At 44.9% G+C, this 255,181-nt stretch overlaps 6 protein-coding genes and 1 long non-coding RNA gene across 17 annotated transcripts; 4 read left to right on the forward strand and 3 right to left on the reverse strand.

The window, feature by feature from the left end:
* Positions 1–4,588: 4,588 nt before the first annotated feature.
* gpr139 (G protein-coupled receptor 139) lies at positions 4,589–31,033 on the reverse strand. Its single transcript, XM_031814239.1, has 3 exons — positions 30,768–31,033; positions 21,742–21,744; positions 4,589–7,204 (listed from the first exon to the last, which is right to left on the reverse strand). Exons 1-3 carry the CDS (start codon positions 30,916–30,918, stop codon positions 6,225–6,227), a joined length of 1,134 nt encoding a protein of 377 aa, XP_031670099.1. The 5' UTR covers positions 30,919–31,033; the 3' UTR covers positions 4,589–6,224.
* A 13,560-nt stretch (positions 31,034–44,593) lies between these two features.
* On the forward strand, positions 44,594–51,400 carry proza (protein Z, vitamin K-dependent plasma glycoprotein a). Its single transcript, XM_031814110.1, has 9 exons — positions 44,594–44,980; positions 45,830–46,012; positions 47,624–47,793; positions 48,271–48,295; positions 48,474–48,587; positions 48,704–48,838; positions 49,088–49,203; positions 49,432–49,549; positions 49,738–51,400. Exons 2-9 carry the CDS (start codon positions 45,922–45,924, stop codon positions 50,271–50,273), a joined length of 1,305 nt encoding a protein of 434 aa, XP_031669970.1. The 5' UTR covers positions 44,594–44,980; positions 45,830–45,921; the 3' UTR covers positions 50,274–51,400.
* A 19,433-nt stretch (positions 51,401–70,833) lies between these two features.
* LOC109877036 (G-protein coupled receptor family C group 5 member B) lies at positions 70,834–108,816 on the forward strand. Of its 4 annotated transcripts, none has more exons than XM_031813881.1 (4): positions 70,834–72,119; positions 99,794–100,822; positions 101,141–101,253; positions 102,770–108,816. In XM_031813881.1, the coding sequence occupies exons 2-4, from the start codon at positions 99,796–99,798 to the stop codon at positions 102,812–102,814; spliced, it is 1,185 nt and encodes a 394-aa protein (XP_031669741.1). In that variant the 5' UTR covers positions 70,834–72,119; positions 99,794–99,795; the 3' UTR covers positions 102,815–108,816. The 4 variants fall into 4 exon arrangements, with proteins under 4 accessions (XP_031669741.1, XP_031669740.1, XP_031669739.1 ...); XM_031813880.1 differs by having other exon boundaries at positions 70,859–71,415; positions 101,141–101,268; XM_031813879.1 differs by having other exon boundaries at positions 70,860–72,119; positions 101,141–101,268.
* Positions 108,817–115,676: 6,860 nt separating this feature from the next.
* iqck (IQ motif containing K) lies at positions 115,677–136,840 on the reverse strand. The gene is made up of 9 exons (XM_031813890.1): positions 135,793–136,840; positions 135,564–135,691; positions 135,304–135,454; positions 134,822–134,919; positions 134,396–134,448; positions 134,060–134,137; positions 133,695–133,779; positions 119,775–119,889; positions 115,677–116,160 (listed from the first exon to the last, which is right to left on the reverse strand). Exons 1-9 carry the CDS (start codon positions 135,842–135,844, stop codon positions 115,841–115,843), a joined length of 1,080 nt encoding a protein of 359 aa, XP_031669750.1. The 5' UTR covers positions 135,845–136,840; the 3' UTR covers positions 115,677–115,840.
* A 115-nt stretch (positions 136,841–136,955) lies between these two features.
* sun1b (Sad1 and UNC84 domain containing 1b) lies at positions 136,956–207,369 on the reverse strand. Of its 7 annotated transcripts, none has more exons than XM_031813883.1 (24): positions 201,202–201,507; positions 196,727–196,821; positions 168,697–168,885; positions 167,757–167,986; positions 167,214–167,240; positions 166,613–166,972; positions 161,260–161,394; positions 160,561–160,692; positions 158,166–158,249; positions 156,765–156,881; positions 154,916–155,035; positions 154,726–154,819; positions 154,018–154,076; positions 153,437–153,621; positions 152,959–153,240; positions 152,142–152,234; positions 150,937–151,010; positions 150,303–150,447; positions 149,731–150,057; positions 149,142–149,226; positions 140,233–140,348; positions 139,694–139,861; positions 139,004–139,096; positions 136,956–138,800 (listed from the first exon to the last, which is right to left on the reverse strand). In XM_031813883.1, exons 2-24 carry the CDS (start codon positions 196,807–196,809, stop codon positions 138,684–138,686), a joined length of 3,315 nt encoding a protein of 1,104 aa, XP_031669743.1. In that variant the 5' UTR covers positions 196,810–196,821; positions 201,202–201,507; the 3' UTR covers positions 136,956–138,683. The 7 variants fall into 7 exon arrangements, with proteins under 7 accessions (XP_031669743.1, XP_031669744.1, XP_031669747.1 ...); XM_031813884.1 differs by lacking the exon at positions 201,202–201,507 and adding an exon at positions 197,078–197,256; XM_031813887.1 differs by lacking the exons at positions 196,727–196,821; positions 201,202–201,507 and adding an exon at positions 207,136–207,369.
* Positions 207,365–208,715, forward strand: LOC109877046 (uncharacterized). Its single transcript, XR_002253121.2, has 3 exons — positions 207,365–208,108; positions 208,249–208,285; positions 208,524–208,715. It is a non-coding gene; the product is annotated as an uncharacterized LOC109877046 (long non-coding RNA).
* A 978-nt stretch (positions 208,716–209,693) lies between these two features.
* LOC116352769 (centriolar coiled-coil protein of 110 kDa) lies at positions 209,694–229,555 on the forward strand. 2 transcript variants are annotated; one of them, XM_031813891.1, is made up of 14 exons: positions 209,694–209,892; positions 211,025–211,215; positions 214,492–214,620; positions 217,430–218,717; positions 218,975–219,096; positions 219,611–219,758; positions 220,170–220,279; positions 220,511–220,627; positions 220,823–220,924; positions 221,045–221,161; positions 223,502–223,572; positions 223,753–223,818; positions 224,679–224,738; positions 224,900–229,555. In XM_031813891.1, the coding sequence occupies exons 2-14, from the start codon at positions 211,057–211,059 to the stop codon at positions 224,985–224,987; spliced, it is 2,577 nt and encodes an 858-aa protein (XP_031669751.1). In that variant the 5' UTR covers positions 209,694–209,892; positions 211,025–211,056; the 3' UTR covers positions 224,988–229,555. The 2 variants fall into 2 exon arrangements, with proteins under 2 accessions (XP_031669751.1, XP_031669752.1); XM_031813892.1 differs by lacking the exon at positions 209,694–209,892 and having other exon boundaries at positions 210,687–211,215.
* The last annotated feature ends 25,626 nt before the right edge of the window (positions 229,556–255,181 follow it).

The raw sequence follows: 255,181 nt of genomic DNA on the forward strand, positions 1-255,181 counted from the left end.
GCCAAGAAAATACTGAATCTGGGCACTTTCTGATACAACCATGAAACTTGGTACACGTATTCTGTTCATCATTATGAACATTATAAAATAAAAAATAAGGATCAGGATTTTACTTTACACGTCAAATCATGCCATGTGTGTCACAATATATTAGGAAAATCAATACAACTTCAACTATGTTATTTAATGTGTGAACGTGTTAAAAACAATTGACAGAGACAAACAAGACCAGACAGACATCTTTGATTTTTAGAGGGTATCTTTATCTTATTCTCAGTTATAAAATATCAACATGCCTTCTTACAGGAAATAACCAAATACATACTGTACATACATTATATTCATTTAAATTCATTAGTAAAAGCTGCAATATGTAACTTTTTGGGTGACCTTACCAAATTTACATAGAAAGTTATAGATCTGTCATTCTCATTGAAAGCGAGTCTGAGAAGCTGTATATCTGTTTTATATGCACTATTTCTATGCTTCCCATTCTTATGTTTCAGTTTTGCTTGTTTTACTTTCGGTTTTGTACACCAGCTTCAAACAGCTAAAAATACAATATTTGTTGGTTATGGAATATATATTTCACAGCAGTTTAGATGGTACAATGATTCTCTACACAATGGCTGCTTGTTTTGTCACATAAACTGACATTAGGCAAACTATTAGAATTTTTGCAACCAGGAAATGGCAGAGCAATTTCCACATATTGCACCTTAATTATGCTAGCCAAAACAATCAATGCATTACATTCAATCAATTCACGTCTTATGAAGTGCTGTCATGGAGAAATGGTAGCCTGATCCCAGATCTGCTTATGCTGTCTTGACAACTCCTATGGTCATTGGTTTGAGTTGTCAATACAGCACCAACAGATCTGGTAACAGGCTACGAGAACAACTGATTTTAAAAAGAGCCTGACATGTAGAAAACACACAATGGAAAAGCTATCAGTAGACTGCCATACTGTAAGCAGAGGGAAATACAATCTCAGATATGCTAATTTATTAATAATAATGTTCTATATGTGGACTGGTCATCAACACCAAGGAGCATAAATAAGCTATTTAATAATTTAGAGTACAGAGATATTTTGCTTCATTTACTGTACACATTTTTTGTCTTAACTGACTTGATATTTTACGCACTTTTGAAAGCTCTTGCACTCAGACAGATGCGCGCACCCGTGGAAGCACACAAAGACTTACGCACGCATGCACACATACACACACACACACACACACACACACACACACACACACACACACACACACACACACACACACACACACACACACACACACACACACACACGCACACACACACACACACACTCTGAGAGAGAAAACGAAAGAGTGGAGGAAAATAAAATAGTATATTCTACAGGTTTACAGTATCTGTTTGAGAAAAGCGTGAAGCCTCCAGAGATAAGAGTTTCCTATTATGATTATCCGGTTATGAGTTATTAATGTCACCAACAGTGGGTGTTCCCTAGTCATCACCATAGCAACTACCACTCCCTCCCACCTGCTTCAGAGTCTCTCACGTGGTAAATGGAGAGGACACCTGGGTCGTATTCATTGAATCTGTTTTCCAACCAGAGGTCAGGCAAGAACTGCACCCTCCTGGGTGTTTTCAGTAGTAGTTTACTCTTTCACAAATCAAATGACCGTAATCAGTCTAATTAACGTTGGTGGAAACCTTTGACGAGGGTTATAAACGAATGTCACACTAGCAATGTTGGGATGCTTTCAATAAAGAAAATCCATAATTGCTTAGATACACTCCCATTGCATTTTCTGGGATAGTTATGAAGTCCTGTTTGACATTTTATTACTGATTGTCACTTGACATTCAGTGACAAACTGTCAGGATATCTTATATAATTTGGTATGTCATGTTTATGACAATATGACAATGTTATGACACTGAAACTGGTCAAATAAAGTGGTACTGAAGTGTCTGTTGTGGTATTGATGCATATTGCTCATCATGACCAATAGACAACCAAAAAATTGCATTAACATGACCAATGGACAATCACAAAACAATGTTAACCTGTTAACATCACTCTTATCACAGGCTTTCCAATTATACACAAACACACTCATTTGTTAAAAAGAACTACTCCCCTTCAGAGCATGGAAGGGAGGTATGTTATTAGAGCTATATAATGAAGATAGTTGACCTCAGCTGATACACTGTCAATAGTCAATAATGACCCAGCATGCTCTTTACCTTGACTTCAACCCTGTCCAATCAATGTTTATTGGTCACATTGTTGTTTTTTGGTGGTTGCCCATTGGTCATGTTAATGTTGTTTTTTTGGTTGGTCATGTTAATATTTTATTTTTTTGTCTATTTGTCAGGTTAAGGTAAGGTTTAAGGTTTGGGATAGGCTTCTTTAAAAAAAATCGAACACAACTTTCCATGCCTGGATTCGAACATGCAACTGGAGGCAGATGCTTGAAGGTAACAGAGCTCACTGTTGCCTCGAGTGGCTGGTTTCCACGTCATCTCCCAACATCCTCAGAGATGGATGAATGTCGAGTACTGACTTGTATCCCGGGTGACCGGCCTGAGTGTGCTGCCCTCCAGAGGCCAGTGGACAACTTTGAGAAGGTAATAGCCTACAAGGAGATATCAAATATGAGAGATGGAGCTATATTTCTACCATTCATCAGATATAACATGCATTTAATGCACGATTTATGAGGCCATGTCACGCTGAATCCCTCAAAGGAAATGTTTTGTGTATTTTGCCCTCTGGCTTAGTTTCACCCAATGTGGATAGATGAATACATGTTTTGCCTGAAGTGTTTGTGCATTGATATGTGTGTGTGTATGTTTGTGTGCGCACGTGTATGTGTGCATGTTTAATGTGTGTGTGGATGTTCATTGGACAGAAAATAACAGAGATGTGTTTTATACAACAAGCTCTCACAGTCTTACTGCAGAATCCAACGTTTGTCTATAAACGTTTGATTTTTAAGGTTCAGTTTATGCATTAATTACGAATGGTTAAAGTTAGGGTTAAGGTTGGGATAGGTTTAAAACAAAAGGAACTCCACAGTTAAAACTTCTTTAGGCTAGGGTTTCTCCACTTCCTGTCTGACTGACATGCCCAAAGTAAACTGCAATGAGTCCTATGCAATTCCAGCTCCCAGACTGCAATTCCTATGGCTTCCACTAGATGTCAACAGTCTTTGTTCAAGGTTTCAGGCTTGTTTCTTCCCAAACAAGGAAGAATTGAGAGTTTTGGTACTGGGAGTCACAGTTGGAAATTAGTCTGTGGGTGCGCGATGAAGAGGACGCGCACTTGCTAATTTTACTTTTCTATTGAACATACTTATTTTATGAAATATTATTGTTAAATTACATTTTAGGGTTCCTGAGGATTAAATAGAAACATAGTTTGACTTGTTTTAACAAAGTTTATTGGTAGCTTTTTGGATTCCTTTGTCTGCATGTTGAACGAGTGGATTACTCAAATCGATGTCGCCAACTAAACGGACTTTTTGGGAAATAAAGAAGGATTTTATCTAACAAAACAACCATGCATGTTATAGCTGGGACCCTTTGGATTGCAAATCAGAGGAAGATTTTCAAAAAGTAAGTGATTATTTAATCTCTATTTGTGATTTTATGAGGCCTGTGCTGGTTGAAAAATATGTTGATATGGGGCGCCGTCCTCAAACAAACGCATGGCATGCTTTCGCTGTAAGGCCTATTGTAAATCGGACAATGCAGCTAGAATAACAAGAATTTAAGCTTTTAACCGATTTAAGACACTTGTATGTACCTAGATGTTTAAAGTTCAGGCATTAATTCCGAATGGTTAAGGTAAGGGTTAAGGCTTGGGATAGGCTTAAAACCTAGCAGTTGGATCGAACACGGCCATCCCCCATCCCCATCCACATTGCCCTAGCAAAACCCAAGCCTACATGATGGTAATAGCCCTCACCATTGCCCCTAGCGGACGGTTTTTAAGTCTTCTACTGACGTCCTGGTTACCTGGACGGACTTCAAATTTCGCAGTCAATCGTGAGCAACCTGGCTGGTTTTATAGGTTGTTTCTGGGCAGGACAGAACACAGTTGATCTATGAGTTGTCGTGGCTTCATAAATTCATAGTTTCTCAGTCATCTGATTTCTCACCCTCGTGCCAGTCAGACAGAGGAGGGTTGAAGAGAGAATAGAAAGATACAGCTATGAGAGTGTGAATAAACTGGCTTTTTACTGTTCTAATTACATTGTTAACCTGGTTATAATACCAATAAGGCACCTCGGGGGTATGTGGTATATGGCCAATATACCACGGCTAAGGGGCTACGGGCTGTGTCCAGGCACTCCGTTCTGCATCGTGCATAAGAACAACCCTTTAGCCGTGGTATATTGTCCATATACCACACCTCTGGCATTATTGATTAATGAACTCTCGTTTACTCTCTCTATCTCTCTCTTTCTCTCTGCCTGTCTCTCTCCCTCTCTTGCTCTCTCACATACATACAGAAAGAGACACACACACACACACACACACACACACACACACACACACACACACACACACACACACACACACACACACACACACACACACACACACACACACACACACACACACACACACACACACAATCTAGTCAGTGATATAAAGTTAAGGGTCTGAGAGCTGCACAAATACATTCATTCTAATATGACTAAGACAATCATCAAAGACAACCAATATTTAATTGAAGACTCTTTAAAATGGTAGTAATGTCCTCCTTTTAAAATGGTGGAATCCATGGTTCCAAGATTACTGATCCTATGGAACCTCTACTTGTTTTGCTGTAATTGTTTAGCTTTATTTTTGTGCGTCTACAACAATGTCCTTCAATCCTGGTCCCAGCACTAACACACCTAGCACACCTTGATTCAACCACTCAAATTGCTTGATGATCAGTTGATTCGCTGAATCAAGTGTGTTAGTACTGGGCTAGAACAAAAACCTGCACATGTATGTGTCGTCAAGATCGGTATTAAAGAACACTGATCTAACAGTTAAGTCTACCATAATCCTTCACCATGACAACAACAGGCAACTCCTACTTATCCTTACCAACACCTGTGAGATGGCTCCTGATTGGATGGTTATCTTTCCCAATCCCTTCCATCTTTGATGAATTCACTCACCGAGAACATCTTAAAATCCACAGATCCGTTTTTTTATAAAAAGTCTCTTGTGATGTCTAATGCACCTCTGAGACCCACTATATATTAACAGGAAATGTCAGCAGAGTTTCAAATCACGTCAGGGGACATGGTAGTGATTGTGAATCAAATCATCTAAGGCCATCACTAAAGACTTGAGCATCAATGCCACGGGTACCTCTTCAAAGGTGAGTGGTTTCTCTCGCTGAGAGTCTCTGCGATGAACTCTTTGACTAGAGAGGGCTCCTGTTGGATGATGGCCATCTGTTCAGATTCAGAGCCTCCCTCATCCTCCCACCATCCCTCCCCCATCACCTCCTCCTCCCCATCCGTCGACAGCAGTATATCAGAGACAGTACCAAAAACGTCCCAATGTCAAAGCGAGGTTGATATGTCACAGAGGAATTCCTCAGTTGTCACTCTCCATTCCCATTTACAAATGGCTGGCTATAAAACCCAGTAATAAGCAGCCGCCATGATGCTCGTTTATCAGTCCCTGATCACAGTCAAAGCTCATCGTCAGACACTGTCGGAGCAGTAATACAGTCAAAAAGACAGGCAGTTATCCAGGCTGAATGATCAGTCTGTTAGATTGCTTTTCCGCATGAACGAGTGGAGAGATGGTTCTCAACACACTGTTGCTGGGTTGTGAGTTCTGTTCTGCTGTTTGTGCTCAGCAACATTCCTACTTGATTTCTCAACTTTTCTTCTTCTTCTTCTTCTCAAACATTCTTTCTCTCACTTCAGATAGATAGATAGATTGTTGCGTATTCATACACCAACCACATATCTTTCTGTCTCCTCTTCTCAGACGCTCTTCTCTCCTCCACCTCTCCTCTCCACCACCTCTCCTCTCCTCCATCTCCTCTCCTCCACCTCTCATCACCTCTCCTCTAACTCTCCTTTCCTCTCCTCCACCTTTCCAGCCCTCCACTCTAAATGTCTGTTGACATTTGAAAAGCTCAAAGAGTCCCAGAATCGGGTCATCATCAAGGTCGGTCGTCAGGGAAACCCTCCACACTTCCCTCCTCACGAGGAGATGCAGATGGGCTTGCCGTTCTTATCGTACTGGTATACCAGCATCTTGATGCAGTGGGAGTTAGCAGGGGAGATCCAGGGGCTACTGGTGATAGAGAAGTTGTGTCCAGCGTAGAACGGCGGCGGCTGCTTACGGCATCGGAACAACGTCCGGAGAACCGTGGCCGCCATGGTCCGGAAACGCTTGCTGATGAAACAGTAGAGAAAGAAGTTGACCCCGGTGTTTAGGAGAGCTAGCATGTTCGCCACATCGGTTAGGAGGTGCAGAAGGCGGGCGGGACCCGGGGACGCCGGCGGCGCCGTGTACAGGTGGTAAAGGATCACGACGGTGCGTGGTGCCCAGAGGACGGCAAAAACGGAAGTGATGGCGAGTAGGATGGCGGTGGTCTTGCCCGTGGAGTAGCCGCGCAGGCGGAAGCAGCTGCGACGGCGCTGGAGCTTCCTGACGATCATTGCATTGAGGGAGAAGAAGACGGAGCAGGGGAGGAGATAGACAGTCGCACAGTGCACCCAGACTAGCACATGCTGCGCAGCACTACTACTACTCCCCCTTCCTCCACTTCCTGTACCACCTCCAGGTAAACCATGCCACAGCTCAGGCCACCAGTAGTAAGGCGCAGCAGACACCAAACACCCCATATAGACGCCCATGATGACCCGCCGTGTGCGGGCCGGGTAGGAAACGCTATGATACTTCAACGGGTGACAGACTGCAATATAACGGTCAACGGTCAAGGGGACCGTGATCCAGATGGAGGTGTGGATGGAGGAGAACTCCAGGACCTGGACTGCCTTGTTGAGGGAGGGGGGAAGGGGTGCGCCCAAAATGAAGTCCTCCAATATGAAGTCGACGAAGACGATGAGCAGGAGGACCAGGATGTCAGCGGCAGCGAGCGCCAGAAGGTAGTTATAGGAGGACTTCTGACGCCGTAACACCAGCTGGGAGAGGATGATGACAGTGAGTATGTTGGCTGGATGAGGGGGGGGGGGGGAGGTTATGAGGGTGACACAAGGGAATAGGTTTGGGAGATGAAGGGATAGGATGGGGAGGCACAGATTGGTGGTTTATGGAGGGTATGAAAGCAGAGAAGAGGAGAGGAGGAGAGTGGTCGGGAAATGTAATAGGTGAGAGTTGAGAAAGAAAGACGAGAGGGAGAGATAGAAAGCAGAGTGGAAACAAGTTGTTGCAACGAAAGAAAGGAACAGATGTGAGGGGGGAGAGTATGAGCCAAGGGTCAGATATATGGGGAGATGAATGGAGACAGAGATAGGAAGGAGAGGAAAGCGATGGGGAAATTACATGAGAGGAAAAGCATGGAAGTAAAGAAAAAATAATGATGAGAGGTTGAAATTGAAAGTGGAATGAAAACGGGTTATGCCAAAGGAAAATGAAAGAGAGAGGAAGAGAGTTAGTTTTACTGGGGAGGTCATTGACAAGGAACAACACTCATTCAGCCAATCAGAAACAGCACACACTCTACCTATATAGAGCACACCCACACATGTACATGCACATGCACACACACACACACACACACACACACACACACACACACACACACACACACACACACACACACACACACACACACACACACACACACACACACACACACACACACACACACACACACACACACACACACGTCTACACAAAGTTGAATTTGTCTTCCATTTATTGGCATGAAGAGAACCAAATAACAACCCTTTACATAACCCTAACAAGTGTTGTGTTCGAGGCCACTTAAAGCGAGACTGGTTCAAGACCAAGACCGGAGCAAATCGAATCTGAGTCAAGACCAAAGAACGGAGGAGGGCGAGACCGAGTCAAGACTGAGATCTGGAGGGGGACAAGGGTTCCGTGACGAGTCAAGACTGAGATCTGGAGGGGGACAAGGGTTCCGTGACGAGTCAAGACTGAGATCTGGAGGGGGACAAGGGTTCCGTGACGAGTCAAGACTGAGATCTGGAGGGGGACAAGGGTTCAGTCATGAGTCAAGACTGAGATCTGGAGGGGGACAAGGGTTCCGTCAAGACGAGACCAGAAAAATGTCCAATGCAAGACAAATCACCACCATAATAAGAGTTCTAAATTAGTATTATAATGAAGGAACATTAGATTAACCCTTTCAAACTTTTTCAGCTAGTTGGCTGATAAATGATGGGGAATTGTAGCCTCCCCGTCCTTCTGAAGATTGCCTGCCAATGCATGCTTGTCCCAACCAAGCACTCAAGCTAACTGGCTAAAATTGGCTAGCTTGCGAGCTAGCTACTCCCAGACACAAATGAGAGAACGCCTCACTTTGACAATTTTTCTCGCTGTAGCAGAGCTGGTTAGGCTGTTTACATGTTATCTGGAGTGTTACCTAGTCTAGTTCTTGAATAACTATGACTTTTTCCCCCTATATTTACTGACACTGGTCATATTCAGCAGGTGTTTCGGATTTTGCAAATTCATTAGTTGTTTTGTACTCAGACGTGAGTGCTCTGAAATCGGAGAAGATAGGTAGAGTGAATTTGCGACACAAAAGATATGCTAACTGTATAACAGTCATTTAAGTTCTTGCTAGATAACCAAATGACACCTGCATCTCTAGCTGTGTATAGCCACCAAAAAAACGACATTAGGGGAAAAAGTCAGTCACACCCACTCTTCCAATGGCATAAAATGACATCCACCTAGCAGCTAACTAGCTAGCTAGTTATCTAGCTAACATTAGGCTCTGTGTTTTTAGCTACATAAATAGACACGCTAGCCTATTAGCCACGTTATGACTGACTTGTGATCATTGCCCTCGCTAGTTTGATTATATTGACATTCCCAGCCTTAGTTACATTCCTCGGTTTTTTTCCAGAATATTGAGTCATTGAAACGGAAACAGTGCATGTGGAGGCTGCAAACAATGTACCAGGCCAGCTGTGATTTACAACCTGATAGCAATATGTTTTGGACTACCAAGAAATGTATTGGTGGATTATATTAATCCTATACTGAACTGCATCCATCTATTCTGCCAACAATGCCTTAGTGAACGTCATGAAACGTTGAGTCAAATAGAACATATTTTTAAAACGTCTTCTAAAGTTGGTTTTGTAGCATAAACTGGGAATTTGATATTTTTGACTGATATTACGATTGTCTGTTTGTTTCATATCAGCAGAGTAGTTAAAACGCTGTCAGTTCCACTTTTAACTTTAGATCACCGGTTACTTTGTTTGCTAAACGTGAAGTGTTTTTTGCAATGGGAATTAAAAGTTGTACATTTCGTTTGGGAAATTGTTAATGGTTGTGATTTTGTATTGTTATGATTGGGGCCTACTGGCTCATTATGTCCTAGTTTATGGACTGCTTATCCGTTAACATCATGCTGTGTGTGACTGCTGTCTTTCCATCAGCCCTATGCAGTGGTGTAGTGATGCTTGGAGAAGTGGGTCTACTCTAATTCTGCCAAAAGGTTCGTCCCTCCAGCGAAGGCAAGACACCCTCTGTGAAAATCACATGTTTTCCTCATTAAAAAGAGAGTTTTCCTATAGATTTTTCAAATTGTCAATGTCAAAATCACACTTTTTTTACAGAAAAAAAACAAAACTGTAATGGTCTAAATATACAACAATGTTTAAACTACATCAATCTGATTGGGTGGGCCTGTCAGGGCCTGGCTCCCTAGCGGGTGGGCCTCTGTCCACCCAGGCCGGTCCATGTCTACGCCCCTGATGCAAACAGCACATGATGAAAGTTGCGCATCACAAATAGCCGACCAACCAACACTTTTTCAATACCTGGTTTGCAGACCCATTGTTGCCTTAGTTAGCATATACTGGTAGATACCATGTTGAAACGTCTGTCCTACTCTACCAGCCACCGATGGCATTCTTCTGTGAGCTGCTCCATTCCAAAACCAGTTGAGAGATGCACGCTCCTGCTGCCTGCAGAGGATATTCCACTGAAACTATGTGAATATATTTCACGTCCTATGCGATTGTGTAGGCTACTTTGTGCATGATTTCTGTACTGTACTACATAATGGATAAGTTGTATCAGTAGGGATTAAGAAGTGATTAAGAAGTGAGTATATGCTTCTACCTGCGTAGACCCTCCAGTACACCACTGGCCCTTTGTGTTTTACAAAAAGTGCTCTCCTACATAAGAGCTCTGGTGTTACAGTTGCTGTCCTGTCAGAACCACTAACCTGTCACACACTGAAGGCCTGTAGGTGCACCACGACGAAAACATGTCTATTATAGATATAAAGGCTGTTAAGATATTCATGTTTCAAGGAAGGAGTGTATATATTTGGCCTGGGGAAGTGGTTTAATGCGCTGACTGAATGGAAGCTGTTAATTAGGAGTTTTTTACTCCACTGGTCTCCGCTGGTCTCCGCTGGTCTCTGGGAGAAATTATGAGTCCTCACTCTCTGAGACTGAGTCAAGACCGAGTACAAATGTTTCCGGCACCAAGACAAGACCAAGACAGTCAATATGTGGTCTCGAGACCGGACTACTACAATACTGACCCTAACCCCTTTCTAAAGACTAATCATTTGCTCAGTAGAATATTGCCTGTCACCAATTTTCCCTCTCCTCTCCTCTCTCCCCCTCTCTCTCTCCTCAACCTTCCCTCTCTCTCTCCCTCCCTCCATCCCTTTCTCCCCGTATCCTTCCCCTCCTCCACCCTCCACCTGCTGCGTTGCGAGGTGGGACTTGCGGGTCCGTTAGTTAGCCCGATTAAATAATAATATACGGCGCCACAACAAAACCAGGGAACAATGACAGCGCACCGTCACGTCCTTGCTGAGTCGTTGAGGCTCCGGCTGGCCCAGATAAACAGTCCAAGGACACCACCCTCTCTCTCCCTCTGTATTTTCCTCCCCCACTTGATTCTCCTCTCCTCTCCTCTCCTCTCCTCTCCTCTCCTCTCCTCTCCTCTCCTCTCCTCTCCTCTCCTCTCCTCTCCTCTCCTCTCCTCTCCTCTCGTCTCCTCTCACCTTCACTCTTTCTTTTCTTTTCTTTTCTTTATTTCCCTTGCTTCTTCTTCCATCCTTTCTCTCCCTTTTCACTTCTCCTTCCCTCCTCATTCACCTCTTTCTTTGCTCTTTAACTCCCTCCCTCACATTCCTTATTTCCTCTCTCCTTCTGTCCCTCCCTTCTGTCACTCCCTTCTGTCCCTCCCTTCTGTCCCTCCCTTCTATCCCTCCCTTCTGTCCCTCCCTTCTGTCCCTACCTTCTATCCCTCCCTTCTGTGCCTCCCTTCTGTCCCTCCCTTCTATCCCTCCCTTCTGTCCCTCCCTTCTGTCCCTCCCTTCTGTCCCTCCCTTCTGTCCCTAACTTCTATCCCTCCCTTCTGTCCCTCCCTTCTGTCCCTACCTTCTATCCCTCCCTTCTGTCCCTCCCTTCTGTCCCTCCCTTCTGTCCCTCCCTTCTGTCCCTCCCTTCTGTCCTTGATGGAGCATGGGGCATGACACAGGGGACATGGAGGGACAATCACAGTTTTCTATAACTTCAGCCCCCTCCCCCTCTCTCTCTCTACCTCTCTCCCTCCCTGCATCCCTCCCTCCCTCTGTCATGGAGGGACAATCACAGTTTTCTATCATTTTCTCCCAGTCTCACTCCCTCCCTCCCACCCTTCTTAAGGGTCGTGCTGGGCCATGGTGAATTGTTCATGAGCAAGATGTGGGGGATAATCACAGTTTTCTATAACTTCAGCCCCCTCCCTCTCTCTCTCTCTCTCTCTCTCTCCCTCTCTCTCTCTCTCTCTCTCTCTCTCTCTCTCTCTCTCTCTCTCTCTCTCTACCTCTCTACCTCTCTCCCTCCCTCTGTCATGCTGGGACAATCACAGTTTTCTATTATTTCCTCCCTCCATCCCTCCCCTCTTCCTGGGACTCTCTGCCAGTAGTAGGAGAAACGTGGACACAAAGGGGTCTATATGATTTAGCCTGCTGTTGCTAAGGCAAAACCAACTGTGTGTATGTGTGTATGCATATGTGTGTGTGAGTGTGTGTGTACGTGTGTGTGTGTGTGTGTGTGTGTGTGTGTGTGTGTGTGTGTGTGTGTGTGTGTGTGTGTGTGTGTGTGTGTGTGTGTGTGTGTGTGTGTGTGTGTGATTTCTTGTGGGTCAACAAGTTCAACGGTCATGTGTGTGTACATGTGTAAGTACATGTGTGTACATGTGTAAGTACATGTGTGTGTACATGTGTAAGTACATGTGTGTGTACATGTGTAAGTACATGTGTGTGTACATGTGTAAGTACATGTGTAAGTACATGTGTGTTACATGTGTAAGTACATGTGTGTGTACATGTGTAAGTACATGTGTGTGTACATGTGTAAGTACATGTGTGTGTACATGTGTAAGTACATGTGTGTGTACATGTGTAAGTACATGTGTGTGTACATGTGTAAGTACATGTGTAAGTACATGTGTGTGTACATGTGTAAGTACATGTGTAAGTACATGTGTAAGTACATGTGTGTGTACATGTGTAAGTACATGTGTGTGTACATGTGTAAGTAATGTGTGTGTACATGTGTAAGTACATGTGTGTGTACATGTGTAAGTACATGTGTAAGTACATGTGTGTGTACATGTGTAAGTACATGTGTAGTACATGTGTTAAGTACATGTGTGTGTACATGTGTTAAGTACATGTGTGTGTACATGTGTAAGTACATGTGTGTGTACATGTGTAAGTACATGTGTGTGTACATGTGTAAGTACATGTGTGTGTACATGTGTAAGTACATGTGTGTGTACATGTGTAAGTACATGTGTGTGTACATGTGTAAGTACATGTGTGTGGGAAACTGCATTGTACCTCATGATGGTGAGTAGAAACGTGTACACTTTGGGAGATTTTGGAAGCAGCCTTAAGCGTAAAGAGAACATGTGCAGCTGTCAACAGCTGTCAAGACCTGTGCTTTAGTAACCAAGAGAACTCTGTTGATTAAATCACACGTTTCCCTTTACATCCAAAATGGCTGATTCCAATGATGTGTGTTGAAGGCAACCAGGCAACATTCATCCCTCTTTGTTCTCTTGCTGTAGATAAAGCTGCTGTATGTCTGTCCATGACATTTCTGACATTGATTTGCATTGTTATGTCACAGAGACATCAATGCACTTAGCACATGTCACAGGGAATCTAGCTAGATGAAAGAGGTCTGTGGTGCCTATCTTTCTCCTCCCCCCACCTCTCTCTCTCCCTCAGTCTCTCTCCTTCTATCTCTCTCTCCCCCTCTCTCTTTCTCCCAGTCTGTCTGGTAATAGACATGGGATTGGATTAAAGATGGCAGCTCAGAGTCTGGTCCATCACATGTCACACCTCTCTGCTATCAGCTGATTACTAATGACAAAGCAGGCTCCAGATAATGACTAAAGATGTCGTTATCAGACGCAGGCAGAGATGCCCAGGCACATGGGCATGCGGGCACACACACACACACTAACAGTTTGCTTTTCAGCATTTCAGGTTCTCTCTCCTCTCCAAGTGTAATGGGATAATCTAGCAGACGATCCAATCCTGTGTGCTGCTGGTCACTCACCAGTCAGCCTCCCGGACACTCATCTAGCCACTCAATTGTTTTTGTTGTTGAACTTCACTTGATTATACTACTGTCTGTCTGTCTGTCTGTCTGTCTGTCTGTCTGTCTGTCTGTCTGTCTGTCTGTCTGTCTGTCTGTCTGTCCGCTCTCTCTCTCTCTCTCTCTCTCTCTCTCTCTCTCTCTCTCTCTCTCTCTCTCTCTCTCTCTCTCTCTCTCTCTCTCTCTCTCTCTCTCTCTCTCTCTCTCTCCCTCTCTCTCCCTCTCTCTCTCTCCCTCTCTCCCTCTCTCTCTCTCTCTCTCTCCCTCTCTCTCCATCTACCTCTAAAGAAGGATGACCATATGTAGAATTGAAATAGGGTGTTTTTCCATGCCCATGGTATTATTCAGTGAGGCACTCCCTAGTGAGACAGGGACTTGAACAGACGGACAAAGGGAATCGGATGTGCGCTTGACATTTCCATTTTGCCACAGCCAGCCTCCACTGCACAGCCCATTCATTTCAATTGACTGCTGCTCTCTGTCTCTGTGTGCATCCCAAATGGCACCCTATTCCCTGTGTAGTGCACTTCTTTAGAAAGGGGCCCTTTGCCATTTGGGATGAAGCCTGTGTCTATGGAGCTGGGGCTGGGGCTGGGCAGCAGGGTTAGGCAGGCAGGGTGGCTCTACTCAACATGCGGCTCGGATGGTCCAGGAGGGAACCATCTCTACAGAGGGTGGAAGGGATGATGACAGACTGAGAATAAAACAGACAACAACCACGAAGTGCTTCCCCTGTGCTTTCTTTCTCTCTCTCCCACTGTGTCTCTTTCTGTGGTTCTTTCTGTGGTTCTCTCTCTCTCTCAATTTACATTAAAATAAAATCTCTGTCTCTCTCCCTTTTCACCATTCTCTTCCCTCTGTCTCAACTTCCCTGATGTGTAACCATGACGTCTCCAACGGAGTTGGGATTAGAATGACCTGTGGGGGGAGAGAGAGAGACAGAGAGGGGGGGAGGGAGAGAGAGAAAGAGAGAGAGAGAGAGAGAGAGAGAGAGGGAGGGAGGGGGGGGGAGAGAGAGGGTGTGAGAGAGAGAGAGAGAGAGAGAGAGAGAGAGAGAGAGAGAAAGGGAGAGAGAGGCTAGGATAGTTAGAGAGAGAGAGAGGGCTAGGATAGTTAGAGAGAGAGGGCTAGGATAGTTAGAGAGAGAGGGCTAGGATAGTTAGAGAGAGAGGGCTAGGATAGTTAGAGAGAGAGAGAGGGCTAGGATAGTTAGAGAGAGAGAGGGCTAGGATAGTTAGAGAGAGAGAGGGCTAGGATAGTTAGAGAGAGAGGGCTAGGATAGTTAGAGAGAGAGGGCTAGGATAGTTAGAGAGAGAGGGCTAGGATAGTTAGGAGAGAGAGAGAGGGCTAGGATAGTTAGAGAGAGAGAGAGAGAGAGGGCTAGGATAGTTAGAGAGAGAGGGCTAGGATAGTTAGAGAGAGAGGGCTAGGATAGTTAGAGAGAGAGGGCTAGGATAGTTAGAGAGAGAGAGAGGGCTAGATAGTTAGAGAGAGAGAGAGGGCTAGGATAGTTAGAGAGAGAGAGACAGGATAGTTAGAGAGAGAGAGAGGGCTAGGATAGTTAGAGAGAGAGAGAGGGCTAGGATAGTTAGAGAGAGAGAGAGGGCTAGGATAGTTAGAGAGAGAGAGACAGGATAGTTAGAAAAGAGAGAGAGAGAGGGAGGGGGTGATAATAGAGGCAGAGAGAGCGAGAAAAAAAGCAAAGAATAATTGTAGAGAGACAGAGAGAAACAGAGAGAAAGCAAATAAGAGAGAAGAGGAGAGAGTGGACAGAGAAAGAGATGCCGGGCCAGGTTTGTATTGATGCCACTGCAGTGCTGTGCTACTGCCTGATGAGACCTGTTGATTCCTCAGAGCACACTGTCTATTGAACCAAACCTTGTTGTTCAACTCCTGCTCTGCTCCCACTGTCTATAGAAGCTCTATAGCAACCTGGAGATGAGGGAGAGAGAGAGAGAGAGAGAGAGAGAGAGAGAGAGAGAGAGAGAAGAGAGAGAGAGAGAGAGAGAGAGAGAGAGAGAGAGAGGAGAGAGAGAGAGAGAGAGAGAGAGAGAGAGAGAGAGACCAAGAAGATGGATAGGAGATGAAAGAACCAGAGAGGGAGACAGAGTTTTGTAGGGGAGGATGAGGGAGAGACCAGGAAGTAAACAACAAGAAGCGGGGGGAGAGGAACGATGTAAAGAGAGGATAACAAGGGGAGGAGTAGGATGAGAGGAGGGGGATGGCCGGCAGATGAATGTCAGTTCCTGAGAGCTTTTCCACGACTACCTCATTTATTTATTTATTTAACTGTTATTTTACCAGGTAAGTTGACTGAGAACACGTTCTCATTTACAGCAATGACCTGGGGAATAGTTACAGGGCAGAGGAGGGGGATGAATGCACTAATTGTAAGCTGGGGATGATTAAGTGGCCATGGTGGTTTGAGGGCCAGATTGGGAATTTAGCCAGGACACCGGGGTGAACACCCTACAGTTATGATAAGTGCCATGGGATCTTTAATGACCTCAGCGAGGTCAGGACACCCGTTTAACGTCGCATCTGAAAGACGGCACCCTACACAGAGCAGTATCCCCAATCACTGCCCTGGGGAATTTGAATATTTTTTAGACCAGAGGAAAGAGTGCCTCCTACTGGCCCTCCAACACCACTTCCAGCAGCATCTGGTCTCCCATCCAGGGACCAACCAGGACCAACCCTGGTTAGCTTCAGAAGCAAGCCAGCAGTGGGATGCTGGGTGGTATGCTGCTGGCAATAATGATCAGTTGTAACCCATAAACATTGACATGAGATCTAAGTCCTCCTTTAAACAGTGCTGTGTGGTATTGAGGATACTGTACACCGTGTTTTCTTACAGCTTCACACTGCCTAGTTGGTTTTTATGTGGGTAACGGATACACTTTCAACACCAGTCAGAACTGTCACTGTGTCAACAGCTTTAAAAACACCTATCTTCCCACCCCTCCTCCCTCCTCCCCTGTCATCTCTGGCTCATCTCCTCCCCGACAGGCAGCTGCCTGGTGGATATAACACTGGGCATTTCCTCCTTCTCTTCCTCCCTCCATCATTTCCCCAGACAATGCCTCACTTTAGAAGGAGGAGAGCATCCTCCACTTTGCCTCCCTTACTGAGACTGTCCCCAAAGCCACTGTCCCTTTCCTCTGTTAACTCCGGTCCCTACATCCTCCTTTCCTCCATTCTCTTTTTTTCAGCAGTACACAAGAGAATCTTCTCCCTTCCATCTGATATCCCTTCTGTCACTTTTCCTTCCCATTGTTCTTCATCCACAATGAAGTCGCTTCCCTCCATCCTATCTTCTATCTCTCCCTCCATCCTATTCTTCTCCCTCCACCCTATCCTCTGCTCTCCCTCCATCCTATTCTTCTCCCTCCACCCTATCCTCTGCTCTCCCTCCATCCTATTCTTCTCCCTCCACCCTATCCTCTGCTCTCCCTCCATCCTATCCTCCTCTCTCCCTCCATCCTATTCTTCTCCCTCCACCCTATCCTCTGCTCTCCCTCCATCCTATCCTCCTCTCTCCCTCCATCCTATTCTTCTCCCTCCACCCTATTCTCTGCTCTCCCTCCATCCTATCCTCCTCTCTCTCTCCCTCTATCCTATCCTCCTCTCTTTCTAAATTCTATCATACTCTATCCCTCCATCCTATTCTCCTCTCTCCCTCCCTCCATCCATCCTATCCTCCTCACTCCCTCCATCCTATCCTCCTCTCTCCCCCATCCTATCCTTCTCCCTCCCTCCATCCTATCCTCCTCTCTCCCTCCATCCTATCCTCCTCTCTCCCTCCATCCTATCCTTCTCTCTCCCTCCATCCTATCCTCCTCTCTCCCTCCATCCTATCCTCCTCTCTCCCTCCATCCTATTCTTCTCCCTCCACCCTATTCTCTGCTCTCCCTCCATCCTATCCTCCTCTCTCTCTCCCTCTATCCTATCCTCCTCTCTTTCTAAATTCTATCATACTCTATCCCTCCATCCTATTCTCCTCTCTCCCTCCCTCCATCCATCCTATCCTCCTCACTCCCTCCATCCTATCCTCCTCTCTCCCCCATCCTATCCTTCTCCCTCCCTCCATCCTATCCTCCTCTCTCCCTCCATCCTATCCTCCTCTCTCCCTCCATCCTATCCTTCTCTCTCCCTCCATCCTATCCTCCTCTCTCCCTCCATCCTATCCTCCTCTCTCCCTCCATCCTATCCTCCTCTCTCCCTACATCCTATCCTCCTCTCTCCCTCCATCCTATCCTCCTCTCTCCCTACATCCTATCCTCCTCTCTCCCTCCATCCTATCCTCCTCCCTCCCTCCATCCTATCCTCCTCTCTCCCTCCATCCTATCCACCTCTTTCCCTCCATCCTATCCTCCTCTCTCCCTCCATCCTATCCTCCTCTCTCCCTCCATCCTATCCTCCTCTCTCCCTCCATCCTATCCTCCTCTCTCTCTCCCTCCCTCCATCCTATCCTCCTCTCTCTCTCCCTCCATCCTATCCTCCTCTCTCCCTCCATCCTATCCTCCTCTCTCCCTGACACACACGCAGTCATGCACACACAGAAACACACATAAATAAAAACGCACACCCACGCACACAAGCACACACAAACAACGCACACCTCCCCAGTGAGGCAAGCAGATCAATGACCCAAATATAAAATATCTTTATTAGAGATAAATACATTCACCACACTCCCTAACAACATACAGTATACATACACAAAACTCCCTGACTACATTCAGTATACATACAGTATACACACACCAAACTCCCTGACTACATTCAGTATACATACAGTATACATACACAAAACTCCCTGACTACATACAGTATACATACACAAAACTCCCTGACTACATACAGTATACAAACACCAAACTCCCTGACTACATACAGTATACACACACCAAACTCCCTGACTACATACAGTATACACACACCAAACTCCCTGACTACATACAGTATACAAACACCAAACTCCCTGACTACATACAGTATACACACACCAAACTCCCTGACTACATACAGTATACATACACAAAACTCCCTGACTACATACAGTATACACACACCAAACTCCCTGACTACATACAGTATACATACACAAAACTCCCTGACTACATACAGTATACATACACCAAACTCCCTGACTACATACAGTATACACACACCAAACTCCCTGACTACGTACAGTATACATACACAAAACACCCTGACTACGTACAGTATACACACACCAAACTCCCTGACTACATACAGTATACACACACCAAACTCCCTGACTACATACAGTATACACACACCAAACTCCCTGACTACGTACAGTATGCATACACCAAACTCCCTGACTACATACAGTATACACACACCAAACTCCCTGACTACATACAGTATACAAACACCAAACTCCCTGACTACATACAGTATACACACACCAAACTCCCTGACTACATACAGTATACATACACCAAACTCCATGACTATGTACAGTATACATACACCAAACTCCCTGACTACATACAGTATACAAACACCTAACTCCATGACTACATACAGTATACATACACCAAACTCCCTGACTACATACACTATGCAAACACCAAACTCCCTGACTACATACAGTATACATACACCAAACTCCCTGACTACATACAGTATACACACACCAAACTCCCTGACTACATACAGTATACATACACCAAACTCCCTGACTACATACACTTTGCAAACACCAAACTCCCTGACTACATACAGTATACAAACACCAAACTCCCTGACTACATACAGTATACACACACCAAACTCCCTGACTACATACAGTATACAAACACCAAACTCCCTGACTACATACAGTATACACACACCAAACTCCCTGACTACATACAGTATACAAACACCAAACTCCCTGACTACGTACAGTATGCATACACCAAACTCCCTGACTACATACAGTATACATACAGTATACACACACCACACTCATGCATCAGGACTCTGTTAACAGTAAGCACAGGAGCTGCTCCCTGGTGAGACGTTGGTTAATTGGTTGTGAATTAAAAGGTACAGAGAGTTATTGACATCAGGGATCAACAGCAGTAGAACAGCTGCAATGGTGCACGCATAAACTCTTAAAGGGTTCTTGACTGGTTGGTTTTTTCCGCCATTTCACAACATGCAGACTTGTTTACGTGTTGCTGTTCGTTTTGTTGCCAACCTATTTTGCTACCTGACAACTTTACGGTTTTTACTTTTTAATTACCGTTTATATTTTTGTTTTTTCCCTCAACTTTTTCACTCCGGACGCTTTATCTGGACGTGGTTCGTCAGGACCTCCAACAGCCAAATCTAAGTAGTAACATTAACATGATGCCTTCTAATTGCAGTCGCTGTACTCATAATATACAGGAGAACAATCGCCTTACGGCGAGGATAGCTGTGCTCCAAGCCCAGCTTCAGACGCAATCATTAGGCAAGGGTAATTTCAGTGTAGGAAAGGATGAAACAGCGTCTGTGCCACCAGTAAGTACAGATAGTAACGTTAGTATAAATCCCCTCGAAGGTCCCCACAGCCGGACAACTTTCTCACGGTTTCTGGTAGGAAATGCTGTAGGAATGTTCAACCGGTGTCGCTCATTCAGCCGACAGAAACTTTCAATCGGTTTCCCCCATTAAGCAGCGAGTCGGAGTCAGAGGCCGAGCCTTCTCTTGTCTCTACTCCTCCCGTTACGGGGTCTGAGACGTCGAAGCTTCCCACCATTAGCTCTGACAAATTGAAAACTCTAGTCATTGGCGACTCCATTACTCCATTACTTAAAACTAATCATCCAGCGATCGTACACTGTTTACCAGGGGGCAGGGCTACCGACGTTAAGGCTAATCTGAAGATGGTGCTGGCTAAAGCTAACGATGTTAGGATGAAACAGTCAGAGATCACCAAGCGCAACATAGCTTCAGCGTGTAAATCAGCTAGAAAGATGTGTCGACATCTAGTAATTGTCTCTGTCCCCCTCCCAGTTATGGGGAGTGATGAGCTCTACAGCAGAGTCTCACAACTCAATCGCTGGTTGAAAACTGTTTTCTGCCCCTCCCAAAAGATAGAATTTGTAGATAATTGGCCCTCTTTCTGGGACTCACCCACAAACAGGACCAAGCCTGACCTGCTGAGGAGTGACGGACTCCATCCTAGCTGGAGGGGTGCTCTCATCTTATCTACCAACATAGACAGGGCTCTAACTCCTCTAGCTCCACAATGAAATAGGGTGCAGGCCAGGCAGCAGGCTGTTAGCCAGCCTGCCAGCATAGTGGAGTCTGCCACTAGCACAGTCAGTGTAGTCAGCTCAGCTATCCCCATAGAGACCGTGTCTGTGCCTCGACCTAGGTTGGGCAAAACTAAACATGGCGGTGTTCGCCTTAGCAATCTCACTAGGATAAAGACCTCCCCCATTCCTGTCATTATTGAAAGAGATCGTGATACCTCACATCTCAAAATAGGGCTACTTAATGTTAGATCCCTTACTTCAAAGGCAATTATAGTCAATGAACTAATCACTGATCATAATCTTGATGTGATTGGCCTGACTGAAACATGGCTTAAGCCTGATGAATTTACTGTGTTAAATGAGGCCTCACCTCCTGGCTACACTAGTGACCATATCCCCCGTACATCCCGCAAAGGCGGAGGTGTTGCTAACATTTACGATAGCAAATGTCAATTTACAACAAAAAAAATGACGTTTTCGTCTTTTGAGCTTCTAGTCATGAAATCTATGCAGCCTCATCACTTTTTATAGCTACTGTTTACAGGCCTCCTGGGCCATATACAGCGTTCCTCATTGAGTTCCCTGAATTCCTATCGGACCTTGTAGTCATAGCAGATAATATTCTAATCTTTGGTGACTTTAATATTCACATGGAAAAGTCCACAGACCCACTCCAAAAGGCTTTCGGAGCCATCATCGACTCAGTGGGTTTTGTCCAACATGTCTCTGGAACCACTCACTGTCACAGTCATACTCTGGACCTAGTTTTGTCCCATGGAATAAATGTTGTGGATCTTAATGTTTTTCCTCATAATCCTGGACTATCGGACCACCATTTTATTAAGTTTGCAATTGCAACAAATAATCTGCTCAGACCCCAACCAAGGAACATCAAAAGTCGTGCTATAAATTCACAGACAACACAAAGATTCCTTGATGTCCTTCCAGATTCCCTCTGTCTACCCAAGGACGCCAGAGGACAAAAATCAGTTAACCACTTAACTGAGGAACTGAATTTAACCTTATGCAATACCCTAGATGCAGTTGCACCCCTAAAAACTAAAAACATTTCTCATAAGAAACTAGCTCCCTGGTACACGGAAAATACCCGAACTCTGAAGCAAGCTTCCAGAAAATTGGAACGGAAATGGCGCCACACCAAACTGGAAGTCTTCCGACTAGCTTGGAAAGACAGTACCGTGCAGTACCGAAGAGCCCTTACTGCTGCTCGATCATCCTATTTTTCTAACTTAATTTAGGAAAATAAGAACAATCCGAAATTCCTTTTTGATACTGTCGCAAAGCTAACTAAAAAGCAGCATTCCCCAAGAGAGGATGGCTTTCACTTTAGAAGTGATAAATTCATGAACTTCTTTGAGGAAAAGATCATGATTATTAGAAAGCAAATTACGGACTCCTCTTTAAATCTGCGTATTCCTTCAAAGCTCAGTTGTCCTGAGTCTGCACAACTCTGCCAGGACCTAGGATCAAGAGAGACGCTCAAGTGTTTTAGTACTATATCTCTTGACACAATGATGAAAATAATCATGGCCTCTAAACCTTCAAGCTGCATACTGGACCCTATTCCAACTAAACTACCTTGACCCAGAAAATATAAAAAACTATCGGCCTCTATCGAATCATCCATTCCTCTCAAAAAATTTAGAAAAGGCTGTTGCGCAGCAACTCACTGCCTTCCTGAAGACAACCAATGTATACAAAATGCTTCAGTTTGGTTTTAGACCCCATCATAGCACTGAGACTGCACTTGTGAAGGTGGTAAATGACCTTTTAATGGCATCAGACCGAGGCTCTGCATCTGTCCTCGTGCTCCTAGACCTAGTGCTGCTTTTGATACCATCGATCATCACATTCTTTTGGAGAGATTGGAAGCCCAAATTGGTCTACATGGACAAGTTCTGGCCTGGTTTAGATCTTATCTGTTGGAAAGATATCAGTTTGTCTCTGTGAATGGTTTGTCCTCTGACAAATCAACTGTAAATTTCGGTGTTCCTCAAGGTTCCGTTTTAGGATCACTATTGTTTTCACTATATATTTTACCTCTTGGGGATGTCATTCGAAAACATAATGTTAACTTCACTGCTATGCGGATGACACACAGCTGTACATTTCAATGAAACATGGTGAAGCCCCAAAACTGCCCTCGCTATAAGCATGTGTTTCAGACATAAGGAAGTGGATGGCTGCAAACTTTCTACTTTTAAACTCGGACAAAACAGAGATGCTTGTTCTAGGTCCCAAGAAACAAAGAGATCTTCTGTTGAATCTGACAATTCATCTTAATGGTTGTACAGTTGTCTCAAAAAGAACTGTGAAGGACCTCGGCGTTACTCTGGACCCTGATCTCTCTTTTGAAGAACATATCAATACCATTTTTCCATCTATGTAACATTGCAAAAATCAGAAACTTTCTGTCCAAAAATGATGCAGAAAAATGTATCCATGCTTTTGTCACTTCTAGGTTAGACTACTGCAATGCTCTACTTTCCGGCTACCCGGATAAAGCACAAAATAAACTTCAGTTCGTGCTAAATACGGCTGCTAGAATCCTGACTAGAACCAAAACATTTGATCATATTACTCCAGTGCTAGCCTCCCTACACTGGCTTCCTGTCAAGGCAAGGGCTGATTTCAAGGTTTTTACTGCTAACCTACAAAGCATTACATGGGCTTGCTCCTACCTATCTCTCTGATTTGGTCCTGCCGTACATACCTACACATACGCTACGGTCACAAGACGCAGGCCTCCTAATTGTCCCTAGAATTTCTAAGCAAACAGCTGGAGGCAGGGCATTCTCCTATAGAGCTCAATTTTTATGGAATGGTCTGCCTACCCATGTAAGAGACGCAAACTCGGTCTCAACCTTTAAGTCTTTACTGAAGACTCATCTCTTCAGTGGGTCATATTATTGAGTGTAGTCTGGCCCAGGAGTGGAAAGGTGAACGGAAATGCTCTGGAGCAATGAACCGCCCTTGCTGTCTCTGCCTGGCCGGTTCCCCTCTTTCCACTGGGATTGTCTGCCTCTAACCCTATTACAGGGGCTGAGTCACTGGCTTACTGGGGCTCTTTCATACCGTCCCTGAGAGGGGTGCGTCACTTGAGTGGGTTGAGTCACTGATGTGATCTTCCTGTCTGGGTTGGCGCCCCCCCCCCCTTGGGTTGTGCCATGGCGGAGATCTTTGCGGGCAATACTCGGCCTTGTCTCAGGATGGTAAGTTGGTGGTTGAAGATATCCCTCTAGTGGTGTGGGGGCTGTGCTTTGGCAAAGTGGGTGGGGTTATATCCTTCCTGTTTGGCCCTGTCCGGGGGTGTCCTCGGATGGGGCCACAGTGTCTCCTGACCCCTCCTGTCTCAGCCTCCAGTATTTATGCTGCAGTAGTTTATGTGTCGGGGGGCTAGGGTCAGTTTGTTATATCTGGAGTACTTCTCCTGTCCTATTCGGTGTCCTGTGTGAATTTAAGTGTGCTCTCTCTAATTCTCTCTTTCTCTCTTTCTTTCTCTCTCTCGGAGGACCTGAGCCCTAGGACCATGCCTCAGTACTACCTGACATGATGACTCCTTGCTGTCCCGAGTCCACCTGGCCGTGCTGCTGCTCCAGTTTCAACTGTTCTGCCTTATTATTATTGGACCATGCTGGTCATTTATGAACATTTGAACATCTTGGCCATGTTCTGTTATAATCTCCACCCGGCACAGCCAGAAGAGGACTGGCCACCCCACATAGCCTGGTTCCTCTCTAGGTTTCTTCCTAGGTTTTGGCCTTTCTAGGGAGTTTTTCCTAGCCACCGTGCTTCTACACCTGCATTGCTTGCTGTTTGGGGTTTTAGGCTGGGTTTCTGTACAGCACTTTGAGATATCAGCTGATGTACGAAGGGCTATATAAATAAATTTGATTTGATTTGATTTGATTCTTCAGCTGTCCCCACAGGATAACCCTTTGAAGAACCCTTTTAGTTCCAGGTAGAACCCTTCTGGGTTGCATGTAGAACCCTTTCTACAGAGGGTTCTACATGTCACCAAAAATGTTCTACCTGGATCCAAAAAGAGTTGTACTTGGAGCCAAAAAGGGTTATCCTATGGGGACAGCTGAAGAACCCTCTTGGAACCCTTTCTTCTGAGAGTGTATAGCTGTAGGACCTAGTATAGCACTGTTTCAGATATCCCTCATGGTATGACCTAGCCTGGCTACACCATGACTCAACACTGTTTCAGATATCCCTCATGGTATGACCTAGCCTGGCTACACCATGACTCAACACTGTTTCAGATATCCCTCATGGTATAACCTAGCCTGGCTACACCATGACTGAACACTGTTTCAGATATTCCTCATGGTATGACCTAGCCTGGCTACACCATGACTCAACACTGTTTCAGATATTCCTCATGGTATGACCTAGCCTGGCTACACCAGGACTCAACACGGTTTCAGATATCCCTCATGGTATGACCTAGCCTGGCTACACCAGGACTCAACACTGTTTCAGATATCCCTCATGGTATGACCTAGCCTGGCTACACCAGGACTCAACACTGTTTCAGATATTCCTCATGGTATGACCTAGTCTGGCTACACCATGACTGAACACTGTTTCAGATATTCCTCATGGTATGACCTAGCCTGGATTGACCATGACTGAACACTGTTTCAGATATCCCTCATGGTTTGACCTAGCCTGGCTACACCAGGACTGAACACTGTTTCAGATATCCCTCATGGTATGACCTAGCCTGGCTACACCAGGACTGAACATTGTACTTTGTCTGGTCTAGCCAGGCTAGGTAACACCAACCATAAACAAGAATCCAGCAAAAAGGATGTCTTCTCAATAACATGCAGTAGAGACAGTCAAACTATCTATGGTATAAGAAGACATTAATTCATTTCCACAACCACCACATAAAAGTCCTCAATCATTTTTATGACACCTAACTATGCTGTATCAATACCTAAACTTATACTTGTGTTTCATTGCTTTGCCTAGGCTACAAACCATAACTTCAATACAACAACGGAAATGTTGAATTCCTGTTAGTCACACATAAGCATAGACACAGACTATAACACATCCCCGGCCCAGTGTTGCGGTACTGTAGGGTACTGTGATGTTTGCTGCTGCCTGAACACACTGGTTTAGTTCCCATAGAGCAGCAGCCTCGTGAGGCAGAGAGAGAGGGCGCCCGTTAAGAACGGGTGAGCGATTCATTAAATAGGTGGCAATTCGTCATAGCTCTGTCGTCTGGCTTCCTCACTCAGGTCTCAGGGTGCCACTTCACTGACTCTGCTGTTATTAATCTCTCTCCCTCTCGTTGTCGTTCTCTCTCTTCACCTCTCTCTTTCTCTTCTAATTTCTCTATCCATTTTTTTCACTTCTCTCTTTTTTCTCTCCATGTTCACCTCTCTTGCTCTGTCATTCTATCACTCCGTCGTTCTATCGCTCTGTCATTCTCTCGCTCTGTCGTTCTCCCTCTCCCTCTTCACCCCTTTCTCTCTCTTTCCCTCCAACTTCACCTCTCTCTCCTTCTTCATCTCTCTCTTTTGCTTTCTCTCACTCTCCTTTTCTGGCTCTGCACCTCTCTCTCCTTCTTCATCTCTCTCTTTCTCTTTCTCTCACTCTCCTTTTCTGGCTCTTCACCTCTCTCTCCTGATACAGCTCTCTCTCCATTCTCACCTCTCTTTCTCTCCTGATCTTCCTCTCTATTTAAACTTCTTCCTCGTTATCGCTCTCATTCTCAGTTTCACTTTTCACCCTCAAGTCTGTTGCACATCTTTTTCGAAACACCTCTTATCTTTGTCCTAGAAATAACATTCTCTTTCTCACATCCTCTCATCATGCACTCTCTCTACCTCCATCTTCACATCTATCCATCCCTCTCTCTTTATGTCATTCTACATCGAGGTCACTGTAAGTAACCTAAAGACAAGATGATTTACATACGTACCCAAAGCCCACAGCAGTCTCAGAACAGACTAATGGCACAGTGTGTTAATTACATCCCACGGGGCAAACACTGGTTGAATCAATATTGTTTCCATGTCAGTTCAACAAAATTACATTGAACCAATGTGGAATAGACGTTGAATTGACGTCTGTGCCCAGTGGGAGTGTGACTAACTCCAAGCTACAACACAGACAAATAGGTATCTCGGCAGCAATATTATTACTCCAAATGACCATTACAGTCAAGCTATCAGTCCAGGTCAGGTGGAATGATATGTCAGCAAAACTACTGTAGTAGAACAAGTAAAAATCAACCATTTAAAGATCAGAAGATTCCTTCCATCTTCCAAGGATTCAGCATTCAGGGCTGCAAACATAATTGATTGTGGTCAGCTACTATAGTATAGATTTACCTTCCAACAGAAAAATGGAGCCTGAGGAGGTTAAAGGGGCTTTCTTTCTTCAAGACAGCAGGAGACGTGCAGGAAACAGTTTTATGATAGTTTGGCATACAAAGCACTTCTATTACCTTGAATTGCAGATTCCCTTATTGAGAACAGAGTGTACATCTTGAAATCTCTTACTCCTGATCCATTGTAATAGAAAGTAGGACAACTCTTATTAAACACAGATCACAGTATTACTGCTCAGAATAAGGGCCAGTCAATTCACTCCACACTCTACTTAAAACCAGCACTGAGTGCAATAACCTCTTTAAGTTAACGCATTTAAAACATGCAATGTTGAGAATAAAACTGGAGTATAATACATTAAAGAGCGTAGCTTTAGAATTGAGGGCTACAATCTTTTTTCCCTCTTGAAACAAATTGAGGTGAAGTTCTGGTCTGGAGCTGAAGCAGAGTGAATATATCTGCTATAGCCTCAAGGGCAGAACATAGACTTTAATCATAGATTGGACATCAGCATTTGTCCTGACCCCTAGCCTCTCTCTCCCTCTCACTCTCTAGCCACCACAACACATAGAACAAGACCAGAGGTAATATTTGACATAAACAGTGCATTCGGAAAGTATTCAGACCCCTTGACTTTTTCCACATATTTTTTTCGTTACGGCCTTATTCTCAAAAGAATGTCCCTCATCGATCTACACACAATACCCCATAATGATGAAGCGAAAACAGGTTTTTAGAAATTGTTGCAAATGTATTAAAAATAAAAAACAAAATAACTTATTTACATAAGTATTCAGACCCTTGTCTATGAGACTCAAAATTGAGCTCAGGTGCATCCTGTTTCCACTGATCATTCTTGAGATGTTTCTACAACTTGATGGTAGCCCACCTGTGGTAAATTCAATTGATTGGGCATGATTTGGAAAGGCACTAACCTGTCTATATAAGGTCCCACAGTTGTCATAGCAAAAACCAAGCCATTAGATCGAAGGAATGGTCTGTAGAGCGCCGAGACAGAATTGTGTCGAGACACAGACCTGGTGAAGGGTACCAACAAAATGTCTGCAGCATTGAAGGTCCCCAAGAACACAGTGGCCTTTATCATTCTTAAACGGAAGAAGTTTGGAACCACCAAGACTCTTATAGCTGGCCACCCGGACAAACTGAGCAATCAGGAGAGAAGGGCCTTGGTCAGGGAGGTGACCAAGAACCCGATGGTCACTCTGATCGAGCTCCACAGTTTCTCTGTGGAGATGGCAGAACCTTCCAGATGGACAACCATCTCTGCAGCTCTACACCAATCAGGTCTTTATGGTAGAGAGGCCAGACAGAAGCCACTCCTCAATAAAAGGCACATGACAGTTCGCTTGAAGAATGACAAAAGGCACCTAAAGGACTTTAAGACCATGAGAAACACGATTCTCTGGTCTGATGAAACCAAGATTGAACTCTTTAGCATGAATGTCAAGTGTCACATCTGGAGGAAACCTGGCACCATCCCTACGGTGATGCATGGTGGTGGCAGTATCACGCTGTGGGGATGTTTTTCAGCAGAGCAAAGTACAGATGAAAACCTGCTCCGGAACTCTCAGGCCCTCAGACTGGGGCGAAGGTTCACATTCCAACAGGACAACGACCCTAAGCACACAGCCAAGACAACGCAGGAATGGCTTCGGGAACAAGTCTCTGAATGTTCTTGAGTGACCCAGCCAGAGCCCGCACTTGAACCGGATCGAACATCTCTGGAGAGGCCTGAAAATAGCTGTGCAGCGACGCTCCTCATCCAACCTGACAGAGCTTGAGAGGATCTGCAGAGAAGAATGGGAAAAACTCCCCAAATACAGGTGTGCCAAGCTTGTAGAGTCATACCCAAAAAGACTTGAGTCTGTAATCTGCCAAAGGTGTTTTAAAAAGTACTGAGTGAAGGGTCTGAATACTTATTTAAATATGTTTGCAATTTCTTAAAACATGCCTTTTCTTTGTCAATACGGGGTATTGTGAGTAAATTGAAGAGGATTTAAAAAAAATCTATTTTAGAATAAGGCTGTAACATAACAACATGTGGAAAAAGTCAAGGGGTCTGAATACTTCCCGAATGCACTGTAATTACAGTGGTTAAATGTCACTATTTTGACACATTCTAATGAGACCCTGTTGCCCAGACTGGGTAAGTGTCCATCCATAGACCACACAGTAGGGAAGCAGACACATAAAATCTGTCTTGTGAATGAACTCACCAATAAGTCTTTACAGAAATGATGAAGTACTGTAAGTAACCCAACAACACGATGGCTGGTAGGCTATGCACCTGAAAGCCACGGCAGTCTCAGTACAGACTAATGGTACAGTGTGTTCATTTAAGTGTGTCTACCCGCAGCTATAACACAGACGTAGTTCTCTAGTCTAGGCACAATGTGTTCTACTCCAAACACATATTACAGTCAAGCTATCAGCCCAGGTCTGAACTGACCCATACGTCTTTGGATCAGACATGACTGGAATGCATCAATATCTTTCAGAGGTCAGAGAGCCGGTTAACACACAGTATGTCCTAGAGGTCAGAGAGCCGGTAACACACAGTATGTCCTAGAGGTCAGAGAGCGGTGTCTGTGAAGGAAAGACAATCCCAAATGATGTCCTAGAGGTGGCATCTGTGTAGGTAAGACAGTCCCAAACGATGTCCTAGAGTTGACGGCTACGTAGGAAAGACAGTCCCACATTATGTCCTAGAGGTCACGTCTCCGTAGGAAATAGTCCCATTTCAGGACCAGTCATCACCTGGATAAATCCTTCAGGTCTCTCTTTCTGCTTCATTATAACTCACTGGGTGAACAGAAGCCGGATCATTTAAAAGAGGTGAAATTTGAGCTGAGTAACAGAAAATAACATTTCATCCCTTTTTTCATTTGTCTGGCTTTTTATCTCTGTTGATCCAACAGACCAACGTGCGGGCGCACACACACTCGCACAGGCACACACACGCAAGTAGTTCTGTGTTTGTGTGTGCGGCATGGGCACACACACACACACGGGCACAGACACATGCACACACACTCGAGCACACAGATAAGACAAGGTCAATGTGAGATATAAATTAATGACGAGAGCAGTTGAGTACAAAACACAGACTTCAAACATAAACTCACTTAGAGTATAGCAAACACACACACACTGTCATACAAACACAAACAAATACATATTCACACAAAATACATATACGTAGTAAGACAGGCACAACACACACACACACAAACAATGCACACACAGTCACACACACACTCTCTCTCTAATCCATCCTCTCCCCCTGTCCCTCTTACCGGGCAGGCCGAGGCAGAGCAGGGCGCTGTAGTAGATGACGGGCAGTGGTCCGAGGGGGCAACCCTGGGGAGTGTCGGCCAGCTGCTGCCCTGGGCTCCAGGCACTGCTGTTGGGGGGGGAAAGGAGGGGGAAGATGTGGCTGTGCTCCATGGCCCTCCTCTTCCTCCTGGTCCTCGTCCTTAAATGCTCAGGAGTGTGTGAGCTCAGCTCGGCTCGGAGTCGGGGAAGCCCAGAAACACACACTCTCACAGACCCAGACAGCAGGACTGAGACAGAGAACGGGAGAGAGAGAGGGAGAGAGATAGAGAGGGAGGGAGGGAGGGAGAGGGAGAGAGAGAGAGAGGGTGCTCTGTCCTTGGGTGCCAGTCGGCATAAGTGTGAGGTATGTGTTGAAGCTGGGGTTGCGCGAGTGTTTTCTGCGTATCTGAGTGAGAGAGAGAAGAAGAGAGAGGGAGACGGAGGGGGGAGAAGAGGCTGTAAGTGTCTGTGTGAGAGAGACAGATGTTGAGACACAGACGACACAGACGGGAAGATAAGAGATGATATGTGTGTGTGACAGAGGGAGAGAGGAGGAGGGAGAGAGGAGGAGGGAGAGAGGAGGAGGAGAGTTGAGAGAGAAAGTAAGTGGGGAGGGAAGATGCTGCATGCATGTGTGACTGAGAGAATCAGAATGAACCGAGAGAAAGACAGAGACAGAGAGGATGGAGAGAGAGAAAAAGAGAGATTTAGAGAGGGAGGGGGTTAAGACAGAGAGAGAGTGAGAGAGAGAGAGATGGAGTGAGTGAGACAGGAGGGAGGGGGTAGAGAGAGAGCCAGGGCACACTAGAGGAGTGAGTAAGGAGAAGTGTGGGAGCAAAAGAGGGAAAAGCAGACAGGAAGGAGAGGAGAGAGGGATAAAGATTATTTGGATATGTGTGAGTGAGGAGAAGACAGGAAGGCAGTGAGAGTGAGGGAGCGGAGGAAGGAGGAGGAGTGGTTATGTTTCCCTTGTATAGTATAGTACATAGTATAGTCTACACAAAGAACATATCGAATTGGAGGGATGATGAGATGACAGATGGGGGTAGTGTGTGTGTGTGTGTGTGTGTGTGTGTGTGTGTGTGTGTGTGTGTGTGTGTGTGTGTGTGTGTGTGTGTGTGTGTGTGTGTGTGTGTGTGTGTGTGTGTGTGTGTGTGTGTGATTGCTTGTGTGCCAACAAGTTCAACGGTTGTGTGTGCTCACAGGTGTTCTCACACATGTACACAACACATGTACACACGCACCATTGAACTCCCATCTGTCATCTCGTGTGTGATTGTGTGTGATTGCTCATGTGCCAACAAGTTCAATGGTCATGCATGTGTACACGTGTTGTGTACATGTGTGGGAACACCTGTGCGCATGGTTAACTAGATATCCTGATTGTCTACAGTGTAAACTATGAGGTAATCTGTGTCATTCTATTTCTATGCTTAATCTAGTGCAATAAATCCTTTGTCTCTACATTGAATAACATTTTGAACCAGGGTCCTATGGGTGGAAGGTATTTGTTTATTCATAACACATATGTATTGCCCTACTTCATACCTTTGCTCGATTCCATAGACAATATATTCATTCTATTTCTATGCATAGTCCTCTGCATAGAATCTATTCATTCTATTTATTTCCTTGATTCCATAGAAATACAATCTATTCATTCTATTTATTTGCTTAATCCTCTGCATAGAAATCCTCTGTCTCTACAATTACAGAATGGTCCAACTGTTTGTTCATAACACACATGACTCCACTGCCCTACTTCGTTCCATAGAAATACAATCTCTTCATTCCATTTCTATGCTCTATGCTTCTGCATACAAATCCTCTTTCTCTACATTTGAATAACATCTTAGCACTACATTGTTTCCGGGTCCTACATCGTGAGTGGATCGTGAAAATGTGTTCATAACAATGTGTACATATGAATTACAGAATACAATCGATTCACATTGTTGTCAGCTGAACTGAATACATACAGAACACATGACAAACATAATATATTCACTGTAGTTGCAGGTGTGGACATAAAATCAATGTTCAGTGATATCAGGCGTGACTTTGCACAAGAGTGGTTTTGGGTGCTAGGGGTTAGGCCCCCACTGACCTGATTAAATGGATAACACCGTATTGGCACCCTATGTTCCTATGGGTCCTGGTCAAGTAGTGCACTATGTAGTGAATATGATGTAATTTGGGACACAGACATTATACAGGGGGAGGCAGGCTCACTGCTGAATAAAATATAACACTCACTCACCTGCCAAGCTTTCACAGAATGAAACCTATGGGCAGGGGAGAGAGGGAAGGAAGGAGAGAGAGGAGGGATGGGGTAGGAGGGAGGGAGGTGGAGAGAGAGAGAAGAGCGGGAGGAGAAGGAGAGAGAGAAGGAGAGATGAGTGGGAGGGGTAAAGACAGGGAGAGAAGAAGAGAGAGAGAGAGAGAGAGAGAGAGAGAGAGAGAAAGAGAGAGAGAGAAAGAGAAAGAGAACGAGAGAGAGAGAAAGTGAAAGAGAGAGAGAGAGAGAGAGAGAGAGAGAGAGAGAGAGAGAACAGGAGAGAGAGGATGATGTTTGGAGGGGGACTCAGCACAGATGAGAGGCTGAAGAAAAAAGGAACATGGTAGGAATCAGGGAGGGATGGAGTGAGGGATGAACGGAGAGATGGAGAGGTGTAGGAAGACCAGGGATCCCATCCTGCAGCCTGTTGTGTTCTATCCATCAGATTTGCGCTGAGTGAAAGGTTGTATTAATTATGGATGTTCAGTGTAATAGCCAGGCTGTTTGTTTAGTATGCCAGCATAATCAGCTGATTTATAATAATGAAGGGATGGAGAAAGGGAGGATGGAGGGATGGATAAGAGATAATGGATTGAAGAAGAGAAGGAGTGTGGTTCACATGCCCTTAATTCTCTTCTCCAACATGGAACATTTACAAAGGCAGGAGGAGTTAGGGAGGGGGCTGCACCAACAGCACAATGAAACGTTAAATAAAATATACACTAGAAGACGTTAATTGATCATGGAGAACGATGGAGAGAGAGAGAGAGAGAGAGAGAGAGAGAGAGAGAGAGAGAGAGAGAGAGAGAGAGAGAGAGAGAGAGAGAGAGAGAGAGAGAGAGAGGAGAGAGAGAGAGAGAGGAGAGAGAGAGAGAGAGAGAGAGGAGAGAGAGAGAGAGAGAGAGAGAGAGAGAGAGAGAGAGAGAGAGAGAGAGAGAGAGAGAGAGAGAGAGAGAGAGAGAGAGAGAGAGAGAGAGAGAAGAGAGAGAGAGAGAGAGAGAGAGAGAGAGAGAGAGAGAGAAGGAGAGAGAGAGAGAGAGAGAGAGAGAGAGAGAGAGAGAGAGAGAGAGAGAGAAGGAGAGAGAGAGAGAGAGAGAGAGAAGGAGAGAGAGAGAGAGAGAGAGAGAGAGAGAGAGAGAGAGAGAGAGAAAGGTGGATGGGGAGAGGAAGAGGAAGGTAATGTATTAGACTATTAGACTCTCAGCAGCTAGCAGAGCTCTGGAACAGCCAGAGGGTCAGGAGCACTCTGGTCTATAGTGTTAAAAACATTGTCATTACACACTCAACCCTATCAGCCTGAAATGTCTTCACTCAAAGAGTCAAATTGCAAGCTTTTCTGTGGTGCAACTGGGTAAGAACCTTTCAGGGCGCCAGTCAGGTGTGCTTGCGAGGCAGTGGTCCCAGGTTCTAGTCCTGCTGTGAGCTGGAACAGGACGAAGTGGTACAACTTGGAAAGCAGTGCAACGTCCATTACACCCTGCATAAAAATACTACCCACATCATGACACCCTGCATAAAAATACTACCCACATCATGACACCCTGCATAAAAATACTACCCACATCATGACACCCTGCATAAAAATACTACCCACATCATTACACCCTGCATAAAAATACTACCCACATCATGACACCCTGCATAAAAATACTACCCACATCATGACACCCTGCATAAAAATACTACCCACATCATTACACCCTGCATAATGATACTACACACATCATTACACCCTGCATAATGATACTACACACATCATTACAACACCGTTGACCTCAACGCATCCTGGGAGGTATTACGGTATCTCTCGTCAGTCGTGACGGCTGGTGGTGGTGTGTCAGGACAGGGCATTACGAGACTGTGTGTCACTGTGTGGTCCCTATCGGCTGCCACTATCTCTTCTGGCCCCTGTAGTGACAGCCTGCCTGGCTGCCTGCCTGACAGGCTGGCCTATCGATAGGTCTCCCCAGGGCTGCAGTGACATCTATCTTCCCACTGTCTGTGTCGTTAACACACCCGTTACATCCTCATTACCCACGCCATTAGGAGAGGTACACACACACACACCCTTACGCAGGTACACACACACGCTCGCACACAGACACAAAAACAGGTAGACTCACACAAACACATATATGCACAGTGTCACTGTCAGACTTACCCAGGCACACTGCCATATCTAGGTATACTCAGGTACTTAACATGGGCACAGATTGGGATGGACATTATGGCCTAACTCACCACAAGTCTCATCATGTGTCACATGTACACACATTCCTATGGGATAGTGCACATACACTTACAATGCTGTCACAATGGGACAGGAAACAATAAAGGAGTGATAGTGAGGGAATCAAAATGGGAAGGGAGAAGGAGTCTGTGAGAGGGAGAGAGGGAGAAGGAGTCTGTGAGAGGGAGAGAGGGAGAAGGAGTCTGTGAGAGGGAGAGAGGGAGAAGGAGTCTGTGAGAGGGGGAGAGGGAGAAGGAGTCTGTGAGAGGGAGAAGGAGTCTGTGAGAGGGAGAGAGGGAGAAGGAGTCTGTGAGAGGGAGAAGGAGTCTGTGAGAGGGAGAGAGGGAGAAGGAGTCTGTGAGAGGGAGAGAGGGAGAAGGAGTCTGTGAGAGGGAGAGATGGAGAAGGAGTCTGTGAGAGGGGGAGAGGGAGAAGGAGTCTGTGAGAGGGAGAGATGGAGAAGGAGTCTGTGAGAGGGAGAGATGGAGAAGGAGTCTGTGAGAGGGAGAGATGGAGAAGGAGTCTGTGAGAGGGAGAGATGGAGAAGGAGTCTGTGAGAGGGAGAGATGGAGAAGGAGTCTGTGAGAGGGAGAGAGGGAGAGAGGGAAGGAGAGGGAGAAGGAGTCTGTGAGAGGGAGAGAGGACGAGAGGGAAGGAGAGGGAGAAGGAGTCTGTGAGAGGGAGAGAGGGAAGGAGAGGGAGAAGGGGTCTGGAAGAGGGAGAGAGGGAAGGAGAGGGAGAGGAGTCTGTGAGAGGGAGAGAGGGAAGGAGAGAGAGAAGGAGTCTGTGAGAGGGTGAAAGGGAAGGAGAGGGAGAAGGAGTGTGGGAGAAGGAGAGAGGGAAGGAGAGGGAGAAGGAGTCTGGGAGAGGGAGAGAGGGAACGAAAGGGAGCAGGAGTCTGGGAGAGGGAGAGAGGGAACGAGAGAGAGAATGAGTCTGGGAGAGGGAGAGAGAGAATGAGAGGGAGAAGGAGTCTGGGAGAGGGAGAGAGGGAAGGAGAGGGAGAAGGAGTCTGGGAGAGGGAGAGGGAGAGAGGGAACGAGAGGTAGCAGGAGTCTGGGAGAGGGAGAGAGGGAACGAGAGGAAGAAGGAGTCTGGGAGAGGGAGAGATGTTTGAGGAAGAAGGGAACATAGGAGAAGGAAAATAACAGAGTGAGTGAGTGAGATGGAGGGATGGGGAGAGATGGAGAGATGGAGGGAGACCCAGGGATCCCTTCCCTCTGCAGCCTGTTGTGTTCTATCCATCAGCGTTGCCATGAGCGACAGGTTGTATTTATGATGGATGTTCAGTATAATAGCCTTTGGTTTGGTATGCAGGCATAATCAGCTGCTTGATTCACTGATACAGGGGGACCCAGGTCTCTCTCTATTATTCTCTCTCTTTGTTTTTCTTCTTACACTCCTTCTTCCCTCCCTCCCTCCCTCCAACTCAATTCCCCTCCTTACCCTGCTCTCCACCTCTTTTCTTCTCAATCTCTTCAAAAGAGAAGATGAGCGAGAGGTGCCCCTCCTTGAGCGGACATCTTAAAGAAACAGAAAGCAGGGATGGAGATGGATCATTAAAGAAGAAACACACCATTTACCCTGCATGTCATGTCCATTCACTGTGTTTACTGTCTCTCTCTCTCTCTCTCTCTCTCTCTCTCTCTCTCTCTCTCTCTCTCTCTCTCTCTCTCTCTCTCTCACACACACACTCAAACCCCCCCCCCCCACCCATACACACCTACACCCCCCCCCCCCCCCTCCTTATGACAGTTTTGCACACTCTTGGCATTCTCTCAACCAGCTTCACCTGGAATGCTTTTCCAACAGTTTTGAAGGAGTTCCCACATATGCTGAGCACCTGTTGGCTGCTTTTCCTTCACACTGCGGTCCAACTCATCCTAAACCATCTCAATTGGGTTGAGGTCGGGTGATTGTGGAGGCCAGGTCATCTGATGCAGCACTCCATCACTCTCTTTGTTGGTCAAATAGCCCTTACACAGCCTGGAGGTGTGTTGTGTCATTGTCCTGTTGAAAAACAAATGACAGTCCCACTATGTGCAAACTAGATGGGATGGCATATCAGTGCAGAATGCTGTGGTAGCCATGCTGGTTAAATAAATCACAGACAGTGTCACCAGCAAAGCACCCCACACCATCCCACCTCCTCCATGCTTCACAGTGGGAACCACACATGCGGAGATCATCCGTTCAACTACTCTGCGTCTCACAAAGACACGGCCGTTGGAACCAAAAATCTCAAATTTGGACTCATCAGACCAAAGGACAGATTTCTAATGGTCTAATGTCCATTGTTCATGTTTCTTGGACCAAACAAGACTGTTCTTCTTACTGGTGTCCTTTAGTAGTGGTTTCTTTGCAGTAATTCGACCATGAAGGCCTAATTCACACAGTCTCCTATGAACAGTTGATGTTGAGATATGTCTGTCATTTGAACTCTGTGAAGCATTTATTTTGGCTGCATTTTCTGAGGCTGGTAACTCTTATGAACTTATCCTCTGCAGCAGAGGTAACTCTGGGTCTTGCTTTCCTGTGGTGGTCCTCAAGAGACAGTTTCATCATAGCGCTTGATGGTTTTAGCGACTGCACTTGAATAAACTTTCAAAGTTCTTGAAATGTTCCGTATTGACTAACCTTCATGTCTTAAAGTAATGATGGACTGTCGTTTCTCTTTGCTTATTTGAGCTGTTCTTGGTTTTTTACCAAATAAGGATATATTCTGTATACCACCCATACCTTGTCACAACACAACTGACTAGCTCAAATGCATTAAGAAGGAAAAAAAGTCCACAAATTAACTTTTAAAAAGGCACACCTGTTAATTGAAATGCATTCCAGGTAACTTCCCCATGAAGATGGTTGAGAGAATGCCAAGAGTGTGCAAAGATGTCATCAAAGCAAAGGGTGGCTACTTTGAAGAATCTCAAATATAAAATATATTTTGATTTGTTTAACACTTTTTTGTTTACTACATGATTCCATATGTGTTATTTTATAGTTTTGATGTCTTCACTATTATTCTACAATGTAGAAACTAGTAAAAACAAAGAAAAACCCTGCAATGAGTAGGTGTGTATTATAACTAGTTCTTTATTTATACATATTTCTAATCAGAACACCGTCCGATGGGAAATCTCCATATCCTGATAATTTGTATATCCACCACCACCTCCAGATCCAGCAGGCCGGGGCACGTTCCCTCTTCCTCTCCCCAGCCACAGTGACCCTCTCTGGGCTAGACTAGCTGGGCAGACCAGGCCAGCTCTGGGGATCAGCTGGTGAAGCAGGCCTTTATAATGCCTCTGTTATTGGACTGGAGGAAATAGATCAACACTTAACATTGCAGTCTGCAGCCCTGAGGTCCTAAAATACTGCACACACTCACACATGTGCACACACACACACTCACACGTGTGTACACACACACACACACACACACACTCACACGTGTGTACACACACACACACTCACATGTGTGCACACACACACACTCACACGTGTGCACACACACACACACTCACACGTGTGTACACACACACACACACACACTCACACGTGTGCACACACACACACTCACACGTGTGCACACACACACACACTCACACGTGTGCACACACACACACTCACACGTGTGCATACACACACACTCATACAGACAAAGGTAAAGTCCTACTGGTTTGAGATTCAATTCTTGTTTGCCATGTCGCCTGTTTAAGTTAGAATTTTTGTCCAAGCTGACAAGTGATCAAACATCTCCCTACAAATATTCTCTCTTTCCTCCTCTCCTCTTCCTCCCTTCCCTTTCCCACCTGCCTTCCATCTCCCTCTTCCTCTCTTCTCTTATTCCCTCTCTATCTCGCCCTTCCTCTCCCCCTTGGTGTTCTTGTTGTTGCTGCTGCTGTCTGGGTCTGTGTGCATTTGCCCTCTCACATTGATCTATAATGGACGGATTTCCATCTCGTTTGATGCCCGACTTCAAAGCCGCTGTGATTATGATTCCGATCACACCGGCGAAGTAAAATGGAATTATCATTGGCACCAGGGAGAGTCAGGAGAGAAGGTCAGGGTGGACTGGGGTACTGGTAGTGTGGGGGATAGGAGAGCTCCCTAACACGGAGGGCAAACTAATGGGACGAAGGGAGGGTGGAAGGGAGGGAGGGAGGGAGGAAGGTAGAGAAGGAAGAAAAGAGGGAGAGTTGTCCTGATGTCCTTTCTATCTCATTTGGTAGAGCATTGAGCTTATAACTCCAGAATAGTGGGTTTGATTCACAGGACCACCAATACGTAAAATGCATGTTTCTTTGGATAAAACCTTGGCTAAATGGCATATATTGTTTATATATTATGAGATGCAGGAAGGAAGAGGCGAGGGAGGGAGAGGATAGAGAGAAGGGTTGAGTGGGCTACTTTCTAAATGTAATCGATTACAGTTTCTAGTTATGTCCAAAACTGTAATGAGTAACATAACTTTTGGATTACCCAAACACAATAACTTAATCTGATTACTTTTGGATTACTTTCCCTTTAAGAGGCATTATTAGAAGAAGACAAAAGTAATTAATTTAACGCATTTGGTGTGTCATCATAGTGGTCTCTGACTTGTGGTCAAACTCACTCAGGTGGAACAAACTTAAAATGGTGCCTTTTTCAAGACAGCAGCTACTCTACTTGGGGTGCAAATACATCAAGGCACTTACATTACATATAAAAGAAAAGATAAAACAGTAATCAGTTACTCCTCAACATGTAATCAGTTACTCCCCAGCATGTAATCAGTTACTCCTCAACATGTAATCAGTTACTCCTCAACATGTAATCAGTTACTCCTCAACATGTAATCAGTTACTCCCCAACATGTAATCAGTTACTCCCCAACATGTAATCAGTTACTCTTCAACATATAATCAGTTACTCCTCAACATGTAATCAGTTACTCCTCAACATGTAATCAGTTACTCCCCAACATGTAATCAGTTACTCCTCAACATGTAATCAGTTACTCCTCAACATGTAATCAGTTACTCTTCAACATATAATCAGTTACTCCTCAACATGTAATCAGTTACTCCTCAACATGTAATCAGTTACTCCCCAACATGTAATCAGTTACTCCTCAACATGTAATCAGTTACTCCTCAACATGTAATCAGTTACTCCCCAACATGTAATCAGTTACTCCCCAACATGTAATCAGTTATTCCCCAACATGTAATCAGTTACTCCCCAACATGTAATCAGTTACTCCTCAACATGTAATCAGTTACTCTTCAACATATAATCAGTTACTCCCCAACATGTAATCAGTTACTCCCCAACATGTAATCAGTTACTCCCCAACATGTAATCAGTTACTCCTCAACATGTAATCAGTTACTCTTCAACATATAATCAGTTACTCCTCAACATGTAATCAGTTACTCCTCAACATGTAATCAGTTACTCCCCAACATGTAATCAGTTACTCCTCAACATGTAATCAGTTACTCCTCAACATGTAATCAGTTACTCCCCAACATGTAATCAGTTACTCCCCAACATGTAATCAGTTATTCCCCAACATGTAATCAGTTACTCCCCAACATGTAATCAGTTACTCCTCAACATGTAATCAGTTACTCTTCAACATATAATCAGTTACTCCCCAACATGTAATCAGTTACTCCCCAACATGTAATCAGTTACTCCCCAACATGTAATCAGTTACTCCCCAACATGTAATCAGTTACTCCCCAACATGTAATCAGTTACTCCCCAACATGTAATCAGTTACTCCCCAACATGTAATCAGTTACTCCCCAACATGTAATCAGTTACTCCCCAACATGTAATCAGTTACTCCCCAACATGTAATCAGTTACTCCCCAACATGTAATCAGTTATTCCCCAACATGTAATCAGTTACTCCCCAACATGTAATCAGTTACTCTTCAACATGTAATCAGTTATTCCCCAACATGTAATCAGTTACTCCCCAACATGTAATCAGTTACTCCCCAACATGTAATCAGTTACTCCCCAACATGTAATCAGTTACTCCTCAACATGTAATCAGTTACTCCTCAGCATGTAATCAGTTATTCCCCAACATGTAATCAGTTACTCCTCAGCATGTAATCAGTTACTCCCCAACATGTAATCAGTTACTCCTCAACATGTAATCAGTTACTCCTCAGCATGTAATCAGTTACTCCCCAACATGTAATCAGTTATTCCCCAACATGTAATCAGTTACTCCCCAACATGTAATCAGTTATTCCCCAACATGTAATCAGTTACTCCCCAACATGTAATCAGTTATTCCTCAACATGTAATCAGTTACTCCTCAACATGTAATCAGTTATTCCTCAACATGTAATCAGTTACTCCTCAACATGTAATCAGTTATTCCTCAACATGTAATCAGTTATTCCCCAACATGTAATCAGTTATTCCTCAACATGTAATCAGTTACTCCCCAACATGTAATCAGTTACTCCTCAACATGTAATCAGTTACTCCTCAACATGTAATCAGTTACTCCCCAACATGTAATCGGTTACTCCCCAACATGTAATCAGTTACTCCTCAACATGTAATCAGTTATTCCTCAACATGTAATCAGTTACTCCTCAACATGTAATCAGTTACTCCCAAACATGTAATCAGTTACTCCCCAACATGTAATCAGTTATTCCCCAACATGTTATTCCCCAACATGTAATCAGTTACTCCCCAACACGTAATCAGTTATTCCCCAACATGTTATTCCCCAACATGTAATCAGTTATTCCTCAACATGTAATCAGTTACTCCCCAACATGTAATCAGTTACTCCTCAACATGTAATCAGTTACTCCTCAACATGTAATCAGTTACTCCCCAACATGTAATCAGTTACTCCCCAACATGTAATCAGTTACTCCTCAACATGTAATCAGTTATTCCTCAACATGTAATCAGTTACTCCTCAACATGTAATCAGTTACTCCCAAACATGTAATCAGTTACTCCCCAACATGTAATCAGTTATTCCCCAACATGTTATTCCCCAACATGTAATCAGTTAATCCCCAACATGTAATCAGTTATTCCCCAACATGTTATTCCCCAACATGTAATCAGTTACTCCCCAACATGTAATCAGTTATTCCCCAACATGTTATTCCCCAACATGTAATCAGTTACTCCTCAACATGTAATCAGTTACTCCCCAACATGTAATCAGTTATTCCCCAACATGTTATTCCCCAACATGTAATCAGTTATTCCCCAACATGTAATCAGTTACTCCCCAACATGTAATCAGTTATTCCCTAACATGTTATTCCCCAACATGTAATCAGTTACTCCCCAACGTGTAATCAGTTATTCCCCAACATGTTATTCCCCAACATGTAATCAGTTACTCCTCAACATGTAATCAGTTACTCCCCAACATGTAATCAGTTATTCCCCAACATGTTATTCCCCAACATGTAATCAGTTATTCCCCAACGAGTAATCAGTTATTCCCCAACATGTAATCAGTTACTCCTCAACATGTAATCAGTTACTCCCCAACATGTAATCAGTTATTCCCCAACATGTTATTCCCCAACATGTAATCAGTTACTCCCCAACATGTAATCAGTTATTCCCCAACATGTAATCAGTTACTCCTCAACATGTAATCAGTTACTCCCCAACATGTAATCAGTTATTCCCCAACATGTAATCAGTTATTCCCCAACATGTAATCAGTTATTCCCCAACATGTAATCAGTTACTCCCCAACATGTAATCAGTTATTCCCCAACATGTAATCAGTTATTCCCCAACATGTAATCAGTTATTCCCCAACATGTAATCAGTTATTCCCCAACATGTTATCAGTTACTCCCCAACATGTAATCAGTTACTCCCCAACATGTAATCAGTTATTCCCCAACATGTAATCAGTTATTCCCCAACATGTAATCAGTTACTCCTCAACATGTAATCAGTTACTCCCCAACATGTAATCAGTTATTCCCCAACATGTAATCAGTTATTCCCCAACATGTAATCAGTTACTCCCCAACATGTAATCAGTTATTCCCCAACCCTGATGAAGAGAGAGGGGGAGAAGACAGCAAGGTAACCACCACACTGATTAACCAATCAAGGATTGAAAACCCTGTGTTGTTTGGCCATTAAACCAATGACTGGAGAATTCAACACCAAAGGGTGTGTGTTACTGAGGACAAGGTCAAGGACTCATGGAAGTGATGCTTCATTTCAAAAGTTATGTTGAAAGCTCTATATTGTCAACCATATACAATACTGTACAAAAGTGTGGGGTCACTCAGAAATGTCCTTGTTTTTGAAAGAAAACACATTTTTTTGTCCATTAAAATAACAACAAATTGATCAGAAATTCAGTGTAGACTTTGTTAATGTTGTAAATTACTATTGTAGCTGGAAACGGCAGATTTTTTAATGGAATATCTACATAGGGGTACAGAGGCCCATTATCAGCAACCATTACTCCTGCGTTCCAATGGCGCATTGTGTTAGCTAATCCAAGTTTATAATTTTGTGCTGATTAAAGAAGCAATTAAACTGGCCTTCTTTAGACTAGTTTAGTATCTGGAGCATCAGCATTTGTGGGTTCGATTACAGGCTCAAAATGGCCAGAAACAAAGCATTTTCTTCTGAAACTCGTCAGTCTATTCTTGTTCTGAGACATGAAGGCTATTCCATGCGAGTAATTGTCAAGAAACTGAAGATCTCGTACAATGCTGTGTGCTACTCCCTTCACAGAACAGCTCAAATTGGCTCTAACCAGAATAAAATAGGAGTTGGAGGCCCCGGTGCACAAGTGAGCAAGAGGACAAGTACATTAGTGTGTCTAGTTTGAGAAACAGACGCCTCACAAGTCCTCAACTGGCAGCTTCATTAAATAGTACCCGCAAAACACCAGTCTCAACTTCAACAGTGAAGAGGCCTACATAGAACCATAGGATAATATTAACAATGTGTATAAACACTGGATGACTGACAGGGGGCGCTGTTTTGAAGCCACTACGAAGCCATTTTAGTATTTCTCCTCCAGTGTAAAATGAGTATTTCTCCAGTGTAAAACAAAAAGATTTTGGAAGCTATAGAAATGCATTTATTAACGTTTACATTCATTTTTGCCATGTATATTCTACTACAGACACCTTAATGCATACTTTTACATTATATTATGTGAACTAAACATACAAATCAAGATTTTTTTTTAGAGAGTACTAATGTTACTGTCCCAACTAGAGAAAAAAATACTAATGCATGTAAATTTGTCCTTGAAGCATTGGAGAACTGCTCCTTCTCAGGAGTACCAATATGGCGGCTGCTTCAAACCTCTCAATGGCCAGTACATACAGTAGCATCAACAATCCATGATCGGGTTACAGTAGAACGGGTTACAGTAGAACGGACCAATACAGTATAGTAGCCTACATACAGTATTTGTATTAATGGCTTTGAATAAAGTATCCAAGACCGCCCTCACGTGGTTGATTACACACGTCGTAGTGGCCTGAAAAAGCAACATTGGAGTGTGATGCTGTCAACCTCTAGTGCGATCTCAGAGCCGAGGATCCACACGGTGAACTGCGTGTCGGGACCAGAGAGAGAAGCAACCGAACAGGCTTCTGTCATCCTTCTCATTCCGCCCAAACCCCGGCTGAAGTCCGATGCGGTAGGTTATACCGTGCATTTATTTACCGTTCTAATCATCATGCGTTTTGCCGCGCCCTGAATAGCGGTCCATCTCTCCAATAATGGGATACGCGTTGCGATTTAGGTAGCATAATATAGCGTGGGTGCATGATAGGCCTCTATATTTTCAAGTATCGTTTAAGATCCATACATTCGTATGTTTTTAGCAGTTTGTGGTAGCCCAAGCTTTTACAGCATCATGTCAGAGTAGTCTGGTCGTGTCATATGTTGTTTTATAGACGACAGCAGCATCATTCACAACATGAAACCAGTTCATATTCATGTTGGACTAAATATAAACACACAGGCCTGTTTGGTTTGTTCTGTTACAGGCAATCTATTAAACTAACTATTTGACTAGGCTTAATACCAATGAATCTAGTTTGTTTTGGGTGTTTGATGTTATCCCTCTTTGTTGTTTATGATTGGAAATGGATGAAACAACAACAAACTGGGTATAATACCACACGATGGCAGCATTGTAACCAAGTCCGGGGTTCTTTAGAAAATGCATTGTCACTGTTCTGATGGGATCATTTGATGTCTTAACTCTATTAAACAAACAGGTTGTTGATTTTGAGGTATTTTTATATAGAGAGAGAGGAAGCTGCAAGACTGAAGTTTAAGATTTTAATGATCCCAAGATCCCAAGATCCAAAAGCTTTTAACAACACTCACAACAATTAGTCTTCATCCTCTTGTTTTGTAGGTTACTCTGCACATAAAATGACCCTCCTCTTTGAAGCTCATCCTGACAGAAAGTTATGTCATCTGTGATGTCTATGTCAGAATGTGGGAATCTCTGAACTCTGGTCCTTGTTGTTTTTAGGTGTGAACTTTGAACTCTGCTGAGGTGATCTGACAGGATTAGACAGACAAACAGCCAGACAGACTCAGACAGACTGTCCTCTAGCTGCCACCATGGGCTCCCTAGCCACCACTGCCACCCTGCTTTCCTTACTGCTACTGGGAGCTGTGACGGCCAGACTAGACACTAAAAACACCAAGACAGGTAAGGGACCAGGGACACGATGCTGCTGGCTGGTGGCCCTGAGCAACACATTTGACATTTTAGTCATTTAGCAGATGCTCTTATCCAGAGCGACTTACAGGAGTAATTACAGTAGGGTTATTTACCTTGCTCTAGGGCACTTCGACAGATTTATCACCTAGTTGGCTCTGGGATTCAAACCAGCGACCTTTCGGATTCTGGCCCATCGCACTTAACCATTAGGCTTCCTGCCGCCCCCAACAAAAGGGCACAGAGAGACTTTCCTTGGATGGTTATTTTCCCTGAATGGCCAATCCAGCCAGTAATGAAAATGTATTATTTAGGGGCTCACTGGGTTCCAAAGCTCTTAACATTGAAAGGAGGAACTCACATCCACTAGACAGGACACCAGGACAGGGAAGGGGCCTGTTTATCCACTAGACAGGACACCAGGACAGGGAAGGGGCCTGTTTATCCACTAGACAGGACACCAGGACAGGGAAGGGAAGGGGCCTGTTTATCCACTAGACAGGACACCAGGACAGGTAAGGGAAGGGGCCTGTTTATCCACTAGACAGGACACCAGGACAGGTAAGGGAAGGGGCCTGTTTATCCACTAGACAGGACACCAGGACAGGGAAGGGGCCTGTTTATCCACTAGACAGGACACCAGGACAGGGAAGGGGCCTGTTTATCCACTAGACAGGACACCAGGACAGGGAAGGGAAGGGGCCTGTTTATCCACTATACAGGACACCAGGACAGGTAAGGGAAGGGGCCTGTTTATCCACTAGAGAGGACACCAGCACAGGTAAGGGAAGGGGCCTGTTTATCCACTAGACAGGACACCAGGACAGGTAAGGGAAGGGGCCTGTTTATCCACTAGACAGGACACCAGGACAGGTAAGGGAAGGGGCCTGTTTATCCACTAGACAGGACACCAGGACAGGGAAGGGGCCTGTTTATCCACTAGACAGGACACCAGGACAGGGAAGGTACCTGTTTATCCACTAGACAGGACACCAGGACAGGGAAGGGAAGGGGCCTGTTTATCCACTAGACAGGACACCAGGACAGGGAAGGGGCCTGTTTATCCACTAGACAGGACACCAGGACAGGGAAGAGGCCTGTTTATCCAGTAGACAGGACACCAGGACAGGGAAGGGGCCTGTTTATCCACTAGACAGGACACCAAGACAGGGAAGGGGCCTGTTTATCCACTAGACAGGACATGGGAAGGGGCAGGATGACATTAGACAAGGATAGTTTGTCATGGAGGCATCAGGCTACATTCTTAATGGAATCTGAGACCTTTTTTGGGAGTGGGGATCCGTAGAGTCAAAGGTACTGTGTGAAGAGTGTTTAGGTCTATTGGTGTAGTTCTGTGCTTTTTTGGCACTGGGTTTAGGCCTTAGTTAATTAGTAACAAAGAGTGTTACTTTTGTACTCTACTACATAGATTTGACAGATTTAGGCCGAGAATCTGTATTCAACTATTTTCAAATGTGTGACCTACATTTTAAGTGGAATCAGGTTATATGAAAAATAGACTATCCATTGAGATAAAAAATATATATTTTTGTGAAAGAGTATCAAAAGTACAACAACTAAACCCCCCCCCCCCCCCCCCAGTGTTCCTGGACAAGCAGGAGGCCAGTGAAGTGATCACCTTATCCCGCCAGAAGAGGGCCAACGTGGGCAACGAGGAGAGCCTGCTCCCTGCCAACCTGGAGAGGGAGTGTCTGGAGGAGGTCTGCAACTACGAGGAGGCCAGGGAGATCTTCCAGGACTCCTACCGCACGGTGGGCCAATGCTCCCTCTTCCCACTGAACAGATTTCTTTCCTCACACCTCCCTCTATTAGACTCCCTTCTTTCCTCACCTCCTTCAGCTCATCCTTCCTTTTCTCACCTCAGACGTCCTCTTTAACAACCTCCAAACCTTCCTCCTTTCCTTGCTTCTCTCCACTCATCTCCTTTTTTAAATCTATCTTCTTGCTTCTGATGATTCTGTAGACATTTTGAATCAAACTGACAGTGGACTTCTGATGATTCTGTAGACATTTTGAATCAAACTGACAGTGGACTTCTGATGATTCTGTAGACATTTTGAATCAAACTGACAGTGGACTTCTGATGATTCTGTAGACATTTTGAATCAAACTGACAGTGGACTTCTGATGATTCTGTAGACATTTTGAATCAAACTGACAGTGGACTTCTGATGATTCTGTAGACATTTTGAATCAAACTGACAGTGGACTTTGTTTTGATCTTTCAGGATATCTTCTGGTCAGTCTACATAGGTAAGTGTAATGATTCTGCCTGACGTTCTCTTGGAACATATCAGAGTACTTAGTATTTTGGGTTACCACTCAGTTGAAATCAATGTGATTTGGTGTGACAGTTCACCCCAGAACATGTGTCTTGTATTAGTGAATGTACCATTTGACTGGCTGTGTTGTTAACCCTGTGTGTGTACAGATGGGGACCAGTGTGCAGAGAAGCCGTGTAAGAACGGAGCCATGTGCTCAGACAGCGTGGGGGGATACGACTGTGTCTGCAAGTCAGGCTTCTTTGGAGTCCACTGTGAGACAGGTGAGAGACGTGAAGGACCCAACACCGAGTTGGTGGGGAACTCAAGTTGTAAAAAACGTCAACAGTGAAGAAGCCTCTCCCCCTTTCTCTGTCTTTCTCTCTGTGTGTGATTGTAGATCAGACAGTGTGTATGTTGGACAAGACCAAGGGCTGCAGTCAGTTCTGTAAGCCAGGATACCAGTCCTATGAGTGTTCCTGTGCCCGTGGCTGGAAACTAGAGGAGAAGGAGAGGGTGAAGTGTATTCCTGCAGGTCAGTCACCATATACTACTATGCTATACTATACCATGCTATACTATCCTATATGTTAAGTGATTCTGTACTGTATTATGATATTCTAGCCTCATACGCAACATCCTGATCTCGCTAGCGGATAGTGAAACAGAATGTAAGCTTGCGAGATCAGGATGGTTCGTACGAGGCTAATGCTATGCTATACTAGATACTAACCTGTACTATATTAAACTATACTCAGTAATTCTCCCTCCATCCCTCTCTCAGTGACATTCCCCTGTGGGAAGGTGAACAGCCTAAGCCAGTGGACAAAGAGACAGTCAACCAACATCGCCAGCAACTTTGAGGGACTAGCCTGCAACTCTGGAGAGTGTCCCTGGCAGGTAGGAAAACACACACCACTACGAGGTACACACACACACACAATTCAAACTAGGTACACACTGTCCACTGACAGGCACTACTATGCTCTCAGATTCATTTTTCTCATGAAGTCAACCCCTCACTATCAAAGCTGCAGCACATTAACCCAATATTCCCATAGTTGTGATCATGTATTTTGCAGTGTCATCTCTGCTGTATGTTGTAACTGTTGTGTTGTCATTGTGCAGGCCATTCTGAAGAGTACAGAGTCTGTAGGGTTCTGTAGTGGTGTCATTCTGAAGGAGAACCTGGTTCTAACTACAGCCCAGTGTGCCCAGAAATACGTCAACTTCCAGGTGGCTGTCGGTGAGTGCTCATCATGGGGCATCATGTCCAGTCCACAGGCTCAGGCTCCACTGGTGGTGGAAGTGGTGTGTGTGTGTGTGTGTGTGTGTGCATTCATTCCTGTGTGTGTGTGCGAGGGTATGTTTTTGATTTGCTTTACACTATGTGTTCCTTCATTGATTTTGAGTACTTCGTCCCTCCCCTCCCAGGCAAGCGCCTAACCGCATCTGAAGATGGCGAACAGACGCTCTATGTCCAAGTCGTCCACGTCCACCCCCGCTACGTACCCGGTCACCCTGACAACGACCTGGCCGTCCTCGAGCTCCGCGAGCGCATCGTCTATAAGAAACATGTGGTCGCTGCCTGCCTGCCCGAACGTGACTTTGCAGAGGTTGTCCTGATGACTGGCGAGTATCCGGCCGTGGTCACTGGCTGGAAGGACCCCGTGGACGCCACTGAGGTCCAAGGACCGCTCACTCTCAACCACCTGGCATATGAGCGTTTGCCCCAGTGTGTGGAGAGGCACCCGGGGTTGGTCACCAACAAGATGGGCTGTACGACGGTGAGACCCAAGGGTGACTGCATCCTGGGGCCGGGGAGTCCAATCCTATCTCTCCACAGGGAGGTGTTCTATCTGACCGGGGTAGTCTCCAGACCAGCAGGGGCAGACTGTAGTCAGGGTTACATCTACCAGAAGGTGTCCCGTTTCCTGCTCTGGTTGCAGCCCCTCATGGACACTCGCTAAGGGGGCTCTGAATCCCAAATCAACCACTAGTCCCCACCCCCTATGCAGTAGGGTAGATCTGAGAGGATTGGAAAGATGTCCTTTAAGCTATATGGCGCCAATTCCCGTTTGGCCTATCAGAAGGCCAGATGGAGCTACCACCATATTGCTTATACCGGTCCAATCATCTCAGATCTATTTAAGTGCTTTGTGGCTAGGGACTAGGGGTTTGGGATTCAGGGGTAGTGATCAGGGGGAGGGAGGGTACAGGGAAGAGAGGGAGAGGTTGAGGGGGTTAGGAGAATAATTGTGAGGGTTGATGCTATTGGACAAAGGCTTAAATGGATAGGAATTAGGGAAGACAAGACAGGGAGAACAGAGGTGACACTGTCAAGGAAATAAATAAATGGAGGATATTGAAATATTGGATAGAGGTGGAAAGGGATAGGGGTCATGTGGGAGGAGAAGAGGAGGGAGGGAAGACAGCTGAACAGGGAGCATGATGAAGGAGGGAAAACACAACGTAAAGAGAGGGCCAGAGGAAATGGGGGAAATTGAGATGCATTCCGTTTGTGTAACATACCGTACTCTTATCTTAGGTCCTTTTTCATTGGAAGGGTCTGGTTGTCCGTATGGCTGATGTCTTTTGCTTAAATTATCCGTGGTCTTTTAATTTTTCAAAATAATAATTAGGCCTATAAGTTGATTTCCACCTATCGTATCGTATATGAGTTGGGGGTACTTGAGAAGACTCATGAGACCATAAGCTTACTGGTAAAATGTACGTGCGGGGGTATTTCAGGGGTTCTCTAGGCAAAGCAAAATTCGGTTGATGGTACAGTTAGCGAAAAAGGTTGGGAACCACTGCCCTAATGAACACAACCCACATCTGTGTAGTTCTCTGTTTATCCCACAAGGTGGCGGTCTTTTCATTAAAATACTATTGTATCATGTCCTACCAAATATAGTACCTGGCTGACTGCAGATAGACTAGGGGAACATTAAATAATGCAGCATGCGTGTTCTGTTGCTCTTGTCTTACTCTTAACTGATGTTCTTTTCTTGGAGAGAAGGGTTGGGAATTGCACTGTATACCTTTTAATGTTAATCACTTTACTAAGAATGTATTAATAAAAGTTCACCTCTGATCTGGTGTCAGTTTAATGAATTACTGAGGAATATGGGTCAATGTTCTGCAGCGCATTAAGGAACATCCCCGTCAAAGTAAATGTGTCACAATGACGACGAGTGAAGCCGTCTATAACTTTGCAATGCCGTCAACTGTAGCCTACGTTGATCTCCCGCACCTTCTCAAAGCTCTTATATGGATCAGAAGCACTGCTTTTCCTGGTGGTGTAAAGGACTTTCACTAGCATGCCGAGAGCAATCTAGCAAAGAAGCAGGAGACTCACACAGACAGATTTGGTGATCTTATCTGTAATAGCTGGCATTTGAGTCTAGAATGATCACTTCTACTCCCACTGCTACAGACGCTACATCATTTCACTATTGTGTCTAATATCAAGCTGCCATCACAGCCACATTCCCCCTAGCGTTGTTTGGCAACATTTTCCCACAATCCATTGCAAAGACTCTACTCTCCATCTTCTCACAGCCTCCTTGGCGACCTCGGCCTGATCCGGGACAGCTCCCAGCCTCCTGTGTAACCCAAGAAAGAGAGGCGGAGCAAGGGAAGAAAGACAAAGGAAAGAAAGGAGAGACGCCAAATGGCCAATAACAGAACCTTTCCTGACACTTTTGATCGGGCACTTGAAAAGGGAGTCGGAACACCCCTGCCAAAGCCTGGGGGCCCTCGCCGCTTTGGGGCCCTGGTTACCATGGCATTCTCCTAGGAGATGTCTCCTGGCTCTAAAATATGCCCCCAGCTCCTTTAGCCTCTGTCCAAAAGAGATTAATTTGAGTGGAGCTCCTTCCTTCCTGTGCCTGGCCCCGTGTGCTGGCCCTGCCACATCCTTTCGCACCGCAGTCCTGAGACAAGCACACCAGTACTTCCCAGCCCTGCAGGGACACTTCAGGTGGATACACAGCAGTACTGCCCAGCCCTGCAGGGACACTTCAGGTGGATACACAGCAGTACTGCCCAGCCCTGCAGGGACACTTCAGGTGGATACACAGCAGTACTGCCCAGCCCTGCAGGGACACTTCAGGTGGATACACAGCAGTACTGCCCAGCCCTGCAGGGACACTTCAGGTGGATACACAGCAGTGTTGCCAGGTTTAATTGACACTTTCACACAGAAACTGAGCAAAATTCCCACCAAATCTACTATAAGGCAGCATTCACACAGGCAGCACAATTCTCATATTTCTTTCACTAATTGGGCTTTTGAACAATCATATTAGCTCTGAGAAGATCTGATGTGAAAGAAATCTGATGTGATTGGTCAAAAGACCAATTAGTGTAAAAAATGTCAGAATTGGGCTGTAAACACAGCCAGAGTAGTCAAATTGTAAGATGGAAAAAATTCCCCCAATATGGCAACTCTAATGTAGAGAATGAAACAGGAGGTGGAGAAAGAGAGAGCGGTTTAGGGAATGAGACTCACTGGGTTTGATGAAAAGGTGAGAATGGAGGAACATGAGAGAGTCTGTTATTGATGTGACAGAGAGAAGTGGGATTATGGCCCTTAATATAAAGTGCTCTCACTTTGAGCTGACAGAAAAAAACATTGCAATGTGATAGAGACAGCTGGGGAATATAGTTAACAGTGATTACGCCCCAAATGGCACCCTATTCCCTAAGTAGTGCACTATATTTGACCAGGGTCTGTAAAAGTAGTGCACTGTAAAAGGAATAGGGTGTCATTTCAGGACAAAGCCAGTATCTAAATAGCTGTACTCATCTTCAGAGAGAGAGAGAGTTTAGGGGTAATGTGTAGGTTGGTGGTCTATCCTGTCGGTGTACTTAACTATAAATCGGACTGCTGCCCTACAAAACTGTAATCCACTAGCTACCCCATAACCCCCTATACTAGCCACATGCTGTGACCTCAAATCCACCATGTCTCCTGCTGAGGATATGATGTGTGTGTGTGTGTGTGTGTGTGTTGGGGGGCTCGGGGTAACATCAAATGACCCTGTCTTTGTAAGGATTATCTGTCTGCAATATGTCTGAGCCTGTATATGATGTCCTATGTCAAAGAGGGAAAGTGTGTGTGTGTGTGTGTGTGTGTGTGTGTGTGTGCCAAACTCACTAAAAGTGGAAGTAATAAAGCCTCTCTTGAAAAAGCCAAACCTTGACCCAGAAAATATTCCTCTAACATTCCTCTCAAAAATTTTAGAAAAGGCTGTTGCGCAGCAACTCACTGCCTTCCTGAAGACAAACAATGTATACGAAATGCTTCTGTCTGGTTTTAGACCCCATCATAGCACTGAGACTGCACTTGTGAAGGTGGTAAATTACCTTTTAATGGCATCAGACCGAGGCTCTGCATCTGTCCTCGTGCTCCTAGACCTTAGTGCTAGTTTTGATACCATCGATCACCACATTCTTTTGGAGAGATTGGAAACCCAAATTGGTCTACACGGACAAGTTCTGGCCTGGTTTAGATCGTATCTGTCGGAAAGATATCAGTTTGTCTCTGTGAATGGTTTGTCCTCTGACAAATCAACTGTAAATGTCGGTGTTCCTCAAGGTTCCGTTTTAGGACCACTATTGTTTTCACTATATATTTTACCTCTTGGGGATGTCATTCGAAAACATTATGTTAACTTTCACTGCTATGCGGATGACACACAGCTGTCCATTTCAATGAAACATGGTAAAGCCCCAAAATTGCCCTCGCTAGAAGCATGTGTTTCAGACATAAGGAAGTGGATGGCAGCAAACTTTCAGACAAAATAGAGATGCTTGTTCTAGGTCCCAAGAAACAAATAGATCTTCTGTTGAATCTGACAATTAATCTTAATGGTTGTACAGTCGTCTCAAATAAAACTGTGAAGGACTTGAAGGCATTGAAGGCAACTGTGAAAGCATTACTCTGGACCCTGATCTCTCGTTTGAAGAACATATCAAGACTGTGTCAAGGACAGCTTTTTCCCATCTACGTAACATTGCATAAATCAGAAACTTTCTGTCCAAAAATGATGCAGAAAGATTTATCCATGCTTTTGTCACTTCTAGGTTAGACTACTCCAATGCTCTACTTTCCGGCTACCCGGATAAAGCACTGAATGAACTTCAGTTAGTGCTAAATACGGCTGCTAGAATCCTAACTAGAACAAAAGAATTTGATCATATTACTCCAGTGCTAGCCTCTCTACACTGGCTTCCTGTCAAGGCAAGGGCTGATTTCAAGGTTTTACTGCTAACCTACAAAGCATTACATGGGCTTGCTCCTACCTATCTCTCTGATTTGGTCCTGCCGTACATACCTACACATACGCTACGGTCACAAGACGCAGGCCTCCTAATTGTCCCTAGAATTTCTAAGCAAACAGCTGGAGGCAGGGCTTTCTCCTATAGAGCTCCATTTTTATGGAATGGTCTGCCTACCCATGTGAGAGATGCAAACTCGGTCTCAACCTTTAAGTCTTTACTGAAGACTCATCTCTTCAGTGGGTCTTAAGATTGAGTGTAGTCTGGCCCAGGAGTGTGAAGGTGAACGGAAAGGCTCTGGAGCAACGAACCGCCCTTGCTGTCTCTGCCTGGCCGGTTCCCCTTTTTCCACTGGGATTCTCTGCCTCTAACCCTATTACAGGGGCTGAGTCACTGGCTTACTAGGGCTCTTTCATACCGTCCCTAGGAGGGGTGCGTCACTTGAGTGGGTTGAGTCACTGATGTCATCTTCCTGTCTGGGTTGGCGCCCCCCCTTGGGTTGTGCCGTGGCAGAGATCTTTGTGGGCTATACTCGGCCTTGTCTCAGGATGGTAAGTTGGTGGTTGAAGATATCCTTCTAGTGGTGTGGGGGCTGTGCTTTGGCAAAGTGGGTGGGGTTATATCCTTCCTGTTTGGCCCTGTCCGGGGGTGTCATCTGATGGGGCCACAGTGTCTCCTGACCCCTCCTGTCTCAGCCTCCAGTATTTATGCTGCAGTAGTTTATGTGTCGGGGGGCTAGGGTCAGTTTGTTATCTGGAGTACTTCTCCTGTCCTATCCGGTGTCCTGTGTGAATTTAATTATGCTCTCTCTAATTCTCTCTTTCTTTCGGAGGACCTGAGCCCTAGGACCATGCCTCAGGACTACCTGGCATGATGACTCCTTGCTGTCCCTAGTCCACCTGGCCGTGCTGCTGCTCCAGTTTCAACTGTTCTGCCTGTGATTATTATTATTTGACCATGCTGGTCATTTATGAACATTTGAACATCTTGGCCATGTTCTGTTATAATCTCCACCCGGCACAGCCAGAAGAGGACTGGCCACACCACATAGAGAGGAACCAGGCTAAGTTTCTTCTTAGGTTTTGGCCTTTCTAGGGAGTTTCTCCTAGCCACCGTGCTTCTACACCTGCATTGCTTGCTGTTTGGGGTTTTAGGCTGGGTTTCTGTACAGCACTTTGAGATATCAGCTGATGTATGAAGGGCTATATAAATAAATTTGATTTGTGTGCGCACGCGCAATTGTGCATGTGATATAATGGAGGGGCAGTAGTCTATGATGGCATATCTATGATTATACCATAATCCCCATCTGATATCCACCTCTCACTTTCTCTCCATTCATGCTCTAACCAACCATTCAGCCCCCACCCTAGATTTCTCACTCTTGGCCCAGAGATGATTCTCTCCACTGAGCTAGGTGGTGCAGGCTGAGGCCCACCTCACATGGAGCCCCAAGGATGCCAGACAGCATCAGACTTCACTTGGCTGGGTAACTGTGCAGCAGTGTGGAGGTAACCCTGCTCCTCCGTGGGCCACCGCCTGGGTCTGAGGTTGGGTTGGGGGACAGTTGTTATTTCAAAGCTGCAGACGCAATAGCTGTTTGAAAACAGTACATGTATAATTAAAATATTTTTAAACTGCAGACGCAGATGAAGGCTTCTCCTTGACAGAAAAAGAAAGAGAGAGAACGAGAGAGAGAGAAAGAGAGAGACAGAGCAGTGTTGTTTATTCAGGCCTACTGGACTTTTACATTAGTCATAAATCAATCGGTTAGTCACACAGTCACAACACACACACATGCCCAGATCTTCAGTATATAATGATTGATCACATTCAAGTCAAGTCTATAATTGATCCTACCAAACATGACGCATGCAATCCAATCACTCAGGAGGATATATCAAAACAGTGTTACCTGTCCCTATCCAGGCCTCTGTTTGGATGACATTGAACAGTACATACTGAGTTGGCCTTTGTTCTGCTAACCTGTCCATAACCCACAAAGGGTTAATGGGTTAAGACCCCCTTCAGCCCCATAGAGCAACCTGAGCAGTTAACAGATAACATTCTTCAAGGCTCTGTGAAGGAAGATAGAATGTAATGGGGTCCAAGTGGCTGCTTTTGAAGAGGGACAGATTAAGGTTGTGTGTGTGTGTGTGTGTGTGTGTGTGTGTGTGTGTGTGTGTGTGTGTGTGTGTGTGTGTGTGTGTGATCTACAGGTAACTGCCAAAATAAAGGAAACACCAACATAACGTGTCTTAATAGGGTGTTGGGCCTCCATGAGAACAGCTTCAATGCACCTTGACATAGATTCTACAAGTGTCTGGAACTCTGTTGGAGGCATGCAACACCCTTCTTCCATGAGAAATTCCAACATTTGTTGTTTTGTTGATGGTGGTGGAAAACACTGTCTCAGGCATCTCTCCAGAATCTCCCATTGGTGTTCAATTGGGTTTATATCTGGTGACTGAGACACACACACACACACACACACACACCTTAAAACCTTATGCTCCTTAGATACTCCTCTTTCAAAGTTACGGAGATCCCTTATTCTAGCCATGTTAGCATGATGGGATGTTAATTCCTTAACTAACTCAGGAACCACACCTATGTGGAAGCACCTGATTTCAATATACTTTGTATCCCTCATTTACTCAAGTGTTTCCTTTATTTTAGTAGTTACCTGTACATTGGCACATAATGAGGTCACGCTCAGCTGACCTTTAGTGTATGCCATTAGCATCAGAGGGCAGGCCTCCCCTAAATGTCTAAAGGTCATGACCTCTCGACAGCCGGAGGGCTTAAGTCACCATGGCAATAAGGCCTGTAGAATGGGCTGGAGCTGCACAGACAGCTGATGTCAGGATAATCCATGTTCTTACCCTGTAGCCTGGGTTACGTTACTTACCTCAATCAGCAAGTAGGCACATTTCACTGGCAGGGAGAAGGAGAAATTGCAGGACAGGACGCACTTGTGTGTGTGTGTGTGTGTGTGTGTGTGTGTGTGTGTGTGTGTGTGTGTGTGTGTGTGTGTGTGTGTGTGTGTGTGTGTGTGTGTGTGTGTGTGTGTGTGTGTGTAACCTTGTCCCCAGGCTATGTGCTACCATATTTAGAGAGAGATATGGCTGGTGTAGGAGACTAATGTGTGTATAATATACAAGCTTGTAAAATGAAATACGAAGAGGAACTTAAAGGACAATACAATTATTTTATATTCGATAACATAGAATGAAAGCTATACTGTATGTGTGTTTGTGTACATGCATTTATGTGTTCATGTGTGTAACTGACCTTTCCTTCTTGCCAGAGTGCCATAACAGCCCATCTTCCATGTCCTTCCACTGTGTTAAGGAGGGGAGGGAATGTCATGTCCTTCCACTGTGTTAAGGAGGAGGGGAGATGTCATGTCCTTCCACTGTGTTAAGGAGGAGAGGGGATGTCATGTCCTTCCACTGTGTTAAGGAGGAGAGGGGATATCATGTCCTTCCACTGTGTTAAGGAGGAGGGGGGATGTCATGTCCTTCCACTGTGTTAAGGTGGGGTGAGGATGTCATGTCATTCCATTGTGTTAAGGAGGAGTGAGGATGTCATGTCCTTCCTCTGTGTTAAGGAGGCGAGGGGATGTCATTTCCTTCCACTGAGTTAAGGAGGAGTGGGGATGTCATGTCCTTCCAATGTGTTTAAGAGGAGTGTTGATGTCATGTCCTTCCACTGTGTTAAGGAGGAGAGGTGATGTCATGTCCTTCCACTGTGTTAAGGAGGAGTGAGGATGTCATGTCCTTCCTCTGTGTTAAGGAGGCGAGGGGATGTCATTTCCTTCCACTGAGTTAAGGAGGAGTGGGGATGTCATGTCCTTCCACTGTGTTAAGGAGGAGGGGGGATGTCATGTCCTTCCACTGTGTTAAGGAGGAGGGGGGATGTCATGTCCTTCCACTGTGTTAAGGAGGAGGGGAGATGTCATGTCCTTCCACTGTGTTAAGGAGGAGTGAGGATGTCATGTCATTCCATTGTGTTAAGGAGGAGTGGGGATGTCATGTCCTTCCAATGTGTTTAAGAGGAGTGTTGATGTCATGTCCTTCCACTGTGTTAAGGAGGAGAGGTGATGTCATGTCCTTCCACTGTGTTAAGGAGGAGGGGGGATGTCATGTCATTCCACTGCATTAAGGAGGAGTGGAGATGTCATGTCCTTCCACTGTGTTAAGGAGGAGGGGGATGTCATGTCCTTCCACTGTGTTAAGGAGGAGGGGGGATGTCATGTCCTTCCTCTGTGTTAAGAAGGAGAGGGGATGTCATGTCCTTCCACTGTGTTAAGGAGGAGGGGGGATGTCATGTCCTTCCACTGTGTTAAGGAGGAGTGGAGATGTCATGTCCTTCCACTGTTTTTAAGAGGAGTGTTGATGTTGTGTCCTTCCACTCACCATTCAGTCTTAAAATTAGCTCTCTTCCTGTACAGCTAGCCTTACAGGTCTGCATCCTGTCATAGTGATTACTTCCTATGTGAGGTCATGGACTCGCATCCTGACATTCGTATTAAGGACAGCTCAAGCGTGCGACCGGTGTGCTTGTCTGTCCTCACCAGATCAGATCCCTCCCTGTTTCAGCCTGTTTTCTTCCATTTGTTACCTAATGAATACAACCCAGGATTGGCTATCGTCCTTTGGATATAACCCTTCCACTGTGTGTCTCTGACTCTCTGAACACGTGTCATGGGTAGCCCTTAATTAGGCTGTCTCATCGAGCAGTGCACCGTTCAATTCAGTTCAATTCAATAAATTATATTTATCCCCAAGTGACATAACTGTTGCTGGACTGACAGTGGATAGTAACCACACAGACAACATACTGTATAGCAACAGAAATAAGGACTAGTGAACTGTCTCAGTGTTTCACAGGACTCTGGAAACAGTCTCAGTGTAACACAGAACTGAGGGGACTGTCTCAGTGTAACACAGAACTGAGGGGACTGTCTCAGTGTTTCACAGGACTGGAGGGAACTGTCTCAGTGTTTCACAGGACTGTGGAAACAGTCTCAGTGTTTCACAGGACTGAGGGAACTGTCTCAGTGTTTCACAGGACTGTGGAAACAGTCTCAGTGTTTCACAGGACTCTGGAAACAGTCTCAGTGTAACACAGAACTGAGGGGACTGTCTCAGTGTTTCACAGGACTGGAGGGAACTGACTCAGTGTTTCACAGGACTGTGGAAACAGTCTCAGTGTTTCACAGGACTGAGGGAACTGTCTCAGTGTTTCACAGGACTGTGGAAACAGTCTCAGTGTTTCACAGGACTCTGGAAACAGTCTCAGTGTAACACAGAACTGAGGGGACTGTCTCAGTGTTTCACAGGACTGGAGGGAACTGTCTCAGTGTTTCACATGACTGTGGAAACAGTCTCAGTGTTTCACAGGACTGAGGGAACTGTCTCAGTGTTTCACAGGACTGTGGAAACAGTCTCAGTGTTTCACAGGACTCTGGAAACAGTCTCAGTGTAACACAGAACTGTGGAAACAGTCTCAGTGTTTCACAGGACTGAGGGAACTGTCTCAGTGTTTCACAGGACTGTGGAAACAGTCTCAGTGTTTCACAGGACTGTGGAAACAGTCTCAGTGTTTCACAGGACTCTGGAAACAGTCTCAGTGTAACACAGAACTGAGGGGACTGTCTCAGTGTTTCACAGGAATGAGGGAACTGTCTCAGTGTTTCACAGGACTGTGGAAACAGTCTCAGTGTTTCACAGGACTCTGGAAACAGTCTCAGTGTAACACAGAACTGAGGGGACTGTCTCAGTGTTTCACAGGACTGGAGGGAACTGTCTCAGTGTTTCACAGGACTGAGGGAACTGTCTCAGTGTTACACAGGACTGTGGGGGAACTGTCTCAGTGTTACACAGGACTGAGGGAACTGTCTCAGTGTTACACAGGACTGTGGGGGAACTGTCTCAGTGTTACACAGGACTGAGGGAACTGTCTCAGTGTTACACAGGACTGAGGGAACTGTCTCAGTGTTACACAGGACTGTGGGGGAACTGTCTCAGCGTTTCACAGGAATGAGGGAACTGTCTCAGTGTTACACAGGACTGTGGGGGAACTGTCTCAGTGTTACACAGGACTCTGGAAACAGTCTCAGTGTAACACAGAACTGAGGGGACTGTCTCAGTGTTTCACAGGACTGGAGGGAACTGTCTCAGTGTTTCACAGGACTGTGGAAACAGTCTCAGTGTTTCACAGGACTGAGGGAACTGTCTCAGTGTTTCACAGGACTGTGGAAACAGTCTCAGTGTAACACAGAACTGAGGGGACTGTCTCAGTGTTTCACAGGACTGAGGGAACTGTCTCAGTGTTACACAGGACTGTGGGGGAACTGTCTCAGTGTTACACAGGACTGAGGGAACTGTCTCAGTGTTACACAGGACTGTGGGGGAACTGTCTCAGTGTTTCACAGGACTGAGGGAACTGTCTCAGTGTTACACAGGACTGTGGGGGAACTGTCTCAGTGTTTCACAGGAATGAGGGAACTGTCTCAGTGTTACACAGGACTGTGGGGGAACTGTCTCAGTGTTACACAGGACTGAGGGAACTGTCTCAGTGTTTCACAGGACTGTGGGAACTGTCTCAGTGTTACACAGGACTGAGGGAACTGTCTCAGTGTAACACAGGACTGAGGGAACTGTCTCAGTGTAACACAGGACTGAGGGAACTGTCTCAGTGTTACACAGGACTGGAAGAACTGTCTCAGTGTTTCACAGGACTGTGGAAACAGTCTCAGTGTTACACAGGACTGAGGGAACTGTCTCAGTGTAACACAGGACTGAGGGAGCTGTCTCAGTGTAACACAGGACTGAGGGAACTGTCTCAGTGTAACACAGGACTGAGGGAACTGTCTCAGTGTAACACAGGACTGAGGGAACTGTCTCAGTGTTACACAGGACTGAGGGAACCGTCTCCGTGTAACACAGAACTGGGGGGAACTGTCTCAGTGTTACACAGGACTGAGGGAACCGTCTCAGTGTTACACAGGACTGAGGGAACTGTCTCAGTGTATCACAGCGATAGAGCCAGCATCCTGGGGAGAGGAAGCCCGGCCATGCCTTGGAGTGGTGAGGAGTCCTCCAAGGGGAGGGGTTGGAGAGTGGCATGGGAATGGATGGCAGTGCCAGCCTGGGGCACAGCAGGGTGACGGGGAGAGCCCTGACTGCCAGGTGGAGGTGTCAGAGGAAATGAGCTTAGAGGAGCCAGAGTTCACATGAGAGCGAGCAAGCGAGCGAGAGAGCGAGAGAGAGAGAGAGAGAGAGAGAGAGAGATATTAAAATGAGAGGTACCAAAGTGTCTTTGAGAGGACTATGTATAACAGATATTATGAATAAAGAAAGAACGCCTGCACAAGGTAGGGCTTGGTTAGTAGAGCATGGCACTGCAATGCCAGGATTGTTGGTTCAATTCCCGGGGCCACCCAAACCCAAAATGTACGCATGCATGACTGTAAGTCGCTTAGGATAAAAATGACTGCTAAATGGCTTATATTATACAAGGCATATGCTGCTCACAAGTGCTTATATTTAAATTGCAATACAGTCTGCGTTGTGTTAGGGAAGAATAATCAACTTTAAGAAATAAATGTACTGTACAGTACAATTTACTGGTTTCTTCCTGTCACGCCCTGACCTTGGAGATCCTTTTTATGTCTCTATTTTGGTTTGGTCAGGGCGTGAGTTAGGGTGGGCATTTCTATGTTTTGTGTTTCTATGATTTTCTGTCTCCATGTTTTGGCCGGGTATGATTCTCAATCAGGGACAGCTGTCTGTCGTTGTCTCTGATTGGGAACCATACTTAGGTACCCTTTTTCCCACCTGTGTTTGTGGGAAGTTGACTTTCTTTATGGAATTTAGCCTTAAGCTTCACGGTTTTGTTTTGTAGTGTGTATTGTTTTGTTCTGCGTCTTTTGTTAATTAAAGAACATGTACGCTCAACACGCTGCACCTTGGTCCGCTCCTTTCATCGACCGTGACACTTCCTTTAGTAAAGGGACTGTCATGTTATTTCAATGTGTGACTGATATACTGGTGTCTTCCTTTAGTAAAGGGACTGTCATGTTGTGATTACAGGTATCACAGATCTATTATTATAAACAGGGTGGTTTGAGCCCTGAATGCTGATTGGCTGAAACCCGTGGTGTATCAGACCTTATAAACAGGGTGGTTCGAGCCCTGATTGCTGGTTGGCTGAAAACCGTGGTGTATCAGACCTTATAAACAGGGTGGTTTGAGCCCTGAATGCTGATTGGCTGAAACCCGTGGTGTATCAGACCTTATAAACAGGGTGGTTTGAGCCCTGAATGCTGATTGGCTGAAACCCGTGGTGTATCAGACCTTATAAACAGGGTGGTTCGAGCCCTGATTGCTGGTTGGCTGAAAACCGTGGTGTATCAGACCTTATAAACAGGGTGGTTCGAGCCCTGATTGCTGGTTGGCTGAAAACCGTGGTGTATCAGACCTTATAAACAGGGTGGTTCGAGCCCTGATTGCTGGTTGGCTGAAAACCGTGGTGTATCAGACCATATTCACTTAATTTTCCAATTATTTTAAAACATGGAGGCAAAGTGCAGAAACTATTGATACAACCTACAGCATAGAAAATTCATTTCGGGAAAGTGCATTGGTGCATCACTTTTGGCCAGATATGATAACATTGTTGCATTGAAGCAATGCAAATAGTTGAACACGACAGTCAATTGGAAAAATGGAAATCACTTGCTGCAAAAAGCTGTGCAGGTTAAACGGTGTTGTTGAATTGACACATTTAAATACAAGTTACTATATTATTTTCTATTAGACCTACATACATTGAAATATTATTTGCAGTTGTCACTATGACAATGAACACACACCAAAAACACTGAATGGTCTGAACCTGTATCTGTGCATTAGAGACCTCCTGAATGGTCTTTGTTGTGACCGCTTCATGACTGTCTTGGTGTGTTTGGTCCATGATAGTTTGTTGGTGATGTGGACACCAACAAACTTGAAGCTCTCAATCTGCTCCACTTCAGCTCCATCGATAAGAATGGGGGGCGTGCTCGGCCCTCCTTTTCCTGTAGTCCACAATCCTCTCCTTTGTCTTGATCACGTTGAGGGAGTGGTTGTTATCCTTGCACCACACGGCCAGGTCTCTGACCTCCTCCCTATAGGCTGTCTCGTCATTGTCGGTAATCAGGCCTACCACTTTTGTGTCGTCGGCAAACTTAATGATGGTGTTGTTGAAGTCGTGCCTGGCCATGCAGTCATGAGTGAACAGGGGGTACAGGAGGGGACTGAGTACGCACCCCTGAAGGGCCCCCATGTTGAGGATCAGCGTAGCAGATGTGTTGTTACCTACCCTTACCACCTGGGGGCGGCCCGTCAGGAAGTCCAGGATCAAGTTGCAGAGAGAGGCTTTTAGTCCTGGGGTCCTTAGCTTAGTGATGAGCTTTGAGGGCACTATAGTGTTGAACGCTGAACTGTAGTCAATGAATAACATTCTTACACAGGTGCTCCTTTTGTCCAGGTGGGAAAGGGCAGTGTGGAGTGCAATAGAGATTGCGTCATCTGTGGATCTGTTGGAGCGGTATGCAGATTGGAGTGGGTCTAGGGTTTCTGGGATAATAATGTTGTTGTGATCCATGACCAGCCTTTCAAATCGCTTCATGGCTACAGACGTGAGTGCTACGGGTCGGTAGTCATTTAGGCAGGTTACCTTAGTGTTCTTGGGCACAGGAACTGTGGTGGTCTGCTTGAAACATGTTGGTATTACAGACTCAATCAGGGACAGGTTGAAAATGTCAGTGAAGACACTTGCCATTTGCTCAGCGCATGCTCAGAGTACACGTCCTGGTAATCCGTCTGGTCCTGTGGCCTTGTGAATGTTACTCATATCAGCTACAGAGAGCGTGATCACACAGTCGTCCGGAACAGCTGATGCTCTAATGCGTTCTTCAGTGTTGCATGCCTCGAAGCGAGCATAGAAGTAATTTAGCTCGTCTGGTAGGCTCGTGTCACTGGGCAGCACGCGGCTGTGCTTCCCTTTGTAGTCTGTAATAGTTTGCAAGTTCTGCCACATCTGATGAGCGTCGGAGCTGGTGGAGTTTGATTCAATCTTAGTCCTGTATTGACGCTTTGCCTGTTTGATGGTTTGTCGGACGGTATAGCGAGATTTCTTATAAGCTTCCGTGTTAGAGTCCCGCTCCTTGATAGCGGCAGTTCTACCCTTTAGCTCAGTGTGGATGTTGCCTGTAATCCATAGCTTATGTTTGGGGTATGTACGTACAGTCACTTTGGGGATGATTTCATTGATGTACTTACAGTGCCTTGCGAAAGTATTCGGCCCCCTTGAACTTTGCGACCTTTTGCCACATTTCAGGCTTCAAACATAAATATATAAAACTGTATTTTTTTGTGAAGAATCAACAACAAGTGGGACACAATCATGAAGTGGAACGACATTTATTGGATATTTCAAACTTTTTTAACAAATCAAAAACTGAAAAATTGGGCGTGCAAAACTATTCAGCCCCTTTACTTTCAGTGCAGCAAACTCTCTCCAGAAGTTCAGTGAGGATCTCTGAATGATCCAATGTTGACCTAAATGACTAATGATGATAAATACAATCCACCTGTGTGTAATCAAGTCTCCGTATAAATGCACCTGCACTGTGATAGTCTCAGAGGTCCGTTAAAAGCGCAGAGAGCATCATGAAGAACAAGGAACACACCAGGCAGGTCCGAGATACTGTTGTGAAGAAGTTTAAAGACGGATTTGGATACAACAAGATTTCCCAAGCTTTAAACATCCCAAGGAGCACTGTGGAAGCGATAATATTGAAATGGAAGGAGTATCAGACCACTGCAAATCTACCAAGACCTGGCTGTCCCTCTAAACTTTCAGCTCATACAAGGAGAAGACTGATCAGAGATGCAGCCAAGAGGCCCATGATCACTCTGGATGAACTGCAGAGATCTACAGCTGAGGTGGGAGACTCTGTCCATAGGACAACAATCAGTCGTATATTGCACAAATCTGGCCTTTATGGAAGAGTGGCAAGAAGAAAGCCATTTCTTAAAGATATCCATAAAAAGTGTTGTTTAAAGTTTGCCACAAGCCACCTGGGAGACATACCAAACATGTGGAAGAAGGTGCTCTGGTCAGATGAAACCAAAATTGAACTTTTTGGCAACAATGCAAAACGTTATGTTTGGCGTAAAAGCAACACAGCTCATCACCCTGAACATACCATCCCCACTGTCAAACATGGTGGTGGCAGCATCATGGTTTGGGCCTGCTTTTCTTCAGCAGGGACAGGGAAGATGGTTAAAATTGATGGGAAGATGGATGGAGCCAAATACAGGACCATTCTGGAAGAAAACCTGATGGAGTCTGCAAAAGACCTGAGACTGGGACGGAGATTTGTCTTCCAACAAGACAATGATCCAAAACATAAAGCAAAATCTACAATGGAATGGTTCAAAAATAAACATATCCAGGTGTTAGAATGGCCAAGTCAAAGTCCAGTCCAGACCTGAATCCAATCGAGAATCTGTGGAAAGAACTGAAAACTGCTGTTCACAAATGCTCTCCATCCAACCTCACTGAGCTCGAGCTGTTTTGCAAGGAGGAATGGCAAAAAATTTCAGTCTCTCGATGTGCAAAACTGATAGAGACATACCCCAAGCGACTTACAGCTGTAATCGCAGCAAAAGGTGGCGCTACAAAGTCTTAAGGGGGCTGAATAATTTTGCACGCCCAATTTTTCAGTTTTTGATTTGTTAAAAAAGTTTGAAATATCCAATAAATGTCGTTCCACTTCATGATTGTGTCCCACTTGTTGTTGATTCTTCACAAAAAAATACAGTTTTATATCTTTATGTTTGAAGCCTGAAATGTGGCAAAAGGTCGCAAAGTTCAAGGGGGCCGAATACTTTCGCAAGGCACTGTATTGATAAAGCCAGTGACTGATGTGGTGTACTCATCAATGCCATCGGAAGAATCCCAGAACATGTTCCAGGCTGTGCTAGCAAAACAGTCCTGTAGCTTAGCATCTGTGTCATCTGACCACTTCTTTATTTACCGAGTCACTGTGCTTCTCCACCTGCATTGCTTGCTGTTTGGGGTTTTAGGCTGGGTTTCTGTACAGCACTTTGAGATATCAGCTGATGTACGAAGGGCTATATAAATAAATTTGATTTGATTTTGGTGCTTCCTGCTTTAGTTTTTGCTGGTAAGCAGGAATCAGTAGGATGGAACTATGGTCAGATTTGCCAAATGGAGGGTGAGGGAGAGCTTTGTACATGTCTCTGTGTGTAGAGTAAAGGTGGTCTAGAGTTTTTTCCCTCTGGTTGCACATTTAACATGCTGATAGAGATTAGGTAAAACGGATTTAAGTTTCCCTGCATTAAAGTCCCCGGCCACTAGGAGCGCCGCCTCTGGATGAGTGTTTTCCTGTTTGCTTATGGCCGTATACAGCTCATTGAGTGCGGTCTTAGTGCCAGCATCGGTTTGTGATGGTACAAAGAATATAGATGAAAACTCTCTTGGTTAATAGTGTGGTCTACAGTTTATCATGAGATACTCTACCTCAGGTGAGCAAAACCTTGAGAATTCCTTACTATTAGATTTTGTGCACCAGCTGTTGTTTACAAATATGTTGTTTGCAAACCGCCACCCATTGTCTTACCGGAGGCGGCTGTTCTATCTTGCCGATGCAGCATAAAACCCGCCAGCTGTATGTTATTCATGTCGTCATTCAGCCACGACTCAGTGAAATATAAGATAGTACAGTTTTCAATGTCCCGTTGGTAGGATATTCGTGATCGTAGTTTGTCTATTTTGTTATCCGATGACTGTACATTGGCTAATAGGACTGATGGTAGAGGCAGATTATCCACTTGCTGTCAGAACCTTACAAGCGTCTCCACCCTACGTCCCCGATATCTCTGTCTCTTTCTCATGCGAATCACAGGGATTTGGGCCTTGTCGGATGTCTGAAGTAAATCCTTCATGTCCGACTCTGTCCTGATATCTAGAAGCTCTTTTTGGTCATAAGAGACAGTCGCAGAAACATTATGTACAAAATAAGTTACAAACAAAGCGAAAAAAACTCACACAATATCGCAATTGGTTAGGAGAACGTAAAACAGCAGCCATCTCCTCCAGCGCCATCATGTACAGCGACAGAATTCAGAGCATGGGACATTCTTACAGTGTTCTCCCTGTACACGTAAGTCAGAACCGTAGGATAAATAAAGGAGGCATATAAACAGACAACAAAAACATGCAAAACAGGCAAGCCCCCCCACCCCCAAAAAATATTTTGATGTATATTTTTTTGTGTTAAAAATGTGTGGCTCAAATAATGGCCGATGCAGCGGGACAAGGCAGAGCTGAGCCCCAGCCACAGCGCGGAGTTCATTCTTTGAAGGTAATGGGTAACCCGTTTTATAATTAATTTACCACTGGCTAAAGCTATGACGTTGTTCCATCTCACTGCGCAATCCACTGTCTCATCAGCCAAGACAGACAATTTATAAATTGCCTGTGTCTAATCTATTTAGTCAGGCAATGTCCACATTATTCTCACATATTTTAGAATGTAATAATAATTTGAATATCAATGCATTGGCAAAGCCTAAAAAATAATGATTCTTAAAGTGGTAATGGATGAATGTCTAATTCTGACGAGAGACTGTGAGAGCTTGTTGACTCTAACACCTTTAATCACCTAATGTAGGGAGCCATATGGACACCTAGCCTGCGAGACGCTGCTGCAACATGCACTTCCTAGAACCACATAGAATTTTACAGTATTACACAACATCTTCTTACACTGAGCAATATCTGTATCTATATGACTTATAGACATACTCATTTGCAATGTTGAAGTGATGAAATAATACACTGAGTGTACAAAGCATTAGGAACACCTTCCTAATATTGAGTTGCACCCCCTTTTGCCCTCAGAACAGCCTCAATTTGTCGGGATTGGACTCTACAAGGTGTCAACAGCGTTCCACAGGGATGCTGGCCCATATTGACTCCAATGCTTCCCACAGTTGTGTCAAGTTGGCTGGATATCCATTGGGTGGTGGACCATTCTTGATATACACAGGAAACGGTTGAGCATGAAAAACCCAGCAGTATGCAGTTCTTGACACACTCAAACCGGTGCGCTTGGCTCCTACTACTATACCCCATTCAAAGGCACTTCAATCTTTTGTCTTGCCCATTCACCCTCTGAATGGCACACATACACAATCCATGTCTCAATTGTCTCAAGGCTTAACAATCCTTCTTTAACCTGTCTCCTCCCCTTCATCTACACTGATTGAAGTGGATTTAACAAGTGACATCAATAAAGGACCATATCTTTCACCTGGATTCACCTGGTCAGTCTGTCATGAAAAGAGCAGGCGTTCTTAATGTTTTGTACACTCAGTGTATATCATATTTGATATTTTTAAAGTAATTTGACTGGAAGGAAACACTATAACAAAGGGGGTCATATTTATTTATTTTATATTATTATTATATATATTTTTGAATTATTGTCACATACATCGGATTGGTGCAGTGACGTGTTGTTTTTCAGGGTCAGCCACAGTGTAGGAGTAAGGCGCCCCTGGAGCACATTAGGGTTAAGTGCCTTACGTTTTAAAATGTTTTGCAACAGAAAATCAAAAGGAACGTATCTTATTGGACAAGTCCAGATAGTCCCTCTCTGTTTCAGTCCATTTTCTTCTGTTTGGTGCCTAATGAATACACCCCAGATTATGGTAATGAATATGAGTGACATTTAACTGAGGGTAACATCTGTAATCTGAGAGTACTCCTTTTCACCTCAGGCTGCAGTGAGCCCCTCTCACTGGGGTGAAACGTTCACCTCTCACCCCTATCCCCCCCCCCCTTCCCTCCCTCCTGTCACTCTCCTAGACTGCACCTGTCAGGTTAGGCCCCTGTCTTCAGCCACAGCTCCATATGATTGCCTCAAGGTGCATACTAGTGTGTGTGTGTGTGTGTGTGTGTGTGTGTGTGTGTGTGTGTGTGTGTGTGTGTGTGTGTGTGTGTGTGTGTGTGTGTGTGTGTGTGTGTGTGTGTGTGTGTGTGTGTGTGTGTGTGTGTGTGTGTGTGTGTGTGTGATGCACATGGCTGCCTCATTTACACAATGAGGTCACTCTATTGTCACATCAGTCAGCGAGAGAGAATCAGCCAGCCTATATGAGTTTGCATATAGAGCTCAAGTGAGTTACAGCTCTGAGCATTTGTTTAACATGCAATGCACATGTTAATGGTGTGTGTGTGTGCATGTGTGTGCATGTACTTTAAACCTGTGTGTGTGCGAGTGTGTCTGCATTTAGGTGTCTAAGTGTGTGTATGTCAGTGTGTCAGATCTGTGTCTGTGTTGTCATTACCTCCATCACCTCTATGGTCATGCTAAAGGATTGGGCCTGGGGACAGGTCATGCTAAAGGATTGGGCCTGGGGACAGGTCATGCTAAAGGATTGGGCCTGGGGACAGGTCATGCTAAAGGATTGGGCCTGGGGACAGGTCATGCTAAAGGATTGGGCCTGGGGACAGGTCATGCTAAAGGATTGGGCCTGGGGACAGGTCATGCTAAAGGATTGGGCCTGGGGACAGGTCAGGCTAAAGGATTGGGCCTGGGGACAGGTCAGGCTAAAGGATTGGGCCTGGGGACAGGTCATGCTAAAGGATTGGGCCTGGGGACAGGTCAGGCTAAAGGATTGGGCCTGGGGACAGGTCAGGCTAAAGGATTGGGCCTGGGGACAGGTCAGGCTAAAGGATTGGGCCTGGGGACAGGTCAGGCTAAAGGATTGGGCCTGGGGACAGGTCAGGCTAAAGGATTGGGCCTGGGGACAGGTCAGGCTAAAGGATTGGGCCTGGGGACAGGTCAGGCTAAAGGATTGGGCCTGGGGACAGGTCAGGCTAAAGGATTGGGCCTGGGGACAGGTCAGGACGGCCAAAGAGTTTCCTGTACTAATACTCCAAATCTCAGATGAAATACAATCCCATTGGAACATTAGAGCAGACAACAAGGGCTCCATGCTTTAACGAATGCAGCGTTTCTCTATTGTCTTCTGTCTGTGTGGCAATGGCACGGGGATATTGACAGATAGACTGTGATTACGAGGATTACGAAGGCGCGACTCTCTGGAGAGAAATCAATGTGACTGTTACTCAAATTGTCCTCCGAAGCAGAGCAGCGGTATCTGACTAACCCGCTGGTTACGCGGGATATCGGTGAAGAGGCAATATCCCGAGCAGAAGCAGTTGGATACAATTTCAGACGGTGTAGAGGGGTAACAACAACAGATCACCCCCCAATCCTAGTGGGTTGATTGCGCTCATAGTAGGCTGCGCAGGTCTGGCACGGGGCGGGTTATGTGTCACTCACTTCACGCCTCCCTGAATAGATCGAATCGAAGGGCTGAGGACGCGCGTGTTCAAGCAGAAGGAGAAACCCACATCACAACACCGTTATACTCATATCTCCGAACCAACCACAGACCGAATGTGGAAGGGAAGAACTTGATGCCAAGAACCGTAAATGAACCACGGATTATCATTTCAATTTGAATCCGAAATAGAGTGTACTGAATCGCCGGCCAATAGACAGATTTGGGTGAAAGGTGTATGGACGTGGTGCTAAAGAGGAATTGACGGGAAAACCCGCGGTCAGCACACCAATTTGTTGGAGGGGAGAATATAGGACTGCCTACAGAGCAGAAGCGGACTGGAGAGAGTGAGAGAGATAGAGAGAGAGGGAGGACGGAGTGCAGTGAAGTGAGTAGATTGTGGTTTCTCCCGTTGCTGTCATGTTCGCTGGCTGTTCAAAGAGGGATTAAAATGACGCATGTTTTGCAGAGCTCCAAACTGTCATACACGTTGATGCAGTCAGTCACGAGATGTGCAGCAGGGGGAGCTGAGCCTCGACCCGGGCAGTGAACAGTGTAAAGGTGCGCAGCAGTGACAGGGAATCCGTCTGGATTTAACGCACGATATTTTGTGAACAGCGGGGATATTAAAGTTGCATTCGTGTCTTTTATTTATTTAGATTATTCCTAATTTATTCATCACAAAAGGGGGTTCGTTGGGGAAACGCACCATTGAACAAAGGATTTAGGAGAAACGACAACTGTAACCCAATTCTGCCATTCTGAGTGCGTCTCCCTTCTGGCGTGTCAAATCGGGACAGTTTCCAGAAGAGAAAAGATACGGTTGAATACAGAGTGTTCTCTGTCTGGTTCCTAACCCGGGAGAGTTTTGAACACAGTTTTATCACCTACCTAACCCAGGAGAGAGTTGAATAATTCGGTCGGGGGCGCAGAGCTGATCCACAGCCGTGGGAATGTGGGTGGAAAGTGTAAACGCAAACGAAGCAGGAGGGCTTCAACTCTAAAATGTGACTTTTTCCAATACATCCCCGCTATACAAGTAACACGTGCATTCTGCAATCGTTTCCATCGGATTTGTTTACGTCGCACAAGGTACGTTCCCTCGATTTACCCTCGAATATCGATCGATATAAACGAGAGAGGGAGGGGAGTGATTCAAGAGAGAGATTCGATTCGTATACTTGCATGGTTTTCTGTGAACGTGATATAATCATTGTCAATATGGCCAATTGGTCGTTTTAGCACGAGACTATTGTTAGAGGTTAAACTGGACCCTGGCTATTGTAGGGTTCGTCATTCACAGGGGTGGAAGTTGCCCCCTTCACAGTCCTGTGTGAGTGGTGGTCATGTGGCTGCACCAGATGCGGGGTTCTAATGTGTAACCTTGCCAGGTGGTCTGGTATTTGTCTTTGGGCACGTTGTTGGGAAAGCTCTATCATTGAGAAGAGTGAAATTGCTGCCGCAATTCGGGGCGTTCCTGCATGTGGGCATTCCTGCTTCTGCAGGAACCCCTCATTATACTTATATTGGTCCATTTTTAAACTAGGAGATTCCAGTACAGTAGGTGGCAGTAATGCGCAATAACGTTGGATGTCAACCGCCAATAAACCCAACAGAAGAAGGGGTGGGGGCGACAATGGTAGCTAGCTGTACACCGGTAGACAGTTTCCTTCACCCACATTTCATGCAGGAACCAATGGGATGCTCAGGGCCATGCCTTAGTGAGTGGCCTTGACCTCAAGGGTAATTGATGAAAAGGACCACCTGCCACTTGGCCAAGCATAACATCAATAACAACATCTAAGCTTGAGTGAGGGTAAACGGCAATACTGTTTACATCAGAATCACATGTCAACCCAGTGATTGTACATGAATGATGCCTCTGCTGTGCTCTGCCATTGATGTCATAGCTCACAGTGCATAATATGAGCAGCATGGTCTCCATGGTGGTTGACACCATTTGGGGATTTCATGTAAATGCACATTTCCAATCATATTCATGGATGTTCTATGTTTCCCCTATACGCTGCAAATCTTGCAGCCACTGAAAACCCCCCCACCAGAGTAAAAACATCAGATCATCTGAGAAACCTCAGCTGCTGAACAAAATCTTAGGGGAAACACTGATGTTCTCTCATCCTCAAACACCCTCCCTTTTTGGAAACATTCAAGGTGAGATTATATTCTTTATTTAGGAACTGAGATCACCCCCGCCAACCTAACAATGGGTGGGCCCGGGTCCCCCCACTAACAATCCTTTCTGGAAACCCCTCCGGACCCTCCCATGTGGTCAGTATTGTTTGGGGGTGTGGGGGGGGGGTTTACTGAGCCTGTAAAAATAACATTCCCTAAATAGGTATCTGCCTAAAACAGGGACTTGGTCAGTGAAAGAGTTAAAGGCAAGGCCAGCAACACTTAGGACCAGATTATTTTTGGCCTCTAGTGAGCACCCTGACCTGACCAGGGCTACGATTCTACTATACTGGGTAAGTGACCACTGCTGACCGCTCATACATCAATGATGTTGCATGTATTACTAGGTCATAACAACTGAATCAATGTAACTTTGCTCTGGAACATGGGAGAGGATCTCTTCCAGCATACATGTACAGGACATGCCCTTCTTTGCCTTGACCATTGTTGTGTCATTGGCAGTGAGGGAATGGTGTCAGACAAGAGATTTATTTGGTCTACCTACACGTACTTGGTCTCTGGTGCTGTGGTGTAGTCATGTTGATGATTGTATGTAGGGCTGGGCGATATGGCCTAAAAATCACATCTCTATTTATTGATTTATTTTAACTTATGGGCAATTCACAATATATTTCATTTTTAAAAATCATATATATATATATATATAAAAAACTATATATAAATTTGCTTTGTTGTACAATTAAAGGTCAAACACACTGCATTTCAAACAGTCTGCAATAATCTAATGAATTCAGGTACTGTGAAGTTATACGTATACTAAATATAAGCCTCCACAACCATAAGACACACTAATAATTGAATTATTGAACCTGCTTTTAGTTTAACTTGCTTTTTTGCAATAATCACTGATTTGACTTTCAAGTCTGTCTATGAAAGTGCCCTTTTTGTTACAAATGTAACCAGAACCAGAACCACGCAGAATGCCCCTTCACTAATAATGAACAACTTCTAATCAGATTGTATTGGTCACATACACATGGTTAGCAGATGTTAATGCGAGTGTAGCGTGATGCTTGTAGGGAACTTCTTCCAGCAGCGTTCTAGAACATTAACACAGGTCTCCGCAACAATCTCTCATGCACAAGCCCACGTGTTAGTGAGTAGCCAGCTAATCTTTATATTTCAACTTTAGCCAACGTGGATCTATTTGCTAGCTAACAAGGTAGAACAGTTGAATTGATATGAACACACCCTTCTGTCCATCTCCAACTGTTTGAGCAGCATGTTAGCCTGTCCACTTCATTTAAATGTTGAAATCAAGTGGCCTACCTTATTTCTCAGAATGAGAGCGATTTGCCAATTCCTTATATAATTATGTTTGATGCTTATTGCACATTTATAAAACACAGAATAGACAGCTAGTATAACAGTCTTTGGCTAAAATGCAGCTAAGCGGTATGTGGCACCACGCGTGACAAACTGAGCATGAATTTTCCACAATCAATGTTCATTGCATTGTATATTATTCGGCTTGGTTATCTGTTTTATCAAAGCTGGTGTATCTGTGGACCTATGTGTTGTATATACTATTTTCTGCTGTGGTTTTCATATGAGCCCTTGTGCTTCCAAACACACCTACAAACCCTATTTTTGAAATATTTTTTAAAATCTGTATTGTTGTTTATCACTTGTTTTCTTTGTGCAAATAAATTAAACTAAACTTCAAATTGATACTCTTGTTTTGGTAGTGTCTGCTCTGCGCACAATCTGAGGAGTTGAGACATAAAAAGGGTTAGAAAGGTTAACTCCTCTATTCCAGTAAAATAATGTCTCAATGTCTCATTCTGTTGGACCAGACCTGAAATGTAAATAGCTGGTTGAAACCGCTTGTCATAGGAAGAAGTGATCTCTCATCTTTGTAGTTGTGAGTGGCAGGGACTCTGTGTGTGGGAAAGGGAGGGGCTCTGTGTGTGGGGGAGGGAGGGGCTCTGTGTGTGGGAGAGGGAGGGACTCTGTGTGTGGGAGAGGGAGGGGCTCTGTGTGTGGGAGAGGGAGGGACTCTGTGTGTGGGAGAGGGAGGGGCTCTGTGTGTGGGAGAGGCAGGGGCTCTGTGTGTGGGAGAGGGAGGGACTCTGTGTGTGGGGGAGGGAGGGGCTCTGTGTGTGGGAGAGGGAGGGGCTCTGTGTGTGGGAGAGGGAGGGGCTCTGTGTGTGGGGGAGGGAGGGGCTCTGTGTGTGGGAGAGGGAGGGGCTCTGTGTGTGGGAGAGGGAGGGGCTCTGTGTGTGGGAGAGGGAGGGGCTCTGTGTGTGGGAGAGGCAGGGACTCTGTGTGTGGGAGAGGGAGGGGCTCTGTGTGTGGGGGAGGGAGGGGCTCTGTGTGTGGGAGAGGGAGGGACTCTGTGTGTGGGAGAGGGAGGGGCTCTGTGTGTGGGAGAGGGAGGGACTCTGTGTGTGGGAGAGGCAGGGGCTCTGTGTGTGGGAGAGGGAAGGACTCTGTGTGTGGGGGAGGGAGGGGCTCTGTGTGTGGGAGAGGGAGGGACTCTGTGTGTGGGGGAGGGAGGGGCTCTGTGTGTGGGAGAGGGAGGGGCTCTGTGTGTGGGGGAGGGAGGGGCTCTGTGTGTGGGAGAGGGAGGGACTCTGTGTGTGGGAGAGGGAGGGGCTCTGTGTGTGGGAGAGGGAGGGGCTCTGTGTGTGGGAGAGGGAGGGACTCTGTGTGTGGGGGAGGGAGGGACTCTGTGTGTGGGGGAGGGAGGGGCTCTGTGTGTGGGAGAGGGAGGGACTCTGTGTGTGGGGGAGGGAGGGGCTCTGTGTGTGGGAGGGGCTCTGTGTGTGGGAGAGGGAGGGACTCTGTGTGTGGGAGAGGGAGGGACTCTGTGTGTGGGAGGGGCTCTGTGTGTGGGAGAGGGAGGGGCTCTGTGTGTGGGAGAGGGAGGGACTCTGTGTGTGGGGGAGGGAGGGGCTCTGTGTGTGGGAGAGGGAGGGACTCTGTGTGTGGGGGAGGGAGGGGCTCTGTGTGTGGGAGAGGGAGGGGCTCTGTGTGTGGGAGAGGGAGGGACTCTGTGTGTGGGGGAGGGAGGGGCTCTGTGTGTGGGAGAGGGAGGGACTCTGTGTGTGGGGGAGGGAGGGGCTCTGTGTGTGGGGGAGGGAGGGGCTCTGTGTGTGGGGGAGGGAGGGACTCTGTGGGTGTGGGGGAGGGAGGGGCTCTGTTTTTCTAAGAGTGTATGCTGGACATGGCCTGCAAAGGAGAAGTAGACTACATACAAATATGCAATATTATTCTGAGGTCCTGTCTTTGGTGTCACACAGAGTGAGTTAGTCATCATTCAAACCTCGAACACCTGATGTTTTACCCTCTGGCCTTCTTCTCTCTCAACCATATGTACCTTATGCCAACCATGTGTATATCTGGTAGAGCTGTGTGTGAGACAGAGAAAGAGAGAGAGAACGTATGAGCATGTCATATCTTCGTCAACGCTTGAGGTTCCTCTTGTGTGCACGTGTGTCTGTGCTCAGAGGCAACAGCTTGACTCATCACACAACGATCACACAACAATCCCTTCCACGCTACAGCTTCCTCCGCACATCCTGCTCTCCTCTGTTCCTCTCCTCTCCATTCCACTCCCCAGCACAACCCACCCCACTAATTCTTCTTCTGATCATTATAATGTAACCCAGACATGCTCTCTGACTCTCTCTCTGATCATTATCATGTAACCCAGACATGCTCTCTGACTCTCTCTCTCTCTGATTGTCATCATGTAACCCAGACATGCTCTATGACACTTTTTCTCTCTGATCATTATCATGTAACCCAGACATGCTCTCTGACTCTCTCTGATCATTATCATGTAACCCAGACATGCTCTCTGACTCTCTCTCTGATTGTCATCATGTAACCCAGACATGCTCTCTGACTCTCTCTCTGATCATTATCGTGTAGCCCAGACATGCTCTCTGACTCTCTCTCTGATCATTATCATGTAACCCAGACATGCTCTCTGACTCTCTCTCTGAACATTATCATGTAACCCGGTCATGCTCTCTGACTCTCTCTCTGAACATTATCATGTAACCCGGTCATGCTCTCTGACTCTCTCTGTGATCATGATCATGTAACCCAGACATGCTCTCTGACGCTCTCTCTGATCATTATCATGTAACCCAGACATGCTCTCTGACTCTCTCTCTGATCATTATCATGTAACCCAGACATGCTCTCTGACTCTCTCTCTGGTCATTATAATGTAACCCAGACATGCTCTCTGACTCTCTCTCTGATCATTATCATGTAACCCAGTCATGCTCTCTGACTCTCTGATCATTATCATGTAACCCAGACATGCTCTCTGACTCTCTCTCTGATCATTATCATGTAACCCAGTCATGCTCTCTGACTCTCTCTAATCATAAAACATTGGACTTAATTGCCAAGTCAATTAGCATATGGTCACGCTGTGAGACCCAGTCACATGTTAATGAGGACTAATTATCCAGGCCTGGGATGCCTGGAGAGGTCTGGGGACCATGGAGGGAGGCACAGAACTATCCCTGTCTGTCTGTCTGATCATCAGTTTATCGGTCTGTCTGATCGTCAGTCAGTCAGTCTGTCTGATCGTCAGTCAGTCAGTCTGTCTGATCGTCAGTCAGTCAGTCTGTCTGATTGTCAGTCAGTCTGATCGTCAGTCAGTCAGTCAGTCTGTCTGATCGTCAGTCAGTCAGTCAGTCTGTCTGATCGTCAGTCAGTCAGTCAGTCTGTCTGATCGTCAGTCAGTCAGTCAGTCTGTCTGATCGTCAGTCCATCAGTCCGTCAGTCCGTCTGTCCGTCTGTCTGATCATCAGTGTGTTTGTCTGTCTGATTATCAGTCTGTCATCAGTGTCTCTGGCATAGTCTTTATTTATTTATCTCTCTCTGTCTCTCTGGCATAGTCTTTATTTATTTATCTCTCTCTGTCTCTCTGGCATAGTCTTTATTTATTTATCTCTCTCTGTCTCTCTGGCATAGTCTTTATTTATTTATCTCTCTCTGTCTCTCTGGCATAGTCTTTATTTATTTATCTCCATCTCTCTCTGTCTCTCTGGCATAGTCTTTATTTATTTATCTCTCTCTGTCTCTCTGGCATAGTCTTTATTTATTTATCTCTCTCTGTCTCTCTGGCATAGTCTTTATTTATTTATCTCCATCTCTCTCTGTCTCTCTGGCATAGTCTTTATTTATTTATCTCGTTCTTTCTCTCTCTCACTGCCACAACCCTCTCTCTTTCTCTCTCATTCTCTCTATTCCACCTGTCTCCTCTCTCTTCCTCAGTCTTTCTCTATCTTATTCTCTGTCACTCCCTCCGTTTATCTGACACACAGCTGTGGAAGACCGATGACGTCAGTGAAGGAACATGGTGTTATTGTGAGATGGAGGAAAGAAAATAGGTCTTTAAAAATAACTAGTATGGAGTTCTGCCAACGAGCCAGTCTAGAAAACAGGTCTTCAAAAATAACTAGTATGGAGTCCTGCCAACGAGCCAGTCTAGAAAACAGGTATAAAAATAACTAGTATGGAGTCCTGCCAACGAGCCAGTCTAGAAAACAGGTCTTCAAAAAGAGCTAGTATGGAGTCCTGACAACCTGCCAGTCTAGAAAACAGGTATAAAAAGAGCTAGTATGGAGTCCTGACAACCACCCAGTCTAGAAAACAGGTATAAAAAGAGCTAGTATGGAGTCCTGACAACCTGCCAGTCTAGAAAACAGGTATAAAAAGAGCTAGTATGGAGTCCTGCCAACCAGCCAGTCTAGAAAACAGGTATAAAAAGAGCTAGTATGGAGTCCTGACAACCTGCCAGTCTAGAAAACAGGTATAAAAAGAGCTAGTATGGAGTCCTGCCAACCAGCCAGTCTAGAAAACAGGTATAAAAAGAGCTAGTATGGAGTCCTGACAACCTGCCAGTCTAGAAAACAGGTATAAAAAGAGCTAGTATGGAGTCCTGACAACCTGCCAGTCTAGAAAACAGGTATAAAAATAACTAGTATGGAGTCCTGCCAACCAGCCAGTCTTTAAAAAGAGCTAGTATGGAGTCCTGCCAACCAGCCAGTCTAGAAAACAGGTCTTCAAAATAACTAGTATGGAGTCCTGCCAACCTGCCAGTCTTTAAAAATAGCTAGTATGGAGTCCTGCCAACCAGCCAGTCTAGAAAACAGGTATAAAAAGAGCTAGTATGGAGTCCTGCCAACCAGCCAGTCTAGAAAACAGGTATAAAAATAACTAGTATGGAGTCCTGCCAACCTGCCAGTCTTTAAAAATAGCTAGTATGGAGTCCTGCCAACCAGCCAGTCTAGAAAACAGGTATAAAAGAACTAGTATGGAGTCCTGCCAACCAGCCAGTCTAGAAAACAGGTCTTCAAAAATAACTAGTATGGAGTCCTGGCAACTTACCAGTCTAGAAAACAGGTATAAAAATAGCTAGTATGGAGTCCTGCCAACCAGCCACTCTAGAAAACAGGTATAAAAATAGCTAGTATGGAGTCCTGCCAACCAGCCACTCTAGAAAACAGGTATAAAAAGAGCTAGTATGGAGTCCTGACAACCACCCAGTCTAGAAAACAGGTATAAAAAGAGCTAGTATGGAGTCCTGACAACCTGCCAGTCTAGAAAACAGGTATAAAAAGAGCTAGTATGGAGTCCTGACAACCTGCCAGTCTAGAAAACAGGTATAAAAAGAGCTAGTATGGAGTCCTGACAACCTGCCAGTCTAGAAAACAGGTATAAAAATAACTAGTATGGAGTCCTGCCAACCTGCCAGTCTTTAAAAATAGCTAGTATGGAGTCCTGCCAACCAGCCAGTCTAGAAAACAGGTATAAAAAGAGCTAGTATGGAGTCCTGACAACCTGCCAGTCTAGAAAACAGGTCTTCAAAATAACTAGTATGGAGTCCTGCCAACCTGCCAGTCTTTAAAAATAGCTAGTATGGAGTCCTGCCAACCAGCCAGTCTAGAAAACAGGTATAAAAAGAGCTAGTATGGAGTCCTGCCAACCAGCCAGTCTAGAAAACAGGTATAAAAATAACTAGTATGGAGATCTGCCAACCTGCCAGTCTTTAAAAATAGCTAGTATGGAGTCCTGCCAACCAGCCAGTCTAGAAAACAGGTCTTCAAAAATAACTAGTATGGAGTCCTGCCAACCTGCCAGTCTAGAAAACAGGTCTTCAAAATAACTAGTATGGAGTCCTGCCAACCAGCCAGTCTAGAAAACAGGTATAAAAAGAGCTAGTATGGAGTCCTGCCAACCAGCCAGTCTAGAAAACAGGTCTTCAAAAATAACTAGTATGGAGTCCTGCCAACCTGCCAGTCTAGAAAACAGGTCTTCAAAATAACTAGTATGGAGTCCTGCCAACCTGCCAGTCTAGAAAACAGGTATAAAAATAACTAGTATGGAGTCCTGCCAACCAGCCAGTCTTTAAAAAGAGCTAGTATGGAGTCCTGCCAACCAGCCAGTCTAGAAAACAGGTCTTCAAAATAACTAGTATGGAGTCCTGCCAACCTGCCAGTCTTTAAAAATAGCTAGTATGGAGTCCTGCCAACCAGCCAGTCTAGAAAACAGGTATAAAAAGAGCTAGTATGGAGTCCTGCCAACCTGCCAGTCTTTAAAAATAGCTAGTATGGAGTCCTGCCAACCAGCCAGTCTAGAAAACAGGTATAAAAAGAACTAGTATGGAGTCCTGCCAACCAGCCAGTCTAGAAAACAGGTCTTCAAAAATAACTAGTATGGAGTCCTGGCAACTTACCAGTCTAGAAAACAGGTATAAAAATAGCTAGTATGGAGTCCTGCCAACCAGCCACTCTAGAAAACAGGTATAAAAAGAGCTAGTATGGAGTCCTGACAACCACCCAGTCTAGAAAACAGGTATAAAAAGAGCTAGTATGGAGTCCTGACAACCTGCCAGTCTAGAAAACAGGTATAAAAAGAGCTAGTATGGAGTCCTGACAACCTGCCAGTCTAGAAAACAGGTATAAAAAGAGCTAGTATGGAGTCCTGACAACCTGCCAGTCTAGAAAACAGGTATAAAAAGAGCTAGTATGGAGTCCTGACAACCTGCCAGTCTAGAAAACAGGTATAAAAATAACTAGTATGGAGTCCTGCCAACCTGCCAGTCTTTAAAAATAGCTAGTATGGAGTCCTGCCAACCAGCCAGTCTAGAAAACAGGTATAAAAAGAGCTAGTATGGAGTCCTGCCAACCAGCCAGTCTAGAAAACAGGTATAAAAATAACTAGTATGGAGTCCTGCCAACCTGCCAGTCTTTAAAAATAGCTAGCATGGAGTCCTGCCAACCAGCCAGTCTAGAAAACAGGTCTTCAAAAATAACTAGTATGGAGTCCTGCCAACCTGCCAGTCTAGAAAACAGGTCTTCAAAAATAGCTAGTATGGAGTCCTGCCAACCAGCCAGTCTAGAAAACAGGTCTTCAAAATAACTAGTATGGAGTCCTGCCAACCAGCCAGTCTAGAAAACAGGTATAAAAAGAGCTAGTATGGAGTCCTGCCAACCAGCCAGTCTAGAAAACAGGTTTTTAAAAAGAGGTAAATGATGTAGTTTGAAGTCCTGCCAGTCTAGCATCTCTTCTGAAGACAGATTAAAGCCCCCCAAGGTCCCCATCCTTCCCTGACCTCTCCATCTCTCCTCTGACCCCTTCATTTGCCCTTGGGCTCTGGCTGCGTTGTGATTCTTCCACTTTTCCCCAAGTGTACACTAGTAAACTCCCCCTCATGGATTTAAAAGAAATAGACAGGTCAAGGAATATTGTTGAAACGTGGTCCAGCCTTGCTTGCACAAGTCCAATGCCTTTAAATGCATTGAGAGAATCGTACCAAAAGAGTATTTTTAAGTGTCATCCAATATGGCGATTAGTTACCAACTTTCATGGTCGATGCAATGCTAACAACAGTATCTTGTTCCTAATGAAGCACCTTCGTTACAGTACTGCTGCTGATCCCCAAAAATATTACAGAAATGAATTAATTTACGTTAAGATGTCGTCCCCTACAAATGATGCAGCGTCCCTCCCCTTGGGACAATACATTTCAGTTAATTACTATAGCTCCCGACCTTGGGCCAATCAGTGTCATTTAGTAAATGCTGTATCTCTATGGCAAGACACATCGTTCACCCAAGTTTAGTCCGAATCTGGTCTGTGCTGTCTGAGATATCGCATGTGACTAATGTACGAATGAACGGACAGAGAGAGATCCACAGTCCCCTCCCCGATTCTGTAGACGACATTACAGCATTGGTCGGGAGCGACAGTACTTCAAAAGGCTAATTAGTAATGAATTATTATGGCTACCTTACAACATGATGACTAATGTGGCATGGAACAGAACAGGCAGATGTGAGGCAAGCTTTGGTCCATCTCCCGGAAATGACCGGCTGACCCCAACAACATCTGTCCATCTCCACATCTGGAGCCCTGCACGGGCTAGGGTTAGGACACACACACATGCATGTGCACACATATATACACACACATATACAGAGCATTCGGAAAGTATTCAGACCCCTTGACTTTGTCCACATTTTGTTACGTTACAGCCTCATTCTGAAATGGATTAAATAAAAACAATTCCTCATCAATCTACACACAATAACCTATAATGATAAAGCGAAAACAGGTTTTTAGAAACACACACATACATATATATATACACACACATCTAAACGCATGCACATACTCAGCCCCCCCCTCCACAAACAAACACACAAAATCGATTATTTATCATCTCTATCCATATCAAATGAATGACAAAATTGCTAAAAGACTGAGGAGAGGAGAGTGAGTTGAGAGAGATCCTAGTCAGAAAATGTAATCATCTACCCAATTATGGTTATGGTAATTACACAGCATCTGGTAGTGCACTGTCTAGGGTAATTGTAGAGGATGATAATTGTAGAGGATTGCTCTGTAGGTTTCTGCTTTTGACTTGAGGTACTGAAGACGGTTCTTGCTGTCGTAGCAATGAGCAATTGCATTATTTATAGGCCTTATAAATGCAGTTGCAATGTGTTGGTATTAATTGTAGTGTAGTATATTGTAACATTGATGTGAAGTTGTATACTATGTATGTAAATGATGCATTGGTGTGTAAATGGTGCATAGAACCAGTGTGCAGTGAGAGCTATTGGGGAGTAAGATAGTAAGGCTGCGTTTATACAGGCAGCCCAGTTTTGTTTGAGAGCTGACCAATCAAACCAGCTCAGAAAAAGACATGATGTGAATGGTCAACAAACAAAACATTTGTGCGAAAAAAATATCCAAATTGAGCTGGCTGAACAAAGCCTGTGCTTTGGAAAGTATTCAGACCCCTTGACTTTTTCCACATTTTTCCTTATTATAAAATTGATTAAATAGTCCACCCCCCCTCATCAATCTACACACAATACCCCATCATTTTGTATAAAAAAAAGAAAAGAAAAAAAAAGACCCCCTTTTCGTTGTATCCAATACTATCTTGTCTCATCGCTACAACTCCCGTACGGCTCGGGAGAGATGAAGGTTGAAAGTCATGCGTCCTCCGAAACACAACCCAACCAGCCGTACTGCTTCTTAACACAGCGCCATCCAACCCGGAAGCCAGCCGCACCAATGTGTCGGAGGGAACACCGTGCACCTGCCTACCTTGGTTAGCGCGCTCTGCGCCCAGCCTGCCACAGGAGTCGCTGGTGCGTGATGAGACAAGGATATCCCTACCGGCCAAACCCACCCTAACCCAGACGACGCTAGGCCAATTGTGCGTCCCCCCACGGACCTCCCAACAGAGCCTGGCGCGAACCCAGAGTCTCTGGTGGCACAGCTAGCGCTGCGATGCAGTGCTCTAGACCACTGCGCCACCCGGGAGACCACAATACCCCATAATGACAAAGCATTTTTTTAGCAAATTTATAAAATTACAAAAAACGGAAATATCACATTTACATAAGTATTCAGACCCTATATTATCATCTTTGGCAGCGATTACAGCCTCAAGTCTTCTTGGTTATGACGCTACAAGCTTGGCACACATGTATTTGGGGAGTTTCTCCCATTCTTCTCTGTAGATCCTCTCAAGCTCGGTCAGGTTGGATGGGGAGCGTCGCTGCACAAATATTTCCAGGTCTCTCCAGAGATGTCGACCGGGTTCAAGTCTGGGCTCTGGCTGGGCCACTCAAGGACATTCAGAGACTTGTCCCGAAGCCACTTCTGCGTTGTCTTGGCAGTGTGCTTAGGGTTGTTGTCCTGTTGGAAGGTGAACCTTCGCCCCAGTCTGAGGTGCAGAGCGCTCGGGATCTCTCTGTACTTTGCTCCGTTCATCTTTCCTTCGATCCTGACTAGTCTCCCAGTCCCTTCCCCTGAAAAACATCCCCACAGCTTGATGCTGCCACCACCATGCTTCACCGTAGGGTGGTGCCATGTTTAAATCTTGGTTTCATCAGATCAGAGAATCTTGTTTCTCATGGTTTGAGAGTCTTTAGGTGCCAAACTGGCTGTCATGTGCCTTTTACTGAGTAGTGGCTTCCGTCTGGCCACTCTACCATAAAGGCCTGATTGGTGGAGTGCTGCAGAGATGGTTCTCCTTCTGGAAGGTTCTCCCATCTCCACAGAGGAACTCTGGAGCTCTGTCAGAGTGACCATCAGGTTCCTTGTCACCTCCCTGACCAAGGCCCTTCTCCCCCTATTGCTCAGTTTGGCTGGGCGACCAGCTCTAGGAAGAGTCTTGTTGGTTCCAAACTTCTTCCATTTAAGAATGATGGAGTCCACTGTTCTTGGGGACCTTCAATGCTGTAGAATATTTTTGGTACCCTTCCCCAGATCTGTGCCTTGACACAATCCTGTCTCGGAGCTCTACGGACAATTCCTTCAACCTCATGTCATGGATTTTGCTCTGACATGCACAGTCAACTATGGGACCTTATATAGACAGGTGTGTGCCTTTCCAAATCATGTCCAATCAATTGAATTTCCCACAGGTGTACTCCAATCAAGTTGTAGAAACATCTCAAGGATGATCAATGGAAACAGGATGCACCTGAGCTCAATTTTGAGTCTCATAGCAAAGGGTCTGAATACTTATGTAAATGTTTTAGTTTGTCATTATGGGGTATTGTGTGTAGATTGATGAGGAAAAACATTTATTTTATCCATTTTAGAAAAAGGCTATAACATAACAAAATGTGGAAAAAGTCAAGGGGTCTGAATATTTTCTGAATGCACTGTGTGTGTTTTGACACTGTGCGTTATAAACTGACACACACTTATCTCTACATACATACACTAAACATTTAGGGTAACAAATATTCAGTGTGCAGAGGTAAAGAGAATGAGATGCATTGTGGGAACAGTAGTCATTGTTATTCACACATAACAACACTGTGTACCACAGATCCCTCAGCTGCAGCTCTTGCCTCCATATCTGTAACTGTGAGGAGGATCAGGATGCCTAAGCAGGCAGACAGTGCAGGCAGTGCAGCAGAACTGGTAATAGCTGGATTCTGGATCCCTCCTTCCCATTACATAAGAGAGAGGGAGAGATAGAGGGGTAGAAGAAAATCAAACAGAGCGTGAGGAGATGGTGAGAAAGAGGGAGAGAAGGAGGTAGAGAGCACAGGGAGAGCATAAGAGGGGAAGGAAAGAGGGAGGATGGTAGAGAGAGATGTGGGGTAAGGCAGGGGTTTTGCTGTACCATATGATTGGGTGTTTGGTGAAAGTGGGAGACAGGGAGGGAGAGAGCTGAGAAAGGGAAGAGGGAAATAGTGTGAGTGAATAAAGAAAGAGAGGGATGTAGGGTAAGGATTTGCAGTACCATGTGGTTGGGTGTTGAGAGGGAGGAAGAGAGAGAGAGTGCCAGGGAGGGGGTAAGGCACATGGTTCACATCCCATCTTCAAATGTGGCAGAGAGATGAGAATGCTGCTCTCTTTACAGCAGGGGAGGGGGAGCAGATTCAACATAAATAGAAGATTTCAACTGAGGGGAGGACAGAAATGGCTACAGAGAGATAAGAGGGGGCACAGGGAGCGAAAGACAAGACGGATGGAGAGAGAGAAATAGAGAGGAGTGGCAGCTAAGGGAGAGCAAGAGAGGGGCAGAGAGAGGGAAATGGACGATATAGAGAGGGGACAGAGAGAGGGAAATGGACGATATAGAGAGGGGACAGAGAGAGGGAAATGGACGATATAGAGAGGGGACAGAGAGAGGGAAATAGACAAATATAGAGAGGGGCAGAGAGAGGGAAATAGACGATATAGAGAGGGGGCAGAGAGAGGGAAATAGACGGATATAGAGAGGGGACAGAGAGAGGGAAATAGACGATATAGAGAGTGGACAGAGAGAGGGAAATGGACAATATAGAGAGGGGGCAGAGAGAGGGAAATGGACGATATAGAGAGGGGACAGAGAGAGGGAAATAGACAAATATAGAGAGGGGGCAGAGAGAGGGAAATAGACAAATATAGAGAGGGGGCAGAGAGAGGGAAATAGACGGATATAGAGAGGGGACAGAGAGGGAAATAGACGATATAGAGAGGGGACAGAGAGGGAAATAGACAGATATAACGAGGGGACAGAGAGGGAAATAGACGATATAGAGAGGGGACAGAGAGGGAAATAGACGATATAGAGAGGGGACAGAGAGAGAAATAGTGTCACGATCGTCGTAAGGAGCGGACCAAAATGCAGTGTGGTATGTGTTGATGATGATTTTTTAATTAAAGAAAGCACTGAACACTGAATACAAACTATACAAAAACAATAAACGAATAACGACCGTGAAGCTATAATGAGAACTGTGCTGACACAAGCAACTAACATAGACAATCACCCACAAACAAACAGTGAAACCCAGGCTACCTAAGTATGATTCTCAATCAGAGACAACTAATGACACCTGCCTCTGATTGAGAACCATACTAGGCCGAAACATAGAAATCCCATAATCATAGAAAAACAAACATAGACTGCCCACCCCAACTAACGCCCTGACCATACTAAATAACGACAAAACAAAGGATTATAAAGGTCAGAACGTGACAAATAGACAGATATAGAGAGGGGACAGAGAGAGGGAAATAGATGGATATAGAGAGGGGACAGAGAGAGGGAAATGGACGATATAGAGAGGGGACAGAGAGAGATAAATAGACAGATAGAGAGGGGGCAGAGAGGGAAATAGATGGATATAGAGAGGAGGCAGAGAGGGGGAAATAGACGTAGACAGATGTAGAGAGGGGACAGAGGGGGAAAAAGACAGATATAGAAAGGGGACAGAGAGATAAATAGATGGATATAGAGAGGGGACAGAGAGGGAAATAGACAGATGTAGAGAGGGAAATAGATGGATATAGAGAGGGAGCAGAGAGAGGGAAATAGACAGATATAGAGAGGAGGCAGAGAGGGAAATAGACAGATATAGAGAGGGGACAGAGAGAGGGAAATAGATGGATATAGAGAGGAGGCAGAGAGGGAAATAGACAGATATAGAGAGGGGCAGAGAGAGATAAATAGACAGATAGAGAGGGGGCAGAGAGGGAAATAGACAGATATAGAGAGGGGACAGAGGGGGAAATAGACGTAGACAGATATAGAGAGGGGACAGAGGGGGAAATAGACGTAGACAGATATAGAGAGGGGACAGAGGGGGAAATAGACGTAGACAGATAGAGAGGGGGCAGAGAGGGAAATAGACAGATATAGAGAGGGGACAGAGAGGGAAATAGACAGCTATAGAGAGGGGGCAGAGAGGGAAATAGACAGATATAGAGAGGGGACAGAGAGGGGGAAATAGACAGATATAGAGAGGGGACAGAGAGGGAAATAGACAGATAGAGAGGGGGCAGAGAGGGAAATAGACAGATATAGAGAGGGGACAGAGGGGGAAATAGACAGATATAGAAAGGGGACAGAGAGGGAAATAGACAGATAGAGAGGGGGCAGAGAGGGAAATAGACAGATATAGAGAGGGGACAGAGAGGGAAATAGACAGCTATAGAGAGGGGGCAGAGAGGGAAATAGACAGATATAGAGAGGGGACAGAGAGGGGGAAATAGACCGATATAGAGAGGGGACAGAGAGGGAAATAGACAGATAGAGAGGGGGCAGAGAGGGAAATAGACAGATATAGAGAGGGGACAGAGAGGGAAATAGACAGCTATAGAGAGGGGGCAGAGAGGGAAATAGACAGATATAGAGAGGGGACAGAGAGGGAAATAGACAGCTATAGAGAGGGGACAGAGAGGGAAATAGACAGCTATAGAGAGGGGACAGAGAGGGAAATATACAGCTATAGAGAGGGGACAGAGAGGGAAATAGACAGCTATAGAGAGGGGACAGAGAGGGAAATATACAGATATAGAGAGGGGACAGAGAGGGAAATAGACAGATAGAGAGGGGGCAGAGAGGGAAATAGACAGATATAGAGAGGGGACAGAGAGGGAAATAGACAGCTATAGAGAGGGGGCAGAGAGGGAAATAGACAGATATAGAGAGGGGACAGAGAGGGAAATAGACAGCTATAGAGAAGGGACAGAGAGGGAAATATACAGATATAGAGAGGGGGCAGAGAGATAAAAGGGATGAAGACAAGTTTTTTTCTGCTATGGAGGAAGGAAAGCTGGGGGGCTCTACTTCACATTACTCATATGAGGGAGGGAGGGAGGGAGGGAGGGAGGGAGGGAGGGAGGGAGGGAGGGAGGGAGGGAGGGAGGGAGGGAGGGAGGGAGGGAGAGTGTTTGGGTGGTTGTCTCTGTCAGTACTCTGTGTACCATCTCCAGCCTGTCAGACAGTCCCCCTACACAGAGTGGAAGCCATCTGTGCCAGATTGAGTGAGTAAGTAAGTAAGTGTGGGAATGAGTGAGTGAACGGACAAGAGAGGGACTGAGTGTGGAGGTGAGTGAGGGACTGATTGTATAGATGATTGGTTGAGCGGGTAAATGAATGAATGAATTGATAGATGGATGGATGAATGGATGAATTGATAGATGGATGGATGACTGGAGTGAGCATGGTGATGTAGCACTCTTGATCTCTCTCCAGTACTGTGTGTGTGTTGAAACTCAGCGTCACTACCTGTCTGTTACTATATGTTCTGAGTCTGTACTCCACACTGCAGCCTCACAATGTAGTTTTCATTCCCTGTCACAAAGCAGAGCCAGAGAGAGAGGGAGAGGAAACAGCAGTCTGCATGGTTGTGTGGGGATGAGTGAACCCCCTCTGTCCTGTCCTCCCTCTCTCGCTCCTGTCTTTTCAGAGATGGGGCGTAACCATGGTTATCAGGGGCTCTGCCAGAACAAAACATTGTGTGAGGACTGAACACAACACCCAGAGCTGTCTGTGTGTCCTTACATCCGTATGTGTGTGCGTGTGTGCTTGTGCCAGTGGTGTGTGTGTGTGTGTGTGTGTGTGTGTGTGTGTGTGTGTGTGTGTGTGTGTGTGTGTGTGTGTGTGTGTGTGTGTGTGTGTGTGTGTGTGTGTGTGTGTGTGTGTGTGTGTGTGTGTGTGTGTGTGTGTGTGTGTGTGTGTGTGCGTGCGTGTGTGTGTGTGTGAATAGAGCTAACGCCATGCTTAGTTGACTCATCCTTGTGGAAGCGCTGATTGCTGTTAATGTAAACCAGTGGTAACCAGCGGTGGAAAATAAAGGGCTTTAAGGTTTCACCTGTACTCTCTGAGCCCTGGGCATACTTGGCAAATCACAATGCACCAAACTCGTAAACAAGTCCTGTGTTTTTAAAAATGCAAAAATAGCATTGCTTAAATAATGACTGTGAACCCTCTTGAGACATTCGCCCAGCTAACACAGAACATTCCCACAACCAACATATTTTTATCCAAAATGTTCTGAAAACTAACATTTCTGATTGGATTGCCTCTTGGGACATTAGCCCAGCTAACATAGAACATTCCCACAGCTTAAAAACAATGTTCCCTGAATGTTTTGGGAACCAAAATGTGTGAGCTGGAGAACTACTAGATGGATATAGAGAGGGGCAGAGAGAGGGAAATAGACAGATAGAGAGGGGCAGAGAGAGATAAATAGACAGATAGAGAGGGGGCAGAGAGGGAAATAGACAGATATAGAAAGGGGACAGAGAGGGAAATAGACAGATAGAGAGAGGGGCAGAGAGAGATAAATAGACAGATAGAGAGGGGCAGAGAGAGATAAATAGACAGATAGAGAGGGGGCAGAGAGGGAAATAGACAGATATAGAAAGGGGACAGAGAGGGAAATAGACAGATAGAGAGGGGGCAGAGAGGGAAATAGACAGATATAGAGAGGGGACAGAGAGGGAAATAGACGTAGACAGATGTAGAGAGGGGACAGAGGGGGAAATAGACGTAGACAGATATAGAAAGGGGACAGAGGGGGAAATAGACAGATATAGAAAGGGGACAGAGGGGGAAATAGACAGATATAGAGAGGGAAATAGACAGATAGAGAGGGGGCAGAGAGGGAAATAGACAGATATAGAAAGGGGACAGAGAGGCCTACACAATGGCAAACATATGGGCTGTTGTTGCCCAGACACTCAGGGCTACAGGTCAGGTGCCCACTGATCTAGCAATTCCTCACCCTCCTAATGGTTAAGATCAGGATTGGAGGTTAGGTAATCTGATCCTAGATCTGTGGTTAAGCTGCAACTTGTATCTCAAGCCAATCAGTCAGAGCTGCAGGTCGGGTGTCAAGGCATGACTTCTCACCCCTGACCCCAGTGACCCCTGTGGGCCTTGAGCCCAGGATTTACCTCAAGCATGCCTCCTGTCCCTCACACACACTCGACCTTGGTTTGAAACGTGTCTGTCTGCAAGAGAGGGCTCAAGGTAGAAGTATCCCCAGACCCCACTCCTAACCTTAACCCAGCTCCCACTCCTAACCTTAACCCAGCTCCCACTCCTAACCTTAACCCAGCTCCCACTCCTAACCTTAACCCAGCTCCCACTCCTAACCTTAACCCAGCTCCCACTCCTAACCTTAACCCAGCTCCCACTCCTAACCTTAAACCAGCTCCCACTCCTAACCTTAACCCAGCTCCCACTCCTAACCTTAACCCAGCTCCCACTCCTAACCTTAACCCAGCGCCCACTCCTAACCTTAACCCAGCGCCCACTCCTAACCTTAACCCAGCGCCCACTCCTAACCTTAACCCAGCTCCCACTCCTAACCTTAACCCAGCTCCCACTCCTAACCTCAAACCAGCTCCCAGTCCTAACCTTAACCCAGCTCCCACTCCTTACCTTAACCCAGCTCCCACTCCTAACCTTAACCCAGCTCCCACTCCTAACCTTAACCCAGCTCCCACTCCTAACCTTAACCAATTGATGAACGATAACATTGACCATGAATGGGTGGTTAGGAACAACTTCTACCTACAGGTAACTTCCAAAGAATGGAAACACCAACATAAAGTGTTTTAAAGGCCACCATGAGAACTTCAATGCACCTTGGCATAGATTATACAAGTGTCTGGAACTATTGGAGGGATGCGACACCATTTCACGAGAAATTCCATCATTTGGTGTTTTGTTGATTGTGGTGGAAAATGCTGTCAAGCGCCTCTCCAGAATCTCCCATTAGTGTAAATCAAATAAGTACTAGAATGAATCTAGTACTGAAAGCACAAGCTACAGCTAGCTAGCACTGCAGTGCATTCAATGTGGTCAGTAGTTGACTCAAATAGAGAGAAAGACAATAGTTTTGAACAAATTAATTTCTTTAAAAATTAAGGAGAAGCGGCAGAGAGAGCGATAGCTATATTTTGTATTTTTTTCCACTTAGCTAGCTAATTTAGCCTACTCAAACACCGGGCTCAAAGATAGGAATGCTATTTATGTTAGCTAGCTGGCTAAGGCTATCCAACATAGGAACTCATCCAAGTCAAGATAAGCTTTTGGTTGTATTAATTTATTGCCACCAGGGCCCGCCGGTGTAACTGCTAAACTTCTTGTTGGACACTGTACTGCATGATTGTAGCGGGTTTACTAACATGTTAGCTCTTGTAGCTATGTTGCCTACGATGTTAGCTAATATGGTAACATATGGTATGAAGGTTTAGCTTGGAAAGATTTTTCCGCCTGGCCACAGACAGCTGACGGGTTGTGCACTGAAGTGCACAAGCGAAGGGAAAAGGTGAGAGGAGGAGAACGTGTTGATGCGAGAAGGAATTATACAACAACAAGCAAGTGATGTTGCTGTTTGTATGTGGCTGCTATAAAGGTGAACTGTGTGATCAGGGGTGTATTAATTCCGCCGATTCTGTTGAAAAACATTTCTTAAATGGAAGAAAACGGAATGAAATGAGGATAAAGCTACTGGAATTTGTCCAATAGAAACTCTTGTTGGCAACTGTTTGGACGAATGATTCCCCCCTTATCAGCTAGATGCAGGAAAGAGCGCGCAAGGTGGTATTGAATGTGTCACTGTCTGTCACCTTGATTACTCCAATTTGTCTATCAACCTGTGCATCTAAATTGTACATTTTCATTCATAGGCTAGGATGTAGCAACCTCATGATGGGTATAGGGAAAATGTGAGTTATGTAGGCTAGTAGCCTAAAGTTATTGCTGTTACATTGAGCTGGGTGAATAGAATATGAATGACAGTCATCCAATATACTGTAATATAAATAAGTCCAATAAATTGTCCTCCCTAATCATAAATGGCCCCGACTGCCACTGATGTAAATATTATATTACTGTCTATTAATGGCACCTAGAAGCAGATATAGCATAGCACAGATATAGCATAGCTCAGATATAGCATAGAACAGATATAGCATAGCTCAGATATAGCATAGCACAGATATAGCATAGCGCAGATATAGCACAGCACAGATATAGCATAGCTCAGATATAGCATAGAACAGATATAGCATAGCTCAGATATAGCATAGAACAGATATAGCATAGCTCAGATCTAGTATAGAACAGATATAGCATAGCTCAGGTATAGCATAGAACAGATATAGCATAGCTCAGATATAGCATAGCTCAGATATAGCATAGCTCAGATATAGCATAGCACAGATATAGCATAGCTCAGATATAGCATAGAACAGATATAGCATAGCTTAGATATAGCATAGCTCAGATATAGCATAGAACAGATATAGCATAGCTCAGATATAGAATAGAACAGATATAGCATAGCTCAGATCTAGTATAGAACAGATATAGCATAGAACAGATATAGCATAGCTCAGATATAGCATAGAACAGATATAGCATAGCTCAGATATAGCATAGCTCAGATATAGCATAGAACAGATATAGCATAGCTCAGATATAGCATAGAACAGATATAGCATAGCTCAGATCTAGTATAGAACAGATATAGCATAGCTCAGATATAGCATAGCTCAGATATAGCATAGAACAGATATAGCATAGCTCAGATATAGCACAGCACAGATAAAGACAGTGGCTGGAAGCCTTGCTGCACCAGATATCCTCGACACACTCATAAAGCTGTCTGTAATCTGAATTAGTCTAAGCTGCCTTGGAGCGAACCCACACCCTGATGGAGGGGTTTAATGCCAACATTCATGAATCCAAAATGGTGTATTTTTCTCTTTTGGATCCCACCACCACTATCAGCGACCCCAGGTTATTTCCATGAGCCAGACCTAATTAAGGCTAACCACAGGGCTTTTCCCATTACTGAGCCTAACCAAACTGCACTAAGCTGGGTTGTGTACACATCCAACATTCTGTAGTTGCAGGAACCATGCTAACAATGCAATGTGCAAAGACAATATTTCAGCCAGTCAGTTTGGTTTGGGTGGACATGATAGTGTGAACAGAGTGAAAGGGTTGTGTAGGGTCTGTGTTGTTATGTTAGCCAACACAGTTTGGTTTGGGTGGGCATGATAGTGTGAACAGAGTGAAAGGGTTGTGTAGGGTCTGTGTTGTTATGTTAGCCAACACAGTTTGGTTTGGGTGGGCATGATAGTGTGAACAGAGTGAAAGGGTTGTGTAGGGTCTGTGTTGTTATGTTAGCCAACACAGTTTGGTTTGGGTGGGCATGATAGTGTGAACAGAGTGAAAGGGTTGTGTAGGGTCTGTGTTGTTATGTTAGCCAACACAGTTTGGTTTGGGTGGACATGATAGTGTGAACAGGGTGAAAGGGTTGTGTAGGGTCTGTGTTGTATGTTAGCCAACACAGTTTGGTTTGGGTGGGCATGATAGTGTGAACAGAGTGAAAGGGTTGTGTAGGGTCTGTGTTGTTATGTTAGCCAACACAGTTTGGTTTGGGTGGGCATGATAGTGTGAACAGAGTGAAAGGGTTGTGTAGGGTCTGTGTTGTTATGTTAGCCAGTCAGTTTGGTTTGGGTGTGCATGATAGTGTGAACAGGGTGAAAGGGTTGTGTAGGGTCTGTGTTGTTATGTTAGTCAACACAGTTTGGTTTGGGTGTGCATGATAGTGTGAACAGGGTGAAAGGGTTGTGTAGGGTCTGTGTTGTTATGTTAGCCAACACAGTTTGGTTTGGGTGTGCATGATAGTGTGAACAGGGTGAAAGGGTTGTGTAGGGTCTGTGTTGTTATGTTAGCCAACACAGTTTGGTTTGGGTGTGCATGATAGTGTGAACAGGGTGAAAGGGTTGTGTAGGGTCTGTGTTGTTATGTTAGCCAACACAGTTTGGTTTGGGTGGACATGATAGTGTGAACAGAGTGAAAGGGTTGTGTAGGGTCTGTGTTGTTATGTTAGCCAACACAGTTTGGTTTGGGTGGACATGATAGTGTGAACAGGGTGAAAGGGTTGTGTAGGGTCTGTGTTGTTATGTTAGCCAACACAGTTTGGTTTGGGTGGGCATGATAGTGTGAACAGAGTGAAAGGGTTGTGTAGGGTCTGTGTTGTTATGTTAGCCAACACAGTTTGGTTTGGGTGGACATGATAGTGTGAACAGGGTGAAAGGGTTGTGTAGGGTCTGTGTTGTTATGTTAGCCAACACAGTTTGGTTTGGGTGGGCATGATAGTGTGAACAGGGTGAAAGGGTTGTGTAGGGTCTGTGTTGTTATGTTAGCCAACACAGTTTGGTTTGGGTGGACATGATAGTGTGAACAGGGTGAAAGGGTTGTGTAGGGTCTGTGTTGTTATGTTAGCCAACACAGTTTGGTTTGGGTGGACATGATAGTGTGAACAGAGTGAAAGGGTTGTGTAGGGTCTGTGTTGTTATGTTAGCCAACACAGTTTGGTTTGGGTGGACATGATAGTGTGAACAGGGTGAAAGGGTTGTGTAGGGTCTGTGTTGTTATGTTAGCCAACACAGTTTGGTTTGGGTGGGCATGATAGTGTGAACAGAGTGAAAGGGTTGTGTAGGGTCTGTGTTGTTATGTTAGCCAACACAGTTTGGTTTGGGTGGACATGATAGTGTGAACAGGGTGAAAGGGTTGTGTAGGGTCTGTGTTGTTATGTTAGCCAACACAGTTTGGTTTGGGTGGGCATGATAGTGTGAACAGGGTGAAAGGGTTGTGTAGGGTCTGTGTTGTTATGTTAGCCAACACAGTTTGGTTTGGGTGGACATGATAGTGTGAACAGGGTGAAAGGGTTGTGTAGGGTCTGTGTTGTTATGTTAGCCAACACAGTTTGGTTTGGGTGGGCATGATAGTGTGAACAGAGTGAAAGGGTTGTGTAGGGTCTGTGTTGTATTTGTGTGGTTGTGTGTGTTAGAGTGACGCGTGGTGATGGTTTAAAATGAATGCAGTGCTATTGACTGTATGAGGCAGATAGGGAAGTATGTCTGAAAGGTCAGTGTGTGATGTGTCGTGAAGGGAACGGACAGATGTTGTTGACTGTTACTAGGCTGGTTTAAAAACAGGCTGGTGTGTCAGTGTGAATGTGTGTGTGTGTGTTTGTGAGTTTAGATACAGCCTTACATACTGATCCTACAGTGTGTTCGTTGTCTCTTTAGAGACTTATGAGGGATCGTCTTGTGTGTATTTGTTTTGTTTATGTGTGTTTGTTTTGTTAGGATGGGATAGGATAGGATGGGATAGGGTAGGATGGGATAGGATAGGATAGGATAGGATGGGATAGGATAGGATGGGATAGGATAGGTTAGGATGGGATAGGATAGGATAGGATGGGATAGGATAGGATGGGATAGGATAGGTTAGGATGGGATAGGATAGGATGGGATAGGGTAGGATGGGATAGGATAGGATAGGATAGGATAGGATGGGATAGGGTAGGATGGGATAGGGTAGGATGGGATAGGGTAGGATGGGACGGGATAGGGTAGATAAGGATAAAATGGGATTGGATAGGATGGGGTAGGGTAGGATGGGATAGGGTAGGATGGGATAGGATGGGATGGGATAGGGTAGGATGGGATAGGGTCGGATGGGATAGGGTAGGATGGGATAGGATAGGATGGGATAGGGTAGGATGGGATAGGGTAGGATGGGATAGGGTAGGATGGGATGGGGTAGGATAGGATAGGGTAGGATGGGATAGGATAGGATGGGATAGGGTAGGATGGGATAGGGTAGGATGGGATAGGGTAGGATGGGACGGGATAGGGTAGATAAGGATAAAATGGGATTGGATAGGATGGGGTAGGGTAGGATGGGATAGGGTAGGATGGGATAGGGTAGGATGGGATAGGGTAGGATGGGACAGGATAGGGTAGATAAGGATAAAATGGGATTGGATAGGATGGGGTAGGGTAGGATGGGATAGGATAGGATGGGATAGGGTAGGATGGGATAGGGTAGGATGGGACGGGATAGGGTAGATAAGGATAAAATGGGATTGGATAAGATGGGGTAGGGTAGGATGAGATAGGATGGGATAGGAGGATGGGATGGGATGGGATAGGGTAGGATAGGAGGATGGGATGGGATAGGGTAGGATGAGATAGGATGGGATAGGGTAGGATGAGATAGGATGGGATAGGAGGATGGGATGGGATAGGGTAGGATGGGATAGGAGGATGGGATGGGATGGGATAGGGTAGGATGAGATAGGATAGGATGGAAAGGGATAGGGAAGATTAGGATAAAATGGGATTGGAGAGGATGGGATGGGATAGGATAGAATGAGATAGGATAGAATGGGATAGGATGGGATGGGATAGGATAGAATGGGATAGGATGGGATAGGATGGGATAGGATAGAATGGGATAGGATGGGATGGGATAGGATAGAATGGGATAGGATAGAATGGGATGGGATAGGATAGAATGGGATAGGATGGGATGGGATAGGATAGAATGGGATAGGATAGAATGGGATAGGATAGAATGGGATAGGATGGGATGGGATAGGATAGAATGGGATAGGATAGAATGGGATAGGATAGAATGGGATAGGATAGAATAGGATAGAATGGGATGGGATAGAATGGGATAGGATAGAATGGGATAGGATGGGATAGGATAGAATGGGATGGGATAGGATAGAATGGGATAGGATGGGATGGGATAGGATAGAATGGGATAGGATAGAATAGGATAGAATGGGATGGGATAGGATAGAATGGGATAGGATAGAATGGGATAGGATGGGATGGGATAGGATAGAATGGGATAGGATAGAATGGGATAGGATAGAATAGGATAGAATGGGATGGGATAGAATGGGATAGGATAGAATGGGATAGGATGGGATGGGATGGGATAGAATGGGATAGGATAGGATAGAATGGGATAGGATGGGATGGGATAGGATAGAATGAGATAGGATAGGATAGAATGGGATAGGATGGGATGGGATAGGATAGAATAGGATAGGATAGAATGGGATAGGATAGAATAGGATAGAATGGGATAGGATAGAATGGGATAGGATGGGATAGGATAGAATGGGATGGGATAGGATGGGATAGGATGGATGGGATAGGATAGAATGGGATAGGATAGAATAGGATAGAATGGGATGGGATAGGATAGAATGGGATAGGATGGGATGGGATAGGATAGAATGGGATAGGATAGGATAGAATGGGATAGGATAGAATGGGATAGGATGGGATGGGATAGGATAGAATGGGATAGGATAGAATGGGATAGGATAGAATGGGATGGGATAGAATGGGATAGGATGGGATAGGATAGAATGGGATGGGATAGAATGGGATAGAATGGGATAGGATAGAATGGGATGGGATAGGATAGAATGGGATAGGATGGGATAGGATAGAATGGGATAGGATAGAATAGGATAGAATGGGATGGGATAGGATAGAATGGGATAGGATAGGATGGGATGGGATAGGATAGAATGGGATAGGATAGAATGGGATAGGATAGAATGGGATAGGATGGGATGGGATGGGATAGGATAGAATGGGATAGGATAGAATGGGATAGGATAGAATGGGATAGGATAGAATAGGATAGAATGGTATGGGATAGAATGGGATAGGATAGAATGGGATAGGATGGGATAGAATGGGATAGGATAGGATAGAATGGGATGGGATAGAATGGGATGGGATAGAATGGGATAGGATAGAATGGGATGGGATAGAATGGGATGGGATAGAATGGGATAGGATAGAATGGGATGGGATAGAATGGGATAGGATAGAATGGGATAGGATAGAATGGGATAGGATAGAATGGGATAGGATGGGATAGGATAGAATGGGATAGGATAGAATGGGATGGGATAGGATAGAATGGGATAGGGAGTTAATGTGATGGAGAAACAGACAGTCACTGTGAGGTGATATTGATTTCCTCAGTTGCCCTACTCTGGCTGTCAGTGCTTTCTGAAGATCTTCACTTTAATTGTGTGTGTGTGTTTTACCTATGCAATATGCCTCGTCTCAGTGTCTTACCTAAACAACATGATGCTGTCAGCTCCTCTGTCTGGACAGGAGGATCCCTGTTCTTCTATTCCTGATATATATATGATCCTGTGGAGGCTGGTGGGAGGAGCTACAGGAGGCTCATTGTAATGGCTGGAATGGAGGCAATAGAACGGAGTCAAACACATCCAACATATAGAAACCACGTGCTTCTACACCTGTATTGCTGCTGTTTGGGGTTTAGGCTGCGTTTCTGTACAGCACTTTGTGACATCGGCTGATGTAACTACATTTGATATGAAATTTGATTGATGTTTGACTCTGTTCCATTAATTCCATTCTAGCCATTACATTGAGCCTGACCTTCTATAGCTCCTCCCACCAGCCTCCACTGATATGATTCTACATGCCTTCCCGTGTCCGCTCAGACAGTGAGCAGTGTTTTCTCTGAGTATGACTCTGTCTGTGGATACAGTCTGTGTGTGTCTATATGCATTTGTGTGGGTGTGTGTGCATGCATGCATTGGTGTAGTCAGTGTATGTATGTTGAAGCTATCAGTGTGTGATGTTGGTAAGGAGCCTCTAGGCTGTGTGTTGACCTCTGGCCATTTACAGGATGGAAGGAGAGAATCACTGTGCTCCTGTTGTTGCGGATACAGGAAGTGTGGGTGTGGGTGTGTGTGCCGTTGGATAACGCTTCCATGTACATACACTGTCACTCACACAGTGATCACTTGTTTCATAAAAAAACACAGCCAGATTTACAGTAGACGATTTACTTGTCACATTTTGTTTCACTTGTCACATTTTGATCCAGAAATGACTGTTTCTCTACCCTCTCTCCTCCCTCCTCCTCTTAGAGATGGCGTTCTTCCCTGTCCTCCTCCTCCTCCTCTCCGTGGTCCAGCGTGGTTCCTCCCAGGACCCTGATGAGGACACGTTGGCAGTGCCCCGGGGGTGTGGCTGGGGCCTGGTGCGCCCCTACACCCTCCTCTGCGACCTGGACTCTGTTTGGGGCGTGGCGGTCGAATCTGCAGCGGCCGGCGGCGCCCTGGCTGCCATTTTACTGGGCCTGATCATCCTCTGCAGACTACATCATGTGAGCGAGGCGGAGAAGCGCAGCGGCGTGGGACCCATTCTCCTCCTGCTCCTGGGCATCCTGGGCCTGTTCGGCCTCAGTTTCGCCTACCTCATTGAGCGTGACGAACAGCTGTGTCTTCTGCGCCGTGCCCTCTGGGGCCTGCTCTTTGCCCTGTGCTTCTCCTGTCTGCTGGTGCAGGGTGTGCGGCTCCGGAGGTTGGGCAGCGAGCGCCGGAGCCCGGGGGGCTGCACTCTGACCGGCCTGGCACTGGGGCTGAGCGCCGTTCAAGGGATCATCGCCGCCGAGTGGCTCCTGCTCACGGTGCTCAGGGAGGGCAGAGCGGCCTGCCAGTACCTGCCTCTGGACTTCTCCTTAGCCTGTAGCTATGTGCTTGCGCTACTGCTAGCCGCGCTGGGGGCGGCCTCCTTCGCTCTCTGTGGGAAGACCCGGCAGTGGCGCTGTAACGCGGTCTGGCTCCTCTCCGCCTGTCTGTTGTCCCTCCTCCTCTGGGTTGCCTGGGTGGGCTTCTATCTCTACGGTAACGCCTGGCTGGGGCGGTCCCCGGACTGGGACGATCCAGCATTGGCGATAGCACTGGTGGCACAGGGTTGGCTCCTCCTTCTGTTCCACGCCGTGCCCGAGGCACACTCCTGTCTCTGCTCCCCGCCACAACCCTCTGCCCCTGACTATTTTGACACGTCCCAGGCTCCGTCCCGCATGAGGGAGACCAGCTTCGACGAGGACATCCCCCTCTCACACAGGCAGTTTCCAGAGAACCAGGGCTACGGCTTTGACGAAAACACTGCAGGTAACAAGAGACTGACTTTCAAAATGTAAAATTCATGCTTTCAAGCTCAGTACAGCGCTAGTGAGGTTTTACATGCATGTTTCTGTGTATGGGGTTGGATGTAGGACATAGTGACATAGTGATATTACCATACTGGGTTAAAAAGAGCAGTGGTTCTTGTCGTGGTACAAACAGTACCTGTACAGCATGTGTGTTAAAAGTGTGTGTTAAAAGTACAGATTAGTCATCTGTTCCTGTGTCGATCTTAATGTAGAATGGATGAATGAATGTGTTTGCAGAAGAGAATAAGAGAATATCGTTGTTCCTCTGCTGTGCCAGGTCTGAGGAGTGCAGGTCATCATAATGGTAACACAGCGCCCAGACCCAGTGCCCCCTTCCGCAGCAACGTGTACCAGCCCACTGAGATGACCATGATCCTGAATGGGGGAGCGGTGAGTTCTCATATTGTACGTTTACACATCCGACCACGCTGCACATCCATTCACAACCTCTATTCAAACTCGGATTATGATCCTGAGCAAGAAAGCAGTGTAGACACTTACACATATATAGAAACATACTCTCACTCACCTGGGCAGTGAGCACACACACATTTACACCCACGTTTACACCCCTGTCACACGCTACCATTCACAGGTATACAAACTCAAATGATTATTCTGCGCAAGAATGTGTGTGTGTGCGTGTGTGCGTATGTGTGTGCGTGCGTGCGTGCGTGTGTGTGCGTGCGTGCGTGTGTGTGTGCGTGAATGAGGGAGTGGGTTCCCTGGGCTGCAGACTAGAGCCATCTCTCCAGTGTGAGTGATGCAGCTGTGTCCCTGGCCCAGTCACGCCCTTTATAGCCCCAGGATGGTTGGGTGAGCTCCCTAGCGCATGTGACTAACCTCCAATCACCTCGCTATAAATAAACATTGCTGACCTGGCAGAGTCTGGAGCCACGCGTCCAGAAATCGCTGAGCCAACTTTCAGCTTACGTTCTGGGAACGTTTTAAAATGGCTCCCTCCCAGTCTCTGCTCTGACACCTGCCAGTACAGAATCTGGAACTAGAAAACAGCCAGAAATCACTGAGCCACCGCCCAGCTAAAGCTCTGGGAACGTTTACCTGTGAACCAAATGGTCTCCCTCCTAGTATTATGCTCATAGACCTGCCACCTACATCAGAGTGGTATTAATGTACTTTAGTAGGTAGTAGGGAAAGGAGGGGAGTTCTGGAAATGATGCTCTCTCCTGCATAAAGAGCAGGATTAGCTGTTGAGACTGAATCGAGATAAAAAAGGGAGAGAGGAGGAAGAGAGGAGGAAGAGAGGAGGAAGAGAGAGGGGGAAGAGAGGAGGAAGAGAGAGGGGAAGAGAGAGGAGGAAGAGAGAGGGGGAAGAGAGGAGGAAGAGAGAGGGGAAGAGAGAGGAGGAAGAGAGAGGGGAAGAGAGAGGAGGAAGAGAGAGGGGAAGCGAGAGGAGGAAGAGAGAGGGGAAGAGAGAAGAGGAAGAGAGAGGGGAAGAGAGGGGAAGAGAGAGGAGGAAGAGAGAAGGGGAAGAGAGAGGGGAAGAGAGAGGGGAAGAGATAGGGGGAAGAGAGAGGGGAAGAGAGAGAGGAAGAGAGAGGGGGAAGAGAGAGGGGAAGAGAGAGGAAGAGAGAGGGGAAGAGGGAGGAGGAAGAGAGAGGAAGAGAGAAGGGGAAGAGGGAGGAGGAAGAGAGAGGGGAAGAGAGAGGGGAAGAGAGAGAGGAAGAGAGAGAGGAAGAGAGAAGGGGAAGAGGAAGATAAAGAGGAAAGAAGGGTTTTGAAGATGTGATACAGGCAACATTCAAAATGTAACCTCTTATCAGGAACGTGTGCTGTGGTGTGTGTGCGGTGTGTGTGTGTGTTTACATAGGTGTCTCTCAATTTCAAACACTGTATATTACCAAACTGACGTCCCATTTCTTTCTCCCTCTCCTCCCTTTCACAGGTCCCCTCCGCACCCCCGACCTATACGGGGCGGCAGCTGTGGTGAAGGACAGAGATGAAGAAGAAGAGGAAGGAAGAATGGGGTGATGAAGAAGGGATGAAGGGTCCTTGGACAGAGGAATAACCCAGAGAGGATAACTATAACATGGACACCATCAGGACCCCCCCCCCCCCCCCCCCCCCCAGATCTCTATGTGCGTATGGGGACAGACAGTTAAACAGATGACTTACTGAGGGCTTACACACACCACCCACCCTGTGTTAATCAAATACACTAACCAACCACTGAATGAGTGTGACTGAGGGGGAGAGCAGGTATGGAGGACAGATCAAAACATTACAGGTAGTTTTGAAGTTAAATCACTGTAGGAGATATTCAACTTAAAAACAATCCTATTTTGGTTGCAAATGCTGTGGAGGTTTGAAATGTTGACTGTCAGGTTTCTTTTGTATGAGTCAAGTTTACTCCCACGAGACTACTAAGCCACTGTATAACTTCTGAAAAACTGTGAAACCTTTCTCCCTTTTGAGATATTTGCTCTGTTTTTGTTTATTTTGGGAGAAACTCTTCTAAAGCAGAATGTTTTGCTCTGTTCTCCATCCTCCTGTAGGTACGGTACCTTACAGCCCTGTACCTCACCACAGCCCATCACACAATAGAATAACACACGGACAAGTATGGCTAAACTCCAACCTCTCTAGCCAGTGTTCTGTCCTCCATCCTCCTGTAGGTACGGTACCTTACAGCCCTGTACCGCACCACAGCCCATCACACAATAGAATAACACACGGACAAGTATGGCTTAAACTCCAACCTCTCTAGCCAGTGTGTGCCTACAGGTAACTGCCAAAATAAAGGAAACACCAACATAAAGTGTCTTAATAGGGTGTTAGGCCACCATGAGAACAGCTTCACTGCACCTTGACATAGATTCTACAAGTGTCTGGAACTCTGTTGGAGGCAGGCGACACCATTCTTCTATGAGAAATTGATGGTGGTGGAAACACTATCTCAGGCACCGCTCCAGAATCTCCCATTGGTGTTCAATTGGGTTGAGATCTGGTGACTGAGACAGACGTGGCATATGGTTTACATCATTTTCATGCTCATCAAACCATTCAGTGACCACTCGTGCCCTGTGGATGGGGGAATGATCATCCTAAGGGGGGATAGTTATGGTAGCCAAAATAATGGCCTGCTCAGCATTTTTATACCTGACTCAAAGAATGATGGGATGTTAATTGCTTAATTAACTCAGGAACCACACCTGTGTAGAAGCACCTGCTTTCAATATCTAATTTTAGGGATGGGCATTTGAAATAATTTCACTATTCGAATAATATCATGATTTTTGTGGGGAGATATCTGGATAGTCGAGTTGTTTAAACTTGGGAATTAGATTGCTGTGCAGCCTGTGCTACTTGCGTCCCGCTTGCTTGCGTGTGTGATTGGCAGGTGCCAGTGAGTTTTACGAGAGAGAGAGAGAGAGTAGCCATACAGACTAATTAAACAAATTTGTAGATTCCATAGGTTATCTATCATCCCATCTGGTAGTGCCTGTCTTGTATGCATCAAATCAATCTAAAGAAGCTAGCTATGTTAGCCAGCTATATTAGCCAGCTAGCTAGCTACCTAGGCTAAACGTACTTAAGGTTATTTTGCTGTGCTTCCCGTCCTTGTCTACAACAACTCCATTCAGATTAAACAACAACTTACCTGATGGTTTCTGGTAGTTGTAGCCTACTCCTTCTCATTTAACTGACTAAATTCTGTCATTTTAATTCCATTTTGCATTGATTAGAGATCTCCCACGTTGCTTACTACACACAGAGCCACTGAGTGTAGACGGTGCCACTTTGATTGGCCGACAGTATCACACACGTGAAACCCGTGTAGGCTACTATGGTATGTACTTTATGTCATAAAAACTACATTCAAAAGATAGTTTTATTGAATTAAAATGTTCAAATGTCATGGCATATCCTTGTGTGTAGCATTGTCTCATAAATAATTACATTTAGACAAAGACTTTTCATTGTTAAAATAGACTAAAAATGAATACTCTCACAAGTATTCAAATACTAACGTCCATTTGGATATTTGAATATCCGAATAACCGTGCCCATCCCTACCTCATTTACTCAAGTGTTTCCATTATCTTGTCAGTTACCTGTGTATATATGTGTGTGTGTACCTCATCTATATTGGCTCTACTCCAAGACTCTGGACCCCAAAAAACTAAAATACCCCTTGCTTCACCAACCCCCCCACCCCACCCCACCCCACCTCCCTCTGAGTAACCTGGACTGACTTTTACTTAGAACCTGGAATCACTACTACTGAGTAACCTGGACTCACTTTTACTGAGTAACCTGGACTCACCTCTACTGGGTAACCTGGACTCACCTCTACTGAGTAACCTGGACTCACCTTTACTGAGTAACCTGGACTCACTTTACTGAGTAACCTGGACTCACCTCTACTGAGTAACCTGGACTCACCTCTACTGAGTAACCTGGACTCACCTCTACTGAGTAACCTGGATCACCTCTACTGAGTACCTGGATCACCTCTACTGAGTAACCTGGACTCACCTCTACTGAGTAACCTGGACTCACCTCTACTGAGTAACCTGGACTCACCTCTACTGGGTAACCTGGACTCACCTCTACTGAGTAACCTGGACTCACCTCTACTGAGTAACCTGGACTCACCTTTATGAGTAACCTGGACTCACCTCTACTGGGTAACCTGGACTCACCTCTACTGAGTAACCTGGACTCACCTCTACTGAGTAACCTGGACTCACCTTTACTGAGTAACCTGGACTCACCTCTACTCATCTCGTCTTTCCACTTGTCTAACCCCGAACTGTGAACCCACCCAGGCTGCGGTCCAACTAACCATAACGACAATATGACCGCAAACTACTATACACCTATCCAGCTCACCTAGCACCTGGCGGACAGAGCTAAGCTTCTACTGGACGAACAGTAGGAACCGGGGGAATCCGGGGATGCTGATTGGATGGACAGGATGTCAGTCAGTGAGGAGGGGATTTCGATTGGACAGACAGGGTGTCAGACTGGGACTGTGTATATAGGTCAGACAGGCTGTATTTTCCCACCATGTTCTCCTGTGACCACAGAGACTTTCTGAACCAGCAGGACTGAACCAACGGTCCTTTTATATCAGAGAGAAATGGGTCGGCGGGGAGGAGATGGACTTCCCTTTTACTGTTTTGTTTTTTCAAACGTGTGTGTGTGTGCATAGAGATAAAAAACATGTTCTATCTGTTTGTGTGTGTGTGTGTGTGTGTGTGTGTGTGTGTGTGCACGCTTGTGCGTGTGTGTGTGTGTTATTGATTTTATCAGTGTTGGGAGGATATACAACAACTGTGCAATACACAGCTCCAGTCCTGTTCCAGTCCTGGCTGTGCCTCTCCCATTTCCTCCAGACTGGTTTCCAGTGAGCCTGAGAAATGGATCCAGAGTTCCAGACGTCTTGGTCAGCTTCAGATACACAACCCCATACTGTCAGCCTATATATAGACAAGCCCTGACTGGGGTGTGGAACTGCCTGTCCTGGTCCCTGTGAATGATCAGATATAGTATACTGTGAGATCAGCTATAAGCCTGTGGGGAGGACTGGAGAAGAAAGGGGGGATGGGTAGCTAGAGAGAGGAAGGGAGGAGCCAGTCCAGAGGGGTTACAATGGTCTATGTGACGGCTACATCGCTTTGACTCCCCCCCAATCAGCAAACATATCTGTGTGACAAAATGGCTCTTTCCCCAGTGTGTGTGTGCCTGTCTATGTGGAAGGCAGCACTGCTCTGTGCTGTCCTCCTTATCTGAGAAGCCTCTCCCCCTCCTCTCGTCCGTCTGTGCTGGTAACTACCGTTTTCTGTGCCAAGAAAGACTCTTGTGTTACAGCAAGGTCTCTGTTTTCAGTCTCCCTCTCCCTTACATACTTACCAGCTCTCCCCTTACGAGAGAGACTGTATATAGTAGTGCTGTATAGCTTGTTTTGGTTAGATTTCTTTTTGACTGTAGAGGATGATTTTTTTAGACACCAGCCTAATATATTATATAAACCACTGGGCATCTGACTAGTGTAATAATGATTAGATTTTAATTTATCGGATTTGTGACTGGATTGATTTTATTGTTATTATTTCATTTTTTATTTTTCTCTTGCTGGTGTCTTTCTTTGTTCTTTTTAACTAGTATTTTAAAACATATTTCAAGATGCTAGCCATGTTTTTAATTTGATTTGATTTGATTATTAACGTTGGAAAACACAACGGTCTGTCTGTGAGGCATCTAGCTAACTTTGGGTGTGGTTTTTCCTACTTGCGACAACTTTGGAAATCTCCTATACAGTATCCTCTGTCAAAACATGTTTCACTGTCTGTTGTAACAGTTTTATTATATGGGGAAACGTAATACATTTTTCAGAGATATGACATTCGTTGCATAATGCTAATCAAAAATACTTGTTGTTTTGCACTTCATAGATAATGACTACTGTGTCTGTGATATAATAGAGTGATGCAGAGAGTAGAGCAGTGATGGTAGAATTACCTCTGATCTATGACCTATGACCCGAAGGGTGTTTTGGTGTAATCCTGGGTCATTGGGCTACAGGATGTCTCTTCACTGGGGGGTGGGTAGCAGTGGAGGCTGGTGGAAGGAGCTATAGGAGGACAGGCTCATTGTAATGTCTGGTATTAAATTAACGGAACAGAGTCAAACATTTCCATATGTTTGATACCATTCCATGTATTGCATTCCAGCCATTACAATGAGCCAGTCCTCCTATAGCTCCTCCCACCAGCCTCCACTGGTGGGTAGGTAGGCAGGCACTACATGTAGGCCTAACCATAGAAATATAATTACTAGATTGGTTATTCTGTATATGGCCCTAACCCACAGCGCTGCATGCCAAGGCAGGCTTTGCTCGGGCCTCTCCGGGGCAGACCCAGGCCCGTTCTGACTGCACTGTGCCAGGCTCCAGTGGGACAGGCTACAGGCCTCAGAGTGCTGGCATAGGATCAGTTCTGCCTTTTAGATAATACTGAATAAGATTATATGGACAGGAGAGACCTGATCCTAGATCAGCACTCCTACCCTAAGATGCTTTGTGAATACGGGTCCTGTCCTCAGGGCTGTGGGTGGACAACAAGCAAGGAACAACTGTGGAGATTCACCCTCCCAGAACCGAAGAGGGGCGGGTTTCAATTCTTCAATCTTGTGATGTTTTCACTCAATGTGGAGTACAAAAAAAAAGTAAAAAGTTACTGTTACTTAGTAGATTTTTGCACTCGTCGATGACTACCTATCTGTGCATGCTCATCACCATTTATATACATGTAAGTACCTTTCTCTCAGACGTACTGTTAAATACTAATTCTATTTATGTGAAGGTCATGTGACAAATCATATTTTTTAGCGTATATCAGATGACAGTTTTATGTCTGTGCTTTCTTGAACACGAGAGAGAGATAAAGACGGTTGTATAAGAGACACGGTAGAGAACTGTAGGGGGTGTCAGGGGATAGGGTCCAAAACAGGCCAAAGGGCCCACAAATAACCTGTTGGAGTTGCTTGTGACATCATCAGATTACCCAAATACTGTACCCCCTGCCAGTTTGGAAGGAAATCTCTATGAAATTACTAAAGATCTAGATCTTCATGTCTGTGTTTATAAAGATGCTATGAACAAATTAGGGTGAGATTTTACACATACTACTGTTCCGTCAAGTTAGTTTTTCCCCCCTGGGCAGCCCCATTAGTAAACACCCCTCCTGTCTGGGTTTGACATGTCCTTGACTTGTCCACTCCTGAATTGGCTTGCCTTCACACTGTTCCATTCGGGGCATCCGACGGGGGTGGTATTGGTTGTCACAGATGTGACTGTGCAGTGACGCAGCATGCCTATGTATAGAACTATGTTTCCCCTGATTAGAAGAACAACCAGTTAACTCTCAGATTCTGTAACCCATTCAGGCAAACGTTCAATAAAGTGTCATGTTTGTAGTTAACGCCTTTCCATGGATCAGGTTTTTATTTCTAAACAAGAACAGGCCCACTGGAACTCTGTCCCAAGTGGTCCCCTATTCCCTAAATAGAGGTCTGGTCAAAAGTAGTGCACTATATATAGAATAGGGTGCTGGTGCCATTTGGGACACAACCGTGGTGATTTACGACCACTATAGAGTCCATAGTGAATTACTGGGACCCTAAAGTGACAGGTATCAAGACTGATTCGTTCATTGCTCCTTACTCTCTGTTCCAGAAATTGAACATGGAAGGGTTAAAGCTGTTCAGTTGGTTTGTCAAGACATCACTGGGAGGTGACATTGAACATGGAAGGGTTAACGCTGTTCAGTTGGTTTGTCAAGACGTCACTGGGAGGTGACATTGACAGATACAGTGGGGCAAAAAAGTATTTAGTCAGCCACCAATTGTGCAAGTTCTCCCACTTAAAAAGATGAGAGAGGCCTGTAATTTTCATCATAGGTACACTTCAACTATGACAGACAAAATGAGAGAAAAAATCCAGAAAATCACATTGTAGGATTTTTTATGAATTTATTTGCAAATTATGGTGGAAAATAACAAAAGTTTATCTCAATACTTTGTTATATACCCTTTGTTGGCAATGACCGAGGTCAAACATTTTCTGTAAGTCTTCACAAGGTTTTCACACACTGTTGCTGGTATTTTGGCCCATTCCTCCATGCAGATCTCCTCTAAAGCAGTGATGTTTTGGGGCTGTTGCTGGGCAACACGGACTTTCAACTCCCTCCAAAGACTTTCTATGGGGTTGAGATCTGGAGACTGGCTAGACCACTCCAGGACCTTGAAATGCTTCTTACGAAGCCAGTCCTTCGTTGCCCGGGCGGTGTGTTTGGGATCATTGTCATGCTGAAAGACCCAGCCACGTTTCATCTTCAATGCCCTTGCTGATGGAAGGAGGTTTTCACTCAAAATCTCATGATACATGGCCCCATTCATTCTTTCCTTTACACGGATCAGTCGTCCTGGTCCCTTTGCAGAAAAACAGCCCCAAAGCATGATGTTTCCACCCCATGCTTCACAGTAGGTATGGTGTTCTTTGGATGCAACTCAGCATTCTTTGTCCTCCAAACACGACGAGTTGAGTTTTTCCCAAAAAGTTATATTTTGGTTTCATCTGACCATATGACATTCTCCCAATCTTCTTCTGGATCATCTAAATGCTCTCTAGTAAACTTCAGACGGGCCTGGACATGTACTGGCTTAAGCAGGGGGACACGTCTGGCACTGCAGGATTTGAGTCCCTGGCGGCGTAGTGTGTTACTGATGGTAGGCTTTGTTACTTTGGTCCCAGCTCTCTGCAGGTCATTCACTAGGTCCCCCTGTGTGGTTCTGGGATTTTTGCTCACCGTTCTTGTGATCATTTTGACCCCACGGGGTGAGACCTTGCGTGGAGCCCCAGATCGAGGGAGATTATCAGTGGTCTTGTATGTCTTCCATTTCCTAATAATTGCTCCCACTGTTGATTTCTTCAAACCAAGCTGCTTACCTATTGCAGATTCAGTCTTCCCAGCCTGGTGCAGGGCTACAATTTAGTTTCTGGTGTCCTTTGACAGCTCTTTGGTCTTGGCCATAGTGGAGTTTGGAGTGTGACAGTTTGAGGTTGTGGACAGGTGTCTTTTATACTGATAACAAGTTCAAACAGGTGCCATTAATACAGGTGACGAGTGGAGGACAGAAGAGCCTCTTAAAGAAGAAGTTACAGGTCTGTGAGAGCCAGAAATCTTGCTTGTTTGTAGGTGACCAAATACTTATTTTCCACCATAATTTGAATAAATTCATTAAAAATCCTACAATGTGATTTTTCTCATTTTGTCTGTCATAGTTGAAGTGTACCTATGATGAAAATTACAGGAATCTCTCATCTTTTTAGGTGGGAGAACTTGCACCACTGTATATAGGCCAAACTGAAATACAGATCTTCAGAGTAGTACAGTAGTACCCTTCACATCCCCAGTATAGAAGGACTAATATCCATAATAGTTGAGGCCCTGATTAGAAGAAAATAGTTTCCTAGTTTGTGTCCGATCCCCAAGATGTCATAGCCTGGTCTGTATATGCTTCCGCCTTCTCCCCAGACTACTCCCCAGCCAGAGTTACCTTCTCCACAGACTACTCCCCAGCCAGTTACCTTCTCCCCAGACTACTCCCCAGCCAGTTACCTTCTCCCCAGACTACTCCCCAGCCAGTTACCTTCTCCCGAGACTACTCCCCAGCCAGAGTTACTTTCTCCCCAGACTACTCCCCAGCCAGTTACCTTCTCCCCAGACTACTCCCCAGCCAGAGTTACCTTCTCCCGAGACTACTCCCCAGCCAAAGTTACCTTCACCCCAGATTACTCCCCAGCCAGAGTTACCTTCTCCCCAGCCAGTTACCTTCTCCCCAGACTACTCAGCCAAAGTTACCTTCACCCCAGACTACTCCCCAGCCAGTTACCTTCACCCCAGATTACTCCCCAGCCAGTTACCTTCTCCCCAGACTACTCAGCCAAAGTTACCTTCACCCCAGACTACTCCCCAGCCAGTTACCTTCACCCCAGATTACTCCCCAGCCAGAGTTACCTTCACCCCAGATTACTCCCCAGCCAGAGTTACCTTCACCCCAGATTACTCCTCAGCCAGAGTTACCTTCACCCCAGACTACTCCCCAGCCAGTTACCTTCACCCCAGATTACTCCCCAGCCAGTTACCTTCACCCCAGATTACTCCCCAGCCAGTTACCTTCACCCCAGATTACTCCCCAGCCAGAGTTACCTTCACCCCAGATTACTCCTCAGCCAGAGTTACCTTCACCCCAGATCACTCCCCAGCCAGTTACCTTCACCCCAGATTACTCCCCAGCCAGAGTTACCTTCACCCCAGATTACTCCTCAGCAAGAGTTACCTTCACCCCAGATGACTCCTCAGCCAGTTACCTTCACCCCAGATTACTCCTCAGCCTGTCAGAGTTGATAAAAGCACATACAGATGTGAGGCCAGGCTAAAGCTTTCATGCCAGTGCATGCAGTAACATTGAAACTAGTAGAGCAGTCCTGCTACCTGCTGGGCTAATGCTACCTACCCACTGCTATGTGATCCAGTTTCACCATGCAACAGAACCCACTGTTTCCGGCCAGCCAGCCAAGCTCTACTGTGGAGTGCTGGTTGCTCAGGCCTATCAAATGTCCTCGAAATGAAATGAGCTGTTTTATCGCCTCACCCTAACCCAGTGGCAGCTGTGCCCCGGGCATCCAATTACCTACTGACTGAGATACATCTCTCTCCCTTCCCTGGCCTGGGCCTTCTGGGGGCTGCTGCGTCATGATTGGACCAGCAGCTGTCCATCACAGGGCCAACCTGCTGTATTGCTCTGTGCCGTGGCGGAGATCTTTGTGGGCTATACTCAGCCTTGTCTCAGGATGGTAAGTTGGTGGTTGAAGATATCCCTCTAGTGGTGTGGGGGCTGTGCTTTGGCAAAGTGGGTGGGGTTATATCCTTCCTGTTTGGCCCTGTCCGGGGGTGTCCTCGGATGGGGCCACAGTGTCTCCTGACCCCTCCTGTCTCAGCCTCCAGTATTTATGCTGCAGTAGTTTATGTGTCGGGGGGCTGGGGTCAGTTTGTTATATCTGGAGTACTTCTCCTGTCCTATTCGGTGTCCTGTGTGAATCTAAGTGTGCGTTCTCTAATTCTCTCCTTCTCTCTTTCTTTCTCTCTCTCGGAGGACCTGAGCCCTAGGACCATGCCCCAGGACTACCTGACATGATGACTCCTTGCTGTCCCCAGTCCACCTGGCCATGCTGCTGTTCCAGTTTCAACTGACCTGAGCCCTAGGACCATGCCCCAGGACTACCTGACATGATGACTCCTTGCTGTCCCCAGTCTACCTGGCCATGCTGCTGCTCCAGTTTCAACTTCCACCTGACTGTGCTGCTGCTCTAGTTTCAACTGTTCTGCCTTATTATTATTCGACCATGCTGGTCATTTATGAACATTGAACATCTTGACCATGTTCTGTTATAATCTCCACCCGGCACAGCCAGAAGAGGACTGGCCACCCCACATAGCCTGGTTCCTCTCTAGGTTTCTTCCTAGGTATTGGCCTTTCTAGGGAGTTTTTCCTAGCCACCGTGCTTCTCCACCTGCATTGCTTGCTGTTTGGGGTTTTAGGCTGGGTTTCTGTACAGCACTTTGAGATATCAGCTGATGTACGAAGGGCTATATAAATAAATTTGATTTGATTTGATTTGGTCCAATTGAAAACTGTGAGGTCTTCATGAGCAGGGTCTCTGCAGGTAAGTCCCTCAGACATATAACAGTGGATATAATGCCAATACACTGAATTGCACTCTCAAAACCAATGGAATGTCAATGGTCTCTAAATGGTCCATGAGGGAGTAAAGTACAGCACACTCTATCTTGTCATTTTCAGTGTTTTATTGCTGTCCTGTTTATCCGCTTGCTCTCAGTCACTGAGAGATCACTCTTCTCAGATCTCACTTTCGCTTCCTCTTTCCATCAACAGGGTCATTCAGCTTCCTGACTTGCAGGACACAAGGCTAAGGTGGAAAAAGAATGTGCTATTCTGTTCATCTGCTCTTATCCTTTTCTCTGCCCTAAATTCCTGTTTTGAGTGGGAACATTTGTCTGTTTCATGAGCTGAAGCATTATTATCACCTTGTTCGTGGAAAAAGGAAGTGACAAATACAGGATATATATGTACCTTTCTGTGGAGGAGAGGTGATTAGAAGCAAAGCCATTGTACTAGTGACTACCAGAGTGTCTAGTCATCTTTACAGTACGTATCGATACGGTTTCTAATATTAGTGTGTAACCTATGCTCTTCATCAGTAGTGTGTCAGTAATAGTGTGTAAAAGTGGTGATGATATAACATTGATGATGTACATGTCATACTCTGCCATAGCACCCTATTCCCTGTAAGGTGTATTACTTTTGACCAGTTGGCGTAGTCGGCAAGGTCCCTAGCCACACAAACAATATGGAGGGACAGGTAGTTGGTCAAGTAGTGCACTATATAGGGAAGGCCCAATCCTGGAACACAAAACATTTCTGGTTTTAGTTTCTACCTGGTAGTTTGTTGCACACACCTGGTGTCTCAGGTCTGAATTAGTCCCTGATTAGAAAGAGGGGATGAAAACCAGAAGTACAGTGCCTTGCAAAAGTATTCATCCCCCTTGGCATTTTTCCTATTTTGTTGCATTACAACCTGTAATTTAAATGTATTTTTATTTGTATTTCATGTAATGGACATACACAATATAGTCAGAATTGGTGAAGTGAAAAAAAAAAATGGTTTCAAAAAATCAAAAAGGGAAAAGTGGTGCGTGCATATGTATTCACCCCTTCGCTTTGAAGCCCCTAAATATGATCTGGTGCAACCAATTACCTTCAGAAGTCACATATTTAGGTAAATAAAGTCCACCTGTGTGCAATCTAAGTGTCACATGATCTGTCACATGATCTCAGTATATGTTCTGTTCTGAAAGGCCCCAGAGTCTGCAACACCACTAAGCAAGGGGCACCACCAAGCAAGAGACACCATGAACACCAAGGAGCTCTCCAAAACAGGCCAGGGACAAAGTTGTGGAGATGTACAGATCAGGGTTGGGTTATAAAAACTATCCAAAACTTTGAACATCCCATGGATCCCTTATATATAAAAAAGAAAGAATATGGCACCACAACAAACCTGCCAAGAGAGGGCCACCAAAACTCACGGACCAGGCAAGGAGGGCATTAATCAGAGAGGCAACAAAGAGACCAAAGATAACGGGGCGGCAGGGTAGCCTAGTGGTTAGAGCGTTGGACTAGTAACCGGAAGGCTGCAAGTTCAAACCCCCGAGCTGACAAGGTACAAATCTGTCGTTCTGCCCCTGAACAGGCAGTTAACCCACTGTTCCTAGGCCATCATTGAAAATAAGAATTTGTTCTTAACTGACTTGCCTGGTTAAATAAATAACCCTAAAGGAGCTCCACAGCGGAGATTGGAGTATCTGTCCATAGGACCACTTTAAGCCTGCAGAGCTTTATGTCCAGAAAAAAGCCATTGCTTAAAGAAGAAAATAAGTAAACACATTTGGTATTCGCCAAAAGTGGGAGACTCTCCAAACATATGTAAGAAGATACTCTGGTCAGGTGAGACTCAAATGTAGCTTTTTGGCCATCAAGGAAAACGCTATGTCTGGTGCAAACCCAACACCTCTCATCACACAGAGTACACCATCCAGTGAAGCACGGTAGTGGCAGCATCATGCTGTGGGGATGTTAGTCATCGGCAGGGAAACTGGTCAGAATTGAAGGAATGATGGATGGCGCCAAATAGAAAGTATTTCTTGAGGGAAACCTGTTTGTCTTCCAGAGATTTGAGACTGGGACAGAGGTTCACCTTCCAGCAGGACAATGACCCTAAGCATACTGCTAAAGAAACACTTGAGTGGTTTAAGGGGAAACATTTAAATGTCTTGGAAGTGCATAGTCAAAGCCCAGACCTCAATCCAAATGAGAATCTGTGGTATGACTTAAAGATTGCACCAGCGGAACCCATCCAACTTGAAGGAGCTGGAGCAGTTTTGCCTTGAAGAATATGAAAAATGCCAGTGGCTAGATGTGCCAAGCTTACAGAGACATACCCCAGGAGACTTGCTGCTGTAATTGCTGCAAAAGGCGGGTCAACAAAGTATTGACTTTGGGGGCGGTGAATAGTTATGCACGCTCAAGTTTTTTAGTCTTTTCTTGTTTGTTTCAGAATAAAAACATATTTTCCATCTTCAAAGTGGTAGGCATGTTGTGTAAATCAAATGATACAACCCCCCCCAAAATTTTTTTTAGAATTTAAATTCCAGGTTGTAAGGCAACAAAATAGGAAAAATGCCAAGGGGGTGAATACTTTTGCAAGCCACTATATTTCAGCCCTCTAGGACCAGGATTGGGCAGCTCTGGGTATAGGGAATAGGGTGCCATTTGGGACACACATGGCCTCAGCCTCTATGGCCTTTCAGTGGCTACCTAAGGATGGGGAAAAGGTATCCATAGCAGTGGCTAAAGCAGTGACGGCAGCATCAGCAGCCTCGGGCAGGGTCAATGAGTCAGTTAGTGTCCTCTCCTCCCTGGTCAGGTCCTCTACTCCCTGCAGGCTGGGGGTCAGCGACTCGGTGCTCTCAGGACTCATCTGGGAGGTGGGGGTGTGGAACACGGTGCTTTGCGGGGTGGGGGAGACCACCTGGATGGATACGTCTGAGTTGGAGTACCCACCGCCGGGCTGAGGGGTCTGAGGGGTGGTGGAGTCCCCCCTGAGGTCATTGAGGGCCGAGCTCACTAGGGAAGAATAAAACGAAATAAACCAAACATACAGTTTATCCACAAACACACACGATTCAGAGGTTTGTAGACTAGCTCATGGTGACAGCTGCCAGGCCTGTTCTGTTGTTAGCCTCAGTAATAGACAATAGACGTGACATCATAGATGCAAAGCTTTCTTGAATAGAATTGAGTTCTTTATATTTGACCAGTTACAATACTCAAACAAAGAGAGAGAGAGAAATGAATTTGTGTTGTAGACGTCACAGACACAATGTTGTGTATGATGGTTTGCTATGTTTACACTGGTTAATGATGGTGTTTGGGTTCAATTTCAATTCAATCAAGTAAACAGGAAGCAAATGAAAATTTTACCCCAAAAAGTATTGAAAAATGTTTTATTTCGAATTGGAATATCAGTTTACATCCTGAATTTAAATGGAATTGACCCCAACACTGTTGTGGAGTTATCGAGCTATGGGATAGCTAGCTTTGTTATGTTGTCGTGTTCACTGAACCGTCATCAGAGATACATTCCTCACATGGTACACGAGGTCAAGGACACGAGGAGATAGATAAATGTGGTGCTGAGCTCTGCACCTGTCAGCTGACGCTTGACCTCCAGGCCTGACCTGACCTGACCTGTGGCGGCCATGTCTGAGAACCCTGTCGAGACCCCCTTTTCCTGCTTGTTTCCAGTGCTTATGTTTCAGAATGTCTTTAAGTCAATTTCCAGTGATAATGTTTCAATCCAAGTCATTTCTAGGGCTTATGTTTCAGACGGTGAAGTTTTTAAAGTAATTTCCATAACCACCATAACCATTTCCGTGGTAACATGAACTCTTTACAACGTGATGAAACTTTGTTGCTCCTTGCTGAAACAAGCAAGGTGTTGTAGCAAAGTCCCCCTCACTGCAGCAGCAGCCCATGCAGTCAGGAGCGGAGTAGAGGAGAACATATGCTATTCAAATGATTAGAACGTGACCACGGCCATTTGGCTGACCAATAACCCGCATCCAAAATTCCATGACCGTCACAGCCTTAATGGCAAGGTTATTAAATGTTTCAGCTGGTGATGTTTTTAGGCCATTTCCAGTGCTTGTGTTTCAGCCTGTGAAGTGTGTAATGGTGAATGGGTATGGTATGGTACTGGGTCAGATGAGATCAGCCTGTGAAGTGTGTAATGGTGAATGGGTATGGTATGGTACTGGGTCAGATGAGATCAGCCTGTGAAGTGTGTAATGGTGAATGGGTATGGTACTGGGTCAGATGAGATCAGCCTGTGAAGTGTGTAATGGTGAATGGGTATGGTATGGTACTGGGTCAGATGAGATCAGCCTGTGAAGTGTGTAATGGTGAATGGGTATGGTATGGTACTGGGTCAGATGAGATCAGCCTGTGAAGTGTGTAATGGTGAATGGGTATGGTATGGTACTGGGTCAGATGAGATCAGCCTGTGAAGTGTGTAATGGTGAATGGGTATGGTATGGTACTGGGTCAGATGAGATCAGCCTGTGAAGTGTGTAATGGTGAATGGGTATGGTATGGTACTGGGTCAGATGAGATCAGCATGGCACCAGCTGCATCACACAGTTGCCATTTATTTTCTCCTTTCATGTCTCGCTCTTCCTCTCTCTCTCCCATCTCAATTTCTCTCTTCTCCATCTCTCTCACACTCCCCCTCTCCTCTCTCGGTCCTGTGGTTTGTGTCATCCGTCACTCTGCACTGTATGCTGCTCTGCTCTCGGTTCATTTCACCCAAAAACAACAAACAAACTGCAACTTCAGCAAAAACAGCCCAGCAAGGTCTCTCTCTGTCTCTACCATCTACCCCTTCCTCCCATCTTTCTATATGCATCTCTCTGTCTCTACCATCTACCCCTTCCTCCCATCTTTCTATACACATCTCTCTGTCTCTACCATCTACCCCTTCCTCCCATCTTTCTATACGCATCTCTCTGTCTCTCTCACACACAAGTACTGTACAATGCTGTGGTGCTGATGTTGAGAGAGGGCTCTCCATTGAGAACGCAGTAGTCATGTGCTTATGTTGAAGAGGTAGAGAGGTCTGCATTGACAACACAGTAGTCAGGTATAGAGAGAAGTACCTCCCCATTGAGAATACTGTATCCAGGTGCTGCTGTTGAGAGGTAGAGAGTAGAGAGAGGTCTCCATTGACAACAGGTGCTGATGCTGAGAGATAGAGAGGTCCCTCTCCATCTCCATTGAGAACATAAGGTCAGGTGTGTTTCTGTGCTCCCGCAGCCTTCCCAGGCCCCCTGCTGGAATGTCAGGTCAGCACTCGCTTCACGCAGCAGGAGTGTCGTGTACCAGGAAGTGTAAGAATGTTCGCTGCTCCACAGCTATTTGGATGTGTGTGGTGTGTGTGCCTTTGTCGTTTTGGAATGTGTGCCTCAATGTGGTGGTCATGTGGAAAAGATCGATGTGTCAGTGTGTGTGTGTGAGTGGAGTGTGTGTGTTTCTAAAACAAAATGTAGACGTGCTATGTGCAGGGCTGTTAAAACATCTGCCTGTGTGTATGTATGTTTAAGCATATCTGCCTGTGTGTATGTATGTTTAAGCATATCTGCCTGTATGTATGTGACGGAGATATTCTGTGCATGTATGTGCATTGTAATCTGTGCTTCTGTATGTATTGAGCATGTGGTTATGTTTGTGTGTGTGCATATTTTTTAAGTGTGTGTGTGTTGTCAAGGACAGAGCTGTGTCGTTCTCCCAGGAATGCCAGCCAGTCAGCCATTAAGGGCTCAGGGTTCTCTCTCTGGAATAGGGCCTACATTCCCAGCTGCTCTACACTATATATATATATACATACACACACACACACACACATTGCAGACAGATAATCCTTACAGAAGACAGTGTCATTTGATGTTACCCCGCGCCCCCAACACACACACACACCCGCACTGACATTTTCATCTCCCTCACTCTCTCTCTCCTTCTCTCCGGCCTCCATCTCTTTCTGAAGATGTGTGCAGTCCCCCTCCCCTCCCTCTGTGTCACAAAGACATCCTGAACCCTGCAGACATTTTCTCTTCTGTCTCCTTCACTTCCCATATTTCTTCCCCCTCCTTCTCCTGCTCTCATTCTCTCCCTCTCCTTCCCTCTCTCTCGCTCTCTCCTCAGCAGCAACTCCATTCAGATTAAACAACAGCTTACCTGATGGTTTCTGGTAGTTGTAGCCTACTCCTTCTCATTTAACTAACTCAATTCTGTCATTTTAATTCCATTTTGCATTGATTAGAGATCTCCCACGTTGCTTACTACACACGGAGCCACTGAGTGTAGACACTTTGATTGGCCGACAATAACACACACGTGAAACCTGTGTAGGCTACTATGGTATGTACTTTATGTCATAAAAACTACATTCAAAAGATAGTTTTATTGAATTAAAAATGTCAAATGTCATGGCATATCCTTGTGTGTAGCATTGTCTCATAGACAATTACATTTAGACAAAGACTTTTCATTGTTAAAATAGACAAAAAAATTCTGACTTTCGGACATTTGAATATCTGAATAAGCGTGCCCATCCCTACCTGATTTACTCAATTGTTTCCATTATTTTGTCAGTTACCTCTGTGTGTGTGTGTGTTTTCACTCACCCCGGCTCTCCTGGTGAGCCCAGAATTCTTGGACTGTTTTGGTGATGTCACGGTTATCCTCTCTAAGCTCCCTCTGCCACTGGCGCAGCTCCTGCACATCTGCACGGGCCCGCACCTACACACACATGCACACGCACATGCACACACACACACGGTCGGAAACAGTTGTAATGACTATTCTTGTGTTTGACCTTGATTGAATCCACATTGTCAATCAAACTAAAACAGGCAGTATCCTCTAGATGGTCCAGATCCTCTCTGGTAGAATCCTACTGTGTTTTAATCTGGAGAAGCTGGAGGAGAAACACACTGGCTGGCACAAAGATTCCTTCCTCCAGAATACCGTACAGCAGTGTGTGTGTGTACTGTACGCTGCAGGCAATAGGATGGGTAGTTTAGCAGTACTAACATTCATGCGGATTCCCATGTTGATAAAACAAGGTGTTTGGCAGTAAACTGAAGGCAGTGCCAGGTCTTTCAGCTATTGTATGTTGATGATCATGTGGATAATAATGCAGATGATAATGTGGATGGTGGGACTAAATCCAAAATACTGAGAGAGCATGTTTGTTCCTGGAGCCTTTCCGAGGACTTTCCCTGTGTTTCTGTGTGGCCTCAACGCTTTCAATGGAGGTTCCAAATAGCTGCCGCAGGGTAGCTGAATAGAACATGTCCCTGAATCCTCCTGTCTCCCAGCCCCCCTCTTTCCTACACTCTGACTAGATCTTTATGTCTCAGAGTCCCTCTTCACCCGTTTTCTCCTGCTCTCCATTCTCCTCTCACCCCTCCTACTGATGTTGTTCCAGAGGGGAAAGTTAAATATCTCTCGCTCTACTATCTCATCCTATCACTCTGTCTGTCTGTCTGTCTGTCTGTCTGTCTATCCCAGACACACTCCTGTTTGCCACTCTCTTACCTCCTCTCCTTGTTCCCATCTGTCCTTTTCTTTTATACCATTCTCCTTCCTCTCCTCCTCTCTCTCACATCTTTCCTCTCTCTTCTCCACCTCACTTCTTGTCTCTCCCTCCCGCATTTCACCCTTCCCCCTTGCTCCCATTTCTATCTCCCTCTCCTCCCTCTCCCCCCTCTCCTCCCCCTCCTCCCTCTCCTCCCTCCCCCCTCCTCCCTCTCCCCCTCCCCTCCCTCTCCCCAGTGTGTCCCTTTTACATATCTCTCCCCTCCTCCCATCATCCCTCCTTTCACTCTCTCTACCCTCCCCTCTCTCTACTCCTTTGCCTCCTCTCACCCTCCCACCCCTTGCTCCCATTCCTTCATCTCTCTCCTGTTCCTCAGCCTCCCCTCCCCCCGGTCTCTCCCCTCCATCTCTCTCCTGTTCCTCAGCCTCCCCTCCCCCGGTCTCTCCCCTCCTTCATCTCTCCCCTGTTCCTCAGCCTCCCCTCCCCCCGGTCTCTCCCCTCCTCTATCTCTCTCCTGTTCCTCAGCCTCCCCCCCCCCCCGGTCTCTACCCTCCCCTCTCTCTACTCCTTTGCCTCCTCTCACCCTCCCACCCCTTGCTCCCATTCCTTCATCTCTCTCATGTTCCTCAGCCTCCCCTCCCCCGGTCTCTCCCCTCCTCCATCTCTCTCCTGTTCCTCAGCCTCCCCTCCCCCGGTCTCTCCCCTCCTCCATCTCTCTCCTGTTCCTCAGCCTCCCCTCCCCCGGTCTCTCCCCTCCTCTATCTCTCTCCTGTTCCTCAGCCTCCCCTCCCCCGGTCTCTCCCCTCCTCTATCTCTCTCCCCAGTATAGCCTTAGTTAGTGGTTAGTCGTAGCTAGCTGCAGTCTAAATGTGAGTGTGTGGCTGTGAAAGTGGGTCTGTTACGTAAGGCCATACCATAGCATTGGGGTGGAGGGGGGTGGGGGGTAGGGGATCCATGGTTTATTCAGTGGGTGTCAGAACGCAGCACAACCCCCTCTGCTGACGGGAGATACCATAGAGATGGAAATGAGGGGTGAGGGTCAGGAGGGGGGCAGTCTGTCTTGTTTGTGCGCATGCGTGCGTGTTCATGTGTGTGTGTCGGTATGGCACTTGAGGAAGAAAGGGGATGGGTGATGGGAGTGTCTGTTTAAATCAGTGCAGATAGCTAGTTAACCAGGATGAGGTTTGTTATGGCTGAAGTGCATCATGGATTCAGTTTAGCACTGCATCATGTCTGTCTGTACACGTGTCTGTTTCATTACATACGGATGAGTGTTTTTGTGTGTCAAACCATTAGTGAGCCTTTCCTAATAATCTTTTGAGTATGTGTGTACTGTGTACTTTGGTGTGCATGTCAGGATGAATGTGTGTGTCTGTGTGTATTTTAGTTGAACACGTGAGTGAGTTGTCCCTCCCCTGGGTATGTGTGAAGGATGGGCATTTCAAACGTGATTATATAAATGAGCGAGACAGCGTGCACACACACACAGCACCAAACGCACAGTGAGACCCCATCCAACTTAATCCCCACTGGCATCCTCACTACAAGTCAAAGTCTTCCCAAGAAAACCTGTTCACACGCACACACACACACACGCACAGCATAAAACACATGCAAAACCACAAACACCCACATAAATACCTGACACAAAGATACGCAGATGTACACACACACACACACACACACACACACACACACACACACACGCGCCTTCCAAGTGTCATTCTCTCTGTCAGGTTGTCTAGCTGAGGCAGAGCTCTTGACCAAGTCTGTGGGAGAAAAGGGAGGAGAAGAGAGGAGAAGAATAAAGCAGAGAGGAAAGGGGATTAGAGTCTGAGATCAGAGACTTTACTTCATCCTGAACACTGAAGCATGCATGAGAACACCAGCTGTTCTGGACGACTGTGTGATCATGCTTTCCGTAGCCGGCATTAGGTCAACATTCGCAAGGCCACAGGGCAGACGGATTACCAGGGTGTGAACTCACAGCATGCCCAGACCAACTGGCAAAGTGTCTTCACTGACATGTTCAACCTCTCCCTGACCCAGTCTGTACTACCAACATGTTTCAAGCAGACCACCATAGTTCCTGTGCCCAAGAATGCCAAGGTAACCTGCCTAAATGACTACCGCCCCGTAGCACACACATCAGTAGTCATGAAGTGCTTTGAAAGGCTGGTCATAATGCCCACAAAGTTCATCACTAAGCTAAAGGACTAAACACCTCCCTCTGCAACTGGATCATGGACTTCCTGACGGGCTGCCCCCGTGTTAAGGGTAGGTAACATCACATCTGCCACGCTGATCCTCAACACTGGGGCCCCTCAGGGTTGCGTGCTTAGTCCCCTCCTGTACTCCCTGTTGACCCACGCATGTGTGGCCAAGCACGACTCCAACACCATCATTAAGTTTGCTGACGACGACAGTGGTAGGCCTGATCACCAACAACGATAAGGAGGAGGTCAGAGAACTGGCAGTGTGGTGCAAGGACAACAACCTCTCCCTCAACATGAGCAAGACAAAGGATCTGATCCCGGACTACAGGAAAAGGCGGGCCGAACAGGCCCCCATTAACATCAACAGGTTGAGAGTTTCAAGTTCCTTGGTGTCCACATCACCAACAAACTATCATGGTCCAAACACAACATGACAGTCGTGAAGAGGGCACGACAACACCTTTTCCCCCTCAGGAGACTGAAAAGATTTAGCATGGGTCCCCTACAGCTGCACCATCGAGAGTGTCCTGACCGGTTGCATCATTGCCTGGTATGACAACTGCTCGACATCCGACCGTAAGGCGCTACAGAGGGTAGTGCGTACGGCCCAATACATCACTGGGGCCAAGCTTCCTGCCAGCCAGGACCTATATAATAGGCAGTGTCAGAGGAAAGCCCAAAAAATTGTCAAAGACTCCAGTCACCCAAGTCATAGACTGTTTTCTCTGCTACTGCATGGCAAATGGTACCAAGTCCAAAAGGCTCCCGATCAGCTTCTACTCCCAAGCCATAAGACTGCTGAACAATTAATCAAATGGCCACCCGGACTAGTTACATATGTTTTTACATTGCTACTATGCATAGTCAGTTAGCTATGCATTGTCACTTTACCCCTACATACAGTGCCTTGCGAAAGTATTCGGCCCCCTTGAACTTTGCGACCTTTTGCCACATTTCAGGCTTCAAACATAAAGATATAAAACTGTATTTTTTTGTGAAGAATCAACAACAAGTGGGACACAATCATGAAGTGGAACGACATTTATTGGATATTTCAAACTTTTTTAACAAATCAAAAACTGAAAAATTGGGCTTGCAAAATTATTCAGCCCCTTTACTTTCAGTGCAGCAAACTCTCTCCAGAAGTTCAGTGAGGATCTCTGAATGATCCAATGTTGACCTAAATGACTAATGATGATAAATACAATCCACCTGTGTGTAATCAAGTCTCCGTATAAATGCACCTGCACTGTGATAGTCTCAGAGGTCCGTTAAAAGCGCAGAGAGCATCATGAAGAACAAGGAACACACCAGGCAGGTCCGAGATACTGTTGTGAAGAAGTTTAAGCTCTTTCAGCTCATACAAGGAGAAGACTGATCAGAGATGCAGTCAAGAGGCCCATGATCACTCTGGATGAACTGCAGAGATCTACAGCTGAGGTGGGAGACTCTGTCCATAGGACAACAATCAGTCGTATATTGCACAAATCTGGCCTTTATGGAAGAGTGGCAAGAAGAAAGCCATTTCTTAAAGATATCCATAAAAAGTGTTGTTTAAAGTTTGCCACAAGCCACCTGGGAGACACACCAAACATGTGGAAGAAGGTGCTCTGGTCAGATGAAACCAAAATTGAACTTTTTGGCAACAATGCAAAACGTTATGTTTGGCGTAAAAGCAACACAGCTCATCACCCTGAACACACCATCCCCACTGTCAAACATGGTGGTGGCAGCATCATGGTTTGGGCCTGCTTTTCTTCAGCAGGGACAGGGAAGATGGTTCAAATTGATGGGAAGATGGATGGAGCCAAATACAGGACCATTCTGGAAGAAAACCAGTCTGCAAAAGACCTGAGACTGGGACGGAGATTTGTCTTCCAACAAGACAATGATCCAAAACATAAAGCAAAATCTACAATGGAATGGTTCAAAAATAAACATATCCAGGTGTTAGAATGGCCAAGTCAAAGAATCTGTGGAAAGAACTGAAAACAGCTGTTCACAAATGCTCTCCATCCAACCTCACTGAGCTCGAGCTGTTTTGCAAGGAGGAATGGGAAAAAATGTCAGTCTCTCGATGTGCAAAACTGATAGAGACATACCCCGAGCGACTTACAGCTGTAATTGCAGCAAAAGGTGGCGCTACAAAGTATTAACTTAAGGGGGCTGAATTATTTTGCACGCCCAATTTTTCAGTTTTTGATTTGTTAAAAAAGTTTGAAATATCCAATAAATGTCGTTCCACTTCATGATTGTGTCCCACTTGTTGTTGATTCTTCACAAAAAAATACAGTTTTATATCTTTATGTTTGAAGCCTGAAATGTGGCAAAAGGTCGCAAAGTTCAAGGGGGCCGAATACTTTCGCAAGGCCCTGTACATGTACATATTACCTCGACTAACCTGTACCCCCCACATTGACTCGGTACAGGTACCACCTGTACATAGCCTCCTTATTGTTATGTCATCTTATTGTGTTACTTTTTATCTAATTTTTTACTTCCGTTTATTTAGCAGATATTTTCTGAGCCATATTTCTTGAACTGCATTGTTGGTGAAGGGCTTGTAAGTAAGCATTTCACGGTAAAGTCTACACCTGTTGTATTCGGTGCATGTGACAAATAAAATGTGATTTGATTTGATTCATCTACAGCAGAGCCGGGTCATGGAGGAATGTAGGGGTGGATGGAGAGGAGGAAGACCCACGATCTGCCTCAGGGTACTGCACTTCCTGTGAGCCACACAGGGTTCATCTAAGTGCCTTGTGGTTCCTCACTGCATCACTGGCTGTGTCTCAAACAGCACCCTATTCCCTATGTAGTGTGTACTATAAGCCTATAGGGTGTACTGCAAGCAGACACTATCACTCCCTTTGGATTGCCATTTAAAGGGAGGGATGGCTAGACACAGATTAGAGAAGTGTTCATTGTGGTTATTAGGCAAACTCAGGCCTTGTGTTCTTATTGTCCGCCCCTCATAATGGCTTGTCTACCATTAGCTTTTCACTAGCTCACTGGTCTAATGCAAGTCAACTAACATCCCTCCAATCACTCATCTGGAATCACAGACCTAGTTCTCTATGGGCAAAATCTCTCTCCAACATCTTTGCCTCACATAGACATTTATTTGCTAGAACAGGTGTGGAGTCTTGACTTGAATGGGGATGTCTGTTCTACAGATTTTATTTCTATGTCCCCACAGCTCTGTGAATGTATCACTGATAGTGGTGGCACCACTACCAGGCCATGCCAGGGCATGCAGGGATAATACTGGGGGTCACCCAAGCCTACACCCCACAGTCATACACAGGGCTCTATGCTGCCCCTTTTTACAAGGAGCATGTGTGCACCAAGTAAAAAATGTTAGGAGCACACAACAAAATATTTGAGGTAACAAGACGTTTTCTTTGTCATGATTCTGCGCTCAGTGTGTTCTCCATGGCACTCAGGTGCTGCCGTACAGATCAGTACAACAATTATCTGGGTGATGTTTTTCTAGACACACTGGTGCTCTTCAATAAAAATTCCAGGTCGCACAGCAAAATATTTAGGCGCATATGCCAGTAAAATGGTCGCACTGTAGAGCTCTGGCAAAGTAAGTATAGGGCACAGCAGTACCTAGCTACTCACAATCTAAGTACAGAGAGAAGTAGATAACTATGGACTGGGTTGGGGTAGGCTAGGCTATAGGCTAGACAAAGCTAAACTACTAGGCTAGGCTATAGGCTACACTGACTATGGACTGGGCTGGGGTAGGCTAGGCTATAGGCTAGACAAAGCTAAACTACTAGGCTAGGCTATAGGCTACACTGACTATGGACTGGGCTGGGGTAGGCTAGGCTATAGGCTAGACAAAGCTAAACTACTAGGCTAGGCTATAGGCTACACTGACTATGGACTGGGCTGGGGTAGGCTAGGCTATAGGCTAGACAAAGCTAAACTACTAGGCTAGGCTATAGGCTACACTGACTATGGACTGGGCTGGGGTAGGCTAGGCTATAGGCTAGACAAAGCTAAACTACTAGGCTAGGCTATAGGCTACACTGACTATGGACTGGGCTGGGGTAGGCTAGGCTATAGGCTAGACAAAGCTAAACTACTAGGCTAGGCTATAGGCTACACTGACTATGGACTGGGGTAGGCTAGGCTATAAGCTAGACTGACTATGGACTGGAATGGGGTAGGCTAGGACTAAGCTCTGCTGTGCTGGGCTATGAGATGTCCTGGGCTGGACTGGGCTAGGTACTGAGTCCGTGCCTGTAAATCTCTGAGAGTGGGGTAGGCTCTACGGAGCAGAACCCTAGAGGCGTCTATCTATGACCATAAAAGCCCTCTCTTTCTCTGCATGGCCACACTACTGAGCCCCATTGACTGTTTAATTGGAAAGCTATTTATTACTGGTCTCCTTTGACCACAATACTGTTTAACTCACCATTGCAATGCCTTGAGTGGTCTGTGGTGGGTTTATGTAGTATATCTCTGTGGTGGGTTTATGTAATATATCTCTGTGGTGGGTTTATGTGGTATATCTCTGTGGTGGGTTTATGTAGTATATCTCTGTGGTGGGTTTATGTAATATATCTCTGTGGTGGGTTTATGTAATATATCTCTGTGGTGGGTTTATGTAATATATCTCTGTGGTGGGTTTATGTAGTATATCTCTGTGGTGGGTTTATGTAATATATCTCTGTGGTGGGTTTATGTGGTATATCTCTGTGGTGGGTTTATGTAGTATATCTCTGTGGTGGGTTTATGTAGTATATCTCTCTGGTGGGTTTATGTAATATATCTCTGTGGTGGGTTTATGTAATATATCTCTCTGGTGGGTTTATGTAGTATATCTCTGTGGTGGGTTTATGTAATATATCTCTGTGGTGGGTTTATGTGGTATATCTCTGTGGTGGGTTTATGTAGTATATCTCTGTGGTGGGTTTATGTAGTATATCTCTCTGGTGGGTTTATGTAATATATCTCTGTGGTGGGTTTATGTAATATATCTCTCTGGTGGGTTTATGTAGTATATCTCTATGGTGGGTTTATGTAGTATATCTCTCTGGTGGGTTTATGTCGTGTATCTCTGTCAGTGGAGGCTGCTGAAGGGAGGACATGGCTTCCATATGGTTGATACCATTCCAATGAATCCATTCCAGACATTATTATGAGCCGTCCTACCCTCAGCAGCCTCCACTGAGCATTGTGGTGGGCTTATGTAAGTGCATCTGCTGGCTAAGGCTTCCGGATGGTGAGAGCAGGGTGATATTCATTAGGGCAAACCATAGCAAAACATTTTGAAAGGGAAGCTTTTCTTATTGGGTGAGTGCAGGTAGTCCTTCCCTGTTTCAGTCCCTTTTTGTTCTGTTTGGTGCCTAATGAACATCCCCATTAGCTGTTGCGAAAGCAGCAACTATTCTTCCTGGGGTCCACACTAAACAGGAAACATTACAGAATACAGCTCAAGGACAGAGCTACATCAAACATGTTTTAAAGGCACCACGTAGCCTACAGGTCAATAACATACACACAAACTATCTAGGTCCAATAGGGGAGAGGCCTTGTGCCGTGAGGTGTTGCTTTATCTGTTTTTTGAAACCAGGTTTGCTGTTTATCTGAACAATATGAGATGGAACGGATTTCCATGCAATAATGGCTCTATATAATACTGTACACTGTCTTGAATTTGTTCTGGATTTGGGGACTGTGAAAAGAGGAGTTTACACTTTGAAGTGTACCTCCAGTACTGTACTGCACTGTGCCTAGCAGGAGTTAAAGGATGGAGGATTATGGCTAGCTGGGCTATGGCTACGGTGTGTTAGCTAAGTATATTACATAACATGTTGTGTCGTAGCATCTCTCTTTCTAGTGTTCAGCCTAGCATCTCCCTGTGCTACTCAGAGAGACAAGAACATTGTCTGACTGGGTGCTGTGTGATATACTGGCTGCTGTGTGATATACTGGCTGCTGTGTGATATACTGGCTGCTGTGTGATATACTGGCTGCTGTGTGATATACTGGCTGCTGTGTGATATACTGGCTGCTGTGTGATATGCTGGCTGCTGTGTGACATACTGGCTTTTGTGTGATATACTGGCTGCTGTGTGATATACTGGCTGCTGTGTGACATACTGGCTGCTGTGTGACATACTGGCTGCTGTGTGATATGCTGGCTGCTGTGTGACATACTGGCTGTTGTGTGATATACTGGCTGCTGTGTGATATACTGGCTGCTGTGTGATATACTGGCTGCTGTGTGATATACTGGCTGCTGTGTGATATACTGGCTGCTATGTGGCATCAACGTGTGTTTCTGATGCCGACCATTCATCCTTGGTAACAACTACACATATTGTCAATGAAAGAGGTGAGGGAGGGAGGGGTACACACAAATGCACGTACACACGCACCCGCACACCCCTCCTCTGCAGTCAACGCTGCGTCAAGCAGGTTACATAACTCAGCCAAGTGAGTGAGAGAGAAAGAGAGAGATAGTAAGAGAGAGGGGTGAGGCAGAGAAAGAGAGATATAGTCAGAGGAAGGGAGTGAGGAACAGGAGAGTATGTGTAAGGGGGATTGAATGAGAGAGGAAGAGAGAGATAGTCAGAGGAAGGGAGTGAGGAACAGGAGAGTATGGTGTAAGGGCGATTGAATGAGAGAGGAAGAGAGAGATAGTCAGAGGAAGGGAGTGAGGAACAGGAGAGTATGGTGTAAGGGGGATTGAATGAGAGAGGAAGAGAGAGATAGTGAGAGGAAGGGAGTGAGGAACAGGAGAGTATGGTGTAAGGGGGATTGAATGAGAGAGGAAGAGAGAGATAGTCAGAGGAAGGGAGTGAGGAACAGGAGAGTATGGTGTAAGGGGGATTGAATGAGAGAGGAAGAGAGAGATAGTCAGAGGAAGGGAGTGAGGAACAGGAGAGTATGGTGTAAGGGGGATTGAATGAGAGAGGAAGAGAGAGATAGTCAGAGGAAGGGAGTGAGGAACAGGAGAGTATGGTGTAAGGGGGATTGAATGAGAGAGGAAGAGAGAGATAGTCAGAGGAAGGGAGTGAGGAACAGGAGAGTATGTGTAAGGGGGATTGAATGAGAGAGGAAGAGAGAGATAGTCAGAGGAAGGGAGTGAGGAACAGGAGAGTATGGTGTAAGGGCGATTGAATGAGAGAGGAAGAGAGAGATAGTCAGAGGAAGGGAGTGAGGAACAGGAGAGTATGGTGTAAGGGGGATTGAATGAGAGAGGAAGAGAGAGATAGTCAGAGGAAGGGAGTGAGGAACAGGAGAGTATGGTGTAAGGGGGATTGAATGAGAGAGGAAGAGAGAGATAGTCAGAGGAAGGGAGTGAGGAACAGGAGAGTATGGTGTAAGGGGGATTGAATGAGAGAGGAAGTATTAGGATGAGTATGATGGATAAAGGGCTAGAGGTGAGAATATTATTGACGTCTGCTGAAAAGCTTCACATACACTGTTTCCACCCCGCTGAGCCACACACACACACACACACACACACACACACACACACACACACACACACACACACACACACACACACACACACACACACACACACACACACACACACACACACACACACACACACACACACACACACACACACACACACACACACACACACTAAGGCCAAAGAGTTCAATCTTGGTTTCATAAGACCAGAGAATCTTGTTTCTCATGGTCTGAGAGTCTTTAGGTGCCCTTTGACAAACTCCAAGCTGGCTGTCATGTGCCTTTTACTGAGGAGTGGCTTCCATCTGGCCACTCTAGCATAAAGCCCTGATTGGTGGAGTCCTGCAGAAATGGTTGTCCTTCTGGAAGGTTCTCCCATCTCCACAGAGGAACTCTAGAGCTCTGTCATTGACCATCAAGTTCTTGGTCACCTCCCCGACCAAGGCCCTTCTCCCCCGATTGCTCAGTTTGGCTAGGCGGCCAGCTCTAGGAAGAGTCTTGGGGGTTTCAAACTTCTTCCATTTAAGAATGATGGAGGCCACTGTGTTCTTGGGGACCTTCAATGCTGCCTTGACACAATCCCGTCTCGAAGCTCTACGGACAATTCCTTCAACCTCATGGCTTGGTTTTTGCTCTGACATGCTGTCAACTGTGGGACCTTATATAGACAGGTGTGTGTCTTTCCAAATTATGTACAATCAATTTAATTTACTACAAGTGGACTCCAAGTTGTAGAAACATCTCAAGGATGATCAATGGAAAATTTCGAGTCTCATAGCAAAGAGTCTGAATACTTATATAAATAAGGTATTTATGTTTACTAAAAACCTGTTTTCGCTTTGTCATTATGGGGTATTGTGTGTAGATTTTAGAAAAAGGCTGTTACGTAACAAAATGTGGAAAAAGTCAAGGAGTCTGAATACTTTCCGAAGGCCCTGTATGTGAGTTGGGAGGGTTAACCACTACGCCCTAGTTAAGATCTAGTCCCAGATCCCCATTATCCACAGACACAAACATGGCTGTACATCAAACAGCCAGCCCCTCGGACCCAGTTCTGGGCTGGCCCCTCGGACCCAGTTCTGGGCTGGCCCCTCGGACCCAGTTCTGGGCTGGCCCCTCGGACCCAGTTCTGGGCTGGCCCAAGCCCATAAAACAGCACTAACAGTGTTCCTCTTCTTCACTTCCTCCCTAATCATCCCTGAAAAAGCCTTTTAGCAGAGCCTTCCAAGCCGTCTCTCTCCACTCCCTCCCTAAACTTCTAGTGGGGAGAGTCTGCTGTGCTATCCCTCGCCCTATTGAACCTCACCTCAGTCAGAGCAGAGCAGGATAAACACAGGGAGTCAATGAGGACAGGCTCACTACCGCCACCCCCTGTTGAGGAGAGGGATTACAACCAATTACAGTGCGAGATAACACAAGAGATCCAATACTGCCTACCTCTGGCCACACTGGCAGATCAGGACACAGGGACACGTGGACACGCTCTGCATGCTCTACTCTGCCCACCCCAGTGCTTCTTCAAGCCCACTCGAGCAGAGCCTGTTTGGACATGACAGATCTAAACCACAGCTGGCATCGTCGATCCTTAATTGTTTACACTGACAATGAGGAGATTTTTGGCTGGATTTTTCTACGCTGTCACAGAGTCGCAGGGATGAGTTTTGTTTTGGTGTTTGTGTGTAAAAAAGGGGTCATTTGTAGTTACATCATAAACAGACAACAACAGTGTCTAGTAGATAGACGAGACAGAGACTTGTCTGATTAGAAGTGTGTCTATGGGTGTGTGTGAGTTTAAAATTTTTGTCATTTATGAGACACTCTTAACCAGAGCGACTTACAGCAATTAGTGTCTATATTTATCCAGAACAGAGCGCTCAAGAACACCCACACAGGAAGGAATTAGGCAGTGCATCACTGATGACATAATCACGTTGTAGCCAGAAAATAATGGGATTACACAATATATTTGTTTCATATGGGGTCACTGGCCAGCTCCTGAAAATGCACACGCCACAACACTATAATACACACACATGCATGCACGTAAAAGAACATACAACACTCCTTCCGTGGCCTCCAACTGCTCTTAAACGCTAGTAAAACCAAATGCATGCTTTTCAACCGTTCCCTGCCTGCACCCGCACGCCCGACTAGCATCACCACCCTGGATGTTTCCGACCTAGAATATGTGGACATCGATAAGTACCTAGGTGTCTGGCTAGACTGTAAACTCTCCTGCCAGACTCATATCAAACATCTCCAATCTAAAATCAAATCTAGAGTCGGCTTTCTATTCCTCAACAAAGCCTCCTTCACTCACACCGCCAAACTTACCCTAGTAAAACTGACTATCCTACCGATCCTCGACTTCGGCGATGTCATCTACAAAATAGCTTCCAATACTCTACTCAGCAAATTGGATGCAGTTTATCACAGTGCCATCCGTTTTGTCACTAAAGCACCTTATACCACCCACCACTGCGACCTGTATGCTCTAGTCGGCTGGCCCTGGCTACATATTTGTCGCCAGACCCACTGGCTCCAGGTCATCTACAAGTCCATGCTAGGTAAAGCTCCGCCTTATCTCAGTTCACTGGTCACGATGGCAACACCCACCCGTAGCACGCGCTCCAGCAGGTGTATCTCACCGATCATCCCTAAAGCCAACACCTCATTTGGCCGCCTTTCGTTCCAGTTCTCTGCTGCCTGTGACTGGAACAAATTGCAAAAATCGCTGAAGTTGGAGACTTTTATCTACCTCAACTTCAAACATCTGCTATCTGAGCAGCTAACCGATCGCTGCAGCTGTACATAGTCTATCGGTAAATAGCCCACCCAATTTTACCGACCTCATCCCCATTCGGTTTATATTTATTTACTTTTCTGCTCTTTTGCACACCAATATCTCTACCTGTACATGATCATTTATCACTCCAGTGTTAATCTGCAAAATTGTAATTATTCGCCTACCTCCTCATGCCTTTTGCACACAATGTATATAGACTCTCTTTTTTTTCCTACTGTGTTATTGACTTGTTAATTGTTTACTCCATGTGTAACTCTGTGTTGTCTGTTCACACTGCTATGCTTTATCTTGGCCAGGTCGCAGTTGTAAATGAGAACTTGTTCTCAACTAGCCTACCTGGTTAAATAAATTAATAAAAAATAAATTAAAAAACACATAAGCATGCACGCTACACACTAACAAACACACAGCAAAATAGGGGACAGTGGAGCATTTAACCCTTTACACACCGTGCAATGACACCCTTTAAAATGGTACAAGAATATTTCTCATCTAAAATAACAGTGACCTTTAATTTACTGTCAACAACACTCACAGTATAGCCCCGCCAGAAGGACTGGATGAGAACAGCAGCGTGCTGGTCTGACAGCAGTAGGGAGAGAGGGATGGGAGGCCTGGGACTGGGAGAGGGAGGGAGAAGAGAGGAGGGGATGGAGAGAGGAGAGGGCAGCGTGTGAGTCACCTCTGTTCATAAGGGCAGCATCAGCCTAAGGTGCAAGTTTGTGTCACTGTGTGTGTGTGTGTGTGTGTGTGTGTGTGTGTGTGTGTGTGTGTGTGTGTGTGTGTGTGTGTGTGTGTGTGTGTGTGTACATGCATACATATTCTGTGTGATTTCTGAGATGACTTTCTTGCTCTGTGTTATGTTTGCGTATACACTTTATTAAGTCTCCTGCAACTCACTGTATCCTGAGCCAGTCCTTGACAAATGGGATCTCATGGAAGTCCACAGGGGCCTGTCCCTGCCGGCGGGGGTTCCGACTGCAGTGAGAGAGAAGAAAAGGCTTTGGAACAGACCGTAGCAGACAGAATATTAAGCTTAGTTTCACACAAAGACAAACTACAGTCATAGTTGCGTAACACCAATCCATTTTTAGAGAGACTTTTTTTTTTGTGGTAAAAGCAATGGCTTAGCACTCAGAAGATAAAGAGGTGGCAGAAAGTTCAGACATTGTCAAAGATTTTTACTAAATCAACTGAGAATGGAAGAGAGCAAAGGGGGCATGCAGGCAGTCTTACTTGTACAGCCACTCAGTTAGGAAGTCACAAGCGTTGAATGCTGTTCTTTTCCTCTTAAACAGGTAAAAGGATGACAGTGTTACTGTAGTGTAATAATCTGCAGAGCTCTACAGAAGTAGGCTACAGTATAATCATCATTATCATAGTATAATCAGTGCTTGAAGTCGTATTAAATAAGTCCTAGTACTAGTTTTGGGTGTCGGGATTCATGTTAGAGACAATATTTCAGAAGAGGTGATCATACATCCTGTCACTCTATAATTCAGAGTTGTTTATGTAGTACAGTCAGGAGAAGCAAACTATTAAAATGCTGTAGTGGATTCTAGTTTGGTGGTCTGTAGTGTTCTGCAGGGCCACATTGATATCTAGTAAATTGCCATTATATCATGTTAGTGTTATCGTGTGATATAGGCCTAGTGCCAGTACATCCAGGCAGTGTTGTCTCTGGGCCTCTCTCAGCATGGCCTCCAGTCCAGGCAGTAGCACTGGGAACACGGACCCCTCCAGGAACTGGGTGATTGGGCCTGGGGCAGACATGGGAATGGATCAACACAAGTGGGGTAAGAGTGGCCTTTCTGCCATGCAAAGGGACATTTCACTCCAACTGTAGCCTAAAACACTGTTTTGGTACTATTATTGGGGAGTAGAATCAAGACAGACTTGAAACATTATTATCCTCTACTGTGCTTAGAGAGCTAATTAAACAGGAAAGTATTGTTCCTGATAAAAGCATAGATTCTGTGTAGCGATTGAGGGGGGAAAGCAGTATCGGGTCTTACACCAGAAACACTGAGTCTACAGGACACTAGTCTACTTCCTGTGCCATAAACGTCAAGACCTCTTGGCAGAGGCAATACTATGTTTAGCACATACAAAGAAGCTACAGTTTTAAGTGGTTTGAAACTCACGTTGATAGAGCTGGGGAGTGGATGCAGGGTGTGTGGTCAGAGGCTGTCTGTGACAGGAGGATGGAGGTTTGTCCAAGGCAGAGTATCCAGCAAGGGCAGGGTGGCTCAGTAGAGGGTCAACATGCTTCACAGGATCATCATCCACAGCAACCTAGAAAGCCATACAGCACCATGTAGACAAACATATCGTTTTCTTTTTACAAATGAATTGTTGAATTTGAATTTATTTACTGAAGTGCAATTATTGTTGTCTGCCTTACCTTAGCTGCCATGAGACCATAGAAGACAGGAGAGTGCTTGCTGGCGCTGTACTGGGAGACATGAGTGCTCACTGAACCACTGTCTGTCCAAGCAGCGCTGGGTGGACTGGGCTGCTCCGACTCATATTCTGGTTGCACACAACAATGAAAACGCCATTTTTATTTATATTTTAGTCGACAACATGCATACCGGTATTTACAATTAACTCTCAAGCGAAGCATACCTTACCTTCACAGACTTGTTGCCACAATGATTTCTTAGCACCAATTATTTTTGCCATTCTGAAGCAGTTGCTAAGAACGCGTCGCTGGTTGTCAAGGAAAAACGTATCTTCGTACTTCCGGTTTAAAAATAAATACGAATAATATTTTTGATTAACACATTTCTCTTAGCCAGAAAAAAAACTAATTTTAAACACCATTAGAAAATACGTATAACGGCACAACAAGTCTCTAAAAGAAACCAATGGCAAACACGCAGGAGCTTTTCCTAAAAAAAAATATCCCACGTCAGCCACTGGAGGGCAGCAGCTCCAAGAGGGAGTTGTATTACGCTGGCTCAGGTTGAATCATAATCGGGCGAAAGCGGGGAGGGAGGCGCGCCATCTCAAATCAATCAGTAATCTGAGCCGCTCAGTCATGTTGTCAACAAAGGCAGCACGGTGCACCGTCCATTAAATTGTATTTTTCAACACTACCCTACTTGCAGTAGAGTCCAACGCTAAACAGATTGAATTGGGACATGCCCGTGGCATTAATAAAACTCATTCATTCCTACATATGATCTACTACTCTGTATTTTGACCAATGAAGCTTATAATAACTTGGTTATATCAAAGACAGTTTGAATTACGATTAATGTGGTGTATTATAAGCTTATAATACACCCAACAATTGTGATTAGAAGAAAAGCCCTCAAACTTAACTCTGGACTTCAAAGCCACTTCCTCTGCGTTTTTATCCCATCAGGGACTGATTTAGACCTGGGTCACTGGGTGTGTGCAATTAATGATAAGGTAGAACAGAAAACCAGCAGGCTCTGGACCTCATAGGGTCAGTTAAGCACCCCTGCCCTATAGCGAGCTCTTATCCTAAGAGCATTCACCATCTAATGCAGGGGTGTCAAACTCATTCCATGGAGGGCCTATTGTCTGCAGGTTTTTGTTTATTCCTTTCAATTAAGCCCTAGACAACCAAGTGAGGGGAGTTCTTTAGTAATTAGTAAGCTTAACTCATCAATCAAGTACAAGGGAGGAGCGAAAACCTGCAGACAGTCAGCCCTCCACAGGATGAGTTTGACACCTGTAATCTAAAATGGTACATTCGCACTCATCCTCTCCCTGCTGCCATTCCAAAACCACAATCCCCCCCAGATGTGACCCCAAAGCAGCATTTAAATAAAAAACCAATAGTCTTTATTAGGTAAAATATCACATGCATCAAAAGCTCTCAAAATTTCATTCTTTAGGAATATATTCTAAATGCAGTTTAGCTACCTCAGGATGAGAGCGGCGACCAAATAAACAAACAAAACATTTAAAAACAAATGAAAAACAAATCTGTCCTGTCCCAAGATGTTTCCAAAATGCACTGAAAAGCTTTTTGATAAAAATACATTGCAGTCCTATCTTGCAGTAACTAATTATCTTAAAAATAAATAGGATCATGAAATAATTTTTTGTACATTTAGACTTTCTGGTCCACACAAAACTCATTTAGAGCTACCCCATCTAGTTTCTTCCACAAATTGTGAGGACTTGTGCAACACACATTTCATTTACAGGCATCATTTGTCATTATTCTCAACTACAAATTGTAAAAGTCAAACATAATTACACTTACAATGGGTAATACAAATAATAGAAATATTGACAAGGTGTACCCTTTTTTCATAAAGCAACACTGATAAAATCTCATTCTTAAAAAAGGACCAACTATTAACAATGAACTATACAGATTACATTCCTGCAGGGAGTAGAAGGGATTATGCGCTATCCGGGATCCTTGGGATGGCCCTACCCTAAACTCTAACCTCTATCCTAACCCTAACCTCAACTTCAATGGGGTGATGTCAGAGTTGGGACATCCCAAGGATCCCCTTTTCCGGAGTAGAAGCTCTAGTAGAGGATGTTATAATGACAAACCATTGGCTCGCTGCACTAGACAAAGCCAAACCATTGGCTGTCAGTCTCACTCTCATTAACACTCCAGTCTGGACTCCACAGAGCTTCAAGACCAAATCTTAACTTGAGATACACATGTATCAACTCATTAAGTCTGTCCATGTGTGTAACCTTTTCTATAGGAGAGAGATAGAGCTTAGTTTTGATGGCTGTGTGGATGCATAAATTCATGGCGAACGGGAGTGTTGTAGAGTCCAAAGAACGGTAGTAGTCCTGTCTGTGTCCTGCGAGTGTCCACTGACTACATTAGCTGGCCCTGCAGACTGACCAACCAACAGCAGCAGAGAGAAGTAGCTTTGTATCAAGAGAAGAGGCCTACACAGTGTCATGTAGGCCCAGTGTGTGTGAGGCCTATATAAAATGTCATTTAGGCCCAGTTCTGTGGCTTTGATCCAGTTCTGTGGCTTTGATCCTGAAATTCCATCAGAATCCACAAGGGGTTTTCAAAGAAACATCCAATTCAAAATAAAACCTGATTATAACACCAACCAAATCAGACAGGATGTGTAAGGAAATAAAAAGATGTGTGTAGTCCGTTTCATCTCGAGGTCACAGGCTCCTGTGGTTGAGTGAGAGCGGCAGAGGAAAACGCTCCTCCAAAACCCAAAGGGTTATGACCTGGAGGGCTAATTCAGTGCAAGAGCAGGTTTAAGGAGGAGGGACTGGGACCGAGCTTCTCCTACCTTCACTCTTCTCTTTCACATTCCCTGACATTTCATTACAGTCCATTCTTTCATTCTTTTACCATTTCAGTACTAAAACAAAACCCCCCTTGGACACATTCTAGCATAAATCAAACACCCAACCCCATACTTCTGAAGTCACTGGTTGATATCAGTCTGGGTTTTCCTCCATGTAGAAACCTATGTCCTGTATTATATAGAGATAGCAGAGAAATAACATCCTGACTGGCAGTTCAAATGGCTGCCATCCTCCCTCACTGGATGCGTGGTTCTCCGTGGACTCTGAAGCGGTAGAGGCAGGTGTACCCGGGGTGACCCCAGTTGGTCAGCACCCGCACCTCGATGATCTGGAAGGCCCTTTCGTTCTTCTCCTGGATGGAAGGGACATAGTGAGGAGTGAGAAGTATTGAATCTCAAAGTATCAGATTGAAAAAAAAAAAAGAAGATTTTTGACAAAGTAAAAAAAGAGCCAGAGAGAGGTATATCGTATGCAAGATGGTGAGAGGTGTTATGTGTGTGTTTGTTGGCGTATGCACATGAGTGTGTATAAATTGATGTAATTTCTTGTGTTTACCATGACAGGGAAGTTCTGCATTGAGTCTCCGTCCTCCTGGTAGGTGTATTGACCCAACAGCTTTCCCTCCTCCTGATACTCATCATCCAGACCCTGAAAACACACAGAAACCAGTCAGTGATGTCAGGCAGGAGACTGAGGCTGAGACCATAGATAGCCCATGATCAACAGAAGGCACTCCATGTAGTTGCTGATATTGTCAGTAGGTAGGTGTGTGTCTTACATAGACAGTGTAGTTGCTGATTTTGCCAGTACGCGTGTGTGTGTGTGTCATACATAGACAGTGTATTTGCTGATTTTGCCAGTACGTGTGTGTGTGTGTGTCATACATAGACAGTGTAGTTGCTGATACTGCCAGTACGCATGTGTGTGTGTGCGTGTCTTACATAGTGTAGTTGCTGATTTTGCCAGTACATGTGTGTGTGTCTTACATAGACAGTGTAGTTGCTGATACTTCCAGTATGTGTGTGTGTGTCTTAAGTAGACAGTGTAGTTGCTTATATTGCCAGTACGCGTGTGTGTGTGTGTGTGTCATACATAGACAGTGTAGTTGCTGATTTTGCCAGTACGTGTATGTGTCTTACGTAGACAGTGTAGTTGCTGATATTGTCAGTACGCGTGTGTGTGTGCGTCTTACGTAGACAGTGTAGTTGCTGATATTGTCAGTACGTGTGTGTGTGTGAGTCTTACGTAGACAGTGAAGTTGCGCGGGGCACTGGTGATGTTGCCGGTAGGGGACAGGGCCTTGGGGATGTGCTCCAGACAGAAGGCTGTGGGGAGGATCCTCAGGGACAACCGGATGACCAGGTAACCATGAGAACCTTTAAACGCCCAGCAGTTCCCTGGATACACATCAGGCTGAGGGAAGGGGAAAGGGCGATGGGCGGAGGGAGGAAGAGATGGTAAGACATGTTAGAGTCACCGATAAACGTCTCCACAAGATAATCCCTGTCCTGTTCAAATTTACAAGACTAATGATGTAGTTGTTGAAATAACTTTCAACATTTACCATTATCTACAAATAAAAACACTGGTAAAGAGGAAACAACATCCCCTGGTGGTGTTGAAAACAACAGCTTCTTTCTGGAATAACTATTGAATCAGTGTCTTCTAAGCAGCTCAGCAGCTATTCCTGGATTGCAGCGATTGTTGGAATGTGTTTTTATTTGTACACTGTGTTTGTGACCTGGAACAATAAAGCTTCTGAAGGTTTGAATTGGAGAGCTCACCTGGATGGCGACGCGGGGCGACTGGGAGAAGTACCAGAGGGGCACGCTGAACAGACTCATGAGGGCCGTCTTTGTCTCGTACGTCTCAGAGCAGCGCGTGCTTAGGATGCTACCGCCTGACCGCACAGACACATGACCACGTTACATCATTACCACAGTTCAACCACAATAGATTCCTTTCTATTTCTATGCAGGAAGACCACATTGGAAATACATGTCTTAAGGTTTATGAGTGTTATCTGCTGGGAATAAGTGGATCTTTATTTAATCAACCAATCAATCAATGAAAGAATGGGAGCAAGAAAGACATTCTTATTCAATCTTAGGTCAAAATGTATACGAGTCAGAAATCCTAATGCTTGAACCACAACTCTGTGGTGAGGAAACTGTATTGAAAAGCCATCTGACCATACACAGGGATAATGCAATGAAACACACAACATACAATAACATGATTCCATACTAACACACACATCAAAATAGAATCCACACAAGACAAACGTCACAGACCACTCAGTTCATCTGGCCACTAATCTGATGTCTCTAATGGAGCCCTCTGTGCCTGTCCAATCCACACAGGCCATTATTAGTATGACAAACAGGCTTATTGTCCATGGAGCCAGACTACCTGAGCTTTGGTCTCTAAAGCCCTACTACCCTCTTCACTACTGTTATACCAGTACTATTCATACTGAAATGGCACACTATTCCCTTAGTACACTACTTTTGTCCTGGTCAAAAGTAGGACACCATAGGCACCCTATTCCCTTCATAGTAGAGCACTATATAGGGAATAGGGTGCCATTTGGGACAAACGCTCAGTGCTGGCTGCTGTATAGTTAGGTAACACTAGGCTAGGATAATCCTTCCATTATAAACCACCATCATGGAGCTGGCTGTAACCCATAGGATGTTTCTGAACCACAGGGTGGTTCTGTTTATGGACATGTCAACAGGCTGGCTCTAACCCACAGAGTGGTTCTGTTCATAGACATGTCAAAAGGCTGGCTCTAAGCCACAGAGTGGTTCTGTTCATGGACATGTCAAAAGGCTGGCTCTAACCCACAGAGTGGTTCTGTTCATGGACATGTCAACAGACTGGCTCTAACCCACAGGATGGTTCTGACCAACAGGATGGTTCTGTTCATGGACATGTCAAAAGGCTGGATCTAAGCCACAGAGTGGTTCTGTTCATGGACATGTCAACAGGCTGGCTCTAACCCACAGAGTGGTTCTGTTCATGGACATGTCAACAGGCTGGCTCTAACCCACAGAGTGGTTCTGTTCATAGACATGTCAAAAGGCTGGCTCTAAGCCACAGAGTGGTTCTGTTCATGGACATGTCAAAAGGCTGGCTCTAACCCACAGAGTGGTTCTGTTCATGGACATGTCAACAGGCTGGCTCTAAACCACAGGATGGTTCTGACCAACAGGATGGTTCTGTTCATGGACATGTCAACAGGCTGGCTCTAACCCACAGAGTGGTTCTGTTCATGGACATGTCAACAGGCTGGCTCTAACCCACAGGATGGTTCTGACCAACAGGATGGTTCTGTTCATGGACATTTCAACACGCTGGCTCTAACCCACAGGATGGTTCTGTTCATGGACATGTCAACAGGCTGGCTCTAACCCACAGAGTGGTTCTGTTCATGGACATGTCAAAAGGCTGGCTCTAACCCACAGAGTGGTTCTGTTCATGGACATGTCAACAGGCTGGCTCTAACCCACAGGATGGTTCTGACCAACAGGATGGTTCTGTTCATGGACATGTCAAAAGGCTGGCTCTAAGCCACAGAGTGGTTCTGTTCATGGACATGTCAAAAGGCTGGCTCTAACCCACAGGATGGTTCTGACCAACAGGATGGTTCTGTTCATGGACATGTCAACAGGCTGGCTCTAACCCACAGAGTGGTTCTGTTCATGGACATGTCAACAGGCTGGCTCTAACCCACAGGATGGTTCTGACCAACAGGATGGTTCTGTTCATGGACATGTCAAAAGGCTGGCTCTAAGCCACAGAGTGGTTCTGTTCATGGACATGTCAACAGGCTGGCTCTAACCCACAGAGTGGTTCTGTTCATGGACATGTCAACAGGCTGGCTCTAACCCACAGAGTGGTTCTGTTCATAGACATGTCAAAAGGCTGGCTCTAAGCCACAGAGTGGTTCTGTTCATGGACATGTCAAAAGGCTGGCTCTAACCCACAGAGTGGTTCTGTTCATGGACATGTCAACAGGCTGGCTCTAAACCACAGGATGGTTCTGACCAACAGGATGGTTCTGTTCATGGACATGTCAACAGGCTGGCTCTAACCCACAGAGTGGTTCTGTTCATGGACATGTCAACAGGCTGGCTCTAACCCACAGGATGGTTCTGACCAACAGGATGGTTCTGTTCATGGACATTTCAACACGCTGGCTCTAACCCACAGGATGGTTCTGTTCATGGACATGTCAACAGGCTGGCTCTAACCCACAGAGTGGTTCTGTTCATGGACATGTCAAAAGGCTGGCTATAACCCACAGAGTGGTTCTGTTCATGGACATGTCAACAGGCTGGCTCTAACCCACAGGATGGTTCTGACCAACAGGATGGTTCTGTTCATGGACATGTCAAAAGGCTGGCTCTAAGCCACAGAGTGGTTCTGTTCATGGAAATGTCAAAAGGCTGGCTCTAACCCACAGGATGGTTCTGACCAACAGGATGGTTCTGTTCATGGACATGTCAACAGGCTGGCTCTAACCCACAGAGTGGTTCTGTTCATGGACATGTCAACAGGCTGGCTCTAACCCACAGGATGGTTCTGACCAACAGGATGGTTCTGTTCATGGACATTTCAACACGCTGGCTCTAACCCACAGGATGGTTCTGTTCATGGACATGTCAAAAGGCTGGCTCTAAGCCACAGAGTGGTTCTGTTCATGGACATGTCAAAAGGCTGGCTCTAACCCACAGAGTGGTTCTGTTCATGGACATGTCAACAAGCTGGCTCTAACCCACAGGATGGTTCTGACCAACAGGATGGTTCTGTTCATGGACATGTCAACAGGCTGGCTCTAACCCACAGAGTGGTTCTGTTCATGGACATGACAACAGGCTGGCTCTAACCCACAGGATGGTTCTGACCAACAGGATGGTTCTGTTCATGGACATGTCAAAAGGCTGGCTCTAAGCCACAGAGTGGTTCTGTTCATGGACATGTCAAAAGGCTGGCTCTAACCCACAGGATGGTTCTGACCAACAGGATGGTTCTGTTCATGGACATGTCAACAGGCTGGCTCTAACCCACAGAGTGGTTCTGTTCATGGACATGTCAACAGGCTGGCTCTAACCCACAGGATGGTTCTGACCAACAGGATGGTTCTGTTCATGGACATTTCAACACGCTGGCTCTAACCCACAGGATGGTTCTGTTCATGGACATGTCAAAAGGCTGGCTCTAACCCACAGAGTGGTTCTGTTCATGGACATGTCAACAGGCTGGCTCTAACCCACAGGATGGTTCTGACCAACAGGATGGTTCTGTTCATGGACATGTCAAAAGGCTGGCTCTAAGCCACAGAGTGGTTCTGTTCATGGACATGTCAAAAGGCTGGCTCTAACCCACAGAGTGGTTCTGTTTATGGACATGTCAACAGGCTGGCTCTAACCCACAGAGTGGTTCTGTTCATAGACATGTCAAAAGGCTGGCTCTAAGCCACAGAGTGGTTCTGTTCATGGACATGTCAACAGACTGGCTCTAACCCACAGAGTGGTTCTGTTCATGGACATGTCAACAGGCTGGCTCTAACCCACAGGATGGTTCTGACCAACAGGATGGTTCTGTTCATGGACATGTCAACAGGCTGGCTCTAACCCACAGAGTGGTTCTGTTCATGGACATGTCAACAGGCTGGCTCTAACCCACAGGATGGTTCTGACCAACAGGATGGTTCTGTTCATGGACATTTCAACACGCTGGCTCTAACCCACAGGATGGTTCTGTTCATGGACATGTCAAAAGGCTGGCTCTAAGCCACAGAGTGGTTCTGTTCATGGACATGTCAAAAGGCTGGCTCTAACCCACAGAGTGGTTCTGTTCATGGACATGTCAACAGGCTGGCTCTAACCCACAGGATGGTTCTGACCAAAAGGATGGTTCTGTTCATGGACATGTCAAAAGGCTGGCTCTAAGCCACAGAGTGGTTCTGTTCATGGACATGTCAACAGGCTGGCTCTAACCCACAGAGTGGTTCTGTTCATGGACATGTCAACAGGCTGGCTCTAACCCACAGGATGGTTCTGACCAACAGGATGGTTCTGTTCATGGACATGTCAACAGGCTGGCTCTAACCCACAGAGTGGTTCTGTTCATGGACATGTCAACAGGCTGGCTCTAACCCACAGGATGGTTCTGACCAACAGGATGGTTCTGTTCATGGACATTTCAACACGCTGGCTCTAACCCACAGGATGGTTCTGTTCATGGACATGTCAAAAGGCTGGCTCTAAGCCAGAGTGGTTCTGTTCATGGACATGTCAAAAGGCTGGCTCTAACCCACAGAGTGGTTCTGTTCATGGACATGTCAACAGGCTGGCTCTAACCCACAGGATGGTTCTGACCAACAGGATGGTTCTGTTCATGGACATGTCAACAGGCTGGCTCTAACCCACAGAGTGGTTCTGTTCATGGACATGTCAAAAGGCTGGCTCTAACCCACAGAGTGGTTCTGTTCATGGACATGTCAACAGGCTGGCTCTAACCCACAGGATGGTTCTGACCAACAGGATGGTTCTGTTCATGGACATGTCAAAAGGCTGGCTCTAAGCCACAGAGTGGTTCTGTTCATGGACATGTCAACAGGCTGGCTCTAACCCACAGGATGGTTCTGACCAACAGGATGGTTCTGTTCATGGACATGTCAAAAGGCTGGCTCTAAGCCACAGAGTGGTTCTGTTCATGGACATGTCAAAAGGCTGGCTCTAACCCACAGAGTGGTTCTGTTCATGGACATGTCAACAGGCTGGCTCTAACCCACAGGATGGTTCTGACCAACAGGATGGTTCTGTTCATGGACATGTCAACAGGCTGGCTCTAACCCACAGAGTGGTTCTGTTCATGGACATGACAACAGGCTGGCTCTAACCCACAGGATGGTTCTGACCAACAGGATGGTTCTGTTCATGGACATTTCAACAGGCTGGCTCTAACCCACAGGATGGTTCTGACCAACAGGATGGTTCTGTTCATGGACATTTCAACACGCTGGCTCTAACCCACAGGATGGTTCTGTTCATGGACATGTCAACAGGCTGGCTCTAACCCACAGAGTGGTTCTGTTCATGGACATGTCAAAAGGCTGGCTCTAACCCACAGAGTGGTTCTGTTCATGGACATGTCAACAGGCTGGCTCTAACCCACAGGATGGTTCTGACCAACAGGATGGTTCTGTTCATGGACATGTCAAAAGGCTGGCTCTAAGCCACAGAGTGGTTCTGTTCATGGACATGTCAAAAGGCTGGCTCTAACCCACAGGATGGTTCTGACCAACAGGATGGTTCTGTTCATGGACATGTCAACAGGCTGGCTCTAACCCACAGGATGGTTCTGACCAACAGGATGGTTCTGTTCATGGACATTTCAACACGCTGGCTCTAACCCACAGGATGGTTCTGTTCATGGACATGTCAAAAGGCTGGCTCTAAGCCACAGTGGTTCTGTTCATGGACATGTCAAAAGGCTGGCTCTAACCCACAGAGTGGTTCTGTTCATGGACATGTCAACAGGCTGGCTCTAACCCACAGGATGGTTCTGACCAACAGGATGGTTCTGTTCATGGACATGTCAACAGGCTGGCTCTAACCCACAGAGTGGTTCTGTTCATGGACATGTCAACAGGCTGGCTCTAACCCACAGGATGGTTCTGACCAACAGGATGGTTCTGTTCATGGACATTTCAACACGCTGGCTCTAACCCACAGGATGGTTCTGTTCATGGACATGTCAAAATGCTGGCTCTAAGCCACAGAGTGGTTCTGTTCATGGACATGTCAAAAGGCTGGCTCTAACCCACAGGATGGTTCTGACCAACAGGATGGTTCTGTTCATGGACATGTCAAAAGGCTGGCTCTAAGCCACAGAGTGGTTCTGTTCATGGACATGTCAACAGACTGGCTCTAACCCACAGAGTGGTTCTGTTCATGGACATGTCAACAGGCTGGCTCTAACCCACAGGATGGTTCTGACCAACAGGATGGTTCTGTTCATGGACATGTCAACAGGCTGGCTCTAACCCACAGGATGGTTCTGACCAACAGGATGGTTCTGTTCATGGACATTTCAACACGCTGGCTCTAACCCACAGGATGGTTCTGTTCATGGACATGTCAAAAGGCTGGCTCTAAGCCACAGAGTGGTTCTGTTCATGGACATGTCAAAAGGCTGGCTCTAACCCACAGAGTGGTTCTGTTCATGGACATGTCAACAGGCTGGCTCTAACCTACAGGATGGTTCTGACCAACAGGATGGTTCTGTTCATGGACATGTCAAAAGGCTGGCTCTAAGCCACAGAGTGGTTCTGTTCATGGACATGTCAAAAGGCTGGCTCTAACCCACAGAGTGGTTCTCTTTATGGACATGTCAACAGGCTGGCTCTAACCCACAGAGTGGTTCTGTTCATAGACATGTCAAAAGGCTGGCTCTAAGCCACAGAGTGGTTCTGTTCATGGACATGTCAACAGACTGGCTCTAACCCACAGAGTGGTTCTGTTCATGGACATGTCAACAGGCTGGCTCTAACCCACAGGATGGTTCTGACCAACAGGATGGTTCTGTTCATGGACATGTCAACAGGCTGGCTCTAACCCACAGAGTGGTTCTGTTCATGGACATGTCAACAGGCTGGCTCTAACCCACAGGATGGTTCTGACCAACAGGATGGTTCTGTTCATGGACATTTCAACACGCTGGCTCTAACCCACAGGATGGTTCTGTTCATGGACATGTCAACAGGCTGGCTCTAACCCACAGAGTGGTTCTGTTCATGGACATGTCAAAAGGCTGGCTCTAACCCACAGAGTGGTTCTGTTCATGGACATGTCAACAGGCTGGCTCTAACCCACAGGATGGTTCTGACCAACAGGATAGTTCTGTTCATGGACATGTCAAAAGGCTGGCTCTAAGCCACAGAGTGGTTCTGTTCATGGACATGTCAAAAGGCTGGCTCTAACCCACAGAGTGGTTCTGTTCATGGACATGTCAACAGGCTGGCTCTAACCCACAGGATGGTTCTGACCAACAGGATGGTTCTGTTCATGGACATGTCAACAGGCTGGCTCTAACCCACAGGATGGTTCTGACCAACAGGATGGTTCTGTTCATGGACATTTCAACACGCTGGCTCTAACCCACAGGATGGTTCTGTTCATGGACATGTCAAAAGGCTGGCTCTAAGCCACAGAGTGGTTCTGTTCATGGACATGTCAAAAGGCTGGCTCTAACCCACAGAGTGGTTCTGTTCATGGACATGTCAACAGGCTGGCTCTAACCCACAGGATGGTTCTGACCAACAGGATGGTTCTGTTCATGGACATGTCAAAAGGCTGGCTCTAAGCCACAGAGTGGTTCTGTTCATGGACATGTCAAAAGGCTGGCTCTAACCCACAGAGTGGTTCTCTTTATGGACATGTCAACAGGCTGGCTCTAACCCACAGAGTGGTTCTGTTCATAGACATGTCAAGAGGCTGGCTCTAAGCCACAGAGTGGTTCTGTTCATGGACATGTCAACAGACTGGCTCTAACCCACAGAGTGGTTCTGTTCATGGACATGTCAACAGGCTGGCTCTAACCCACAGGATGGTTCTGACCAACAGGATGGTTCTGTTCATGGACATTTCAACACGCTGGCTCTAACCCACAGGATGGTTCTGTTCATGGACATGTCAACAGGCTGGCTCTAACCCACAGAGTGGTTCTGTTCATGGACATGTCAAAAGGCTGGCTCTAACCCACAGAGTGGTTCTGTTCATGGACATGTCAACAGGCTGGCTCTAACCCACAGGATGGTTCTGACCAACAGGATGGTTCTGTTCATGGACATGTCAAAAGGCTGGCTCTAAGCCACAGAGTGGTTCTGTTCATGGACATGTCAAAAGGCTGGCTCTAACCCACAGAGTGGTTCTGTTCATGGACATGTCAACAGGCTGGCTCTAACCCACAGGATGGTTCTGACCAACAGGATGGTTCTGTTCATGGACATGTCAAAAGGCTGGCTCTAAGCCACAGAGTGGTTCTGTTCATGGACATGTCAAAAGGCTGGCTCTAACCCACAGAGTGGTTCTGTTTATGGACATGTCAACAGGCTGGCTCTAACCCACAGAGTGGTTCTGTTCATAGACATGTCAAAAGGCTGGCTCTAAGCCACAGAGTGGTTCTGTTCATGGACATGTCAACAGACTGGCTCTAACCCACAGAGTGGTTCTGTTCATGGACATGTCAACAGGCTGGCTCTAACCCACAGAGTGGTTCTGTTCATAGACATGTCAAAAGGCTGGCTCTAAGCCACAGAGTGGTTCTGTTCATGGACATGTCAAAAGGCTGGCTCTAACCCACAGAGTGGTTCTGTTCATGGACATGTCAACAGGCTGGCTCTAACCCACAGGATGGTTCTGACCAACAGGATGGTTCTGTTCATGGACATGTCAACAGGCTGGCTCTAACCCACAGAGTGGTTCTGTTCATGGACATGTCAACAGGCTGGCTCTAACCCACAGGATGGTTCTGACCAACAGGATGGTTCTGTTCATGGACATTTCAACACGCTGGCTCTAACCCACAGGATGGTTCTGTTCATGGACATGTCAACAGACTGGCTCTAACCCACAGAGTGGTTCTGTTCATGTAAACAGAGTGAGAGGTCTCTCTTTACCTCCAGACTCCAGGGCGTAGTCCACTAGGCCCGTCCTATCCTGGGAGTAGAGTTTCAGGGCATTCTGGACGATCAGCTGCACTTGCTAGGGGAGAGAGAGGCAGAGGCAGGGGACGGGGGGTTAGGATGTGTGTATGGTTGGATACCTTTTGCAGAGACTCTGCCATGCACCTCCACACACAATGACTCCTAGTCTCACTGACAATCATGACCACTTAAAGTAACAGTCATCATATAGTGAAAGTACATCATATAGGAAGGTGGTTTCCAAGACCCAAATTAAACCTACTCCTGATCCACTGTTCACAAAGCATCTCAGAGTAGTAGTGCTGAATGATCCAAGATCAGTTTAGCCTTTTAGATCATAACGCATAAGGTTATATGGTCAGATCCTAGATCAGCACTCCTACACTGAGAAACTTTGTGGATGCGGGCCGTGAAGTCAAAAGCATGCTCTATGGAGAATCTGGGTCCAGGACACCGGTCCATCATGAAATAAATCATGATAATGAAGCCGTTCCTCTGATGACAGTGAGTAGCACTGGGTTAACGACAACAAAGAGTCCCTATAGTGGAGTGTGTAGTCTACCTCCTCAGACAGTCCCTCGCCCACGGCGGTGTGTTGGACACTGTGTGTAATAGCCTGGGTCTGGGTGATGATGACTGCAGCCCTGGCCTCAGCCTCCGTCCGGGCCTCGGCCCTGCTCTGCTCCAGCTGCAGCGACACGTTCCTCAGGATGCTGAGCTCCAGGTTGGTCAGGAGGGTCTGCAGGTCGGCCCCACTCACGTAGCGCAACGACAGCCACTGGAGGAGTCCCTCTGGGATGTCTGGTTCTCCCTGGTGGGTCTGGTCGTCAGAGCCGTAGAACAGGGCCTGCAGCTCCCGCCTCACCTGGGCGGACACCTGGGTGGACACCTGGAAGGGAGAGGTGAGAGAGAGGGAGAGGTGAGAAACATCATGTGTGAGGGGCTGTAACTGCAGAATACATATACCATCATGTAGAAGTTCCGTTCTGTAACAGCACAGTACAGGCTGTCATTTGGAAGAATGCCATTATATTGCAAAGGTAATGTACAACTACTATAATAAAGACTGAACTATATCAGCGCAAGGTACAGTAAACACTAAAAGCAGTAAACAGATAGTTCTCTCATACTCACCGTTTCCTGGATTGTGTTCAGCTGCTCACATTTCCCCTGACATCCCATCACCCCCTGCAGGTCGCCCCTGATCCGACCCAGCTCCCTCTCCAGCCTCTGCACCTCCGCCAGCAAAGCAGCAGGGGCCTCCGGGTCCACACCCACACTGAGGCGGAGAAAAGAGAAAGCCAGAGAGATAAAGGGGGAAAGAGAGAAGTGTCTCTGTTACAATTGCTTAGATTTGAAACATTTCTCCAAAATCCCCCATTTTCCAGAAATCCAGTTTGGAAGATTCCCTGATGTCTGGCTTATTACCTCCTGATTCCAGGAATCTTCTAACCAACATTTCTGGTAAACAAGTTTTGAGAAATTGCCACAAATTTTGCAACCCTGGACTTGGCTCCAAACTTTAAAAAATATAAATGTTTGCATGCTGTAAAAAAAAAAAAACGAACTCCAATACACAGGCTCTATTGTTTGATTTAATAATGGACCACCAATGTTTCAGTCATAAGACATTAAAACATTGTGGGGCAAATGAAGAGAATCAATATGCAAGAGTTTCTTTCCCCATGAAATGGAGTGCAGGTGGAAACTGTAGAGAAGTTCTGCACTATATCATCTATGGACGTTAAGCCACCGACCGTGAACCTACCTGACAGGGACAGAGGCAGGGGCTGGTGTGGCTGTCTCCTCTGTCTCCTCCTTCCGCTGTTTCTGTTGCACCGCCTGAAATACAACCTCATTCAAATGTACCGTACTGTAATATAAATGAAAATGTACCGTACTGTAATATAAATGAAAATGTACCGTACTGTAATATAAATGAAAATGTACAGTACTGTAATATAAATGAAAATGTACCGTACTGTAATATAAATGAAAATGTACAGTACTGTAATATAAATGAAAATGTACAGTACTGTAATATAAATGAAAATGTACAGTACTGTAATATAAATGAAAATGTACAGTACTGTAATATAAATGAAAATGTACAGTACTGTAATATAAATGAAAATGTACAGTACTGTAATATAAATGAAAATGTACCGTACTGTAATATATATTTTTTATTTATTTTTTAAAATATTTTTTTAAATCTTTATTTAACCAGGCAAGTCAGTTAAGAACAAATTCTTATTTTCAATGACGGCCTAGGAACAGTGGGTTAACTGCCTGTTCAGGGGCAGAACGACAGATTTGTACCATGTCAGCTCGGGGGTTTGAACTTGCAACCTTCCGGTTACTAGTCCAATGCTCTAACCACTAGGCTACCCAGCTGCCCCAAATTAAAATGTACAGTACTGTAATATAAATGAAAATGTACAGTACTGTAATATAAATGAATGGCCAATAAGCTTCAATACAGCATGGGTTGACATGAACACTTTCAGCACAGGCATTATATGTCATCACAATTAACATAAAAGGACAGGGACATGCTGACCAGATGACTAGACTTGTATGAGTGCGTGTCATACTGTATGTATTCAAATTAACTACCTGAGATGATGTATGTACGGACTGGTGCCAGAACCGGTTTGTTCCTGTTTGTGTTCCTATGGGTGGGTAATGTGATGCGTGGGTCTTGTATGTGTCAGTCAGTAATAAGCTTGTGAGACTGCACCTCAAAGCTTAGCTGTTAGCCTGCTAAGATCTAGTGGTGTGTGTTCAGATGAGCTGTGGAGGTAACGTATGCTTCTGGATGGATGCATTTGATCTCACAGAGTTTAATTCATAGTCTGGTGTGCATTTCCCATTTCCTCAGTCTCAACTGCCAGGACCTGTATGTTCCTGTATGTATTGGGATATGTAGGTAATGGAGTATTGTGTGTATTTCTCAGTAATAGACATTACCTCAGTTTTAGTAGCGAGGACCTGCAGCAGCCCCTCCAGCTCAGCTAGCCGTGTCTCCTGACTCTGCTGCTGCTGAACCCTCTGCTCTTCAGTCTGCACAGGAGAGAGGGAGGAGAGAGGGAGAGAAAGAGAGGAGAAAAGGTGACCCAGAAGTAAAGAGTAAAGGACTCAGTAATAAGGAATAGGGGGTCAGTATGGAATGCTTACGAAGCAAAACTGACTGAAATCTGACCCTACATAAAAAGCACACATCTGTACAGTTATCAATTCAAATGTTGAAGCTCAACCCTCTGATCAGCCCTGCAACCAAGCTCCCACACCATTCCTGCCACCAAGCCCCAACCTCATTCCTGCCACCAAGCCCCAACCTCATTCCTGCCACCAAGCCCCAACCTCATTCCTGCCACCAAGCCCCAACCTCATTCCTGCCACCAAGCCCCAACCTCATTCCTGCCACCAAGCCCCAACCTCATTCCTGCCACCAAACCCCAACCTCATTCCTGCCACCAAACCCCAACCTCATTCCTGCCACCAAACCCCAACCTCATTCCTGCCACCAAACCCCAACCTCATTCCTGCCACCAAACCCCAACCTCATTCCTGCCACCAAACCCCAACCTCATTCCTGCCACCAAACCCCAACCTCATTCCTGCCACCAAACCCCAACCTCATTCCTGCCACCAAACCCCAACCTCATTCCTGCCACCAAGTCCCAACCTCATTCCTGCCACCAAGTCCCAACCCCAAGTCCCAGTCCTATCAACATCTTTGTGTCCGGCCCCAGTCCCTTTTCCCTCCCCTAACAGCCATCCCTACCTGTGCCCTGTGTGAGGCCTCCTGCTGCTCCAGCTCTCCTCTCAGCAGGGTGATCCTGTGCTCCAGCAAGCCAGAGACCCAGAGACCCAGGCTGTCTCTGTCCGTCTGGCTGTCCAGCTGCTCCCTCAGGAGGGTGTACTGGGCCAGGGTGTCCCCGTGATGCTGCTCCTGCCTCTGGTCCCCCTGCTGCACCCGCTCCCACAGCAGGGTCAGACCATGCTCTACCCGCTGCAGACGCTCCAGGCCCTCTGTGTCCACGGTGACTATGGGGGGAAGGACTGGCTGTAGAGGGAGATACGGGATAGACACAAATAAAGTAGGGACACAGAAGTATAGTGAGAGGTTAGAGAGAGAACAAGAAAGCTTGTTTTAGTCCAACATTCATGAGGCAGATGTATTTCATGAAGAACCATATTCGCACAATACAGACACAAATTGAGAGACGCCCTCAAGCTTCTCAGACGAGCTCCTCTCTTACCTGTGCCTGTGGGCTGGGGGTTGCTGTGGGGGTCTGCTCCAGTGGTGTGGCGGGGGTGGGAACAAGGGCAGGGGTCAGGATAAACGATGAGAGGGTGAAGGGGGACACCACTCTGGAGCGCCACTCTGTCAGGTTTATGGCTGGAAGGTAGGAGAGGAAACTGGACGGACCCCAGAACCACAACCCTGAGAGGAGAGAGAAACAGGGAAATGAATCAACAGGAACTACATTATGCAACAACCTGCCTGTCGTTACCATAAATGCAGGGAAATCTTTATTGGTAAAGCACCTGTTGTTTCTTAGGCTTCTATTGTTTATGTTTTTTGTTGATAGCAGCTTGTGGGTTTATGAATGCAAGTCCGTGCTTTTCTGAGTAGACTGTTAGTGTAGAAAGTACAGTGTAAAAGTATTGTTCCACAGAAGGGCTGGTTCTGTAGCTGTGTGCCCAGTAAGAGTGACCTAGATCTGGGGCTGGATTTGGAGCAAGCTCTGGGGGGCTGGTTAACAGCTCTGGTGCTACACAGCTGACAGATCAGCGTGTTTGTGTGTGAAGTAGGTCAGGTGAGCACACTGTTACTCACACAGGAATAGCAGGAAGGGAAGGAGGAAGAGGAGGAGCTTCCACATTCTGGGCAGGCACCTGAAAGACACACACACACACGAGAGCAGTGAGCAAAACACACCTGAGATACGCACACACACCGTCAAACATAACCTGATAAGACACTGTAACCTTTCCTTCCTCAGATGAGAGAAATAATTGAATTAAAATGTAATATTTAAAAGTCTTGACTAAATAATTCAATCATCATATCTGTCATGTGCATCTAATTGACAGAACCCATCTATCCTGACCCTTTATTTTCATTATTTCATTTCATCTGAAGAAATGACAAATGCCTAAATATAACCAAAATATAATTCAATCTAATTCAGATTGAACATGTTAGACAGAGCCTGCATGAGAACACTCAAATATGTATCAAACATGCACAATGATAACTGGGTCTCAAACACACACAGGAAGGTACAATGTAAACTTGTCCAATGACAAAAACCTGTCATTTTCCATTGCTAAACACTTGGCTGTTTTACTACGGTTTGCCCCAGATATCTGAAATGTCTCTGCTGTCAATCACATCAATCAAAAGTTACAGCCACAGTTAAATCTCCAACGTCCGATAACAAAGGACAATAGTAGGTCAATTAAAATCATCTACACATGGATCTTTCTGAGAACTACATGGGCAACAGTCACATGAGTCGGATACAGTAACAGAGGCTCTCACCGGGTCAGGAAGAAGACGTTGAACAGAGACATGAGAGACACCAGCTGGTACCAGCCTGTCCCCAGACACCACAACAACCGCCTGGCTGCTTTACCTGGGGGGAGGGGTATCGTATGATATAAGAAAGAGCAACTGATATAACAACTAAATACTGATGAAGAGAGGATGAATGCAACACAGGGTAACTAACCTGGAGCTCCCAGGACTAGACACAGCACTGACAGCAGTCTCTGAGACACTGAGCGTACTGCTGACCCCAGCGCCAGGCCTGCCCTCACTACATAGTAACCTGGCTGGAGCAGACAGTAGCCTGGAAGGTCAGAACAAACACACAACGTTGAAGCTTTCATTAGAAAATGGTATTTTTATGAAACTTTATGTGCTGCTATTTTGGCCAGGTCTCTCTTAAAAAATACATGATTTTTTATCTCAATGTCAATGAGACTAACCTGTTAAAATAAAGGTAAAAACCTAAGAAATCATAGTGATTCACTTCAGTAAATAGAGTGATAATAACATGGTAATAACAAATGCTGGGCATTAAGACAATTAACAATACTGAGGCTTCAGTTCACAACTGATTTCAGATCAGCTCTCTGGGGCCTAGTCCTGACCTCAGCCACTATCAGCAGTGCAACAAAACAGGACCTAGACCCGTAGTGGAAGGAAGGGAAATGTATTTCCCCACACCCATAGTTTGTATATAATTTGCATTGATGTCAATGAGAGATTCCTATATTCCTCATAAAGAGCAAGGGTCGTATTCATTAGGCACCAAACAGAATCAAACTGACTGAGTCAGGGAAGGACTACCAGAACTTGTCCAATAAGAAATGCTTGTTTTTGGTTTCTGTTGCAGAACGTTTGATACGGTTTGGACCGATCAATAAAACTCTGATGTATGTGTATTAGGTCAGTAAGGAAGGAGGCCAGGGAGAGGAGGAAGGGGGTTAACCTGTATGTGTATTAGGTCAGTAAGGAAGTGGGCCAGGGAGAGGAGGAAGGGGGTTAACCTGTATGTGTATTAGGTCAGTAAGGAAGGAGGCCAGGGAGAGGAGGAAGGGGGTTAACCTGTATGTGTATTAGGTTAGTAAGGAAGGAGGCCAGGGAGAGGAGGAAGGGGGTTAACCTGTATTATGTGTATTAGGTCAGTAAGGAAGGAGGCCAGGGAGAGGAGGAAGGGGTTAATCTGTATGTGTATTAGGTCAGTAAGGAAGGAGGCCAGGGCGAGGAGGAAGGGGGTTAATCTGTATGTGTATTAGGTCAGTAAGGAAGGAGGCCAGGGAGAGGAGGAAGGGGGTTAATCTGTATGTGTATTAGGTCAGTAAGGAAGGAGGCCAGGGAGAGGAGGAAGGGGGTTAATCTGTATGTGTATTAGGTCAGTAAGGAAGGAGGCCAGGGAGAGGAGGAAGGGGTTAATCTGTATGTGTATTAGGTCAGTAAGGAAGGAGGCCAGGGCGAGGAGGAAGGGGGTTAATCTGTATGTGTATTAGGTCAGTAAGGAAGGAGGCCAGGGAGAGGAGGAAGGGGGTTAATCTGTATGTGTATTAGGTCAGTAAGGAAGGAGGCCAGGGAGAGGAGGAAGGGGGTTAACCTGTATGTGTATTAGGTCAGTAAGGAAGGAGGCCAGGGAGAGGAGGAAGGGGGTTAACCTGTATGTGTATTAGATCAGTAAGGAAGGAGGCCAGGGAGAGGAGGAAGGGGGTTAACCTGTATGTGTATTAGATCAGTAAGGAGGCCAGGGAGAGGAGGAAGGGGGTTAACCTGTATGTGTATTAGATCAGTAAGGAAGCTAGGAGGAGGAGGAAGGGGGTTAACCTGTATGTATATTAGATCAGTAAGGAGGCCAGGGAGAGGAGGAAGGGGGTTAACCAGTATGTGTATTAGGTCAGTAAGGAGGCCAGGGAGAGGAGGAAGGGGGTTAACCAGTATGTGTATTAGATCAGTAAGGAAGCCAGGAGGAGGAGGAAGGGGGTTAACCTGTATGTGTATTAGATCAGTAAGGAAGCCAGGAGGAGGAGGAGGAAGGGGATTATAACCTGTGTAAGCTATAAGGGTCCACAGACCCCCCAGTAGACGGTGAGTTCTGGAGGTCTGTGTGTGACTGTGGACCAGTGTGTTGGTCTCCAGGTGCTGCTTCCCTTTACAGTCGTCACCTGAGGCAGACCACATGACGGATGGATGGCAGACAAGGAAAAGAAAACAAACAAAACACAAACAAACAAATGAAAAATTATGTCAAATTAAATGCAATAAACATTAACGCAACTCAGAAGCAAAACATGTATATAACTTAACAAATCAGAAGCAAAACATGTATATAACTTAACAACTCAGAAGCAAAACATGTATATAACTTAACAAATCAGAAGCAAAACATGTATATAACTTAACAAATCAGAAGCAAAACATGTATATAACTTAACAAATCAGAAGTCAAATAAAAGTTCTAAATAATGTATGAAATGTAAAAGCATTCAAATCAAATGAATCGAATAAAGAGGAAAGTTTTCCATCTTCCTCAGTCAGAAGGTGGTTTAACCTTCCAGACATGGAAATGTATCAAGTCCCCAACCAAGGCTTTTACTTGTGACATATAGTTAAATACCGTAAGAGGAACAATGGGTACATAATGAAGATGCACATGCTCATCCCCAGAATATTTCAATGTGTCTATTTTCAAAGGATGAAGCTAGGAACATTAACAACTTCATTCTGAGATGTCTCGCATGTTCAACAAAGCAAGGCAACGTTCCAGGTTCTCTCTTTGGTAACACAGCCCATCCCTTCTTCCCTCCAGATGTTTGGATTAGCAGCTTCTGTGTCAAACAGGCCTTTGTTCTCTGTTTGACGCCTGTTCAACTGCATTGTCAGGATCGTTTGTCATTCTGTCTGACAGCAGTGTAGTTTAGGAAGATGTTAGATGAGACATAATGGAATGTAACCCTACAGGACTAGCTATTTCTTCTTCCAGTTTCCTTGAAACAATCTTTAAAGTGAAGTGAAACATTCACAGAGATACATCCGATTGATCTTTATGGGTTTCGGCCTTTTCAAAACAATCTTTAAAAAAAAAAAACGGAGCTTATATGGAAACACACAAACACCTGCTGTGTCTGACTAGGGAGACCAGTAGCCAGAGTACAGTCACTGACTGGGGAAAGAGGTGTGACCGGCTGGCCACAGGCCCTAGTGGTTCATATAACCCCTGTGCACTGATCTGGAAATAGGTCACACATAGAATTAACTCTGGGTCAATCAGGGTGACAAAGTGGCCCCCTGGCACATATAGAGCACTTGAGGGAATTTGTGTGTGTGTGTGTGTGTGTGCGCATGCACATGGGTGTGAGTCTGTGTGCGCATGCACATGGGTGTGAGTCTGTGTGTGTGTGTGTGCGCATGCACATGGGTGTGTGTGTGTGAGCGTGTTGACTACTTACACAACGAGCCATTCAAAAAGTGGTGGTGCCCGTCTCCTATCACGTGGTCTTTTACATTCATGCTCCCACAGTAACTGGAGTGAGCTGCAACACAACAAACTATTAATAATCATATTTACATAACAAAACATTTCATTCTGCAGGCGAGTGGCGACCAAGAGCGTGTGACATATTGTATATTTGGACACACAAGAGAGGGTAAGAGGGAAATTTGTCACCAAGGGAACCAAAGTGGAAAAAAGACCATTTGTTAACGTAATCAAGTGGACCTGTATTAAACCAGAGATGGATGAAGAGAGAGACAGACAGAGAGAGAGAGAGTATAGGGGGAAAACAAAGATGAGAGACAGACAGAGAGGGAGAGAGTGTAGGGGGAAAACAAAGATGAGAGACAGACAGAGAGGGAGAGAGTGTAGGGAGAAAACAAAGATGAGACATGCAGAGAGGTGGTACAGGAGTTCTGTCTCTGTCTCTTTAAGAGGTATGGAGGACCGTTCCAGTGATGAGCATACAGCCGTGGCCAAAAGTTTTGAGAATGACAAAAATATACATTTCCACAAAGTTTGCTGCTTCAGTGTCTTTAGATATTTCTGTCAGATGTTGCTATGTAATACTGAAGTATAATTACAAGCATTTCATAAGTGTCAACGGCTTTTGTTGACAATTACATGAAGTTGATGCAAGGAGTCAATATTTGCAGTGTTGACCCTTCTTTTTCAAGACCTCTGCAATCTGCCCTGGCATGCTGTCAATTAACTGATGGCAGCCCATTCTTGCATAATCAATGCTTGGAGTTTGTCAGAATATGTGGGGTTTTGTTAGTCCACCCGCCTCTTGAGGATTGCCCACAAGTGCTCAATGGAATTAAGGTCTGGGGAGTTTCCTTGCCATGGACCCAAAATATCAATGTTTTGTTCCCCGAGCCACTTAACTATCACGTTTTCCTTATGGCAAGGTGCTCCATCATGCTGGAAAAGGCATTGGTCGTCACCAAATTGTTCCTGGACGGTTGGGAGAAGTTGCTCTCGGAGGATGTGTTGGTACCATTCTTTATTCATGACTGTGTTCGTAGGGAAAATTGTGAGTGAGCCCACTCCCTTGGCTGAGAAGCAACCCCACACATGAATGGTCTTAGGATGCTTTACTGTTGGCATGACACAGGACTGATGGTAGCGTTCACCTTGTCTTCTCCGGACAAGCTTTTTTCCAGATGCCCCAAACAATCGGAAAGGGAATTCAGAGAAAATGACTTTACCCCAGTCCTCAGCAGTCCAATCCCTGTACCTTTTGCAGAATATCAGTCTGTCCCTGATGTTTTTCCTGGAGAGAAGTGGCTTCTTTGCTGCCCTTCTTGACATCAGGCCATCCTCCAAAAGTCTTCTCCTCACTGTGCGTACAGATGCACTCACACCTGCCTGCTGCCATTCCTGAGCAAGCTCAGTACTGGTGGTGCCCCGATCCCGCAGCTGACAACTTCAGGAGACGGTCCTGGTGCTTGCTGGACTTCCTTGGGCGTCCTGAAGTCTTCTTCCCAACAATTGAACCGCTCTCCTTGAAGCTCTTTATGAGCCGATAAATGGTTGATTTAGGTGCAATGTACTGGCAGCAATATCCTTGCCTGTGAAGCCCTTTTTATGCAAAGCAATGATGAAAGCACGTGTTTCCTTGCAGGCAACCATGCTTGACAGAGGATGAAGAATGATTCCAAGCACCAGCGTTTGAAGATTCCAGTCTGTTACTCGAACTCAATCAGCATGACAGAGTGATCTCCAGCCTTGTCCTCGTCAACACTCACACCTGTGTTAACAAGAGAATCACTGACATGTCAGCTGGTCCTTTTGTGGCAGTGCTGACATGCAGTGGAAATGTTTTGGGGGGATTTAGTTCATTTGCATGGTAAAGAGGGACTTTGCAATTAATTGCAATTCATCTGATCACTCTTCATAACATTCTGGAGTATATGCAAATTGCCATCATACAAACTGAGGCTTTGTGAAAATTAATATGTGTGTGTCATTCTCAAAACTTTTGGCCACGACTGAACAGAGGTAGATGGACAGAGCTGGAGAGAGGCTCTGAAGACTGAAATAGAGTTATCTGTGGTGAAACTACACAGTAGAGAACAGCATCTGTACATACCGTGGAGAGAAGCTTTCCTCTACATTATAATCCACCAAACCATTACTATACATGCAGTTAACCTTATGCCCAGCCTTCACAGATATGTTTTCACAGACACAGAAATGCAAAGACCAAGAGCTTGAGAAAGAAGTCGTGTCGGCGGACAGCGGAAATAGAGGGCTGAAAAAAAAAAAGAGGTCACTAAGGTCAGTGTTGATGATCGATGACCTTTGACCCATGCCTCCTGACCTCAGCTCGGCGGTGGGTCAGGTACCTTTGCCTTCATAGCCGTTGGCCCTGTAGCCCATCATCCTGTGGAGAGTGGTCTGCTTAAAGAGCCAAGAGACACGGGACGCGCTGGAGGAGACAGCCCATCTGGCCCTGTCTAAGAGGGACGCCAGGACACCTAGTGACACAACCATATCACACATCAAAGGTCAGATCAGATAATCTGTCTGTTAAACCCCCGTACCCATTCCAGCCCGGGACCAGATCAGTATTTTGCTTTATTTAGCCGACAACTCAGACTATAATTTTGTGTTTTTGCTTCATTTAAACAACTCATCTGACGAATGTTAAGGCCCATACAGATCTGGGACAAGGCTATTCCATTTCCACCTCAAACGTCACAGTTTTGAGGCTGGGAAGAGACAGGAGTGAATCCTAAAAATATATATTTTTATAGCACTATTACGATTAACTGGAGTCCAGTCCCTTGAGACTATCAGGTTGAACAGCTTTGAATAAATCAAACCACGAAAGACAGTAAAAAAAGGAGAGAGAGATGGGTGTGAAGGGAAGTAGGATAAGGGGGAATTCAGTGAGGTGAAATTTGCAGATAGAAATACAATGAATAGAGCTGATATGATGCCCAATTCTGCACCATATCGGTTCTACATAATGCATTTCTACGTGAACATTTTGTAAAGTTGCGCTCCTCTGAACAGACCCCAGTAGTAAGCATCTCGTATACCTTTGCCTGAGTGGCTCCTGGCTCTTGTGCCCAGCCACAGAACATTCTGGAAGAGCAGTGTCATCAGGGACACTATGGGGGTCAGGGCTCGTCTGCTGTAGTGGACACACGTGTTAGAGACTGACACCAGGAGACCTAGACAGAGAAAGGACGGCAGGTTAGTTAACTTAGCCAGACATATAAAAGGTGGAGAAATGGGTCCTTCTCCTAAGTGGAAGCCCACGTAGCGTCAGCACTAACAAGCAAACAGAAACAGAGAAACACACAAGAACTGGCTGGATGACTGATCATTTCAACTTATTTGGGGCATTCTGGGCTTTTAAAGTGGTCTTCTAACGGGACTCCGAGATTTTATAAATTTATTTATTTATTTATTTTACCTTTATTTAACCAGGTAGGCAAGTTGAGAACAAGTTCTCATTTACAATTGCGACCTGGCCAAGATAAAGCAAAGCAGTTCGACAGATAAAACGACACAGAGTTACACATGGAGTAAAAACAAACATACAGTCAATAATGCAGTATAAACAAGTCTATATACAATGTGAGGTGAGAAGGGAGGTAAAGGCAAAAAAGGCCATGATGGCAAAGTAAATACAATATAGCAAGTAAAATACTGGAATGGTAGTTTTGCAATGGAAGAATGTGCAAAGTAGAAATAAAAAATAATGGGGTGCAAAGGAGCAAAATAAATAAATTAATTAAAATTAAATACAGTTGGGAAAGAGGTAGTTGTTTGGGCTAAATTATAGGTGGGCTATGTACAGGTGCAGTAATCTGTGAGCTGCTCTGACAGTTGGTGCTTAAAGCTAGTGAGGGAGATAAGTGTTTCCAGTTTCAGAGATTTTTGTAGTTCGTTCCAGTCATTGGCAGCAGAGAACTGGAAGGAGAGGCGGCCAAAGAAAGAATTGGTTTTGGGGGTGACTAGAGAGATATACCTGCTGGAGCGTGTGCTACAGGTGGGAGATGCTATGGTGACCAGCGAGCTGAGATAAGGTGGGACTTTACCTAGCAGGGTCTTGTAGATGACATGGAGCCAGTGGGTTTGGCGACGAGTATGAAGCGAGGGCCAGCCAACGAGAGCGTACAGGTCGCAATGGTGGGTAGTATATGGGGCTTTGGTGATAAAACGGATTGCACTGTGATAGACTGCATCCAATTTGTTGAGTAGGGTATTGGAGGCTATTTTGTAAATGACATCGCCAAAGTCGAGGATTGGTAGGATGGTCAGTTTTACAAGGGTATGTTTGGCAGCATGAGTGAAGGATGCTTTGTTGCGAAATAGGAAGCCAATTCTAGATTTAACTTTGGATTGGAGATGTTTGATATGGGTCTGGAAGGAGAGTTTACAGTCTAACCAGACACCTAAGTATTTGTAGTTGTCCACGTATTCTAAGTCAGAGCCGTCCAGAGTAGTGATGTTGGACAGGCGGGTAGGTGCAGGTAGCGATCGGTTGAAGAGCATGCATTTAGTTTTACTTGTATTTAAGAGCAATTGGAGGCCACGGAAGGAGAGTTGTATGGCATTGAAGCTTGCCTGGAGGGTTGTTAACACAGTGTCCAAAGAAGGGCCGGAAGTATACAGAATGGTGTCGCCTGCGTAGAGGTGGATCAGGGACTCACCAGCAGCAAGAGCGACCTCATTGATGTATACAGAGAAGAGAGTCGGTCCAAGAATTGAACCCTGTGGCACCCCCATAGAGACTGCCAGAGGTCCGGACAGCAGACCCTCCGATTTGACACACTGAACTCTATCAGAGAAGTAGTTGGTGAACCAGGCGAGGCAATCATTTGAGAAACCAAGGCTGTCGAGTCTGCCGATGAGGATATGGTGATTGACAGAGTCGAAAGCCTTGGCCAGATCAATGAATACGGCTGCACAGTAATGTTTCTTATCGATGGCGGTTAAGATATCGTTTAGGACCTTGAGCGTGGCTGAGGTGCACCCATGACCAGCTCTGAAACCGGATTGCATAGCAGAGAAGGTATGGTGAGATTCGAAATGGTCGGTAATCTGTTTGTTGACTTGGCTTTCGAAGACCTTAGAAAGGCACGGTAGGATAGATATAGGTCTGTAGCAGTTTGGGTCAAGAGTGTCCCCCCCTTTGAAGAGGGGGATGACCGCAGCTGCTTTCCAATCTTTGGGAATCTCAGACGACACGAAAGAGAGGTTGAACAGGCTAGTAATAGGGGTGGCAACAATTTCGGCAGATAATTTTAGGAAGAAAGGGTCCAGATTGTCTAGCCCGGCTGATTTGTAGGGGTCCAGATTTTGCAGCTCTTTCAGAACATCAGCTGAATGGATTTGGGAGAAGGAGAAATGGGGAAGGCTTGGGCGAGTTGCTGTTGGGGGTGCAGTGCTGTTGTCCGGGGTAGGAGTAGCCAGGTGGAAAGCATGGCCAGCCGTAGAAAAATGCTTATTGAAATTCTCAATTATGGTGGATTTATCAGTGGTGACAGTGTTTCCTATCTTCAGTGCAGTGGGCAGCTGGGAGGAGGTGTTCTTATTCTCCATGGACTTTACAGTGTCCCAGAACTTTTTTGAGTTAGTGTTGCAGGAAGCAAATTTCTGCTTGAAAAAGCTAGCCTTGGCTTTTCTAACTGCCTGTGTATAATGATTTCTAGCTTCCCTGAACAGCTGCATATCACGGGGGCTGTTCGATGCTAATGCAGAACGCCATAGGATGTTTTTGTGTTGGTTAAGGGCAGTCAGGTCTGGGGAGAACCAAGGGCTATATCTGTTCCTGGTTCTAAATTTCTTAAATGGGGCATGTTTATTTAAGATGGTTAGGAAGGCATTTAAAAAAAATATCCAGGCATCCTCTACTGACGGGATGAGATCAATATCCTTCCAGGATACCCCGGCCAGGTCGATTAGAAAGGCCTGCTCGCAGAAGTGTTTCAGGGAGCGTTTTACAGTGATGAGTGGAGGTCGTTTGACCGCTGACCCATTATGGATGCAGGCAATGAGGCAGTGATCGCTGAGATCTTGGTTGAAGACAGCAGAGGTGTATTTAGAGGGGAAGTTGGTTAGGATGATATCTATGAGGGTGCCCGTGTTTAAGGTTTTGGGGAGGTACCTGGTAGGTTCATTGATTATTTGTGTGAGATTGAGGGCATCAAGTTTAGATTGTAGGATGGCTGGGGTGTTAAGCATGTTCCAGTTTAGGTCGCCTAGCAGCACGAACTCTGAAGATAGATGGGGGGCAATCAGTTCACATATGGTGTCCAGAGCACAGCTGGGGGCAGAGGGTGGTCTATAGCAGGCGGCAACGGTGAGAGACTTGTTTTTAGAGAGGTGGATTTTTAAAAGTAGAAGTTCGAATTGTTTGGGTACAGACCTGGATAGTAGGACAGAACTCTGCAGGCTATCTTTGCAGTAGATTGCAACACCGCCCCCTTTGGCAGTTCTATCTTGTCTGAAAATGTTGTAGTTTGGAATTAAAATGTCTGAGTTTTTGGTGGTCTTCCTAAGCCAGGATTCAGACACAGCTAGAACATCCGGGTTGGCAGAGTGTGCTAAAGCAGTGAATAGAACAAACTTAGGGAGGAGGCTTCTAATGTTAACATGCATGAAACCAAGGCTATTACGGTTACAGAAGTCGTCAAAAGAGAGCGCCTGGGGAATAGGAGTGGAGCTAGGCACTGCAGGGCCTGGATTCACCTCTACATCGCCAGAGGAACATAGGAGGAGTAGAATAAGGGTACGGCTAAAAGCTATGAGAATTGGTCGTCTAGAACGTCTGGAACATAGAGTAAAAGGAGGTTTCTGGGGGCGATAAAATAGCATCAAGGTATAATGTACAGACAAATGTATGGTAGGATGTGAATACAGTGGAGGTAAACCTAGGTATTGAGTGATGAAGAGAGAGATATTGTCTCTAGAAACATCGTTGAAACCAGGAGATGTCATTGCATGTGTGGGTGGTGGAACTAATAGGTTGGATAAGGTATAGTGAGCAGGACTAGAGGCTCTACAGTGAAATAAGCCAATAAACACTAACCAGAACAGAAATGGACAAGACATATTGACATTAAGGAGAGGCATGCTTAGTCGAGTGATCAAAAGGGTCCGGTGAGTGGAGAGGTTGGTTGGTGATTTAGACAGCTAGCCAGGGCATCGGTAGCAAGCTAGCATAGGATGGAGGTCTGTTGTTAGCCACCTCCTGCGCTCCGTCAGTAGATTAGTGGGGTTCCGTGTGGTAGAGGGGATCAATCCAGATCACACAACAACAACAAAAATAAAAACAATAGATATAGTTATAGAGGCCCAAGAAGAAAACATAATAATAATAATAAAAAATAAAAAAATAATAAAAAATAAAATTGTCCGATTGTCTATTCAGATAGCAGCCGGTAAGACAGCTAACGGTTAGCAGGCCGCAGATGGGCGTTCAGGTAACGTCCCGACGGAGGAGCCAGCCGAATAACCCCTTCGGGTAGATAACGTCGGCAGTCCAGTTGTGAAGGCCCGGTGGGGCTCCGCGAAGGCAGCAAAACGGGTCCGGATAGGCGACTGCAGCCCAGGTGCGATTGATGGAACTCAGGAGTGATTGACGGAGCTTGCTAGCTCCGGAACAATTGATGTTTGCTCCGGAATCGACGAAGGCCGATAGTCACACGGATAGCAGCTAGCTAGCTGTGAGATCCGGGCATGAATGTCCAGAGAGCAGTCGAAATCCAGGGACATGGAGAGAAAAATTGGTCCGGTATGCTCCGCTCCGAGCCGCGCTGCGCCGTACAGAACTGGCGATAGACTTTCGAGCCAAAGGATAGCCGATGACCACAAACCGTGGTTAGCTGAACACCAACGACTTACCAGTAAAGGAGCCAACTAGCTTCTGAACTAGCTTCTGGATTAGCTTCTGGCTAGTTTCAGGCTAGCTTCTTGGAGTTTCTGGCTAGCTTCTTGGAGGATTACAGATCTGAGGTAAATAATACTTTTTTATAAATATACATTGGTGAGGCGGGTTGCAGGAGAGTGTTTTGAAGATGAGTTGATGGAAAATAAAAATAAAATGTATGTGAAAAAGTTGTAAATATATATATATACAGGACACGACAAGACGAGGACAAAAGACGTCTGAACTGCTATGCCACCTTGGAGAATGAAGGAAACAGTGTGATATGCACAGGTTGGTAACCATCAAACCTCCTGTTTACCTTGTTCCTAGGAGAGGAACAGAGGGTCATGTTCATTAGGGAATGCAACAGAAAGCATTTTGCAATAGAAAATGAAATGAGCATCCAGGTTGTCCCTCCATGTTCAGTCGGTTTTCTTCCATTTGGTGCCTAATGAACACAACCCTGTTTCACTCCCCAGTCAGTTGTGCACACTAGGTACGGTTCTCACCTGTCTTGCTCCTCTGACTCTTGACCGTGCTGTATAAACTGGATGAGGCTGATGATGATGAGATGGCGGCAGCAGCTACTGCAGCAGAGGCAGCCTGAGACGAGGAAGAGGATGAAAGGGCGGCGGCAGCTGCAGAGGCAGCCTGAGACGAGGAAGAGGAGAAGGTGGCGGCAGCTGCTGCAGCAGAGGCAGCCTGAGACGAGGAAGAGGAGGAGTATGTGGTGAGAGCTTCTTTTCTCTCAGAGTGTATGGAACAGTCTTTACAGATGTAACCGTTGGCGACCATGGCGTGGCTGTGCGACACCGTGTTGACGCCGCCGTTCGCACCCGTTGAGCTGTGGTCCGTCCTTGAACTCCTCCCTGGGGGAAACACACACAAGATTAACCTGTTTAAGTACAACTCTGACTAGAAAACCCTTTCTTCAGATATTTCTCATCAGTCCATTTATATGGTCTCAAAATATCATTATTTTGCACATCAGAGCTCTAGCCTTAAAGCCTGTGTTTACTTCCTGGAGAAGTGTTGTGATGATGCGTAGTAAAAGATCACTACCAGGGTGAATGCTCACAAATATCATTAGAATGAATGGTGAAGTCTCACCTTTCAGACTGGTATCCTGATCTGAACCTAGAGGAAACAAAGCATCATCAAATCATCCAAGCCAGCGGGAGATCATTGAATAGTTATTCATTCATTGTGTTGGGTCACACGGGTAATAACACAGCTAATCTCTGGAAAACCACATCAAAGGGATTCAATGGAGAGATTATACAATCAGCCTGCCCCGTCTCTCCCCTGCTAATCCCACAAACCATTCATCAGTCCTGCCTTACATATCAGATAGACACGCAAACACCAAACTAATTCAAATTAGCATGCTAGCTAGTTAGCTTAAACTGCTACCGTCCTAGTTAACTCTTATATTCTAATGTGGTTGACTGGTCCTAGACCTGTGCTTTAGCCATTATATGACAGACTGTCTGACCATACCTGTCATGTCAAGCCAAAGATAGTCGGAGGAGTTGGCTAATGCACATACCGTACAGGTCTGGGACCAGAATAGAGCTGATGTATCCTCTCTATCAAACGTAACCCTTCCTCTGATCGTATGACCCATGCCCTGCCCTTTCCTCTTGGACTGACCCCAGTAGCCGTCTGTGGTAGTAGTGGTGGTGGATCGCTGGCGGAGGCTGGACTGGTCCAGGATGGAGGATAGCAGGGAGGCATCGCTGGCAGTGGTGCAGCCCGTAGAGGGAGTGTTGGTAGTGGAGAAGGAGAGGGTCTTGCGTGGCGTCTGGTTCAGGGACAGAGACTGGTTCAGGGACAGGGAGCTGGAGGCAGACTGCTGCTGATGCTTTCTGCTCCTCACCATCCTGAGAGACAGGAGAGAGATTGATAGAGATTATAGAAGTCAGTGTGTGCCTGCCCCTGTGTGTTATCTGTCTCCAGCTGCCCCCGTGTGTTATCTGCCTCCAGCTGCCCCAGTGTGTTACCTGCCTCCAGCTGCCCCGTGTGTTACCTGCCTCCAGCTGCCCCCGTGTTTTATCTGCCTCCAGCTGCCCCCGTGTTTTATCTGCCTCCAGCTGCCCCCGTGTGTTATCTGCCTCCAGCTGCCCCCGTGTGTTATCTGCCTCCAGCTGCCCCCGTGTGTTATCTGCCTCCAGCTGCCCCCGTGTGTTATCTGCCTCCAGCTGCCCCCGTGTGTTATCTGCCTCCAGCTGCCCCTGTGTGTTATCTGCCTCCAGCTGCCCCTGTGTGTTATCTGCCTCCAGCTGCCCCTGTGTGTATCTGCCTCCAGCTGCCCCTGTGTGTATCTGCCTCCAGCTGCCTCTGTGTGTACATATTTAATGTTAATAGAAGGCTAATATTTCTAACTTTTGTGTCTGCATGAGTGCGTTTTGTGTGTGTCCATTGACTCCCTTCCCCTGTGTAGTCTGACCGTGACTCTCTCTGACTGGACCCTGTGTAGTCTGACCGTGACTCTCTCTGACTGGACCCTGTGTAGTCTGACCGTGAATCTCTCTGACTGGACCCTGTGTAGTCTGACCGTGACTCTCTCTGACTGGACCCTGTGTAGTCTTACCATGACTCTCTCTGACTGGACCCTCCACTGCTGTGGTTCTGGGAGGAGAAGTCAGCCAGGCTGTCGTTGCCATAGAGACCGCCAGTGGTCTGCAGACGCAGGCTCCGGCGCGACATCCTGGGTGAGTTGAACACGGGAGCGATCTGATGCACCTTCTCAAACTCTAGGGCCACAGTCGAGTAGCTGGAGCTAAGGACAGAAGAGGGAAAGAGAGAGCAGGAGATGGCAAGAGAGTGGGATAGTGAGATGGCAAGAGAGTGGGATAGTGAGATGGCAAGAGAGTGGGATAGTGAGATGGCAAGAGAGTAGGATAGTGAGATGGCAAGAGAGTGGGATAGTGAGATGGCAAGAGAGTGGGATAGTGAGATGGCAAAGAAAAAGAGGAAAGAGAGGACAGGGGAAGAGATGATAGTGTGATATGGATAGAAAGAGAGGGATGGATAGAAAGAGAGGGATGGATAGAAAGAGAGGGATGGATAGAAAGAGGGATGATAGAAAGAGGGATGGATAGAAATAAAGAGATGGATAGAAATAAAGAGGGATGGATAGAAAGAGAGGGATGGACAGAAACAGAGGGATGGACAGAAACAGAGGGATGGACAGAAACAGAGGGATGGACAGAATGAGGGATGGACAGAAAGAGAGGGATGGACAGAAAGAGAGGGATGGATAGAAAGAGAGGATGATCGAAAGAGGGACAGATAGAAAGAGAGGGATGGACAGAAAGAAGAGAGAGATGGATAGATAGAAAGAGAGAGATGGATAGATAGAAAGAGAGAGATGGATAGATAGAAAGAGAGAGATGGATAGATAGAAAGAGAGAGATGGATAGATAGAAAGAGAGAGATGGATAGATAGAAAGAGAGAGATGGATAGATAGAAAGAGAGAGATGGATAGATAGAAAGAGAGAGATGGATAGATAGAAAGAGAGAGATGGATAGATAGAAAGAGAGAGATGGATAGATAGAAAGAGAGAGATGGATAGATAGAAAGAGAGAGATGGATTGGATAGATAGAAAGAGAGAGATGGATAGATAGAAAGAGAGAGATGGATAGATAGAAAGAGAGAGATGGATAGATAGAAAGAGAGAGATGGATAGATAGAAAGAGAGAGATGGATAGATAGAAAGAGAGAGATGGATAGATAGAAGAGAGAGATGGATAGATAGAAAGAGAGAGATGGATAGATAGAAAGAGAGAGATGGATAGATAGAAAGAGAGAGATGGATAGATAGAAAGAGAGAGATGGATAGATAGAAAGAGAGAGATGGATAGATAGAAAGAGAGAGATGGATAGATAGAAAGAGAGAGATGGATAGATAGAAAGAGAGAGATGGATAGATAGAAGAGAGAGATGGATAGATAGAAAGAGAGAGATGGATAGATAGAAAGAGAGAGATGGATAGATAGAAAGAGAGAGATGGATAGATAGAAAGAGAGAGATGGATAGATAGAAAGAGAGAGATGGATAGATAGAAAGAGAGAGATGGATAGATAGAAAGAGAGAGATGGATAGATAGAAAGAGAGAGATGGATAGATAGAAAGAGAGAGATGGATAGATAGAAAGAGAGAGATGGATAGATAGAAAGAGAGAGATGGATAGATAGAAAGAGAGAGATGGATAGATAGAAAGAGAGAGATGGATAGATAGAAAGAGAGAGATGGATAGATAGAAAGAGAGAGATGGATAGATAGAAAGAGAGAGATGGATAGATAGAAAGAGAGAGATGGATAGATAGAAAGAGAGAGATGGATAGATAGAAAGAGAGAGATGGATAGATAGAAAGAGAGAGATGGATAGATAGAAAGAGAGAGATGGATAGATAGAAAGAGAGAGATGGACAGATAGAAAGAGAGAGATGGACAGATAGAAAGAGAGATGGACAGAAAGAGAGAGATGGACAGAAAGAGAGAGATGGATAGATAGAAAGAGAGAGATGGATAGAAAGAGAGAGATGGATAGATAGAAAGAGAGATGGATAGATAGAAAGAGAGAGATGGATAGATAGAAAGAGAGAGATGGATAGATAGAAAGAGAGAGATGGATAGATAGAAAGAGAGAGATGGATAGATAGAAAGAGAGAGATGGATAGATAGAAAGAGAGAGATGGATAGATAGAAAGAGAGAGATGGACAGATAGAAAGAGAGAGATGGACAGATAGAAAGAGAGAGATGGACAGATAGAAAGAGAGAGATGGACAGAAACAGAGGGATGGACAGAAACAGAGGGATGGACAGAAACAGAGGGATGGACAGAAACAGAGGGATGGACAGAAACAGAGGGATGGACAGAAACAGAGGGATGGACAGAAACAGAGGGATGGACAGAAACAGAGGGATGGACAGAAACAGAGGGATGGACAGAAACAGAGGGATGGACAGAAACAGAGGGATGGACAGAAACAGAGGGATGGACAGAAACAGAGGGGGAGGGAGGAAAGGAGAGAAGTGTGGTGAATTTAGGTACTGTATGACTCAGTCACAGTGCCTGGGCTTCTTGTCACTTGCTGTAGGCCTATCAGAGGCCTTGGTCTGAATCAGACCAGCACTTCTGTGGTTTCAGCTTACCTCAACATTAAATCAACAACCCTCTCCCACTGAGTCAGTCAGTATTCATAACAGTTAACTTATTCATTATCACCTAAAAGGGTAAACTGATCCCAGATCAGCACTCCTACTCTAAGAGCTTTATTAATGCAGGCCCAGGGATTAGTTAACATTACATGATTAATACGGACATTCCCAACTCCCTCCCATCCATTGTCTGAATCTTAGTCACACATATAAACTAGAGAGAGACACGTTGTTTTGTAAACAGCAACACAGCAACACAGCATTGGGACAGCTGTAACAGCTCAGTAGGGAGAGAATGTTACCACAGGAACTGTTCCTGGAGCTGAACACTGGGCTCTCAGGTAATGACTCACCCAATAAACACAAGGAAAGAATACAAATGGAGGAAGAACGAGGACTGCGTGTTAAAGAGGAGAGAGGCCCAGACAGATACAGTATATAATACAATGAATAAGGACACCATATACCAGTCCTGTGTGGCTTAGTTGGTAGAGCATGGTGCTTGCAACACCAGGGTTGTGGGTTCATATCCCACAGAGGACCCGTATGAAAATATACACTGCTCAAAAAAATAAAGGGAACACTTAAACAACACAATGTAACTCCAAGTCAATCACACTTCTGTGAAATCAAACTGTCCACTTAGGAAGCAACACTGATTGACAATAAATTTCACATGCTGTTGTGCAAATGGAATAGACAACAGGTGGAAATTATAGGCATTTAGCAAGACACCCCCGATAAAGGAGTGGTTCTGCAGGTGGTGACCACAGACCACTTCTCAGTTCCTATGCTTCCTGGCTGATGTTTTGGTCACTTTTGAATGCTGATGGTGCTTTCACTCTAGTGGTAGCATGAGACGGAGTCAAAAACCAACACAAGTGGCTCAGGTAGTGCAGCTCATCCAGGATGGCACATCAATGTGAGATGTGGCAAGAAGGCTTGCTGTGTCTGTCAGCGTAGTGTCCAGAGCATGGAGGCACTACCAGGAGACAGGCCAGTACATCAGGAGACGGTAGGAGGGCAACAACCAAGCAGCAGGACCGCTACCTCCGCCTTTGTGCAAGGCGGAGCACTGCCAGAGCCCTGCAAAATGACCTCCAGCAGGCCACAAATGTGCATGTGTCTGCTCAAACGGTCAGAAACAGACTCTATGAGGGTGGTATGAGGGCCCGACGTCCACAGGTGGGGGTTGTGCTTACAGCCCAACACTGTGCAGGACGTTTGGCAGTTGCCAGAGAACACCAAGATTGGCAAATTTGCCACTGGCGCCCTGTGCTCTTCACAGATGAAAGCAGGTTCACACTGAGCACGTGACAGACGTGACAGTCTGGAGACGCCGTGGAGAACGTTCTGCTGCCTGCAACATCCTCCAGCATGACCGGTTTGGCGGTGGGTCAGTCATGGTGTGGGGTGGCATTTCTTTGAGGGGCCGCACAGCCCTCCATGTGCTCGCCAGAGGTAGCCCGACTGCCATTAGGTACCGGGATGAGATCCTCAGACCCCTTGTGAGACCATATGCTGGTGCAGTTGGCCCTGGGTTCCTCCTAATGCAAGACAATGCTAGACCTCATGTGGCTGGAGTGTGTCAGCAGTTCCTGCAAGAGGAAGGCATTGATGCTATGGACTGGCCCGCCCGTTACCCAGACCTGTATCTGGAGCATGCCCAGGCATTGTAGGGAGGTCATACAGGCACGTGGAGGCCACACACACTACTGAGCCTCATTTTGACTTGTTTTAAGGACATTACATCAAAGTTGGATCAGCCTGTAGTGTGGTTTTCCACTTTAATTTTGAATGTGACTCCAAATCCAGACGGGGTTGATACATTTGATTTCCATTGATAATTTTTGTGTGATTTTGTTGTCAGCACATTCAACTAAGAAAAAAGTATTTAATGAGAATATTTCATTCATTCAGATCTAGGATGTGTTATTTTAGTGTTCCCTTTATTTTTTTGAGCAGGTTATTAACATTTTGGATAAGATCCTGTACAGTTGAAGTCAGAAGTTTACATACACTTAGGTTGGAGTCATTAAAAGTAGTTTTTCAACCACTCCACAAATGTCTTGTTAACTTCTTATGGCTGCAGGGGCAGTATTGAGTAGCTTGGATGAAAGGTGCCCAGAGTAAAACGGCCTGCTCCTCAGTCCCAGTTGCTAATATATGCATATTATTAGTAGTATTGGATAGAAAACACTCTGAAGTTTTTGAAAGTGTTTGAATGATGTATGTGAGTATAGTAACCGAAAGGTTGCAAGATCGAATCCCCGAGCTGACAAGGTACAAATCTGTCGTTCTGCCCCTGAACAAGGCAGTTAACCCACTGTTCCTAGGCTGTCATTGAATAGTTAAATAAAAGGTAAAATTAAAAATTTTTAAATGTTGTGGGGTTGCTTTGCTGCAGGAGGGACTGGTGCACTTCACAAAATAGATGGCATCATGAGGTTGGAAAATTATGTTGATATATTGAAGCAACATCTCAAGACATCAGTCAGGAAGTTAAAGCTTTGTCGCAAATGGGTCTTCCAAATGGACAATGACCCCAAGCATACTTCCAAAGTTGTGGTAACATGACTTAAGGACAACAAAGTCAAGGTATTGGAGTGGCCATCACAAAGCCCTGACCTCAATCCTATAGAGCATTTGTGGGCAGAACTGAAAAAGCGTGTGAGCAAGAAGGCCTACAAACCTGACTCAGTTACACCAGGTCTGTCAGGAGGAATGGGCCAAAATTCACCCAACTTGTTGTGGAAAGCTTGTGGAAGGCTACCTGAAACGTTTGACCCAAGTTAAGCAATTGAGTGTTATGAAATAAATAAAATGAAATAAATCACTCTTCTATTATTCTGACATTTCACATTCTTAAAATAAAGTGGTGATCCTATCTGACTGACCTAAGACAGGGAATTTTTACTCGGATTAAGGAATTGTGAAAAACTGAGTTTAAATATATTTAGCTAAGGTGTATGTAAACATACGACTTCAACTGTAAATGTAAAAAAATATACCAGTTTGAGCCAGTAAGGTGTGGAGTGGAGACGGAATGTAAATATTGTGAATATAGAATTGGACACTTCTGCAGCGGAAGCTAGAAACTCTCTCTCTCTCTCTCTCTCTCTCTCTCTCTCTCTCTGACTCACACATACCAGACCACACCCCCTGGCTGAGGATGCAGGCAGACCAAGACCAGCGCCAACATTCCATCATAGAACATCTAAATCATTATTGCCACATTGGCTCTAAGAAACATATCCTTTCAGAGTCTTGTCTATTGCTTGTGTGCACACACGCACAAAGGTACTAACAATCATGATTTGATGTTAAACACACAGCAGTAGGGTATTATTATCCTACAGTAGGTTGGGTCTCCTCTCCTTTGTATGCCAGTCATCTAAATCCCCCTGACAGACAAGCAGGGCAGTTTAGGAGAAAAGCATCTTAGCTGACTGACTGTGTTCAAGATCTTCCCTTCCTGTAATGGAGATGGGAGGCGGGAACAAAATGTAAGCACAAACACATGGTTTCATTCAATGTTAAAACCACTACATTCTGAACAACAACAACATGTGGCAGCCATTTAAAACAATGCAACACAGAAGGAAGAACAGGGGGTGGGTCCCACACACAGCCAGGCTGTTCTCAGATGCCACTCCTTCTCTAAAGGCCCCAAACATATAAACAGGGGCTCTGGCTGTAGAGGCCTCCTCTATCAGTCAATCCCCAGGCCTGTGTGTGTTGTGTCCTCCTGGACCTAAGACATCAGGATTACACCATCCCATCCAGAGCCAATTATGGGATTTGCTTTCCTCCTCCTGCCTGCTGCTCTACCTGGCTCTCCTACACACACCAACACCTCTCAATGTGACTGTGTGCTCTTCCACAGAGTGTGTGTGCTCTTCCACAGTGTGTGTGCTCTTCCACAGAGAGTGTGTGTGCTCTTCCACAGGGAGTGTGTGTGCTCTTCTAGGGAGTGTGTGTCACCTTCCCCATAGAATATGTGTGCTCTTCTAGGGAGTGTGTGTGCTCTTCCACAGAGTGTGTGTGCTCTTCCACAGAGTGTGTGTGCTCTTCCACAGAGTGTGTGTGCTCTTCCACAGAGTGTGTGTGCTCTTCCACAGAGTGTGTGTGCCCACTACAGATCATGCTAGAGGCCACACCAGGTTGGATGGGATATTAGCAGAGTTGTCTATGTTGTTACCTCACACACAATGTTAAAGGCCTAGTGCAGTCAAAAATGAGATTTACTTATGTTTTATATACTGTATATGAGGTTGGAATAATACTGTGAAATTATAATAATGCCCTTTTAGTATAGGAGCTGTCTGAAAAGACTGCAAGACATTTTAGCCTGTTTTGGTGGGATGGAGCTTTGGAATGCCTGATGACATCACCTGGCAGTACATTTGTTAATAGACCAATAAGAAAAGAGTTCCAAACCTCTCTGCCAATAACAGCTAGTTGCTAGGAAGCAATATTTGTTTATTTCTGGCCATTCTAATTGAAAACAATCACAGTAAGATACTTATTTGTTCCCCAGAAATGATTTATTATTGAGATGAAAACGGCTGCATTGGACCTTTAAGAATACCCTGTTCCCCTGTTACCCCTACCCCCAACATCCTAATACCTAGTGCCCCTGTTCCCCACTCCATGTGATGTGGACTGTCTCCTGTCTACCCCCATCATCCTAATACCCTGTGTGTCCCTGTTCCCCACTCCATGTGATGTGGACTGTCTCCTGTCTAACCCCCAACATCCTAATACCCTGGCTAGGGGCGGTGTACCTGTCTACCCCCCCAACATCCTAATACCCTGTGTGTCCCTGTTCCCCACTCCATGTGATGCGGACTGTCTCCTGTCTACCCCCAACATCCTAATACCCTGTGTGTCCCTGTTCCCCACTCCATGTGATGTGTTATGTCTCCTGTGTACCCCCCAACATCCTAATACCCAGGCTAGGGGCGGTGTCTCCTGTCTACCCCCCAACATCCTAATACCCAGGCTAGGGGCGGTGTCTCCTGTCTACCCCCCAACATCCTAATACCCAGGCTAGGGGCGGTGTCTCCTGTCTACCCCCCCAACATCCTAATACCCAGGCTAGGGGCGGTGTCTCCTGTCTACCCCCCAACATCCTAATACCCAGGCTAGGGGCGGTGTCTCCTGTCTACCCCCCAACATCCTAATACCCAGGCTCGGGGTGGTGTATCCTGTCTACATCCTAATACCCAGGCTAGGGTCTGTGTCAGGACTGTAGAGGGCAGCTTTACCCACACAGGGGCACACTGTGACCATCTGCAGTGCCATGGTCACTCTGCCCTCCTGTAGGGAACACATGCTCCCTGGAGGGCACTGCTAGGGTGAGAGAGAGCACTGAGAAGTCAGGGGGGACTGGGGAGTACAAACTGAATGTTTAGGTTCAGCATATCACAGGTCTCAGGGCAGGGAAAGGTACTATACTTCACAGTGGGCTGAGTGTGTTGTGGTGGGATCAATCATCAATGCAGTCAGACTGAATTTACTACCTGGAACCATACTTATATCTTCACTGACTGTAAACGTCAGAAGGTACCCAGAAGAACCCATGATTGCGTGGCACAGAGCTCAGCAGAGAATAACACAGCACTGTCTACAGATGTAGGATCTTAATTAGAGCCAGTTTGCTACAACAGGAAAATAAGAAGATTATAATTAAATTTATATTTTTGTAGGGGTTGATAAAGGGAAAATCTAGTCTGACATTTCTAAGTGGAAAATACAAACTTCAGATGGCATTTTAAACCTCAAATACACAACAAATTTGACATTTCCTGCAAAGAGCTGATTCAATCAGCATGTAGTGCACAATATTAAGCACTACATGCTTCTCTCTCTCACACTGTCCTCCATGTGTATGTGGAGGCTGCTGCAGTAGGAGTTAGGCTAGTGCAGAGTCAATAAGGCAGCTTTCACCAGACCCTGCACTATACTACCCTCCAGAACAACACACCAGGCCCTGCACTATACTACCCTCCAGAACAACACACCAGGCCCTGCACTATACTACCCTCCAGAACAACACACCAGGCCCTGCACTATACTACCCTCCAGAACAACACACCAGGCCCTGCACTATACTACCCTCCAGAACACCACACCAGACCCTGCACTATACTACCCTCCAGAACAACACACCAGGCCCTGCACTATACTACCCTCCAGAACAACACACCAGGCCCTGCACTATACTACCCTCCAGAACAACACACCAGGCCCTGCACTATACTACCCTCCAGAACAACACACCAGGCCCTGCACTATACTACCCTCCAGAACAACACACCAGGCCCTGCACTATACTACTCTCCAGAACAACACACCAGGCCCTGCACTATACTACCCTCCAGAACAACACACCAGGCCCTGCACTATACTACCCTCCAGAACAACACACCAGACCGACCCTGCACTATACTACCCTCCAGAACACCACACCAGACCGACCCTGCACTATACTACCCTCCAGAACAACACACCAGACCGACCCTGCACTATACTACCCTCCAGAACAACACACCAGACCGACCCTGCACTATACTACCCTCCAGAACAACACACCAGGCCCTGCACTATACTACCCTCCAGAACAACACACCAGGCCCTGCACTATACTACCCTCCAGAACAACACACCAGGCCCTCCACTATACTACCCTCCAGACCCTGAACTATACTACCCTCCAGACCCTGCACTATATTACCCTCCAGAACAACACACCAGACCCTGCACTATACTATCCTCCAGACCCTGAACTATACTACCCTCCAGAACAATCACACCAGACCCTGCACTATACTACCCTCCAAAACAATCACACCAGACCCTCCACTATACTACCCTCCAGAACAACACACAAGGCCCTGCACTATACTACCCTCCAGACCCTGAACTATACTACCCTCCAGACCCTCCACTATAGTACCCTCCAGACCAATCACAACAGACCCTCCACTATACTACCCTCCAGACCAATCACAGACCCTCCACTATACTACCCTCCAGAACAATCACACCAGACCCTGCACTATACTACCCTAAGTCTAAATATTGCTGTTACCTTGTACAACCTTCAATGTTGTCATAATTATGTACAATTTTGGCAAATTAATTAAGGTCTTTGTTAGGAATAAATGTTCTTCACACAGTTCGCAACGAGCCAGGCAGCCCAAACGGCTGCATAAACCCTGACTGCTTGCACGGAACGCAAGAGAAGTGACACAATTTCCCTAGTTAAAAGCAATTCATGTTAGCAGGCAATATTAACTAAATATGCAGGTTTAAAAATATCTACTCGTGTATTGATTTTAAAGAAAGGCATTGATGTTTATGGTTAGGTACATTGGTGCAACGACAGTGCTTTTTTCGCAAATGCGCTTGTTAATAAATCAACACCCTTTTGGCGAAGTAGGCTGTGATTCGATGAGAAATTAACAGGCACCGCATTGATTATATGAAACGCAGGACAAGCTAGTTAAACTAGTAATATCATCAACCATGTGTAGTTAACTAGTGAGAATGTTAAGATTGCTTGTTTTTTATAAGATAAGTTTAATGCTAGCTAGCAACTTACCTTGGCTTCTTGCTGCACTCACATAACAGGTAGTCAGCCTGCCACGCAGTGTCCTCGTGCAATGTAAGGCAGGTGGTTAGAGCATTGGACTAGTAACCAGAAGGGTGCAAGATCGAATCCCCGAGCTGACAAGGTAAAAATCGGTCGTTCTCCCCCTGAACAAGGCAGTTAACCCACCTTTCCTAGGCCGTCATTGAATGTGTTCTTAATTGACTTGCCTAGTTAAATACAAGGTAATTTTTTTTTATAATAAACATTAAAAAAAAAACATTTTTAAAATCGGCCACAATCAGTGTTCAAAAATGCAGATTACCGATTATGAAAACTTGAATCGGCAATTCCGATTAATCGGTCGACCTCTCCATTATACTACCCCCCAGAAAAATCACACACAGCAGAGCAGTTTCCTATACCAGGCCTCATTGTGTGTGTTTATATGTGTCGACCCTAATGGTCTGCAGTCTCCAGCATTTCTGTTTGAATCTTTCCTTTCTAATTAGGCCAGGGACAGACTCAGACCTGGTACAATAGGTTAATGGACAGCCAATCAATGACATTATCAATCCATTAACCAGCAGTACAGTTGACTTCCAGAGCCAGATATGGATCTCCCTGTGATCGCCTGGGAGGAAACAGAATGAACAGCCCGTCTATAGCCGCTGGCCAGGGATATTGGCGCAGCACATCCTGGGCTCCGGCTTGGCAGAGGGCTCTTTTTACAAACCCTGCAGTGGTGAAACACCTGGATTGATACACAGATAGATACTCTGTAAATCCACACACAGACAAATCTCACACAACTAGTGGAAATAAGCATGCACACACAAATAACACTCGTTTAACAAATCTCACACACACCTCCGCTATTGATTGAGCTTATTAAGACGTCAGCACATCACGTTGTCTTGCTTGCAAACCCCTACGTCAATTCGCTATAGGGCTCTGTATTGATCCATACGAGTTTCCCTGGACTAAACTGCCCCCACACCAGATATCAAAGTAGACTGGACACTGACCAAAAGCAGAGAGAGAAAACACTTCTCCTTCACTGTTCTCTTACACAACAACGGGAGCTTTGATGCCCAGTCCTCCCACCACTCAGTGGGTACTGCCAGTTCTCCGATGGTGTACTAACGAACCAGAAAGAGATCAGATCACCCAGAGATTTAGTCTACATTGTACAACCACTGAGGTGTCTCAGGGGTAACCTACTAGCTTTCCTTTCATTTATTATATTATAGATGAGGACTTTATAATAATCATTGACCTGCAGGGAAAGTTCACTGAAATCCCTGTGGTCAAATTGAATAAATGTTTGCTGAATATAATCACATCATTTCCTGGGAGCAACTGCCAGATCCTCATTACCCTCATATTAATCTAACCTCCCCTGCCAGATCCTCATTACCCTCATATTAATATAACCTCCCCTGCCAGATCCTCATTACCCTCATATTAATCTAACCTCCCCTGCCAGATCCTCATTACCCTCATATTAATATAACCTCCCCTGCCAGATCCTCATTACCCTCATATTAATATAACCTCCCCTGCCAGATCCCCATTACCCTCATATTAATCTAACCTCCCCTGCCAGATCCCCATTACCCTCATATTAATCTAACCTCCCCTGCCAGATCCCCATTACCCACATATTAATATAACCTCCCCTGCCAGATCCTCATTACCCTCATATTAATCTAACCTCCCCTGCCAGATCCCCATTACCCTCATATTAATCTAACCTCCCCTGCCAGATCCCCATTACCCTCATATTAATCTAACCTCCCCTGCCAGATCCCCATTACCCTCATATTAATATAACCTCCCCTGCCAGATCCCCATTACCCTCATATTAATCTAACCTCCCCTGCCATATCCTCATTACCCTCATATTAATATAACCTCCCCTGCCAGATCCTCATTACCCTCATATTAATATAACCTCCCCTGCCAGATCCCCATTACCCTCATATTAATATAACCTCCCCTGCCAGATCCTCATTACCCTCATATTAATCTAACCTCCCCTGCCATATCCTCATTACCCTCATATTAATATAACCTCCCCTGCCAGATCCTCATTACCCTCATATTAATATAACCTCCCCTGCCAGATCCCCATTACCCTCATATTAATATAACCTCCCCTGCCAGATCCTCATTACCCTCATATTAATATAACCTCCCCTGCCAGATCCTCATTACCCTCATCATATTAATATAACCTCCCCTGCCAGATCCTCATTACCCTCATATTAATATAACCTCCCCTGCCAGATCCCCATTACCCACATATTAATCTAACCTCCCCTGCCAGATCCTCATTACCCTCATATTAATCTAACCTCCCCTGCCAGATCCTCATTACCCTCATATTAATATAACCTCCCCTGCCAGATCCCCATTACCCTCATATTAATATAACCTCCCCTGCCAGATCCTCATTACCCTCATATTAATATAACCTCCCCTGCCAGATCCTCATTACCCTCATATTAATCTAACCTCCCCTGCCAGATCCTCATTACCCTCATATTAATCTAACCTCCCCTGCCAGATCCTCATTACCCTCATATTAATCTAACCTCCCCTGCCAGATCCTCATTACCCTCATATTAATCTAACCTCCCCTGCCATATCCTCATTACCCTCATATTAATATAACCTCCCCTGCCAGATCCTCATTACCCTCATATTAATCTAACCTCCCCTGCCATATCCCCATTACCCTCATATTAATCTAACCTCCCCTGCCATATCCCCATTACCCTCATATTAATCTAACCTCCCCTGCCATATCCCCATTACCCTCATATTAATCTAACCTCCCCTGCCAGATCCCCATTACCCTCATATTAATCTAACCTCCCCTGCCAGATCCTCATTACCCTCATATTAATATAACCTCCCCTGCCAGATCCTCATTACCCTCATATTAATCTAACCTCCCCTGCCATATCCTCATTACCCTCATATTAATCTAACCTCCCCTGCCAGATCCTCATTACCCTCATATTAATCTAACCTCCCCTGCCAGATCCTCATTACCCTCATATTAATATAACCTCCCCCGACAGATCCTCATTACCCTCATATTAATCTAACCTCCCCTGCCAGATCCTCATTACCCTCATATTAATCTAACCTCCCCTGCCAGATCCTCATTACCCTCATATTAATCTAACCTCCCCTGCCAGATCCTCATTACCCTCATATTAATATAACCTCCCCTGCCAGATCCTCATTACCCTCATATTAATATAACCTCCCCTGCCAGATCCTCATTACCCTCATATTAATCTAACCTCCCCTGCCAGATCCTCATTACCCTCATATTAATCTAACCTCCCCTGCCATATCCTCATTACCCACATATTAATATAACCTCCCCTGCCAGATCCTCATTACCCTCATATTAATATAACCTCCCCTGCCAGATCCTCATTACCCTCATATTAATCTAACCTCCCCTGCCAGATCCTCATTACCCTCATATTAATCTAACCTCCCCTGCCAGATCCTCATTACCCTCATATTAATCTAACCTCCCCTGCCAGATCCTCATTACCCTCATATTAATCTAACCTCCCCTGCCAGATCCTCATTACCCTCATATTAATATAACCTCCCCTGCCAGATCCTCATTACCCTCATATTAATATAACCTCCCCTGCCAGATCCCCATTACCATCATATTAATCTAACCTCCCCTGCCAGATCCTCATTACCCTCATATTAATCTAACCTCCCCTGCCAGATCCCCATTACCCTCATATTAATCTAACCTCCCCTGCCAGATCCCCATTACCCTCATATTAATCTAACCTCCCCTGCCATATCCCCATTACCCTCATATTAATCTAACCTCCCCTGCCATATCCCCATTACCCTCATATTAATCTAACCTCCCCTGCCATATCCCCATTACCCTCATATTAATCTAACCTCCCCTGCCAGATCCCCATTACCCTCATATTAATCTAACCTCCCCTGCCAGATCCTCATTACCCTCATATTAATATAACCTCCCCTGCCAGATCCTCATTACCCTCATATTAATCTAACCTCCCCTGCCAGATCCTCATTACCCTCATATTAATCTAACCTCCCCTGCCAGATCCTCATTACCCTCATATTAATCTAACCTCCCCTGCCAGATCCTCATTACCCTCATATTAATCTAACCTCCCCTGCCAGATCCTCATTACCCTCATATTAATCTAACCTCCCCTGCCATATCCTCATTACCCTCATATTAATCTAACCTCCCCTGCCATATCCTCATTACCCTCATATTAATATAACCTCCCCTGCCAGATCCCCATTACCCTCATATTAATATAACCTCCCTTGCCAGATCCTCATTACCCTCATATTAATATAACCTCCCTTGCCAGATCCTCATTACCCTCATATTAATCTAACCTCCCCTGCCAGATCCTCATTACCCTCATATTAATCTAACCTCCCCTGCCAGATCCTCATTACCCTCATATTAATCTAACCTCCCCTGCCAGATCCTCATTACCCTCATATTAATCTAACCTCCCCTGCCAGATCCTCATTACCCTCATATTAATCTAACCTCCCCTGCCATATCCTCATTACCCACATATTAATATAACCTCCCCTGCCAGATCCTCATTACCCTCATATTAATATAACCTCCCCTGCCAGATCCTCATTACCCTCATATTAATCTAACCTCCCCTGCCAGATCCTCATTACCCTCATATTAATCTAACCTCCCCTGCCAGATCCTCATTACCCTCATATTAATCTAACCTCCCCTGCCAGATCCTCATTACCCTCATATTAATCTAACCTCCCCTGCCAGATCCTCATTACCCTCATATTAATATAACCTCCCCTGCCAGATCCTCATTACCCTCATATTAATATAACCTCCCCTGCCAGATCCCCATTACCATCATATTAATCTAACCTCCCCTGCCAGATCCTCATTACCCTCATATTAATCTAACCTCCCCTGCCAGATCCCCATTACCCTCATATTAATCTAACCTCCCCTGCCAGATCCCCATTACCCTCATATTAATCTAACCTCCCCTGCCATATCCCCATTACCCTCATATTAATCTAACCTCCCCTGCCATATCCCCATTACCCTCATATTAATCTAACCTCCCCTGCCATATCCCCATTACCCTCATATTAATCTAACCTCCCCTGCCAGATCCCCATTACCCTCATATTAATCTAACCTCCCCTGCCAGATCCTCATTACCCTCATATTAATATAACCTCCCCTGCCAGATCCTCATTACCCTCATATTAATCTAACCTCCCCTGCCAGATCCTCATTACCCTCATATTAATCTAACCTCCCCTGCCAGATCCTCATTACCCTCATATTAATATAACCTCCCCTGCCAGATCCTCATTACCCTCATATTAATCTAACCTCCCCTGCCAGATCCTCATTACCCTCATATTAATCTAACCTCCCCTGCCATATCCTCATTACCCTCATATTAATCTAACCTCCCCTGCCAGATCCCCATTACCCTCATATTAATATAACCTCCCCTGCCAGATCCTCATTACCCTCATATTAATATAACCTCCCTTGCCAGATCCTCATTACCCTCATATTAATCTAACCTCCCCTGCCAGATCCTCATTACCCTCATATTAATCTAACCTCCCCTGCCAGATCCTCATTACCCTCATATTAATCTAACCTCCCCTGCCAGATCCTCATTACCCTCATATTAATCTAACCTCCCCTGCCAGATCCCCATTACCCTCATATTAATATAACCTCCCCTGCCAGATCCTCATTACCCTCATATTAATATAACCTCCCCTGATAGATCCTCATTACCCTCATATTAATCTAACCTCCCCTGCCAGATCCTCATTACCCTCATATTAATATAACCTCCCCTGCCATATCCTCATTACCCTCATATTAATATAACCTCCCCTGCCAGATCCTCATTACCCTCATATTAATATAACCTCCCCTGCCATATCCTCATTACCCTCATATTAATATAACCTCCCCTGCCAGATCCTCATTACCCTCATATTAATATAACCTCCCCTGCCATATCCTCATTACCCTCATATTAATCTAACCTCCCCTGCCAGATCCTCATTACCCTCATATTAATCTAACCTCCCCTGCCAGATCCTCATTACCCTCATATTAATCTAACCTCCCCTGCCAGATCCTCATTACCCTCATATTAATCTAACCTCCCCTGCCAGATCCTCATTACCCTCATATTAATCTAACCTCCCCTGCCAGATCCTCATTACCCTCATATTAATCTAACCTCCCCTGCCAGATCCTCATTACCCTCATATTAATCTAACCTCCCCTGCCATATCCTCATTACCCTCATATTAATATAACCTCCCCTGCCAGATCCTCATTACCCTCATATTAATATAACCTCCCCTGCCAGATCCTCATTACCCTCATATTAATCTAACCTCCCCTGCCAGATCCTCATTACCCTCATATTAATATAACCTCCCCTGCCAGATCCTCATTACCCTCATATTAATCTAACCTCCCCTGCCAGATCCTCATTACCCTCATATTAATATAACCTCCCCTGCCAGATCCTCATTACCCTCATATTAATCTAACCTCCCCTGCCAGATCCTCATTACCCTCATATTAATATAACCTCCCCTGCCAGATCCTCATTACCCTCATATTAATATAACCTCCCCTGCCAGATCCTCATTACCCTCATATTAATATAACCTCCCCTGCCAGATCCTCATTACCCTCATATTAATCTAACCTCCCCTGCCAGATCCTCATTACCCTCATATTAATATAACCTCCCCTGCCAGATCCTCATTACCCTCATATTAATATAACCTCCCCTGCCAGATCCTCATTACCCTCATATTAATCTAACCTCCCTTGCCAGATCCTCATTACCCTCATATTAATATAACCTCCCCTGCCAGATCCTCATTACCCTCATATTAATCTAACCTCCCCTGCCAGATCCTCATTACCCTCATATTAATCTAACCTCCCCTGCCAGATCCTCATTACCCTCATATTAATATATAACCTCCCCTGCCAGATCCTCATTACCCTCATATTAATATAACCTCCCCCGACAGATCCTCATTACCCTCATATTAATCTAACCTCCCCTGCCAGATCCTCATTACCCTCATATTAATATAACCTCCCCCGACAGATCCTCATTACCCTCATATTAATCTAACCTCCCCTGCCAGATCCTCATTACCCTCATATTAATCTAACCTCCCCTGCCAGATCCTCATTACCCTCATATTAATCTAACCTCCCCTGCCAGATCCTCATTACCCTCATATTAATCTAACCTCCCCTGCCAGATCCTCATTACCCTCATATTAATATAACCTCCCCCGACAGATCCTCATTACCCTCATATTAATCTAACCTCCCCTGCCAGATCCTCATTACCCTCATATTAATCTAACCTCCCCTGCCAGATCCTCATTACCCTCATATTAATCTAACCTCCCCTGCCAGATCCTCATTACCCTCATATTAATATAACCTCCCCTGCCAGATCCTCATTACCCTCATATTAATATAACCTCCCCTGCCAGATCCTCATTACCCTCATATTAATATAACCTCCCCTGCCAGATCCTCATTACCCTCATATTAATCTAACCTCCCCTGCCAGATCCTCATTACCATCATATTAATCTAACCTCCCCTGCCAGATCCTCATTACCCTCATATTAATATAACCTCCCCTGATAGATCCTTATTACCCTCATATTAATATAAGGTTATAGATCCTCCAGGGCGTGACATACATTGTTTTAGCCACTTGTCCTTCTGACAAATAGGACAGATTTTTTTTTAACTTGTCCTTAAACTGAAGTAACTTGTCCCAACAACATCAAAAAGTCTAACACCATCGGCCAAAAGGGTGTGAGTGAAAACAAGTGAATTAATCATTTTCTGCTACTGCCCATAGACCACGTGTCAAACTCTTTCCACGGAGTGCCTCGTTTCTAAAGGGTTTTCAATCCTCCCTTGTACTTGATGAATTAAGGTCACTGATTAGTAAGCAACTCCCCTCACCTGGTTGTCTAGGTCTTAATAATTGAAAGGAAAAACCAAAATCCAGCAGACACTATGGCCCACATGGAATGAGTCTGACAACCCTGCCATAGACGATGTTATCGCCCCCTAGCGACCATCAAAAATAATGTTAATAAATACAAAATTAATAGACTGCTATACGTTCGGCTGGCATGCAACAGGAGGGCTAATCTCCCCTGACAGATCCTCATTACCCTCATCATATTAATCTAACCTCCCCTGACAGATCCTCATTACCCTCATCATATTAATCTAACCTCCCCCGACAGATCCTCATTACCCTCATCATATTAATCTAACCTCCCCCGACAGATCCTCATTACCCTCATCATATTAATCTAACCTCCCCCGACAGATCCTCATTACCCTCATCATATTAATCTAACCTCCCCTGACAGATCCTCATTACACTCATCATATTAATCTAACCTCCCCTGACAGATCAAAGACAGTTGACACCACAGTCAGGGATCAGTGATACAGTCACACACACACACACACACACACACACCAGTCAGGGAGCAGTGATACAGTCACACACACCACAGTCAGGGATCAGTGATACAGTCACACACACACACCACAGTCAGGGATCAGTGATACAGTCACACACACACCAGGGTCAGGGAGCAGTGATACAGTCACACACACACACCAGGGTCAGGGAGCAGTGATACAGTCACACACACACACCAGGGTCAGGGAGCAGTGATACAGTCACACACACACACCAGTCAGGGAGCAGTGATACAGTCACACACACACACCAGTCAGGGAGCAGTGATACAGTCACACACACACACCAGTCAGGGAGCAGTGATACAGTCACACACACACACCAGTCAGGGAGCAGTGATACAGTCACACACACACACCAGTCAGGGAGCAGTGATACAGTCACACACACACACCAGTCAGGGAGCAGTGATACAGTCACACACACACACACCAGTCAGGGAGCAGTGATACAGTCACACACACACACCAGTCAGGGAGCAGTGATACAGTCACACACACACCACAGTCAGGGAGCAGTGATACAGTCACACACACACCACAGTCAGGGAGCAGTGATACAGTCACACACACACCACAGTCAGGGAGCAGTGATACAGTCACACACACACCACAGTCAGGGAGCAGTGATACAGTCACACACACACACACACACACACACACACACACACACACACACACCAGTCAGGGAGCAGTGATACAGTCACACACACACCACAGTCAGGGAGCAGTGATACAGTCACACACACCACAGTCAGGGAGCAGTGATACAGTCACACACACCACAGTCAGGGAGCAGTGATACAGTCACACACACCACAGTCAGGGAGCTCAGACACATTACAAACAACATGTTCTAGAAATCTAAACGGTGAAACCACAGGTTGAACAATTCAACACACACACTTTTTTTGTTCTTGAAAAACTGATGCACTATCAACTCACCCTTAACAAGCCTGGGATGTTAGGCCAAATACTAAACACACCGAAAACTTCATTAGCAGAACCGTTTCAAAACAAATGTGGCGTTGAGACTAACCACCAGCAGGCTGTCTTCTGGAGTGTATTACTGAGGGAGATATCACTCCCAACAGGGTTCATAACTCCTCCTTTAAACCCTTCTGGGCCTCACTACATTCTGCTTACAAAATGAGGTTTTACTGAAGATGTTTCCACACAGTTGTTTAAGCTGGGCTCTGGAGGGTCAGTGCAGGTATGGGGGGAAACACACACACGTCCCACCCTACGGTCCTAAACCATTATAGAGTAGAGAGCTGCCATTCCCCTGAGGAAGAACACAGGCCTATATTTACCACAGGCAGGACAGGGACAGGCTGGGTAGAGGGGATCTCAGATTTCCATCTGTCTAACTCTGGGTGGGTTTCAATTGGCACTGAGATTACGGCCAACGCCCATCCTCCTCTTTTCCCTCGAACAGAACAGAAGCACTTCTCTTCCTTCTCTTTCTAACAGTGTGCCATCTCTTCCTCTCTCTCGCTCTTTCATATTGCCCTTGTTGCTATGGAAACTTCTCCAAACAGCTCTCCGGGGCCTGAGAGGGTGTGTGTGTGATCTGTGGCCGCCTGAGTTTGTGCCCCTCCCACTTCTACAGAGAAAATCCTGTCAGAGGAGCACTAGCAAGTAGAGAAGAGGGGGAAAAAAACAGTAGTTGAAATTCCCCTTCACATGTTATAAGTTCAGCCTGAATGGTGTCAACAACACCACCTCTGACACAGACACACCATCATCCAGCTGCTGCCATTCAACCATGCCCTTGACCAGTGAAGCACTGTCTGAGGGAGGCAACCATGCTGCCACACACACAAACAGGCATGGACACAAGCCCACAACACACACCAGATGTCCTAAACAACTGAGTGCAGCACGGCCAACCAACAGAAACTGGCAGTCCTTCTCCACACATGCCTTTAACCTTCCTTGATTCACAGTCTTTATTACCTCCACTTCATCCCTTCTTTCTCATCTTCCACCCAGCCTTACCACCAGGCTGATCATATCACTATAACCACTGATCCTAATATTACCCTAGTTCACCTTCCACCCAGCCTTACCACCAGGCTGATCATATCACTATAACCACTGGTCCTAATATTACCCTAGATCACCTTCCACCCAGCCTTACCACCAGGCTGATCATATCACTATAACCACTGGTCCTAATATTACCCTAGATCACCTTCCACCCAGCCTTACCACCAGGCTGATCATATCACTATAACCACTGGTCCTAATATTACCCTAGATCACCTTCCACCCAGCCTTACCATCAGGCTGATCATATCACTATAACCACTGGTCCTAATATTACCCTAGATCACCTTCCACCCAGCCTTACCACCAGGCTGATCATATCACTATAACCACTGGTCCTAATATTACCCTAAATCACCTTCCACCCAGCCCCAGGCTGATCATATCACTATAACCACTGATCCTAATATTACCCTAGATCACCTTCCACCCAGCCCCAGGCTGATCATATCACTATAACCACTGATCCTAATATTACCCTAGATCACCTTCCACCCAGCCCCAGGCTGATCATATCACTATAACCACTGGTCCTAATAATACCCTCGATCAGTTTGAGTGACTATGAGAGATACAATACTAAACGCCAACCAGGGGACCTACTTACCCAGTAACACAGATTGGTCATAAAATATGAAGGGGCCCATTGAGAGACACACTATTGCACTCTCAGGCTAGGGTCAGTGTGTCTAGAACCCCATCCATCAGGTGCTGTTTATTTGAAAGGGGCAGCCAGAATACTACACTGCTGGGTGTCAGGTAGGTAGGTGTGTGTACTCTGCTGTGATTGACTCGTGTGTGGAAATGTCTAACCCAAGAGCGGAATTCACTTTTTCCTTTTTTCTTTTTCCATCTAACACACTCCCTACCTCTCTCATGCACACACACATTCACCTCACACTAACATGTTAGACATATGGCATAGGAGAGAAAAATCAGGCACTGGGCAGAAAATGAGGTTTCTCTTCTATTCAAATCAAAACATATTCATGATGGCAGAATTTCTCCTTCTCTGAGAAGTAACTAACCTAACCTCAAAGTATACTCCATTTGGGTGTTTTTACAACACTATCATTGAGCTGATACACACACACACAAATATATGGACAACCCTTCAAATTAGTGGATTGGCTATTTCAGCCACACAGTCATGCAATCTCCATAGACAAACATTGGCAGTAGAATGGCCTTACTGAAGAGCTCAGTGACTTTCAACGTGGCACTGTCAGGATGCCACCTTGCCAACAACTCAATTCGTCAAATTTCTGCCTTGCTAGTGGTGCCCTGGTCAACTGTAAGTGCTGTTATTGTGAAGTGGAAACATCTAGGAGCAACAGCAGCTCGGCCGCGAAGTGGTAGGCCACATAAGCTCACAGAATGGGATCGCCGAGTGCTGAAGCACGTATTGCGGAAAAATCGTCTATCCTCGGTTGCAACACTCACTACTGAGTTCCAAACTGCTTCTGGAAGCAACATCAGCACAATAACTGCCGTCAGGAGCGTCATAAAATGGGTTTCCATGGCCGAGCAGTCGCGCACAAGCCTAAGATCACCATGTGCAAAGTGTCGGCTGGAGTGGTATAAAGCTTGCCACCATTAGACTCCGGAGCAGTGGAAACGTGTGATTCATCACTCCAGAGAATGTGATTCATCACTCCAGAGAATGTGATTCATCACTCCAGAGAATGTGATTCATCACTCCAGAGAATGCTTCACCATCTTGCAGTCCGACGGACGAATCTGGGTTTGGCGGATGCCAGAAGAAGACTACCTTCCCCAATGCATAGTGACAACTGTAAAGTTTGGTGGAGAAGGAATAATGGTCAAGGGCTGTTTTTCATGGTTCGGGCCCCTTAGTTCCAGTGAAGGGAAATCTTAATGCTACAGCATAACATGATATTCTAGACGATTCTGCGCTTCCAACTTTGTGGCAACAGTTTGGGGAAAGCCCTTTTCCCGTTTCATCATGACAATGCCCCCATGTACAAAGCGAGGTCCATACAGAAATGTTTTCTCGAGATCGGTATGGAAGGACTGACATGCACAGAGCCCTAACCTCAACCCCATCGAACACCTTTGGGATGAATTGGAACGCTGACTGTGCACGACCTCACTAATGTTCATGGCTGAACGTTCCAGCAGCAATGTTCCAACATCTAGTGGAAAGCCTTCCCAGAAGACTGGAGGCTGTTATAGCAGCAATGTTCCAACATCTAGTGGAAAGCCTTCCCAGAAGACTGGAGGCTGTTATAGCAGCAATGTTCCAACATCTAGTGGAAAGCCTTCCCAGAAGACTGGAGGCTGTTATAGCAGCAATGTTCCAACATCTAGTGGAAAGCCTTCCCAGAAGACTGGAGGCTGTTATAGCAGCAATGTTCCAACATCTAGTGGAAAGCCTTCCCAGAAGACTGGAGGCTGTTATAGCAGCAATGTTCCAACATCTAGTGGAAAGCCTTCCCAGAAGACTGGAGGCTGTTATAGCAGCAATGTTCCAACATCTAGTGGAAAGCCTTCCCAGAAGACTGGAGGCTGTTATAGCAGCAATGTTCCAACATCTAGTGGAAAGCCTTCCCAGAAGACTGGAGGCTGTTATAGCAGCAATGTTCCAACATCTAGTGGAAAGCCTTCCCAGAAGACTGGAGGCTGTTATAGCAGCAATGTTCCAACATCTAGTGGAAAGCCTTCCCAGAAGACTGGAGGCTGTTATAGCAGCAATGTTCCAACATCTAGTGGAAAGCCTTCCCAGAAGACTGGAGGCTGTTATAGCAGCAATGTTCCAACATCTAGTGGAAAGCCTTCCCAGAAGACTGGAGGCTGTTATAGCAGCAATGTTCCAACATCTAGTGGAAAGCCTTCCCAGAAGAGTGGAGGCTGTTATAGCAGCAATGTTCCAACATCTAGTGGAAAGCCTTCCCAGAAGAGTGGAGGCTGTTATAGCAGCAATGTTCCAACATCTAGTGGAAAGCCTTCCCAGAAGAGTGGAGGCTGTTATAGCAGCAATGTTCCAACATCTAGTGGAAAGCCTTCCCAGAAGAGTGGAGGCTGTTATAGCAGCAATGTTCCAACATCTAGTGGAAAGCCTTCCCAGAAGACTGGAGGCTGTTATAGCAGCAATGTTCCAACATCTAGTGGAAAGCCTTCCCAGAAGAGTGGAGGCTGTTATAGCAGCAATGTTCCAACATCTAGTGGAAAGCCTTCCCAGAAGAGTGGAGGCTGTTATAGCAGCAATGTTCCAACATCTAGTGGAAAGCCTTCCCAGAAGAGTGGAGGCTGTTATAGCAGCACATGATTTTGGAATGAGATGTTCAGCAAACAGGTGTCCACATACTTTTTTGTCATGAGGTGTATATGGATTCTCTAATATATGGAGTTCAATAATAACAAAACATTTTTATTTAAACAAATATTACAGTTCTGACTGATTGGTATCCCGTTACAACATTTCCCGGTGTAGTACAGGGGGACAGAGTAGCTTGGGTGGTACCATATAATTAAAAATAACAATTGAATGTCTCTCTATAGCTGTACAACTTATTTTCTCACAGGGGTAATACTCAAGAATCCTCTACTGACAGCAGTAGATCAATAGTCTAAAGCCAGGAAATAGCTGAGAGCCTGGGAGAGAGCAGGGAGACCTCCCCTTACAAGGGCAGACATTGTACAGGCTTTACATCAATCAGTGAGGCCATTCTCCTTACAGCTAATGACTATGGTGTTTGTACCAATGGGAATACACTGGTAATTAACCCTTGGTTGGTGGGCTGTAGCATGGTGGTCTCTGCTGGGTCGTATTGATTAGGCCCCAAACGGAAGACAATGAACTGAAACAGGGAGGGACTACTTTAACTTGTCCAATAAAAAGCCTGATTTTCCTTTGACCGTAGCTATATGTTTTTCTACAGTGTTGCCTAATGAATGGGACCCTGGCCTCCTGCTCCTGTTCACTAGGGCTAGGTTTGTTCCCCTCACTGTGGGGCTTCTAAAAGGCCTCTCAGATTGTTGGATGTGATTGGTTGGGCTTTCATTCATTCCTCCCTCCCTTTCTCCAACTTGTCTACCAGTCTTTTGAGTTCTGACAACAGATGGCCCAACGGTTGCTGTCACCTGACCCTGTCCCTCTCAGTGTGACCCTCTCCCCATTCCACAAGCCAGCCACACACACACACACACACAGTACAGTGTGACAGCTCTCAAACTGATATTTTTATATTTCTGATGCCTAGCTACAGTACATGAGTCAACTGCCTTCTCTGTCAGTTTGTTCTGCCATTTAAAAAACAACAGCCCAACAAGGCAAAACCAATAACATTTTGTTAGTTCAACTAATTCAATAAGTGAAGTATTAGCCTACATTACTCTTTCATGTACAAGAAAGAGAGACTCTTTACCTAATTCTCAGATCAGTGCCACCAGGCATTAATATGGTTGATCAACTCTCTCACTGGACCATGGAGGCACACGGTCTTGTTCCAGTCTTCCATGCTAGTGAGAGACTGAGAACCCAGAGACTTTAAATCGGTCTCCACCTCACTCCACACACGACCTGGGACCGGTCCGGCGCCAAGACAGGCTTTCCCACGGTCAGAAGATGTAGTAGTAGTAGTAGTAGTAGTAGGGCTGTTAGAATTTGAACTATGAATTGTGATTCTATTGGGTAGGACACAGCTGTGGAAGAGCTTTCAATGCAGGGAAGGTGTTGCTTGGTTATTATCTTATTGCCTTATACCTTCACAGTGAGGTGGCACCACAGGTTATCAAGAGGTTAAACTGAGCAATTATCAGACATTGAAAAAAACATTACCAGCAGAAGCCCTTAAGGATCGTAGACTAAATCCTGTCTCGTGTAAGAGAGCTCACCTGCAGCAAATTCTACTGCGGTAAGGAAGCCATTTCTCTACCGCAACACACGTGCACACACAGACACCCCCGTTCCCCTCCACACAAGGCTACTCATGGCAAACCCACACACCCTGACAGTCCCACCTCTTCTACATGCCTGTGAGAACAGTGAGATATTAAAGGCAATTACAAGGGATGCATGTAAATGTCATCTTAGTTGTCAGGCCAGCCAGGCCTTGGAGGACAGCCTGTGGTCTGGGCCTTGTCCAACTCAGGGAGAGGAGAGGACTAATTCAATACAATTTAATGGGAGTGGTTGTGTTAGAACATGCTCACGTACAGGAGCGTGTTACACTGTTATTCTCTCTCAACAAGAAGCACTACAGAATTTCTCCTCTTAAAGACCCAAATTCCAGCACTGTCATTTCCCTCCCATTTCTTTACACGAGGTGTCAAAGTGACAGTGTAAAAAAACAACATTCCAACTTCACACACACACAAATCCCCTGCATATTCAGTGACAATCACACCTGCAAGCAGTTTCATGCCCAGGCCCCAGAGATGATGGGCTGAAGAAAGAGAGAGATCAGAACAATGATGATCCAGCAGCATGTACTGTAAACTAGGGCAGCATGATATGGGCAAATACATTTCATTGTGATTCAGATCAAAACCCTTGGGTGAACTGTTGGAATCATGGAAATATCTATTTATAGTTATCTATTTATATCTATTTCAGTTCCATGGAGAATTTAAGAATTGCAGGAAATTGGCTTGAAAATGCACAAAAAATTGCTACACCACTTAGATGAGGAGCCTTTCAAATGTTCCCTAAAATTCAGCAGAGACAAAGTCTAACTGCGACCTTTGCTGCGACCTTTGCCACACCCACCACCTAAGCCACTTTTTTTTTATCCATAAAAAATAAACTGCACAACATGAAAAGTTTCTTCCTTGAAAATTCAGAGGGAGAGAGAGAGAGAGAACAGTGTGTGACTGACATGAGACTTACCATGAGAGAAAACACAGGAAGCAAACACCAAGCCAAGGGATAGTCAGTCCAAACTAAGATAACTACAAAGGCGCTATGCTACCATTTTCATTGTGTTGTTCCCTCATAACACACAGCCTTACACACAGAAATGCTGAACCACAAGCGCACACACTGACAGAATCATCGGGCTGAATCATCGAAACCACAACCACAGCGGTTGCTCGTGTGAGCAACTCTGGAACTCATCAGCAAGAATGCACCAAGATCTTCAATGTATCAACTGTCAAGGATGAATATTTGTATCAAGACTGAAAATATTTAGCTAGTAATAGAAGCCATTAAAATACATCTTTACAATTTCAACATTCTCTCCTCACTCCAACTGTTGTAAAATGTATTCTCAAATGTACTTCAAAAGATCTTTTTACTCAAGTGAGAGCAAAGACAATCAAGTCAGTAAGATTTCTGAATGCAACAAACTCATTCAGGACTCCTAATGGTGCTTTACTCTTGGAAAGAGATGTCAAACAGTGAAAAACGGGAGGTGAATGAGAAACAACCTCCGGATTGAAGCAGCAAAACCCTTTCATTCTCCACGGCTGTGGTAATGACTGATCTGACAGAGGCTCTGACTGTAGTCAGTGGACATAACCACATTAGGGAGACGGGATTCAATAACAAATACTATTTTTATGTCACAGAGGAATCAGAGGAATAGATAACTAGTGTAGGAAGGACAGATTGATGATAACCATCACCACACATCTGGAGGCCATCTGAATATGGGAAGAGCAACAGATAGGTCCCTGAACCTTGGATAAGACACAGTATGAAACCTCTAGCCTGTTCTACAGAGGAACAGATAGGTCCCTGAACCTTGGATAAGACACAGTATGAAACCTCTAGCCTGCTCTAGAGGAACAGATAGGTCCCTGAACCTTGGATAAGACACAGTATGAAACCTCTAGCCTGTTCTACAGAGGAACAGATAGGTCCCTGAACCTTGGATAAGACACAGTATGAAACCTCTAGCCTGTTCTACAGAGGAACAGATAGGTCCCTGAACCTTGGATAAGACACCGTATGAAACCTCTAGCCTGTTCTACAGAGGAACAGATAGGTCCCTGAACCTTGGATAAGACACAGTATGAAACCTCTAGCCTGTTCTACAGAGGAACAGGATATGTACTATACCATTTCAATTCAAGTAAATACTCCTGCAATTGTTCATTACACACACTCTGAATTGTCTAGAATGGACATGAAATTAACCTGATGAAATGGTCAGTAGATGCCAGTCAGTAACGATCAGTAGCGCAGCCAGCATTCTCACCTGAGGGAGTAGGTATATCCTGTGTTCTCTGGAGCACACTGTGGAGGAGTGTATGTGTGTAGGCGAGAGAAATCCATGGTCATTCTCCGATCAGACTGCAAGAGTCAGGGTGGAAGGGAGAGGGCTCTTTAGGCCATAGCACAATAGATGAGGGATTATCATTCTAACACACCAGCAAAAGCATGCATTACACACACACACACACACACACACTTGTTCAGCTTGTCTCTCAGTACTAGTACTGTTTAGATCCAGTAAAAGGTTGATGTACTTTCCCACAGAGCAATAGCATAGTCCTACAAACACTCACTAGTTAACATACAAACAAACTGTTCCACACACATACTACACCTCTCTGGTGAATATGAGTCAATCTCTCTCTGTGCCTCCACAGCCCAATCCCACATTAGACCCAATCTACTTGGCTTCACTCCAAGAAAACCTAGGCAGCAGTAGCTACTCTGGAGAGTCCCAGAGCCCAGGCAGGCAGACAGGCAGGTAGGCAGGCAGACAGGCAGGCAGACAGGCGAGTAATGAGAACAGTTACACATTAGCCCACAACACTACAGCCCTGCTCTGTTCTGTTTTGTAGAATAGACTTGGCCAACCTCCTTCCCTTGCATTATGTCTGCGGCCTGTTGACGACAAGCGCTTCGGAAGGCAGGCAGCAGGGTTGGGTAATGAATGGAACTCTTCTTCTCTTTCTGTAGTTCAGCAGCTGTGGGCTGACAGGGACCAGTGGAGACAGGACAGGGGACAATGGGAGTCCCTCTCAGGCAAGGCACCCAGCCAAAATATCAGACTGACTCCCTCTCAGGCACAGCACCCAGCCCAATACCAGACCGACTGGGGAAAACAGGCTTTCTCCCTTCAGAGAGTAGCACATACAGAGGTGGAGCTATAGGCCGAACCCTGATAATGGACGGGACACACCTAGCCAGGTAGATGCCTGGGGCCTGTTCAGGAGGGTGCGGTGCAAATAACATTACAGAATGTTTGTGTAGGAGAGGAGTAGACATAATTGTGGGAATTTTGCCAGTTCTATACATTAGCCTACATTTCTGTCTACAACATTGTGAGCCCTGCACACTCCCAGAAGCAACACCAGGAAGATGGCAAGCGTGGGACACAGTAATCTATAAGCTACTCAATTGAACATGACCCCGTGAAGGGTCAGGAGAGGGCTAACATGAAACCTGTTTAAACCCTCAGTCAAATATATAGTAACCTAACAGGTACTATATAGGGAACATGACAGGGATGAATTTGGATGTGGTGATTCGTTTAGTCTATTCAAAACAGAGGGAAATCAATAAATGGAGCTGAAACACTAATGTATTGATTTTAACTATGGATCTACAACATCTAGCCTTGAAGTAAACTCAAACAGCAATGGAACGGTTGCCTCTCAAATATGCACAGAATTCAATGGTTACATAATTCAGCGGGTTTTGTTTGAATGACTCCACTTCCGCTGATAACTTACAGTAGGATGGCCCTGCAATACTACCCACGTCATATCTTCCTACAACAAACCCTGAGCTGTGCTGATACTACAGTAGCTAAGGAAGCACCCCTGCCACCTATAATATACTATAATAGAGGTTGTACTAAATAAGAGCGAGCACTATAGAGGGAACAGATGGCATTCCCCCAAATCTGCCAAATCAGAGGGACTACTGCCTGGTAATCTTAACCACAGGTCAAATCTATTTGTAAATCCAAAGGCCCAAAACAGGGATTAATAATCATGAAAACCCATGTGGCGTCTTTAATTCTGCCTGGATTAGTCGGTTGGATTGGTGGCCTGTTTTTGACAATCCTTCAGGATGCAGAAGTTACTGGACATTCCAAGTTCAGGAAAATAACAATATAAGCTCTCCTGTGTGTTCAAAACTGAATTATTTTGAGATTGCAGAGCTGAGATGGGAACCAACTTTAGAACCATGTTTCAACTGCCATCCAATGTATCACAACCACCATAAAAGAGCAAATGGTCATCCTCCATTTTTGCTTTCACAAGCCATCTTCTCAGGGGTCATGGCTAGTAAGGATTCCGCTTTTGTCAAATTCACATAAAAGTTTATTATTATTTTCATTTTTAGCTAACCCTGACTCTTTATAACTTTAACCTAATTATCCTAACCTGCTAGATTAACTATCCTAATCTGCTGCGTAAATTCCCATAACCTGCTACGAAATGTCAAATCTGAAAAAACCTGTATCCTTTCTCATGAAAACTCTTCCCAGGCTTAGCTTGTAAAATCTTGCAAAGGGCACGACCTATGAACTTATACTCGAGAGACAGGCTGAACACAAACAGCACAGGCACACTCACTAGCCTGCCCGCCCGCCCACCCACCCGCACACACACACAATAGAGCAGGGTTCCCCAAACTTAAATAACCAACTCATCACCAAGCTTTGATTATTAGAATCAGCAGTGTAGTGCTTGGGCAAAAAACTAAACGTGCACGGAGGGGGGCAGGACCAAGTTTGGGAACCCCTGCTATAGAGACCCACAGTATGAGTCATAAAACCCATAAAACCGAGCGGTCAAACAGGGAAATGGTACCAATAGTTTAGATTTAAGAAAGTCACCTTGTCCGGGAGAGATTTACATGGTTATCAAAACGTCATGCCAGGGTAAGCCCACATGAAACACAAGCTGTGTTTGAATACTCATACTAACCTCACTATTTGTGAAGCAAATTGAGTATATTGTATGCTTATTGGTCATAGTATGGATATAGTTAACATGCCAAAAGTTCCCGTAAAATAATTAGCCAAAATACAAAGTATACACGCAGTGGACACTGTTTCCGTGTTTTTACGGCCCATAATGCCATTCTTCAGGAAATGGCGGTGGCTTGATCATTTTTAAGATTAGAAGAAAATGGTGGAAAACATGCAGCCAAAGTCCGATGAGAGCGGATACAAATTCATTGCTTGAACTAATTATAACAAATTGGCTGACAATTTGTTAGCTACGCTATCCTTACGAACCACATAGCATTACAGCAGCATGTACTTTACCGGTATGTTAGCTAGTTACCGGATGTTAGTTGGCTACTAATACATCAAACTTTCCAGGCAGTATATTAACTAACTACCCAACATTGACTTGATTATTCACATCATTCTTAGCTAAGTGGTATATTTGCTGTGCGTTTCTATGGATATTTTTTATTTAGCCTATCTACTCCGATTTCAGAGCACTCTCCTGTTGAATATGGCCGGTGTCCGTAAACATTGGCAAAAAAAAAAAGAGTAATTAAATTGTTGCCAGAAGCTCAGTTAGTCACCAATGCTCTGGATAACATGAAAACAGCCTAACCAGCTCTGCTAGGGCGAGTAAAATGGTCAGCGAGGTGTTCTATCATTTGAGTCTGGAAGTAGCTAGCCAACGTTAGTCAGTTAGCTTGCCGTTGAACGCTCGGATCAACCCTTCTCCTCCGCCATAGCATCCTGTGTGACATCTGAATGCTCCGAGAGTGAAACGCTCTGAATTTACAAACTGACATTGCTCTGGATTTACGAACACCCATATCACACTCTGGCACTCCAGACACACCCGAAATCGTAAAATGTTTAGCTAGTCATTGGTTATGCTAACAAGCTAGCAAGAGGTTGCATCGCAACATCAAGTACAGGAGCACTCAACTGAAACAATAGTTTGTTTACAGTATACTAAAATGAACTAATAGTACGTAGTATATACTCATTAAGTATACAGTATGGGTATTCGAACACAGCTACAGCCCTTAAGTGATTCTAAAATCCCCAATGGAAAAATGAATGGTGGAAAAACGATTGGCACCATTTCCCTGTTTGACCACTAGGTTTTATCGGTATTATGACACCTCCACTGTGGAGCTCTATAGAAAACATTTCTAAAATTGCCACTTTCACAACATGCTGTAAAACGATCTTCTTTTCAACAAAACAGTAGGTGACGAGCTAGGTAAAAAAAAAAACGATATCGAATTGTTGATTCTGCACGTCGGGTTTTGGATATGTCAAAATGTGTACTTCCATTTCAATGTGTGCAATTGGAGCAGAAAATGCCCAAATTACAAATATGAATGCATGTCCAAGTGACTCAAACTCCGTGAGTCTCGTATTGCCTAATGCTAATTTTAGAAGGCAATTTTTAAACAACGCAGACACCCGTCCATGCACTGACATTAACGTTGCGTTTATAACATACATATCAAACGTGGGCTCTCATTGCGCGGATACTGAGGGTAATATAAAGCAAACGTTTGAGCCTAAGGTCGCAGTTAACATGTGAAATAATGAAACAGGCCCGAGGTTCTGTTCGCTGTCAAAACAGAATTCCGGAGAAAGGAGCCAGAGCACTACAAACTGGGAAATAAATGCGCGTTAATTTATATTAAATGACATTTTATGACTACTAAAAAAACGGAAGGTAAAACATAATTCCAATAATATCGCGTGTAACTTCTACTTGCCCGTCAGATAAGAGCCCATCTGTTATTCTTATGAGCGTAATCCAGTTGAAAAAGATCCACACATTTCTGTCTTGCAAGATGCGTTAACTTCACACCGCATGTCGAGGCGTCTATTCCAGGTATGGTGCGTTCGATGATCCTAACCCAGATAACAAAATAATATTTATCCGTGAACATACACAAAAGTTTGCAAGTTGACAGTGTGTATGTGTACGTAATTATCAGGCACTACAAGCAGAATTCCAAAATGGCTTCCCAGACGTAACAAAGCAAGAAGGATCGCAGCAGAGATGTTCCTCCCACTCCCAGACCCGCTATTGTCAGTTTATGGCGCACACTGAATCTATTGGAGTAAAATGAAATTGCTGCATCCCACCACTACTGTAACTTCTCCCATCGGATGAGAGTTGAACTGGGAGTAGTGATCCAAGTATAATAGATATACTGATAAACTATAGCGTAACACTGAATATGATTTTGTATCAAATCAATCAAAATCACTGAGTACAAATACTGGAGGTACAGAATACAACAAAAAATAAATCACTGTTTTTGTCACAGGACTAAAGAGCTCATTACCTATATGTCTAGGGCTCTTATACAAAACTAGAAATAATCTATAACTGGACAGTATAATGCAATCTGGGAAACTACTACTACTGCACATTCAATGTATCATTTACACAACACAATCTACTCATTCAGATACATATTCATGATCCATCAACAGCTGTTTCCCCATCACCTCTCCAGGACAGAACTCCTACAGCTGAGAGATCACTATTCATGTAAATGATGACCACAGGACAGAGTGGTATTTTCTCTCTGGTCAAAAACATTAATGTTGGGCTAAACTCAAATCTTAACCAATGCAAGTGAATTCATACATACAGCAAAATCAGTTACAGTACTGCTTTTAAATTTAGATCATATTTCAAATAAGGGCTTTTCACTGGTGGCCTGTTTACAGAGCAGATTACAACCCAAATATCATATCAGGATCAGCTGAGAAGTTGAGCCTCATCAATAATTAATTTGGCCCCCATGGAACCTTTTGGATCAAGATTTAGAAAATAGTCTCATGGGACCAATAAAACAGGATATATGCAACAGGGCAGTGGCACATTGCATGCAGCCAAGTCTGCATCTCTATGCCAAAAAAAGTGGTCCAGCATCATTCTCCTCCCACTTCATAGGACTACTGCACCACCTACTGTCTGTGAGAGTGTATTACATGGTGATGTACCCTCTCACCCAATCCATTTGAACCAATCACAGGGCTTTGGAAGATTGACAGGGGGAGCAAAGGGTGTCCTCTCTGGTGTCTCGTTGGACATAGAGGCAGTGGGGTTTAGGGATAACATGACAGGAGTGGTTGACGCACGTCACTTGAATCGAATGATGGACGGAAAGAAGGAGCAAAGCCTATAATTTTTACTGTCTTTTGATGAAGTGGTTCTCCCAACGTATGTAAAACTTGGGTATGTGAGATATGCGGTGAGATCGCATGTACAGAAGCCGCTGCAGTGTTACAATTGTAAAAAGTTGACGTGTGGCAAGTGTTTGTCGAAGGAATACATATGTTGAAGAGTCAGATGAAGCATGTTGCTGTAATTGTGATGGGAATCACATTCCTGAGTTAGCTGAAGGAGTGAAGAGATATGAGATGGTAGTGGATGTCCCACAGACTGCAGTGAATGTCATGCAGGAGAAGGATCCCGAGACACTAATGGAAGGTGGACTTTGATGCGTATATAGCACAAGTGACATTGCACTACTCAAACTAATTTTAAAAATCAACAAAGAAATCTAAGAAGTTAGACATCATTGTGAAGGGGGGAAATATATTTCTGGATCTCCAGGACTTTACAGCAGAAATGTTACAAGGAATACTGAATTAAGAGGTTCCTGAGCTGGGCTCTGAATAGACATTTAAATCCGACTGAAAGAGTAGTTTTTGTTCAAAATTATGGGTTAGTTATTAATAAGAGAACATCGTGGTATAGACGACCAATTCTCATAGCTTTTAGCCGTACCCTTATTCTACTCCTCCTATGTTCCTCTGGCGATGTAGAGGTGAATCCAGGCCCTGCAGTGCCTAGCTCCACTCCTATTCCCCAGGCGCTCTCTTTTGACGACTTCTGTAACCGTAATAGCCTTGGTTTCATGCATGTTAACATTAGAAGCCTCCTCCCTAAGTTTGTTCTATTCACTGCTTTAGCACACTCTGCCAACCCGGATGTTCTAGCTGTGTCTGAATCCTGGCTTAGGAAGACCACCAAAAATTCTGAAGTTTTAATTCCAAACTACAACATTTTCAGACAAGATAGAACTGCCAAAGGGGGCGGTGTTGCAATCTACTGCAAAGATAGCCTGCAGAGTTCTGTCCTACTATCCAGGTCTGTACCCAAACAATTTGAACTTCTACTTTTAAAAATCCACCTCTCTAAAAACAAGTCTCTCACCGTTGCCGCCTGCTATAGACCACCCTCTGCCCCCAGCTGTGCTCTGGACACCATATGTGAACTGATTGCCCCCCATCTATCTTCAGAGTTCGTGCTGCTAGGCGACCTAAACTGGAACATGTTTAACACCCCAGCCATCCTACAATCTAAACTTGATGCCCTCAATCTCACACAAATAATCAATGAACCTACCAGGTACCTCCCCAAAACCTTAAACACGGGCACCCTCATAGATATCATCCTAACCAACTTCCCCTCTAAATACACCTCTGCTGTCTTCAACCAAGATCTCAGCGATCACTGCCTCATTGCCTGCATCCGTAATGGGTCAGCGGTCAAACGACCTCCACTCATCACTGTAAAACGCTCCCTGAAACACTTCTGCGAGCAGGCCTTTCTAATCGACCTGGCCGGGGTATCCTGGAAGGATATTGATCTCATCCCGTCAGTAGAGGATGCCTGGATATTTTTTAAAAATGCCTTCCTAACCATCTTAAATAAACATGCCCCATTCAAGAAATTTAGAACCAGGAACAGATATAGCCCTTGGTTCTCCCCAGACCTGACTGCCCTTAACCAACACAAAAACATCCTATGGCGTTCTGCATTAGCATCGAACAGCCCCCGTGATATGCAGCTGTTCAGGGAAGCTAGAAATCATTATACACAGGCAGTTAGAAAAGCCAAGGCTAGCTTTTTCAAGCAGAAATTTGCTTCCTGCAACACTAACTCAAAAAAGTTCTGGGACACTGTAAAGTCCATGGAGAATAAGAACACCTCCTCCCAGCTGCCCACTGCACTGAAGATAGGAAACACTGTCACCACTGATAAATCCACCATAATTGAGAATTTCAATAAGCATTTTTCTACGGCTGGCCATGCTTTCCACCTGGCTACTCCTACCCCGGACAACAGCACTGCACCCCCAACAGCAACTCGCCCAAGCCTTCCCCATTTCTCCTTCTCCCAAATCCATTCAGCTGATGTTCTGAAAGAGCTGCAAAATCTGGACCCCTACAAATCAGCCGGGCTAGACAATCTGGACCCTTTCTTTCTAAAATTATCTGCCGAAATTGTTGCCACCCCTATTACTAGCCTGTTCAACCTCTCTTTCGTGTCGTCTGAGATTCCCAAAGATTGGAAAGCAGCTGCGGTCATCCCCCTCTTCAAAGGGGGGGACACTCTTGACCCAAACTGCTACAGACCTATATCTATCCTACCGTGCCTTTCTAAGGTCTTCGAAAGCCAAGTCAACAAACAGATTACCGACCATTTCGAATCTCACCATACCTTCTCTGCTATGCAATCTGGTTTCAGAGCTGGTCATGGGTGCACCTCAGCCACGCTCAAGGTCCTAAACGATATCTTAACCGCCATCGATAAGAAACATTACTGTGCAGCCGTATTCATTGATCTGGCCAAGGCTTTCGACTCTGTCAATCACCATATCCTCATCGGCAGACTCGACAGCCTTGGTTTCTCAAATGATTGCCTCGCCTGGTTCACCAACTACTTCTCTGATAGAGTTCAGTGTGTCAAGTCGGAGGGTCTGCTGTCCGGACCTCTGGCAGTCTCTATGGGGGTGCCACAGGGTTCAATTCTTGGACCGACTCTCTTCTCTGTATACATCAATGAGGTCGCTCTTGCTGCTGGTGAGTCCCTGATCCACCTCTACGCAGACGACACCATTCTGTATACTTCCGGCCCTTCTTTGGACACTGTGTTAACAACCCTCCAGGCAAGCTTCAATGCCATACAACTCTCCTTCCGTGGCCTCCAATTGCTCTTAAATACAAGTAAAACTAAATGCATGCTCTTCAACCGATCGCTACCTGCACCTACCCGCCTGTCCAACATCACTACTCTGGACGGCTCTGACTTAGAATACGTGGACAACTACAAATACTTAGGTGTCTGGTTAGACTGTAAACTCTCCTTCCAGACCCATATCAAACATCTCCAATCCAAAGTTAAATCTAGAATTGGCTTCCTATTTCGCAACAAAGCATCCTTCACTCATGCTGCCAAACATACCCTTGTAAAACTGACCATCCTACCAATCCTCGACTTTGGCGATGTCATTTACAAAATAGCCTCCAATACCCTACTCAACAAATTGGATGCAGTCTATCACAGTGCAATCCGTTTTATCACCAAAGCCCCATATACTACCCACCATTGCGACCTGTACGCTCTCGTTGGCTGGCCCTCGCTTCATACTCGTCGCCAAACCCACTGGCTCCATGTCATCTACAAGACCCTGCTAGGTAAAGTCCCCCCTTATCTCAGCTCGCTGGTCACCATAGCATCTCCCACCTGTAGCACACGCTCCAGCAGGTATATCTCTCTAGTCACCCCCAAGACCAATTCTTTCTTTGGCCGCCTCTCCTTCCAGTTCTCTGCTGCCAATGACTGGAACGAACTACAAAAATCTCTGAAACTGGAAACACTTATCTCCCTCACTAGCTTTAAGCACCAACTGTCAGAGCAGCTCACAGATTACTGCACCTGTACATAGCCCACCTATAATTTAGCCCAAACAACTACCTCTTTCCCAACTGTATTTAATTTTTATTTATTTATTTATTTTGCTCCTTTGCACCCCATTATTTTTTTATTTCTACTTTGCACATTCTTCCATTGCAAAACTACCATTCCAGTATTTTACTTGCTATATTGTATTTACTTTGCCATCATGGCCTTTTTTTGCCTTTACCTCCCTTCTCACCTCATTTGCTCACATTGTATATAGACTTGTTTATACTGCATTATTGACTGTATGTTTGTTTTTACTCCATGTGTAACTCTGTGTCGTTTTATCTGTCGAACTGCTTTGCTTTATCTTGGCCAGGTCGCAATTGTAAATGAGAACTTGTTCTCAACTTGCCTACCTGGTTAAATAAAGGTAAAATAAAAATAAATAAATAAAAAATAGCCTGGTAGTGACCGGCCTCACACTCCAGTACAGTAGCTGGCAGTATATGCATCTGTTAGTTGGTTGCGATCCGCCAAAAAAACACAAAGAAGAAAACAGGTGACGCAGTAGGCAGGGCTACCGCGAGATTTTGGATTCAAAGTAAATCTAGTTCAGCTTTAGATGAGAAAAACATATTGTAGTTAGCTACCCTGTCAACATAAACGTCAATGATGCACACACCGTTCCAGTTTAGATAATTGGTGCACTGGTCAATAATTACGAAATCAGGAGAAAGAAATCAAGTGCATGCAACCATGGTGGTGGTTTGTCGTGCAGCCTTGATGTGCTAGCTAAGTAGCTAGCTAGCTTACGTCATACCTTCTCGTATTCTAACGTTACTTTTCTGTTTTCTAAGTACATCACTAGTTGCACGTATAATCCAACACTTATGCATACATTTCGCGCGTCCCATATAACAAGTTACTGGTAGTAGACACCACTAGTCTGAATGTGGGACTATTTCTAAAACAGTTCACGTTTACTGTAACTTACACTCGACGCTGGTTGTCAAATCCACAGGTTGTTGTGAAGATGAACGACGGTCTGTCTGGCTGTTCAGTTATCCACCAAAATCAGTTCAAGGAAGTAAAATGTTGCTACCAAGTCAGTGCATGGCAAGCCTGCCTAAAAAGTAGCTAACGTTCGGTTTGCCTGGCACAGTAATATTTTCCGCTGCTCAAACTGACATCACATGGAGGAGAGCAATAATTAACCGCGTTTCAAATCACAATCCTTTTTAGGTAAAAATGCCCATATATAGTAGCTGTAGGAAGCAGCGTGCAGTCAGAGCTGTAGCGCTGCCTGCTGGACGGTTTAAGCATATCTTTTTCGTCTCTTTCAACACAGTTTTTTTGTTGTTGTAAATAACAATACGTTTTTTATACATAGATTGTTATCTATACACTAATTAACTACCTGTAACGTATAACCCAATTACATATCCGTTATACACTGTTTATAAAGAGTACCTTAATATAAAATCGTACTCATTTTAAACTGGCCAATATAGGCATACTGTGATATCATTTAGACCAGTAGTAGAGAGTGCACTGTATCCTATCCTATGACAGCAAAAAAAAAAACGATCATCACATCATCCCTTGAAGAGGTAGGCTAGATAACCAGTTCTACGGAGTAAATAATTGTGTTTTGTGAATCCATTTGTGTTATATGACAATGGAAAGACTTGTGGAGGAAACTTTCTAGCCTACTATGAGATAAAATATGTAGGGCAGCCCACATGTCATATGAGGAATGTTGGTGATGCTGAACCTATTGTTTCTTGTTACCGGCCTGAGGTCACATGACTAGAACATAGGTTGTGTGAGTACAACTATCACACTCTTGTATAAGATAGGATCACTTTTGACAGGATTATAGACAATTTGCTACACAGTATGAGGAACTTGTTGCACTTTGTGTTTGTTTGAGTTGCTTGCTGTACAGCCTGACGATGTGGATCACTGTAAGTAGTCTACACACCTTTGTTAAAAATGTGTCTTCTGACAAGTCCATTTGCTGAATTTGTTTTTAAAAATGATTACCTACTAACATCTAGTACTGGACTGTATATGGCTCTTATGTATCTGTGCTCTCTTTCTGCAGATACCTATTGTGAGAGTTGCTTGACTTACAGCCCAAGGTAGGATTGATATGCCTGTTTTCATTCACATGAAGTGTGTTCAAGAGGGCTAGTAGACAGTCATGGAAGGCATTGCTGTTGCTCTCTTGCTACATTGAACAGCATCAGACCAGGCACTGTTGCTACACTCTTGCTACATTTAACCACAGTGTGACAACAGAAGGCATTTGCTTGATCCTCAGATATAGAAATAGAGTTATTAGAATCATTGATACATGCTCTTTTTTTCTTCTTCCAGAAATTGAGAGCAGAAGAAAGACACAGCAGAGTCCAGACGGGATGTTATTGAGAAGCTAGTCAGTGGTGCTGTGTACCAAGATTTAGATGCTAAAATCCCCACTGAACACATTTTAATGTAACTATGTTCAACTGTACCAACTCTGTTAATTTAATCTCCAAAATTCTCTTAGAATAAAGATATTTCTCAATATCATGTTGTTTTATGTTATTGTAATTTCTGCCATGCTGAACTGACAATGCAATAATTTGTAGGTTCACCCACTAATGCAATATAGTGATAAAGGATGTGACAACTATTATCTTAATGGAATCAAGTGTTCAGCCATCTGCCCTTTTCCAGAAACATCCATATTGCGTTTCTCTCTGTCTCATACAAAATCCATATCTGAATAAGCTAAGAAATAACACAGTTGGATTGAAATATATGAATTTGAATTGGATATTATTGATTATGCATTATACACTATTTCAAATTTGCTTTCATTTGTAAATTACATTGTCAAATCACTCAATTTGAATGTGAGTCATGTAATACCTTTACAGATTCAAGAGATCATTATGATGACTGAATAATGATTTATTTCAGAAATTCTGACATAAATAAAGATGTAGTATATTTAATTCAACTGCTAATAATAGTAGGTACATTTCATATTCACAAATGCAAATGGTCTAATTCAAAAACCTAACTTTTTTCACTTTATAAATGAGTTTAAACAATATGGCACTACTTACATATTTTTTTTTTAAAGGCATTTAAAAACGTGTATTATTAATTAATATGATTTGTTTGTTTAGGATTCCTGGCAACGTAAATAGTTTGTTTGTATGCTTGTTGTCATGTGACTATTCCTCTTTTGTTTGGTGATATTTGTTAATTTAAAATATATTTTTTAATAAAATGCAAAAAATAAAATGATGATGTTCCATTTCCGTCCCAAATGCCTATTTATGATCTCCCCCTTTGGTGTCTATTGCAAAAAGGATATGACAGGATTTCCTATTTGGGCTCAATTTAGGCCTGGTGGCGCCATCATCATATTGCTTCTTATTAAAATCATATTACGCCTTTCAACATTGGAGGCTGAGGCTAGGGGAAATGAAGGTGCTGGGGTTAGAAATGGAACTGGGCCTAAATTATGTTGCTAGGAGGCGCTGTTGCGACCGGAAGAGGTCGATGTGATGAGGACCATTTGAGGCAAACCTGAAACAGAAAAGAGAAATTCACGATTCTGAAATTCTATAAGCAACAGAAACCATAAGACAAACGACGCCAGGAGATATTCATTTGTCTTCAACTTTGTATTTAGGGGAAGAAAAGAGATACACGGAGTCATTGGTTGTGGATGTCACGCTAGAAAATCAGGGTAAGAGGAGAGGGATGGGCACGGACAAAACCCGCTGTCAGTCAGCCACTGCTGGGCACAGCTGTAGAAGCATGGCTTGCTTCACGAGTCAAATACTATTACCATGCCGCAAAATGTATTGAGGATGCACTGTTTGCCAGCCAGACTATTCTGCTATAATGTATCAAAGTGTAGGCTAGATGCGCTTGACTGTAATTTGTATCATGCCATGTAACGTTAATGAGTGGACTATAACACCGTACAGTGCTACTGTGTCTTCCACTAGCCGTGGCTGTTATTTACCTACTCTGGGGAACCAATAATAAGACAGGATATTCACACACTGACCCAGGTGACTTTTCATTACATCTATTCATCCATGAAATAACCACATTATCAGGAAAATGGAACGGGTGTTGCGGTAATTATCTGACCATATTTATTCTGGTCGAGATATTGGGTCAGTGGGGTATTCAATCCGGCTGCTTAATTATTTGATAATGGGGATCTCATTCATTCTCAATCAATGTGGGTTAACTACAGGTTTAAATAAAATATTGTGTATGTGTGTGCTTGTGTGCGTGTGCACCTTCATTGTCTTTGCTGACAAGCATTCCCTTAAAAGCAATCACATTGATCAGAAACATGATTCTTCATCATGCCTCTCAGAATAGAATAGCATGAGTGGAATGTGATGATTGTGTGAGATATACAGTGACTAAAGACAGAGCCCTCCTTGTGTTTGTTTGTCTGGCTCTTCCAGTTGTTCATAGCTTGACAGCAGATAGTGCCTAACCTCAGGCCTTCATGGTTCACACACACTGCAGAGCTTCTTGTTGTGTAGACATTTAGCCTACAGGCTTGATCACCTGGCTCCAGTGTCTTGTCAAATACCCTCTGTCGTTGGCTACTGTACCGCTTCATGACTGTTCTTCTGACTGTGTCTCTGTCGTTGGCTACTGTACCGCTCCATGACTATTCTTCTGACTGTGTCTCTCTCGTTGGCTACTGTACCTCTTCATGATTGTTCTTCTGACTGTGTCTCTGTCGTTGGCTACTGTACTGCTTCATGACTATTCTTCTGACTGTGTCTCTCTCGTTGGCTACTGTACCTCTTCATGACTGTTCTTCTGACTGTCTCTGTTGTAAGCAGCCGTTTTGAGAGGCTGGAGCCCAAACAAGGACATGGAGAGTTACGAGGACTTCTGTCTGCGGAGCCTGGCCAGACTGCAGACGGAGAGCCAGGGGAAGAGCCAAGGCCAACAGACAGGTTGTGAGCCAACTGGTCCTGTGGAAGCTCTCTCCTTCATCCACTTCCATGGAAGGGCTGTGCTCTCCCCCTTGGTAAGGACATAGTCTGGGGGAAAGGGCAGAAGGTGCGGAGAGCTGTATAGATATAGATATAACATAAGGTCAGGGGTGGGAATGGAGTTGTATCAAAGTGAAATCAAAGTTGTATCAAAGTTTTAACATGTTCAAATGTGTTTTTCTGTTTGTGAATTCCAGGATATTACAGTGTCTTCTTTCCAATTCCTCCCCAGCATTGGATGTACTGTAGATGTATACCATGGCATTGTTGAAAACTCCTTTCTGACTGTCTTGAAAGGCATTCTAGAGCGTGCATTATCTCCCTATAACGAACAGTATATCAGCACGGTAGAATTCAATGCCTTCAGTTCTTACAAGCTCTTTGAAATTTAAATCATTATTGGCATTGTTGATTTCGATGTTCATAACATCAAGCTAGGACTGATGGTTTGGTTAGCTAAACTAGCAAGGCTGTTTGCTGGGTTACCAAAGCAACTACGGTAGCTGTCTAGTAAACTTGCTATCTACTTCAGTGAATGTTGAACCCATTTGGACCTGCAAATGAATACATTTCAAGCGGCAAATGTGTTATTTTATAGCCTTGGGATAAAAGGGATCATTATCAAGGTGCTATGCGTTCTAAGAACAATAATGTCACTCCTTGGAAGGTTAGTCCCACTCCGCTAGTGTGTCGTGGAACACACCTTCCACGTCGTTCGTTGTTTTCCATAGGACTCATGACCCTTGTTGATTATCCCTTAAGTACATTGTATATATTGTGGGCTAAATCCTAATCATAGATATTATCCATGCATGTCATTCCAACCTTCCGCATAAAAGGTGCACAAATGTTTGAGTTAAGTTAAGCATACTTATATCCAATTAGGATTCAGCCCAGTGAGCGTAGTTTGTTGTGATGGGGTTGACTTTGCTTTCTCCCATGACAACAACATGGTTCCCCAGGAGAGTTTGTGTATGTGTGGGTATTCTCCTGTCTGCGGTTTTGTAACTATCAAGTTGCATGGTAACCAAATGCAATGATCCTTTGGTTTATAATGTAGCATTGTGAGCAATGGGCATTGAGTGGACACACACCATTATGCCCACACACACACAACAAATATCTGGCTTAAACATTTTGTAATTCACATGTCTTAGAGAAAGAGTCACCATAAAAAACACGTCATTGTTTATTTAGTTAAATCCCAGAGTATTGAAGGGGCAATCAATGGTTCAAACCATATTCCCTGTCCCTGTTTTGGTCCAAATATGGGGATGGGGCTTGAGAAATGTACCCACTCTCAAATTCATAGACAGACAAGGCTGACCATCCATGATATAAAAAGTGTAGTTTTAACCATGTTTTGAGGCTATATAGTGTTTGTTTACATTTACTTTGTTTACAAGCTTATTTGTGGGGTTCTGATGGGGTGCTATAGTTGAACTAAACTCATAAGTTATATTCTTCAAGAAACAATAGGTACATAAAAATTAATTTAAGTCCAAAAATTGATGCAACTACAGATTGCCCTTTTAGTCATCGCTGGATATGACACACACATCTTACCAATAAAACTCAATATTAGCATCAGTCTGAATCAATGTATGACCACTTCATGAACTTAGTTTTATTGGAAAAAGTATCCCTCTTTGGCAGGGAGAGGAGAGCATCATTATGTCCCCTAAGAAATGTTACTTGTCCCCACCGGGGTGGGGGTGTTGTCTGATCCATGTTGTCTTACTGCTGCCTGATTAAGTTTACTGGGAGGAGCTGTTTGTGAGAGTGGGGATAGAGAGGGGTGTGTGTTTGTGCATGCCTTGTGGGTTTGTGTGTGTGCATCTGTGCGTACGTGTGCAGGAGATGAGGTGGAAACTGAGCTGCATTCCTCCTGCCAAATGTATGACCATAGAGACACATACTTCCCTCAGATTACACAGACCCACAAAGAATTTGAAAATAAATCAAATTTGGATAAACTCCCATATCTATTAGGTAAAATACATCACCGCAGCAAGATTTGTGACCTGTTGCCACAAGAAATGGGCAACCAGTGAAGAACAAACACCATTGTAAATACAACTCATATTTATGTTTATTTATTTTCACTTATGTACTTTAACTATTTGAACATCGTTATAACACTGTATATAGACATAATATAACATTTGAAATGTCTCTATTCCTTTGGAGCTTTTGTTGAGTGTAATGTTGACTGTTCATTTTTATTGTTTATTTAACTTAATTTGGCAATGTAAACATACGTTTCCCATGCCAATAAAGCCCATTGAATTGGAGAGAGAGAGAGAGAGATTTGAGAGCTGATTAGAGGGAAGGTCATTAGGCCTACTCTGGCTCTGTGCCACATTCCAGAACTTGACTGTTGTGTTCTAAGGAAGAAGTATCCTACACTCTTAGAAAAAAAGGGTTGCAAAAGGGTTCTTCAGCTGTCCCCATAGGAGACCTTTTTGGTTCCAGGTAGAATCCTTTTGGGTTATATGTAGAACCCTCTGTAGAAAGGGTTCTACATGGAACCCAAAATGTTCTTCAAATGGTTATCCTATAGTGTCACGCGGAGTGGAACGGGTGAACCCAAGAGCAGACTCAGACGAGGAGACTGGGATGAGGTAACCAAGGTATTTATTTGAACACACGGGGAACATGGGGTGCAGGCCAGGGGAAGCTCGGGTGGGTTGCAGGAAGCCAGGTGCGGCGGCTGAGGCTGGAGCGAGGGGAGTTGGGACTGGGTAAGCGGTTCCGGAGAGGAATCCAAGGATGCAGTGGAGTGGGGGGGGGGGGGGGGGGGGTCCAGGACAGAGTAGCAGGATTGACAAGACGCGGGACTGGAGACAGGGGCCAGAGTCAGAGCGTGCAGAACTGTAGCGGAGAGGAAAACGGTGGCAGGTAAGTGAAAGTGGCAGGCATGAATATTTGTAGAGGTCTTGATTATGGAATGGGTTGCAGCTGGTGGGGTTCTGGTCTGCCTCCAGCACACCTGTCTCCGACCACACAATCACACACACACACAGAGAGGAAGAGGTGGCAGGTTAGGGAGACACAGGCTGAGAAGTATAGGGCGTGGCAGGAGCAGATGTAACATATAGGGACAGTCGAAGAACCCTTTAAGGTTCTAGATAGAAAAAAATGTGCTAAGTGTAATATAAACATTGTCACATGGATTCCGAGAGACCCAGGCGAGAATGTGTGTTGGTACATGCGCGCCTATCTGTGTTTGTCTTTATCTGACTATGTATGTATTCTTGTTTGTGTGTGTGTCTCTCTGACTGTGTGTGTTTATTGTGATCCATCCTCAGCTGAGTGTGGAGCAGCGCAGCGAGATGTCCCAGTACAGACAGAGGGCTGCCCAGCTGGAGGTGGACAGACAGGCACTACGCAGCAGCAGCCTGCTGGCCAGGGTTCAGGACATCCTGGACAGTGCTCAGGTCAGTCTCAGACAACCATTTCCCAAAGACTCCAACCACCCAAGCCGTAGACCAAGGATCATCAACTAGATTAGCTGGATGGTTGTGGGAACAGATTTCCCATATTAAAATCACTTGGAGCTGATTTCCTTGTGTTTTTACAGTTTAAAAAAAATCTCCAACAATGAAAATTCAACAAACAATTTTTTTTGCTCAGAAATTTTGGGGGCCAAGTAAACCACCAGCTAGGGGAACCCTGCAATAGACTGTTCTCTCTGCTTCCGCATGGCAAGCGGTACTGGTGCATCAAGTCTGACACCAACAGGTTTCTGAACAACAAAATACACTATCTAACAAAATGGCTACACGGACTATCTGAGTTGACCTTTGTATTTTATTCTTATTTTTGCACTGACTATGCACACTCACAGGGCCCTACACACTCACAGGGCCCTACACACTCACAGGGCCCTACACACTCACAGGGCCCTACACACTCACAGGGCCCTACACTCTCACAGGGCCCTACACACTCACAGGGCCCTACACACTCACAGGGCCCTACACACTCACAGGGCCCTACACACTCACAGGGCCCTACACACTCACAGGGCCCTACACTCTCACAGGGCCCTACACTCTCACAGGGCCCTACACACTCACAGGGCCCTACACTCTCACAGGGCCCTACACTCTCACAGGGCCCTACACACTCACAGGGCCCTACACACTCACAGGGCCCTACACACTCACAGGGCCCTACACACTCACAGGGCCCTACACACTCACAGGGCCCTACACTCTCACAGGGCCCTACACACTCACAGGGCCCTACACACTCACAGGGCCCTACACACTCACAGGGCCCTACACACTCACAGGGCCCTACACACTCACAGGGCCCTACACTCTCACAGGGCCCTACACTCTCACAGGGCCCTACACTCTCACAGGGCCCTACACACTCACAGGGCCCTACACACTCACAGGGCCCTACACACTCACAGGGCCCTATACACTCACAGGGCCCTACACTCTCACAGGGCCCTACACTCTCACAGGGCCCTGCCCTACACACTCACAGGGCCCTACATACTCACAGGGCCCTACACACTCACAGGGCCCTACACACTCACAGGGCCCTACACACTCACAGGGCCCTACACACTCACAGGGCCCTACACACTCACAGGGCCCTACACACTCACAGGGCCCTACACACTCACAGGGCCCTACACACTCACAGGGCCCTAGACACTCACAGGGCCCTACACACTCACAGGGCCCTACACACTCACAGGGCCCTACACACTCACAGGGCCCTACACACTCACAGGGCCCATACACTCACAGGGCCCTACACACTCACAGGGTCCTACACACTCACAGGGCCCTACACACTACACACACTGATACTCCAACACACATACAAACACTCACTGATACTCCAACACACATACAAACACTCACTGATACTCCAACACACATACAAACACTCACTGATACTCCAACACACATACAAACACTCACTGATACTCCAACATACATACAAACACTCACTGATACTCCAACACACATACAAACACTCACTGATACTCCAACATACATACAAACACTCACTGATACTCCAACACACATACAAACACTCACTGATACTCCAACACACATACAAACACTCACTGATACTCCAACACACATACAAACACTCACTGATACTCCAACACACATACAAACACTCACTGATACTCCAATACACATACAAACACTCACTGATACTCCAACACACATACAAACACTCACTGATACTCCAACACACATACAAACACTCACTGATACTCCAACACACATACAAACACTCACTGATTTGCTCACACACACATAATATACACATACAGTACATTCGGAAAGTATTCAGACCTCTTGACTTTTTCCACATTTTGTTCCGTTACAGCTTTATTCTAAAATGGATTAAATTGATTTTCCCGACATCAATCTACACATAATACCCCATAATGACAAAGCAGAAATAGTTTTGGGGTAATGTTTGCAAATCACATTTACATAAGTATTCAGACCCTTTACTCAGTACTTTGTTGAAGCACCTTTGGCAGCGATTACAGCCTTGAGTCTTCTTGGGTAGTTATAAAGGGAGAAGGGTGCTTTTTATAAAGGGAGAAGGGTGCTTGTTATAAAGGGAAAAGGGTGCTTGTTATAAAGGGTGCTTGTTATAAAGGGAGAAGGGTGCTTTTTATAAAGGGAGAAGGGTGCTTGTTATAAAGGGTGCTTGTTATAAAGGGTGCTTGTTATAAAGGGAGAAGGGTGCTTGTTATAAAGGGTGCTTGTTGTAAAGAGAAAAGGGTGCTTGTTGTAAAGAGAAAAGGGTGCTTGTTATAAAGGGAAAAGGGTGCTTGTTATAAAGGGAGAAGGGTGCTTGTTATAAAGGGTGCTTGTTATAAAGGGTGCTTGTTATAAAGGGAAAAGGGTGCTTGTTATAAAGGGAAAGGGTGCTTGTTATAAAGGGAAAAGGGTGCTTGTTATAAAGGGAAAAGGGTGCTTGTTGTAAAGAGAAAAGGGTGCTTGTTATAAAGGGAAAAGGGTGCTTGTTATAAAGGGAAAAGGGTGCTTGTTATAAAGGGAAAAGGGTGCTTGTTATAAAGGGAAAAGGGTGCTTGTTATAAAGGGAAAGGGTGCTTGTTATAAAGGGAAAAGGGTGCTTGTTATAAAGGGAAAAGGGTGCTTGTTATAAAGGGAAAAGGGTGCTTTTTTGGACGCAGCCCATATCTGATTATTTGTGTTAATTCCCCTCTTCTCTCTGCCTCTCTTACTACAGGTGGACAAAGTACCAGAGATGGAGGGTAAAATGGATCTACCAACTCTGCCATATTGCCTTTCCCCAAAACCTGAGACAGTGATTGGCTACACCCTGGTGACAGACTCCCCTGGGCTACCCAGGGGCGGTGGTGTGGTTGGGCTACACATTACGGATCGGCCCACCACCCCTCCACCTGAGTCCCCCATAGTCCTGAATGGGTACAGGGAAGAGGAGAGAGAGAAGCAGGTAGAGGAGGAGAGGTGGGAGGTAGAGGAGGAGATGAGGAGGGGAGAGGAGGAGATAGGGGGCGGTCAGGATGTGAGTTTCCAGAGCCTTCTGAGGAGGTCGAGGGAGTATGTGGAGAGAGAGCAGGCCCAGAGGGGGTCAAAGGTCATCGGCAGGGTCACTTCCACCACCCCGTCTGCGGAGAGCCTCTCTGACAAGGAGAACGAGAGCCGCAGTCCTCTGGGAGAGATGAAACCTGAACAGGGGTACAGCCTGCGCCACAGTCCGCTAAATCCACCTCAGACCCAGGCCCACATCCAGCACCAGAGTCAGTATCCTGCCCAAGCGCAAGCCCAGTACCAGGCTGTGTGTGACCCGTATGACTCTCGGGTTAGCTGCCTCTCATCTGGCCTCCCCGACCCTTACACCCTCCTGCCCAGCCCTGAACCCAGCATGAGTCCCCGCCCCCACCACCGCCGACCACGTCCAGTGTCCACTGGTAACATCCTGATCTCCTTCCCCATTGGCTCGGCCGACCTCATCCCCAGAGGGCTAGTGGGGAGGCACCAGGAGAGCACTGTTGTCATGGCGACAGGGGTGATGAGGTCACCGGAACGGGGGTCAGGCGTCAGTGACGGTAGTAGTTGTCGTGGCAGCCAGTGTGGCACCAGCCCGGTCCAGGAGAAGAGCTGCAGCCCAGTCAGTACCTCCGGAACTGGTTCAGATGGGCATCATGACATCATCAGCTCCGGGTTTCGCCGGCGCTGCCACACCCTAGACAGCCAGCTCCACTCCTCCCATTCTGCCTCAGGACCTGGCATGGACCACAGCCAGGAGAGGCTCCCGCGCTTCATGGGGGGAGTGCCTCGTTTGGCCCCAAGCCGTAGGAGCCCCGCGGTCCCCCTGAATCAGTCCTATGAGGTGGAGAACCCCTCGGCAATGCTGCTAAGGCCCCACGTGAGACCCTTGACCCCTGACCTCTCTCCTTGCCAGATGAGGCTGGATCCTGAGGGGCCTCAGGGGCCCCATGATGGACGGATCACACCCAGCTCTTCCCTAGAGGAGCAGGACAGTAAGACAGGTGAGAGAGAGAGATCGTTGTAACGTAGTGTGTATGATATAAGAGAGTGTTATGAAGAAAACTCAGTCTGTACTGAGTACTCTGTGATTAATTTCTCTTGAATGTAAAGTCCACTACTTTTCGTGCAATCATTGAAAATAATTGTGTGTGTGTGTGCGTTCATGCATGTGTGTCTGTGTGTGGTATGTGCACTTGTATGTGTACGACCGGCCGTGCGTTTATGTGTCTTTTCTTTTTTTGTTGTGTGTGTGTTTCAGAGGAGACCCAGCGACGTGTGAGTGCTCTGGAGGAGATGCAGAGGCGTCTGGAGGAGGAGCATGCCCTGCAGATGTCTCTTCTCATGGCTGAACAGAAGAGAGAACAACAGCGCCTTTGTCAGGTCAGGACATGGAACCATAGCATGTTGACCCTGCTCAATGTATCAAAAGCCACATTTGTCACTATTCTTCCACAACTATCAGCATTCCTTTCTAGTTTGTGATATTATATACAGTATAGTGTTTGCAGACAGAATGTCACACAGATAATTTAACTTTAAAGCTACAGTCTGGGATTTGGGAAGCTGTTTCATGGATGTCATGGTCTGTCAGTCCTTGCATCTAGAGCTCTGTGTAGTATGAATTTGAGAGGGGTTACATGTCCCTAGCCCCACCCCTCAGCTGTATACCAAAACAAGTGTTTTTGAATCCCAGAATGTGGCTTTAAGGTCCATAAGTTTGAATATCTCAAAGTGTTTTGTTTGGCTGCTGTAGAGAAGTGACTGTTCAATCCTCACTACTACACATCCGTCACGGGACAACTCTCCTGTGTGTGTGTGTGTGTGTGTGTGTGTGTGTGTGTGTGTGTGTGTGTGTGTGTGTGTGTGTATGTGTGTTTCTCTGTGTCTTTATTAGGAGCTGGATGAGAAGGGGAAGAGGCTGAGAGAGCAGGGGTGTGGCCGGCTCCTGAATGGGGATGGTGGACTCAGCCCTTCCTGTCCTGGCCTTAGCCCCACCCTGAGTGCTACTGATAGGTCACCTAGACACAGTGTACACAGCATGGGTAGGTGGACAGTGGCATGGAAGAATAACTCACACACACAAACCATTACCTAGGTAGATGTCATTGGGTTGAAGCATGGGGAAATATAACTATTTTTTCTATTACTATTTGAAATAGGGAGGTGCTTTACAAAACCCTTAGGGTGTTTGTTTTTTACCTCTCCTCAACTTGTACATTTCTTTTGTCTTTTAATTCTCATCTTCATAATGTATTTGATTTTTTATGTGCAAATTCATCGATAAAATACAGACCTAACTGTTGACACAATAAATGTATATACTACAACAATGGTTCCCCTGTAGGTCTTAGAAATGTAAAGCCATCTTGGTAACGTGAGTTGTTTATTGCCTATTTACCAGTTTCTGTGTGAATGTAATGTGTAAAAGGTTTCTTTCCCCTCTCTCTCTCCAGGTTTCTCCTCTCCACTGAGCTCTAGTGCTCCCTCTCCCTCCATGCAGCCTCCTGTCTACCTGTGGGGGCCCACCTGGGGGGCCAGCAAGCCCCGAGGAAGGCTCAGTCAGGTGCTTGTGTGTTTGTGTGCATGCGTGTGCTTCTACATACAGTATATGTGTGTGGTTTCCAACTGTTGGTGCTACCTCTTGTGTCTCCATTTCCAGAATCATGTTCGATGTATATGTGTGTTTCATTGTATTATATTAAATATATTGTATGATAAAACAATCTTCTCTTGACTGAGTGTAAGTTGATTTCCATGTGTCTAGTCCTGTACTATGCTACTGGTCCTCACTCAGGTTGTGACAGTTGAACAGCAGAGGGCGCTGTGTCGTCTGGGAGCCATCAGTTGTGGGTTCCTCACCCGCAGACTGCTCCAGACAGAGAAGGTGAAACAGCTGCGACAGACCATTCAGGTGAGAGCACTCTTATATCTGCACACAGAAACACACACGTATACACAGTGTAGATGTATATACTACTATACAGTGTAGGTATGTAGGGGAATAGAAACTGAATCATAATGGAACTGAAACACAGTCATATTGGACTTTGACTGATTTAAAGACGATCACCTTTATTAATTAATCATTTCAATGGTATGGTTTTAGGACACACAAGAGTTCATCTGCTCGTTCCAGACTGAAGCTCCACAGAAGAGAGGATCCATCTCAGCACAGGACCTGTCTCTGCAGGAGAGAGTCAGGGCACAGGTAACACTCAGAGGGAGAGAGAGACAAACACACACACACACACACACACACACACACACAGAAAGTGGAACCGGATGACTACGAGTATTGATTATATTGTATGTGTGTCCCCTCCTTCAGTTGCGTGCGGCTCGATATGACATCCATGACATCTTCTTTGAGATGCCCCTGGAGGAGAGGCTGGCTCTGCTGCAGCTGGACAGAGAGGTCCGCACAGAGAAGAAGCTACGAGAAATGGTAACCTGACTGGACATTTCACCTTTCAATCACAGACTTGGACCAACCACAACACACTGAGCGGGACTTTTAACTGTCAGTCACACAAATAGGCCAATCATAACAGAAGGACTTAACTTTGTCACTCTCCGTATTCGTATACTGTATATTTGACTGTGACTAGCTATCTTAAGATGAAGGCACTAACTGTAAGTCACTCTGGATAAGAGCATCTGCTAAATGACGAAAATGTCAAATGTAAATGCTTTACATACAGATCTCATAAATGTTTTTAAATTTGGATGTCACAAATGTATCACTGGTACAGTTCTTTATAAAAAAAATAATATTTGTTACATTTGGTTGTGTATAATCTAGCAGTATTCATTATCTGAGAGTAAGGCAGATATTCTTTTATTTAACCAGGCAAGTAATTTAAGAACAAATTCTTATTTACAATGACGGCCTAGGAACAGCGGGTTAACTGCCTTGTTCAGGGGCAGAACGACAGATTTTACCTTGTCAGCTCAGGGATTCGATCTAGCAACCTTTCGGTTACTAGTCCAACGCTCTAACCACTAGGCTACCTGCCTCTAACCACTAGGCTACGTGCCTTTATAACCACTAGGCTACCTGCCTCTAACCACTAGGCTACATGTCTCTAACCACTAGGCTACATGTCTCTAACCACTAGGCTACATGTCTCTAACCACTAGACTACCTGTCTCTAACCACTAGGCTACATGTCTCTAACCACTAGGTTACCTGTCTCTAACCACTAGGCTACCTGTCTCTAACCACTAGGCTACCTGTCTCTAACCACTAGGCTACCTGTCTCTAACCACTAGGCTACCTGTCTCTAACCACTAGGCTACCTGTCTCTAACCACTAGGCTACCTGTCTCTAACCACTAGGCTACCTGTCTCTAACCACTAGGCTACCTGTCTCTAACCAATAGGCTACCTGTCTCTAACCACTAGGCTACCTGTCTCTAACCACTAGGCTACCTGTCTCTAACCACTAGGCTACCTGCCACCCCAAATAGTGTTTTGAAAAAAACCCACATTATTATTTGTCTCTGAAATGAAACCATCCAGTGAGATTTCAAACAAATAACACGTCTGTCATTAAATGCCATGATTAGATAGCGAAGAAACACACCAATCTCTTTCATAATTTCTTTAAACAATAAACATTTCTCAAAATCTTAAAATGAAAACGTCCGATTTTATCAATCGTTCATTTGAATGATTTCATCATTAATTTCATCAAAAGTAGAGATTAGTTAAACTTTTGATGGATAAAAACATACGCAAAAGACGCTCCTTCCTCTCTGTTGTCCGTCAACATATGAGCTGCATGGAAAAACCTTGATTCATCTGTAACACAATCTCTGTCTGACCCTGGCCTAATACTTACTGTCCCTGGCCTAATACTTACTGACCCTGGCCTAATACATACTGACCCTGGCCTAATACATACTGACCCTGGCCTAATACATACTGACCCTGGCCTAATACTTACTGACCCTGGCCTAATACTTACTGACCCTGGCCTAATACTTACTGACCCTGGTCTAATACATACTGACCCTGGCCTAATACTTACTGACCCTGGCCTAATACTTACTGACCATGGCCTAATACTTACTGACCCTGGCCTAATACTTACTGACCCTGGCCTAATACATACCGACCCTAGCCTAAAACAAACTGACCCTGGCCTAATACTTACTTACCCTGGCCTAATACTTACTTACCCTGGCCTAATACTTACTGACCCTGGCCTAATACGTACTGACCCTGGCCTAAAACATATTGACCCTGGCTAAAAACATGTTTACTCTGGCCTAAAACATACTGACCCTGGCCTAAAACATACTGACCCTGGCCTAAAACATACTGAACCTGGCCTAAAACATACTGACCCTGGCTAAACACATACTAACCCTGGCCTAAAACATACTAACCCTGGCTAAAAACATACTAACCCTGGCTAAAAACATGTTATTACCCTGGCCTAAAACTTACTGACCCTGGCCTAATACTTACTGACCCTGGCCTAATACATACTGACCCTGGCCTAAAACATACTGACCCTGGCCTAAAACATACTGACCCTGGCCTAAAACATACTAACCCTGGCTAAAAACTTACTGACCCTGGCCTAAAACATACTGACCCTGGCCTAAAACTTACTGACCCTGGCCTAAAACATACTGACCCTGGCCTAAAACTTACTGACCCTGACCTAAAACATACAGACCCTGGCCTAAAACATACTGTTGATGATTCTGATGTGTAACTGTATCTGACAATCTGCTGGCTGTGTGTGTGTGTGTCTGTTGTGTGTGGTCGATAGGAGAAAGCCAGGAGTCCTAATGACAGAGTGCTGTCTGCTGCCACACAGAGGTCACTGGACAGGAAGAAGAGGTGAGGGGGTTGAGTCCTGTGGGACTGGTTAGATGATGGATCTGTAATCAAACCAGATGCCTTATTCAGATTTGTACCAGGAGATCAGACTATGATAACATATCACAAATATATTTATTTGGCTGACATTATTGAGATAAAAGCATAATTATTCTGATGTGTATGGTTCTGTTCTCTCAGGGTGGGTGAGTCTCCAGGACAAGCCAGGAAAGTACAGAAGAAGCCAAAGAGCCCTCCCACTAACAGGTACAGAACAGTGCTGCCCCCTACTGACTGCACATACGTGTCTCTTACTGTCTCCTATACTTCACGTCTCTTATTGTCTCCTATACTTCACATCTCTTACTGTCTCCTATACTTCACATCTCTTACTGTCTCCTATACTTCACATCTCTTACTGTCTCCTATACTTCACATCTCTTACTGTCTCCTATACTTCACATCTCTTACTGTCTCCTATACTTCACATCTCTTACTGTCTCCTATACTTCACATCTCTTACTGTCTCCTATACTTCACATCTCTTACTGTCTCCTATACTTCACATCTCTTACTGTCTCCTATACTTCACATCTCTTACTGTCTCCTATACTTCACATCTCTTACTGTCTCCTATACTTCACATCTCTTACTGTCTCCTATACTTCACATCTCTTACTGTCTCCTATACTTCACATCTCTTACTGTCTCCTATACTTCACATCTCTTACTGTCTCCTATACTTCACATCTCTTACTGTCTCCTATACTTCACATCTCTTACTGTCTCCTATACTTCACATCTCTTACTGTCTCCTATACTTCACATCTCTTACTGTCTCCTATACTTCACATCTCTTACTGTCTCCTATACTTCACATCTCTTACTGTCTCCTATACTTCACATCTCTTACTGTCTCCTATACTTCACATCTCTTACTGTCTCCTATACTTCACATCTCTTACTGTCTCCTATACTTCACATCTCTTACTTTCTTTCTATATAAAAAAAAAACTACATATGAAACAGTTCTCCTCCAGATAGGGGAAAGTGTTTTCGGTGTCAGTACAGGTCAGTGGTACACTATCTATCTGCCCTTTCTGTATTTCTCACCTCATCACTCTCAGGATCCTGAAGACAAGTCAGGGTCAGAATGCCTCTGTCCCAGGTCAGCTAAACCGACAGGGGTGAGTACAGTCTCCAACATTTCTCTACTTCTCCCCCTCCCTTTATTTCTCTGCCCTTCTTCTTTAATTCCTTAATGCATACAAAATAAAAAAAGACAACTATAATTTACAATGAATAAAAATCACCCCATCTCTCCCCTCTCTCTGTCTGTCAATCTAAGTCTGTCTGTCAGGAGCTGGTACAGAAATACCCCGGAGGACAGAGTGAGGCGCTCAGACAGCCTGAAGAAGCATAACTCCCTGGGCTAACTGATTCCTCCCTCAGTCCCTCTATGACCCCTCACTCCCTGACCCTTGACCTCTGAGCCTTCTATCGGCCCCATGTTCCACTATGGTTCGACCACCACCAATGCTACTAGTCTCTCTAACCTCCCTCTGACCTCCCTCTAACCTCCCTCTGCCCTCCCTCTAACCTCCCTCTGAAGGTTCAGTCCAGTGCTCTCTGCCCAGCGAACACCCTACCAAATGTATTGTTACTATAGTTACATAGATTTTCTACTATTACAAACTTATAAACAGTTCATGTATCCCTTGGGTGTGAATGCTGCTGTGCACTCTTGTGCCAAGATAATTCATGCATTAATGCTGCTAGATAGGTATATTTGCTGCTTAACTTGCAAAGACTTTGTAGCTAGAGGCCTTCAGTAGTGGATATGTAGTAGGGAGAAGGACTCATAAAGAAGCATTACAAAAGTAAAGGAAGTCGATTCCATTAGTTAGAGGCCTTCTGTAGTGGATATGTAGTAGGGAGAAGGACTCATAAAGAAGTATTACAAAAGTAAAGGAAGTCGATTCCATTAGTTAGAGGCCTTCTGTAGTGGATATGTAGTAGGGAGAAGGACTCATAAAGAAGCATTAGTTAGAGGCCTTCTGTAGTGGATATGTAGTAGGGAGAAGGACTCATAAAGAAGCATTAGTTAGAGGCCTTCTGTAGTGGATATGTAGTAGGGAGAAGGACTCATAAAGAAGCATTAGTTAGAGGCCTTCTGTAGTGGATATGTAGTAGGGAGAAGGACTCATAAAGAAGCATTACAAAAGTAAAGGAAGTAGATTCCATTAGTTAGAGGCCTTCTGTAGTGGATATGTAGTAGGGAGAAGGACTCATAAAGAAGTATTACAAAAGTAAAGGAAGTAGATTCCATTAGTTAGAGGCCTTCAGTAGTGGATATGTAGTAGGGAGAAGGACTCATAAAGAAGCATTACAAAAGTAAAGGAAGTAGATTCCATTAGTTAGAGGCCTTCAGTAGCGGATATGTAGTAGGGAGAAGGACTCATAAAGAAGCATTACAAAAGTAAAGGAAGTAGATTCCATTAGTTAGAGGCCTTCAGTAGTGGATATGTAGTAGGGAGAAGGACTCATAAAGAAGCATTACAAAAGTAAAGGAAGTAGATTCCATTAGTTAGAGGCCTTCAGTAGTGGATATGTAGTAGGGAGAAGGACTCATAAAGAAGCATTACAAAAGTAAAGGAAGTAGATTCCATTAGTTAGAGGTCTGGATTGTCTTCTGACAGGTGGCGGCATTCCTCCTCTCATTTTTTTATGTAAAAAAAATGTCATCTTTATTTAACCAGGCAAGTTAGAACAAATCCTTATTTACAACGACGGCCTACCCCGGCCAAACCCGGACGACGCTGGCCAAGTTAGAACAAATCCTTATTTACAACGACGGCCTACCCCGGCCAAACCAGGACGAAGCTGGCCAAGTTAGAACAAATCCTTATTTACAACGACGGCCTACCCCGGCCAAACCCGGACGACGCTGGCCAAGTTAGAACAAATCCTTATTTACAACGACGGCCTACCCCGGCCAAACCCGGACGACGCTGGCCAAGTTAGAACAAATCCTTATTTACAACGACGGCCTACCACGGCCAAACCCGGACGAGGCTGGGGCAATTGTGAGCCGCCCTTTGGGACTCCCAATCACGGCCGGTTGTAATAACCTCAACATAGTCGTCAACATAGCCGTGGCGTTATCTGACGTAAGACAATGAGAGGTTTGTGAACTGTTAAACACACTGGCGGCCTTTCCAGACACAGAAACACCTCAGAAATAGAGATCATTGTGTGATTACCTAGCTTTAACCCTTGCTATAGTAGCCATCTCCCTCTGCTGGTAGTCACAGATAGTTGCCATGTAAAAAAAGGTATTTTAAACAGAGAGTATTTATTTCATATATCGTTTTTGTTAAAGGGCCCTGTCCCTATAATACATGGTGCTGAACTCTCAGCTCTGTGTGAAGTCTGGAACATTTCAAATTGGTTTGTGTGTGATGTGTGCAATTTGAAAATATCAATGTGTTTTGCTGCAAAACGTCACAGCCAAATGAAAGAAAATGTACAGTTGAATGTACTATTGTCTTATTTTACACTGTACCAAGAGAAACATGCTTTGGTTCTAGATGGTTTGTTTATCCGGCATGTTTGAGCTGTAGCTGAGAGACAAACCTATGTCTCTGGAGAGTATTTAGAATATCCCATACAGAAATGGAGCTGCGTTTCACAAACAAACATGACTGAGATACCTGGAATATCTGAAATCTGACAGTGTCTATGAGAGGATTTACAGAGAAAACATTGAAAATGAAGACCAATGTAACTCACCAGTGTGCAGTAACTATAACATCCTTTTCTCAAAGCAGTCTTCTTGTAGCCTGGCTGATGCACAGTCCCACGTGGTACAAAGTGAGAGGAGAGCTTGTGGTACTTACAAGAGCATTAGCCAGGGAAGTCTTCTTTCCCCACCTAGGGGCTGATGTATCCCACCTAGGGGCTGATGTATCCGACCAAGGGGTTGATGTACCCCACCTAGGGGTTGATGTACCCCACCTAGGGGCTGATGTATCCCACCTAGGGGCTGATGTATCCCACCTAGGGGCTGATGTATCCCACCTAGAGGCTGATGTACCCCACCTAGGGGCTGCTGATGTATCCCACCTAGAGGCTGATGTATCCCTCCTAGGGGCTGATGTACCCCACCTAGGGGCTGATGTACCCCACCTAGGGGCTGCTGATGTATCCCACCTAGGGGCTGATGTACCCTACCTAGGGGCTGCTGATGTATCCCACCTAGGGGCTGATGTACCCCACCTAGGGGCTGATGTACCCCACCTAGGGGCTGATGTATCCCACCTAGGGGCGGATGTATCTGACCTAGGGGCTGATGTACCCCACCTAGGGGCTGATGTATCCGACCTAGGGGCTGATGTACCCCACCTAGGGGCTGATGTACCCCACCTAGGGGCTGATGTATCCCACCTAGGGGCTGATGTACCCCACCTAGGGGCTGATGCACCCCTCCTAGGAGCTGATGTACCCCACCTAGGGGCTGATGTACCCCTCCTAGGAGCTGATGTACCCCACCTAGGGGCTGATGTACCCCACCTAGGGGCTGATGTATCACACCTAGGGGCTGATGTACCCCACCTAGGGGCTGATGTATCCCACCTAGGGGCTGATGTACCCCACCTAGAGGCTGATGTATCCCACCTAGGGGCTGATGTATCCCACCTAGGGGCTGATGTATCCCACCTAGGGGCTGATGTATCCCACCTAGAGGCTGATGTATCCCACCTAGGGGCTGATGTACCCCACCTAGGGGCTGATGTATCCCACCTAGAGGCTGATGTATCCCACCTAGGAGCTGATGTACCCCACCTAGGGGCTGATGTATCCCACCTAGGGGCTGATGTACCCCACCTAGGGGCTGATGTACCCCACCTAGGGGCTGATGCACCCCACCTAGGGGCTGATGTATCTGACCTAGGGCAATCCTGGGTGGGATACAGCATACACTAAGGTGTCATTATGTGAAAGAGTTGGATACTGACCCTGAGTCAGTTGCTAGGGGGATTTGTATATTAATAACTGGCGTAACTATGTATCTGCTAAAGCAGCACTACACCACCATACATGGCCTTTTGTAGCATTGACAGATTTCTGGTGTTGTTTTTGACTGGCTTTGATTAATTTAATTAGCAATTTGTGTATTGAATACAAAACATTTTGTAATTTTGTCCTGTTTACAGCCTGTGCTTGATGTATTTATTTCCAAATTACCAATGATATTACCAATGATACTCTTCCTAATCGCACCAACTGTTGTCACCTTCTCACCAAGCTGCTTGGCGATGGTCTTGTAGCCCATTCCAGCCTTGTGTAGGTCTACAATCTTGTCCCGGACATCCTTGGAGAGCTCTCTGGTCTTGGCCATGGTGGAGAGTTTGGAATCTGATTGATTGATTGCTTCTGTGGACAGGTGTCTTTTATACAGGTAACAAAATGAGATTATGAGCACTCCAAATCTCAGCTTGTTACCTGTGTAAAAGACACCTGGGAGCCAGAAATCTTTCTGATTGAGAGGGGTCAAATACTTATTTCCCTCATTAAAATGCAAATCAATTTTTTGACCTGCGTTTTTCTGGATGTTGTTGTTGTTATTGTGTCTCTCACTGTTCAAATAAACCTCCATTAAAATTATAGACGGATCATTTCTTTGTCAGTGGGCAAACGTACAAAATCAGCAGGGATCAAATACTTTCCCCCCTTGCTGTATATACCACAATGGTCTCTTCCCTTTACCTGGGACGAGCAAGCTGTCAGGGGTCTTGAGTGACTGGCTCATGGATTCTTGTAGTTCACACTCCAGCTCCTCCACAATGTGTTTCTGATTTAGGACAGAAAGGTTTTAGGTAACACATTATTTTATGGAAACAACATTAGATCCATTCAATAGAGCAGACGAAAGGTCAAAAGCTTATGAGGTAACGTAATGTAATCATGTTTGAATGTATCAATTGTATTTTTTATAATATCTGTATCGAATATTGATGTATGCAGGCTGATTTAATATTCTATGATTCTATTCTATTCATGTGTGCCTTGGTCCCACAAACAATTTTACAAACATAAGATGAGTTATCCATGATGTTTTGTTTTACACACATATATGTCCACAACACAAGCCCGTGCGGGGGAGGGAGGGAGGTGGGGAGACAAAGGTGGTGTGGGAGGGAGGAGGAATAGGAATGGGTCACATCTACTGAGAAGGGGAGATGGGACAGACAGGACAAATAATTCTTGTTTTATGTTTTCTCTCGTATTTTTTGCTTCTTTATACAGTTGAAGTCGGTAGTTAACATTACACCTTAGCCAAATACAGTGGGGCAAAAAAGTATTTAGTCAGCCACCAATTGTGCAAGTTCTCCCACTTAAAAAGATGAGAGAGGCCTGTAATTTTCATCATAGGTACACTTTAACTATGACAGACAAAATGAGAAAAAAAATCCTGAAAATCACATTGTAGGATTTTTAATGAATTTATTTGCAAATTATGGTGGAAAATAAGTATTTGGTCACCTACAAACAAGCAAGATTTCTGGCTCTCACAGACCTGTAACTTCTTCTTTAAGAGGATCCTCTGTCCTCCACTCGTTTCCTGTATTAATGGTAACTGTTTGAACTTGTTATCAGTGTAAAAGTCACCTGTCCACAACCTCAAACAGTCACACTCCAAACTCCACTATGGCCAAGACCAAAGAGCTGTCAAAGGACACCAGAAACAAAATACATGGCCCCACTTTAGCAGCATTCTTTTGAATGAGCGAGACCTAGATTATCTATTGGTCGATGTGAGAAAACATGAAATGGAAACCAAAGTAACCTATCAGCTTCAGGTACACTGTGTGGACCTCAAGCCTTTTCTGAACCAGCTCAGCCAACACTAACCACAAGGTCAACCATCTGAAAACCATGACTTGAATTCATATAAACCTGTTTTTAAAAGCAGTAGGTTCCAGCAACATTATACATATGGCCTCCTGTAGGTTGATTTTGTAGTTGTGTGGTGTTGCTGCTTTCTCTTTGAAATGTGAGTGTTATTACATACAAAAAAGGCTTTGTTTTGTGCATTTGTAACATGGTTGTCACGCCCTGGCGAAGTATTTTGTGTTTATCTTCATTTATTTGGTCAGGCCAAATAATGTTTTACGTTTGTTTATTAAACATGGATCGAAATCTACACGCTGCATTTTGGTCCGACTCTCCTTCACCACAAGAGAACCGTTACAATGGTTGACAAAGCCCTTGGCACTATTTTCCATGCTCATTGGCTGATGAGGTTCATCAATATCAGGTGTGATGAGACCTGGGTGTGGCCGCCCAGAGGAAGGAGCAGATGAGGAAATAGAGCTACTGGTTTTGATTTGACATCTAAGTTTGACCCAGTTTTTGAAGAATAATTTATAGTTTGATGCCCAGTTTCCCCCTGACTTTCTCCTGTACTTTCTAGTTGTAAGTATATACTGTCCTGTTGATGATGAACGTTGGGTGATGTTTGTCCATCTGGTTCATTAATCTACATGTTGAGTGGGCCTTGTCTTTTTCTAACTCTAAAGAACAGAGAAAATAGATACTGTACTGTTACCTGGTGATGGGTTGCTCATTTCCACATTTGTCAGCTCAACCTGGATTGTTAGAGCCTGTGTATAATGGTAGGCAGAGCTCCTTATGCTCCTGTTTAAACCTGGGGTGGTGTAGTATGGCCGTGTTACACCCTGATAATATACATTTAGCATGATGTATTTATTGTAATAAGACCCATGATATTTGGAATTTGAAGATGAATTCTAATCATGTTGAACATTGGTATTGATCATATAGTAGTTATTTTGTGAGTACAATTATTAACGCCCCTCACCCTAAACACCACACCATGTTGTTTCATGTGAAGGGAATCGCCACACCATAACTATTTATAGTCATTATTTATTGAGAAATGAACCCATAACAGGACATGATTTTCAAACATCCTCTTTCCCCCACAATGGACATAACAATAATCAACCAATTACAAAATGACTAAATGTAACTATTAGGTTATAACAACATCACATTGACACATTTGAGTTAAATGGTCAATTGGAAAGAAACACATCCAGCTATTATTTCTGCATAAAAGCATGTATAAATGGATTAATCAATAAGCATAAACAAAACCTCATCAATCCTTTGAATTAATGAAAAATAATGTACATACTTCCCATCAAAATACATAAGAATACACACTGAATACACACTGAATACACACTGAATACACACTGAGAATACACACTATGAGAATACACACTATGAGAATACACACTATGAGAATACACACTGAATACACACTGAGAATACACACTATGAGAATACACACTATGAGAATACACACTATGAGAATACACACTATGAGAATACACACTATGAGAATACACACTGAATACACACTGAGAATACACACTATGAGAATACACACTATGAGAATACACACTATGAGAATACACACTATGAGAATACACACTATGAGAATACACACTGAATACACACTGAGAATACACACTATGAGAATACACACTATGAGAATACACACTATGAGAATACACACTGAATACACACTGAATACACACTGAGAATACACACTATGAGAATACACACTATGAGAATACACACTATGAGAATACACACTATGAGAATACACACTATGAGAATACACACTGAGAATACACACTATGAGAATACACACTATGAGAATACACACTATGAGAATACACACTATGAGAATACACACTATGAGAATACACACTGAGAATACACACTGAATACACACTGAGAATACACACTGAATACACGCTCTGTCCACAAAACTGCACTGGACTCTGCAAAAATACCTTCCAATATTATAGCAGGAATTATCTGGAAACTGATCTTTAAATATACTGTATGATGTCTGTAAGAGGGCAGTGATTATTAATGCAAAACAAAATAATGGGGGGAATGCAATGCACACAATGCTGCAATATCGACAACACGATGAAATGAGTTGAATATCTGATGGACAGAGGAATAGTTCAGGTCTGTCCAAGCCCTAAGTGAGGGCCGTCTATTTGAAATATGAAGGTTCTGGGAAACTTTGCAAGTTACAGGGGCCGTTCTAATGTCCCTCCATGGTTCAGCTACTCATATTGGGAGAGCAATAATAATAAATTATATGACATTCATCAGATGCTTTTATCCAAAGGGACTATATATATTTCTGCATATATTTCTACATATGGGTGGTCATGGGAAGTGAACCCATTATCCTGGCATTTCAATCACCATGTTCTACCAACTGAGCTACAGGGGATCAGAGGAGTTTGATCTTACCCAGGTCCTGGACAAGACGAGGTTCATGGTTAAGGAGAGCTTTGTAGAAAGCAGATTTCACTCTTGTTCCTCCTGCTTGTAAAGCATCTGACATTAGTCTCATTTGTTCCTGACTGGTCCCAGCCATAAGGAGTCTTGAATGCAATTAATCTGGGATCATCTCCTCCACAAGCAGGTCATCTGCTACATGCAGCACCATCTTGACCCTCTGAATGAGATCAGCCATATGCTTATCCACAAACGCTTCCCCCGAGAGCTGGTTCAGTTCAGGCTCAGCACCTGAGATTCATGTCAGAAAATGGTTATATTATTAGAGCCATAATTAACTAAAACCCATAAGAACAAATGTGTTCTACAAAACAAGCCACTAAATACAACAAAACATATTCAATGACCTGAATGTGTCTCTCTTAACAAGACTGATCACTTGATGATGTACATCATTTTGTGCAAGACAAGACTCAAACACATTCCACATCAGCATATAGTCATAGACAAAGAGAAAGAAAACAAAACCCTACCATGATTAGGGTTGATCGGATTGACTTGAGGTGGTTCAAAATCTGAAGTCGTGTAGAAGAAAATCAAATCACATTTATTTTATCCTGTGTGTTGAATACAGTTGAAATGTGTAGGTGGTGAGGGGTGTACAGTGTGTTGTATACAGTTTAAATAAGTAGGGGGTGAGGGGTGTACAGTGTGTTGTATACAGTTTAAATAAGTAGGGGGTGAGGGGTGTACCGTGTGTTGATTACAGTTTAAATAAGTAGGGGGTGAGGGGTGTACAGTGTGTTATATACAGTTGAAATGTGTAGGTGGTGAGGGGTGTACAGTGTGTTGTATACAGTTTAAATAAGTAGGGGGTGAGGGGTGTACAGTGTGTTGTATACAGTTTAAATAAGTAGGGGGTGAGGGGTGTACAGTGTGTTGAATACAGTTTAAGTAAGTTGGGGTGAGGGGTGTACAGTGTGTTGTATACAGTTTAAATAAGTAGGGGGTGAGGGGTGTACAGTGTGTTGTATACAGTTTAAATAAGTAGGGGGTGAGGGGTGTACAGTGTGTTGAATACAGTTTAAATAAGTTGGGGTGAGGGGTGTACAGTGTGTTGAATACCGTTTAATAAGTTGGGGTGAGGGGTGTACAGTGTGTTGAATACAGTTTAAATAAGTTGGGGTGAGGGGTGTACAGTGTGTTGAATACAGTTTAAACAAGTAGGGGTGAGGGGTGTACAAATTCATAACAAACTGGCACTTGATCTAACCTGTTGGAATTAGACACTCCCACACTCTTTGGTCGTTACTTCCTCTGTCTAAAAGACTCAGTCTGATGTTCTCCGCACCCGACATGCAGTCCAAAAACACCTGAAATGTGGGGTGGAAGTTTGGGCTGTAGTCATAGTCTAACTGCCCACTCTGAAACACAAGATGAAACAGAATATTAGCCAAATGTAGACAGTAACAGAGAGATAGAATTACTGTAGCTGGACATATAGCACATAGAACATTTTTCTTGTGGGAACTTCGTCTCCCTATGAGCAGCCCCTCCTAACACCATGGGCACCGGAGCGGGGGTGCTGGAAGATGGAACCGACAGAGCCCCCTCTGGACATCCACAGGTGACCAGCAGGTTATCCAACCGGATGGACAAATCCACCAGTTGGTCAAAGGAAATGGTGGCATCCCTGCAGGCCAGCTCAAGTCGGACGTCCTCTCGTAGTCTGCATCTATAGTGGTCGATGAGGGCCCTGTCATTCCAGCCTGCTCCAGCGGCCAAGGTCCGGAATTCCAGGGCGAAGCCCTGTCGCTCCTCGTCCCCTGCCTCAAATGGAAGAGCCTTTCCCCCACCGCTCTGCCCTCGGGTGGATGGTCGAAGACGGCCCGGAAGTGACGGGTAAACTCCTCGAAGTGGTCTGACGCCGTGTCTCCTTCTCTCCACACGGCGTTTGCCCACTCCAGCGCTATTCCTGTGAGACAGGAGACGAGGTCGGCCACTCTCTCCCTTCCCGAGGGAGCTGGGTGCAGTGAAGAGGTAGTGGTCTAGTTGTATTCTCCCACTGGAATTCTCTACGGATGGGACGGGTGGAGACAACACCGGTTGTGCTGGTCGAGAAACTTCCTGTCACTCCCAGCGGTCCATGGTCTGGACAACGCGATCCATCATGGCACCAAGATGTTGTAACATGGCCGAATGTTCCTGGACGCGCTCCTCGACTCCTCTAACCGGGGTACATGCTCCTGCTGACTCCATAGAGTTGTGTAATTCTGTCAAGGGGTGTACTAGAGGCGAAGTCAGGTGCATGAGAGCAGAGTAATGTAAACAGGCACACTTTTATTTTAAGTAGATTGATTGGGGAAATGAAAACCAGGTGTGTAGGGAACAAGACAAGACAAATGGACATATGAAAAATGGAGCGGCAATGGCTAGAAAGCCGGTGACGTCGATCGCCACCCGAACAAGGAGAGGAGCCGACATCGGCAGAAGTCGTGAAAATTGTGATGACCTCAGTTACACAAATCTCACAAAACTCTGTATTGGAATGTACTGACTTTATATCCTACGTACACTTTTTAATAAATTTTGGCACTGTAATAAATGTTTCACATAGGCCGTTTTCTATAGTTTTTGCATCCAGTTTCCCTTTAAAACTGAGGGACAAATGTAAATTTGTACACTTGAAGTCTGAATCATCTATAAGTAACTTCATTAAGTTACACAATCAATTTTTAGATACTTTAGGATGATTTGGACAGGAAGACCGAAAACGCTAATATTGGTACCATTGACTAACATCGTGCCATGAATGCAAAATACTTTAGCATTGAAACAGTGGCGAGTGGTAATTTAAACAAATGCATGGATTGCTGTCATACCTTGTCCATAGACTGCTTACAAGGTAAGGATACCAATATGTAATTTTGTCATTTGGGTGAACCCTCCCTTAAAAACTTCCTAGATGTCAGACAAACATGACGTAGAACATGCCAAAATAGGGATTGTCTCAGAGAAAGCACAATTATTTGAATGAAAACACACTACTAATGGAATTTGTTACATGGTTTAGCAAGTGTGTAGGTGTATGTGATCAGCGGTTAAATTACATACATTACAAAATGTTCATTACATCTCCTTTTTACTTCCTGTAGGAACACATTGTGCAGGAAATAAGGTCTAAACTAAAGGAAGCTGTGAAGCAGTCACTCCACAATGAGCTACCTCTCCCAGGTAAATCAAATACACTTGTTTCCATCACATTTTGGATTGGATGCTGTCTGTATGGTTCAAATACATGTATACTGCAATATTCCAGGTTATACATGTACAATTTCCAGCTGCAAATGTAAATTACAATGCCAAATGTCAATGCCATACCAGTAGTAGTAAAGGAAGGGAAGTCATGTTACTGAGTGGTTAAAGTAAGTGTTAGGGTAAGATTAGAAAAACTAAAACAACACAAATCCCCCAAAAGTAATGTATTTTCTTTGTTGCAGATATGTCTGAGCACTATGAGATAGTGAAGAGCGCCCATGAAAAAATGACGGGTAAACCTATCACAGATGTTGAAGATGAGAAAAGGTAAAGACTCACTGCTCCACATAAAACCATACATTTGAAAGTTTTAAACAAAGTAGGTTCAATCCGTAGCACTGATGAGCCGCGCTTTAAAACTTCTCTAGGATGGGTGCGACGGTAGCGTCCCACCTGACCAACATCCAGTGAAAGTGCAGGGAGCCAAATTCAAACTACAGAATTGTAAATATTTAACAATCTTGAAAATACACATGCAATATGTCAAAATAAAGCTTAACTTCTTGTTAATCCAGCCGCGGTGTCGGATTTCAAAAAGGCTTTACGGCGAAAGGAAACCATCCGATTATCTGAGGACAGCGCCCAGCACACAAATTCATAGCAATCAATCAGGCAGGTGGCGACACAAAAGTCCGAAATAAAGATATAATTCATGCCTTACCTTTGAAGAGCTTCTTCTGTTGGCACTCCAAATGGTCTCAGTTACATTACAAATGGTCCTTCTGTAAATGTATTTTTTATTTCCATTTAAAAAAAAGTTGTTGGTAATCCACTCGGTTTCCATCGGTCAAAATGTATACAACATGAATCCCAAACGTTACCAATAAACTTATCCAAACAAGTCAATCAACGTTTATAATCAATCCTTAGGTACCCTAATACCCAAATAAACAATTACATTTAAGACGGAGAATCGTTATTGTCTTTACTGGAGATAGCGCGTTCTTTTTGTTTATCTCGGCCATGCGCATTGAAACACTACAGCCAAAATGGGAACCCTTAGAAAAACAACTTCTTCTCCCTCATTTTTCCAAAAACCAGCCTGAAACTCTATCTAAAGACTGTTGACATCTAGTGGAAGCCCTAGAAACTTAATCGGGCACGATTTCGCCCTATTATAAAAGTGCCAGCCATTGAAATCAGTGGTAGGACGAAAAATCTTTGGGGGGGGTTTGTCCTCGGGGTTTTGCCTGCCATTTCAGTTCTGTTATACTCAGACATTATTTTAACAGTTTTAGAAACCTTACAGTGTTTTCTATCAAAATCTACATTATATGCATATCCTAGCTTCTGGGCCTGAGTAGCAGGCAGTTTACTTTGGGCACGCTTTTCATCCGGATGTCAAAATACCACCCCCTATCCCAAAGAAGTTAAAAACCCCTAAGAACTAAGGGTCCGGGGCTGGGTTTTTACTAAGCTAACATATGGAATAGTTTTAAGAAGGTCATACCAAGGATAATTTAGCTAATTGATTTGGAATGTTAGGATCACTGTAAGTATGAAAACTTGAATTTAGACTTACATTTAATAACATATTCATACCAGTGGAGGCTGCTGGGAGGACGGCTCATGATGATGGCTGAAACGGAGAGAAAGGAATGGCATCAAATCATTCAGATAGTTTGTTTTGAAGTGTCTGTCCTATATCTGAGAGATAAGAAAGATAAAAAGAAAAAATGTTTGCCACCACAATGAATTTGAAAAGAAACAATCAAGATGAGCTGAAAGTGCAGACTTTCAGCTTTGAGGGTATTTACATCCAAATCGGGTGAACGGTGTAGGAATTACAGCACTTTTTATATGTGGTCACCCCAATTTTAGGAGCTCAAAAGTAATTGGACAAACTAACATAATCATAAATTCAATTGTGAGTATTAATACTTGGTTGCAAATCCTTTGCAGTCAAATCAAATCAAATCAAATCAAATCAAATGTATTTGTCACATACACATGGTTAGCAGATGTTAATGCGAGTGTAGCGAAATGCTTGTGCTTCTAGTTCCGACAATGCAGTAATAACGAACAAGTAATCTAACTAACAATTCCAAAAAAAACTACTGTCTTATACACAGTGTAAGGGGATAAAGAATATGTACATAAGGATATATGAATGAGTGATGGTACAGAGCAGCATAGGCAAGATACAGTAGATGATATCGAGTACAGTATATACATATGAGATGAGTATGTAAACCAAGTGGCATAGTTAAAGTGGCTAGTGATACATGTATTACATAAGGATGCAGTCGATGATATAGAGTACAGTATCTACGTATGCATATGAGATGAATAATGTAGGGTAAGTAACATTATATAAGGTAGCATTGTTTAAAGTGGCTAGTGATATATTTACATCATTTCCCATCAATTCCCATGATTAAAGTGGCTGGAGTAGAGTCAGTGGCATTGACAGTGTGTTGGCAGTAGCCACTCAATGTTAGTGGTGGCTGTTTAACAGTCTGATGGCCTTGAGATAGAAGCTGTTTTTCAGTCTCTCGGTCCCAGCTTTGATGCACCTGTACTGACCTCGCCTTCTGGATGACAGCGGGGTGAACAGGCAGTGGCTCGGGTGGTTGATGTCCTTGATGATCTTTATGGCCTTCCTGTAGCATCGGGTGGTGTAGGTGTCCTGGAGGGCAGGTAGTTTGCCCCCGGTGATGCGTTGTGCAGACCTCACTACCCTCTGGAGAGCCTTACGGTTGAGGGCGGTGCAGTTGCCATACCAGGCGGTGATACAGCCCGCCAGGATGCTCTCGATTGTGCATCTGTAGAAGTTTGTGAGTGCTTTTGGTGACAAGCCAAATTTCTTCAGCCTCCTGAGGTTGAAGAGGCGCTGCTGCGCCTTCTTCACGATGCTGTCTGTGTGAGTGGACCAATTCAGTTTGTCTGTGATGTGTATGCCGAGGAACTTAAAACTTGCTACCCTCTCCACTACTGTTCCATCGATGTGGATGGGGGGGTGTTCCCTCTGCTGTTTCCTGAAGTCCACAATCATCTCCTTAGTTTTGTTGACGTTGAGTGTGAGGTTATTTTCCTGACACCACACTCCGAGGGCCCTCACCTCCTCCCTGTAGGCCGTCTCGTCGTTGTTGGTAATCAAGCCTACCACTGTTGTGTCGTCCGCAAACTTGATGATTGAGTTGGAGGCGTGCGTGGCCACGCAGTCGTGGGTGAACAGGGAGTACAGGAGAGGACTCAGAACGCACCCTTGTGGGGCCCCAGTGTTGAGGATCAGCGGGGAGGAGATGTTGTTGCCTACCCTCACCACCTGGGGGCGGCCCGTCAGGAAGTCCAGTACCCAGTTGCACAGGGCGGGGTCGAGACCCAGGGTCTCGAGCTTGATGACGAGCTTGGAGGGTACTATGGTGTTGAATGCCGAGCTGTAGTCGATGAACAGCATTCTCACATAGGTATTCCTCTTGTCCAGATGGGTTAGGGCAGTGTGCAGTGTGGTTGAGATTGCATCGTCTGTGGACCTATTTGGGCGGTAAGCAAATTGGAGTGGGTCAAGGGTGTCAGGTAGGGTGGAGGTGATATGGTCCTTGACTAGTCTCTCAAAGCACTTCATGATGACGGATGTGAGTGCTACGGGGCGGTAGTCGTTTAGCTCAGTTACCTTAGCTTTCTTGGGAACAGGAACAATGGTGGCCCTCTTGAAGCATGTGGGAACAGCAGACTGGTATAGGGATTGGTTGAATATGTCCGTAAACACACCGGCCAGCTGGTCTGCGCATGCTCTGAGGGCGCGGCTGGGGATGCCGTCTGGGCCTGCAGCCTTGCGAGGGTTAACACGTTTAAATGTCTTACTCACTTCGGCTGCAGTGAAGGAGAGACCGCATGTTTTCGTTGCAGGCCGTGTCAGTGGCACTGTATTGTCCTCAAAGCGGGCAAAAAAGTTGTTTAGTCTGCCTGGGAGCAAGACATCCTGGTCCGTGACTGGGCTGGGTTTCTTCCTGTAGTCCGTGATTGACTGTAGACCCTGCCACATGCCTCTTGTGTCTGAGCCGTTGAATTGAGATTCTACTTTGTCTCTGTACTGGCGCTTAGCTTGTTTGATAGCCTTGCGGAGGGAATAGCTGCACTGTTTGTATTCAGTCATGTTACCAGACACCTTGCCCTGTTTAAAAGCAGTGGTTCGCGCCTTCAGTTCCACACGAATGCTGCCATCAATCCACGGTTTCTGGTTGGGGAATGTTTTAATCGTTGCTATGGGAACGACATCTTCAACGCACGTTCTAATGAACTCGCACACCGAATCAGCGTATTCAATGACTGCCTGAAGTCTGGAACCCATAGACATCACCAGATGCTGGGTTTCTTCCCTGGTGATGCTCTGCCAGGCCTTTACTGCAGCTGTCTTCAGTTCCTGCTTGTTCTTGGGGCGTTTTGCCTTCAGCAAGTGAAATGTATGCTCAATTGGATTCCGGTCAGGTGATTGACTTGGCCATTGCAGAACACTGCATTTCTTTGCCTTAAAAAGTATTGGGTTGCTTTCGCAGTATGCTTCAGGTCGTTGTCCATTTGCATTGTGAAGCACCCTCCAATGAGTTTAAACATTTGACTAATTCTGAGCAGATAATATAGACCTAAACCCTTCAGAATTCATCCTGCTGCTTTTGTCAGCAGTCAGATCATTAATCATATGTAATACAAATCTCCAAAATTCTTTTTGTTTGGTTTTGTAGCTCCAGGGCTAATTAGTTTTTCTAGATTGAGAACATAAAACAGCCTTTATAAAGCAAACATTAACCCTTAGGTTTAGAACAGCAAATAAATGTTGCAGAACAGTGACTACAATATGTTTTCAAAATCTATAAAAAGTCTGATCTGAAGGGGGTTAGCCATCACTGACGGAGTTCACAACATGTACCCAAAACATATTTTTTCCTCTAAAAATACAAATTAAATACAAACAATTGTGAAATATGGAAAAGGATTCATTTGAAATTCACCATTCTATCGGATCTTTCAGCACTCTGACGGAGTTAACGTTAGACAAAAATCTGATGGAGTTGATGTTTCACGGATTTAGAAAAAAAAAAAAAAATTCTTTTTCATTCATGTGGTAAACATAGCAACAATTTACACGTTGTTTTTCCTATGTTGCTTTATGACTGTAAAATCTAAGTAAATGTACAATTTTAAAACCAAGATTAAAATAGAATATGAATTTATCAGGAATATGGAGTTGACAGTTTATGGTTGTGACCGTGGTGATTCCAATATTGTTTGTTTAAATCTATCAAAAGTAGAGAAATTTACAGACCATGAATGGTCTTGTTGTGGTACATGTAATGAGGACATGAATAAGGGGTCCTTATTGTATAGTTTACATTGTATAGTATAGCTCATTCCAGATTAATTTAGGATTTTAGACAAATTTGACGGACATATCATTTAGGATTCAAAGTTTTGAGATAAATATTATTTAGTCACAGAGTGCTATTGCACAAAATGACAATCATTTTGAGCTAATATCCATTATTGACAGTTAAAAAAAATAAAAAAATAAATGAAATTGGAATACTTTGCTCTGGTAAAGGGAATTTGAGGGCATTGAGATGATACAGAAATGAATCATATTTAAAGTATTAAAAAAATTCAAAAAACAAATATTGTCTTTATAAAATGGCCCAAAACGAGATTTATTAAAATGATTTTTTAATTGTAATTTGTAACCCCCAATTTTGATCTTGTCTCATCGATGCAACTCCCCAAATGCTCAGAAGGCGAAGGTCGAGTCATGCGTCCTCTAAAACATGACCCGCGAAACCGTGCTTCTTAACACCCGTCCGCTTTACCTGGAAGCCAGCCACACCAATGTGTCGGAGGAAACACTGTTCAACTGACGACTGAGGTCAGCCTGCAGGCGCCCGGTCCACCACAAGAGTGAGATGAGCCAAGTAAAGTCCCCCAGCCAAACCCGGACTACGATGGGCCAATTGTGCGCTGCCCTATTGGACTCCCGGACGGTTGTGATACAGCCCGGGATTGAACCCGAGTCTGTAGTGACGCCACTCGGGAGGCCCCACCAAAACGTATTGTCCCGACTTTGAAGAATCCCTGAACTAATTCCCTGCTATTCTACAAAGTTTGCCATGAGGATGAGAGAAAATGTTGCAGTTTTAAAGCTAGTTTTGTGAAATTGTCTTTACTTTTAAATCGCGCTATAACACGGATCTTCCGAAATACAGACTGCATTTTGACATAAGCTGTTAAAGGTCCAAGTAAACTATAATATTTTGGTTTTTCAGTGATGATGTGAAGTGACTAGACAGTGGCATTTATACCATTCTGATTATGTCTTTTTTTGTTTGTCTGTGTTGTCCTCTATGTCCTCTATAAAGAGTCTGAATGATTTGCCTTTACAATTAGCTTCCAGACACATATCAACAAATGCTTTTGTTTGTGCTGGTCTTATATTTTGTATTTATTCTGAGTGAAATGACTTATATAACTTTATTTTTATTTTTATCATTGTAGTGTTCCAGAACACAGCTCGGGGAAGGAAACGACATCTGAGCAGGTAACTGCCAAAATAAAGTTAACACCAACATAAAGTGTCTTAATAGGACGTTGGCCGACCACGAGCCAGAACAGCTTGGCATAGATTCTACAAGTGTCTGGAACTCTATTGGTGGAATCCGACACCATTTTCACACAAGTAATTCCATGTTGTTGATGGTGGTAGAAAACGGTGACTCAGGCGCTGCTCCAGAATTTCCCATAAGTGTTCAATTGTGTTGAGATCTGGTGACTGAAACGGCCGTGGCATTAGGTTTACATTGTTTTCATGCTCATCAAACCATTCAGTGACCACTAGTGCGCTATGTATGGGTGCATCGTCATCCTAGCTGTCACGCCTGCTCCCACTCTCCCTCTCTGGCGTTCGAGGGTGCCAGACTGCCTTCATTACGCACACCTGTCACCATCGTTACGCGCACCTGCGCTTCATCACCAGTCACCATCACGCGCAGCAGCGCATCAGCGCGACTCACCTAGACTCCTTTCATTTGTTGATTGACTTCCCTATTTCTGTCTGCTTCCTGGTGTGTTCCCTTTATCAGCATTGTTGTAGTTTCCCCTGTCCAGATGCCCTCCGTATTCTGTTCCTGTTCTGTTTCATGTCCGTTATTCATTAAATGTTCACTCCCTGTACCTGCTTCTTGTCCCCGGCGTCTGTCCTTACACATAGCTATGGTAGCCAAAAATAATGGCCTGCCCAGCATTTTATACATGACCCTAGGCATGATGGGATGTTCATTGCTTCATAAACTCAGGAACCACGCCTGTGTGGATGCTCCTGCTTTTAATATACTTTGTGTTTCCATTATTTTGACAGTTACCTGTACATTAATTGAAGAAAAGTTTCAAATCAAATGACACTGTGAGATTAAAATGAGGTTGATGGTTATTTTTGCACTTTTCACAATTCTTTGGCATTTTCTCCAGAGTGTATATAAAATGATGTTGATGATATATCTTGTTTCTGTTTCACCTCTTAAATGGTTGTAGAATCCACTAACAGGACTACACAGGTCTCAATTTGTTGATGGAAGGCTGTGTGATTCCCACCAACAGGTTCCTCTTCGAAACAACAGGAATGATGAGAAGATAAAGAAAAAAAAGAGAAGTGTGAAGGATGTTCTTGCAGGTAAAAGCCATCCTTGCTATAGGCTGTGTTTGTTCTAATTAAATATTTTCTGCAACCATTACTATACGAGTTGATGCTTTCTTCTGTACAATGTACTAAGTGGCTCTTTCAACTGAAATCCCAGATGCTGAGTTTGTGGATAAGCACATGAGTGCACTAATCAAGAGAGTCACAATGGTGATGGCTATAGCAGATGACCTACTGGGAAAGAAAATGATCCAAGATGAAACGTATTCCAATATCTATGCAGCCAAGACCAATGAGAAAAAAATGAGGAAGCTGTTTCAGGTTGTACGCTCAGGAGGGCTACCAATTAAATCAGCCTTCTACACAGCTCTCCAAACTAATGAACCTAGTCTTGTCAAGGACTTGGGTAAGAACAATAGATACTATTTTCACCATGTGATTACCCTAAAACATTGTGTGTCTTCTTGTGCATTTTGATATGATGTACAGTACAGATATTTTCCCATTACTCTCCCAGAGGCAACAGAACCTTTCCCCTGATGACAGAACTGGCTTGGGCTTCAAGTGCTGGACAAAGGGCAGCAGGCAGTCTCACCGGCTGTGGAACTGCAGCGGAGTTACTATCCTCCTAATGCCCCTACAGGTGTTGGGGGATATAACCAACTAGCTCTATCATCCTCTTTTGTTTTTGTGGCTTTATGCTAACTGAAATCTGTGCTCTTGCAATCTGCTATAGCCTAGTACTTTGTTTTCATCACAATGTTTTGTGTGTTTTTGTTTTTATCAAACCCATCTTTAGTGTTCTTACTGTATGTGTCAGGGGAAAGGGACAACACAAAAAATGGTTTAATCTGATGCATGTTAAAAAATGTAAATGCATAATACTTGAGGACAACAGAGGGACAAACAGGTTGAGTAGCATATATGCTTGTTAATTGATTTATGCATTATTTTTAATATTTAGTATATAATACAATCATGTTATGTGGAAAAGTTTGTCACAATTTATTTGACCAGAGGACAATACCAGTGGAAACAGTGCCATGAAGTAAAGGGCAACCCAAGATAAAATGTTGATCATGTATGTAACGTTTTGTTTTAGATGTGAACTTGATTATACCAATGAATTGTGTTTATCTCTGTTGTAGCTTATCTTCTGATTGTATTATGACACCTGGTTTATTTCATCAATCATTCTGTTTGTTCAAAATCATCTCTAAATCATCATTATATCTTCAACTAATTTTACATTGTATGTTTCTGAGTTGAATGTCATATTGCCTAAATCTTTCCTCAATAAAACATTTTTAAAAATACCATAGAAATAATATATTCAAGACTGATTTCTCTCACTGATAGGTTCTAATTATCACAGTAAGAATTCAACGGACACTATGAAATCTTAAACCAAGTTTATTCATCCCAGAGGGTCGAACAGCTGAACCGACCAAGACACATTCCAATAGTGCTGGTGTAAGTAACCCAATTTGGGGTGGAACCTCCTCCTTCTCTCCAAACACTACATCTCTGTTGCTAGGCAGGAAATTAAGTGGCATGGGCAATAAACTGTTCCTTCTCCCTTAACATGACCTGAGCTGAACTCGGACCCCTCCCTCACTAATCCACAGCTCTCCACCCATATCAGTGCCTGCCAAGATGTGATTGTCTTTCCTTCACTCAGTACATTCAAAGTTTAATTGCCTCTACCATAAACATTCCTCCTACAGATAACCATTAACTTCTGGTGTAGACCTTCTCTAGACCATAGCGCTCAATATGATACCTGATAATTAACCCTATTTCAAGTTTTAGGAGTTAGATCCCAGAATCCATCAGTCCCCTGTTTTGAACATTTAACTCAATACTGTTCAACATTACATAACCTTGGAAATGACTTATTAATGGACAAACAATGATAATAAAACATAAACAAATAAAAATGCAAATGAACATGACTAACATTCACTGAGGTTTACAAACTCAGAGACTTATGGCCTCCGTTCTACGATCACACCATACACAATCGTATTTCCATTTCTCATAGATGATAATAACGTGTCCACTGGAGCTGTCGACTTCTTCCATTTCAACTTTCTCCTTCTGGTTCCTAAGCGATTGATAGCACAAGACTTGAAAAGCAGCAAGAAACACGAAACATAACAGCATTAAAAATGTGGTAAGCGATGCATAATTATATATGCATGCAAAACCCAAAGTCTGATAACATGACAATTCCCACTCTCTTCGCCTGCCTCTATGCCTCCAGGATACTTTTCTTCTGGATTCCAGTCTTCCCTTTTCCAGCCACAGGCACCGAGTGGTGTTCCCAAGCCATGTCATTTTCACTCTGTTCCCCATCTCCTTCTTCCTACATTGTCACCTGATAGGCACGTCACCTGATAGGCAAGTGCATAGCCCTAATCAATGCTACATCCTCTTGAGGTAACTCAGCACTGTATATGCTTTCACACCAATGCCTTCAGAATGTTGTCCAGTGTACAATTACCCCAACATATATCCTTTTATTCGATGCATTAACCAATAAAGCAACTAACCCAACCCAACAACAGTGGTTAAAGTAGCTCCCAGACCCAACCCATCTGCATGTCTATAATGGAATATACTCTCTCTCTCTTTAGCTTTGCTTCCTCTGTCATGGCGTCTTCAAGCTCAACCATTATGCAGCTGGACCTCACTTCACGTGAGAACTATGAACCCACTGAGGAGAGACATGACGATCTTTCCCGCTGCAGGTGCTGTGTGGACCAGACCACCACCCCCGCCTGGTGTATCTTGATGTACACTGAATCTCCAGAATTCAGCCCGTGTCCTCGGTTATCTTCTGCTCCACACGGGAATATACACACTGCAACACAATGTTAATTTCCTGACGACAGGACAACAATTCCTAGGCCCTCATTGTAAATAAGAAATTGTTCTCAACTGACTTGCCTAGTTAAATAAAGGATAAATATATATATATATATATATTTTTAAATAGACTCTCCCCTTATGGCAAGATCACTAATTTATGACATGTGAATAACAGTCCCCGGTTTTCACATTGGTCTCCCAGTTACAAGCTACCAAGCCATGTGGCATGAATCCTCATAAAATGATATTCCAACAATGCTACTAAAGTAACCCCTGCTACTACTAACACTGCCCATGACACATACCTCATCCCACATTTGCGGCATAGTCCAGTTCCATGCTGTTACTATAGCCTCCTTCAATTACTCCTTCAGGGACCTACAGTGACTGTCGTGAGAACAACTACTGCATGGAATCTGTCAAGTGTTCGCTGGCTGTTAAAATGGGAAAGAGATTAACCTCTCTGGAATATTCGGGACGGTAGTGTCCCACCCCACCAACAGCCAGTGAAAGTGCAGGGCGCCAAATTCAAAACAACACATATCTGATCATTAAAATTCCTCAAGCATACAAGTATTTTACACCATTTTAAAGATAAAATTCTCCTTAATCCAGCCACAGTGTTTGATTTCAAAAAGGCTTTACAGTGAAAGCACCACAAACGATTATGTTAGGTCACCACCAAGTCACAGAAAAACAGCAATTTTTCCAGCCAAAGAGAGGAGTCACAAAAAGCAGAAATATAGATCAAATTAATCACAAACCTTTGATGATCTTCATCAGATGACACTCATAGGACTTCATGTTACACAATACATGTATGTTTTGTTCGATAAAGTGCATATTTATATCCAAAAATCTAATTTTACATTGCCGTGTTATGTTCAGTAGTTCCAAAACATGCGGTGATTTTGCAGAGAGCCACATCAATTTACAGAAATACTCATAATAAACATTGATAAGAGATACAACTATTATACATGGAACTTTAGATAAACTTCTCCTTAATGCAACCGCTGTGTCAGATTTTTTTTAAACTTTAGGGAAAAAGCATACCATGCAAGACATAAAGATATCTGTCATGTTGGAGTCAAGAGAAGTCAGAAATAACATTATAAATATTCACTTACCTTTAATTATCTTCATCAGAATGCACTCCCAGGAATCCCAGTTCCACAATAAATGTTAGATTTTTCGATAAAGTTCATCTATGTCCAAATAGCTTCTTTTGTTAGGGCGTTTAGTAAACAAATCCAAACGCGCGTGCAGGTCCAGCCGAACGTCGGACGAAAAGTTCAAAAAGTTATATTAAAGGTCGTAGAAACATGTCAAACTAAGTATAGAATCAATCTTTAGGATGTTTTTTTATCATTAATCTTCAATAATGTTCCAACCGAAGAATTCCTATGTCTTCAGAAAAGCAAAGGAACGCAGCTACCTCTCATGTGAAATGCGTGACCATTGTGTGGCTCTCTGCCATACCTCTGACTCATTCCCCTCTCATTCGGCCCCACTTCACAGTAAAAGCCTCAAACAAGTTTCTAAAGACGGTTAACACCTAGTGGAAGCCTTAGGAAGTACAACATAACCAATATCCCACTGTATCTTTAATAGGGGCTGAGTTAAAAAACTACAAGCCTCAGATTTTTCACTTCCTGTTTGGATTTTTTTCTCAGATTTTTGCCTGCCATATGAGTTCTGTTCTACTCACACACATCATTCAAACAGTTTTAGAAACATCAGAGTGTTTTCTATCCAAATATACTAATAATATGCCTATATTATCAACTGGGACTGAGGAGCAGGCAGGTTACTCTGGCCACCTTATTCAGCCAAGCTACTCAATACTGCCCCCAACCATAAAACATTAATTCTGCTTAGTACTGTTTGTGAGGGAGCAGGGACTATTTGGAATATCTAAATGAAGACCAACCTGCACTGCAGAGGCCAGCAATATGAGTACTTGTGGATAGGAGTAATCCATTAAATTACTTTGATGAAATCACTTTTCTAGACTGCTTTCGTATGTACAAAGAAAATGCATTGGAGATAATATTTATGCTTGAGCCTAGACTTCCCTGTCTGTCTCAAAGAGGAAGGCCTTTACCCAATTCTCTACAAGTTCTGATCACTGAGGTTTTTGGCTTCTGGAATCTTTCATCGTGAAACTGGTGATTTGTGTGGTGCCAGTGAAGCAACTGTGTGTAGAAGAGTTCACAACATCTGCAGGGCCATTTGTGAACTGAGGAGTCTTTACATCAAGTTTCCTCATGCTGCTGGCCAAGCCAACTATAAAGTGCAATTCTATGAATATGGGCACTTCCCAGGAGTGATTGGCTGTATAGCTGGATGTCATGTTCCCATCAAGTGTCCATCAACTCCTGATGCTGAGGAGTACAGGATCCGTAAGAACTGGTTTTCCATCAATGTTCAGGGTGTATGCACTCCTAATTTAGAGTTTTTAAACATTGTTGCCCGTTGGAAAAGTGCAACTCACGATTGAAGGATTTTTCTCAACTCTTCATTGTGTGCTCAGTTTCAGAGAGGACAACATAGTGGACTACTACTTGGTGACAGTGGATACGGTCAGAGTAACTTTTTATTCACTCCATACATCAATCCCACAACAGCTGAGCAGCAAAGATACAAAAGAGCTCATGTCTGTACGAGAGGGATGGTCGAGCATATGTTAGGGAGAATGGAAAAATCGATTCCAGTGTTTACTCAATACACTTAGTTTCAAGCCAAGAAGATGTGAGGTGATCATTGCTACAGTTGTGCTGCACAACTATGGAAGATCAGGGTCAAGCAGATATGCCCATGGCAGAGACAGGCAATGACCAATGAGGACTTGCAGACAGAGTAGATGAGATGCATTTAAAACCTGTTAAGGCTAGGGCAGAATACTGCCCCCGTTGGTGAAATGCGTGCCCATAGTAAACAGAAAAAAAATCTGTAAAAAATTGCTAATATATGCATATAATAAATATTATTGAATAGAAAACACTCTAAAGCTTCTAAAACCGTTTAAATTATGTCTGTAAGTAAAGCAGAACTCTCAGGGCACTCATTCTCCCAAACTCTCTCTTGTCATCCAAAAAGTTGGCCCAACTTTGACGTCATCGCCCCCACCCTTCCCAAGCACCTACAGTCCTGGGAACAGTTCCTATGCCTTCAGCGCGGTGTCCGCTTTCAATGGGGCTTCTCATTGTGTGATTCGCGAGCTCACGAGAGTAATGACGGGCCGAAACCTTTCGGTCGCGCGAGGAAAACAGGTTACTCTCACGCACATTCTGTCTTTCTTCCAAGATTGATTAAACGATGCGTGTGTTTCTCTTTGTCCTGAGAATTGCGGTGAAGCTATATAGCATGGTAACGCTGTGTTCTGAACCAAGTTTGACAAGTTTAGTCGACATATAATATGCAATTTCGACGTTTTGGTGCGAACTAACTTTACTTTTTGGCTGCATTTCAACCGAAATATGTCGTGTTTGATAACCGAAAGACACAGACTTCAAAACTAAAGCTGTTTTTGGTAAGTATAAACCCTTCCAGGTCTTCTGATGGAAGAACAGCAAAGGTAAGGGAACATTTATGTGTTAAATTTGGGTTTCTGTGGACTCTGAGATAGAGGAGCCAAAATGCTAATTCCTGAGCGCCGACTCACATTATAGCCTAGTGAACGAAATCTGTAAAGTTAAAAATAAATGTAACACAGCTGTTTTATTAAGAAGAAGTGTATCTTTCTAAGTATATGTAGAACATGTATATTTAGTCAACGTTTATGATGTGTATTGGAATGGAGAGGAGAGGGGGTAGGTAGTAATATTGAGAGAGGAGGCAAGGGTCTGATCCATAAAGTTCCCTGCGGCGCCTGAATCCACTAAAGCTGTAGCCACAGGGCATGAGGGACAATCAGCCAGAGTGATGGGTACTAAAAAAAGTCTAACAGGAAGAGCAGTAGATAGAATACTCAGTCCTTGTCCGGGGGATGTAACATCACGTGACCGTTCCTCTGCTCTAGTGGATTCCGGATTCTAAACTAACGGACACTGCTGGAGCTTGTGCCCTCCCTGGCCATAGTACAGACAGAGCCCCAGCTGTATCCGTCTGCGTCGTTCCGCTGCGGGGAGACATGTGGGCTCCTACCTCCATGGGTTCAGGCTCTGATTCTGAACACTCGCTGAATGAGGGAGAGAAGCGATGGAGATGCCGACGTTCCCCGGAGGTTATCCAGACGGATGGCCATTGCAATGAGTGCGTTCAGGGTTAGGTTGTCATCTTGGCCGGTCAGTTCCATCTGGACCTCCTCACGCAGACCTCCTCTAAATAACTTGCTGAACGCCGGCTCATTCCATCCACTGGAAGCTGCTACTGTCCGGAAGGTAAGCACATACTCAGCAGCCGCCTGATTCCTCTGCTGGATCTGAAGCAGACGCTTACCCCCCTCTCTGCGGGATGATCGAAAATACATTTAAACAGAGCCATGAACTCCTCATAAGACTTGGGCTCCTCCTCTCCTCTCTCCCAGATGGCCGTAGCTCATTCCAATGCCCGCCCTGTCAGCAGAGAAATAACCGTGGCAACATTAGACCTCTCAGTGGTGGGAGCTCCCATCTGATGTGTAAAATAGAGGGAGCACTGAAGGAGGAAGCCACGGCATTTGGATGTTGTCTCGTCATATTTCTCTGGGAGGGTTACACGGGCATCGCTGACCTGAGTGGGTTGCTGAATGGGCTGGGGTACTGACTCATTGAGTAGACTGGCTCTAGAACATCCTCCCCTGTTGGTAAGTTGTAGACTATGGAGAACATCTTCCACGGCCTTCCCCAGTTGAACCAGCTGATCATGGTGTTGACGAAGAAGGTCACCTTGTTCATTGATCGTCTGGGAGATGTCCGGTTGTCCTGCTGCTTCCATATTTTGAGTTGGTATTCTGTAATGATGGGTTGGTGAGTCGGAAGCAGGTGAAACACGACACTAACATAAGGCAGTATGTAGATACACAAAAACAATACCATCATAAGTAATCTGCGATATTTGATCCCGGGGATCTATTAAAAAGTTGTGTATGACTTGGTCTCCTTCGTCTTCCTTCACATAGAAACTGTAATCTCTATGAACCACTATGGCTCATACCACAAGCTCTCCTCTCACTGTGTACCACGTGGGCCTGTGCATCAGCCAGGCTACAAGAAGACTGCTTTGAGAAAAGGATGTTATAGTTACTGCACAGTGGTGAGTTACATTGGTCTTCATTTTCAATGTTTTCTCTGTAAATCCTCTCATAGACACTGGCAGCTTTCAGATATTCCAGATATATCAGTCATGTTTGTTTGTGAAACACAGCTATATTTCTGTGTGTGGGATCTTCTAATCTAAAGGATCTCCAAAGAGTTTGGCCTTGAAGTTTCTCAGCAAAACACATTGATGCATTAAAACGGCACTTGAGATCGACAAAAGCCTTGAAAAGTTCAGCACCATGACCAGAGGGAGAGAGTCCTCTAAACCCTTCAACTGAAAAAACGATATTTTAAATAATTATATTTTAAATGGCTACTATCTATGTGACTACCAGCAGGGTCATTTGACATCAGAAAGGCTTCTATAGCAAAGTCTAAACCTAGGTATCACAGAAAGATTATGTAAACAGGGAAGGATACTTTTGTGTGTGTATGTGTGTGTGTGTGTGTGAGCAAGAAAGAGAAAAGGGCCGTTATAAAGTCATGTCCATTTCTCAGGATCAGTAGAAGAGTGTTCCCTTCTCTTCCTTCATGGGAAACAATGACCTCTATCTCTGAGGTGTGTCTGTATCTGGAAAAAACACAGGTGTGTTTTACTGCAGTGCACACAACCCTCATTGTCTTACGTCAGATAACGCCACGACTACGTTGAGGTTATGAGTGAAGGAGTGACACCACCTGACCATCCACACCCCTGACTAACGGTGTCAGAGATGTGAAGTATAGGAGACAGTTGGAGATGTGAAGTATAGGAGACAGTAAGGGATGTGAAGTATAGGAGACAGTAAGAGATGTGAAGTATAGGAGACAGTTGGAGATGTGAAGTATAGGAGACAGTAAGGGATGTGAAGAATAGGAGACAGTAAGAGATGTGAAGTATAGGAGACAGTTGGAGATGTGAAGTATAGGAGACAGTTGGAGATGTGAAGTATAGGAGACAGTTGGAGATGTGAAGTATAGGAGACAGTAAGAGATGTGAAGTATAGGAGACAGTAAGAGATGTGAAGTATAGGAGACAGTGAGATATGTGATGTATAGGAGACAGTAAGATATGTGAAATATTGGAGACAGTAAGAGATGTGAAGTATAGGAGACAATAAGAGACACTTATGTGCAGTCAGTAGGGGGCAGCACTGTTCTCTACTGTACCTATTAGTGGGAGGGCTCTTTTGCTTCTTCTGTACTTTCCTGGCTTGTTCTGGAGACTCACCCACCCTGAGAGAACAGAACCATACACATCAGAATAATTAGGATTTTATCTAAATTATTATCTCAATCAGCCAATTGTGTCAATAGTTCAGTCTGTATTTTATTGAATCATTTGCACATAAAAAAGGCAATACAATTTGAAGATGAGAATTTAAACACAAAATCAATGTAAGTGGAGGAGAGGTAAATTACTAAAACACACTAAGGTTTTTGTCAAGCACCTCCCTATTTGAAATAGTAATGGAAAAAATATTAATATTTCCCAATGCTTCAACCCAATGACATCTACCTAGGTGATAGTGTGTGTGTGTTAGTGAGAGGTTGCCTGGGTAGCTGTGTTTTGCACTGGGTGAAAGTTGATTGCAACTGTTTTGGAACCGGGCTGCCTCCTGGGAGTGAGTCAGGTTCACAGTTCAAAGCCCATGGTGAAGTCGGCTCAAAACAAAAGTGAGGTAATTAAGCATGTGGAGTGGCGAGTAGGCCTGTGTATTCACAGACGAAAGTAATTGCTTTCGATCAAAATGCTTTGTCCGCATTCCCAATGAAATCTAATTTAAAATGTAAACATATTTTATGGAAGAGATGTATGTTTCTGGACGATGCACAATGCTGCCTTGTTGACGACATGAACGAGTGACACAGATTACTGTTGGATTTGAGGAGGCTTTTGTCCGTTCATGTCACGGGCCATAGACCGGTGCCCCACAGCTCGCCCATGATGAGTGCGCAACTCAGAGGCTAAAGGCTGTGTTGTTATGATTATGTACGGTCAGATATATATTCCTAGTGAATGTCTACACATCCTTGCACAGTCTTTACATTTTAATGCCTTAAAATTCTAATATCAGAAAAAATATCAGAAAATATATGTTTTGAACGCATTAAGTTTTCCCAGTCCAGAGTAAATACCTGGTGGAAGCACCTTGGGCAGCCATCTCAGGGTTAGGTTTGAGGAAGACTGAGGAAGGTTTTACTCTAACTTTTTACCTGGTTTTTGCTCCTTTTCTTTTGATCCTGACACACTCTGCAATCCCTCTCTTCCCGTGACAAGCATAGCCATAACATGATGCTGCCACCACAATACTTGAACATACAGAGGGTTTCACTCTGTGTTGTATTGGATGCGACTCAAACCTGACATTTTTAATTTAGGCCCAAAAGTTAATTGATTTGACATGTTGTCTTGCAGTGTTTACATTTACATTTGACATTTTAATAATTTAGCAGATGCTGTTATCCAGAGCAATTTACAGTTAGTGGATTCATCTTAAGATGGCTAGTTGAGACAACCACATATCTCAGTCATAGTAAGTACAAATGTTCCTCAATAAAGAAGATATCAGCAAAGTCAGTTACAGTAAAAAGGTCAAGTGCGAGTGTTAGATGAAGAAAGGCAAGGGTGTTAGTTATTATCATTATTATTATCATATATATTTTGTTAATGGGGGGGTGAGGGGGAGGGTGTTGTGGGATTATTTTAAATAAAATTGTCAATTGCCCACATGTTATTAAATATCAGAATAAAAATACATTTTCCAGAATTCATTAGATCAAACACTTCTGAATGGAAGGGAACAACCTAACATCTAATGACAAAACAATTGTCTTTGAGTTCAAATGAGACGTATCTGTCTTGTCTGAGTTGAATTTATTTGAAATGCTTTGAATTCAGTTCTACTTCCTTTAACTCAAATGCATTTCAAATTCTGCTTGCTGTGTGGTGTGACAAATTCAAATGTTCAATTCATGGGATAAATTGAACTAAATTCGGGAATTTAGAATCAACCCCAATCCTGGCTCAAACGAGTGCAGTTTCCTGTCTCCTCCATCAACCAGTTAGTAGAGGCAGAACTTTTAGACCAATTTCTCTTTGCATTGTATAACAAACTGAGATATAATCTGCTTGTTGGCTGCTGATCAGACTTAAGCGAGCACCTCTGTGCTGCTGATATTGATGTAACTTGTTGAATATATTTGTAATTGATGATACTGTTGTTGTTTTTAA

This window comes from Oncorhynchus kisutch, unplaced genomic scaffold (genome assembly GCF_002021735.2).
Source record: "Oncorhynchus kisutch isolate 150728-3 unplaced genomic scaffold, Okis_V2 Okis06b-Okis10b_hom, whole genome shotgun sequence".
NCBI classification, from domain to species: Eukaryota; Metazoa; Chordata; class Actinopteri; order Salmoniformes; family Salmonidae; genus Oncorhynchus; species Oncorhynchus kisutch.

Coding starts and splice junctions, on each gene's coding strand:
- iqck (XM_031813890.1), bottom strand. CDS start 135,844: ATGGCAAAAATAATTGGTGCTAAGAAATCATTGTGGCAACAAGTCTGT. Junction 135,455..135,563: donor ATGGTCTCATGGCAGCTAAG/GTAAGGCAGACA, acceptor ATGGCTTTCTAG/GTTGCTGTGGATGATGATCC. Junction 133,780..134,059: donor AAGGACTGGCTCAGGATACA/GTGAGTTGCAGG, acceptor TCCCTCTCCCAG/TCCCAGGCCTCCCATCCCTC.
- LOC109877036 (XM_031813880.1), top strand. CDS start 99,796: ATGGCGTTCTTCCCTGTCCTCCTCCTCCTCCTCTCCGTGGTCCAGCGT. Junction 100,823..101,140: donor CTTTGACGAAAACACTGCAG/GTAACAAGAGAC, acceptor CTGCTGTGCCAG/GTCTGAGGAGTGCAGGTCAT. Junction 101,269..102,769: donor GAGCGGTGAGTTCTCATATT/GTACGTTTACAC, acceptor TCCCTTTCACAG/GTCCCCTCCGCACCCCCGAC.
- gpr139 (XM_031814239.1), bottom strand. CDS start 30,918: ATGGAGCACAGCCACATCTTCCCCCTCCTTTCCCCCCCCAACAGCAGT.
- proza (XM_031814110.1), top strand. CDS start 45,922: ATGGGCTCCCTAGCCACCACTGCCACCCTGCTTTCCTTACTGCTACTG. Junction 47,794..48,270: donor TCCAGGACTCCTACCGCACG/GTGGGCCAATGC, acceptor TTGATCTTTCAG/GATATCTTCTGGTCAGTCTA. Junction 48,839..49,087: donor GGTGAAGTGTATTCCTGCAG/GTCAGTCACCAT, acceptor TCCCTCTCTCAG/TGACATTCCCCTGTGGGAAG.
- LOC116352769 (XM_031813891.1), top strand. CDS start 211,057: ATGGAGAGTTACGAGGACTTCTGTCTGCGGAGCCTGGCCAGACTGCAG. Junction 220,628..220,822: donor AGCTGCGACAGACCATTCAG/GTGAGAGCACTC, acceptor GTATGGTTTTAG/GACACACAAGAGTTCATCTG. Junction 221,162..223,501: donor AGAAGAAGCTACGAGAAATG/GTAACCTGACTG, acceptor TGTGGTCGATAG/GAGAAAGCCAGGAGTCCTAA.
- sun1b (XM_031813883.1), bottom strand. CDS start 196,809: ATGACCATGGATTTCTCTCGCCTACACACATACACTCCTCCACAGTGT. Junction 151,011..152,141: donor TCCTCGCTACTAAAACTGAG/GTAATGTCTATT, acceptor GTTGTATTTCAG/GCGGTGCAACAGAAACAGCG. Junction 139,097..139,693: donor CGCGCAACTTCACTGTCTAC/GTAAGACTCACA, acceptor GTGTGTTTTCAG/GGTCTGGATGATGAGTATCA.